The following is a 282,497-nucleotide window of genomic DNA, read 5'->3' as shown; positions in this document are numbered from 1 at the left end:
CCGGCCAAACTATGAAAAAAACTTTGACATATTTTGACGGAAAATACAGTAATTGTGTGACTGTTAAAATGGTTTTGAGACATGTTAATATTGTGACTATCACAATATCAGCTTTGTCAAGGCCAGGGATCAGGTTGTTGCAACTTCAGGTTGGAAGGAATTATCTCAGCAAGGTTCAATTTGTCTAAACCGGGGTGGGAGACATTTTATGCTCATAGGCCATATGTGATTCAAAAAATGGTTCAAGCCATTTCTGTACACTATAGTAGTCAAAACATGCATGTCATCTAGGGCAGGGTACACCCTGAACTGGTTGGCATCCAATTCCAGACCACATAGACAAACAAACCATTCAAATTCACATTAATTTAGAGACATGCATATTTTCTGAATGCAGGTGGAAGTACCCAGAGAAAATTAACAAAAGCGAGAGCCTGCATTCACACCCATAAATTCAAAACTGTGAGCCGATGTGCCAAGTAGTCCACCAGTGTGACAATATCTAAAACGTATGAACGAAATAATTCATTCCCATTTTGTAACTAACCATGATTTATATCATTTGAATCCATTTATTAATAAAATAAAGAAAATCCTAAAACGTTCTCTCCAATAATTTGTCCATCAATCCATCCATTTGTTGGACTGCTTTTCCTCATGAGGGTCGCGGGCATGCTGGATTCTATCCCAGCTGATTTTGAAAACAAAACAAATGAATAAATACTTTATAAACAACCAGTTTTAGGATATAATATGCCATCTTGATTTTAGTGTTTTAATGGGCCAGATTGAAGAACTGGTCAGGTGATATTTTGCTATGTAGTATCTTAACTATTTTACCCAAAGTTAAATGTCTCTTTTTTACATAATTTGAACTCTTCAGCTTTTAGTCAATTCCTTTTTGGCCAGTCTCTCAGCATCTCTCGCCCGCCAGGTGGTGTGTGGTCAGAACTGCACCTTTGTTATGCAGCCAAATGGGACTGTGTTGGCTTGTGGAGAGGGCAGCTATGGCCGTCTGGGTCAAGGCAACTCTGATGACCTGCATGTTCTCACCGTCATCTCAGCTCTTCAAGGTGGTGTTGAATTAGCCATTTTATACTGTATGTTCAAGTTTTCTGTTGGCCCTTTGAAGAAATTGTAAGATTATTGACAAATGACAAAGACTCAAATGTCCGCAGTTGGTTATGATTGTTTAAGAAGGGGCGTTAGTCAGGACTACTGAGAAGGTCTCTTTTCTTGTAATCATTAGTAATTTTTATCTTTGTGTCAATTTCTTGGTGTTCCATCAGGTTTTGTGGTGACTCAGTTGGTGACATCATGTGGTAGCGACGGCCACTCCATGGCGCTGACAGAGAGTGGTGAGGTGTTTAGCTGGGGTGATGGTGATTATGGAAAGCTGGGCCATGGAAACAGTGACCGCCAGCGCCGACCAAGACAGATTGAAGCTCTTCAAGGAGAAGAGGTGGTGCAGGTCAGTCATGTTCCTCAAATCCCATGGAGTGCATTGTATTCAGTCACCGCCAATCGCTCACACCTTGCGCTTATCCATGATTGGGTCGAAGGGGCAGCAACCTTAGCTGTAAAGTTCAGACTTCACATTACGCGTCCTGGGAGATCCCAAAACATTGCCAGCCAGGAGACATAAGCCACCTTTCTGTCAGAAAATCCAAAATGGTCTGGCTCCGCATTGCCACACTTGGCCTGGTCTGGCCTTTGTTGTTTTTCCATTTCAGCGGGTGCCAATCAATTGGGACGGGATCAACTGATTTGTGCCAGCATCGGCTGCACACTCAGTATGTGGGGCTCTGCCATATTTCACGATTGGCAAGTCTCAGCCACTCTTTTTTGCAGCGATTCAAAAATGTGAATTGCCAGTGAGAGCTGGCTGCCGCCAGGGCATAAAGACAACAGTATATGTAGTACACGTGTATTTAAAACACGTGTTGTATTTAAAACGATGCGTTTAACAATATTTACAAATTCATATGTCCCAACTGATGAAATAGTAAAGCTTGTGGTAAATCACAAGCCGACCGCACATCGCCAGGTCCATTCACTCCACACCGTCTCTCATTGGACCGCTGCTCAGAGTTACTGCCTCAGGCAGATTGTCGTGGTCACCCTCCCGGCATCCAAAGTCCTCTGGCGGCCGCCACAGGCCACGACCATCAGGTCAGTGGACCACTGAGACTGCGGAGTGCGGTTGCAAAGATGTCTTCATTATGGTCAAGACCACCTGAAGATTCCATGGGACACGCCTCACCCTCTTTTTGGGGACCTGCTGACCTCTCATTCATTTGAAAGGAGAGCTCGCTGTCATTCAAGTGAATGGATCTGGCAGGTGCTCGCAGCTCGCAATGGACCTGGCAGGTGCTCGCAGCTCGCAAAAGTTTTTACATGAAATTTGAAATTAGTCTGTTGTTGTAAAACACATATGTATGTGTTTACTGTATTACTGTATTACTGTATACTTTTGTCAAGGGAGCAGCTCTGTCTCACTAACTAGAATCATGTTGGAAAAGTTTTTGAGGAACAGTTCCCTTGGCTTTGAAACATTGTAATGGATAAGGGACCACACAGGGTGGAACCAGGCTGTTTGTGGGAGAACCCGTCTCAGTCTTGACCATGCTGATTCTCTTCCCAACGTCCTCACTTTGCTGTGAACCCCTCCAGCGAGAGTAGGATCATAGCCAATGGAATCATATCTTCTGTGGAAAGCAGAGATGTGACACTGAGACCACCAATTCGGACAACCACAGGCACAGCACCTTGGTTGAAACTACAAAGTCTTGATACGCTGATACAACTACTGTAATTTTGTCCTTTCACTCGTAAAAATGCTCCAATATTACTACCAGCCTGGCACGTACCATCCTGGTTGGGGCCATGTGAAGATATTGTTCTTTAAGGACATGGATGGCAACACATTTAGGTACTCCCTTAGTCTGCTGGGGGACCTCAGTGCTCATGTAGGAGCACCTATAATAGTATAACATAGACCTGGAATGGCATAAATGAATAGAACTTCCTCACCTTGACCTGAACCCAAGTGGTGATTTCTCTTTGGAATTGAGTGCTTCACTTCGACTCAGGACGTTGTGGGTTGGTGGGGACTCCTCGTCAATGCTACTGGCGCACATTCCAGTCAAATTTGTTTTTTTCCTGACTAGTGTTTTTCCAAATGTCATGCATCATTTCATTGAAAGACTTTATAAGTCTGACATAATCAAGTCATCCATATATGTCATTGATTACATGCTTTATTTCCCCCCTTCTCCGTAGATGTCCTGTGGGTTCAAACATTCAGCTGTGGTAACAGGTGATGGAAAGCTTTTCACTTTTGGAAATGGGGATTATGGTCGACTTGGTTTGGGAAACACTTCCAACAAGAAACTACCAGAGAAGGTCACGGCTCTGGAAGGATATCAAGTTGGGCAGGTCAGATTTACTTAAGGGAAATTTGATTTCGGTTGATCGCAGCCCATGTCAACGCTGCTTCTTACATTGTTCAGGTTGCATGTGGCTTGAACCACACGTTGGTGGTTTCTGCTGATGGAATGATGGTGTGGGCTTTTGGTGATGGGGACTATGGAAAACTAGGACTTGGGAATTCAACAGCCAAATCTTCACCTCAGGTTAGGCCTACTGAATAATCTGAGCAGCACATGTCAGTTAGTTTCCTGTTTACAGTACAGTTCCTGATGTACTTGGTAATCATTTGAATTTTCAATCCCTAGAAAGTGGAAATGCTGTGTGGAATTGGCATAAAAAAAGTGGCTTGTGGAACACAGTTCTCTGTGGCTTTATCAAAAGATGGAAAGGTTTTTACATTTGGTAAAGGTAGGTTCAAATAGAAATGTTCAATTTAGACTTATTTTTTAATAATTGCAGTGTAAAGTACAATTAACATTACGTATATGTATCCAAATACGTGTAAAGGGTGTCAATTTCTTCTTCCTAAACTGTTTTAATCATCTGCTCTAGACCGCCTAATTGGTTTGCCAGAAGCCCGGGCACGGAACCACAACCGTCCCCAACAGGTGCCGGCTCTGTCAGGGATCCACATCCAGGATATTGCTGCAGGGGCTGAGCACACTTTGGTTCTCTCCTCCACGGGTGACGTTTACACATGGGGCAGCAACTTAGAGGGCCAGGTAACCCACTGGAAGCCAAAGAAACACCCACAAGAACTTCCAAAAGCATTTTGAATTGCAGAAAATACATTGTTTGTATCTGCATTTAAGGTTTTATTCATGTATACAGTAATCTTGCATATCTCCTTTTTTTAATGGGTGTCTTTAACTTTTTCTAATGTTAGTTGGGTTTGGGCCACACCAACCACGTAAGAGAACCAACTCTGGTGACAGTGCTGCAGAGCAAAGGCATCAACCAGATCACTGCTGGACGCTGCCATAGTGCTGCATGGACCGCTCCATCTGTCCCACCCCGAGCCCCAGGTCAACATACACACACAATCTGACTCTCACACAACATAAGTTTGAAATACACTGACCAAAAGTCTACATGCAAGTCTTTTATTTTTGATCCCATTTTTCATGAGCTGATGAGATGTATACGGAAGAGGATTAGGGCCAGTGAAGAAAAAAAAAAACGAGGTGTGACAGGATTCTGACTTTTTTCTCAGAAGTCAGAATTAAAGTCGGAATTCTGACTTTATTCTCAGAATTCGAGAATAAAGTCAGAATTCTGAGAATAAAGTCAGAATTCCGACTTTAAAGTCAGAATTCTGAGAATAAAGTCGGAATTCTGACTTTATTCTCAGAATTCTGACTTTAAAGTCAAAATTCCGACTCTAAAGTCAGAATTCTGAGAATAAAGTCGGAATTCTGAGAAAAAAAGTCAGAATCCTGTCACCCCTCGTTCTTTTTTTTCTTCACTGGCCCTAATCCTCTTCCGTAGATGTAAGACGTGCACAAGAGGCACATTTTCTCAAATAGTTTACGAATCTACCAAAATACTGTGTTTCTGAGTACCGTATAGAAATTCTTGGTCATAAAAGACCACATTTATTTGCTTTTGGTGATAGTTTGTTTAAAAGGTATGAGAACCACTGGCCTAAAGAATGTAAGCACTGACCAACTTTTATAATTCAGTCAGTCCGACCTGTGTACAGTTTCTTTCGACTGACGCTTGCTCCGTCCTCAGGCTCTTCAGTCCCGCTCCAGCTCGGTTTGCCCGTGGCTGTACCTCCGCAGTACAGCGTGCTCAAGGAAGTCAGCATGGAGGCAGTGAGGGCTCGCCTACGCCTCCTTTATCACTTCTCCGACCTCATGTACTCATCTTGGAGACTTCTTAACCTTAGTCCCAACAACCAGGTATTCACCCCCACCCACACACACAAACAAACCTTCATGAAACCTTCATGCATATGCCAATTTTTAGTACGAGTCGAACACAATAATTTTTGATAATTATGATGTCTGCTTTGCAGAGCTGCACCTCCCGCTACAACGCAGGTACCTGGGGGATCGTTCAGGGCCAATTAAGACCCTTGCTAGCCCCCAGAGTATACACTCTACCCATGGTGCGCTCTATTGGTAAAACTATGGTGCAAGGCAAGAACTATGGTCCCCAGATCACTGTCAAACGAATCTCCACAAGGTTAGTACCTTTCACTTGGAGTAGAATAATCCAACTTCTTCCTTTTTGCTCACCATGTAATTTTGTTCCTCCATCTTTGTTTTTGTTAGGGGGCGGAAATGTAAACCCATCTTTGTGCAGATTGCCCGTCAGGTTGTGAAACTGAATGCTTCAGACCTCCGTCTTCCCTCAAGAGCCTGGAAGGTGAAGCTGGTGGGCGAAGGAGCTGATGACGCAGGAGGGGTCTTTGATGATACCATTACAGAAATGTGTCAGGTATGGAGCGATCATTAATCCCTTGTTGCTTGTGTGATTGGTGGCCCCGTTAATCTCGTGGTTCTGCAATTGTGTTAATAGGAATTGGAGACCGGTGTGGTAGACCTGCTCATCCCCTCCCCCAATGCCACCGCAGAGGTTGGCTATAACAGAGACCGGTGAGGCAAACAACAGAACCAGATTGATGTGGGATTTTTGGTGCCGATGCTTTATCAATATTGGAGGCCAAACCAAAACATGATATCCAATACATCGGCCAATAGATGTACAAGAACATTTATACGATACACAGTATTATGTGCTGTACATCAACGCAAATTCGTATAATAATATGAGTCATGCAAAGATGAGAATTTCCCGCTGACGGTGGATTTCCGATTTGACCAAAATGACCAATAAGGGTAAATTCGTTGAGAGCAATTTTTTGGGGAGAGGCTCTTCATGTTTTTTCATTGGGCGGGGTTGATATGGGTCTGATGCGTTGGCCCTTTAAATTGCAAGCACTTTTTCCATATGCCCATTCACTCCTCGTTAGTGAAATCTTTTTTTTTTTTAATTCAAGAGAGATGTTTTTTACTGGTGCACAAAATGAGCCGTGCATGAACATCACCTTGTTCAAAGAACAAAACCAACACAATGATTGAACTCTCAACAAATTACATACTGGCAAATCAGAATTTACACGATAAATCAGGTTTGTTCGGACCTCCTCAGTGGAGGCTCTGTGGAACCCCTGAAACCGACTCACCGAGCCCCTAGGGCGCAGGTGTTAAACTCAAAGGCCCGGCCGGGGGCCAGATACGGCCCGCCACATCATTTTATGTGACCCGCGAAGACAAATTGTGCATCAAATTCGTGTCATTACTAGAATTGCAAATTGTCTTCACTTTTAATAATATCTTTTATTTAATATATTTGACCAGTTTTTACTCGTCTGATTTGAAAACGAGTTATTTGTCAGTTTGTTTTGTAGCTTTTACTGTATATAATATGAGGTGCTCATACATTTATTTGGGTTGACAGTCATAATGGCCCTCCAAAAGAAGCTATGACGACAATGCGGCCCGCGAAAAAAACGAGTTTGACACCCCTGCCCTAGGGTTCGATCAAACCCAGGTTAAGAACCACTGCTCTAGGGTTATGATTAGTGCAAATGGATTTTACTGAATAAGGTTATGAGTTCAACATGTTTGTTTTTCCTAAGGTTTCTCCTCAATCCATCGTCCTGCTTGGATGAGCACATGATCCAATTTAAATTTCTTGGCATCCTGATGGGTGTAGCCATTCGTACTAAGAAGCCCCTGGACCTTCACCTGGCGCCTCTGGTGTGGAAACAGCTGTGTTGTATTCCACTGCTCCTTGAAGATCTGGAGGAAGTGGACCTCCTTTACGTGCAGACGCTGAAAAGCATTCTTCACATCGAAGACAGCGGCATCACCGAGGACAATTTCCACGAGGTAGTTTGATGTGGAGAAACTCGAATCTTACGATTTCTTAGCCAGTGCTGCTGTGTCTCTCCGTCTCTGTCTCACTGTCTCTCTACGTATGCATGTTATTTTGGTAACAGGGAAACAGATAAGCTTGTTTTCCATTTAGGTTTCCAACAGCTCCCTCTGGAAAGGTGATACACTTTTTGTGCACATCCTGTGGATGTGGATTTGCTTTTTAATTGCAAGTTCTCCCTCATGCCCTCAACCTCGCTCCCGTTCCATCCTTTAATCACTCTCTCAGACAGACAGACAGACAGACAGACAGACAGACAACACTTTATTGATCCCTGGGGGGGAATTCAGTTGCCAGGAGTTGAATACATAAATAAACAGATCGACAATATAAACATCGGACACGACAAAAACGATAACAAAAGAGAGGAAGAGAATACATTTCCTGAAGCTATATGCTGGTATACTAAATGAGCATGTCAGAATAGCCGTGTCGTTCTTTTTGTGCATTCTGGGAGCAGTTAGATGCATATTCTTAGCACATGCAATGTGATTGATCAAGCCTCCGATGATTTGCGGCGATTGATTTTGCATCTTTTCATGCCAAGTGTGAACAACAGGTGCAAAATGCACAACTGCGAAAATTCATGACTCCATTATTATGACAAGGAGGAGGTGCAGATAAAATGAGGGCCTCCAAGAATTGTGGAGCCTCTATCTGAATTGCGATACTGCGTACTGATGAGGTGGCTGCTAAAGTGCCCCTTTCCAAACAAATGGAGTCATAACAAGAACATGACATCAAAGATTGAAAACTCACGTTTGGCGAGATGTGAGGTCCATTCAAATACAAGGGGCCCTCGGTTTACGACGTTGATCCATTCCTACGTGGCAACGTTAACCGAATTTCTGTGTAGGTCGGAACAGTAATAAAATGAAACAATACAGTAATAAAAAAAGAGAAAACAATTCCTTACCTTTATTTCTGTTGTTGGCTTGCACACTGGAAGGGCTGTTGCAAGAGAGACGCAACAGTCCAAAATGGCATATACCGTGTGAGTGGGTCATGCCGTCCGTTCTCAGTCCACAGCCTCTCTCGTGGTGTATTCTTCCGCCGCGCGCACCAACTAGTTCCCACGCGCGTTACGAATCTTGCAATGCTTACGACGCAAAACCGCTTAAGGAAAAAAAAGGCTTTAAATATATGAGATGAAATATAAAAAAATAATATAGCATAAAAAATATGAGACGTGTGTCGCAAACACGAAACAATGTAACTCAAGGACGTCGTAAGTACAGTCAAACATTTCAAACTTAGAATAAAGTCCCTTCATGCAATGTTAATAGCTACAAATATCTAAATAATGTAGGCTCCCAAATGCACTTATGGCCACCCTCATCTTTAAGCATGGTGTTCCTTATGGACAATCCGTGATAAGCACAGAACACCACAATAAGTATTCCCACATTTGCTCTGCGATTCTCACCATGTGTCATGGTGACCTCGACTATATCTAATTGGAAATTCTCGACCTCTCACATCAGCTTGGACTTCTTCTTTGCCTGAGAGATGGCCTTCCACATTCATAGAGCTAGCTTCTGTCGCCGCCGGCCAGGGATGGGGCCCGGCAAGGTCCCTGCCTTTGCCTGCAGCCCAGCTCACGTTGCACCAGACCCCTATGCCCCCTCTCACAGGTGGTGAGCTAATGAGTACATTGTCCTTTCGGGCTGATCCCAGCCAGGCCCCATGGGTGCAGACCCGACCACGGTGGCCTGGGTCGGGGCAAGGGACGTATTCCATTTTTGTTATTCATGATAGGGATCTTTTCAGTCATGCTTTGTCTTGTCTGGTCCTTTAACTCGGACCGCTTTATAATGGGTGACCCTGCCAGGGGCATAAGGCCCCAGATAACTTAGCTTCTCGAATGATTGGGACACATAAACTCCTCTACTGCCATAAAGTATTGGCCCAGGGAGGGGAAGTATGAAGCCTGAATACATCATTTCCTTCTTTATATTATAGAATTGTTCTGGTCTCCCTCATAATTGCTTCATGACTGTCACTATAGAATATTTTTAGAATCGATTATTCTATTGATTATTCCATTGCTTAATTGGATACAATTTTATTTGCGTTAATATTTATTAAAATATTTTTCCTCATTTACTTTTTATTAACCAATTGTTTTTGTTTTTTGATATTGTTTAGTGATTTAAAAAAAAAAAAAAAAAGAGCTATATATGCTCATTGTTTCCCAAAGTATAAGCAGATGTTTGCAAATGTCTTATTTGGATTAAGCACAAAAGATGAAACAGTCTGCTTTCCTAAAGGACAAGAGGAATCTGAGAATCATTACATTAGAGAGCCTGAACTTAGCCAATTTGAACCATCTTTAGGTAAACACTGGCTCTAAACGATTACCGTATTTAAAAATCATGTATATACCGTATTTTCCGGACTATAATTCGCATCAGCCATAAAATGCATAATAAAGAAGAAAAAGACATATATAAGTCGCACCGGAGTATAAGTCACATTTTTGGGGAACATTTATTTGATAAAATTCAACACCAAGAACAGACATGTCATCTTGAAAGGCAATTTAAAATAAAAATAGAATAGGCAACAACAGGCTGAAGATCCGGTATGCTAACGTTACATAAACACAGAAACAAGGAACTTAGAACATGCCTGACGTAACATACGAGTTATTCAAATAACTATAGCATAAATAACATGCTAACAAGTTTAACGAACCATCCGTGTCACTCCAAATCATTAAATCCAACAAAATCTTCATCCTCTGTGCCACTTATAAACAACTCCGCTAGCTCCGGAAGTAGAGGATGTGACACTTCCTCTTCTACGTCGCTTACGTCAGACTCATCGTCAGTTGCTGTTCCAATTATTCCACAGGCCTAGAGCGCCCTCATGCTGTGTAGTGTGAAAATAACGTGTGAAATGATATGATGTGTTAATAATTTCACACATAAGTCGCTCCCCCGGCCAAACTATGAACAAACTGCGACCTATAGCCGGAAAATACGGTACTCAATTATTAAAATAGGCAATTAATTTGATAATCCTTTTGTTGTCAATTCATCGATTAATTTTGAAACCTCTAGTTTGCCTTGGATTCATGACAGGGTCAGGTTTGTTTCAACTATTATATGTCAGAATGGAAAATGCCATATTTTAATTCACATTTTGTTGTTGTTTTTAGTGAGAGTATTATTGTGTTTTGCCTGACTAACCGCAATAAATGGACCTTTGATTTATATTGACGTACTTCTGATTCAAGGTCTTAGGTGGAGCCAATAACAGGAAACAGTCATGCCATGTCATCTTACCTTCCAATATAATGCTATTTATCCTGAAACATAAAACAATTGGTGTTTTAATAACTGAATTATCCTTTCAATAGGGTGACGTTACAAGATCACACAAGAAATTAAATTGACAAGTCAAGGATTGCACCGCAGTATCCAGGAAAATTGGTTTTTGTTTACCTTTCAGATGATTCCTCTGGATTCCTTTGTCGGTCAGAGTGCAGATGGCAAGATGGTGCCCATCATCCCTGGAGGAAACAGCATCCCTCTCACATTCTCCAACAGAAAGGAATATGTGGAAAGAGCTATCGACTACCGGCTGCATGAAATTAATCGTCAGGTGCGGATGTTCATTTGGTGACTGAACGTCATGAACGATCATGCCTGAACGTTCAGAAACGAGTGTAAAAAGCGTGTCACCAAGCCCTAATGAGGTGCAACCACTGCTCCTGTCAGGTGGCGGCTGTGCGCGAAGGCATGTCCTGGATCGTGCCAGTGCCGCTGCTGTCCCTGCTGACAGCCAAACAGCTGGAGCAGATGGTGTGCGGGATGCCCGAGATCTGCTGCGACGTGCTGAAGAAGGTGGTGCGCTACCGAGAGGTGGATGAGCAGCACTCACTGGTGCAGTGGTTCTGGCAAACCCTGGAGGAGTTCTCCAACGAGGAGCGAGTCCTCTTCATGCGTTTCGTGTCGGGGCGCTCCAGGTTGCCCGCCAACACGGCCGACATCTCGCAGAGGTTTCAGATAATGAAAGTGGACAGGGTGAGTGCATCAATATTGTCAATTAGGACTGTAAAATATTTTACTATTTGCACCATAGCTTCAATATTTCAATTTAATATATGATTATTATTTTTTTATGTTCTTCCTCACAAGTATTTTCCAGTTTTTTTAAATGTTGCATCAATAATATTTTTGAAATCATCAATCAAATTGCTGACATTTTTAATCGTTTATTTTCGCAAAATGTACTGCGGCAACGTGGTCCCTCAATATATATAGAAATAGAAAATGGAAAATCTGACCAATTATTCTGGAAGTGAATTTCACTACATCTTTATAAATGTACCGCCTTCACAACAGCTTTCGCCTTAACAAAGCACTACACAAAAACATAAAAACCAATGCAACAATAGGTTGATGGTGTATAAAACATATGCCAGTAAGGCATGAGTCAGATTACAACAACAAAAACAACAACAAAATCAATAAATTAAATTTAATAATTGATTTTTTAAATTTCCCCAATTTTGCCTTTGCAATTTGACAATAGCATTCTACTACATTGCAACGTCAATTTAAATTTGATTAATTGTTCAGGCTCAGTGTGAATGTTAACGTTTGGTGTCAGTTGGATGATTGATGGCTGTCTTTTGTGTTGTCTGTACAGCCGTACGACAGCCTGCCCACCTCCCAGACTTGCTTCTTCCAGCTACGTCTGCCTCCGTACTCCAGCCAGGCCGTCATGGCCGAGCGGCTGCGTTACGCCATTAACAACTGCCGCTCCATCGACATGGACAACTACATGCTCTCTCGGAACGTGGACAACGCTGAGGGCTCTGATACGGACTACTGATGCTCATTTAAAACACATCTGAGCGCCACAAATGAGCTGGCATGCACAGATCTTACTGAATGCCTCACAAAGCCTGAGATCCATTATCATCATCATCATCATCATCATCACTGCACCAGTTTAGGAACTCCAGCGCAGATAGGCCACATGTTACATTCATTTATGTATTTTCAAACAGCACAAAGTTTATTTGGTCTTTGTGGCTTAGGAACTATTTTTTAATGACACAAAAATCTTCACAAGTGCATTTAGTGTGTGTGTGTTTTTTGTTTTTTTCCTTTACTCCGCATCCCGTTTTTGGGGCACTGCATTGAGTTGTTTATTTGTTTGAAAATGTGCAAAGGATATTGAAGAAGGAAGTTAGGACAAATATATTGTGTACATTGTGTATAATGCTTCATGACAAATTTCTTGCTGTAACATCCATATTTATTGTTTTATTGCCTATATCTTTTTTCAAAACATCCAAACCTACAATAAATGCTGCAGAATGGATTTTTGCAATCTTGAGCTTTTTTCCTGCCTTAGACATATGCAATATTTGTTAATGTCTCTTATTAGTCAATGCAATTTACAGTGATATATATATATATACTTTTAAATAATCAATCATATTGGCTTCTATCACAATGGTATCCAAAATATTAAGCACAACAGTTAAAACAAAGTAGGTTGTAAAATATCAATGTTGGAAAATAGCTTAAAAACTGTCCATCTTTTAAAACCTGTCATATCAGTCAACTTTTTTACGGCCCGGTGGTTGGGGACCTCTGCTGTAGATGACGACGCCCATTGTTCTGTGGGTACTCGGCTGCCTTGACCGGTCATTTAGTTGTAATTTTGCCTTTAGTGGAGCCTTTGTGTGTTTTTTTTTTTGTTCATAATCTTTGATTACATTTTTTGTAAATATATTGCCTTTTTTGTCAATCAACCTGGTCTCCACTCTTCTGCTCTGCCCACCTGGTAAATCGTTACTGTGCCTGCCATCACCACAGCATGTAGCATCCATGCTACTGTTTTCTGTACCACACACATTTATGAAAGATTTTTTTATTAACATGGTTAAAGTACAAAATATCCCAAAGGCCGCATTCTTGGGGAAGAATAATTTATTGGAAAATTAAATTATTATAAAAAAGACTAAAAGAGTTCCATTAATGTAAAGAAAAAGCTTATCTCAAACATTTGGCCTGTTTTGTTTTTTGTTAGAAAAAAATCCACTTCCACATCCACTTTTCAAAGCTAAAGGCACTTGGACTGATGAAAGACTTGAACGCTCCAGTTTGAACATTTGAAATAGTTGTCAAAGCATTCCAAAAGTGTTTCTAATCTTCTGTCATACCAGTTGGAAGTCCTTTAAATGTTAACTATCTAAAACTAAATGTTAAAAGTGGGGAGACAATATGAAAGCTAAAACATGCCCCTAAAAAAAAACTCGAGCTGAAAAAATAATCTTTAAGACCTGGCACTAAGCAGCGAACCAAATGTTTTAATCGGCCGAGAATGTGTTCATGTTAGAGTTTGTCAGGGTTCATTCAAGGTCCCAAATGTTCACAAAGGTTTGCCAGAATTTGGCCAAGAATTTACTGACTTTTGTTGTCGCAAGAAAATTATGAACATTTTCAAAATTCACTTGCAACAAGAAAAGTACAAACATTTGCTGAACGTTTGCGACATTGAATTAAATTACACTGAGCTACGCTCTAATTGCCACTGTCAATTTCTAAATATCACAGGCTCATTTTCTAAGCCTGTGGCCACATTGCTGATAACTCATGCAATATAGGTGCAGCTGCACCTTGACTTGAACAAAAGAAGAAAGTGGATGAAATGCAAACTTAAGCATTATGATTGCCAATTAGTGGAGCATCTTTTGGAGCTTTGTATTTAGTGTTGTACAGTATTTGAATACATTTGTGAATTTCTTTCCCAACTTTATGTTGCAGAGGTCATTCATTCTCTGGAAGCATTTGCAATGCATGCACATGTCAGCACTAGTGATGGGGAAAATGAAGCTTCAAATTTGCTTCATGAACCAGTTGTATTTTTTGACTCTTCCAGATGGCACTCTGTTCAACACTGGGCTGAAAGCAAATAGACTTGGCATCTTTTTTGTTTTGGATGTTCGAAATAAAGATATCAATCAATCAATCAATCAATTTATTAATCCCCTTTATTTAAACCAATAGTACCTTCTAGAGGAGTCAAAAAATATACATAACTGGTTCATGGAACTTGACAGAGGTTGCACAGTTAGTACTAAAGGAATGAGAAAAAGAAAATAAACTGAGGCATTTGATGTACATACTTTCAATTTGCAGACTGGTGACAGAACGGATCTCTGTTATGTGCCTTCTTAGTCCTGTATTTGTGAAGAGACTTACTAGATAACTAGGGAGAATCTGTTGATCTCCATAGCATTTTGTTCTTCAATATTTTGGATTCGATTCTGCCTTGTAGAATGCTGTGGGGTCAGCAGTGAGTAGAAGAGGACATAAGGTGACAGTCGTTGCACTCTGCTCAAAAAACTATCCAAGGACTTAGCAAAAGTAAATGTGCCTTTATTCCAATATAGACTCGTGAACCGAGCGTATGTTTTTGTTTTTTTATCATGGTGAGCATTCAACCTAGACTTCTCTAACAGGCAAATTAAAAGGGATACCATGTTGAACTTTGACCTTTGTAGCCCACTGACTCTTCCTGCAGCCAAGTTTTGTCCTCAAAAAAATGCTTTTATTGATGTTCAATTAAAAACATGCATTTTCCATTTTTTTCCTTTTTTCTTTTTCTTTTTTTACCTGAAACACCAAAAAAAAACATTTCATTGTTTTTCAGTTTAAAAGACATTGCTTTTGCATTGGACATTTATTTAAGGCTGATTGGCCAACATTTGGCTGCAGACGGAAATTGTAACGTATTCCCAAGCCACACAGAATTCAACCAAGGAAGCAACTAATCGTTTCATTGTGATATTTAAAGTATATTATTAGTGACTTTAGAATGGCTATTACAGCTCAATTAATAGATTTTTGTCCTCAACATTGGAAATACACGGTATGTTTTGACAATGACCACACAGAGGTAGAGATTAGGAAGGTTTGATAGCACTTTCTTTCACTACAAGTCTTCATTCTTTGATACTGTACCTGTAGTTCTTTTGATATATAAACTTTCATTTAACACAATACTAACAAAAGATGTGAAACTTTCTTCACGCATTATCTGATTTATCAAACAGTATAGCTTGAATTGCAGCTGAGCAGGCCTTAATGACGAATTTGTCTTGGTCTGTATCGACTGGCATCGGCATCCTCCTTGAGTACCCGATATTTTAAAATTACTATGCCTTCAATGGGGGGATTCTAGATGTTTTTTTTAACCTGCCCCTAAATCAGGGGTGGGCAAACTACGGCCCGCGGGCCACATCCGGCCCACGGGACCGTTTAATCCGGCCCGCCAACCCTGAATTAATTGTATTATTAAACTCTTTTTTTTGTCATTTTGTCTGCAATGACTGCGTTTCCCCAGTAGATGGGGAACCGCTCGCCTGCGCATTTACTACCGGAAGCCGTGTCAGAAAGCTCGGTGCACACTCACAAGTGCGTGTACGTACGTACTCAGTAGTACGGACATGGCGCACTCGCGCTCTATTTGTATCAGTCCCGAATTTAGAGCGTGGGCTGTGACGACAGCATTCTCGTAATTCGCTCGCTGAGCTTTCAGATACAGTTTTACGCTAAAGCCACCCACAAACCTTCCCCTGGAATCCTTCCATTAAAATGAGTGGCCCGAAGAAAAGAAGTGAGTGCCGAATGTTAAAAGAGTGGCCAATTTGGCTCGAGGTACGCGACGTGACGTTCAGCCACATCAACCCGTCACAGATCGAGGTAAACGGATCTCTCCTAAGAATTGCCACAACAAATTTTACTCCAGACTATGATGCACTAGCAAAAAAGGGAAACCAACAACACTGTTCCCACTGAAAATGAAGGGGAGGCTCTCAAGTTTGTTGTAAAAAAATACATTTTGAATATGATTTGTACACATAGCAGGGATTGAAACTAGCGACCATTCTCATTTTCAAACAATGCAGGATGCTCAAGGACATTGATGCACCACCTGTTTGCGACTAATCTTAACCTGTAAAGTTCTTAAGGCTTACTTTAAGGAAGTGTTTCCCGTTTCCTCACCTCTGTTACCAGGTGTTTGTGAGTTAAAACTCTGCTCTGATATTCAGATACCCCTCACCGTGTTGCCGTTTTGATTACTTTATTTGGATGTATGCTTTCACCGATTCTTCAAGATGATATATTTGGTCAGAATGTTTGCTGTTTGATGTGATCTCATAAGATAAACATTTTTCATTAATCTGACCTGCAGGCACTGAAGTGATGGAGACTGTTATTCATAATAATAGTGTCGTATTTTATGAGAATCACTGATAGCAGTTTTTTAGTGATTTTTGTTTTTTTTAATGCTGTTAATAAATGCATTTGTTTTCAAAAAACTTGTTTGGAATATCCATGCTTTACTACCTACTAAAGGCCAAAATCTTTTATGCAATGACCTTTACAGGTCGCTTATATTACTTCACACAAACACTACGTCCATCTGCTCCTGGTTCGGCCCTCCGGTCCAAATTTAGAACCCAGTTCGGCCCGCGAGTCAAAAGGTTTGCCCACCCCTGCCCTAAATGGTTGTGAAAATAATGCAGGTTTGAGGCACATAAAGCATTAGCTTCCGGTTACTGTGCTTTATGTTTCTTCCAACCTCATGATAGAATAAAGCAAAAGATTCTAAAATCAGATTGAATTAGTTGCTTCTAAAATTAAGTCCTCTAGCTCTTTTGGGATGTCAAACTGCGGCACCTCACGTGTCTTGAATCATGCCAGTATCCATGGCAATCAGCCTCTTTGCTGTCTCTTCTTGAAGTGAGGTTGCTCTTCTTGGCCTTTAGTAGTCTTTCCAGACAAGGAGAGCTCATATTTAAGGGCAGTGTCGCCTGACTGAGACAACACGGCGGACCTCTCAGGCGGTGTGGAGGCAACAGCCGACAGTCAGTACTGGAGGAGACGAAATTGTCCTGGGTGACGCCCTGACTCAGGCTTCGAGGGCCAACTGTTGACTCTAAGCGTTCTAGGGAGCAGATGGGTGAAATGTGCAGACGTCCAACCTGGTTGCACGAGTTGCAGGTGACCCACGACCCGTCTGAAGAGCAAACTGATGCCGGTGACGACGGAGCACTGCTGTGGACCTGCTGGACAATTAAGCAAAAAGATTGTCACACGTCGAGCGGTGTCCACCATCATCTTTTATATGAGACTGTTCATTGAAATGTTATTATGACCCCCATTCACAAGTAATTCAATGCAGACAGACTTACAACTCAGACAATAAATTACATCTATGTAACAAATATAACAAATACCTTTTGCTTCTTGGATGGTGGGCTGTAATGGACCTGATTTGGTTTTATGCGAGGGAACCAAATTTGGAGCATCTCTTCTATTTTCATAATGATGCTGAGAAAGTGTCCTCTAGAAAAGATCAAATACAATGAGTGACGATGACATATTTTAGTATTGGGTTTATTTATTTTTTTGCTAATGTTGTAGCCCATAGGCGTGTTTAGCCCAGTTTTAGGGGTACGTAAGCACTCCCAAAATAAATCCAAGCACCATCAAAATTTCAGATTTTATTTACGGTACATCTCTTTATAACATGTTAAAACCACACACTTTAAAAACAATGAACAATATTTTATCAACAAATGTTCAATGGAAATGAGGACATTTCATTTAAAACACCTGCGGCTCGTAGTCTGGTGGGGCTGATATATGAACAAAACAGGATTTTCCCCAAATTCTAGCTGGCGCGGCTTATAGTCTGGAAATTACGGTACTTTGAATGCCAAGGCGTGACTACTGACTCACTCAATGACTGGATGCCTATCATTCCTAAAGTGTGTGTGTGCGTGTGTGTGTGTGCGCGTGTGTGTGTTTTGAGTGGTAAATAGTGAAACCGCCAGCTTCTTCCCGCCAATCAAATGCGCCCCTATCAGAGGTGTCCTGGTGACAAAATCCCTACACCTCGTGGCAACAGCCGAGAGTGGGCGAGGATCGAGTGGCTCGGGATGTCTCGCCAATGGTGATTACATAAGCCTCCTAAAGCCTCTGACATAACATCAGGCTCTCTGGCTTTATCTGATTGGTGGATGAGAAGAAAACGCACAAAGACTGACTCAATAAAAATTAAAAAAAAAGGCTGCATGGGGGCGAATGGCATGTGTTCTCGACATCTGCATTCCTCAGCGTGTCTTTGATCACATGATTGTAGCAGATACAGCAAGAACAGCGCATGTTCTGTTCCACATAAGAAATGTGACTGTGGCTGCTGTTATCGCCATACACACATGCACACACACACAGACACACATTCCTGAAAGTAGTTGCCATTCATTTACAATGTGTTAGTTCTTGTCAACATCCAGAGCTCTATTGCTGCATGGAACGCACATCATCATTGGTTTGTAAAGCTTATATTAAATGCAGACATGCAATTTCCTGTGTCCTCATTACTATTCGTTCTACATAAAGATAATATACAATATAATACCCTGGAATGCTCTGTGTGTGTTTTTTAAGGTTAATAATTAGGGATGTTCTTTTTTTTCCAGGCCAATACCAGTATGAGTACTGAGTAGTCACTGATACCACTAGAATTGTGAAAGAATGGTAAAGTATTTGCTACTATTGATAACTAGTAACTGATTACAAGTTTTGCTGGTATGCCAAAATCAACCAATCCCAAAAAAAAGGAAACAGACAAAAAACACTTGAATCTGAATTTCCCCCATTTTACTATGGAAGGAGACTTTTTTTCGATTGAAGAATTGTAGCCCTCCTCCCATTTTCCTTCCTTAGTTAATGCACAATGTGTTTATATTTATATATCAGCCCTGATCAGGTTATAAAATGTCCAATAAGTACGTATTATTTGACTTAAGCAACAATGAATGAGACATTTTATTACCATTAACCATTGCAATTGACACATTCGTGTTTAAATGAAAATAACAAAATTACTCTTACTTGGCACTTGAACTCATCTAAATTCAGTTTGTGTTGACTGGAGTTTGAATTCCACAGGTTGCGATTACCGGTGATGTTTCTGTGGCTCAGACTAACTAAAATGTCATCGTCAATGGTCACAAAGCATAAAGAATACAATGTTTACCAGACTTAATAGTAAGAGTGTGAGATTCCAATATAGCTCCTGCAACTCTGCATGGAACCATACTAAATTTTCTCAACATTTGGCCAACCTAATATTACATGTGGTTGTTAATCTGTTGGATTTACCCCATGTTAGGATTTTGCAGGACCCCCATTATTCTCTGGATACGGTCCATTGCAACCCTCTCCTGGAAACTGCTAAAACCTGTGGAGAGAAGACAAGTGTGCCGTGAGCGTGGAGGATGAGTATCAACAGCTGTTTTTTTGTCTTCCAATTTCTCCTGTGTAATAGGGTGGATTTAAGAACAACTAATCCCTACGTTCACTTATTAGTGACGTTGAGAAGCAGAAGATTTTGCTATCAAATCAACAAAATGCTTCGGAGCCTCTGCAGCACTAACGTTTTTACGTCATTGTTGTCTTTACAGTTTTCAATTGGTCACGAATCTGCCATATTAAAAAAGAGACACTTACGTGTCGAGTATCTGCCAGATTTCAAACCTCGTAGGATGGATGACAGAGGCTGGATATAACACTGCAAGTCCATGCACTAGGTGGAGAAGATAACCCCGTTACCAACTTAGCACTTCTGGAGGGCACCATTTGAAGGGTTGTGTAATAGCTACTTGGAGAATATGGGCCCATTCCCAGCAGAGCCCAATTAATTGTTTCCCACACCTAACTATGGGATTAGTTAGTCATTTGCACCTAAATAGGGCTCAATCTGTGGCTTTATGTCAAAGGCGTATTGATTTCCAGCTCCATGTCATTGATTAGTCATTTACAACTGTTGCCATTAAAGTATTAACATGGCGTGAACAAATGCAAGTACTTCACTGAGGGGCCTCTATTAACAGCTGACAGGAGCCAATAATAGCAGTAGGCAATAATAGCAATCAATGACATCACGTGTCGCTTACCGGATTGGCACATGGCACATCCTTTTTCCACATCCTCTTTCACTCACTGATGAACTCACCAGTTACTGTTTTTATTCTCAGGCCAAAGCAATGGAAGCAATACTTTGGTGAGATCTTGTGTCAACTTGTTAGCAAAGGGACTCTTGAAGTGAGTTGAGGAGTTTGATTAGGACAAAAGTATTGCTTTGTCACCAGGCAATTAAAACCCTTTTTGGGGTGGCATGTCAATTATTTGGGTTTTTTCCCTATTTGGGCAAAGGTTTGGTGCCTGCACTGTATTTAAAGGGGTATGTTTGCAATAATGTGTTCAGTGTGTCCGCCTACTACTTTAAACACGGTGGCTTCGGGCTCACATTGCAAACAGCATGTGAGCAAACCCAGAAAATCTGTGAGTTGTGACGTTCTCAATGCGAATAATTTGGCATCAAATACAGTAATCAGCATGGGAAAGTGGAGCATCAAAATGGCAGCCTCTGGAATCATTCTCCTTTTATTCTTAATATTGTAAAAAAAAAAAAAGAAAACTCAAATTCCCCCTTAACTGTTTAGAAAATTATCGAGCATTTTGGCTCTAAATTATTTGTATTATGCAACATATGTTTTTCCATTAAATACATGCTATGGTCTCACCTTCAATGAGAAAAGTTCATTTAGAATGTACAGTTGAGGATGAGCACCATGTTCATCTAAAGTTCTCTTCCTGACTGAAAGGCTCTTTGGCACAACACAAGATGTCCCTTGTTTGCAAACTGGGGTATCTCGCTTAAATGGAAATACCATGGCTGTCACTTGGGGAGCTTCACAGTTTGCGGAGGACGCACAGTCGTGTTGATCATCACAGCTCCTATTCCTCCTCCAGAAGGCACCAGAGTCAAGTAGGATGTTGGGAGATTCCCTGAAAGTAGCAGTTGAGGATGATAAGGATGATGCTTTGGTCTGCACCACTAGGGCCTCTGCATTCTGAGGACTCAATCTCTTGATGCAGTCACTGCTGTTTTCATCACCAGAGTCTGAGGGTGATGACATGATGGAAGCAGACTCTCAGCCAGTAGAGAGCAGTACTGAACTGTCAATCAAAAACAACAAATATCATTACAAAAAAGATTTTTTGGTCCAAATCATTGTGCTGCTCCTTCTTGCCACAAGGAGGTAGTATAATACAGACAGACAAAAAAGAAAAATAGTACTTCTACTACTGACTCAGTAAGATGTAGTAGTCATTTTTTTGTAGATGATAAGGAATTTATGCCTGTGAGTATTATTATATTATCTTTCTCTATGTGTTGCTCCACCATTGGTGTTCAAGTATTCCCTTCTTCTAAAACCAAAGTACCAATGCTAACTGTTAGCAGGTTGTGTTTTGCATTGCCTGTTAGCATTATGCACAGCTATGTGGTTGTTTTAAATACACAATGTGTAATTCTCTGTTTTATTTAGTTGAAGAGTAAACCAACTATGAGTAGCACAAAAAGCCTCTTTTTTTGGTTAATTGTTCATTGAGGAAAATGCTGTTTATTGTGAAGTGAATAGTAATTGAATAATCTGCCACCATGTAGAGCTGGTATCTCAAGTCAAAGCAAAAATAATCGGCCAAATTTCCTCGAAAATATATAAATAGCAATTGCAGAAGATTTACACAGAGTTTTAACTACATCATACATTGCTCAAAATATATTAAAAAGCCAGATATTCCATAATTGTTTGCGTTGCTCCCAATTTAAGGTCAAGTTCCAGAATTAGCTCTATGCATTTATGTAACATTTTGATGAACTAACTTCTCTTTGAAAGTATATCACAGAAAACAAACAATAAATTGACTGTTTTATTTATTCACTAACAAGTGCCTAGTGAATTAATAACCTTGTGTCAAGGAAATGTTGACTCTTGAACTCAGTTAATTCAACATCCAACCAGTGCCCAATATGAGACTGAATGTGATATCAGTGGATTAAATAACCTTTCTCCAGCGTATTCGTCCTCTCCTCCAAATGGGCAGGTCGTCCAACATTATGTAAGTAAAAACGAGCAAACACTTGCGCTTGCTCCCTTTCACATGCCGAGTGCTGATGCAACGTTATGTGTGGACGATCATCCACTTACGCTGTGACAACTACTGTACCTTGCTGCAGTGGCAATGCCGAACTGCACCATCACTGTGTGACTGAATAATCACTGGCGCAGGCCTGTACTTAACGGTACCCCGTGAATCGATGGCAATGTTTTATTTATTTATTTGTTTGTTTGTTTATTTATTTATTTATTTATTTATTTTTCTCTTGTTTTATTTAGGGGGGGTATTACAATATTGCAAACAAACCCGCAACTCACGAGTAGAAGCAGGTGAGCAGGTGGAGGATGGAGGCAGAGCGTCGAAGCTTACCCGGAGTGAGGCGTGTGTTCCCTCCGCCTGGTACGCCGTGTTTCCGGACGGACAGTCGGGTGGAAAAAGCAGCCTGAGTGCAGCAGACTGATCTCAGTCAGGCCGGCGTCGCGCTGGCGGATAAGTAGGCAAGCAGGGCGGGTGACTCCCGTTCAGCCCGTGGAGCCTCTCCTCTGGCAACGTGTTCGAGAGGGGAGGGGCCAGCACGTTGCGAACCTGCTTCAAAAATAAAACAAAACACGGAGCTCGGCGGAAACAAAAATTGAAGTGAACACGTGACCAGTCTGAATGTTTTTTTTTTTTTAATCCAACTCTTCGACTGAGTCACAACCACCGAAAAACGTGACGAAGACTAAGCGTAATTATTGTTCACTGAATAAGCGGGACGGACAGCTAATTAATATTCATGACCACAGGGCTTCTATTGGTCAGTAGCAGCTCAGCGCAAGACAACTCAGAGCCGAGCCCCTGAGCAAAAATTGGTTTAGTAGCCCTCAACTTCTACATATTAGTTGCTGATTATTCGTAAAACTTCACATTAAATTGTTACATTGAATTATTATAATGTGTAAATTTAAATGACACAACAAGCGACTGGCAAAATTCCAAGTGGGAAAGCGATACTGAAAATCATCTCAGAAAAAAAACTCCAACAATGTACAGTGAAGGAATGGGGTCAAAATACAAAAAGTCCTGCCGAGCTACAAAAACAGATATGCTCAAACCTCATTGAATAAAGTACATAAGCAGAAAAGCATATTCACATATTAAATCAATAAAAGAAACATTTTAAGCATATAATTATACTGACACACCAAATCAATAAAGAAGACATAACTAGACATTTTTGATACGTGGTAATGACAAAGGTTTTTATAACTTTTTGATCTGATATATTTCTGAGCACTTTGAAATAACAAATGTTTTTTGATATATTGCCTGAATAGCTTAATGACCCTTAAGGAACTGTTTAATGCATGCCTGATGATTTTCTAAATCACGGACACTGCCAAAGTCGTCTAAAAATGTTCAGTACTTGATTGTATCTTATGTTTTGACTAATGCTAGACGCCAGTTTTCGATTACTACTGAACGTTCTGGACAGAGGGAAATATTTTGCCTAACAAAGAAAATATATGGTTGAAAGCATGATTAAACTAAGAATATGATGACGTAAGCAAGTACATGGAGTATCAAAAGAACAAACAAACAAAAACATGGTAAGTGGTGAGTACAAACTTTGCATAGTCAGGGAACATTACTAAATTGATGATGTCACAGCCAAAAGCTCACATAATTCCGTACAAAATGACAAAATTGAAAGAATGATGAATGGATGAGGTGCGACAGTGTATGTGCAAGAATGGAGGAGAATGTTTACAGGAAGGTCACTTGGAGATAAAACCAGCAGGTGCCAGAGGGAGACAGCCAAGAACCCGGCCAAAGATGATCGCCAAGGCCGAAAGACGGGATGGAAGACAACAGCCCCCACACACACCGAATCGCCCATAATCAGCACCCACCCCCACAGAACCAGCTCTCACTGAACCAGCACCCACTCCCATGGAATCAAAATCTCCTGCGAACTTGCCCCACCCCAAAGACTCATCACCCATCAAACTCGGCCCACACTGGCATGTGCAACTGAATATAAGCTGACCAAAGAACCTTGAACGTTGCCTTTTCTGAATGGAGACTTTCTGCTCTTGAAGGGCCCAGCGCTGTATTGTACTTTCCTGAAAACAGAGCTTTCTTAACAAGAATTGTGATTGAACTCAACCAACCTGTGTAAGTCTAATTTCTGCTTCAGTGTCTTAGCATTTTCCTAAATCTGAAGAAATCCAACGAGCATGCAGTGAGTAAATTGGATAACAGGTGATTGGCAATGGCTTTTGCCGTGAGGCGCAGATAGCGCGCTCCCTAAATTGTGGACAAAATCCAACAAAAGCAATACAATCACGCTGATATAAACAATCACTTAAAACGTAGTATTAAATGAAGTTAACAATAAAATGTAAAGTTCCCAAAAGTTGAATAATTAGGTCTCAAAACCATCTAAAAATGTGTAAACACTTAAAAACCAAAATAAAAATACCTGAACATTTTTGTTACTCAGTCCTTCCTCAATGTTATGTTCTGTTGATGCTCAATTAAACTGGTTCAACCAGGACGAGGCTAATTGAGATTAAGAAGCTCTTCAAATTGTTGTGGCCCCATTGGTAGCAACATTACAATAAAAATGACAAAAATTACAGAAGTCTCTGTTCGTCTAGGAAAGACTATAGCTAAAGGAGAAATATTATTATTTTGAGGTTCACCCATTCATCAATTTCAAAAAAGCGGTGTTGAAAATTAGTCATCTTTGCCTTCACCGGGATCCTATTGTGGTGGCATCACAAAACAGGAATGTCAAAAGAAAAAGAAAAACATAGAACTGAAGTCCAATTCAGATTTAATAAATCAAATTCCACGTTTTTCTGCTAAACTTGTTTCAATTACCCTATCCTGAGTGTCATGAGAATTTAGAATCTTCAGTATTTTGGACTAAATGCTGGACTAAATGGACTTAATTGCTGTGCTGTCTATTGCAACCAAGCGGATAAACAACAAAACCCTCAGAGTTGATATGAGTTTCCCCAACCTCTGAATTACACAACCAGACTAGTAAATGATGTCATATGTGGACATTTCCCATTAAACTGAGAGAGAGTGAGAGAGCGAGAGAGACAGAGAGGGGGGGGGGGGGGGCGAGAGAGAGTGAGAGAGCGAGAGAGAGAGAGAGAGAGAGAGAGAGAGAGAGAGAGAGAGAGAGAGAGAGAGCGAGAGAGAGAGAGAGAGAGAGAGAGATCACATAAGTGTTTTGAACCATATCAAAGTCATATGGTGAGAGAGAAGGCTTGCAGTCAAACACTCTGGGCGTTTTACAGACAGTCATTAAGTTCCTGAGGCTGTGAAACATGAAGCAAGTCTAGTCAAGTAATCCAAGGCTGGCCGGTCAGGAGACAAATCCGTCCCACTGCAAACGCCCTCGTTTTGCGAGAAAGTGCTCCTTCCAAACATGACATGTTCTGCACAGTTTACTTACTATTTCATTAAACCTGCATACACTGTTTTAAGACACCTTGTGCAGGATGTAGAAAACCAGCCGTGGAATATTGTAAGGAAATGAATATGCTGCACACGCTACTCTCCAATAAAACGTGTCATTGTAGCAACATCACAACTTTAAATAAACATTGTAAGATTATATTCAAAGTTAGTGTAAGGTGTACTTTGTTTACAAAATCATATTTGCATCGAGGGATTCAAATCTGGTATTTGCTAAAGAGGTCATGTGGGGAAAAGGCTAAATCCAATCATCAGAAAAATGTCAGTTATATATGAAATGAAGTCCATGACCAGACAAGTACAAACAAGGGTTGTTTTCTGTAAAAAGAGACCGACAAATATAAGTGAAACAGCTTTAACCACAAGAGGTTTGGATTTAAAAATGAGGACACATCATCCGACAGGCTAAAACCCTTCATTTGCAAATGTCACACAAGGACAGAGGCAGTGTGATTTCTTTTGAAATTTGCTGCAAAATTGCACCACCTACAACTCTATAGGGCCACTTATTTTTTGAAAGCAGCCATATCATGTTAAATAAACTTTTTAGAGCGTTTAGCTGTGTCAAAATGCTAACTGCTTACAAAAAACAACACCCCCAACGTTTCTAAAAATTCTTTTTTTACCTTGTTTTAAAAAAACTGTGAAATATGACTTGTGACTTAACATATGCAGCTGACGATGCATGCACGCACACACACAGACACACACACACACACACACACACACACACACACACACACACACACACACACATACACGCACACGGTGGAGCAAAAATCACGTTGTATCACATCAAAAAGATTAGTGCGATTGTATAATGAATGTATTTTTTTCTCTTTCCTTTTTCACTTTTTTTTGCCTTCTGTTTTGTCTCTACCGCTACTAGCGGCACTTGTCTTTGTCCTTGTTTGTCTGTTATTCATCCATTTTTACATTTAGCACTTGTTTCTTGTATTCTTGCACTCTTGTACGCTGCTGTGACAAGAAAATTTCCCCACTGTGGGGTAAATAAAGTTCTATCAATCAATCAATCAATGATGATTAAGGTGAACAGTATGTGAATTCTCTTTACTGCAACTACTTTTGCACCCATGGATGGATGCACAGATTTCCATTGACCTCCATAAACTTTTCACAGGGTGTCAGAAAGATACAACACTGGAAATCATTTTGTAATATTTATTTATTCATTTGTGCATTCATGCAGCTCTCTTGTTTGCGTACTAGATCAGCAACGCTCAACCAGTATCGTGTGGCACAATCTGGTGCCGTGAGAGAGTGAAAATAATCCAATATCAATTATGTTGACATAAAATAATTATTTTATCATTTATATATACAAACCAATTTTTGTCAATTTATCCCAACCAGGTACAGTAGCAGACAAAATATTGAAATGCTCTTCGATTGGATGACTGAAGGTACATAATTACCCTGGATATCCACTTTTTGTGAATTGTTTTCCTAACTGGTGTGCCATAGTTTTTTTTCCCAATGTGGAATATGTGCCTTGTTGGCTCAATAGAGATTGAGAGATACTGAACTAGTAGATGACAGCCAAACAAACGATGAGAAGAAGAATGAGGCTCCAGTTTGGACCTGAAATGAAATATGCACACTTAGTCTGAATGAAAGTAATATGCAGGATGAGCTTAGTTCTAAGATACAATTGTATTCCTTTATAAATGACGCATTCTAAAACAGGGGTGCCCAAACTATGGCCCGGGGTGCAGCTTGAGGCCCACAAGCAGTTTCTTTTTTTTTTTTTTTCACAAAAACTAACATTTGACACGGCTCATGTTATTTTGCCGCATAATATGTTTTACTTTTTACATTGGGCAGGTAGCAAGGCAATAGAAGACAAGAAGTTCATTCTCATCTCTCACTTCCTTGTTTTCTACCAATCACACATCATTTGGTAAGACGTGTCGGCATACTGACCCCTACTGGTACTAGTGCCAATACTTAAAGGTGAAGAATGTGAATGTGGTCTTTACATCCAATGATGTTTTGTATGCAGCCTTTGGAAGCAAAGGCAAAGGTTTGGTCACCCCTGGTCGAAATGAAGTCTTCGGATATCTGCTTACTTGAGCGGCTCAACCCTCTCTGAGGTGGAGAGGTGATGGGCTCTAATGAGAAACAGTGGTCCGTTAATCACAAATGTCACTCCTGCCTTGATGTAGAACACAATCCAGACAAACTCACTTGTCACCATGGCCAGCTCAATGATGTGGTCTGAGAACTCGTGAGGTTTACTGACAGAACACACGTGACTTCCAATATCCTTTGTTTTCACTCGCTGGATGGTGAGTACGATGCCACCGTCGGTGTCGGTGATGGAGTAGCCGACCATGCAGTTTTGAAAGGTCTTATGCTTGATGTAGTGACACAGCAGCTCATTGTGAGGACTCCTCCACTGTACAGACAGCTGAGAGGCGAGTGTGTTTTCATGGGAATGGCCACACAACAGTGTAATGGGCTGTCCTGGTTTACAAAACACTTTGGCAAAACTACCTGTAGACAGAAAATAACGTGGATGATGTTTCAAGTTGCAATATTTGGATGTAACTTATGGTGAGCTTTGTTGTTTTTATTAAATGGCAAGAAAATACAATTTGACCTTATCTCATAAGCCAAATCTCAATAAATTAATTATTCCAAGTGAAACTCACAATTATATCCCTGTTATCTATTTGCTGTGTGTGATGACTTTTTACAAATTCCATAGCCAATTGGAATCAGCTCAACGGCCAACAAAAGTATATTGAGAAAATATAAACACAAAACAAAGAGCAGTTAGTGCAGTTTGTGTCCCAGAACTTACCTTCACCCATCAAGAGTAAGCGTGTGAAAACATAGAAGAGTGCACCCTTCCAAGTCAGTTGAAAAGACGTTTTCCACATTTGGTAAAGGCTAATAGAATCAAACAACTAGAGCACAAAGTTAATGGGACTAGCTACTGTATATCCATCTATCACTTTTGTTTTTACTGTGTAGGATCAGTTTACAAGCTTCATGCAAGCAAATCAAGCTTGAAAAACACTCCCAGAAACATGACTGAAACTCAATGTGGCTGTTGAACTTCCAGTTTCCCTCATCACTGTGCAGGTATTTAAAACATTAAGTTGAATGGAGTCCATTTCGTGTTATAATTCCCCTTTGGACATGTAAGAAATGAACTAAAGAAACCGCTCTAACACATCACTTTAATGCTGCATTAATTTACAGTTTAAACCTGCATAGAAAATGGACAAATGTGATTAGAGCTCCTTGGAAAGTACAATACATAACTCAAGACACCCTGTAGAAAGATACACAGGCTTTACTGTACGTGCGCACACCAGCATCATCAGGATAATTAAAACTTTTATCAGAATTAAACCAAAAAACATTTAATACCTGAATGTCCTGACACAAACTCCAACTCATTTAACAAACCTCCATAAACAATTTATTTCTGTCCTATACCTGACCGGGATTCATCAAGTGAATTATTATCTTGTTATGAAATAAAATATATAATAATAAAAAATATAATAATAAAATAATACATAAAATCAAAATATATAATAAAAAATATGATGATAAAAGTAATAAAAAAATAATACAAATATTATTAAATTATTTCTCCATTGTTCGCAAAAACATGCTTTTGATCTGAGTCGGTGTGAAATATCAACAAAAATGAAAAGTTTAAATTAGACGCGGTTTCAATGTGCAGCAATAGAATGACAGAGACAGTGAACCACCTACATTGCCTGTCATCCCTCAAAAACGTTATGTTTATCACAGAACATTCTTGTAAGCCATATACTGTATAAGTGTTAAGTGCGTTGTGCTAAAAACACCACCAGTGGTAAACTGAGGTCCATGAGCCAGTCTGTGTGGGTTTGTATCCAGGCAAAACGTCCTCCTGGACCTTTGTCATTTCACTGATTTGAATCACATCTGCAATTCACATTACGTTCCAAAGTTGAGGCATAAAAGTTAAGCATTACTTTACAGTAAAATGTGCGGACAGTTACCTACTACTTCCTGTGCTCTAAGCCTCTACTTGTCAACTACAAAATGACGTCACAAAATCGCTGAGACACACGGAAAATCACTGGATAAACACATGTCAAATTTTACTGTATGTTGCTGAACACACGCCTGACTTGTGTGCAGGCAGCATGGGATCGATTCCCGTTCAGTGGCGGTGTGCATGTAGGTGTGAGTGTGTGGCCTCTGATTGGCTGGCGAACAGTTCGGGGTGTAGTCTGCCTTTCGCCCGATGTCAGCTAGCATAGGCTCCGGCACTCCCCATGACCCTGAACGGGGTACGCAGTTTTGAAAATGAATGAATGGATATTTTACAATTGTTTCTTCCTTCATCAGCCTGTGGCCTTGTCGTGTTTGCTGTGCACTTGGGTCTCTGTGCACTATCGGATGCCGCAATATAAACACAATGCAAACACCATGGCGAAGAGCTGTAGGGACAAGGAAAAAAACAGAGAGCTCAGTCTTGCGAAAAGGACTGACATTTTGCCACAAACACATGTAATCTCACTGAACCTGAATTTCCACAACTAGATGACGCTACTAAATGCATCAGACTTAGAATATGCTTTGTGGACTCACCTGTCATTGTCTGTGAACAACTGTACCTGTCTATTGTCTGTCTAAATTTTGAAAAGCGAGGAGTGACCCACCCCATATTGTCATGGAAAGAACACATACCTCGATCGTCAACACCACAATGGCGAATGCTCCTGCTGTGTAAAGGTATGTCTCAAAGGAATCCATCATTGCAGAGTAACAGCCCTGAAATAACAACAATAATAATAATGATGATGACAGTGAGTAAAAATGAAAAATGATACTAAACTATAACAATATGATACTTATTCATAAATTAAATTTATTTTTATATTACTAATCATTATAATATCAATAATTTTATTAATGATCTAAATGTATAATGCATAATTTACTTGCATCACTCCTTAAAGAATTATAGTGACACATTTGTGGCTCAGCATTTGCAAATTCGCATTTTTTTTTGGTGGTGGTGGTGCAACTTTTGTCACATTTCTAGTTATATACAGTGGCTAACTAACACTATCAATGAGACTCCTTTGGCTTGTTTGTGGTGAATAATTTAACAACTGAATATGGCCATGCTTGAGGCATGGTGTTGATTTTGCTCTTTATATCTGTGATATTTCACAAAGCATTAAATAATCCATTAATCCAAACAGAATATCTGTGTTCTATATCAGTCTGTGTTCTATAACCTGAAAGACTTTTCTGCCACCTGGTCGCATCTTTAGGCATTTGCAAAGTCCGTGTCAATTACTCGCGGTACAAAATCAAGCTACACTTTTAGTGATTTTGCAACTTTGCTGTAATTATATAGTACTGTATAATTAGGAAATAACTAAGTGCAGCAGAATGATACACCAAATAGTGGCTAAGCAAAGAAATTCATTTATCCAGTATTTTACTGTTTATTTCATTTTTACATACGCTGACCTTGTTGTTCTGAAAGGCAGGGCTTCCACTAACACACTGCAACATGCTGATATACTCCATGTGTCCTTGGTAGCTGCTCTCCTGGCAACAGGCATCAGGCGTCATCTTATTGGGGTTGACGAACCTGAATAGACTCACTTCAAAGTCCTCAGGGCCGCTTACTCCACAACAGTCAAACTATACGTACATCAAGACATACAGGGGGAAGGATGAGCGTCAGAGTACAATACAAAACAATACAATGCATCTTTATTTATATAGCGCTTTAATACGTAATTAAGAATACAAAAAGGAGAGAGGCGATTTCAAAAAATGCTTTACTGTGGTCATGATGGCATTCCATGTAGAGGTGAAGACATCAGTGGTGTTATAACCTTGATAATGGTGCTTTAGCTCCCGAGTGAAATACTCTCTGGTTAACTGGACAAACAGACAAAGTAACAGGTATGGATTGTCAACCACCAAAACCAAACAAAAGAAAATCATGTTGGCCTTTTAACCTCATTAATAAATACATTTCTAATATGTGCATTTAAACTGCGTATAATGTGTAGTTACAGTGTCTGCATAAAATTGAATAGAAGTTATCACTACTACTTACATGCTCCCTGAAGAAGAAGGCCAGTATGGCAGCTGCCAGCTCAGCCAGGAAGATGATAAGGATGAACATGAAGAACTAGTCAGGGGGGGAAATGTCACTGAGTGTTATGCTGGTTTTGTTTGCTTCATGAGCACATAAATTTCAACAAATATTTCATGCAGACAGAAAATGCTGATAGTTTCATTCCCGGGAGACTGAAAAAAAACCTTCAGAGGTCCTCGAGATGGCACTATTGTATCATCCCCAAATGGTCTTATGTAATTTTTCTTTTTGAGTGAGTGAGAGGAGGGATACTGTAACTACTACATTTTTGCTTTTGCAAATGGCCAACATTTTGGGACATTTTAAACTCGACTTTACATTGGTAGAATTAACTGGGAGAAATATCGAGACATGAAGGCATGAAGACGAGAAATAGACAGAAGAAACAGAAGTGCTTCAACAAGAGTTGCCATAAATAGCCGTGACAGTGACATAAGTGACGTCATAGGAGGCAACAATAAGGGGCAGGCTTTTGTGTTGAAGGAATGAGGAGAGAAGCAGTTTGTCAACCATTACTTTAAAATATCAGTCATGTTTAGGCAACAACCCCTTTTAAAATATCCCCAAATGAAGTCTCACTCATGATTGCAGCTAAAGTGCATAAAACAAAGTATGACTCACAAAAAGTAAGAGACATTTGTTCTCGCGTATGGCTCCACAGCAGCCCAGGAAGCCCAGCAGGAACAACATTGCGCCGATGGTCAAGATGACGTAGGCGCCCGTGAACAGATGGGGCTTGGCTGCCACAATTTCTCTGAAGCCCATCGGGTCCACCAGCACCCAAACACCAAGAGCCAGCATGAAGGAGCCTCCTAGCTGGGAGGGGCAGACAGTATTAAAATGTATATCGCCTTTCTTTTAATAATCTCGGCGGACTTACAAAGATGAGGAAGTTGAAGATGAACATCAGGTACTTCATGCAGCTGAGGCAGTCACCCTCCATTGCTGAGCAACTATGCACATACAGGCGCATTGATAGAAAATAGCCCAATTAGTTGAAAATGACATAATACCTGAAATTACTTAAGTCAAAGAGTTGCACACAACAAATACAAAACAGAAAAAATATCAACTTAGAGCTATTTCAAGGACTGCAAAATATTTTTGTTTCTGTTATAAATGTGTTGTGATGAAATTATAACTATTTCTGTCATGAAACTGAAAATGCAAGATTTACTGGTCTTCAGTCAATTTGAATGATTTTAATACACAATGTACATTGAGCTATTTTACAGTTTAACCTTGGATAATGAATTGAATTTATTCCGCGAACCGAAACCTTTGTGAACTGAGGTCATGGTTCCCATTAAAGTGATTGGAATCTGTTCCAGCCGCCGAATGACGTTTTATTTTATTTTTCAATTAATGTGTGGTTAAAAACAGATAATGTGCAATACACTAATAGGTGAAAACACAATTCATGATTTTCAAGTACAGTAATGTTTATGTTCACAGTGGTTATTGCTAGCCCTGAATGGCCACCACTTGCGACAATGCAGCGCTTTTGTGTTGCAAAAAAAAAAAAATACTCCGAAAGATGGCCGAAGCACAAAGACTGATATTTACGCCACCCATGAAATATCGTAGCTGATTTAATCCGAACCTCAGATCATCAGTAGCTCTCTTTTAACCTGGCTCGATCACAATGTTGTTGTTGTTGTTGTTTTTTTTAAACAGCAATGATCTAGCTAAGTTGAAAGAGAGCCACTGAAGGAATGGGGTTTGAGCAAATCTGTTTTTGTAGCTAGGCAGGACTTTTTGTATTTCAACCCCATTCCTTCACCACCTTCATAACACTGGAAATCCTGAGTTTAGACTCATCACGCTCACGACACCATTAATCTCGTTTCGTAGTCCACCTCTCCTGGCAATACAAGTGTGGCTGAAGGGAGCTGACTGAGTTAGAGGGCTGACAAGAACACGTGGAGATGAAAACCTAATGAGCAGACAAGACATGAAACAAAACTAAATATATTCAACACACTATTAATGCCCACAAAGACCATAACACGCTCATGCGATCTTCATTTCATGCATTTTATACTGCTAATCTCAGACAGAGCAAATGAAGAGCTCTGGGTCGAATGAATGGGTTGAAATTATTAATAGGTCTCACGTATTTCTCTTAGTGAATTTTAGGACATACACTTGAGAAACAAACAAGACAAAACAGAGATGCTGAGGTGAGATTCTCAAATGTGTCTTCTGAATCAGTAGAGCAAGCTCTGAGCAATAAAAATTTCCTCTGGGCTCCACTGTACAGTGTAGCACATAAACAAGTCCACCCAAGCAGACCTGTTAGAAATTTTCTTTCAGAATCAATATTTTTTATGGCATACATTTCCACAATTGGTCAAAAGAGTGCCCTCATATCTAGTTAAAGGACGACAAAGTCACTGAAGCTGTTCAGCCGCTTTCTTTCCCCAAGCAGTCAGACGATGCACATTCATTCAAGAGCTGCTATCGGGCAACAACTCCCGTCCAGCAACGCCACACACTTGATTGCTTTATTTGGATGTCCTTCTTGCCCTTTCTGATGTACCCGACATGTCCCATTATTTGTCATCAAATATTTACTAGGGTGCTGCAAAGCATGCTGGAAGTGCAACGCTACATTATTTTCTAAACATTCTGTCGACTATGTAAAATGGGTAAACATCAAAGAGCGAAATGCTTGACGAAAAATTGTAATTGCTTTTCATTAATAAATTGAGTGTTCTCATTTAATGAGCTCTGCATGTTTTTATGGTTTAAAATATGAAGCCTTAAGAAGCAATCTAACAGTATTCAATACAAAACTCTAAGGTGCAAGGTGATATTTTTCATTGTCATACATTTTGATAAACGAAACAAAGTCAAAAACATTTTTGCTTAAAGACGCTGAATTTGCTGATTTTAAAAAATCTAAAATGATTAAGTTTTTGAAGTTATGAGCGTGGTGCAGATGGTTTCTTTTAGAATTTTCTGCATGGATGACAGACGACTTCCACTGTTCACTTGATGGGACGAGACAGGCAAATGCACGATGACACAGTGGCAGCAACAGTTGTTGTCACTTGTGAAGATGGTAGTGTGGGATCATATCACACATGGAGCGACATTGGCTGCATGTTGATGTGAGTTGGGGCCCTCAGTGGGGGTGTGAAATGGACCAACTGTGCACGAAAGGTCCCTGATGGTGTTTACCAGTTGGAAATGACATAAAGCCAGCCACCTGGCTCATTGAAGTCAGTGACACAGTTTGGGTGGAATCAATTTATTTCTCGGGGCTCATGTGAGACGATGTGAGACTTCTTTTTAATGCTAAAGTCGACATTTCTTATCATAACAAACCGTGCAGTCAAAAGGTCTAAAAAAAAAAAAACGAAAAAAACAATAGAACTTCAAATTTTGACTCCATTGAGGGAATTGACATACAGGGAATAATAATATCAGGAACATTATTCTCAGGTGTTGATCATTTTTAGTGAATCTCACAGTTACTGGCTATATGTTGTGTCTACAAGCTTAACATGATTACCATCTGTCATTTTGTGTTGCCTTTTACAATCGGCAGCACAACGGTTTTTACTCCTCGGTTCTTTGTCTGACTGAAGCTTTTAGCTCTGTGTTTATCGAATTTGACCATTTTGTGTGCGGCTCTTATTTGAATGAAGTAAAATGTTAAATGCTCAGCGACCACGTGCTGGCTTTGTGGCTGCCATTGCACTTTGGGAAATTGCGTACTCTGGGTGAGGTCAGTCCAAACACAGGGTAGAACTGAGATTCATGAGCATGTGTTCATCTTTAACACAGATTGAGGCAAATTACATATGCATAGAACAAAGAAATGTAGTTCTCTTTCAAAATAAGAAATTAAAGGTGATAATTACGTTCAGATTTGTTCTCAAATTCCTACTTTTTTTTTAACCTTTAAACCTACACATGCACATGCAACCAACGACACTCTCTTCTTGATTGATTTCGCATTACAATTAAAGGCATTATTTAGTCCTCTAGGTCCCTTTGTTGTAGCAGGCACGACGTCTGGTATTCTGACTTTGTTACCTGTTAAAAAAGTAAAGTAGAAACTGCAGAATTTGGGTTATGTGCTCCCTCTCTTACGAGCTCCAGTTAGGTGGCGATCTGCAACATTTATCTGGAGATGCTATTAATCACTTACCTAAAATACCACACACCGTTTTCCACTTTCCCGGTTGCTTAGTGTTGAACTGTTAAGAATGTTCACATGAGGATGTTATAAGCCTCTTGCAAGAAAATACTGCCTGTTCGTCAAACATTATATTAACTAGGTCAGACATTGTATTTTACTTTAAAAATAAAATCATTCTCATGTCAAATTCACTCACTCACTCACTCACTCACTCACTCACTCACTCACTCACTCACTCACTCACTCACTCGATCGATCGATCGATCGATCAATCAATCAATCAATCAATCAAATTTGATTTACAAAGCACTTTCATACAACAAAGCCTCTTGAAGCGGTTTACATAAAAACAATACAATGTATAATAAGAAAATATTATACAACCAATCTCCCACACACATGCAAAGTTAAAAACACAGAGGAATTAAGAACTCTAGAGAAATTCTGCCAAAACGCCATCAAACACTCACCACTTCAAAGTGAGGAATCACTATAGAGAGATAACAAAGGTGAAAAAATTAAATAAAAATATATTAAGTAATTCAGTTTAAAACAAACATCCATTTGTCCATTTTCTGAACTGAGCTGACAAACAACTATTCACGCTCACAATCCCACCTACGGACAATTTGGAGTGGTCAATCAAGAAGGTAAAAATAATAATAAAGTAATAAAACCTGTAAACAAAATAATGAAATTCCTGTAAAAGACAAAACAGTAAAAATAACTATTAATAAAATAAACATGTAGGTGCTGCGTGACTCATGGGTCATGATTCATGTTTTTGTATTAGTTTTCTAAGCTGTGATTCAAATCTGTAGAGCAATTTGTCATCATGACAAAGAATCAAACAAACAGGCAAAGAGTGCAGTGGAAAAAAAGAGTAATGACAGCAAAAAAAAAAACAAAAAAAAAAGAGTAAGAACTTGACAACCACTCACAATACAATTATTCTGCTCAGAGGTCGTCAAACATAAGGGCAATGCTATGACAACAGCAACAATAGGAGCTGCTTTGCTAGAATGGTGAAAAAGAAAAACCTCCATGTAAGCTTACAAATGAAAAATGTAGACAGGATTAATTTGTAGACACTTTTGGCAAAATGTAAATAATTATCCTACTTTACATGCCATGTTTATCTCAGTTGTGCTTTTTTTCTCAGAAAAGAATTATATTGGATGTGTGCGTTGACAATGCAATGATGTTTTTTAAGGAATATGACAGTTATATTAATTTTAGATTAGCAAAGTAAATTTCCTTCCACAGCTATTGTTCAAATTCAAGCATTTTGCACGAGCACTCAGAGGATGGAAGTCTCCAACGAAGATCACACAAGCAGCAGTGTCCTCTTGTTGTGAAAAGCATGTCACCGTTATTACAGCTACTGACAACTACTGACAGCTACTGACAGATATCTATCTATCTATCTATCTATCTATCTATCTATCTATCTATCTATCTATCTATCTATCTATCTATCTATCTATCTATCTATCTATCTATCTATCTATCTATCTATCTATATTGTATATATTCATACAATCAATATATTAATGATGGAAAATTGTGGGGTGAATTTGTTTACAAATTGTGATCTCTTGAAATATTTTTTAACAACAAAAGCTTATTGAAAATAAGATGGCTATGGCTTGTAAAACAAATAGTCACATACTATAGTGACATACTACTTTAGAAAGATCTTCTGCAGATTTTATTTTAGTGGACTAGTAATACTACCAGTATTACATGAAACAGAAGCAACATATGGGAGCTTGAGCCTTGACTTCTCTCATTTGATCTTGTCATCTGCTTTTGCCACTCCCAGACACACTAACCAGTTAAACAGCACATTGTCTTTGATAATTTACAGTAACACAATCAAAACATTTGAAGGAAGACCACCCACACGAGGAAAGACCTACAGTGTTTGAGCATAGCTTGGTGAATGGGTCACAGGGGAGTGTGCAGGGCTGAACATCTGCCTTGTATTTCTTTTTACTGCGTCTTTCATGTTGTTAAATGTAGAAACTTGAAAGACTGCCTGGGCATTGACGTTTGATTCCCTCCATGTGTCAGTGAAGACTATACGTACACAAAATCATCATAATTGAAGAAGTTCTACCTTTTTGCCAAATTACATTTCAGAAACTATTGTGCATCCATTGTTTCACTTGACATGTAGAAAATAATGTGACATTGTGAGGACTAGATATCATACCTTCTACAATATTACTGGTGTATTTTTAAGTGGCTGATAAAAATGTGAAATGTCACGAAATTCACACTGCACATGACGTAAAGATGTATTCCGTAAAATCATGAGCTATTGTGTCGCTTCTGATGTACACAAGGTATGTTGCAAAATCATTTGCAAATGATACAACTTTTCGCTCAAGTTAAGAGAAAACCACCTGCAACGTAAACACACAGCTAAATGTCAACAGGCTAAACTAAACACGTGAGAAGGAGTTGAAAACAATTTTTGGTGTTCGGTGTAGTGAAAAAGGGTGGCTTAAAAAATAATGAATACCGTATTGGCACGAATATAAGACGGTGTTTTTTGCATTGAAATAAGACTGAAAAAGAGGGGGTCGTCTTACATTCGGGGTCTAGACATTATACCCATTCACGATGCTAGATCGCGCCAGATATCTTTAAAGCGAATGCTGAACGTAACTCCCCAGGCCAAACCAAACCCCTGTCACAAAGAAGGAAAATAAAAATAGATGGTTGTATAAAATATTTGATGGTTAATGTAGTTATTGCAATTTTGTTGTTTTATCACAGTAGATTGGCTTATTTACAGTTCAAAAACCAGAAGCCATTCATTTACAAATGTTATTGCACTTTAGTTTACATATTTAAATGTTCAGATCTTAAGATGTGATAGACAGTTTTTGCATGATTTGAATGAGGCAAAATAACGTGCTTTTTCTCTCGAATATATTGTTATAATCATTTGTTTCAGATGTACTGTAATTATTTTCTGTATAAAAATTAAATTTGGTGTTCAAAAAGTCTTTTTTCAAACTTGAGTCTTGAAAAAGTCTTATAATCAGGGTCGTCTTATATTCGGGCCAATACGGTACATAATAAATATATATCCATCGATCCATCCATTTCAATACCGCTTGTGCCCACGAGGGTCGCGGGCGTGCTGGAGCCTATCCCAGCAGTCATCGGGCAGTAGACGGAGGACACCCTGAATCGGTTGCCAGCCAATCGCAGAGCACACAGAGACAAACAACCATCCGCACTCGCACTCACACCTAGGGCAATTTGGAGTGCTCAATCGGCCTACCAAGCATGTTTTTGGGATGTGGGAGGAAATGGAAGTTCCCGGAGAAAACCCACACGGGCACGGTGAGAACATGCAAACTCCACACAGGGAGGGCCGGAGGGCTATAAGTGGGTGGTAACAATCCCAGTAATACTACCTTGCAGCAACACACTGAAAAAAAACCATGAACTGGTTCATTACTTAGTTCATGGCTTTAAATTGACAAACTGCTGTAGTTTATTGTAAAATTTGTGATGTGAATTGAACTTTCAGCTATGGTCCTTCAAGCAGAAAATTAACATTCCCAACAAGATTGACTGAAGATTGACATAGAGGTAGATGCAAATAGGAATCCAGGGTCACCAACCTTTTTGAAACTGAGAGATACCTCTTTAATTAATAATTAATGCTAAGGGCTACCAGCTTGGTCCACACTTCTGAAATAACAAATCTTATCAAATGACATTTAATTACTATGTTATTACTTTGATTATTAGTAATGGGTGAATAATGTGAACAAACTATTCATTAATTGATGTTTTTGTTTATTGAGTGGGAATTGATCCTGAATCAGCTGCATACAAGTCACACTTAAACATTAATGATCACCATAGGTTAATTAATGAACAAAATTACATTAAAATTAAGTCAATTTTATTTATATAGCCCTTAATTACAAACATGTCTCATGGGGCTTCACATCGCCACAGTTGATAATTATTCTGACAAAACACTAAGATCTGTGACGAAACACATTTACTGTACAGTATTTTGTATTCTTATCCAAACTGCTATTTTGTTCAATATACGACATTAATAAAACAATTTAATGTTGTTAATTGGTTTTTAACTATTATTAAGCACATTTCAGTCTTTCCTTCTGTACATGAGTTTTATTTGTTAGTGGCCAATGTTTGTCAATAAATGAAATTGAGTAATCCATATCCGTCAACAAAATGATCCACAATATAATCTAATTGGTAACATTTTTCATTTGACTGTATATTGTTTTGTGACGCGATCTTCAACCAATAGTATAACAAAGTGGATCCCAAGACAATGCCAGACTACAATAGTGGTGAAAAGTCATCTTGCCAATGTACATGTATACAGTATACATATATAATGTTTGTACAGTAGCAGTCTATAGAACAATGTGTTTGCGTCAAGTAAAATTAAAAATAAGTTGGAGAAAAAAATTATCAGACAATGAAAAGTTGAAATAAATAAAAAAATATATATTAAAAACATTTTCTAATTAACATTTCCGTGCTTCAGCAATATACTTGGACGTACTTAATTAACAACAATTAATTAAATTATGAATTGTACGTAGAAAAGCCCACCTGACACATTTGGTTATACTGAGTAGTTACGTTGATTGTTTTGTTGAAATGGACATCAATTAACAGTCGTTTATTAAAGAGAATTAATGATAAAATTAGAGTAAAACTTACCCCCAGTAAAGTCGCATATTAAAGCAGATTTAAGACGCTGTTACTTACCTAGTTTCTGTTATCCTTTCAGTCGACACCGGTACAGTAACCCTAAAGAACTCCGTTGTTGCTATCGTTGCAGAAGTTCGATCACTGCAGCTTCTCCTCGTTGTGGTCAGTTTTATTTTGAAGCAGTTTCCATCAAGCCGAAATGCCAAACTTCCGTCGATGCTTTTCAGAATAAAAGGAAAGGTGGCGCGTCTCACCCAAACACCAAAAAGTTAAACAATAAATAAATAAACTAACCTGTGCTGTTCAGGGGATCGGCCTTGGCTTACGTGGGAATTCTTTGCCGACGGCAGTGATGGACCTCGAATTTTAGTTAAGTATTTATAGTTAGGTTGGGTTCTTTTTATTTTTGTATCTCGAATAAGTGTATAATTTTCATATTCATCCTTGTGATATAACAATTTCCATTCTTTCTGATATTGCCACAAACTGTTCCTTTTGCAATTTTGAGCCTGAAATCACATTTTTTTTGTCACTGCTGTTTCATCTAATTTATAGATTGATGTGAAATATTTTATTAATAATAATAATAATAATAATAATAATTATGTGTAGTGAGTAAACCTAAGGATAACATATTTTGAATGGGAAAATGTACCACATAGAATAGTTCAATATTATGTTACTCTCAGGGAAATTGGGATTATTTTTTTAAATAGTTGACAATTTTGTTATGCCCATCAGGTATGCGCACAAGCAAGTGCTCAAGTGAAAAAAAAAACATCCCCAAAATTATTCATACAACGTAAAAAAAACGAACAATAATACACAGTCAACATAGTCAATCACACCACAATTAAGAAAATAAGTGAAGGGCAGTATAGTGTATATGTGCTGCACATATACACGACAATACCGTATTTTTCGGACTAAAAGTCGCTCCGGAATATAGGTCGCATTAGCCATAAAATGCACAATAACGTGAAAAAAAACATATATAAATTGCTCCGGAGTATAAGCCGCATTTTGGGGGAAATTTATTCGACAAAATCCAACACCAAGAACAGACATGAACGAGCAACAACAGGCTAAACCAGGGGTGGGCAAACTACGGGACCGTTTAATCCGGCCCGCCAACCCTGAACAAATTGTATTAAACATTTTTTTTGGTCATTTTGCCTGCAATGACTGCGTTTCCCCAGTAGATGGGGAACCGCTCACCTGCGCATTTACTACCGGAAGCCGTGTCAGAAAGCTCGGTGCACACTCACAAGTGCGTGTACGTACTCAGTAGTACGGACATGGCGCACTCGCGCTCTATTTGTATCAGTCCCGAATTTACAGCGTGGGCTGTGACGACAGCATTCTTGTAATTCGCGCGCTGAGCTTTCAGAGAAAGTTTTACGCTAAAGCCACCCACAAACCTTCCCCTGGAATCCTTCTATTAAAATGAGTCGTCCAAGGAAAAGCAAGGTGGACACAGTGCCGAGTGTTTAAAGCCAATTTGGCTCGACGTACGCGACGTGACGTGCAGCCACATCAACATCAACCCGTCACAGATCGAGGTAAACGGACCAACACCTCGGATCTCTCCTAAGAATTGCCACAACAAATTTTACTCCAGACTATGACGCACTAGCAAAAAAGGGAGACCAACAACACTGTTCCCACTGAAAATGAAGGGGAGGCTCTCAAGTTTGTTGAAAAAAAAAATGCATTTTGAATATGATTTGTACACATAGCAGGGATTGAAACTAGCGACCATTCTCATTTTCAAACAATGCAGGATGCTCAAGGACATTGATGCACCACCTGTTTGCGACTTAACCTGTAAAGTTCTTAAGGCTTACTTTAAGGAAGTGTTTCCCGTTTCCTCACCTCTGTTACCAGGTGTTTGTGAGTTAAAACTCTGCTCTGATTTTCAGATACCCCTCACCGTGTTGCCGTTTTGATTACTTTATTTGGATGTATGCTTTCACCGATTCTTCAAGATGATATATTTGGTCAGAATGTTTGCCGTTTGATGTGATCTCATAAGATAAACATCTTTCATTAATCTGACCTGCAGGCACTGAAGTGATGGAGACTGTTATTCATAATAACAGTGTCGTATTTTATGAGAATCACTGATAGCAGTTTTTTAGTGAATTTTTTTTTTTTTTTAATGCTGTTAATAAATGCATTTGTTTTCAAAAAACTTGTTTGGAATATCCATGCTTTACTACCTACTAAAGGCCAAAATCTTTTATGCAATGACCTTTACAGGTCGCTTATATTACTTCACACAAACACTACGTCCATCTGCTCCTGGTTCGGCCCTCCGGTCCAAATTTAGAACCCAGTTCGGCCCGCGAGTCAAAAAGTTTGCCCACCCCTGGGCTAAACGATAGGTATGCTAACGTGACGTAAACACAAACGAAGAGCTGAGAACAGGCCTGACGTCACATTCAGAGTTATTCAAATAACTATTACATGAATAACACGTTTATAAAACCATCTGTGTCACTCCAATTCATTAAATCCATCGATCGTCCTTTATATCAACAATGTTGACAATGTTGATGCTGACGGCGCTTGCACTTCAAAATATTCCGCAGGCCCGTATAACGATATATAAATTATATATCAAATAACTATTATATAAGCAATAATATTATCAAACCATCTGTATCACTCTAAATCATTAAATCCATCGATCAAATTCCTCGTCCTTTGTCAACAACACCGCGCGTGCGCCCTGATGTCAGCCTCGTCGTTATTCCACAGATCTAGTATATAACTATATTGTAGCGTTAACAAAGTACAAGGAAAGACTTGGGTTTGGTAAACGGCTCTTTATTTAACAAAACAAACTTCCAGGCGTGTGGCGGCGTGGACTTCCAGCCACGGAGGTGGAAGAGAGCTCCATAGCATAGGATCGGGCGTGCGTAAAAGCTATGTCCGAGCCCCATCCACCGTCCCCGGACAGCCACCCGGCCGAGCACCGGCCCCCGACTTCCATCCACGGAGGTGAAAGAGAGCTCCGTAGAGTAGGACCGGGCGTGCGTAAAAGCCATGTCCAAGCCCCATCCACCGTACATTCAGAAAAGAACGTATGCTTCAGGTTTCTCGTGAAAGATGACTGGAAAAACATCTTAAACGACACATTTTTGCATGGTCTTTAATTGTGGCCAGCCTAAAGCGCACTTGTGCAATAATCTTGCTGTTTAGTCAGCATCTTGCTATGCCATACCTGTGAGGTGGATGAATTATCTCGCCAAAAGAGAAATACTCACCAACACAACATGGGTTTGGGCGGGTTTATGAATAATATCTGAGATAAACTGACCTTTCCTGTACATAAAGAAAGTTGTACATTTTTTAATATTTTGCTCACTATATCTCACTCTCAGATAGATGGACAGACAGACGGACAGATGGATGGGAAGTTTTCCAAAAGGAGGGATTTATGGTAGGTACTGTATGTCCTTAAAGATGTCTACCAAAGATTTTGGAAAGTTATTTCTTAGTGACATTGTTTCATTTTATAATACACTTAATACATTTGCAATTTTAATATATTTGGAAAATCAGAAAAACATCCATACATCCATTATTCGACTTGTTTGTCCTCACAAGGGTCACGGGTGTGCTGGACCCTATCTCAGAAACCCTGCCAGCCCCGGGCACACATAGACAAAAATACACACTCACACACACCTAATGATAATTTAGAATCCTCAATTCACCTACCATGCATGTCTTTGGAATTTGGGAGGAAACTGAAGTACCTGGAGGAATCCAATGCAGGCACGGGGAGAACATGCAAACTCCACATAGGAAGGACGGAGCCGGAATCAAACCCCAGTGCATGACCAGTGCGTCACCGTATTGCCCGATGAGAAAAACAAATACCACAAACAAGAAAAGTGTTGGCTGATATCACCCGTCTGGATTGCTCTGTGAGCGTGTGAGAAGCCCTTTTTTTTATTGTACTGTGCTTACTACTTTGTGTGATCTTGGTTTGTTAGGCTGTGTGTTGGACATTTTGAGTGTTTACTCATGACCTTTCTTTTTCTGTTTTCTTAGACTTGGAGTCGGCCAACAAAGATATGAATTCAGTGGAGGAATTTGAGTTGACTCCACCCCAGAGAATGTTGAATTTGAAATGCAAGAGGTGGAATTTAATTCAATGCAGTCCAGAAAACCACATTTGCATCTCATTTCTTCACGAGTGTGCTCCAAACAAAATGTCCAAAATTTTTGGGCAACCATTTTAAAGACATACACTACCGTTCAAAAGTTTGGGGTCACAAAATTGTTTGGGTGACCCCAAACTTTTGAACGGTAGTGTATATATTTATTTAGATAATTATTTATAGATTATATATATAATCTTCTGTGTAAAAAATCTTATAATATATATGTATACTTATACTCATAGATTATATATAATCTTATACAAATATAAGATATAATTTATAATATTTAATTCATAATATTTTATTATAATAATATTTACACTACCGTTCAAAAGTTTGGGGTCACCCAAACAATTTTGTGACCCCAAACTTTTGAACGGTAGTGTAGATAAAGCAAAATATTCTGGGAAATTAAATGCTTTTCTCCCGTCATATAAAGATTATTTCAAAGTTTTCACAATTTTAGGGATCTATCTGTCTGGACTCATGTCGATTATAAAAAAAAAAAATTTGACTATTTACCAACTTATGCTTTCCTAGATTTAGTATTCTGTACATAAAGTCCTTTCAATATTTGTACAAAATTCTTGTTGAAAATAAGCTTATTGGGTGTAAAAGCTCATCGTTAAATAAATATACTGTAATTTTGCAACAGGAATTCCTTTGAAATTCAACATTTTTACCAACCGTTCTTAAAGCAAGAGCTACTTCTTGGGGACTGGTTAATGCAAAGGGCTACAAGTTTCATACACATTTCTGAAAGAACAAATTAGCCTTAAGTCATGTGAAACATTTACTACATCTATGTTAAAGAATTAATCATATTCATGACTTCTTACATTAAACGCATCCAAACATTATCAATGGGCATTCTTCCAAAACCATTGAAATTAATACAAAAAGAAAGGTTGAGCTTTGAGAAGAAAATTGACTTGATTCTAATCTTTCGTTAGTAATTTATGATGCCACTGTGAGGTTGAAGTTCATATTTCATGCCAAACTAAGTTGAAAGACCACTATTGGGGGGGAAATGGGAGTACATACAATTGTTTTTATCAGAGCTCCGCATACAGAAAAATGACAGCAGTTGAGATCAGGAGAATTCTTTATTCAAACACTCAATAAGCACAGAACAAAACAATAAACTTAGAAAACAATGCCCCAAGATGGCAGCATGTCAAGTCGCAGGAAAACTGTCTATGGGTTATGTTGGACATGTTACAGAGTATCGGGCTGTTCGGCTTCATCCAATTGTAATGACTTTATTGGCAAGGGAAACAGAATAGAATTAATGTTGTGAGTTCGAAAATTACTAAGCCATCTTCTTTCCCAGTCTGTCTACGATACATTGTTACAAAAAAGTCATACCTTTAAGAACACCATTAAAGGGTTAATGTAGGGTGTTTTTTATACTCACTGTACAGAATGGACAACAAATTTATACATAAGAAAAGTACCAAATTTTCTCAGGTAAAAGTTGAAATTGGATTACAAAAGAATTATAGAATAAAAAAACGTAAAATGTGTTTTAAAAAAACAAATCAATTTAGCCCACTTGGCACTTTGTTTCCCAACATTTTAAAGTAAACATGTCTGTGCATGACCTTTATGTTCCTGCTCACCCACATTGGAAATCGATTCCAAAAGTTTTTCTTTAACATTAAATTGCTTCTGTTATAGCCAATAAGTTATACAATAAGAGTAGGAAAACAGTTTTGAAAGTACAATGAGCAACCAGCTTGCATTGATAAACATGGAAGTACTTTAGGGTCAGGTTTGCAGAAATAATAAATGAAATTATATACAAAGTCATGAAATCATATATAATGCTAGAATAACTATCTTTTTAAAAAAAACTCACCAGAATTGGGGGATTTGACAGCTGTGTAAATTGTTCGCAGAATCTCAGGGAAAAACTAAAACCTTAAGAATGTAAAAACTAATACAGGACCACATATTTCTGAAATGTCACCCCTCCTTCTTCACCCCACACCCACCCTCCCCAACTCCTGCAGGTTCCTCTAAACCAGTCAAAACATTTGCAACATCACTTTTGGATCAAAAGTTTCAAAACCTTTTTAAAGTGCTTCGAGCAAGACTGGTCTGAGAAAAAAACTACCTCAAAAGAGGTTATCAACTAAATGTAAAGCTAACACATAGGTTTACATTTGGACAAAACATTTAACCGAAAATTAAGTGGAAAAATGCCTTATTAGCTTCAGTTCAAGCCAAACTCGGTGTGGTGAACTTAATACTTTGGCACTTTGGTGTAGTCCTCCCTGTGAATGTTCTTGCACAACCAGATGGCCAGAACCATCCCCAGCAGCTGTCAGAAACACAAAAAGCTATTATTTGAAGAAATTGCTTGGCAATGCATCTTGACCAGAACTTCACTTGAAACTCCCGCTGAGAACTTGAATTGAATTTATGAGAGTTGTGTGTACCTCAATCAAAGCGATTGCGATGCAGATTCCCAGAACAACCCCGATGTTGGTGAGGAGCCAGCTCTCCACGTTGAGAGCACAACCCTGAAGAGTACGCCAGAAGATGAAATTTCACTGCTCTCATTTCAGGTGAGAATTCCCAAAATCATGTTACCGTGTCGTATACGGGCCATTCTGGTGTCTGAGCCTCGCAGAAGCCGCTCTCTGAGACGTTTCCAGTTGCGAGGGAGATGTTGTAGCACGAGCAGGGAAACAGAAGTTGAGAACTGTTGATGATCACCATGTTTCCGTTCCAATCGCTTTGACCGGTCCAGCCGCAGCATTCCATCTGCGAGAGCGAGAATAAAATACAACTTCAAACGCATTTTCAAGATTCTCTTTGTGACGCTCACGGAGGCCCATTTCCCAAATCAGATATTTCACAACTATTGTCAAAACACCTTTTTTGATGAGTAGGTGTTTTTCACCTTGTGCCCGCCACGAGTCCAACCAAAGGAGAATCATTTGAAAAATTCATCTGTCAAATTTGAGTGAGATGTGACTTTTAAAGGCTTACATTTCTCTGAATGAAGTCCCACGCTTGTGCTGTGGTCGAGTAGTTGCCTGGATAGTTGTCCAAGACCTTGGATACAATCTTAGACATCTCTTCATTTAACTATGGGAAAACAGGTCACAGATGTCAGAGACAATTTGTTCTACATGACGCAACGTGTCAAAACAAAATTCCAAAATTCGTCACCCCCCTAAAATAATGTTTTATAATGTTTTTTTTTCTGTCCAGAAAACAGAACTAAACTCCAGTTCGACTACATTTAATAACTTGGATGCAAACAATACAAATATAAGAACAAAGTCATTAAATAAATGGCCAGCATTTCCCATTGTAGTAGTGTGAGAGCGACCCAAATGAGTCTGTAAAAATGTGTGTTGAATACACAACTGAAAGTTATATTATTGTGTTACAACAATTTGCAGGCGCATTTATGTAACTTTCAATTGGAACACTCCCTAGCGCTTTATTTGGAAATACTATGCACTAGGGGGCGCTGCAAACCAATTTCTTTCTATTTCAATTAGGGTGGGTTGACCACTGAGTTTGATGTCAGTAGAACCTCTGACTGCGACCATTATTCGTTCCAGAAAACTGGTCGGACCCCGATTTGGTTGGAGTCCAATTCAATTTTTCCCATAAGAAATAAGGGAAAACGGATTAATCCGTTCTGATGTAGCAACAATGGACACTTTTGCGTAATAATGAGTGACTTTTGTGATGTCTAATACACTTATACACTCGTTATTAAAAAGGTTGTGGACCGCTTTGCTGGGCAGAGGGATATGACGAGTGGTGTGTTGAGCGCATGTCCGTCCCCCAGGCAAATAGTGCCGCACAATTGACACGAACAAGAGACAGAACGAGATCACGACAGACATTACTAGAGAAAGGAAGCTTTTTTACACAAACCCTCATTATGGGGGATAAAAGAAATGCACGTGATGCCGCTTTTAAGTTAAAGGCAGTCGATTTGGCTTTTTACGAAGGACATAGAGCTGCTACATCTACTGTAGAGGTTTCTTCCGGTCACTAGAGAGCACTGAGCTATTGTTGGTGACATCTTGTTGCGTCACCCTTTTCAGTATTTTTGTTCCGACTCATGTCTTCTCCGAAGCTTTACGCTCTCGAGACGCAGCCAAACCGAACTGTTGCTTCGGAGACGTGGAGACGCTGTTGGCTAGCCTCGACTCGGAAAGCTGTTCGCAGTCCGGTGTTTCGTTTGGTTTTGAGGGTTCAAAAGCTTTGAATTTTTGGTTTGAAATCCGATTTGTTCTAACCTGGGGACGTTCGAAACGGGGGGTTCGTCTGTACTCCTTTGTGTCTAGGTTTTGCTTTCTATTCAGGACAATTGTTGTTTGTAGGGTGTGAAGACCACATAATAATATGCCGCTTACCACGTCCTTCTGGAAGTAGATGAGGGCGCCAGCTACAATCTCAGCAATGAGGATCAACAGGAGGCAGGTGAAGTACTGAATAGAAGGGAGGACAATCAATGGAAAATAACATCAAGCTTTTTACCATGAATGTCTTTTTTTTTGCAGACACATTTTATCATGAACGTTAAGAGCTTGAAAGGTGTAATATTTTGGGTGTATTTTCTGCTCTGACTTATCACAACACTATGGGATTGTTCTAATTTTTCAAATTCACTCACTAGACCAAGCAGACAGCGGATCTCATAAATAGCTCCCAAGCAGCCGAGGAAGCCCAAAAGCATGGCGAAAGTGCCAACTCCAATTAGGATGTAGCACGCGGCCTTGACAGCTATGGAGTCATCTGCAAGGAAAGAACAAGTGCAGAGGTCAGAAGTTACCAATACAAAAGGAAAGTGAATCAGAAATTTAAACTGTCCTCCAAATCGATGAAGTCCTTGTTGCTATCATTATCTGTGCAGGCTAATCACATCAAAATAATAAATGACGAACTGCATGTGCTCATACCTGAACATTTGCAGCTACTTAGAAGGTACAACGACTAACACAGGGCAGTCTAATTGATACAGTACCAAAACAGATGTTATTCCCTCTTGTTTTGAAGTTCTGAAAGTGCTACCTTGGTATAGTAATTGTTTCTTTAAAGGCAGATTTTGTATACACCATGCGATGCCTTTCTGCTCAGACATTTATTTGTACATCAAAATTATACCTGTATAATCTTAATTCCAATTTCTCTGCAAGGTGAAATAAATAAGTAAATAAATAAATCTTATTTATGATAAAAACATTAAGAAGATGATCACTTTGACAATATCATTAATTCATATTTAATACATTTAATATCACTTCATCCAGTATAAAAAAATACTCTTGTCTCACAACCTGTGCTGTGGAGCAATTTGACTTGAAGTCCCTTCCACGTAAAGTGTAATAATATGACTTTTTTTGTGCCCTATAAAGGATTAAATTAAAATGGTAATCCATGCTGCGTAAAACATCACAAACTGCAATTATAAAGTGTAATTTTAACAACAACTAAAAACTACATTAGGAAGTATTTAATGCTGACAAAAAACAAACAAATTATATGCCGATGCTTTTAACTGGACACAGATACACTGACGTTATTACCGCCATTCATCATGCACACTGCAATCATCTGTGATCATCTGACTCTCTCAAAGTGTGCCATTGAGCAGCTTCTCAATTACGTCCCCATACAAAGCGAATCAGTCTACCGTACTTAAACCCTTTGCTGGCTGCGCTTTTTTCCAAGATATGACTGCATTGATGACCGCCGCTGAGAAAAGGGCGGACGGACTCGCCCTCGCCAGACCGGTGACGAGTATGTGTGACTAAGGCAGTGAGCACACTAGGCTGATGTGATGCATGTTAATGCTGGACAGAGGAGAAAGGGCCCAGTGTCTGAGCGGAGGACACCTGCAGCGATGCCACTGACAAGAGACAAACGTCCTCATCTCCTCCAACACAACCACTCTCTCTCTCTCTCTCTCTTCCCCCCCCACTGCATAGTGACACGTTCTCAGTGTGTATGCATCATCATCTTCAGTTCCCCTGTTTTGTTGCAGCCATTCGGTTTTTCCCACTCTCAGTTTGCTCCATTAACACTTGAGGAATAAAAACTTATTTTACATCTTGTCTTTCTCCGCTTCTCCTTTCTGACTAACTCGGTGATGTGCATGCTGGACAGAGGCCTACCAAACGTTGTTATTTTTCTACTAGATATGTAATTTACAGAGGTCGGCATTCCGTCCCCGTGACGATTGTCGAACGGACAGAAGCGATGACAGATGCCCTTTTTAGGTATAACAAAAGGATATTTATGACACGAAGGTAACCAAGACAGCTATTAAACAAGTTTGGCTAACCTAGTTCTTGACGGGATTATAACGCATGAAGTATTATGAGAATAGCGGACAATATTTTGGTACAAGGGGAAAACACAGCAGTTATCACACGAGACATTGAACAGCTAGTAACTGCAAAATTGTGCTTTTGGAAAACAGTGAACTCCCAGAATTTGAGTTATTTGCACTCTATTTGCCATCTATGTGTTAGATTGTCGCATCATATGAACTCTGAAGAAAAAAAAGGTCACTTTTCTCCTGCCTCCTTTGTTGCTCTCCTATCATAGGATTACAAAACAGACACTATATCTTTGTAGACAGTTGAGGCAAACGGAAAAGATAACTGTCTTTTCATGTTGGTGTATATGTGTGAACTTAAAGAAAACGGGGAGGAACTTCTTTGCAGCCGCCAGATTGGTTGTATTTGGAACTTTTGAACTATTTGCATGCAAACCTTTTAAATGTTCATTCTCTTGTCCATCAATGGGTCACATTTCCCCCTGCTGTGGATTCTAAAAGGATTCTAATTATAATAATTTCATCCATGTCTGCCGTAAAATTGGCTTCCTTCTTCCAGACAGTCATTTAACAGAAAATATACCACTTTCAGCTCAACATCAAGTGAACCAACCTGTTTTCATACAGTATGTTTATTTTACACACTTCATTAAAAGGCACACTTCAGTAAGAATCTCTAACCAATGAAATGTAACCGATTTAGAATGAAGCATGTAGTAATACAATATTACCAAATTTCATTGTTCTTTTGTCATGAAGAGAATACAGGGACACATGCAATCTGGGTCTGATTCTGATCTGGTTGAAATACCGCCGCAAAAAGTCGCACACTGTAGCCAGATGGCGCACACAAGAGCAGTAATCTTAACATCAAATCACAACGGGTTCAGGAAAAATGGTTCATTGAAGCCAATTTGAAAATGGAGCGTTAAATAGAGGAGCACCGCTTATTTTTAAAGGGACAGCCCTCAAACAAGAATGGAAAGAGTCTTTGTGTTGGACAATGCATTTCTTGTTGAAAACAACTGACACAAAAATGAAAATCTGCTCCACACATGTGTTTAATAGTTATACAAGACGCTACAAGCCAAAACAAAATATTCACCGTCCTGTGAGAGGACTTCAGTGTTTTCATCAACCTTTTTCAAGGTTACTGTGTATGGAAAAAAAAGGTTTGTATACTCATGTACAAAAGCTGAGCTTTTTTTTTCATTTGTCTTACCGATATTCAATGATACTTAAACATTCCAAGAGCCTGCGGCCAGACCTTGGCCTGTTTTCATTCTGTTAATACTGGCTCCATTTGTAATGGCCTACATTCTTCTATTTCAAACAACTCACTGGATCAGTGAAAACTATACAACGGAAAAACATATCTTTTTGTACTCTGTTATTTGAGATATTTTAAACGTTGTGCCTTCTGAATCCTACATTGATTTTGTCTGGCATTTCCAGTAATGTTTCGCTGTTAAGTTCAATCATAAAAATGCTGACTTTGGAACCTAACCACGAACACAAAAGTCCATTTTTGCTCTAGATCACACCACATAATCTTATGTTGGGAGGGAGTGTAGTTTAGAAACAAACAGTCTAAGCAATGGGTAGGAATACAAACTTTAAATTACAGAAACTCATTTATAAACTTTTTTTGGCTTGCCACATGATATGTTTTTTATAGTTGGCATGATTTTTATTAAGTTTGAATTAGATTAATTTTACAGTTCATTTTGTTCAGAGAGGTAATTAGACCTTGGGCTGCGGGGTAAAGATAGTTTCCCTTTATAGGTTCCGTGACCACCATCAGGGGTGGGAATCAAACTTTGTTAAAATATTAGGAAAACATATGACTTTACTAACGTGGCTTTTCACATGCTGGTAATGTGTACGTCATTTTACTTGGGCAGTAGTCAACCGTTATCTCAAGATTAATTAAATCGGCTAAAGTGCATTGTGTGCTCTCTACCAGCACCTTCCACAACATTAATTATATTTATATATTTATAAATATTATATATATATTATATTTATTTTATATTTATTAATAAAAATACATCTGATTCATTAAATTATAATATTTCAATTTCTAATCAATTTTACAGCCTGTTTATATTCTTCTCGCAACCATAATAATGGTTTAACCCAAAGTCATTTTCTTTCCCTGGACTTGACATCAGCGATTGCTCTACCAATAAGAATTTGGTCGGACAGAAATTTATGGACCAACTCACCGACTCGCAGACGTCAGCCCTATATTTCACAATATCGTGTTTCGTTTTATAAAATAACTGTAAAGACTAGCCACTCAAAGATGCCGTTAAGAATATCTCTCTTGACCAATGAGAATTGCTGTACTATCTGCGAACGCATAGCAAGCACATACACACACAAAATAAAATAAAACTAAAAGACATGCAAGATAGGCCATGCAGTAAAGGTATAAAACAAAACACAGTATTGCAAAACAATGTGCATATTACCAGCATCTGTGAAGCGCCGATAGTTAGGTGACAGATTTTCCAATGTTCTAAAGGTTTAAAGGTTTGACTCAAACCCCTTTACTGGGTTATCAAATGATATGAGAAAGTGCACTAATATTACATATCACTTAACTTTTCAAATGAACTAAAGAGAATATGGTAAATAACTCACTTTAAATAAAGAAGCACTCGTTTATTTTCACTATGACTGAAGTGAAAATATTTATTTTGAATTTGGGACTTACTGAGCACAACTATGAAGCTCTGATTGTCCAGGAGGAGCCACAATCCAAAGCCCATGATGACGCCACCCAGAAGCTGAGAAGAAGAAAAAAACGTTAGTCAGACATAGTTACATGCTGTAACTGTGGACATTGTTTTAGTCATATGCAATAACAGCAAAATGTAGTTGCTATTGTAGATATTGTTCCATGGAAGGAAATGAGAAAGAATGACACCAAAATCTGAAAACACAATAAATCGGCTTCATGGTTATCAAATGTTTTGTTATCCTAGATAAATTCAGGTGACAGGCAGGACACACAAAACAAACAACATTTACACTTACATATACATCTTTAGACAATTTGGTCTTCAATTGAACCAACATGCATATTTTTGGAAATGTGAAGTGAAGCGTTTGCACAGAAACGAGATTCGAACCAAGCTTTTCTCAACCCTTTGTGGAAGATGTGCTCACCACTATACACCTATGCTGGAAAAGATTTTATCCGGTGCTAGGTCAAGCCTGGGTAATCAATGTTTTCCCCCAAGTTAGGTGCAACATTTTCGCAGAAAAATCACCATTGTTTACATTCTATTTTCCATGTATGATCTTGGCATGGATGAGCAGATGAATTTGTGTTTTAATTCTTGGGCTGCGTAGCATCTTAGCTACATACATAACACATTGCAGTGAAAACGAGTGATATCCCGCTGCGGCTTAAGGCCAAAGCCATTGCATATATAGGCAGAAGTTCCACCTTCCAGTTCATGATCATCCATTCACAAATCGCCATTGCATAATGTCTGAAAACCAAAGCATTTATTTCAAGTGAATGTTATTTAAATGTAGCAGCTCTTTGATTAAGAGAATAAACGGCTAATCTTTATGTATCACAATAGCTCCCGCTAAATGTTGTCACAAGGCAAAGTTCCACCTACGTACAATTCATTCAACCAATCACAGATGCCGCTGCGTTGAATGAATGTGGAAGCCAGTCTCGTGTTGACAGACACATTGAACTTTTGCCAAACACGTAAATAAAGCACTAAACAGTCAGAATGGCTCCTATACACGAGCAGAAAGACCTGTGCTGTTTCACTCGCGTTTTCTAACCAGGCTCGTTGTGCTATGTTGTTGCTGCTTTGATTTTTGACAGACAAATGTGAACGCACTCACTGGTGATAGCATAAGCGAGGTCGTCAAAAAAGATACAAAAACGATCAAATTAAAATGGTAGCAAAATAATCTTGTGACATCCCACTTGACTTTTTTTTTGAAAGTGCGGTTTCCTTAATTGGTATGCCAAAATCAATCTCTAAAAAAAAATAAACATGCATGATAGGAAACTATTGACTTTTCAGTGGAGTAGTCCTCTTCTCCTTTTCCCCACTCCACTGATAAAGTTAATAACTAAAAACACAACACTTTTATTACGTGTTTATAGTGTGTTTTGACTTATTTTGATATTGCAATATATTTTATCAAAACAATGGTAAAATAATGGGGAGGTATAACTTAATTTCTATCAGAGCTCAGATCGCCTTGTTAATATGAGGATTTAGACCAGTGGTTCTTAACCAGGGGTGCGAGAATGCTTCCTCGGGGGTGCGAGGATACCCTGGGGGAAATTTACAATTTTTCGGGGATAATGGTCAGGTAACCGAAAAAAGTTAAACATTCTGGAAATCAAGAAGTCATTGTGTTAATTGGCATTAGGGATAATGTCATTCAGCCTTATAGCTGTAAAGTAAACCAATTATTATTATTATAATCATTTAGGGTTAGGGTTAGGGGTGCGAGAACTGGTTGGTGAATTGAATGGGGTGCGAACAAGGAAAAAGGTTAAGAACCACTGATTTAGACACATCATTGTTGACATAATTTGGCAACTGTTCGACATCTAAATCAATACATATTGTTAAGTTTGAATAATGATACTGTACTCACAAAGAAGATGAGGTTAAAGATGAACAGGAAGTACTTGGTCGCCGTCACACATCCTTTCCCCATGATGTTTTATCTGTAAAGGTGAGAGGGCATGAATGTAATTCCACAGGAAATGTGGCCGACATTGTTCTAGTGATATAGAGGTGCAGAGCAGTAAAGCTCCTGCACTGATAAATACTGATAAATACACACATGCACAATCACGCACAACTTGTATCATGTTATCTGTACAAGTAGTGTGAGCATTCAAGGAGAGGAAAGCAATTTAGCATATAACACATGAATCAAAATGCTATTCATGTAAAATAGTTGCAAATTAATTAGGGGTGGACCTGCTTCACTTGGTTTAGACTTGCTTTGTGTTTCAACACGTCTGTACCAGTCTGCGAGATAGAAGTATGCAAACAACCAACACAGGCCACTAGATATAACATTGATTCTAATTTAAGTAACCTCAAATGGACAAATGCTCTAAGCGATCAAATGAACTCATCAGTCCATTTGATCGCTTAGAGCAGGGGTGTCAAACTCATTTTTTTGGCGGGCCGCATTGTAGTCATAGCTTCTTTCGGAGGGCCATTATGACTGTCAACCCAAATAAATGTACGAGTACCTCATATTAAGTACAGTAAAAGCTACAAAACAAACTGACAAATAACTTGTTTTCAAATCAGACGAGTCAAAACTGGTCAAATATTTAAAAAAAACAAATATGATTAAAAGTGAAGACAATTTGAAATTCTAGTAATGACACACGAATTTGATGCACAATTTGTCTTCGCGGGCCACATAAAATGATGTGGCGGGCCGTATCTGGCCCCCGGGCCTTGAGTTTGACACCTGTGGCTTAGAGTCAACTCAGAGTAGCTGGTAATCAAATATTTTTTGCAATACTGTGTAGGCATTTTAAAAGCAAGATACTGTGGTTGCTGCACTTGCAGTAGACTACTGCGAGTGCAGCAACCACCAAGGACATTGGTTTAGTCTTTGTTTTGAGAGCATTTCGAACGAGTTGTCTAATTGTAGCACATTTGCTTCTTCTTACTGCTACTGCGTTTACAGAATGTGAAAACATTTTGCAACAACAAGCTAAATTGCAGAGGAGGATAGCAAAAATGTAATTCCCGCCAACTGTCATTTTAATCCCATTCTAATGGGGCTCCAACAAGCCTGTCTGATCAGGACTGGGTGGCTCAAATCTATAGGATTAAATTTGCAAAACCAGTTTAAACTCAATCTGTGAGCACGGAAGGAGGCGTGTCCATATTGCTTACAACCAGTTTATTCTTCACTCATGGTGGTTGTGGATTAAAATGAGTATCCTTGTAAAAAGAATCAAATGTCACAGTGTAAATACATTTTTCAGTGCAAGAAAATCTGTAGCTTTAGATCTCAAACTTCATTTAATAAATAAATACACACACACACACACACACACACACACACACACACACACACACACACACACACACACACACACACACACACACACACACACACACACACACACACACACACACACACACACACACACACACACACACACACACACATTGCAATTTAGATTCAATTTGTGATTTTCTTGAAATGTTTCATGTTACAGTCCACTAGTCACAATGTGCAGTAACATTAATTAGAAACGTGGCAGAAAATGACATCATACAATTAAAAATGTTAAAATCTGAGACTGGACTTAACCGCTTCAAACAAAGCAGCTTAGTGATAGCTTGAAATTCATATCATGTTATTCATTGAGTCTTTTGGTAGTCCTGAGTGCAATTGTGAGTGTAAAAATCATAACGGAAGTATTGCTGATTGAGTTATTTAAATGTGGAAAGGTAAACAGAAATTGATCCTTAATGATATCTCCCAATAATTAGGTAATATATAACTATCAATGTGCAATACCTTTAAAAAAAAAAAAAAAAAGGTAAAGACCCAATGATTGTCACACACACAACTGGGTGTGGTGAAATTTGTCTCTGCATTTAACCCATGCCCGAAGGGAGCAGTGAGCAGCAGCGGTGCCGCACCTGGGAACCATTTGGTGATCTACACCCCAATTCCAACCCTTAATGCTGACTTTTCTTCTATACAGTAAATTTCTGCCAGTTTACATTTTCAAATGGCAACTATAAAATTAATGCCCCATCACTTGTGAGCTATTTTTGGAACAGGCTCGCAGGCTACTCATACAATATGAGGGCTACCTGTTGCCCACGAGCAGTCACCACATTGCTGATATAAAGCTTAAGATTTCCAACGGGAAAGTATTGATTTGTTCTCTGACAGCAAAACATCAACACCCACAGTCTGTTTTCCAAAACGTGTCACCACCACACCATCACCTCTTACACTCTCTGTATCGTAATGGCCACTCGTCAATAAATCTATGAAAATCTGGGTGAAATATGGAGCCTCATATTCAGTTATCCTCCAGCAGTCAATGTGAGGGTCACGTACATGACCCAAATTCTCATCAGTGGAAATGGGTTACTGTTACGCTGCACCACTGTGCTACTTTTATTTTGACTGATGGTTATTGAGAGTAAAATTCCATGGGATGTAAATACAATCAGGTCAGGTCCATTTTGAATAGGTGAGGCAGATTCCACCTATACTCAATGTGCTTGCCTGATCAACATAACTGAACACGTCTGATGACTAACGTGTGTTTGTGTGTGCGTGACAGTGCTGATTCACTCGCATGAAGGCACGCCTGTGGGATTTCAGTATTTATAGTGCTGCTCTCAATCTGCAATACACCCCCCCTATGTTAAATTCCTGGACTGTCCTTCCATTTGCACTCAAACTGTTCACAAGTGTTGGCCATAGGTGGGCATTGTCCTCCGTACCCGACTTTCCATCCCTGACCCACGCGGGCCCAGCCAGTCCCTCGTCGGCGAGAGGCAATCGACGTTGAGAACATACTCCACTAAGAAGGAATATACATAGATCAACTAACTGCATGACCAAGCAGGCAAACAAGACTCTCAAAAAAAACCTAACCCTAGTTTGAAACACTAGTTTCAAATCCTAACCATAGCTTTAAACCCATGTTTGAAACCCTAACCCTAGCTTTGAACCCTACTTTGAAACCCTAACTCTAGTATGAAACCCTACTTTGAAACCCTAACCCTAGATTTAAACCATTGGTGTCAAACTCTTTTTTTTTTCGCAGGCCGCATTGTAGTCATAGCTTCTTTCGGAGGGTCATTATGACTGTCAACCCAAATAAATGTATGAGCACCTCATATTATATAGGGTAAAAGCTTCAAGACAAATTGACAAATAACTCATTTTCAAATCAGGCGAGTAAAAACTGGTCAAAAAAAAAAAAAAGAAGAAATTATTAAAAGTGAAGACAATTTGCAATTCTAGTAATGACACGAATTTGATGCACAATTTGTCTTTGCGGGCCACATAAAATGATGTGGCGGGCCAAATCTGGCCCCGGGCCTTGAGTTTGACACCTGTGCCTTAGTGGGATACAACAAAAATATGTTGACAGATGGCTCACTAAAATTACTTAGCCTGAGATGGAGAATTCTTATCAGCCAACTGCAACTGATGAACTAACATCATTTGTGGGTCCTTTTGGGTCAAAATGTTCCTCCGATCAAGCAGAGTGTATAAATTATGAATTGAATCCATCTGGTTCCTAGCAGTTTTCCACTTACTTGCTACAGTGAATTTTTGGTGGCTTCTTTATACAGAAATCAAAAAAAATACTTTGCAACAGCATTGCAACGATATTCGTTGTCAGTTTATAAACAATAACAATGCTAAAATGTGTTGCTCATTTAACTGATGCCAAAGATTCACACACACCAATTGACTACAACATTAGTGAGAGCTAGTTTGGACGTCACCTTATTTAGCTTTATGAGCAGGTCAAAGGGGTCAAAAGATTTTTGCACCCCTTGTACAGGATCTTGGATTGTGTAAGCGAGTCAATGTAGGGGCCCCTGGATACTAGGGCTGCACGATATTACAAAAACATGCAATATGGGTTATGAATATTGCTATGCCTATTTTATTGCAATATTTAACCTAAAGCAGGCATGTCCAAAGTCAAGCCCGGCCCGTTCAAATTTCCACCAGCCTGCAGCCTCTGGCATTACATTAATGATGTGTGACCCTGGTAGAAAATACACATGTCCAAAAAACGATTTCATATTCCACCAGAAGATGACAAAAATCTAAATATGACTGGAGTACGTCAATAATGAGCTCACCAAATAAATAAATTAGTATTAAGAGAGTATTAGTTCACTACACTTATAAATATTAATACGTATTGAACTACATTTTTCAGCCATATAGCCCAGCCTTACAAAGCACATTATGCTCAAAAAGGCATTTATTTAATTTTTGTATTAACCAGTTTTTGACTTTTTCCATGGTTGTGTTGACCTCTAAAGTTACGTATTAAAATACAAGTATTAAGATTCCGCCCTTTATCTTCAGGTCTTTATTTTTCAATCGTTAGATATGGATGGAGGGGTAGGTCAAGAAGTTAAATTTCATACATTGCACATCATATCTATCTATTGTCTTGTTTCTTCAATCAGGATAATTGCAGTGACTGTATTTACACAACAAATGACATCCTATTAACTCTGAGCATTACTGTTTACATCCACTGCGTTATGACAGAACACTAACACACAAGCCAGTCATACGAGTTGAACTAACATTAGTTGGGATTTTGAATTGTTGATGTTTTGTTGTGTTTCGTGCACTAAGGAAACAGTGACTCACACACCATTACAAGGAGCGGCTAAATATGTAATATTAAAGTAACAATACTGGAAGACATCCGCCTTTCTAATACATACATTACCTCTAATGATGTAGAAGCTCCATTTATACAGATATAGGTAATTTTATACCCGGATAATAAATATTAGAATTTAGTATTTTTCCTAAAATTGTATGAAACTGATGGCAAGTTTCTCTCATTTTCCCCCCCATTCACAAAACGTTTTTTTTTTTTTTTTTTTTTTTAAATGGAAAACAATACAATGAATACCGTAATTTTCGGACTATAAGTCGCACCGGAGTATAAGTCGCACCAGCCATAAAATGCCCAAAAAAATGAAAAAAAACATATATAAGTCGCTCCGGAGTATAAGTCGCATTTTGGGGGGCAATTTATTTGACAAAATTCAACACCATGAACAGACATGAACGAGCAAAAACAGGCTAAACGATACGGTATGCTAACGTGACAAACACAAACGAGGAGCTGAGAACGGGCCTGACGTAACATTCAGTTATTTTAAAAAAACTATTACATAAATAACACGTTTATAAAACCATCTGTGTCACTCCAATTCATTAAATCCATCGATCGTCCTTTGTCAACAATGCCGTGTGCCGCGCCGCAGTTCAAATTATTCCACAGGCCCATACAACGATATATAAACTATATTTTAAATAACTATCACATAAACAACAATATTATCAAACCATTTGTGTCACTCCAAATCATTAAATCCATCGATCAAATTTCTCGTCCTTTGTCATCCTGGTGACAGAGGACATGTCCAGAGGATATGGCGCTTTAAAGTGTTAATTACTTTATTTGATTTTTTCTCTCTATTTTTCATGTTTTTAATATGTTCAAGATAAAGATATCAAAGCATGTGACGTGATCAACTATACTAAAAATAACATGTGAAGTGGTCAACTATACTTGTAAGTAAGTGATGTGTTAATGATCAAGTAAAAATTTGTGAAAAAAAACCCATATAAGTCGCTCCTGAGTATAAGTCGCCCCCCCACCCAAACTATGAAAAAAACCGCGACTTATAGTCCGAAAATTACGGTAAATAAAAGATTCTATATAGCCAGTGGAGCAATCTAGGGATGCACCGACATCACTTTTTTTGACTGAGTTTATGTACAAGCATTGACAATGAGTACTTGTTGATCCAGAGTACAAATATTTGATAATGGGATTATATTTTCCAAATGTGATGAAAATGTATTGTATTTTAATCAATTATTGTTTCAAAAACAAACCTTTCTACACTGTCAAAAGAAAAGAAATGCATGATGCACTGACAAAAAGAATCCGTAAAACAGCAAGGCCGCAAAAGGTGAACTGCTATATAGCAGGAGAACAGTCTACCGCATACCAACTAAAGCTTTGGTATCATTATAAATGATAATTCCCCAAGTAATTGGTTTTATAATAAAGTACAGAAATAAATAAACCCATTCACTTTATTTTACAAAGACTAGATTCACACGAGAGGCAAATACCACCCAGATTTTTTTTTATGTCACTCTGAAGTTCATACTATTGTATACAAATCAAGATATGAACATTCAAGATTTTAACACTGAAAAATCAGGATATCAGTCATGTAATATCACACCTTTGTTGCAAGTAAAGCTCAGCCCACCCTGTCACATTCTACCAGTCAGATTCGGGTAAGTATGTCGAATGCCAACATTGCGCCAGCAAGTTTAACTAACAGTGGATCGACATACAAACGCAAATGTCCAGCTAGTTTACAGCATACTACATACATACATACATACACATAATTCATTATGTAGACCGATTAGATACACATTTTCCTTGTGTGTAGCTTAGTTTTTTTCCTTTCTAAAGTTAAAGATAAATAACACTAGGTTAACCCAAACTGGGTGTACAGTCGCATGTACACATTGAATTACTGTTATTTTACAAAGCACAGCCACCTACTGTAATTAAACAATGACAAATATGCAGTGGGGTGATTATTGTGCATCTCAGGCAGGCGGCCCTCTTCATATTAACCTGTAATTTTTTTTTTCTCATAATGATGACTAATTTGCATGCTAATCCAACCAAATCTCACAATGCGTGTTGAAGTCCATTTCTGTCATCTGGTGTGACTTTACGCACAATGACGGTTTGAAAGCAAATTTGTTTTGCAACTTTCCGCCATAAAAAAATATAAAACTTGCATAACATTTGGCTTCATTGTATTTATAATGCGGACCATCACCAATTTCTGTTAGACAAAAAAGCTAAGCGATGACTTCGTTTAAAGATGAAGTTGCTGTTTAGTAAATCAGATCTTAAGTTCTTGAGCTAACTGGTACTCACAAATCAATTGAGCAAAACTATCATAGTAAGATCAATACATTTTAATATACATGCAGAATTTGCAACTCGTCCCAGACAAGAACAAGGGAGTATACGCAGTGTACAGAGACAACGCTAAACAACCAGTCATGTCTTTTCCCCACCTGATAGCACCCCCCCCCCCCCCCCCCCCCCCCACACACACACACACATTCAATAGTACAGTAAGTCTCCCTCCCTCCCACCCTGACTGGTCACCAGAACAAAGGCAGCTTTCACACACTTTTCTGTCTGTCAAGGAACAAAAGGGAGAATTTGAGACGCAGAGGCCTGCTTCATCATTTCATCTCCTCCTCTCGAGAAAACAACAGCAGATGGTTGAAAGACGCAACTTTCCACTGTGAGACCTGACACCGCCTGATGGTCCATTTAGTCTTTTGGAAATTAACAAAGTGATATGGCATATGTTCAAGATTTAACGCAAGCATTTGCAACCATTGAAATGGGTAGTCAACCCCCAAATTTTCTTTACAATAATATGTTATATGTGCCCCCACTAGTCTAAACATGGCATTGAGATTTATTGCATTTGTGGACTACGAGTTAAGCAGCTAAATCCACCCGTTTTTGTCAATCTCAGGGGGCAGTCATTTTCCTGCGTGCTGTTGATGGAAAATTACATCACAACTGCCATGTTTCAAGTCAAAACCAAGGCTCAGCTTCAGAAAACTGGCGAGCCGTGATTGGATGTGACCTGAGACCTAGCAACTGTGAGGTCATTTTCAGTCGACAGCAAGTAGCAAAATGGCCACCCCATGAGAAGGATGAAAATAGATTTTGCCTGTTTGATTCATATTCCACAAATGAAACATTAATCAGAACACCGTGTTTTGACTAGTTGGGCTGCACAGAACAAATTATAACAATGAAAATTTGGGGTTGACTTTCCCTTTTTAAAGCAACAGTGTGTACTATGTACAGTAATCCCTTGTTTATCACAGATAATTGGTTCCAAGACCACCCGCAATAAGTGAAAATCCGCAAAGTAGTGTCACCCTTTCATTTTTAACATACGTACATTTTTTGTGTATCAATAAGTGTATATGAAACCATATACGTAAGTGCATATGGTATCATTAGAACATTAAATAATAGTTTTAAACATGTAAATAAAATATCAATAGTATAAATACCCTACAGGAAATAATTTATAAATAACAAATATAAATATGCTACGCGTGTGTGTAACATATGTAGATGTAACTAAAGTGTACATACTGTAAATATGCTTTTAGAACTCTTATTATCATAACAACTTTTCTTTTATCACAAGGTACATACTGTAAATATGTTTTTAGAACTCTTATTATTATACCAACTTTTTTATAACAAGGTATAAGTGTACATACTGTAAATATGTAAATATATAAATATGAACTCTTATCACTTCTGCTGGCGTGCAACTTTCGTGCCATAATTCCTCAATTTAAAAAAATATATATATATTTGTTTTTTTTCAAATCCACGATTGCGTGAGCACTTCCTGCCTTCTGCTGGCGTGCAGGCAACTTTCGAGCCTAATTCCTCAATTTTGATTTTTTTGGTTTTGAGAAATCCACGATGTACTGAGGCCGCGATAAATGAACCACAAAGTAGCGACGGATGACTGTACTATCATTAAGATAGCAACTTGGCAATCACCGACCCCAAATCAGCAATTACATTTTGCTTACACATAATCTGATTTAAAACAGACATTCAAGATAAATGTTTTATTATTGACCAGTCTTCTCTTGCTGATGAATAATACTAATAAGCTATACTCTAATACGAATACTAATATCTATTGGGCTCATTGTTAGGCTTTATTTCCTTTTAAGCAAATACTTTTGATTCCCTTAATTTGTGTTGTAGTTGCATATTGTGTCACGATGGCAACGTGAAGGATGTTGAAATCCAGGAATAGGCAAAATGCTCAGAATGATTGTGCGCTTAGTGAACTTGACCTTTAAAGCCTGCAGTAAACCTCTTGGGGGCTACCATTAGTCAATTCGGTGACACCGTATGGAGAGCAGCTTAGGAAAACCATTTCACAGCGTGAAAATAAGACCTGAAATGTAACCAGGCAAAAGGAAAATGAAAATATGTTTGGAAAATAGTATATAGATAGTAGCTTGTCTTATAGGAACAGATTAAGTACAACAATCTTGATTAGGGTTCACCAACCTTTTCTAAAGTGAGAACTACTTCTTGGTGTCAGATGGTATATACAGAGGGTTACCCGTTTGAGACACACTTTTGAAAATGATTAGGAAATGATATATAATATTTAGAATATTATAAAATTATTATTTGACAAAATGTTTCTGTCGATGATTTTCATTGATGAGAAGACACGGATCATACTAATACCTTCTCACGATAATTAGGAAACAGACATATCAATAGGCAACCGCTTACTTTTGTAAAAAGGAATCCCCATTCAAATTGTTTGTAGGTATATTTAGATATTTCAATGAGTTTTGTGATGGAAAACACATTTGTATTTAATGTTTATGAGTAAACTTGGGGCGGCTCGGTGGCGCACTGGGTAGCACGTCCGCCTCACAGTTAGGAGGGTGCGGGTTCGATTCCACCTCCGGCCCTCCCTGTGTGGAGTTTGCATGTTCTCCCCGGGCCCGCGTGGGTTTTCTCCGGGCACTCCGGTTTCCTCCCACATCCCAAAAACATGCTTGGTAGGCCGATTGAAGACTCCAAATTGTCCCTAGGTGTGAGTGCGAGTGCAAATGGTTGTTTGTCTCTGTGTGCCCTGCGATTGGCTGGCAACCGGTTCAGGGTGTCCCCCGCCTACTGCCCGATGACGGCTGGGATAGGCTCCAGCACTCCCGCGACCCCCGTGGGGACTAAGCGGTTCAGAAAATGGATGGATGGATGGAGTAAACTTGGAAGAATTGCTAGGGCTTGTTTTTTCATTTTTTTTTTTTTTTTTACCTGATGTGTCACTACTAACGTCCATTCCCTAAGTATTCAAATAATGAGTTGTTGTACCATTCAAACTGTAATTATTTAACTTGATTTGTTGACAAAAGACCAATAGTTGATACTATTTGACTTCATAAAACCGTTCATTCTCTACTATATTATAAAAACAAATGACAGTTGACACCGACAACTGAAAAAAATTCTCCGCTTACGTTTGTCTTGTTTGTTGAGGAGAAAAACTGTGAGGAGCAGCTTGAGCTGCCTTAAAGTCACTAACAGCTTCAGGGTAATTCCACCGAACAGGGGAAACAGGTTATGGACTTGTGCAATGCCACAGTCAAGGCTCTTTTTCTTAGTGGCTAAGCAGAACAGTAGTTTGCAGACTATTGGGGTGAAATTTTACACTAGGAATCAGATTGAAGTTAAACTCATCGTTCTTGAGTGCAGCGGGTGCTTGGATACATCCAAAACCTAACTGGTAACAGCTGTGAACTCTTGCGAAGCATAATCCAAACAACATCTCTGTTTGCAGGATATGGGAAGGTAATTAAGGTCACATTGGGGGGAAGGAAACCCTGATTTATAGCCTCAGATTTTGTGGGAGAAAGTTGCTGTGGCTGAGAGGGTGCCATAGGAGGCCCAGGGGCTTGAAGGGGAAAATGTAGTCTTAATTGTGATGCCATCATTCCTGATGCTGACCCACATTTCCATCTGTAGCCAGCTGCTCCTTATAAGCACTCAGCTATTAAAGGGAGCAACAAATCAGTCAATAGGACAAAAGGTTCTGCTCGTGTGACCACAATATTATCGTTGTTTTAGCAAATGTGTTCACTCAGTCACGGTCAGCCACACACTATTTCTCTCGTCTGGATTTCTGTGGAGGAATTGGGTGTCTGAAATAAATAATGGTGAAAAATGTTACCGTTGTTAGTTTCAACTAACAGTTACGGAATGCAACCTCTTTGTTGTAAATATTTTGTTAAGATGGGCATTTGTTTTGCTTGTAAATGTCTCACTAAATTGTGGACAAGGTGTCAGGGACAGGGAAACAGGAGAGCAGAGTTTCTCGACTCAGTCGTTTGTACCTTAACTTAATTTCTGTTACCAATTCAAGTGTTTTGTTTCCTGTTTAACATTCATGATCAGATACACTTTATGCTTCTGTGGTCAATTATGTGTCAACAACTCCGGTTTTTGCCATTCAGTTAACAAAATTCAAGTTGAAATGGCGAAAGAGGTCTTCTCAAGACCGATGAGATGATGCGATAGACAGCGCTGAATACTGGTGTTATTATTAATTTAGTCTACACGCGCCACATCACCATTCGTAAAGAAGACGCCATTAAGCGAAACACAGATAGTTTGAAGAAACTTTCAGTTTTAGGCGCTGACTCGATCAAATAACCTGGATAAATTAAATCGCCGTGCTTGTGGTAATTATTCGTGCGTTTAAAAGAGGGAAAAAAGACACCTTTCAGTGTTCAAGACCCACACAAAGTCGGCGAAGAGGTTTGATTACTTACTGATTGGGAAGAAGTGCAGAGAAAAGTTGCAGTCGTTAAGTGCGTGTGTCGCTGAGCACAATGTTCGGCTGGCTCCTGCCTGTTCTGAGCGGGCTGCTGGCTGGACTGTTTGACCTCCTCCACCACTGCGACGGACGCTGACTACAATCTAACCGCAATCAGTCAGGGAGGCTCAAGATGGGTAGACAGCAGGGGAATCTCCTCCAGTGCCCCCCACACCCCCCATGTGGCAGATATGGGTATTAGCAAGTCGAACACCCTCCCTTAACCCCTAAATCCCCGCAACATCACCTCAAAGTACGAGGCGGATTAAAAACACGTCTGTTGGCACAAAAACGCACACAGTATCTCCACTTTGGGAGCATTTGTGCTACGCCTCCAAATGTACAATTCGCCGCACTAATTTTATCAAAAAAGCGAAAATGTAATTATTGATTTCGACGTGTGTGTGTTTGCGTGTGCGCGCGTACGCGTGCGTGTGTGTTTGTACATACTTTTCTGTCTGTCCCATTATATCAGGGGTGTCAAACTCATTTTTTTCGCGGGCCGCATTGTAGTCATTGCTTCTTTCGGAGGGCCATTATGACTGTCAACCCAAATAAATGTATAAGCACCTCATATTATATACAGTAAAAGCTACAAAACAAACTGACAAATAACTCGTTTTCAAATCAGACGACTAAAAACTGGTCAAATATTTAAAAATATATATTATTAAAAGTGAAGACAATTTGCAATTCTAGTAATGACACACGAATTTGATGCACAATTTTTCTTCGCGGGCCACGTAAAATGATATGGCCGGCCGTATCTGGCCCCCGGGCCTTGACTTTGACACCTGTGCATTATATTGTATGATCACTGTCCTACTTCAGCTCACACCATTCAATATTGACTGACCTGTCTGCATCTGCATAGAGGCGTGTGGTGGTAATTGTTGTGGTGAAGTCAGAGTCAGAACAGAACAATGGGCCCCCTCATGCCACATAAGTCAGTGACAGAAAAAAACATGAACCACAGTCACATTCTAAATGGTGTAATTCTGTAGCTTCCAATGTCACAAAGTTGAGATCACAGAGCTACAGTAAATCATTGTTTAGATTGTAACAGCACAAGTTAGACAACAAACAAAGCGAATAACAGTTTCTGCGCTGTGGTCCGGGCTTCATACAAGTTGTATAACAGATAAGGGATGCTCTAGATTAATGACTGAATGACTTGAGCTGGTAAGATGAGGGCTGAACTTAATGACCTCAGCTCCACTTTTTTACTCACACTGCTAGATTCAATGCTAGTGTCATGAATTCATAGTTCAGATCCACAGGATGAACTGAGCTGTCACCTATGAATCATCTTTCAGCACCGAGCGAGTTCCGGTAAACAATTGAAAAAATGAATTAAAAAAAAATGATCAATTGACAATAGCTCAGATGAAATTACGGAATTGGACACAATGAAAAGAAAGATGTGACACCAATTAGATTATGCGAAATCACACAATTATTAAGAAGAGCAAGTATGAGACGTTTCTCTGTCAACACCCACATCTCCCGTCTTTCTACATGCTCTCCAACCTGGAGGAAATTTTGGGAAAATCCACCTGGTAGACAAATAATTATTGGGAATAACTCAGAACCTACCTGTAAATTTCTGGATTACTCTCTCAAACGATTTGTTGAATATTTGCTGATCTACATTTGAGACACGACTCAGGTTGTACCAAAAATTGAGCAATTGCGCTCATGCCTAGGCTCCTGCATCATGGCCACAATGGACGTTTACTGGTTGCTCAATATTGGTAAGATCAATCCATTTGTTTTTTCCATTTTCCAAAAATAATCTTTGATGTCCCTTTGTTGGATAGATGAGTTTTTGCAAAAGAATTTGGTTTGCAAATTCCCATGATTAGATTTTTCTAGCTATTTCAGCTGGTCTTCAACACCTGGCTTGTATAACAGTGGAATTTGTCATTTATATTTGATATGTAAATAAGCTTTGTTCTGATTGGATTACTATTTGTCTCCTTCATTTGATATGCCAAGAAGTTTTCCTCTGACTGGTAGTTACTGATATGTGGATATCTTGCGGCCGCCATGTCTCTTCATTATGTTGGCTCCATTGAAAATCAGTGAGTGGGCACCACATTTGTGGCCGGCCATACAGAGCACTGAGTTGGCCACAGGAACTGGTTCTCCCTGGAAAGTTCTTCTGCTTTTTTCCCCCCTAAAGTCCACCTGGTTTGGTGATGCCTGGCAACATACAGCAAGCACTCTGAGGCCGACTAACATTTTCAAGAATTCAAGGAATTGTATGATAAAAGCACACACATATTGCATTAATCAAGATACCTGAGGTCCCAGATACACAAGTAAGCCAAAAGGCTTACAATACAATAAAATAATCAATATTTAAACAAAAAACAATGCTTGGAAAAGGGAAATGCTTATTCACTGTTTAAGGTACAAACATGCCATGAAAGATTTGAGTCGCGCATTATATTACCTGCTTGGTCTATGTACTTAGATAAAATGGTCAACATGCGTGAATGATGTGTATGTGGAGTGAGGGGGCTTGTTGTTGCAGGCCACTTGAGTTTAACAGTGTAACAACTTCCAGAAAGAAGCTCGTCATGTCTGGATGCCCCGTAGTTTGTCTGCCTGTGAGGAGAGGATGGAAAAGTATGTGTGTGTGTGTGTGTGTGTGTGTGTGTGTGTGTGTGTGTGTGTGTGTGTGTGTGTGTGTGTGTGTGTGTGTGTGTGTGTGTGTGTGTGTGTGTGTGTGTGTGTGTGTGTGTGTGTGTGTGTGTGTGTGTGTGTGTGTGTGTGTGTGTGTGTGTGTGTGTGGGGGTCCTTGATGATGCAGCTTCAGAAAACCGGTGAGCAGTGATTGATTGTGACCCAAGACCTGCCAACTGTGATGTCATTTTCAGTTGACAAGTGGGGGGAAAAAAAAAAAAAAAAACTAATGTTTTACTGCTGTCCATGACACACCAGTGTTAAGAGATATATATTGAACACCCAGTTTGAGTGGAGGAAGAGGCCCCATTTTCGTTTTAAAGCTGGAGAAAATGTTTGAACAGATTTCAATTGCACATCTGGCACAAATTCAAATGCCAAATCTGAAATGCAATTTTGTTTTATTTTTAAGTATGACTAAAAGGGACATTCGGGTAGATTGTGGAACACAAATGGAAGAGAACACAAAGTGCATAGAGAACAGGTCACTTTAATGTCAAAAGGACGGGGCAATGTTACATAACCATGCATCATCAAGACAACTCCCAAACAATGACTCAGTTATTTAAAAAAAATCTGAGATAAAAAGGATTTGGATTCTTAAAATTAAGATAAAGTGCATGGGAAAGTTAAAAAAAAATAGAAAAAGTTCAAGGGGCATTGAGAGCAGCTGCCATGTTGCTGATTAGTGACGACTTGAGCTGCGGAATGAGGCTGATCTTCATCAACTTGCTGCTTGAATACTTGTTCCTGACAGCCTGTAAAGAGAGAAGCACTGTAAACTGTGCTTCTTCTGTTGATGTCATTGCGCTCACCAGCCACTCACTCACCTGGAACTTGCTGCCATTTACCTTCACAACATTTTTGGCCATGTGCTGCATGATGGGCTTCAGGTGGGCCTCGTCATACGTCGAGTAGTGTTCTTGTGTGGGTGACTGACAAGAAGACATAAAATATTTTTGACAAACTATTCCATTCAAATCAAGTGAGCCTGTATACCTACACGACTCAGGCCCTCTACTCTTATGAGCAATATTGCAGAGTACCATGAGGCTCACCCAAGGCAGTCCATTCAGCAGCAGCTGAGAGAGGCACAGAGCCGCAGCAGCAATCTCAGATGGGCGATAATGCACCATTTCGTAATCAATGAGGGTCAGCTCCATCAGATATTTGGCCAGCATGTGCCTTTCCGTGTCACACTGGGTGGAAACGAATGTCCAAGGACAGATCAAAGCATGTGGACACTACTTAATTAGCTGTTCTTACTGCAGTTTGGACAAGATTATTAAGCAAAGCTGTAAATTCAAATCTCACATTCGCCACTTTTGAAGCTCTCCTGAGGAAGTGTAGCGGAAGAGGACGACCGAGCTGAAAGTTGAGGGTCTTCAGAACTAGCTGCTCCATCTCCAAAATCTGAGCATTGGTGAACGCGCTGTCCGTGACGTAGGCAAAGTCTCCCACGACCGGAGGATACGACTCCTCATACTTTGAGGCAACCAGCATTGCAGTCACACCGACAAGTTGCAGCTTTCGACGAGAAACTGGCTGGATCTGCAGGTAAACCATTTTTTTATTTTATAAAAATAAAACTAATAAATTGATGGTTCTTACCTGGAGAAACCGGTCGAGGATGGCAACAGAGAGATACAAGGTCTCCTGCAGCAACTGGAACCTGGAATGAACCTTGACCATCCAGTCGATGAGAAGTGCTCGCATGGAGTCAGTGATTTCGTAACCTAGCATGTAGTTAGAACGTATAGGCTGCTCTGCCTATGCAACAGAGAAACAAGAGAGTATATCATGCGTTTCATCTAGCAACAAGCTAGGTAGGCTGAGTGAGAATAAGAGTACCTCCAGGTGGTGCAGATATTTGTAGATGTCCTTCACGTATTCAGAGCACAGCTGGGGCATGTCAGCATCATTCTCGTCCACATCATCCACAGTGAGCAGCACGTTGGAGAAAGCCTGGCACAGTTGCACCTCCTCTTCATCTTTCATGGACACATCTTCTGATGCTTCTGAAAGCGGAAGAAGGGCATCTGTTGCTGTTGCTTTAACTTGAACCAACTCCACCGCTTTAGCTTGGTGAGCTCCACGTGCTTTGCGTTGTCCCCTTTTCTGTAGGCAAAGGTTTGAAATAAAGCAGTAGTGAGATGCAAGTTAATTACAAGAATAACTCAAATAGAAGGGAAAAAATACACTGCATCGGACAGTCAATTGACTCAATTTCATAAGGACATCTGTAGTACTACTATTACTGTATTAAATGCTGTTGATAAGTACGACCTATGGGCCATTTGTTGGGACAAATCAAGGCTATCCTATCTTTATATTTCTTCATGACACTGTACGTGGTACATTTGTGTTTCTAATCTAAATGTGCATTTTATCTTTGTCGGTTTTCAACTATAAAACTAGAGTCCAACTACCGTAGACAAATTAATCGTGTTTTACATCGTACTTGGATCAAATGAATGATCTGATTTCTTGCCCTCTAGTGGTCTGTGGCGGTATTGCAAATGGTCCACGAAATTGTAACGTGACGTTTATAAAAAAAAATAAAAAATAAAAAAAAAATCTTTTTTGCACTTGATTTCCCAGATAATTTCGTCAATCATTTAACCATCCAAATTCTGTCAAATGTAGTTAAGATTCCCAAAATAGACATACAGATGCAAATAAACAGCCTGTATAAATCTATCCTTGTTCGGTGCAAAATAAAATAATATTCTGCCAAAGCAGTGGTCCCCCACTAGCTTCTCGGTTATAATGGTGGTCCCTTGGACAAAACCAGTTGAAAGCCCCTCGACTAGACTTAAAAGTGCAGTGGCCATTTCTTTTCTTTTTTGATGCGCGACCTTACCTTTGTGTTGACTCCTGACGCGGACGCGTTGGTCACCTCGGTAAGAGCAACACGTCTCGTAACAACTGCTAATGGTTTACTCATCTTTAAGGGGTTATCAGTCTCTGGAAGCGGCTGAAATACATTTAAAGACCGTTCAATTTAAACTACGACTAAAGTGCTTGCACGACAATCAAAGCATTTGCTAATCTTTTAAATATTTTGTTTTTCTTACCAGACTTTGTGCTTCCATTGACGACATGGCTACAGACAACATTGCAACGCAAACCCCCCAATTTAACCCGGCAAGTTTAAAAGATAAAATAATATAAACCAAACAGGCGACTGTCGTTGAAAGCTAATGTTACCAGAGGTGCAGCAAGTTTTAAATGTAGCTCCATCACATTTGATTGGATAGACGACATGAGTGCAACTCTTCTTATTGGTCGATGATATGGAGTCAAAGGTTAACTGACTACGGAAAGAAATAAGGGACCTTTGACACGAAACGCGCTGTAGCAATAGTTGTAATTCCATTTTGTACCTGGTTCTAAAAACATTAAAGCTGAAAGTATGTTACCATTTCAATGTTTTCAACGTTTCTTAATTTTTATTTCGGATCCCTGGCAGTTTTTAAAAAATATTATTTATTATTATTCATTTATTTTATTCATTCATGTTTATCTTGTTTTTTTTCTTTTCCTTTTTGTCTCTTTTATTCGTTAAAGTTTTTTTTTTTTTAATAAAAAACCCGCTGTAAGAAAAAAGAACAAGTCTTGCGTTGACAAATATATTATTGGTAAAAGATCTGTTTACCTCAAATGGGCGAGAAGAAATTCTCTGGTAAAGCACAGGAATTTAATTTTGTTCGAGTAAACACTGTGGTAAAAGTTAAAATGTGTTTCTAAATACAGCTAAATATATTACATAACGTAACATCATTTTTTTCTAAGTCCACTGCATGTTTGAAACTCTTTTTGATTTGATATTGTTATATACTGTTATATATTTTTTACTTGGTCTGTCAGCAATATGTCTACACTATATTTACGTGAATGTTGTGTTAATTTGTATTTTTTTTGTTTATGATGCAATTAAACTGGAATGCATGATGTTTTGTTTAGATGATTTTGTTTTGATGGCCTGAAAATATAGGCCATCCATCCATATATCCATCTACCTACCTATCTAACTACCTGTCTCTATCTATCCATCCATCCATCCATCTATCTATCCATCCATCCATGTATCCATCATGTATCCATCCATGTATCCATCCATCCATGTATCCATCCATGTATCCATCCATGTATCCATCATGTATCCATCCATCCATCCATCCATCCATGTATCGTCCATGTATCCATCCATGTATCATCCATGTATCATCTATGCATCCATCCATGTATCATCTATGCATACATCCATGTATCATCCATGCGTCCATGTATCATCCATGCGTCCATGTATCATCCATGCGTCCATGCATCCGTCCGCCCGCCCGTCCGTCCGTCCGTCCATCCATCCATCCATCCATCCATCCATCCATCCATCCATCCATCCATCCATCCATCCATCCATCCAACAGAGTTAGTGCTTTTCGAAAAACAAACTGTGACTCTTGTTTTGCACTACTTATGCTCAAGCGAGGATCAAGAAATGAGTCACAAAGCAATTTTATATAGTTTTCAAGTATTCCAAACTGTTAAATAAGTACAAGGCGTGTTCACGTGATTTACATATTGGACAATAGATGCACTGCCCAGTTTTAATTCTCTTTACAGGTTTCCCACTAACCACGCAACACGCTAAATGTTCGCAAACTATTTACATTTTTTGTTTCCTCTTTGAATCAATAGGAAAGGTTGACAGCTGTCTATTGGACAAAGAGCACACAAACGGTACATCTGGAACAGTGTAGTAGGATGCAGACAATCTGACAAAGGGGACGGACAAAGCCCATTGGAAAACGATGATTAGCTGCTGGTGATATGAACAGTACATAACACAAAAAGTAGGTAAACATTTTTTTTTTTTATAGTTGATCCCTTGAGCTATTGGGCTATTTAACTTCCAGTGAGGAGAAAAATAATAGACAGAAAGACTGACTAGTAAATGCAACAATTTCAAGAGGGAAGCTGAGCATTTTGAATTATTTCATCTTTAAATTTGGTCAAATTGCTTAAGGCACCTGTTGATACTGGACTGAATATACTTTCAGAAATTGTGAGAATGACACAAATATTTGGAGTGAGTTGAAGTCTGACCTTATGCTGCCATGTGCAACACTATGAGACAGGCAAGAAATCAAAAGCAAGGAAAGCATAGGACTACAGGTAAAATGACAAGTTTGTTTGAGATAATTTGCTTTCTCAAACTGTGCTGATGAACAGCATTTCAAAATGACTCCAAAAAAAATAAAATTAAGGGTCTGCTCTTAAAAATATTAACTGTGATTATCCAACATAAGCCAGTCTTTCTGTAAATTACTTTTTTTTTAATGAGAGGTTTTAAAGTCAAGGTCACCTTTATGCATATCCAAACCAACTTCCTTTGATTTGCCATGTTTTTATTACAGAGTGGCTCTAAAACAAAAGAAACATTGGCTCATTTAAATAGTCATGAACAACAAAACCATGTGCTTAGATTTGTTTTGATGAACTCGTTTACATTTTACAAAAAAAATGCTGATAGTAATGAAAGAAAAGTCCCAGGTTTAGAGACTGCAGTAATTAAAACATGGCACATTAATCGAAATGAAGTGACTTAGCAATAATGCTTCTGGACCAACAGCACCACACTGAACAGTCAGCATGGTTTCTTACATACAAAAAAAAATACAAACTATGACGGGGGAAAAAAAAAAAAAAAGCTTAATAAAAACCTGCCTATAAGACAGAGTGGATAGTCACTGTACACTTTCTACAATATCGATGTCCATTATGAATATAACAAGTGCACTCACTGAAAGGAATAGTTGAACATAAAACAATTCTCTCAAATTTCAATTCTGCAACTAAGACTATTCAAGAACAAGATGATCTTTCTGCATTTTAAATTGCACAGGGCGAGTGCAACTTTTGCCATGAAAGTAACCAAGTCCAACATTTGCTGCCGGTAAATTAACTACTACTAAATACAGAAATAATTTGAGGGGGAGCGTAGGGAGATTTTTTTTCCCCCTGTCATGTGGGGTGCCTTCCAAACAAAAGACATAAGGAATGAGGAATTTCTAAGATAATCATCCCACTGCGCAAAAGAAATGTACGTAACAAACATTGATCTCAACCTTTCGCATGAGTAGCCGGCAGCCTTGTTCTAAGAATAGCTAACCAGTGACGGGGCATTGTGATTTCCTTGGAATGTTGTCAGTTATTTGAAAATAGGAATAAAATGTTGCATAGTTTCCTACATTACTAAAGTGTAGTTTGTAATTGTGAAAAATCATGAACATGTCTTCACACACATGAATACCATCCATCCATTTTCTGTATCGCGCTAAGGTTGCAACCAAAAAGGCCTTTTAGCAAGTTTGTCATTTCAGAAGTTTGTTATTTGTTGCTGACGACCCGTGATCTAAACAAAAATATGTATGGATGTAGCTTCCAATCAAAAGGGTAGGATGTAAGTAGGACAGAAAGCCATCTGATATAAAATGATAACAGTTAAAGTAGCTAGTGTCTTGAGAAAGCATTAACACCCCCCCCCCCTTGAACTTCTGCAACATTTAAGGCTTAATAATAATAAACGTAGGATGTGCAAAATTATTCACCCCCTATTTCTTTTGCAGCCCAGTGGCTGATTTCTGACAGATCCAATGTTGACCAAATTGACTGATGATTAGATTAGATGTGTTATCTGGTTTTAATATAAATGTGTATCACAAGTAGCTACAAGGCCTTGGCCTTCCCTGGCAAACAATACAAAGCAGCTGTCCCGCATCGGGGATGCTGGAACGTTAAAAGATTTGGAGTCATGGTCTAAGGCTGCTTTTCTTCAGTAGGGACTGGAAGATGGATGAAGCAAAATATAGGGCCATTTAAGAAGAAAATCTGTTGGGGTCTGCAAAAAAACTTAAGATGCAGGGTTTATCTTCTGACAAAGCAAAATCGTCAATGGAATGGTTCAAAACGAAACATATCCAGATGTTTAAATGACCAAGTCAAAGTCCAGACCTGAATCCAATTGTAAACAACTTTTTACAAATGCTATCCAGCTACTCGACTTGACCTGGAGATGTTTAGCACGTTAGAATGGGCAGAAATTTCCATCTCTCAATGTGCAAAAGTGACACACATACTTGTGTATGGGTTGTGGGGGAGATAATTTCAAATCCTTTTCACACATAAAAACACAAAAAAATCAAATTTTATGTTTTGAGACCTGAAATGTTGCAAAAGGTCAAATAAATCATAGGGGGCTAATACTATCGCAGGGCACCATACCTGGTGTTTTATGTGGTTTGGCTGACTTGACTTTGATGCAGTTTTAATTGTCCAGTTGATAGGATGTGGTTTGGAAGGCTCAACCAACACGGCCATTTCATTACAACAGGCAATCAACAAAATGCAACACATAAATGATGTTCCAGTTGGCCTCATTCTCAAAATCCCAAGTGAGAACCATGACGATTGATTATAAAATTGTCTGTGAATGGTAAAACGGATACGTGTTGATGTAAACCAGTGGTGGAAGGAAGGGGGGGGGGAAAAAAAAAAAAAAAATCACATTAGGTACTGAATGCAATTGAAATTGAGTAGAGATTTGTTTTACGTTACCAGCCCCTTCTAGTAATGTTCTAGGCCAGTATTCATAATGTATCCTGTCCTCAGAGTAGGTGAAATTTGTTCAGTCTTCTAAATGGACGCAACAGGTCCAAATGACTGCATCTTCACAAGCTCATTGATATTGAACAAGTCTGCTTTAAAGCATGCCATGATATTGGATAGTGTCTTATTTGATTGTAATAAGTGGCCTAAGAAATTTGTTAAGCACTGTGAGGGATTTTATCGAAACATTCAAAGATGATTTTGGGGCGAGAGGGTGTATTTTGAGGAGCATACCCAATTTTAGATGTCAAAATAAAATCAGGTTGCATCTCAACTTAGTTTTTATTATAAATTGGGGGTTCTCTGGTGACACTTCAGAATCTTCATGAATACTGGCCCAGATGTAAATTTTTGGGAGATTTTTATTTTTAAATTACTGTACTTATTTTACATCAACACAAGAGTTGATTAGCTTGTTTTCTTTATTTACAAGGAGAGGAGTGATGAGCTCCACAAGCTATGCATTGAGTCTCAGAGACTGATCCTCTCTCCTCCTGGAGGAGATATCAATGTCGATGGAGTCTTTACCCACAATGAGTCGCAGACGTTTTGCGGGGGGAAGTGGAATGAAATCGTCTTCAAAATCATTGTCAAAGTAGTCATCATCGTCATCATCAGCATCTGCATCATTGTCATCAGACGACGGCTCTGCCAGAATCTTTTGGGTCCGATGTCCAGCACTTCTAGCCTCAAAACCCGGACACACGTCACCGTGAAATGACACCTGATCCGCCTTCATCGGGGTGATTCTCCGTGCGTCGTCCTCTCTCTTCAGCTGTATCTTTAGCTTTGTCGAGTTAGTGTGGACTGGAGCAAAGCCGTTATTAAGTTTGGCTATGTAAGAACTGCCTTTGTCGTTGTCGTGGTCCTTGCTGAACTTGATGCTAATCTTGCTGGAAGAAGCAGAGTTCACCGATGAGGCAGAAAGACTGGAAGAACCAATGAGATCGTTGGGATCGCTGGTCTTGCTGCTACTACTGTCCCTTCGTCGACGGAGCGTCAGTTTGGGGAGACCCGTTGTGTTCTCCAGGATCAACTGGGCATCGTAACGCGTGATCCTGCGCTTCTTCTTGCCCTTGTCCTGTGAGCGACAGCTACTCTTACCTTTGTCCCTGCGGAGGGATTTTCGGCCATTGGCAACCCCGTTGTAGTCCCTGTGCCGGTCAGAGAAGCTCAAGAGAACCTTCCCACAGTCAGAGTAGTTGGCGGGATGGCCAGATGCCATTGGCATGAACGGCTCACCGTACGAGTCCTCACATTTAATTGTTCGCTCTGTCCCGAGCCGCGTCGGCCGTTTCAGTCTTGCACATGAGCCCCTTTGGGCATAGCTGGGATCTAATTGTGGCTGCTCCAAACCGATCCCGTGGTGGAGATACTCCTCCATGTCCGATGGCTCTGATTTAATGACCACGGCACCAGGGGCTGGGCTCAAGTTGTGCATAGCACCGGGATTCAGCTGGACACCACCTGCTGTTTCTTGGGCTTTGACTAGTGTCCTGGTGGACCTGCGAGTTCTGTATGTTGAAGAGAGGCAACCCTTACCGTGCTGCACAACCGTTAAATTCACGTTTTCCTTTGCGGCGTGACGTGTCAAGCAGCCCCGCTGGGTAAGCGCCTGCTGGACCAGCTCCTGTCCATCCTTCTCCTTCTTTACGGAGACACCTTGACATAGTGACACCTTTGAGTCCCTGAGACCCAGCTGGCAAGTCTCACCTTTGGCCAATGCCTTGGGCTCTGCACCCCTTCTGCGACTCCGCAACTGGACTTTACTTAGTGAAGGCTTTGATTGGGATTTTAGTCTCTTTGGTACCCTATTATTGTTTACACGTCCTTGTTTTGAACATGAGGTAGTGAGGGCTCTTGACAAAGTCTGTCTTGTTTGAGTCCTGTTTCTATACTTGAGGCCAGAAGATCTTTTTCTGGCAGCTACACAAAGACAAAAGGACACATATAAGCAGATTGTCAAAAAAATTAAAAGGACTATTCTCCACCTTGTATACATAGATTACCCCATTCCAGTTGGAATGCATACTATGTATTCCACACATTACATTTCATTCATAACATTGCTTTGCAGTCTCAGTGGGGCAAATAAACGGCACAAACGCTTACATTGATGTGTTTTTGGCGATTCCTGAGAGTCTAGATCGGTGTGGGAGCCTACGGAGTGAGAGTCCAAACTTGGGTTTCCTTCTCCTAACTTCTTCAGACGGTTCAGACGTTTGTCGGTCTCCCGCAACCCGTATTTGCTGTTGATCACTGGAACTTCAACAGGCAGTCCGGCTTTGGATTTGAAAGCTCCCATGCCGCGTCTGCACGACAACAAATGAAGAAATTTGAATTTAAAACAATAGGACTAACTTCAAGTAACAATTCAAAAGTTCATCAAGTGTTTTAATTCTATTTCTGTGATATAAATTGAATTTATGAACACAATCATAATGCTTTATATCTAAATGTATTGTTTGCTGTATTATTCAAAAGGTGTGATGTTTCTGTTAAATATTACATGACACTAAATTATTGACACCAACAATAGATAAACCAAGTTCAGACGTACTGTGTGATGATACTGTGTATGAAAAGACATTTTTCAATTTACCGTTCACAGGTGTAGCATTCACAAAATTCATTATTTTCCCCAAAGAATCCATCTCCATAATAACAAGAGATTTCCTCGCCTGGTTCAATATCCCTCAGCACCTTTACACAGGCAGTGTCCCGCCCTGTCGATACAAACTTTAAAAAAAAATAAAAAGATATGAATGGAGAGCGTTCTAACCTTATTCACAAATGATCCAAAAGTACTATTAAACCCTACAAGTAACGATTGGAGATTTACTCACCTTGCAGTTTGGACGACAATCTGAAAAAGCAGGAAAAATACAAAAATTAATCCTCTGAATAGACTTAAACAAATGGGAATAACATTCACCAGATAACTTCACAATTGCCTCACATAGCAAAAAAGGCAGCAGACAGTGGCAGGCATCTAGTAAGTGAAAGAGGTTTTTTGTGGCATTTATTTACTTAAAAAATATATTGATAAAATCAAATTAGAACATTCAATGATTTTGACTGTTCTCAATTCTCATATTTGATTTTTCGTTTAATAGTACAGTATTTATTACTTGCTTTGTTATTGAACGTGAACTTTTAATGCAAAATATAATTGCACAGGAAGGTCATGGCAGACTAGTGACCGCCAGAAAACCTGTCATTGTCAACCATGTCAATCTGTGAATAATATCGACTATCAAGCCAATACTGGGGGAAAAAAGAAGCTGCTTAGTCGTCAAATAAAATTAAATGGCAGCCTTTAGACAAACGACAGCAATGTTGCTAGACTACTCATAAAACTCAATAGGCAGTGATCAAGACTAATACCATGATTAATAAAAGCAGCTGGCCCCAGCCAGAGCTGTGCACAGTTCTTGCGTGTTGAATACATGACACTGAAGTCATTCTCTCCATGCCGCAGCAGCATGTTTTCTTCACTCTCTGACAGCTCAGCAATACATCCCACCAAGTACTCGATCTTATCGTTCCTCTTCCTGCAACCCATCAGGTGCAAAGTTGTGTTATGAACATCACAATGAAAGTTTAAATGTGCACTGAGGGAATTTATTACCAAAGTGGCATGAACTTACCATTCTTTAGTTGCCACAATTTTGGCTCCATTTTGCTCTGAAGAATAGCGATTACATGGAAGAATCTCAAACCCGCTGTCAGTAGCAAACACCCGCAAATAGACAAATACCTGTGGGGAAAGCTTACAGTTAATCATCTAGTGACAGGAGCAATTGAGAAAGAAAAAGTGGACTGTGATCACAAAGAAACACTACATGTTGTTTAAAGAGCTTTTCTTGAGATTTTGTCTTGTGAAGAAAAAGGTTTCGGGACCAGTCTCCTGATATCAACGCTCGGAAAGCTTTCTCCAAGTTATCATGTTTTTTGAAGCGTTCAATGATTTCCTTCAGCTCCTCCTGCCTTCCCTTTACTGGTCGAAATCTGTAGAGCCAAATGAACAACAAATACAAATCGTGTGGATAAGTGGTTCGGGAGATGAATCGATGAATGAATGAATCAATGGAGGAATCAATGACTGACTGACTAAATTAAGAACACAGACAGATGCATATTGTATTCCTACGGCAAAAACTAAATAATATTCAACCTTCAGTTCCACCTTAGTAAATAGCTGACCTGGTGTTCATTTTGTGCGTCTGAAAGCCCAGGTAAGGATCTAATATGAGACTTGTGGTCAAGTCATCATTTTCACAGAGCTCCTTAGCAGTCATTCCTGAGGAGGGCACATATCGCCTCTCAGCCTCCAGACTGGTTGCATGAAACCCTGCAAAAACAAACAAGAATCAGAATGTGGCGCTGCTGCTACTAAAAGCGCATTCAACTCACTACGGCTACATCTTCGGTTTCTGGGGTGGGTTTTGTTGTGTCGCAGGGAGACTCGCTGTGAATGCTGAGACCGAGACTGGCTCTGGCTCACGGGCTGCTCGCTGGTCAACTTGTTTCCATGTCGTCTGCCATTTAATACCATGTTCTTGGATTCGCCCAGCCACTTCATGCCCACAAGCCCCCTGATCCAGTTGCATTTAGTCTCTGAGATGAAGAAACACTCACAAGTAGGGAAGACTGGGGTCTTGAATAAAAATTCTGGAAACACAGCAGAAAATAATACAACTACAAATAAAGAAAGTGTGACAGAGGTTTTTGACAAAAATTAACCGGAGACCTTTTAAAATGATGACATATTCATCTTATTATATCCTAATATGTTGAGAGCATTTCGCAGTTCACAAGAAATTCTCAGGAAAACTGTGATCGTCAATGAGCATACAGGTTCATACGTTTAGAACTCATTCATGTATGTAGATTGTGCTGCAAAGAAATAACAATTGGTGAAATGTTAATGATGTTAATAATGACATCCGAGTCAAAAAGGAATTCTGGACCCTCTAAACTTAACGGGCGTTTGCAGCATGAATTGAGTGCATATAACTAAGATAAGCTTTTGCCGGTTTCCGTATTAAGCCAGGCTTGACCGAACAGACCGGTAGAAAAGCATTTCAAAACGGAACTGTAGCGCTGTTTAGTGGTAACCTAAAATAATGCACGGCTTTGCTGTCAGTGCAACAGTAACGTACTTGATCATATCAATGTTGAACAGCAACGCATGGACAATATAATCGCAACAGAATGGAATTCATAACGACAGTGGCATGAGAAGCAGTTTCCAAATCATGGCTCCAAACTGAACACCGTTGGACACATTACGCTCGATATTCGTGATGACGAGTAAACGTTCATTTGCAATGCAACACAACGGGCGCGTGCACGCAAACACAAAGTTGACCGAGGTGAAAACCCGGAAGGCCACCACGACATTTGGAGGCTAAAGATTGTCTGTCGGCTATTAGCTTGCATTGTTTGCTAACAGGTGCCGCTCCACACATTGCCTTGGTTAGCATGGAGCTAGCCACCAAGACGACGCCTGATAGGCTCGGCCGAGGTGCTTAGCTTTGTAGCAACGGCAGACGCCGGCAGATTGTCATGACAAAACGAAATAAACAAGGCTGACTTGATGCCTCACAATTATTGGATGTTTGCCGGTAACGCGAACGTTACACCTTAACAAACCAAGAGACTCTGACACTGCGACGCTTGATTAGGGTTGAATTTTGACGGTGATTTGACAGAAATCTAGTGCAGCATCGCAAAATAAGTCCACATTTGCATGAAAATCAGTAAACACAAGAAACGACACGTACATTTCAGAGAACAATTGTCCTTTGGTGACTCAACTTACACATTCCTATCGTTTTAGGCCAGCTATTTGTTAGCGAACACTTGAGACAGCTAGCATTAAACTTCATCAGGGTGCGCACATAGCATGGTAAGCTAACATAGGCAATAGCGATCAGTCGGTAAAACACACTCCCTTTACCATTATCGTATGACAGCGATGAAAGTGAATTGAATCCACGGAGGGACCCGACGACACTTAGCGACATACATCACAAGAAACGAGAAAAATACCCACTTACAAGCCCCACTAATCAGCAATAGCAGAGTGAACGGACGCTAATCCACTACCATTAGCCTTGCTTGTTTGATTTGGGAGCAAACAATCAGCTCGTTTTCGGTTTTACATCATGCAACATATAATCTAAGGCAGAGACGTAATCGGTTAATTATTAGTTATTTTTTATGTTAACGACCACTTTATATTACACTAAGAAAAATATTTTTCACGCGATAGTATCGTTAAATGCCCCGAGTGAAGAAATCGGAAACAGAATAAATTACGTTTTACTCACCGGGTGGCGCCCTCGAATACGCGTGCAATAAAACAACCCTTCATAAAAGTCTTCGATATCTAAAACAGCACCGTAAATTTTACAGGAAACACAGTTTTAAAAAAAGAAAAATTAACATTAAAATTCAAGATGGCGGACTAGCACAGGCGAGTGTGAGAGAAAGGCGCAGCACGGCTAACCGACACAAAGTAGTTCCCAAGGTATACTCAGTCCTCATCTGTCCGGACCCAAAACGATCAACGGGGCAAGAACGGACTGCAAAGACCTATCGAACTATTCGTTACGATAGGCATTCCTTCGATCCTTATCACGTATGGGCGACCATATTTATCTCGTCTTTGAGGCCGCGATGGTCGGATGCACACACAAGTGCTGCTGCATAAACAAACCTATTTACGCGTCCCAAAGACTCACACGGCAGTGGGTTCTGTTATACCTGCTTTCGGCGTAGACAGAACCACGCCACGATGGGCAAACTTGCCAGTTTGTAGCTGTCAACTGTTAACTACACTTTACTCGTCTACTATCCAACGTCCCCCGAATGACGAGTTGTACCAAAATAGTTTGTAGGATGTCTGTCATTTGTTTGTTTGTGCTTGCAAATTAACTTTTAATTAAAACACATTAAGATTGCTTGGAATAGAGCAAACACAAAATTAAATGTTTTCAAAGGTAGACCAAATTGATTTGAGGGCGAAACGTCTATGAAATGTATTTTACAGATTACAATCTAAAGGGAGAATTTATTTTGTCTGCTACTATGCACGACTCAAAAAGTTAGGTAAAGTAGAATTTCCAGACACCTAATAAGATGCACTGTAACCATAACAGGTGAACTTTATTTCACCTTCTCTAAACTTTATAATGCAAATGTCACAATGTTTCAGTACATTTTACGCTTGTTTTCTAACATGAAACTGAACAGAAAAATTACATGATGGATGACAATCTAGTGGCATGGTCTTTGAGTGGTTAGCATATTCACAGGTCATGGTTTCAAATCTGCCATGGCTTGACATTATTGGTGGTCCGTGGCCAGTGTGCCAGTGTCAGACCACATACCGACACTATGGCCCGAATGAACACCTTTGGGTGTTGAAAATGTCCAAAAAGTACGTTTTCAGATTTGGACCAAAATACTCACAGAACTCACAGCTGCGGTAGGATGATGCATGAAATAAATACGACTGGTACATGCTTGACTGGGTTAATAGGCATTAATTACGAGCTTTGGCTAGTCCAATCTCAAGCAACCTGCCAATGACAGTACTTGACAACCTAAGATCAGTGGCTATTTATCTTTGAAGGTTTGCAATAATGAAAATCACATCACAGTGCCTAAGGTCACAAGTGGCGACCAATCATGGCGCACAAGTAGCGACCAATCATGGCTCACCTGTCTATTTGGGTTTGGTCATGTGACATTTGTACTCGAGGAAGGTTGGAAATCAGAATGATCTCACTTGGATTTTCCAAGTTCCGAGACTTCCGACCTCAATGCATTGGAGCCAAATGTCAACAACAAAGATGGCTGATTCCAATAGTTTATCGTTTATCACGAAACATTTTGACCCCCAGCAAACCGTCTTCATAATTTCCTTAATTTATATAAATATTGTATCTATCGCATTTGATTCACGTCACCAAATAACTTCATGCAGGCACGTCTTCAGTCAATACAAATCACGCTCTTTTATGTGAAGTTATAACTAAATTAATGTAATAATAGATAACGCTTAATATGTTTATAATCTTGTAAATTACGTTTTGCCATTCACTGACTGCGGCTCCACGCGGTCGCCGTGGTTGACTGACGTCACATTGTAGTCAGTCGGTGAATTCGGGGTCCTTTTTTTCCTTCCAACTTCACAACTCGGACTTCCCAGTTCAAAGGGGTGTTCTCGTGCACATTTTTCTGTTTCCCACTTGCCCCGAATGCAGCATAAGACTTTAGGCACAGTGATGTAATTTTCAGTCAACAGCAAGTGGCAAAATGGCCACCGCCTGAGATGGATATAAGGAGGTGGATTTTTCTGCTTAATTAATATTCCACAAACATATTATTAATCAGAATACTGTGTTTGGACTAGTGGAGGCACATAGAACTGATTATTGTCAAAAAACATTTTGACTTGCTGCCCGTTTAAGATTACCACTGATATCTTCTGGTGTCAAAGTTAAACTTATAACACTGTTGACTTCTTTATAATAGAAGTGCTGAAATGTTATAGTTTACTACAAGCATATTGGCAGAGCAAGTGTTTTAGAAGTCTAAAATTACTGTTCTATCATACACCTTTCTTTTGCTATCAGTCCTTAGGGTAACATGTATACATCGTTTTATTATTTATGAATAACAGGAGCCATACCATAGTAACCACAATGATTTGGACAAACAAATACACTACAATGGCATCATGCATTATGAAACTCTAATGTGTGATTTGCAGTTCCATTTAAGAGTTTCATTAAACTATATTTTTGAGATGAAGACAAGAGTCCCCTCACAGTGAAAAATAACTGTATTTTAAATTTAACATCAAACCATGTGGCTTAGATGTGTACACTATTCGTTGGTATGAGTATTTAAACATTGAAATGCTAAAATTGGACCAGCTCTTATGTTTGTATTATATGTTCTTGTATTCTATCGATTGTTTCCTGATTCTGTAAATAAAAACAGTACAAGCAATGGCACTGTACAAAGGTGGCCTGACAGTTGTGAAGCTGGTCATATTTTAAACCTTCTATGTATAAAGTTATTTCATTGAGTTCTAAATCAGTAAATCCATGATAATTCTAAGAAATTGGGACTAGTTGGTGGAGGGATGCCAATCTCAAATATGTCCACTATGCCCTTCAAGGAGTTTATACTTCTTACTATGTACTATGTCTAAAATACTAGCAATGACTGGGCTCACTACTGTCTTACTTATTTCTCTTGCTACTCTCATGTAATGATTGGTTTTGTATATTTGTTTTCTTGTACTTTCAAAAACCCTATTCCCATTATTTTATACGTTTGAAATAAAAACGATAGTGTGCATCCCATAACTCTTACAGCCATATTTATTGTACTATGTATGTATGTATGTATGTATGTATGTACGTACGTACGTACGTACGTATGTATCTAGTGCTTACAATAAAAGTGACATCTTAAAAATACATTTAGTATATACCCTGTGATTGACAGAACATAATTTAATAAAATGTATCCTGTTCATATCCAACTACAGAGATTACAGAGATTATTTGTGATTCAAGTCAGCATTAGTGTCCTGGAGCACAGCCCAGAAAAAAAGATACAGCACCTTAAAACAAGTGGGTGTAGATACTCGTCCGATGGTCTCCAAAACCGAGTGGTTTACACTGTGTGGGCTGCATCATGCTGCTCCATTAATAATGAAGCCAGCTGCCATGGAAACTAATGTTTTGAAGGCCGATAGATCTCTGTGAGAGAAAGGTGTAAACTGAACTGAAAGTCTACCATCACTAATACGCGTAGGGAAATATTACTTCACAGCTCACATACTTGTTATTCAACAAATTGACAGAAACACACCAGAACAATTTGAAAACACTGAGTGAACTTTCTCACAGTACAATCAGCATCTACTAGTGTGTCCAATTCAATTCCAGTATTTAGTTTGATTTCACATTAAAATGGAAATGAACTTTTGTTTGTATTAATTGCAAGGAATATAATTTTTACGTTACCCTGTACTTCAGTAATTACGTTACCCTGTACTTCAGTAATTACGACTTTCTTTGGCTCTATAATAAACATTCATTTCGTCCACCTTCCCCAACTGCAGTTGGTATTGTATTCATGAATACATAAAGTTTCATATTATAGTAATGACGACTGTGACTCAGCAGATCGACGCTATTTGTACTACAAGACAAAAGAGGGAGTAGCAGCCATTGTGGTATTGCGTACGTAATGTAACGCATTGGACGTCACGCATGCGCCAGAGGTCAAAGTTGAAATGCACGGGGCGGTTCGCGGGAAACGTCTCAAAACAAATCGGTTCGGAAGACCACAAAGTTTTTCATCGTGACTGTCTGAACGAACAGAATTTCAACACTCTGTCGTCTGTAAGTGTTAAAAAATATCGCGTTAAATGTATTCGTGCTAATAGCTTTTAAGCTAGTTGAGCAGTTTCTGATCGCGCGTTAGCGAAGCTCACAACGGAGTTTTTGGGACGGTTGTGAATACTGTCCTGGAGTGAGCGAAATGGCAGAAAGGCCAGAAGATCTCAACCTTCCCAACGCGGTCATCACCCGAATCATCAAAGAGGCGGTGAGTGCCAAAGTAGTTCAGTTGTCCACTTACATTTCAAGCAAATTCATCACTGTCTGTCATGAGTGGGTCCACTGCTTTTGAAATGGATTATTTTTCTTTTAGTAAAAGTACTTCCTTTCATGTTTCATTCAATGCGTTCAGTACGTCAATGCATTCTCTAGTGATGAAACAAACAATTCACAAAATATCGTTTAAATGAATTCCAAACATACTACACAGAATAAAAAAAAAAAATTGTCATTTATATATTAATATACTAGTAATATACGGATTAGGGAAGCAGTATAACGTTAAAATAATAGTTGTTGAGCGCGTAAGCATGCGTCAACATAAACTCGGAAGTCCTGCTCCAAACATGATCTGCTGCTCTGGACATTAAGTGTTTTCCGAGAACCGCATAGGAAAAAATATCGTTTTTAACTAGCAAATTTAATGTTGAAATTATAATAACACCGTAGTGTTATTATAATTTAAATAATTCTTTAACTATAAAAAAAAGTTCTGTTTTAGGCTTCATGTATTTTACAAAAATTAATACTCAGCATAAAATGTCCATCAAGGTTTTAATTTACCTAGAAATTGGATTGATTTGTTGCTCACTGCATTTTAAAATGCATATGGGCTGCCTTTAAAGCACTGTGTGGCGGACTGAGAGTGATTCCAAGCACATACAATTTAAGAATGTGAGGTACATAAATTACAAAGTTGAAGAATTCTATCCTCTTTTGGGTTTAACTCAAGAACACAAATGAACATTCTGACAAGTATCACTGTTCATTTTGCAGGAATATGTTGTGGTCCTTGTGTAAATAAATATTAAGTGTCAGCTTGTGTAGTTCTGAACATGTTCGTAGCTTTGAGATAACTCCCCCGCACCGTTTGTTTTCAACAGCTCCCAGATGGGGTAAATGTGTCAAAAGAAGCACGGAGAGCAATATCCCAAGCTGCCAGTGTGTTTGTGTTGTATGCAACATCTTGGTAAGAAGAGAGACAACTCTTTCACAAAGTTCTGTTAGATTCCAGTTAATGTCAAGTGTGCAAACAGCAACTTCCCCTTTTGCTTGAATGCATATTTGAAAGTATTTCCAATTCATTATGCAGTAATTTGACATTGTAAACAGCAGCTTCAAATCCATTTTGCTGCTTTATGAAAAGGAGAATAGCATTTCTGTCATTGCCATAACAACCCTGGATCAAATCCATTGTCTTCAACATGACAGCTAATTTAAAACATGCTGTTAGATCAGGCTTGTTTGAGTAACACATTACAATTTCATGTTCATCACCAAAAGGGGCCTACGACCCCAATTTTCCCACAGCCACCTAATGAAAATAAAGAACATTTTTGTTTGCAAAAATTTATCTTACAGTGCAAACAACTTTGCCATGAAAGCCAAGCGAAAAACTCTGAATGCAGGCGACGTCTTAGCTGCGATGGAGGAAATGGAGTTTGAACGGTTTATGGAGCCTCTTCGAGAAGCTTTGGAAGGTTTGCCTCAATCAACTAATATAGAACATAACGAAACCATGTCTGAAAGATTGCATCTTATGTCACAGCAGACTTTGACATGTTGCACTTAACCATGAATATTCTTTTCCCCATTTGGTGCTGTTTGTTTTTCTTTAACAGTTTATAAGAAGGGCCAAAAGGGAAAGAAGGAGGTGTCAGAGCAGAAGCGCAAAGATAAAGAAAAGAAGACAGACTCTGAAAATGATAAGAGTCGGGAGGAGGAAGAGGAGGAGGAACACATGGATGAAGAGCCTGAAGCAGAGAATGAGGTGGAAGAAGAGGAGGTGGAAAACTGAGAACGATTCCCATTGTCTGGAGCGCTGTTAAGCGGATGAAATGCACTCAAGTCAGCTGCTGTGAGGTCATCACAGATCCCAGTCGTAGGGGTTGTTACTTTTTGTCTCCGTAATTCCTAAAATCCAAAATTGAAAACAAAGCACAGCATATTTTCAAGTGTCTGGCCTTCTGCCATGACAAATTGGAACACACCCTGACTAACTGGTGTTGACCTGGTTCCTTGCTCAAGTCCATCTTGGATCAACTGTCTCAGAGTAACAAGCGGTTTAGGTTTGAAAAATAGCCAAAGTAAAATCGTTCTTTCCCAGCATAGTGATGTGCTATTACTTTTTAATGCTATGATTGCTTCTAAACTCGAGTCACAAATTATTCTTGTGGGATTGATAAAATTGACTATATGGGTCCAATATTCTCCATCCTCCAGATGAATTTTAAAAGCACATGGTTGTATAGTTTTATACATCTACTGCACGATTGATGTGAGCTGCACAGGAACAGTAAGGAAAAAAAGATTAAATTGAGACTGATAATCATGAATGGGCAAACAGTGTTGTGCGTATATTGCCACGTTGGGTGAAGATGACACTTCAGAGATTGATCGCAAGGTGTTGAATTTTCTGCTGAACCTTTAACATGTCAATGTCAGATACTGTGCACCATGGGGTGTATTAGTAAATGAAAAAAAAAAAATCATACACTTGTTTACAAATGGAGATGTTTTGACTGCATTTTGCTGCACTACTGGTCTATTCCTTTAATAGTAAAATCAATTTATACTTTTGTATGATTTTCATGAGTCGAATTTTTCAATGTTTTTACTGAATTCTAAATAAAAACGCTCCAAATATGTAGTTGTATACAACAGTTTTCTGCTTCGACCCAAGCAAGCCCTGTTCAGGGTTTTTAATTTTTTATTAGGCAAAGCGAGAATGTCATGGTGTGCGGAAATAGGTCAAAGACTGTGTCACCAATAGGTGGCAGTAGTGTATGCAGTCATCAAAATGTAATCTCTCGTTTCATGGCCCTCTTTTGTGGAAGCCAGTAAACATTAGGTCAGTGGTAAATAATGAAAAAATAACATCGCCAGAAGGCCTTTTGCAATTTTTAAAGGCCACACTATTTTATTCACCTTAGAAAACGTAAAAGCAAAAGCGGGGTAGCTAACAGCCACTACTGCTTTAGATTTAAGCCTATTACAGTACGAGCTAGCAAAGTTTACATCTCCTGCCACAAGTTATTTGAGCAACAACCCTACTGGGGGAGCTTTATTCTAATTTGATTAAATGACATCACAGATCTCACTGTGTGGAGTTTGCATGTTCTCCCCGTGCCTGCGTGGGTTTTCTCCGGGTACTCCGGTTTCCTCCGCATCCCAAAACACATGCGTGGTAGGCCGATTGAGCAGTCCAAATTGCACGGAGGTGTAGGTGAGTGCGGATGGTTGTTCGTCTCTGTGTGCACTGCGATTGGCTGCCCGATGACGACTGGGATAGGCTCCAGCATGCCCACGACCCCCGTGGGTGCAAGCGGTACAGAAAATGGATGGATGTCACAGATTGGCAGAAGTGATCAGAAAGTCACTTCTGTTGCAGACTCAAAAGCAAATTGCTGTCTGTTATACAATTTCTCCCCACTAAAATTAGAATTGTAATCTTTTTTTACTGAGCTTCTCATACCAGGCTATTTTATGATTTGTGTGGCAAATAAGTTAAACAAATATTCACCTTTGTGAATGTGTGACAAAGAAAAAGGAGGCAAAGTTTAGTTTAGTTTAGTTTATTGTTTAGCACATATTATTATAACAAATAACAGTGCAGGGAGGGAGACGAAGCCTAGGGCTTGTAAGGAGCTCCACTCCTGTATAATCAAAGTGCACAACAAACAAAGTGCTGTGACATCAAATATTATTCAAGTGTTTAAGAAAGAAAAAAAATATATATAATAATAATAATATATATATATATATATATAAATGAATAAACATCAATGAATAAACACAAGCATAACTAGCTAAATATTAAATCGTCATATTTATATATGCATATATACGAAAGTGAACGTATACATACATAAACAAATACACTATACAAAATGAGAAACAAGAGAAACAAAATTTGACACTTTAGTGATGTTGAAACAATCAAAAAACACCAGGTAAGAAAATAGCTGAGCGGAAGCAGAAGAACTGCAAACAGAAAATAACAAAACAAGGAAGAATCAGGGTATAAATAGTGGTTTAAGTTGATGTTCTTAGTATGGATCAGCTGAGTGCGGTGGAGTGATTTTGGACTGGTAGGATCATGAGTGGAGAAGGTGGTGTTTCAGGTGCTTTCTAAAAGCAACCTGTGAAGATATGGATCGAATATGGATTGGTAGCTCATTCCAGAGTGAGGGCCCTCTAAAATGGATATTGTATTGATGGCGTGATGTTCGACAGGACGGTGGGTGGAGATTGTCCCCCTGTCTTGTAGGATAAGAATGTAAATCCGATATAAATGCGAAGAAATTATGAAAAGTGGCTGGAAGACAGTGTTTCCTGTATATATATTTATGGGTGAGTAGACAGGTTTGATGAATATTTACTTTATCAATTGGCAGTAATGAATAGTTTCTAAACAATGGTGCCGATGGTTCATATCTATTTGAAAAAGAGATCATTTTTAGGAACTTCTTTTGTATGATGAGTAATTTGCTGAGGTATGTTGGATATGTAGCTGCCCAGACTATGTTGCAGTAATTGAGTAAAGGAAAGAGGAAACTATAATACAGAGTGAGATGAGCAGACGGATGGACCAAGGGACAAACTTTTCGTAAGATACCTAGCGTTTTCATGGATCTTTTGCAAACCAAATCAATGTGTTCAGACCAGTTTAAGTGTTTATCTACTATAACTCCTAGGAATTTAGTGCTAGTAACTTGATGGATTTCGTTATTATTTATGTAAATTTTGGCCTGTTCTTTGGGGTAAGATTTATTTATATTGCAGAAGATCATGAAGTTACATTTGTTTATATTGAGTGACAACTTATTTATTTTGAACCATTTTGTAACAGCGTGCAACTCAGTATTCACACGTGCAATGAGGAAATTAAAATCCTCGTGGGTGGCAATGAGATTGGTATCATCCGCAAATAACAAAGGAAGAAAATTTGAACAAGACATGGAAAAATCATTTATGTACACCAAAAATAATAGAGGACCCAATATTGAGCCCTGCGGGACCCCAAATAGTATTTTAGATCTGTTGGAAGAACAACCATTTATATATACATATTGTTCTCTGTTGGCGAGATAGTTTGTGAACCATTTCAGGGCAGAATCGTTCACTCCATATCTCTCTAGCTTAGCGATGAGGATCTTATGGTCGACAGTATCAAATGCTTTGCTTAAATCTAGAAAGACACCAAGAGCGAATTTCTTATTGTCAAGAGCCGTTGAGATGTGGTTGGCAAGCTGAAGCAGTGCATGCTCAGTAGAAAACTTTTTGCGGAAACCGTATTGATGTTTATAGAGAATATTGTTTGTTTCTAGGTGCTTTGCCAATCTTGAGTAAACCAGTTTTTCTAGAATCTTGGAGAAGCAAGGAAGTACGGATATAGGTCGATAATTACCATATTCATTAGTCTCACCAGCTTTGAAGATAGGAATGACTTTAGCAATTTTTAATTCTTGGGGTACAATGCCAAATTTTAAAGATAAGGAGAAAATGTGTGTTAGTGGAATTATTATTGAATGAATGATTTTCTTAATAAGTATGCTTCTGATCTCATCATGGCCAGGGGCCGAGTTTTTCAAGCTCATGACGATGTTGTAAACTTCCTCAACACTAGGAGGGTCAAGAATGGAGAGTGGAGGAAACTGCCCTTTAATAAGGCAACAGGGGCTTGTATCAGAGGTTGAGAAGCTAGATGCCAAGGTAGCGCCAACATTTACAAAGAAATCATTGAAACCATTAGAAATATCTATTGGGTTTGAATGAGCTCTATTCTTCCCCAGCATCTCACTTGGGGTAGATGTTTTTGATTTCTTGCGATGTAATAAATGGTTGATAAGATTCCACGTTGTTTTGATGTCACCGGAGGCTTGTGTAAATTTATCAGCATAGTAAGTTTGTTTGGTTTTCCTTAGTAAAGCTGTAAATCTGTTTTTATATTTCTTGTATGTTTCTATATTTATAGGGATGGGATTTGCAATAGATTTTCTATATAGTTTATTTTTTTTACGTGAAGATTTTTTTAGTTCATCCGTTATCCATGGTTTCCCCTTAGAGTTATTTTTACGACTAGAAGTTAAAGGAAAGGAGAACTCTAATGCATTTGTGAGTATTGTTAGAAGGGAGTGATAGGCTTTGGTGACATCTTGCAACAGGATAACCTCATCCCATGACACAGAGCTGATGATAGATATAAAAGATACCATGTTTTTCTCAGTAAATTTGCGGAATTTCATTTGATCTCCAATATGATCTTTGATTTCAGGACTACTATCATTGTGGATGAGATGGAAGACAGGTAGATGGTCGGATACATCACAGATCAAAAGGCCAGATGTTATCTTGTAGTCTAGAGAATTAAATAGGATATTGTCTATGAGAGTGGCCGTTGAGCTTGTGATCCTGGAGGGTTTGTTGATAAGAGGGAAAAAGTTTCTGGAATATAATGTATTAAGGAAGTCTGCTGTATGTGACTGCTTAGATTCAAGCAAATTAATATTATAGTCACCAAGTAAGACACATAATTTGTTTTCTTTGTTTATAATTTCTAGAGTAGAGTCGAGGGCTTCATTGAAGGTGATTTTATCAGAGTCTGGTGGTCTATATATACATCCAATTATCACATTTTTGTTGTTTATAAGTGAGCAAGAGGAGAGTTCTATAAACACAGATTCTACTACAGTCATGTCAAAATTGACACTTAAATCCTTTCTGGGAGAGAAATTTAAGTTATCAATCACATACAGTGAGACTCCTCCACCTTGCTTGTTTGGTCTACAGGAATGTATAGGAGTGTAGTGAGAGAGAGGATAGCTAGATGTATTATCAACCATCCAAGTTTCAGTAAGAGCTATTACTGAAAAAGAATGTGTTAAGGTTGATAAATAGGTTTTTAGACCATCATAATTTTTAGAGATACTCCGTACATTGAAGTGGACAGTGGAGAATACATTTGTTTGGCAGTGGCCAGGAGGAGTATTGCACAGTTTGTTAAACATATCTTCAGAAAAATATTCACATGACATTTCAACAGATTTTAAGGGAGTGTAATTTGTATCTGGGTTAAGGAAGGACTCATAGATACCAGCATTAGCATTCTCTAGGTCAAATGAATTAAATAGTAAAGAGTCAAGATTCGGTGGGACAGAAATTCCTGCATTTGTGAGAATGTCACTGGATGGCATGAAAAGTGTAGGGGAACTGTCTACCTGAGATGGATGTCCTCCCTGCCAGTCTCTGTTTGCCTTGTTGTACTTCGCTGTAATCCATTATTTTCGTCCGGAGGGTCCATAGGTACCAGTTAATGGTCATTAGTTCAGCCATTGTAAATGTTTGGTTCCCCCACCACCAGGCCACATTTCTTCAGTTCCTCCAGTTCACTCACAACGAGAGTTTTGACATCTTCTGGTGTTGCTCCGTTTGTTTTAATCCATATTTGACAGTTCCTGACCCACGTTGCCAGAATCTTGTTTTCCTTCTTCAGTTTGCGTGCGTTCCAGGCTATCTCAGCATTCTTCTTAGTGAGGTGCTCATTTAGGTAAACACCCGTTCCTTGTAGCTTCCTCCCTTGCTTCAAAAGATCCACTTTATGTTTCCTATTTGCGAACCGAATGATAATTTTCGGAGGATCCAGTGGTCGTTTTCGGTTTCTTGGGAGTGTGTGACAAGCGGCAATGTTTCCTTTCTGGAGTTCCATGTGCTTACTCTCGAAAAACTGTACTACCTGATTTTCGAGCGTTGACAGCTCGTCCGATGGAGAGTCATCTGTCGAGGGATCCGAAGGACCCGCCGCCCTGGCGTAGGAGCGGTGAGATGTTTTTAGACCCGTGATTATGAGGTCTTCTTGTCGGGAGTACTGCTCCAGTGCATCTACTCTCCGTTCAAGCGACAGGATTTTCTCGTCTTTCTCCTTCGATAAGTTCTTAAGCTCCGTTAGCTCAGACGTTAGCTGGAGCAGGGTGGCTTGCTGCTCTAAAAGTGTGGTAATGTCTTGCCGTATCAGGTCAATGGATGATTTAAGTTCATCGTAACCCTCATTTTTTTTGGAGGGCGGCATAGCGTAAAGTTCGAAAAAGTTAGGCTCTATAAAGTTCAGTTATCAAAACAATTCGGTCAACGTAGCTGTGTCACGTTCAAGGCACCGACCTTGAAAGTGATTCAATTTCCAAAATTTTTTTATTCAGATGGGCACTCGATTTTGCCACTGTTGACGTCATCAATGACATCGTGAGGAGGACGACCATCGATGGTGCAGCCAACAGACTGAACTGTACCCAAAATCTCCTTGATGGTTCCTGGCAAAACAAAACAGCCATTTCAATCAAACAAATCAAATTTCTTTCAACCTTAGATATTTGGACACCGATGGGGGCATTTATTTGTACGAACCCTATAATAGTGTTCCAAACTTTACGGCACAGAGTCGTCATTACATTGGGCAAATCTGTTTCCTAAAAGCTGAGTCAATCTGAGCTGAGATCCCACTGGATCATACTCAGTCACTGTTACAGACAGGCATAGTGGCGGGAGGCTAAGTCACACAATAACCAATTGCAGTAATACAGGGCGGCCTTGGATACACAAGTCCAGTCCTGCAAAATTCAACTTACCCGACTGACAGCTCCCTTGCAATGGAACGAGGCCGCATGATATGAGCAACACCCAAAATGTCATCAAAGGTCACACTTCCACTGTGCTTGACTGGGGGAAAACAATCAAGATTAAGAGGACATGTTGAGGGGGATGGAAATTGCATACAAGTTCATGAATTCTGACACTTCACAACCAAGTACAGCTCTAGTGTGCGACTTATTTCCAAATGTTGCCATTCCCGTGCCCCCCTCCAACAAATTTAGACAGAGTTTAGTACACATCAAGTGTGCTGTAGGTCATTAACCTGTGAATTTTACCAAGTGCAAGAGCTCTGCAAGATGTGAAGTTGAATAACGACAATAACGACAACTGTGCATCTCACTAGACTTTACTTGTACCACAGGATCTGCTGCTGAATAGTCCCAGAGCTGAGGAGTTCATTCATACTGCTGATCTTGAGTCTGAGTCTTTTCTCTGTTACAGATTTGGTGGATTTGATGGCGTCAAAAAGAGAGTGGTTGTCGGTTACACAAACAATAGGCAAATTGTTTCGTTTACAGTGAGCTCTGAATACAGTGTGGCTAAGAAGACTGCACTGTCAATACTGTTAGGGTTTACAGATTATCTTGATCGTATGATTATGTTGGAATGTAACCTGTAATAATTAACCTAGCTTGTCCTGTCTTAACAAAAGTAGTAGAACAAAGTGCTAAGATCTTTTGAACTGATTGACTAGCTGCAGAGGAAGCAATCAAAGTTGCTTTGTTTACACAACTTCGTAAAAGACCCCCTGCCATGCTTTGATCAGCAGGCCAGGGGCTTCAACCCCATCCTGTCCACTCTCACCCCCACTCTCACCCCCACTCTGTTTCTCTCAATAAAAATGCTCCTGCATGAGGCCAGAGTCAGACCTCATTCGATCATCGCTGAACGCACAGCGACGAATGGACTCTCCACCTGCAGGTGTCTAAAAGGACTTCCTTGTCTCCCGTGTGGTTCTTGCAAAATAAGTTAGAGTGAGCGCCACCCTAACAAATACCATCTATGAATACGAGGCATATACGGAGTTCGACCGGATAATGAAAGACATGGGCATTTTAACGGCGGACTACATTGTCGAGTTTGAACGGAGATACAACAGAATTAGAGGCCAGTTCAAAATAGAGTTACCAGATGCGGTGTTAGCTTTCAAGCTGCTAGACACTGCGGACTTGAAGAGGAAGGATATTTAGCGACAATACGCCACAAGGTTTGCCGGCAGGAGAGAAAGTAGGTCAAATCCGCGACAACAAGCAGCTGTTCAAGGTACCAATCCATTTGACAGATATGGTAGAAGAACGAGATGTGCAGTCTGCCAGTCAGTTTATATCACTGGGCAAAAGACTGCCCCCAAAAAAAGGAACATGCGAAACTAACAGAAGAAGAAAGACAAACGGAGGTTGATGAATGCAACATTACCTTATTGTCTAAAGATGCATTGACTAACACAGAGATTTTCATGGTGGAGTCTCTAGGATCTGCTGTAATTGATACAGCTTGCACCAGAAGAGTGTGTGGTGAAAAATGGCTTGATCATTATGTTAGTCAACTAACAACACAGGATGAGTTATTGAAAATGAAAGATGTGAAAAGTGCAAGACCATTCAAGTTTGGTGATGGGAAAATTGTCCATTCTACAAAGAAAGTGAAGATCCCAGCTGTGATAGCACAAACTAAATGCCAAATTGAGACAGAAGTTGTCCCAGCCTATCGATAGCTATGCCTTTGCTTTTAAGCAAGACTTCACTGAAAAGAGCTGGTGCTGTTTTGGACATTGAGAATGACAAGGCCATATAATGTTCAAGCAACCAGTGAAACTTGAATTAACATCATCAGGACATTATCGTGTGAACTTGAGGGACAAAAATACCCCCGATGGAAGTAACATCCTAAATGAAAACGACTTATCCTTATTGTGACAGAACATATGACAAAACGAGCGAAACAAAAGATGCTATTGAAATTGCACAAACAGTTTGGACATGCCTCAGTTGACAGACTGAAAAAACTACTGACCTGCTCAGGTAATACTGACGAGGAGTGCATCACAATCCTGCATGAAATTGTAAACAACTGTGAGACATGCATCAGGTATAGTAAACCAAAGCAAAAGCCAGCAGTAGGTCTACCCATGGCCTCAAGTCAAGTCAAGTCAAGTTTATTTGTATAGCCCTAAATCACAAGCAGTCTCAAAGGGCTTCACATAGACAAAAATTGACAATTATTCTCAAAGCATCCCCTGATCTTAAGCTCCCAGCCTACAATGAAACTGTAGCTATGGACTTAAATGAGCTAGAGCCAGGGGTGTAGTATTTGCATGCCATTGACCACTTCACAAGATTCAGTGCAGGGAGCGTTATTACCACAAAGAAAGAAACCCAAAGAAATTGTGAAGCACTTAATTCACTGCTGGATAAGTACCGTTTTTTCCCATGTATAATGCGCAAAATTTAACTAATTTATTGTCCTAAAATCTGGGGTGCGCATTATACATGGGTACAATTTTTCTTTCTTTTTTTTTTTTTTTTTCTTTTCTTTTTTTTTTGTGAAGAAAATCATGGTACAACAATTTTTGAAGAAAATCTTGTCACGGATGGTTCTTTACAACGTCACTTTCCTCTCTTTTAATTTTAACCTAACTGATCGCGGTGGTGCCTTTCTGGGCAGTCGGAGAAATCAACGCCAACAAAAAAAATACATCCAGCCTAGTTAAGAAATCACCAGAAAGATCACCATGACAATTGTGAATAATAAATAAATAATTATTATATATATTATATATATTATTATTATAATAATAAATAATTGTGATAAATAACTGGAACATCACTCAAATATTGGTGATCCCGTTGAGAGTCTCACATATTTCTTCGCTATCGAGTTTGCTACTGCATGCGCAGTGATACTGACCGGCAGAATAACATCCGGTTGTTCCCAAAGATGATCTTTTTTCTGAAATAATTTTATGTTTACGGACTTAAGTAACCCGGCCGGGTCATACCAAAGACTATAAAAATGGGACCCATTGCCTCCCTGCTTGGCACTCAGCATTAACGGTTGGAATTGGGGGGTTAGATCACCAAATGATTCCCGAGCGCGGCGCCGCTGCTGCTCACTGCTCCCCTCTCCCCCAGGGGATGGATCGAAATCACACGGGGATGGGTCAAATGCAGAGGACAAATTTCACCACACCCAGACGCGTGTGTGACGATCATTGGGACTTTAAAAAAAAAAAAAAAATAATTTTTTTTAAAAAAGTCAAAATTTGGGTGCGTATTATACATGGGTACAGGCTTTTTTCCAGCATCGACATGCCATTTTTAGGGTGCGTATTATACATGGGGGCGCATTATACATGGAAAAAAACGGTAAGTCTTCATGGCCCTCCACGCAGACTGTTCACCGACAATGGGGGTGAATTTAATCATGAAGAAATGAGGGACTTGGCTGAAAACGTTAACATGGAAGTGAAAACAACTGCAGCGTATAGCCCCATGGATCAATGGACTCTTAGAAAGGCATAATCAAACCCTCACTGAAATCCTGTTGAAAGTCAAGAGAGACAACGGATGTAATTGGAAGACAGCCCTTGACTGGGCCCTGATGGCAAAAAACTCTATGCATAATGTGCATGGCTACAGTCCTTGCCAACTTGTGTTCGGGCAGAACCCAAATCTGCCGTCAGTTCTCACTGATAAGCCGCCAGCTCTGAAAGGGACGAGCATTTCTACATGGATAGCTCAGCATTGCATGCCACAAGGAAAGCGTTCACAGAAGCAGAATGCTCTGAGCGGATCCGAAGAGCCCTTCGTAAACAACAGCGACCCACTGATGACCTATATGAAATGAGGGATAAAGTTGACTATAAACAGGTGGATTTGACAGAGTGGAAAGGTCCAGGTGTGGTCATCGGCCAAGATGATGTTGGTGATATTTGTTCGCCACGGGGGCATTTATGTCCGTGTGCATCAATCCAGACTTCGAAGGGTTGATGGGAAAGAGATGAGCCGTTAATGAGAACTGAAAATGCCCCCTTACCAGAAACAGGACTTTTTGAAAATGACATTGTAGATGAAAGTGAAAAAGAGGCACCCTCAAACGATGAAGATGCTGAGGATAACATTGAGCCCCCTCTCACATCAGCACGTTCAAATACTATTATTAAAGGACTAAAGCTGAAAACTGGACAGGTGGTCACATATACAGACAGTGTAAGTGGCCAAGCACCAACCGGAAAAATCCTCAGCCGGGCAAGAAAGTCTACTGGAACATACAAAAACTGGTACAACTTACAGTATACAGAACCTGAGGAAATTGCTGGCACAACTGGATCAGTGGACTTAGGACAAGTGGACAATCTTCAGCTGGGTCCAACTGAGCATGCTGACTTATGTACAGACTGCCATGTAGAGGACATACTGATAGTGAATGATGCCTTCATTTCTGCCAAACACGCTGAATTCAGCAACTGGAAACAGAACAATGTGTTTGAAGAGGTCAAAGATGAAGGTCAGAAATGCATCTCCACAAGGTGGGTGGGTGTGCACACTCAAGGAAACATCACAGGGGGTCGTACCTAAAGCCAGATTAGTTGCAAGAGGCTTTGAGGAAATGAACACAGACGAGCTCCCAAAAGACTCACCCACACGTGCCTCAGAGTCTTTAGAAATGATTATGGCTGTTATATCTCCAAAGAAATGGCAGCTGAACTCTATGGACATTAAAGCAGCCTTTTTGCAAGGTAAAGAGTTAACCAATAATTGAATAATGACAATAACGACAACTGTGCGTCTCACTAGAGCAGGGGTCGGCAACCTGCGGCTCCGGGGCTGCATGCGGCTCTTCAGCCTCCTTATAGCGGCTCCCTTTGGCCTTGACAAAAATAAATAAAAAAATAAACGAACATAAATAAAGAGTATTTCTTAATTCATTTGTATTCACATATTATTAGTTTATTTTGTTGCGCAGTGATCTTGGAATTTGAGTTGATACGATCCAATCTTTAAAGAGCTAGACCTATTTCTAATTCATAATTTGTCAACAAAATATAGGCTACGTCACATCAACGTCAACATCCCGCGCCTTTACCTGCTGGCAGCTTTTAGATTGTGTGAACCCGTGCGAACCTGTGTGCGAAGTTGTGAACCCTGAATAGCCATGAAAAAAAACCAAAAAAGGAAAGTTTTGGAAGAAAATAGAGAGTTTAATTCAGCGTGGACTTATTCATTTGCATTCACCGCCAACGACGCTGGCTTACCTGTATGCTCTTTCCCTGTCACACCGCTGGACATCGACCCATCCCTGCTGAACACAGTTGCATTCACCGGAGTAAGTAAGCCTGATCTAGAAATTGAACTGGCCGACATAGCGGATAAAGATTTATGGGTAAATAAGTTCAAATCACTGACGGCGGATATCGAAGAAGTCGCCCGTCAGAAGGCTACACTCGTTAAAGAGCACAAATGGCGTGATATGGAGAAACTCCCCCACCCCGCCAAACTTGTTTTTGAAACATGGAGTGCCATTCCTGACACGTATATTAACATGAAAAAGCATGCATGTGGAGTCTTGTCCATCTTTGGCTCAACATACTTATGCGAGCAATTGTTCTCAAGCATGAACTTCATAAAGAACAAACGCCGTTCCCGCCTCGTAGATGAGAGCCTACAGGCCTGTATGAAGATAAAAGTCACATCCTACAGCCCTGACATAGGGATGATCTGCAGCGAAGTTCAGACACAGAAGTCACATTAAACAGGTAAGAATTAAATATAATTTAATAAGCTATTACTTTTCCTGGAAAAGAAAAATCAGACTCCGAGCTGATGTAGATTTTTTTTGTATGTTCAGGTGCTTCAGTTTATTGCTGGCTGAGCAGAAAACCCGAAGAGGACGAGAGAGCACTGACATGGACTTGTCAAGGACGGTCCTAATTTTGTTTATTTTTAAAGCTCAGCTTAATGTTTTATTTTAAAGTGGGCTACTTTTTGTTGTATTCAGTGGTTATAACAGCTAAAATAAAAAAAAAAGACGAGAACTTTTAAAGTTAAAGTTCTGTTATTTTGTGCGGCTCCCTACAATATTTTTTTGGCAGACAAGGGGTCAAAATGGCACTTTTGATAATAAAGGTTGCAGACCCCTGTACTAGGGTAACCGACAACCTGCTAATAAGCCTCTCTGTCAGGTCTAAATACCATCAGACATTAAACCACACGCTGGAAGGAAGAGGAGAAAACAACCAGAATAGGTTTACTCGCGAGGAGAATGATAGTGAAAGCAAGCTCAGTTACAATCTCCATCAATTCTGAATTTCTGAGTCCTTACTTCACGTGCTCCTCTATTTAATGTTTTGGTTGCCCTGGTTACAGAGGCGTTGCTACACTAAAGGGAGGGGAGATTGTGTCTGTAGCAACGCTGATTAGCTAAGGAATGTAGTGTGGTGTGAATTAGCACTTCATTGTCGGCCCGTGACCCCTGCAGAACTTGTCCTCTTTCCTCAACCAGCTGTTCTTCTCCCATGGTTGGCTGACTCGTCTTCGAGTGTGATCAGATAACTTGAATTGCCGCTTTCCTGTGGAACAATGCAACTAAACCTTGGCTAACTTTATCTACTTGGTAAATTAACACACAATAATAATGAGTAACTTGTCCTGTCCTAAACACTTAAACAAACATTGAGTAAATATGGGATAACTTGTATGCAACTACTTCAAACTGTATATAACACTTAACAAGGAAAAACAGTTCTGACCAACAACAATCTATGAACCAAACCTACAGTAAGATAAAAGGAATGAAGTTTCTTTGAACCAAATAAGAACATTTCGCCTATGCAAATAAGCTCTGCTCATTGTTAGTGAAGGCCTCTTACAGGAACAAAAACAGACAGTTAACAAAAGGACAGGAAGGATACATATGGCTGACAGGGATCAAAAGACATCCCTGTCACTAAAGAGGAAGAACCTAGATAAAAGGAAAGTCATAAAATGTAAAGACAAGGCCTCCAGGTCTGGCCGGCCAAGGCTTCACTTAAATTATTCCAACACTCTCTCTCTCTCTCTCTTTTTTTTAACTTGACACAAACTGAATCAAATCACACTTTATTTTAAATTTGTCACAAATGAATGATTGTACAAATAAATTGGTAAACAATAGGAACAAGTCACCTTCCCTAATGGACTTAGATTAATAGTGAAACTATTGAAAAATCAACTTATTTTACTTTTTTAGCTTCAAGTCACAACAGAGTTCAATAAACTTGTACTTTTTGTTATTTAGCAAATATATTTTACTCAATGTTATGATATAGTAGAGTGTATGATATGATCCGTGTTAATTATGTATATTATAATAATAAATGAGAACAATAAATGATAGTTGAGGGTATCGCTGGGGATGTGGGACCGCTTTTCCTGAATCTCCCTACACATTAACTGAGGTGATGCTGATGTCACCGTCGATCTCCAACTCTGAAATGTGCTGCAGGTGAGTGAAACGATGCCTGTAGGTGTGAGCTTGCATTCCGTTCGCCATGATCCTGAAGGAATGGTTCTCACAACAGATGGTTAGCTAAACAAACAAAAAAAACACACTTTTGTTGTTACATACACAGTCAAATTTCTATTTTCAAGATAAGAACAAAATAACTTGGAGTGGTTTGCAAATCACCACTGAGATGGCAAATGTAAATAAGGAGCATGAATAATAGTGAGAGTATTCTATACATTTTTACAAATTCAACTGAAAGGTAATGATAATAATAATTCATGCAAGACAGTCCAATTTAGCATATTTTAATGCTAGAAGTGACTGTGCTATCATGTGACTTTACATGACACATGACCTACAGTATAATAGAGATGATGGAATAGCTATGGGCAGATAACAATGGAGTAACATACCGTGAAAGGCTGTCCCTTGTGAAAGGGCATTGGACCATCACGTTCCTCTGAGTCCCACTTTCCCCCGTATTTGGTGTTTCGAACCACAACGTTCTCATTGAAACGTGGATTATAATGTAGAGCAATGCCATAGGGATGGTTCAGGTTAACATTGAATCTGAGATGAAAAATGGAAAAGATTTGATGGACATCATAGGTTATCATATATCTTGGCATATATCATAGCTGCTTGGCACTCAGCATTAAGGGTTGGAATTGGGGGGTTAGATCACCAACTGATTCCCGAGCGCGGCACCGCTGCTGCTCACTGCTCCCCTCTCCCCCAGGGGATGGATTAAAATCACACGGGGATGGGTTAAATGCAGAGGACAAATTTCACCACACCCAGGTGTGTGTGTGACGATCATTGGGACTTTAATCTTTAATCTTTAATATCTCTAAATCTGATTTTCAGGCACCTTGCTGAGTGGTCACTTTGAGTTGTCATGGTCCAAAAGTCATACAAGATACATCTTACTGGATTTTTTCTCCACTTACATAGCAAATAATTGTTCTATTGAAATGCTATGACATTTACTAAAACATGACATGTTCTTTAGCAAAAGCGTTATTGTCACGCGCCTGCTCTCCGAGCACCCAGGTCAGCGCCCTGCTTCTGTTTACATGGGACACAGGCACACCCTGTTGGCCTTCTTGGTTGTTTTCAGTTGCCAACCTTGTTGCCCGTTCCAACTGATTGACTACGCCCGAACACCGCCTGCCCCAACCAATTGCTCGTCTCAGACCACAAATTCGCCTCACGTCCTGCTCGCTTTTTGGTGCGACCTACTGCCCGTTCTCGACTACGTCAACGCCTCGCCCTTCTGCCACGCTGCGCTGCAACGCACCCGCTTTCCACTTCCGCTCTCCCTCATTTCAATAAACAAAGCGTGACACTCTTGGTCGTTCTGCCTGATTTGTTACAGTTATGTTAAGTTTGTTCCCCCTTTTAAATATCCAAACAAATTGAAAGCCAAACATTCTCCAGAGTGAGTTTAGTGCAGATTCAAAATTTCTGCGTAATTCTATACTGTATTAAACATATAGTCATAGTATGCACTCATTTTGGGGCCAATGAACAGTTTTGAACCGCAGTTCACTTTTGTTCAAGGATGCCAGGTTTTCTTTTTTGTTTGGGGAAACAAAAGAACTAGTATGAACTTTTCATTTATTTAACAATGAACTTAGTTCATAAAATTCCAATTATGAACTATGAACTGATCAAATTCATTTTAAAATTCGTGAACTCAACTTTGAACTAGTTCATGTAGATAAAGAACTTTCGCAACACTGATAGATAGGCACAACAATTAATCTAAACCGCTAATCCTTATCAGCCTGTCGCAGCTGTCTTTGGGCTTTTAACATGTTAAAAAAATGAAGCTTTTTAACTGATAATGGCTAACCTTGTGGCGTTAGGGTGAACAGTTCCTTGGATAGTAATGACTCGTCCCATCTTAAATCCTCCACTGATGATGGCCTTGTATGGAACGCTCTATAAACATATAACAGTAGTCAGCAAAACAGAATAACAAGCTAAGTGAATTTTTGTTTCATTGTCATTATTTAACGGTAAAACTTTCTACAGTACACAAGCCTTGGATGTCCCGCTGTCTCAAAAAATACTATTACAAATGTACTTTAATATTGTGAGTGCAACTCTGCTGTACATGACTGTAAAATAGTTTTAACAGACTCACAAAGAATGCGGGAACAAATCCTGGTTGTGATGGAAATCCAGGTTGCGGGAGTCCAGCGAACTAAAAGCAATACATAAGTGGTTCGACTCAAAATTGCTTGAGTAAATTTATGAGTTTTTAATCATGTTGTTACCATTGGGTTACTGAAGGTTATGGAGGAAATGTCCACTTTTCCATCAATTGCGATGGTATTCACTTGGAAAAATGAAATACGATGTTTATACTCCATGAAGTGAGTGCCATTGATGTTCATCTAGAGGCGAAAAATATGAAATTATAAACTACTTTGTACTGCAGGGACAAATTTGCCGAAATTATGACGAAAAGGTTTTAACCTGGTAGGAATCGCTGGTGACTGTGATGAGCAGGTTGAAGGCAGAGCCAGTGGGTAAAGGAAAGTTTTGCTTTCTTTCTTCTGTACCCCAACGACCATGCTGGAAGGTATTGGCAACAACATAGCCAGGAAGACTGTCATACCGTGGGTTGAAATGGAGCGCAATGTCCGCATTTGTGTTAGAGCCGCACTGTAAATTCACATGAAACCTAAAAAGCAACAACAACATAGCAGTTGACAAAGCTTTTACGTAGCTGGTTGTACAACTGTGTTTTTATCGCTGAAAATGCAGATACTGAAATAAGGAGAGGGTTTAACCTGTCAGCTCCAGGTTGGACCCATCCACTGATGGTGATGGATTTGCCCACCTGGAGACCACCATTAATGGTACCAGTGAAGGGAGTTCCCTATAGAGGCTTTGCAGCTGACGTCATCAAGCTACCCACATTAGCTTGGCGGCCATCTTGGCGGTCAACTTTTCAGTGCCTGTCAACGACTCACACACGCTTTCTTGTTATATCTGCTGCTATTTGAGCTTAAAAATGCCGGATACCTGCTGTGCTGTTGGATTTAGCAATAGACGAGGCGATAAACCAAATCTTAGCTTCTATAGATTTCCGGCGAACATGAAAAAACGTGATAAATGGATCGCGGATATTCGTCGTGAACGATGGAAACCTACGAGTTACACAAGGATATGCAATGAGGACTTCATATCAGGTATGTAAACAAACCATTCACCCCTGATTTGTTTCACAAAATGTGAAATAATACAATATGGGATGATACAAATATGATTGTTGAAAATGCTGGGTGCATTTTTAGAAAGGCAGCAAGAGCAGCAAGGCAGGGAATGGGATGATTTCTTCAGTTCACCCCCCCCCGTTTTTATTTTGTGTTTATTTTTTCATGATGCTTCATCTGATTGGCTTGAAAACGTTATCAATGTAAATATTGAATTATATTTATTGGTTAAGTTTTCAAGCCAATCAGATGTGGCATCATGCAAAAATAAACAAATAATAAAAATGGTAGCAACTTGAACAGACAGGTACAGTATCTGAATGATTTCACTCTATTCAGTTTTTTAATATGTCAAGTTATGAAATGCCATTACAAAACAAATCGACGAGGTAATTATAAATATCTGGATATGAGAGTTCAGGCAGGTCGGCTGTTGCAAAATGCTCGGGCGATTTTAGCATGCTTCTCGGTAAAAGGTACGGATCCGTTGTGCCAACAAGGTTCAACTTATCTCTGTAACGTTTCTTGGATTCTTCATCCAAATGCCCAACTTCGTTGGATAGCAAATCAGCCATAATTCGGATGAAATCGGTGAAAATGTAGCGCAGAAATCAAACAATCTATACAAACACGTAGGAACGAGCTGACGAGATGACCGCCAAGATGGCGGCATAACACAAAATCACGTGATAAAACCACGTGACTGCAAAGCCTCTATAAGGAGAACGGTTTCTGGATTAAATCAATCAAAATGCAAAACAAATAAATGATGCACAAGGCTGCGCATTAACATTTGCACTGGTAGTGAACAAACAAAAGTGGGCGTCAGTATGTGTACCTGTATTCTAAAATACCGTTAAATCGCTTTTTTTCAGCGGGAAATTGTAGCACTGAGATACTTTTTCTCATAAGTGCCAATGTTGGTTCATTTTACCCTCCCTTTAGGTATTACGGTAAACTGCAACCTACCAAACTGCAACCGTACGTCCAGTGGGTAGATTCTGTTCTGTTCTATATAATTAGGTAGATTGAGAGGTATAATAAATGTCATGTATGAAATGCGGAACAAAACATGACTTTTTTTCTCCCAACCTTTGTAACTTCGAAAACTCCGTAATTGTATGCGTGCTGTCTGTTTCTGCCGCAACCCGACACTTACTTCGTAAGCACTGTAGTCAGTCACGAACTGTTAAACTGCTGAAGGCGCGCAAAGACAACCGAGTGAGTACGTAACTGAATGTTAAAATACTCAAACACACTGCCCATAGATATCAGGGAGGCCAGCTCGCTAGATATTTTCAAAACATAACTTAAAACTAATTTCTTTACCCTAATTTAACTAATTACGTTTTGTAAATTTCATTTTAAGCCTAATTTTATCTTTATCTTTATTTTTTACCTTTTCTTAAAGCTTTATTCTTTATTTTATTAAAGCTTGCTCCTATTTTAAACTCACTTTATTAATTGTGTATGCATACATTAATGTTTTGTTTTTATGTATTCATGTTTTTCTTTCATTGTTGTAAAGCGGCTTTGAGCTGCATTTCTAAGGTGCTATACAAATAAAGTTTATTATTATTATTATTATTATTAAACGAGGAGAAGCGACTGCTGACACAGCCTTGAGTAACGGGACAAATTCCAACCCCCTCCCTTTCCTCTCAAATGCTTCACAAGAAGAGACTGGTGTCAGAGCAAAATAAATTCAACAAACAAAAGCCTATTACTCTTACCGGATTATAAAATTGCTGAGGGAAAGCCATCATCCAAGGCGGTGTACAGTCGAGTTCGCTTTTTGTGTCGCTGTGAGGATTGTTGTTCAAGTATCAATTTCGCTTAAAAGTTTCGATTTTGTGTAAATGGGCGGTACTCAACATGCTGGCGTTTTAAGCGATTCTTTATTCAGGAAGGATGTGACACGACATAACTCCTTTTCTGGATAAAAAAAAGTATATAAAAAAAACTATGTGTATGTAACTGATCTGATTAAATTGTAAGATATGTTCCGTCTGATATGTGCCGTTGGCCGTAAAATGTGTGCCCCCCTTCTGTGAGAAATCGGACACTACAGCAAAATGCAAGGTGAAGCAGACTTTAATGCTGAGAGTAAGGGGAATGGTGGAGAGCTGGAGCGGGGAACGAGCGAGGCTGCGCTCGTCGGGTGTGGGTAGTCTGATGGTAAGCCAGGCGTGGACTGGATGCGGACGGGTGGTCTCCAAGGAGAGCAACTGTGGACTGACAAGGTAGAACTAGACCAGGGGTCACCAACACGTTGTCCGCGGGCACCAGGTCGCCCGTGAGGAGCGCTTGAGTCGCCCGCAGGACTGTTCTAAAATTAGCTCAAACAGCGGCACTTGTCAGTGAGCTGCATCTATTTATTTTACAGTCAAACCTCGGTTTTCGAACGTCCTGGTTCTCGAACAAATCGGAATTCTAACAAGAAATTCGAGATTTCTTTGCTTCGGTTGTCGAGCAAAATTCGGAGGTCGAACCTCGCGAGATGAGCCGGGAGGACCCGAGAAAACCCGACCGCGTGGCCCGGATGCCGACTGACTCCGTTGTTATTGTATTTTCGTTACTTTGAGGATTGTATTAACCCCTAATCATGCCTCCAAAGAAAGCAAGTGGGAGCAGTAAAGCCATCCTAAAACACAGACGCTCTGAAAGCAATGCGACAGTGAGCGTCCGGCGCCCTGCGGTTGCGCGATTGGACCAAATTAAGCTCCCTGCGCACTGAGGTCCACTTAAATTTTGGAAAGTACATCAGGACTTTAAAAATATTTTCTAAATTTTAGCGACGGCTCTGTCACAATAATGCGACCAGCGCGGTGCAGTTGCGCGGTCGGCGACGCGCTACGGTTGCGCGTTCGGCGGTGCGCTATAGTTGCGCTGCAGTTGCGCGATCGGACTAATATGCGCAAATGAAATGCTTAAAAAATTAGAAAAAGATTTTTAAAAATTCCATTATTTGTAATGGGAAAATAGATTCGGAATCCGCCCGATTCGCTTCTCGAACCGCCTTCTGGAACGGATTGTGGTCTAAAACCAATGTTTGACTGTATTTTTGCTATTCTTGTTAAAATCACACTTACATGTGAACTTGAAATGACGATAATAACACATAGTGAAAGCCAAATTGAGCAAATTGGCTATTTCAGAAGTGTGTGTCAAACTGGTAGCCCTTTGCCTTAATCAGTACCCAGGAAGTAGCTCTCGGTTTAAGAAAGGTTGGCGACCCCTGAACTAGACAGACAGGACAAGGACCGAATTGTAATGAAACGGGGAGTCAAGTTTACGAGGACCGGTGTGCAAAAGGACATCACGAGACAAGCTGACAAGGGTTGTAGCGCTGGCCGAGCCAGAGGCGTAGCCAGGAATTTTTCCAGTAGGGGCGCACGCCCACAGGAAAAAAAATCGAACATCACCCACGCCGGTCGCTGATCGCTAAAACAACATCCGGGTCCGGGAGGCAAACAGTGAATGGATAACATCGCGCACATAGAATAGCGCAAGCACATTCGCGCAAGACCGAAAGAAAAAAACGGCATGAAAATGAAGAATCGAAAAAGCTCGATTTTTTTCAACCGGGGCGCAGGGAGTCCTAACCGGGGCGCCGCCCCGGCTCGCCCCGGCTTGGCTACGCCTCTGGGCCGAGCTAATATAGCGTTCCCAATGAGCCCGCAACAGGTGATAGTGATCCTGGTGATTGGGGGGCGTGGCACCGGCGCGTGACTCCTTCCGGTTAAAGATCAACTGAAAGTTTATTGACATTTTTGATAACAACAAGAGCATTGCGACCAATATCTCGTGTGACTGGATTCCCCACCCCTCTTGTTTGGTGTTTTTTTCAAATTCTTTTTTTTTTTAACCTTTGTAAATATTATCCATCCATCCATTTTCTGTACCGTTCTGTCCCCACGGGGGTCACGGGCGTGCTGGAGCCTATCCCAGCCGTCACTGGGCAGTAGGCAGGGGACACCCTGAACTGGTTGCCAGCCAATCGCAGCTTTGTAAATATTACCGTATTGGCCCGAATATAAGACGACCCTGATTATAAGACAACCCCCTCTTTTTCAAGACTCAAGTTTGAAAAAATACTTTTTGAACACCAAATTTAATTTTTATACAGAAAATAATTACAGTACACCTGAAACAAATGATTATGACAATATATTTGAGAGAAAAAGCATGTTATTTTGCCTCAATCAAATCATGCAAAAACTGTCTATCACAGGGGTGGCCAACCAGTCAGAGACTAAGAGCCACATTTTTTTACTGTGTACCGCAAAGAGCCACATCCCCCCCCCCCCCGAAGCGAAGCGAACACGCAGCGTTTGACGTCCCATTACCACCCCCCCCCCCCCCCCGAAGCGAAGCGAACACGCAGCGTTTGACGTCCCATTACCACTCCCCCGAAGCGAACGTAAAGGAGCCGCATGAAACCCGGCAAAGAGCCGCATGCGGCTCGTGAGCCGAACGTAAAGGAGCCGCATGAAACCCGGCAAAGAGCCGCATGCGGCTCGCGAGCCGCGGGTTGGCCACCCCTGGTCTATCACATCTTAATATCTGAACATGTCAATGTGTAAACTAAAGTGCAATCATATTTGTAAATGAATGGCTTCTGGTTTCTGAAATGTAAATAAGAAAACACTCAATAAAGCACATGGAATCAAAAACTTGTTTCCGATCGTGCGTACCGCTCCATTCCGAAGTCCCGTTGTCCGAATCAAACCTTTAACTCCGGAGTTGCTCTTCCTTTACTGATGACCTCCTGCTTCGACCAAAAATCCATAGTTGAAAATCGTGTGGATATGTAATCCTCCATTGTAAAACGAAATGTGAAAACGGGGGGGGAAAAAACCCGAATGTAAAACGAAATCAATGGACGACTGCTCCTCAGTTGCTCGCTGTAAATTTGAACTGGAGCTCTCTTATTCTACAGGTAGGCGCATGAAGCATCCCGGGATCACTAGCACCCCCTGCCATAAGGCTGGAGAACCTTTTTTCGTAGCCTTCGTAAGGTCTCTTTTCAAAGCCGTTTTGTTCATCTTAAGAAACACGACGTTACAGACAGATGACAAAAAACACAAGATATTCAATACATCAGCTTAACTACAGAAATTAGTAACTACAGAGGCTCTTCAGCCTCCTTATAGCGGCTCCCTTTGGCCTTGACAAAAACAAAAAAAACGAACATAAATAAAGAGTATTTCTTAATTCATTTGTATTCACATATTAGTTTATTTTGTTGCGCAGTTATCTTGGAGTTTGAGTTGATACGATCCAATTTTTAAAAAGCTAGACCTATTTCTATATTCATAATTTGTCAACAAAATATAGGCTACGTCACATCAACGTCAACATCCTGCGCCTTTACCTGCTGGCAGCTTTTAGATTGTGTGAACCCGTGCGAACCTGTGTGCGAAGTTGTGAACCCTGAATAGCCATGAAAAAAACCCAAAAAAGGAAAGTTTCGGAAGAAAATAGAGAGTTTAATTCAGCGTGGACTTATTTATTTGCATTCACCGCCAACGACGCTGGCTTACCTGTATGCGCTTTCCCTGTCACACCGCTGGACATCGACCCATCCCTGCTGAACACAGTTGCATTCACCGGAGTAAGTAAGCCTGATCTAGAAATTGAACTGTCCGACATAGCGGATAAAGATTTATGGGTAAATAAGTTCAAATCACTGACGGCGGATATCGAAGAAGTCGCTCGTCAGAAGGCTACACTCGTTAAAGAGCACAAATGGCGTGATATGGAGAAACTCCCCCACCCCGCCAAACTTGTTTTTGAAACATGGAGTGCCATTCCTGACACGTATATTCACATGAAAAAGCATGCATTTGGAGTCTTGTCCATCTTTGGCTCAACATACTTATGCGAGCAATTGTTCTCAAGCATGAACTTCATAAAGAACAAACGCCGTTCCCGCCTCGTAGATGAGAGCCTACAGGCCTGTATGAAGATAAAAGTCACATCCTACAGCCCTGACATAGGGATGATCTGCAGCGAAGTTCAGACACAGAAGTCACATTAAACAGGTAAGAATTAAATATAATTTAATAAGCTATTACTTTTCCTGGAAAAAAAAAAATCTGACTCCGAGCTGATGTAGATTTTTTTTGTATGTTCAGGTGCTTCAGTTTATTGCTGGCTGAGCAGAAAACCCGAAGAGGACGAGAGAGCACTGACATGGACTTGTCAAGGACGGTCCTAATTTTGTTTATTTTTAAAGCTCAGCTAAATCTTTTATTTTAAAGTGGGCTACTTTTTGTTGTATTCAGTGGTTATAACAGCTAAAATAAAATAAAAAGACGAGAACTTTTAAAAGTTTACAAGTTCTGTTATTTTGTGCGGCTCCCTACAATATTTTTTTGGCAGACAAGGGGTCAAAATGGCACTTTTGATAATAAAGGTTGCAGACCCCTGTACTAAGGTAACCGACAACCTGCTAATAAGCCTCTCTCTCTCTCTCTCTCTCTCTCTCTCGCTCTCTCTCTCTCTCTCTCTCTCTCTCGCTCTCTCTCTCTCTCTCTTTTTAACTTGACACAAACTGAATCAAATCACACTTTATTTTAAATTTGTCACAAATGAATGATTGTACAAATAAATTGGTAAACAATAGGAACAAGTCACCTTCCCTAATGGACTTAGATTAATAGTGAAACTATTGAAAAATCAACTTATTTTACTTTTTTAGCTTCAAGTCACAACATCATCATCGGTTTAAAGTCCGCTTTCCAGGCGCCGCTGGGTTGGACTGGACTCTCAATATGGCTTTCTTCCACCGAGGACGGTCCATGGCCATCTCGTGGTTGAGAGTCCTATACTGAGAACATTTTTGGAGCAAAACTTTTTACAGCCGGATGCCCTTCCTGACACCAACCCAAGGGGAAATTGATTTTCTGTAGGGGTTGACTCCCTTAGCCCATTCCTCTCCCGAGGAGGAGCCCACTGGACAGTGGTACTATTTAACCCATAGTTGGGGGCTGGTTCGTGGGCACCAGGGCGTGTCCACACACCGGTGGGCCTGCGTGCCGCACGTCTAGGGGCCAAACCTCCTCCGAATCCCTTGTAGTTTAGCCTGGGTCCGTGTTGTACCCAGTTACCATGTGTCGTCGCGTGGAGACACTACATAGGGCTTGCTGTTAGAGAGGCTATGTACTGGCAGGGAGAGACTTACGCACTCGGCTCTCCCGTTCGCATACTGCTAGCCAGCGGTGAGGGTTGACAGTGAGAAGTGACATGCACTGGGCACTCCACCAACACACTAGATGCATCATAACAACCCGACTTGGTCTTATGAAGTCAGACACTTCAAGTCACAACAGAGTTCAATAAACTTGTACTTTTTGTTATTTAGCAAACATATTTTACTCAATGTTATGATATAGTACAGATATATGATCCGTGTTAATTGTGTATATTATAATAATAAATGAGAACAATAAATGATAGTTGAGGGTATCGCTGGGGATGTGGGACCGCTTTTCCTGAATCTCCCTACACATTAACTGAGGTGATGCTGATGTCACCGTCGATCTCCAACTCTGAAATGTGCTGCAGCTGAGTGAAACGATGCCTGTAGGTGTGAGCTTGCATTCCGTTCACCATGATCCTGAAGGAATGCTTCTCACAACAGATGGTTAGCTAAACAAAAAAAAAACCACACAATTTTGTTGTTACACAGTCAAATTTCTATTTTCAAGACAAGAACAAAATAACTTGGAGTGGATTGCAAATCACCACTGAGATGGCAAATGTAAATAAGGAGCATGAATAATAGTGATAGTATTCTATACATTTTTACAAATTCAACTTAAAGGTAATGATAATAATAATTCATGCAAGACAGTCCAATTTAGCATATTTTAATGCTAGAAGTGACTGTGCTATCATGTGACTTTACATGACACATGACATACAGTATAATAGAGATGATGGAATAGCTATGGGCAGATAACAATGGAGTAACATACCGTGAAAGGCTGTCCCTTGTGAAAGGGCATTGGACCATCACGTTCCTCTGAGTCCCACTTTTCCCCGTATTTGGTGTTTCGAATCACAACGTTCTCATTGAAACGTGGATTATAATGTAGAGCAATGCCAATGGGATGGTTCAGGTTAACATTGAATCTGAGATGAAAAATGGAAAAGATTTGATGGACATCATAGGTTATCATATATCTCTAAATCTGATTTTCAGGCACCTTGCTGAGTGGTCACTTTGAGTTGTCATGGTCCAAAGGTCATACAAGATACATCTTACTGGATTTTTTCTCCACTTACAAAGCAAATAATTGTTCTTTTGAAATGCTATGACATTTACTAAAACATGACATGTTCTTTAGCAAAAGCGTTATTGTCACGCGCCTGCTCTCCGAGCACCCAGGTCAGCGCCCTGCTTCTGTTTACATGGGACACAGGCACACCCTGTTGGCCTTCTTGGTTGTTTTCAGTTGCCAACCTTGTTGCCCGTTCAAATTGATTGACTACGCCCGAACACCGCCTGCCCCAACCAATTGCTCGTCTCAGACCACAAATTCGCCTCACGTCCTGCTCGCTTTTTGGTGCGACCTACTGCCCGTTCTCGACTACGTCAACGCCTCGCCCTTCTGCCACGCTGCGCTGCAACGCACCCGCTTTCCACTTCCGCTCTCCCTCATTTCAATAAACAAAGCGTGACACTCTTGGTCGTTCTGCCTGATTTGTTACAGTTATGTTAAGTTTGTTCCCCCTTTTAAATATCCAAACAAATTGAAAGCCAAACATTCTCCAGAGTGAGTTTAGTGCAGATTCAAAATTTCTGCGTAATTCTATACTGTATAGTCATAGTATACACTCATTTTGGGGCCAATGAACAGTTTTGAACCGCAGTTCACTTTTGTTCAAGGATGCCAGGTTTTTCTTTTTTGTTTGGGGAAACAAAAGAACTAGTATGAACTTTTCATTTATTTAACAATGAACTTAGTTCATAAAATTCCAATTATGAACTATGAACTGATCAAATTCATTTTAAAATTTGTGAACTGAACTTTGAACTAGTTCATGTAGAAAAAGAACTTTCGCAACACTGATAGATAGGCACAACAATTAATCTAAACCGCTAATCCTCATCAGCCTATCGCAGCTGTCTTTGGGCTTTTAACATGTTAAAAAAATGAAGCTTTTTAACTGATAATAGCTAACCTTGTGGCGTTAGGGTGAACAGTTCCTTGGATAGTAATGAGTCGTCCCGTCTTAAATCCTCCACTGATGATGGCCTTGTATGGAACACTCTATAAACATATAACAGTAGTCAGCAAAACAGAATAACAAGCTAAGTGAATTTTTGTTTCATTGTCATTATTTAACGGTAACACTTTCTACAGTACACAAGCCTTGGATGTCCCGCTGTCTCAAAAAATACTATTACAAATGTACTTTAATATTGTGTGTGCAACTCTGCTGTACATGACTGTAAAATAGTTTTAACAGACTCACAAAAGATGCGGGAACAAATCCTGGTTGTGATGGAAATCCAGGTTGCGGGGGAAAACCTGGAAAAGGTGGAAATCCTGCCTGGTTTGGATATGTTACATGTGAAGGAAAGGTGGGCTGAGGAGGAAATCTGGGCTGGGCAGGGAATGCTGGCTGTCCAGCGAATTAAAAGCAATACATAAGTGGTTAGACTCAAAATTGCTTTAGTAAATTTATGAGTTTTTAATCATGTTGTTACCATTGGGTTACTGATGGTTATGGAGGAAATGTCCACTTTTCCATCAATTGCGATGGTATTCACTTGGAAAAATGAAATACGATGTTTATACTCCATGAAGTGAGTGCCATTGATGTTCATCTAGAGGCGAAAAATATGAAATTATAAACTACTTTGTACTGCAGGGACAAATTTGCCGAAATTATGCCGAAAAGGTTTTAACCTGGTAGGAATCGCTGGTGACTGTGATGAGCAGGTTGAAGCCAGAGCCAGTGGGTAAAGAAAAGTTTTGCTTTCTTTCTTCTGTACCCCAACGACCATGCTGGAAGGTATTGGCAACAACATAGCCAGGAAGACTGTCATACCGTGGGTTGAAATGGAGCGCAATGTCCGCATTTGTGTTAGAGCCGCACTGTAAATTCACATGGAACCTAAAAAGCAACAACAACATAGCAGTTGACAAAGCTTTCACGTAGCTGGTTGTACAACTGTGTTTTTATCGCTGAAAATGCAGATACTGAAATAAGGAGAGGGTTTAACCTGTCAGCTCCAGGTTGGACCCATCCACTGATGGTGATGGATTTGCCCACCTGGAGACCACCATGAATGGAACCAGTGAAGGGAATTCTCTATAAGGAGAACGGTTTCTGGATTAAATCAATCAAAATGCAAAACAAAAAAATGATGCACAAGGCTGCGCATTAACATTTGCACTGGTAGTGAACAAACAAAAGTGGGCGTCAGTATGTGTACCTGTGTTCTAAAATACCGTTAAATCGCTTTTTTTCAGCGGGGAAATTGTAGCACTGAGATACTTTTTTAATACAGTTCTATCACATAAGTGCCAATGTTGGTTCATTTTACCCTTCCTTTAGGTATTACCCAGGGACGTGCGGTAAGAGGCGGTGCCTCCCCTGCCATCATGAAAAGGGGAAAAAACAAATTCAATTGTTTTTATTATAAAGTCATGTCCCTTTTAATTTCAGTAGTTTTGTATCATTTTGAACCAAAATCGCAGAATTTTCATAGTCATGTTAAAACCGAAGACGAGTCACTCGGAGGAGGCAACTTCCTGCCTTGCCTCCTCTGAGGATTGCGTAATCACACAGCTGCCTATGCTGACAGGCTATGCAGTTAGACTGAACTGCTGTCTGTCTATGTCGCTGTTTTTGTTTTTATTCTAAAGTCATTTTCCTTTTAATTTCAATAATTTTGTATCATTTTGAACCAAAATCGCTGAATTTTTATAGTTATTTTAAAACCGAAGACGATTCGCTCGGAGGAGCCAACGTCCTGTCGAGCCTCCTCTGAGGATTGCGTAATTACACGGCTGCCTTTGTTGACAGGCTATGCAATTAGACTGAACTGCTCTCTGTCTTTATGTCGCTGTTTAAGAGTTCAAACACTGTGGCTGTATTCATTAATTTCCGTAGTTAAGATGGTGTATATAATATCTTGTGTTTTTTGTCATCTGTCTGTAACGTCGTGTTTCTTCAGATGAACAAAACGGCTTTGAAAAGAGACCCAACGGAGGCAACGGAAAAAGGTTATCCAGCCTTATGGCAGGGGGCGCCAGTGATCCCGGGATGCTTCATGCGCCCACCTGTAGAATAAGTGATCTCCAGTTCAAATTTACAGTTAACAGCGGAGGAGCGGTCGTCCATTTATTTTGTTTTCCATTCGTTTTTTTTTTATTTATTTTTTTTCGTTTTTACATTTCGTTTTACAATGGAGGATTACATATCCAAACTCAAACAATTTTCAACTATGGATTTTCGGTCGAAGCAGGAGGTCATCAGTAAAGGAAGACCAACTCCGGAGTTAAAAGGTTTGATTCGTACATGTCTTTTCAAACGGAGTGGTACGCACGATCGAAAACAAGTTTTTGATTCCATGTGCTTTATTGAATGTTTTTATGTGTGAAGACTGCTGATATGGGAAATTCAATTATAACAGTCCAAATTAAATAATGAAAAAGCTACTCTAGTGGAGCGTTCCCCAACCTTTTTTGTGACACGGTTAGGGGCGAGGGATGACGTCAGTGCCTCCCCAGTCATTAACCTCACCGCACGTCACTGGTATTACCTACCAAACTGCAACCGTACGTCCAGTGGGTAGATTCTGTTCTGTTCTATATAATTAGGTAGATTGAGCGGTACAATAAATGTCATGTATGAAATGCGGAACAAAACATGTCTTTTTTTCTCCCAACCTTTGTAACTTCGAAAACTCCGTAATTGTATGCTTGCTGTCTGTTTCTGCCGCAACCCGACACTTACTTCGTAAGCACTGTAGTCAGTCACGAACTGTTAAACAGCTGAAGGCGCGCAAAGACAACCGAGTGAGTACGTAACTGAATGTTAAAATACTCAAACGAGGAGAAGCGACTGCTGACACAGCCAGGCCCTTGAGTAACGGGACAAATTCCGACCCCCTCCCTCTCCTCTCAAATGCTTCACAAGAAAAGACTGGTGTCAGAGCAAAATAAATTCAACAAACAAACATCTTACCGGATTATAAAACTTCTGAGGGAAAGCCATCATACAAGGCGGTGTACAGTCGAGTTCGCTTTTTGTGTCGCTGTGAGGATTGTTGTTCAAGTATCAATTCCGCTTAAAAGTTTCGATTTTGTGTAAGTGGGCGGTACTCAACATGCTGGCGTTTTAAGCGATTGTTTATTCAGGAAGGATGTGATGTGAGTGAGACGGCACAACATAACTCCTTTTCTGGAAAAATAAATAAATATAAAAACCTATGTGTGTGTAACTGATCTGATTAAATTGGAAGATAGGTTCCGTCTGATATGTGCCGTTGGCCGTAAAATGTGTGGCCCCCTTCTGTGAGAAATCGGACAGTACAGCAAAATGCAAGGTGAAGCAGACTTTAATGCTGAGGGTAAGGGGAATGGTGGAGAGCTGGAGCGGGGAACGAGCGAGGCTGCGCTCGTCGGGTGTGGGTAGTCTGATGGTAAGCCAGGCGTGGACTGGATGCGGACGGGTGGTCTCCAAGGAGAGCAACTGTGCACTGACAAGGTAGAACTAGACCAGGGGTCACCAACACGTTGTCCGCGGGCACCAGGTCGCCCGTGAGGACCGCATGAGTCGCCCGCAGGACTGTTCTAAAATTAGCTCAAATACTTGTCAGTGAGCTGCATCTATTTATTTTACAGTCAAACCTCGGTTTTCGAACGTCCTGGTTCTCGAACAAATCGGAATTCTAACAAAAAATTCGAGATTTTTATTTGCTTCGGTTGTCGAACAGAATTCTGAGGTCGAACCTCGCGAGATGAGCCGGGAGGACCCGAGAAAACCCGACCGCGTGGCCCGGATGCCGACTGACTCCATTGTTATTGTATTTTCGTTACTTTGAGGATTGTATTAACCCCTAATCATTCCTCCAAAGAAAGCAAGTGGGAGCAGTAAAGCCATCCTAAAACACAAAGACGCTCCATAAGCAATGCGACAGTGAGCGTCCGGCGCCCTGCGGTTGCGCGATTGGACCAAATTAAGCTCCCTGCGCACTGAGGTCCACTTAAATTTTGGAAAGTACATCAGGACTTTAAAAATATTTTCTAAATTTCAGCGACGGCTCTGTTACAATAATGCGACCAGCGCGGTGCAGTTGAGCGGTGGGCGACACGCTACGGTTGCGCGTTCGGCGGTGCGCTGCAGTTGCGCGATCGGACTAATATGCGCAAATGAAAAAATGCTTAAGTCTAAGAAGTCTGTGTCAAACTGGTTGTAAATGATGCAAGTTTGTGCATGAAGCGTTCGCTGATTCCAGTGGATGGCGCTCTTGCTATCGATGTACTAATGATTTTGATTTATTTTGTTTGTACATTGTTTAAGTTGTGTACATTGTTTATGGCACTATTATCTCCATATTAGTAAATATATTCTATTTTTTGTAGCGAATTAGTCTAAAATGTGGGGTTTTACGTCACGTGAGTTTTGGCTCGAACTTCCGGTTCCCGTCCTGTAGCGATCAGTACGAGTGTATGGCGGACTCCGACGCTGGTGTTTAAATCCATATAAAGACTCATCTTGCAAGAAGATCAACCCCAGCCCTAGCCACAAGCAGGCAAAGTGGTGTGTTCGTTACTCTTTATTCGTGTGTAATGTGTTTACTTGTGTAATATGTATGTATGTACGAATTAACAGTTTTGTTGTTTCTATTTCTGTTAGTTCTACGGTGATATTTTGGCGAAGATCATTAAAATCATCTGTAAAAAGAACTCGAGTCTTCCCTTTGTGACTGAGGCTGGCATAGTAGAACACTTCACTGCTCCCGGTGAAGACCAACCTGAAGAGATCGACGCCAGTTGACGGAGCTGCTAGCAAGAAACGGGACTGCAACACGCGGCTGGACATAACGCATTGAGCAAGTAAAGCAGCAAGTGGACGAGCGACAAGGCTAAAGAAGCAAGCACTCAAGTTCGTGTCTTGAAAGAAGCAAAAGCACTCGTGAACGGTCTGTAAAGCCTCAAGTGTTATTAATAGAGCACGCAAGTAAGCAGTAAAGGATAAATTACACAATAATTATTTAAGAGTCAAAGAAAGTAATGACTACATTAAGTAATTAAGATAATAAGAAATCCAAGTCAAGTGGTATTTCATTTATTTAATTTGATACAGAGCATTGTGAGGTATTTTCAGTTTGTAAAAGTGCTAGTATTGAAGTTTAAACTTTGTTAATTGTAAATGAAACACCTTTTTGGGCATTTTAGTTCATTTTGCTGACTGCGACATCTTATGTTAATTGCATACAAGCATATCCTCACAGAGCATTAAGGCATTTACACATTTCACACCATTATAAGCCAAATACAAGTTAATGTTAATATACATCAGGTATTAACATGGCAGACAAAAATCAGATTACAACACACTCCACACAGAAAGACAGTTGTGTAGAGTCTGCTGTCCAAGAAGACCGTGATGACCAAATCACACAAGAGCAGGACACCAGAGAGGATGTTCAACAACCCCATGGATCCAAAGACGATAATGCTCCACAGGACATTCGCAGAAGTCAGCGTAGACGTACCCTCACTGAAAAGGGAAAAGCACTGCAAGATGCAAAAGTAAAAGACTGCAAAAGAGATTTAGAGCGAACATACAAAAAATGGAAGTACCATATAAATTGTTATAAGAATTTCCTGAAGAGAAAAGACACTGATATGATACTTGAAGCTCTAAATGTCATAGAAAGCCACCAATCAGACATAAGTTATCTGTATGAAGAAGTAAGAGACATTGAAGTTCCAGATGCTGAGCTAAGAAGGAAATGTGATGTATGCTGTGCTATTACTAAGGCAGCCAAAGAAAAGGCACAATGTCTTATTGAAGGAAATGGTGATCCAAGCGACATTCCTTGGCCTGACTCAGAATCAGTATTTCAAGACACACTGTCCAATGCTTCATCTGAACTCACATTCATGTCAAAACCCAAGTCCAGACTGTCCAATTGTTCCTGTCCTGATTCACTGCAACAAAGACATCAAGCAGCAGCGGAAGTTGCGGCTACAGAAGAGGTAATAAAATCAATGAGAACACAATATCAATATGAGGTGGAGATAAGAGAACTTGAAATAGAGGATGCAAAGAAAAGGGCACAGTTTTTAACGGAAAGTACCAACATAAAGACAAGGTTAGAAGAAAGGAGAAAGGAAGTTGAGCTATTGAAAGAGTTACAAAAGCATAACGCAGCACAAGCAAGGCTAAAGGTTTATGCTGAAAGTATTGCCAGTGAGAATGAAGACAAACCTGTCATTGAAACTCCAGTAAAGCAAGAGGGCTTAACCAAACCAAGTTTTCCCAATATAGATGCACAACCATTTTCTCCTTTTCAAGCACCAAATCCTACCAGCCCGTCCTTGTATTCCTTTCCAACTCTAAGAACTCAAGCTCCTGTGTCTCAGCCAACCGTTATGGTGAGCCAAATACCTCCTGTTACATCTTCAGTAGCATCTATTGATCTTGTACAAACACTCACAGAAGCTATTACAGCCAATAGAATTCCAATACCAGAACCAGCAGTATTTCTGGGAGATCCTTTGCAGTATAATGATTGGAAGTTATCATTTCAAACATTAGTTGATCGTAAGAACCTGCCAACACAAGAAAAGCTCTTCTTCTTGAGAAAGTATGTTGGAGGTGCAGAAAAAAAAGCGATAGAAGGTCACTTTCTAGTTGGGACAGATACAGCCTATAGTAGTGCTTGGAAAACACTCAAGGACAGATTTGAAGACCCATTTGTCATAGGCAAGGCATATCGTGACAAGATTCAGTCCTGGCCTAAAATCACTAAGGACAGTAAAGATCTACGTGAATTTGCAGATTTCCTGAGCAGTGTAGAATCAGCCATTCCTTATGTACAAGGACTACAAATTTTGAATGACTGTGTTGAAAATCAAAGAGTAGCAGCTAAGCTACCCGATTGGCTAAGTTCACGCTGGAATAGGAAAGCGACTGAATACCTGGATGAACATAAAACATTCCCCAGTTTCAGCCATTTTGTCAATTTCCTCAATAAGGAGGCAAGAATTGCCTGTAATCCTATCACATCACTGCAAGCAATAAAGCCAACTGAATCAGACTACAAGCAAGCCGTTAAACCCAAGCCAAAGGGAAACACTTTACATGCTAAAGCTCTTAGTACAAGTTCCAGTGAGAGGACAAACTTGACCTGTACTTTCTGCAAGAAATCTGGCCACACACTCCACAAGTGTCGAAAGATAATGGAAAAGCCAGTAGGAGAAAGAGTAAAGTTTGTGCAATCTGAGAAGTTGTGTTTTGGTTGCCTCAAGACCGGACATCACTCTAGAAATTGTACTTCCAGAAGTGTATGTGAAAAGTGTCAAAATTCTCACCCAACATGCTTACATCAAGATAGAGAGAAAAAAGACAAAGAACAAAGATCACAAGCAAACCAAGAAGGGATCAAAGAGAATCAAGAACCAGAAAGAAAGTCAGATCTACAAGAGATGAAGTCAAGGCAAGTGACAGCCAATAGAGTCGTGCAACAAAGATCAAAAGGTTGTACCTCGTCAGTCATTCCAGTTTATGTTTCAACTGTGGATGAACCAGACCAAGAGAAACTAGTCTATGCCTTGCTTGATACACAAAGTGACACTACTTTCATTCTGAAGGACACAGCTGAGATGTTAAATGCAAAGATTGAGCCTGTCAAACTCAAGATTTCCACAATAACATCCCAAAGTAAGACTGTACACAGTACTAAGCTAAGTAATTTACAAGTCAGAGGCATTAATTCTGAAGCAAGAATCAAATTGCCCCCAACCTATACTAGAGACTACATACCTGCCAATAGATCTCATATTCCCACAAGCAAAACAGCAGAAAACTGGTCTCACCTCAGACATCTAGCAAATGAGATGCCTCCAGAACTCGATTGTGAAGTCGGCTTACTAATTGGCTATAACTGCCCACAGGCTTTATTGCCCATTGAAGTTGTGACCGGAGAAAGAAATCAGCCATTTGGACAGAAATCTATACTAGGATGGAGCATCATTGGCTACAGTAATTCTGAGTGTGAATTTGAAGACGAGATTGGTGTTAGTCATCACATTACTGTAAAACAAGTCCTGCCAGCTGTTGAGTTTCACAACCTTAAAGATGAAGTACATTTTGTAAGCAGGAACAAAGTTAAGGAAGTAATCTCTCCAGCCGATATAATCAAAGTACTTGAAAGGGACTTTGTTGAAAAGACCACTGAAGAAGATCCCATGTCACAAGAAGACATGCTGTTTCTGACCAAGGAACTCAAAGAATCAAATTGGTTCACTGGGCCGAATTTTCTATGGAAAAAGGAACTTCCAAAAGACGAGGACAAAGTCAAAGATATTGACAGTAAAGACCCAGAACTAAAAATGTCACACGTTTTCAAAGTAGAAGCAAAAGAAGAGAATTCATTTATCAAAAGAATGCAAAACTTTTCAGATTGGAAAAGATTGGTAAGGGCCATAGCAAGACTCAAACGCTTGGCAAGGTGTGTAAAGAGCAAGACAAAAATGTCACATGAAACGAGTACTTTGGAAGAGAGAAAGGATGCAGAAGAATTTATAATTCGAACTGTACAAAATGAAGCATTCAGCAAAGAAATCAAGTCACTGAAACGGAAGGGTGAACTTCAGACAGCACAAACTAACCTTCACAAGTTAAGTCCCTTCATTGACAAGAAAGATGTCATGAGAGTAGGAGGACGACTAACTGATGCATCACTACATCCAAATGTCAAACATCCTGCTATCCTTCCAAAAGAACACCATGTGTCAAACTTACTCATTAAGCATTTCCATGAAAAGATCCATCATCAAGGCCGTGGAATGACTCTTAATGAAATACGGGCCAATGGAATCTGGATTATTGGCTGCAGTAGTAGTGTGTCATCATTCATTCACAAATGTGTGAAATGCAGAAAATTCCGAAGATGTAATCAAGAACAAAGTATGGCAAACCTACCTCCAGAAAGGTTGGAAGCTACACCTCCATTTGTGTACACTGGTATGGATTGTTTCGGACCATTTTACATAAAGGAAGGAAGGAAAGAAATGAAAAGATATGGACTGTTACTCACCTGCATGTGTTCACGAGCTGTTCACATTGAAGTCTTAGATGATCTCAGTACAGATTGTTTCATCAATTCTCTACGTTGCTTCATAGCAATACGTGGCAATGTAAGTCAATTGCACTGTGATCGAGGCACTAATTTTGTGGGTGCGAAAAATGAGTTTCAGAACCTCATGGAAACAAGTAAACAAAAGCTCAAAGACTTAGGTTGCAAATTTGTTCTCAACCCACCTGCTTCAAGTCACATGGGAGGAGTCTGGGAGAGACAAATAAGGACAATAAGAAATGTTTTGAAGTCCATTTTGGATCAAGCTGCTCAAAGGCTTGACACCTCATCCTTGAGAACCTTTATGTATGAAGCCATGGCAATTGTTAATAGCAGACCACTGAGTGCAGAATGCATCAACGACCCTGTGGGACCTGAACCACTGACACCTAACCACATATTGACAATGAAATCTACAATCATTTCACCCCCTCCTGGAGAATTTGTCAAAGAAGATCTCTATCTGCAGAAAAGATGGAAAAGAGTTCAATATTTGGCCAACATTTTCTGGACCAGGTGGAGGAAGGAATACCTGTTGAACCTACAACAGAGAAGAAAGTGGAACAAGACTCGAAGAGACATGAAAATAAATGACATTGTATTACTACAAGATGATTGTCTACCAAGAAACCAATGGAAACTAGCCAAAGTGGTAGAAGTGTTTCCAGGAGCTGACAACAAAGTTAGGAAGGTCAAACTTCTTGTTAGTGACACCACACACGATAATAACAAAACACATACAACTAAATCATTTTTGGAAAGACCAATACACAAGACTATACTTTTACTTGAAGCTAAGGACTGATAAGACACAGCACCTATTTGACATTTCCACATGGTTTAATCAGTTTATTTTGTGTTAATTGTTAAAGAATCACACAGAGTGTGATGGTGGGAGTGTAAATGATGCAAGTTTGTGCATGAAGCGTTCGCTGATTCCAGTGGATGGCGCTCTTGCTATCGATGTACTAATGATTTTGATTTATTTTGTTTGTACATTGTTTAAGTTGTGTACATTGTTTATGGCACTATTATCTCCATATTAGTAAATATATTCTATTTTTTGTAGCGAATTAGTCTAAAATGTGGGGTTTTACGTCACGTGAGTTTTGGCTCGAACTTCCGGTTCCCGTCCTGTAGCGATCAGTACGAGTGTATGGCGGACTCCGACGCTGGTGTTTAAATCCATATAAAGACTCATCTTGCAAGAAGATCAACCCCAGCCCTAGCCACAAGCAGGCAAAGTGGTGTGTTCGTTACTCTTTATTCGTGTGTAATGTGTTTACTTGTGTAATATGTATGTATGTACGAATTAACAGTTTTGTTGTTTCTATTTCTGTTAGTTCTACGGTGATATTTTGGCGAAGATCATTAAAATCATCTGTAAAAAGAACTCGAGTCTTCCCTTTGTGACTGAGGCTGGCATACTGGTAGCCCTTTGCCTTAATCAGTACCCAGGAAGTAGCTCTCGGTTTAAGAAAGGTTGGCGACCCCTGAACTAGACAGGCAGGACAAGGACCGAATTGTAATGAAACGGTGAGTCAAGTTTACGAGGACCGGTGTGCAAAAGGACATCACGAGACAAGCTGACAAGGGTTGTAGCGCTGGCCGAGCTAATATAGCGTTCCCAATGAGCCCGCAACAGGTGATAGTGATCCTGGTGATTGGGGGGCGTGGCACCGGCGCGTGACTCCTTCCGGTTAAAGATCAACTGAAAGTTTATTGACATTTGTGATAACAACAGGAGCATTGCGACCAATATCTCGTCATTTGAGTGTGACTGGATTCCCCACCCCTCTTGTTTGGTGTTTTTTTCAAATTCTTTTTTTTTTAACCTTTGTAAATATTATCCATCCATCCATTTTCTGTACCGTTCTGTCCCCACGGGGGTCACGGGCGTGCTGGAGCCTATCCCAGCCGTCACTGGGCAGTAGGCAGGGGACAACCTGAACTGGTTGCCAGCCAATCGCAGTTTTGTAAATATTACCGTATTGGCCCGAATATAAGACGACCCTGATTATAAGACAACCCCCTCTTTTTCAAGACTCAAGTTTGAAAAAATACTTTTTGAACACCAAATTAAATTTTTATACAGAAAATAATTACAGTACACCTGAAACAAATGATTATGACAATATATTTGAGAGAAAAAGCATGTTATTTTGCCTCATTCAAATCATGCAAAAACTGTCTATCACATCTTAATATCTGAACATGTCAATATGTAAACTAAAGTGCAATCATATTTGTAAATGAATGGCTTCTGGTTTTTGAAATGTAAATAAGAAAACACTCAATAAAGCACATGGAATCAAAAACTTGTTTTCGATCGTGCGTCCCGCTCCGTTCCGAAGTCCCGTTGTCCGAATCAAACCTTTTAACTCCGGAATTGCTCTTCCTTTACTGATGACCTCCTGCTTCGACCGAAAATCCATAGTTGAAAATCGTGTGGATATGTAATCCTCCATTGTAAAACGAAATGTAAAAACGGGGGGGGGGGAAAAACCCGAATGTAAAACGAAATCAATGGACGACTGCTCCTCAGTTGCTCGCTGTATATTTGAACTGGAGATCTCTTATTCTACAGGTAGGCGCATGAAGCATCCCGGGATCACTAGCACCCCCTGCCATAAGGCTGGAGAACCTTTTTTCGTAGCCTCCGTAAGGTCTCTTTTCAAAGCCGTTTTGTTCATCTTAAGAAACACGACGTTACAGACAGATGACAAAAAACACAAGATATTCAATACATCAGCTTAACTACAGAAATTAGTTAATATAGCCACAGTGTTTTAACACTTAAACAGAGACATAAAGACAGAGAGCAGTTCTGTCTAACTGCATAGGCCAGGGGTTGGCAACCTGCGGCTCCGGAGCCGCATGCGGCTCTTCAGTCTCCTTATAGCGGCTCCCTTTGGCCTTGACAAAAACAAAAAAAACGAACATAAATAAAGAGTATTTCTTAATTCATTTGTATTCACATATTATTAGTTTATTTTGTTGCGCAGTTATCTTGGAGTTTGAGTTGATACGATCCAATTTTTAAAAAGCTAGACCTATTTCTAATTCATAATTTGTCAACAAAATATAGGCTACGTCACATCAACGTCAACATCCCGCGCCTTTACCTGCTGGCATAAGCGTGGACTTATTTATTTGCATTCACCGCCAACGACGCTGGCTTACCTGTATGCTCTTTCCCTGTCACACCGCTGGACATCGACCCATCCCTGCTGAACACAGTTGCATTCACCGGAGTAAGTAAGCCTGTTCTAGAAATTGAACTGGCCAACATAGTGGATAAAGATTTATGGGTAAATAAGTTCAAATCACTGACGGCGGATATTGAAGAAGTCGCCCGTTAAAGAGCACAAATGGAGTGATATGGAGAAACTCCCCCACCCTGCCAAACTTGTTTTTGAAACACGGAGTGCCATTCCTGACACGTATATTAACATGAAAAAGCATGCATTTGGAGTCTTGTCCATCTTTGGCTCAACATACTTATGCGAGCAATTGTGTGATGAAATGAACTTCATAAAGAACAAACACCTTTCCCGCCTCGTAGATGAGAGCCTACAGGCCTGTATGAAGATCAAAGTCACATCCTACAGTCCTGACATAGGGAAGATCTGCAGCGAAGTTCAGACACAGAAGTCACATTAAACAGGCAAGAATTAAACATAATTTAATAATTGTACTAAGTTCATTTTGTTTTTACTTGTTAATCACTTAGGTCGAAATAACCGACTGGTTAGTGACACGGGCTCTCACTCGGTGAGATCATGGTTCGATCCCAGGTGTGAGCATATACCTCAATGTGCTATTCAGTGGCCTAGTGGTAGAGTGTCCGCCCTGAGACTGGAAGGTTGTGGGTTCAAACCCTGGCCTGGTCATACCAAAGACTATAAAAATGGGACCCATTGCCTCCCTGCTTGGCACTCAGCATTAAGGGTTGGAATTGGGGGGTTAAATCACCAAATGATTCCCGAGCGCGGGACCGCTACTGCTCCCCTCTCCCCCAGGGGATGGATCAAAATCACACGGGGATGGGTTAAATGCAGAGGACAAATTTCACCACACCCAGATGTGTGTGTGATGAAGATTGGGACTTTAATCACTTCACTGGTTCTTTTATCTCAAACACACACACCGACCAATAGAGGCTTTGCAGCTGACGTCATCAAGCTACCCACATTAGCTTGGCGGCCATCATGGCGGTCAACTTTTCAGTGCCGGTCAACGACTCACACACGCTTTCTTGTTATATCTGCTGCTATTTGAGCTTAAAAATGCCGGATACCTGCTGTGCTGTTGGATGTAGCAATAGACGAGGCGATAAACCAAATCTTAGCTTCTATAGATTTCCGGCGAACATGAAAAAACGTGATAAATGGATCGCGGATATTCGTCGTGAACGATGGAAACCTACGATTTACACAAGGATATGCAATGAGGACTTCATATCAGGTATGTAAACAAACTATTCACCCCTGATTTGTTTCACAAAATGTGAAATAATACAATATGGGATGATACAAATATGATTGTTGAAAATGCTGGGTGCATTTTTAGAAAGGCAGCAAGAGCAGCAAGGCAGGGAATGGGATGATTTCTTCAGTTCACCCCCCCCGTTTTTATTTTGTGTTTATTTTTTCATGATGCTTGAAAACGTTATCAATGTAAATATTGAATTATATTTATTGGTTAAGTTTTCAAGCCAATCAGATGTGGCATCATGCAAAAATAAACAAATAATAAAAATGGTAGCAACTTGAACAGACAGGTACAGTATCTGAATGATTTCACTCTATTCAGTTTTTTAATATGTCAAGTTATGAAATGCCATTACAAAACAAATCGACGAGGTAATTATAAATATCTGGATATGAGCGTTCAGGCAGGTCGGCTGTTGCAAAACGCTCGGGCGATTTTAGCATGCTTCTCGGTAAAAGGTACGGATCCGTTGTGCCAACAAGGTTCAACTTCTCTCTGTGACGATTCTTGGAGTCTTCATCCAAATGCCTAACTTCGTTGGATAGCAAATCAGCCATAATTCGGAAGAAATCGGTGAAAACGTAGCGCAGAAATCAGACAATCCATACAAACACGTAGGAACGAGCTGACTAGTTGACCGCCAAGATGGCGGCATAACACAAAATCACGTGATAAAACCACGTGACTGCAAAGCCTCTATACCTCCTCTGGACATCAGAACATCCCACTATACATAAACTGTCAGTAGTCAGAACACTATACGAACGCACAACAATAATCATGGACCCGGAGGACATAACGCAGGAAGAAAAACACATACAACACACACTCAAAAAATGTCAGTATCCACAATGGGCAATAACCAAAGGTGCAGAACAGGTAAAAAACAAAAGATACAAAACACAGGGGGAAAGAAAAAAACAAACACGGAAACAAGAACCCAGCGGAATGATGACGTTGCCGTATGTGAGAGGAATTACGGAACGCATCAAAAGAGCCATAAAAAAATACAACATAAACACACCTATCAAACCACACACAACACTCCGTCAGATACTGGTTCACCCAAAAGACGGAGTCAACCCGGAAAATAAATGCAACTCTATATACGAGATCCCATGCAAATCATGCAATAAATCATACATCGGGGAGATAGGGAGGAACTTCATCACAAGAAAAACAGAACACAAGAAGGAGTGTGAGAAGGAGACAGCAACAAGACAAACAAGAGCAATAAAACAACAAGCAGAACAGGAACACGACAAGTCAGCCATTACCGACCACTGCAAAAGAGAAAATCACATCATGGACTGGGAAAAGGCCAGAGTCATCCGCACCGAAGAAAACAAACATCAGCGTTGGATCAGGGAGGCCATTGAGATCCGCAAGCTGGGCCCGAGGACCATCAACAGGGACGAGGGAGCCTACATGCTCTCTACCACCTGGAACAGCATTCTGAAGAGGTGAACGGACAGCAGAGGGCGTGACTCACCTGTCAAATCTGACAGGTGAGCCATGCCTTCATCCATCAGCTGATAAAGACGCGTCACAACCACACCAGTGACACGGCGGAAGTACAAGCCGAAACATGTCAGGTAATGCAACCTAAAATATTTTGTTTGAGATAAAAGAACCAGTGAAGTGATCATAATTTAATAAGCTATTACTTTTCCTGGAAAAAAAAATCTGACTCCGAGCTAATGTAGATTTATTTTTATATGTTCAGGTGCTTCAGTTTATTGCTGGCTGAGCAAAAAACCCGAAGAGGACTAGAGAGCACTGACATGGACTAATCAAGGACGGTCCTAATTTATAGTTTAATTCTAGTTTATTTTTAAAGCTCAGCTAAATGTTTCATTTTAAAGTGGGCTACTTTTTGTTTTATTCAGTGGTTATAACAGCTAAAATTAAAAAAAAAAGATGAGAACTTTTAAAAGTTTACAAGTTAGTGGCGCACTGGGTAGCACGTCCGCCTCACAGTTAGGAGGGTGCGGGTTCGATTCCACCTCCGGCCCTCCCTGTGTGGAGTTTGCATGTTCTCCCCGGGCCCGCGTGGGTTTTCTCCGGGCACTCCGGTTTCCTCCCACATCCCAAAAACATGCTTGGTAGGCCGATTGAAGACTCCAAATTGTCCCTAGGTGTGAGTGCGAGTGCAAATGGTTGTTTGTCTCTGTGTGCCCTGCGATCGGCTGGCAACCGGTTCAGGGTGTCCCCCGCCTACTGCCCGTTGACGGCTGGGATAGGCTCCAGCACTCCCGCGACCCCCGTGGGGACTAAGCGGTTCAGAAAATGGATGGATGGACAAGTTCTGTTATTTTGTGCGGCTCCCTACAATATTTTTTGGCAGACAAGGGGTCAAAATGGCTCTTTTAATAAAGGTTGCAGACCCCTCCACTCGACTTTACTTGTACACCTCAACGTGACCCCATTACAACAACTGAATCATTTCGACTCCAGACATACACGTGTGCACATGCGCAGTAGGAAGAGCATACAACAAATGCATATAGACAACGCGTAGTAGGAAAAGCATAACACAAGACACCATGGCGGTTATAGATATTTCATTTTATATGCAACGATAATTGTTTCAATAGCAGTAACTTACTGTTCTTGACCTACCGGTCACGAGGGGTCTCCTTCAGCGCTTTGATAAGAGCAGCAAGTTATGGACTGCTTTAAATGTGTTGAGGACTTTGTAGACTATACGGTATTTGATGGGAAGCCAGTGCAGTTGGTGAAGAACAGGGGTGATGTGACAGGTGGACTCAAAAGCAAATTGCTGTCCGTTATACAATTTCTCCCCCCAATAAAATGAACATTTTCTAATCATTTTTTACTGAGCTTCTCACACCAGGCTATTTCATGATTTATTTGTGAATGTGTGAAAGAAAAAGGAGACAAAATTATTCAATTTCCAACATTTTATTACTCAGATGGGCACTCGATTTTGCCACTGTTGATGTCATCAATGACATCGTGAGGAGGACGACCATCTATGGTGCAGCCAACAGACTGAGCTGTACCCAAAATTTCCTTGATGGTTCCTGGCAAAACAAACAGCCATTTCAAATCAAACAAATCAAATTTCTTTCAACCTGAGATATTTGGACAGCGATTGGGGCATTTATTTGTTCAAATCCTATAATAGTGTTCCAAACTTTACGGCACAGAGTTGTCCATTACATTGGGCATATCTGTTTCCTAAAAGCTGAGTCAATCTGAGCCTCCACTGGATCATACTCAGTCACGGTTACAGACTGGCATAGTGGCGGGAGGCTATGTCGCACTATAACCAATTGCAGTAATACAGGGCCTTGGATACACGAGTCCAGTCCAGCAAAATTCAACTTACCCGACATCTCCCTAGCAATGGAACGAGCCCGCATGACACGAGCAACACCCAAAATGTCATCGAAAGTCACACTTCCACTGTGCTTGACTGGGGGAAAACAAAGATTAAGAAGACATGTTGAGGGGGGTGGAAATTGCATACAAGTTCATGAATTCTGACACTTCACAACCAAGTACAGCTCTAGTGTGCAACTTATTTCCAAATGTTGCCATTCCCGTGCCCCCCCCAACAAATTTAGACAGAGTTTAGTACACGTCAAGTGGTGTAGGTCATTAACCTGTGAATTTTGCCAAGTGCTAGAGCTCTGCAAGACACCATGGAGGTTATAGATATTTCATTATATATTAGCAACGATAATTGTTTCAATAGCAGTAACTTACTGTTCTTGACCTTTTTCCGGTCACGAGGGGGCTCCTTCAGCGCTTTGATGATAAGCGCAGAGGCAGACGGAACCACCTCAATCTAAAGACAAGCGCAAGACTTAGTCATCAATTATGCTTGAATCCTCAAGTCAAAAAAAGGAATGGGAGTGAAGCATGTACTCAATTCAATGAAACCAAAAGCGTCAATACCGTTGCCTGTCTGTTCTGGATAGTCAGCTTCACGGTGATCCTCAGGCCTTTCCAGTCACTGGTGGCCTTGGCAATGTCATCACCAACTTTCTTGGGAGACTGCAAGAGAACAAAAGGCAAATTCACACAAACTATCTAGTGTCTTTGAGATATTTCTGACAACTGGCCTCTTTTAAACAGGGTGGAAAATGAAAATGTCAACTCGTTCCTCTTTGATAAATGTTACAAAGGCACAGAAATATTTGACAGTACAAGGAGTGTTCCAGACTTTTGGCACAGGGTTGACCACTTGTTTGGGGCAGCACTGTTTCCTAAAAGCTGGGTCACTCTAAGCCTCCACTGGATTACACCGAGAGTCACTGACAGACAGGCATAGTGGCGGGAGGCTGTTTGGCTTGTGTAAAGCACTAGCAAAATACTTACCAGACCCAGGGGTCCAATTTTGGGGGCCAAGGCTGATGTGGCACCAACCTCTCCTCCTGTGCATCTCATGTACACTGCAAGACACATCAGTTTCCAAAATGTGATTTAGAAAATTCATGTAGAATCAAGCTGATTAGTGCAAACAACCTGCACAGGGCAACGTGTTGAGTGACTTGTCTATTAATATTTAGTACAACAGAATATCTTTCAGTTTGCATTTACATATTAATATATCTATTTACATTAAGAAAAAGAATTGCATGGCTCAACTGCCTTTGCGCATGGCATCCATTTAAACAAAAATGTGGGCACTGTTGAACTGCATAAAAGCTTGCATATGCATTGCTGCTGCGACAATAACATGTCAATCAAGGAACACCATGCGGGGATAATCTTACCTTAAACCAATGGCTCAACCTTTGTCACCCACATTGATGTACCCACTATAATATTTGATCCAGTACCATCAGTGCCAGATTTGTTAAATGTTGGAACATGCTTAGATATCTTTTCTATAGCTATTTGTAAATAAAATGATACTGATAAGTAGCAAATTATTGTTTTGACGATACACTTTGTTTTGAGCTATACTGATTATTTTAGGTGTCTGCTAGGACCAAGCCCTTTTTTAACATCAATACTTTGTGAAGTGCCTTCGGATTCCACCGGCTAAATGTTTAGAAACCATGCCAACAGTTGGACAATAGTTGGCGACCGAAATTTATTCCGAGCAAACGTTTGACGTGCCTCGCAAACAGACTAACGATTGGGGGTGTCTTTAGACTAAAAGTGGCTTCACCATCGCGCCGCCATTATCGAAAGCAGCTAGCAGTTAGCCGCTAGCAGTTAGCCCACGTGCAGCGCACGAATGGGTCGGTAGTGTAGTACGTCGCTCACGTTGCTAAATTTAACACATCAACGGGATTAAGTTACAAAACAAGTTGCGATCAATCACATGGACGTCAGTCACAGGTCGAATCCAAATATTACCATGGTGAATGTGCAGCGGTGAGGTCGACAGAGCGCGAGTCCATCTTGATTGTCAAACAAGCGTCTGCTTTAAATACCATTTGACCGGATAAACGTACCAACTTTTATCTCGCCGGGGTCGAATTTAGGAGGCATATTGGTATCGAGGTTGAGCTCAGTTCAGCTTGATTGGTGAGGGTGTCGGATGAACCCGATTCGGGACGACCGATTACTGTTGCACCTTCACAGCTAAGGGAAGAAAGAAAGGAAGTTAAGAGAGGCGATCGCACTATTTAAGTGCACCAAATATCGCGAGATGTACGTCAGTAGCGTGTGGGTGGAGCCATAATACTACTGGAATCGTTTCCTCATTTCGTTTTTTGTTATTATTAGTGTGAAGGTGAAGACCTTCACACTATTGTTATTCTACAGCATTTTGCGCTAGCTTTCCGCTAACTTTCTTTGCCGCTTAACTAGTTCCACATACTTCAACCGATTCACTCCGTTCCACTTTTCACTTATTCCAAATATTCATGGCATGGGTGCTTACATTTTTTTCGTTCGAAAAATTTTCCGTTTTCGCAAAATTCACAAATTTACGGCGAATTTTGCCCCATTCATTCTTAATGGCAGATTCAACATTTCACATTTACGTTGTTCCAGTTTGAAATTCACATAATTCAACACATTCAAATCACATTGGGGACATTCCCAAACTTGCCAAATTCAAAATTTTCACGTTTTCATCTTTTATTTTGAAATTCACACCTAATTCACCAATATTTCCTTTTTCCCTTCTCATTTCTACATTTTTCAACCGATTCAACCCATTCCAACTTTCAACTGTTCATCATTTTTCTACCTATTCCACAACTTCCCAAAAACTTCACATCTTTTATTTTGAAATTCACACCCAATTCCTTTTTCCCTTCTCATTTCTACATTTTTCAACCGATTCAACCCATTCCAACTTTCAACTGTTCATCATTTTTCTACCTATTCCACAACTTACCAAAAACTTCACATATTTTATTTTGAAATCCACACCCAATTCTCCAATATTTCCTTTTTCCTTTCTCATTTCTACATTTTTCAACCGATTCAACCCATTCCAACTTTCAACTCATCATTTTTCTACCTATTCCACAACTTCCCAAAAACTTCACATCTTTTATTTTGAAATTCACACCCAATTCCTTTTTCCCTTCTCATTTCTACATTTTTCAACCGATTCAACCCATTCCAACTTTCAACTGTTCATCATTTTTCTACCTATTCCACAACTTACCAAAAACTTCACATCTTTTATTTTGAAATTCACACCCAATTCTCCAATATTTCCTTTTTCCCTTCTCATTTCTACATTTTTCAACCGATTCAACCCATTCCAACTTTCAACTGTTCATCATTTTTCTACCTATTCCACAACTTCCCAAAAACTTCACATCTTTTATTTTGAAATTCACACCCAATTCCTTTTTCCCTTCTCATTTCTACATTTTTCAACCGATTCAACCCATTCCAACTTTCAACTGTTGATCACGTTTCTACCTATTCCACAACTTCCCACTTACCAAAAACTTCACATCTTTTATTTTGAAATTCACACCCAATTCCTTTTCCCCATCTCATTTCTACATTTTTCAACCGATTCAACCCATTCCAACTTTCAACTGTTCATCATTTTTCTACCTATTCCACAACTTCCCACTTACCAAAAACTTCACATCTTTTATTTTGAAATTCACACCCAATTCCTTTTTCCCTTCTCATTTCTACATTTTTCAACCGATTCAACCCATTCCAACTTTCAACTGTTCATCATTTTTCTACCTATTCCACAACTTCCCACTTACCAAAAACTTCACCTTTTATTTTGAAATTCACACCCAATTCCTTTTCCCCATCTCATTTCTACATTTTTCAACCGATTCAACCCATTCCAACTTTCAACTGTTCATCATTTTCTACCTATTCCACAACTTACCAAAAACTTCACATCTTTTATTTTGAAATTCACACCCAATTCCTTTTTCCCTTCTCATTTCTACATTTTTCAACCGATTCAACTCGTTTCAACATCATTCTGCAACATTCCTTAAATATTTATTCAACTTCTTCACCTTCACACGCAATTTCTTCAGGAATTGCAAATTCTAGTTAATTATTATATTATTCTTCATTTATTATAAATTCTTTCAAAATTACATTCTTGCTTTCCATGAAGTGGATGGAGAAGTACGATTGGAGTTTTTTCCACAGTAAAAAAGGACCTTACATTTCATATACGTACTTACTGTACATTTGTGGATAAATAATTGACCAAGAATAATAATGACATATGATAATAAATCATTTTTGTTGTTCCAGGAATTTAAGTAATCTAATTCTTGATTGTTCTTTGTTGTAGACACATGTAGGTATTTCACAGTATTTTCAATAGGAATATTAAATGTAGATGTTATGGAGCATTGTTTTCAAAATTAGAAAACAAAAAAATGTTTTAATGTTAAGAAACTAGATGCTTTCAACAATGCCAAGAATTTGAGGGATTTTGTTGACAGTGTTAAAGCATAAAATGGTAGTGTCATTGCGAGTTGGCAGATTGATAGCTGCAGACCCACTACACATAGCTTACCAAACTCACTGTTTTGATTTTGAAATAGAAAGAATTGCCATTATGAACAAGAGAGTGCTTGTGGGACATCCTTCTATAATACCCTTATTTCTATTAAATCTTTGGGACGTACAATAAGGCAGTGACATCGAGCTGTTAGTGTGTTTTAAACTTACATCCAAAATTTTCCAAGATTAGAAATACTAAAACCATGCTTGATCATATCAATTGCCTTGTAAAAATCAAGGAACAGAAGGAATGCTTCACCTTCAATTAGAATAGAATAGAATGCCCTTTATTGTCATTTTACAATTTAGTTGTACAACGAAATTCGGATAGCTGCTCCCTTCCTAGTGCAAACATTACAAAATTTAAAAAGTATAAAAGGAAATCTGAGAATAAAAGTGAAAGATCTTATTTACAGTATAGCTATTAGTCTAAGAATGAAGGTTAAAAAAATCTTATTTACAGTATGTTCAATATGGGTATATGTATTAACATGAATGAAGTTTGTACAGAAAGTTGATAATAAATACCGTATTTTTCGGACTAAAAGTCGCTCGGAATATAGGTCGCATTAGCCATAAAATGCACAATAACGTGAAAAAAAACATATATAAGTCGCTCCGGAGTATAAGTCGCATTTTGGGGGAAATTTATTCGACAAAATCCAACACCAAGAACAGACATGAGCGAGCAACAACAGGCTAAACCAGACATGGGCAAACTACGGCCGACGGGCCACATCCGGCCCATGGGGCCGTTTAATCCGGCCCGCCAAACCTGAATAAATTGTATTATTAATTTTTTTTGGGGTCATTTTCCCTGCAATTACTATGTTTCCCCAGTAGATGGGGAAGCGCCCGCCGGCGCATTTACTCCCGGGAGCCGTGTCAGAAAGCTCAGTGCACACTCACAAGTGCGTGTGCGTACTCAGTAGTACGTAGTAATTTCATCTATCAGTGCCGAATTTCGAGTCTAGGCTGTGACGTCAATATTCTCGTAATTCATGCGCTGAGTTTTCAGATACAGTTTTACGCTAATGCCACCCACAAACCTTCCCCTGGAATCCATCCATCCCATCCATCCATTTTCCGAACCGCTTAGTCCCCACGGGGGTCGCGGGCGTGCTGGAGCCTATCCCAGCCGTCATCGGGCAGTAGGCGGGGGACACCCTGAACCGGTAGCCAGCCAATCGCAGGGCACACAGAGACAAACAACCATTTGCACTCGCACCCACACCTAGGGACAATTTGGAGTCTTCAATCGGCCTACCAAGCATGTTTTTGGGATGTGGGAGGACACCGGAGTGCCCGGAGAAAACCCACGCGGGCCCGGGGAGAACATGCAAACTCCGCACAGGGAGGGCCGGAGGTGGAATTGAACCCGCACCCACCTAACTGTGAGGCGGACGTGCTACCCAGTGCGCCACCGAGCCGCCTTCCCCTGGAATCCTTCCATTAAAATGAGTGGCCCGAAGAAAAGAAAGGTGGACACTGAGTGCCGAATGTTAAAAAAGAGTGGACAATTTGGCTCGACCTACGTGTGTGAGAAGACGTTCAGCCACATGAAGGTCAACAAAGCCCGTCACAGATCTAGGTTAACGGACCGACACCTCGGCTCTATCCTAAGAATTACCACAACAAATTTTACTCCAGACTATGATGCACTAGCAAAAAAGGGAAACCAACAATACTATTGATTTCTTCATTACTTTATTTAGATGTATTCTTTCACTGATTCTTCAAGATGATGTATTTGGTCAGAATGTTTGCCGTTGGATGTGATTTCGCCTCATTAGATAAACATATTTCATAAATCTGACCTGCAGGCGCTGAAGTGATGGAAAATGTTATTCATCATAACAGTGTCGTATTTAATAAGAATCACTGATAGTAGTTTTTTGGTGAAATATTTTTTTAATGCTGTTAAATTTGTTTTCAAAAAGCTTTTTTTTATATCCATGCTTTAGTATCTACTAAAAGTAAAAACCTTTTATGCAATGACCTTTACATGTCATTTATATTACTTCACACAAACACTACATCCATCTGCTCCTGGTTCGGCCCCCCGGTCAAAATTTAGAACCCAATTCTGCCCGCAAGTCAAAAAGTTTGCCCACCCCTGGGCTAAACGATAGGTATGCTAACGTGACATAAACACAAAGGAAGAGCTGAGAACGGGCCTGACGTAACATTCAGAGTTATTCAAAAAACTATTACACAAATAACACGTTTATAAAACCATCTGTGTCACTCCAATTCATTAAATCCATCGATCGTCCTTTATGTCAACAATGGGTGCGCGCCGCTGACGCACTTCAAAATATTCCACAGGCCCATATAACGATATATAAATTATATATCAAATAACTATTATATAAGCAATTGTCAGGATTGAGTTGAGCCAGGGCGACCAAATGCAGCTTGAACCAGGATTTATTGGAGGGAAGGGGGAAGGTGAACAAAGGAACCGGCGGAAAGAGGCTCACGGACAGCGAGCGGGAAACGGGATTCCCCTCGTACCAAGCGCAGACCAGGAAGAGGTTCTGACCGTGAGCCTACACACAAGACCCGGCGAAGACACAAAAGGCGCGGACACAAACGGGAAGAAACAGGAGACACCGACGGAGAGGAAACACGCGGACAGGGTTTAACCTTCGTCTTTTGTTAGCTTTCTGCTGCCATCTGTGGTGTTAGCGGGTCATTTTGGACCCGTGTATTAAATTAGCCATAAAATACCCTAAAAACAATCTTTTATCATCCAATGTTTTTCTTAACTCTTGTTTAGCTGGTTGGGCTCCCTTATCCATGAAAAGATTGGTTTTAATATTTTTTGTGGCCCCCTGGGCCTTTGTTTTAACAGCATACCCCTCATTTTCAATGTCTAAAAAGTGGTCAAATGAACCTCAAATACATGAGGGAGCAGGTGACAGTCATTGCGGTAATGAAGGGGTGTGGCTGAGGGAAGTTGCCGGCTGAGCGTCCTCTGGCACGGGCGTGACAGCAATAATATTATCAAACCATCTGTGTCACTCCAAATCATTAAATCCATCAATCAAATTCCTCGTCCTTTGTCAACAACGCCGTGCGTGCGCCCTGACGTCAGCCTCGTCGTTATTCCACAGATCTAGTATATAACTATATTGTAGCGTTAACAAAGTACAAGGAAAGACGTGGGTTTGGTAAACGGCTCTTTAGTTAACAAAACAAGAGTTGAACGAGCCAACAACTACTGAACTGTAACGATAAAAACATAGACAAGTTGCTACACGAAATAAAATATATCAAATAACTATAACAAATAGTTCGCCGTCACACAGCCCCAAGCACCGGCGTGGACTTCCAGACGTGTGGCGGCGTGGACTTCCATCCCCGGAGGTGGCACTTCCAGCCACGGAGGTGGAAGAGAGCTCCATAGAATAGCACCGGGCGTGCGTAAAAGCCATGTCCGAGCCCCATCCACTGTCCCCGGACAGCCACCCGGCCGAGCACCGGCCCCCGACTTCCATCCACGGAGGTGAAAGAGAGCTCCGTAGAGTAGGACCGGGTGTGCGTAAAAGCCATGTCCGACCCCCATTTACCGTCCCCGGACAGCCACCCGGCCGAGCGCCGGCCCCCGACTTCCATCCACGGAGGTGAAAGAGAGCTCCGTAGAGTAGGACCGGGCGTGCGTAAAAGCCATAATAGTTTTTCAAACCTTCTGTGTCACTCCAAATCATTAAATCCTTCAAACTCTTCGTCCTCCGTGTCACTTACAAACAAAGCCGCTAATGATGCCGGTAGTGCGTGGGGCCCTTCGTCATCTTCGTCATTTCGTGATCGAATCTTTGTCCTTTATGTAAACAACTGCCGCGCCGCACTGCTGACGTCACTTAAAATTCAAATTACAGTAATCCCTTGCTACATTGCGGTTCGTTTCTCGCGGTTTCACTTTTTTTTTTAATTTTGAAAATTTATGAAAAAATTCACATATAAGTTGCTCCTCAGTATAAGTCGCCTCCCCACCCAAACTATGAAAAAAAACGTGACTTATAGTCCGAAAAACACGGTAGTTATTATTTATGAAACGGTTCTAATCAATAAGATCTCAAATAATCTTGTTCTGTAAGGATCGGCCTTTTATGAATCCAGACTGTGTGTAAAACAGTCACACCTTGGGGCTTTATCAAGAGATTCTTCTAAAGTGATTTTTGCTTCAGAAATATCACTAAAATACCAAAATATCGACTGGGTGCCCAGGACTCTGCTCACACGTTTGCCTATTTTGTGATGTTTTCACCGATTCACGACCACGGTCCATTGGGCGCCGTTGAACTTGACTGCCCTTACACCTGTTTATGGACCCCATGGAGGCTATTTTGCGTGTTTTGGGGTGTTCTTTGGTATTGAGGGGGGCTGGTTCTAGCCTTTTTTTTTTCCTTTTTTTTCCTTTGTCTTGTTGCTTTGCTTTGATGGCTTATAACTTTCGCACTTACTGGCTTTCTTTGTGGCGCCGTTGTGTGGCAGCCTTATAAGAGCCTATTGAGTTGCGCTCATGCCATCTGTGTATCTTTCATACACCCGCTCTGTGGTATGAATACTGCTGGGGCCTGAATTTCCCCACCCCCGGGGATCAATAAATGTTCAATCAATTCAATCAATAATTTTTTTTTATTTGAGGAATCATGAAGGGAAGCACGGTGGGGCACTGGTTAGCACGTCGGCTTCACAGTGCAGAGGTTATGCGTTCGATTCCAGCTCCGGTCTTGCTTTGCCTCCGTAGGTTTCCTCCAGGTTCTCCGGTTTCCTCCCACATACCCAAAACATGCATGGTAGGCCGATTGACCGCTCCAAATTGCCCGTAGGTGTAAGTGTGAGTGAGAATGGTTGTTCGTCTATGTGTGCCCCGTGGTTGGCTGGCAACCAGTTCAGGATGTCCCCCGCCTACTGCGTGAAGTCAGCTGGGATAAGCTCCAGCATGCCCGTGACCCTCGTGAGAGTAAGTGGTTCAGAAAATGGATGGATGAGAGATGCATCAATTTTAGAGGCATAGCAGAAATACTAGTATCCCCATTCCACTGAGCAGAAGCATTTGAAATTAACCAAAAATCAAGTCGTGATTTGTAGGAACCATTTGGTTTATTCCAAGAGAATATCTGCTTGTCTGGGTTTGCTTGCCTACAAGGATATAAAATGTTGAATTCCTGGCAGAAAAGATTCAAGATAGGCTTTGGAAGATGAGTATTAAATTTGGACAGGTGCTTACAGTATTAAGCCATTCATCTGAAACCATGTCAAAGTCACCTCCTAACCCTAAGATTATATTTTAGCTGCAGTATAGTTTGCTTAATATTTTTATATTGTGTTATATTTCAAGTAAGACATTTCTGTTTTGAGTTGATAGAATATAAATACCAATTATAAATATAAACATTCCCTATTATTAAGAAGCAGCTACAAATTTCTAAAACACATGACATCCAGCGTCCATTCCTATCCTTATATAAATTATTTACTTTTTCATCAAAAGTGTGAAATAAAATGGCTACCCCAACAGACTTGTTAGAGCCGTGAGATAAAAGAACTTTATCTCCCCACCAATTGGAGCAGAATTTTTCATCTTCATCAATAGTAGAGTATGTTTCTTGGAGAAGAATACAGTTTGCTTGAGTGCTTTCATGAAATAAAAAACAAATTTCTTTTAACATCGTTCCTGAGACCACCAGCATTAACTGAGATAAGAGAATGATTATTAAGAAACAATAAAAGATAATGAGTAATATGTGCTTAAAATAAATTGTCTCCATTATGAAGACCCGTTTCTTATTTTTTCTTAATAACTTGATTATGATACATACTCAACCACACGAATGAAGTCAAATGTTTGTGATCGCAAAACCTTTCCCTCGCTGACAGTTGTTTAGATGTTTTACTGCTGTATCAGCCCAACCTACATAGTATATAATAAACATTTGTTTTGCAATAACAACAACCAGATAAGACTAATAATTAATTGTTTGGAGTCTAATTTCATCACTGGAATTTACTATATCATGCACATTTGCGTGTGTGTGTGTGGTGGCCTGAGTGGTGCACGTGGGGGTGCTGTGTGGGTGAACATCTTCTGTAGCAGGATAATGGGCCGCTTGCTGGTCAAGTATCCCTGTAGCAGCGTAACATGGCATCGGATTACAGTGCTCAAAACTGCATGGAACTGCTTTTGGTTGACATACTTTTGTAGAATGACAAAGATGTTAACATGTTTTCATTCTTTGACTCAGTGCCGCGCCACAGGAATAGCAACAGAGCACAAGAGGAAGTAAGTGGGTGAGAAGCAGAGATCATCACTGTGGAGCTGTTTAATATGCATCATGAAAATCAGTGATGGTCAGAAATTCACATCCAATATTATGAAACAACATTATATGTCTATTTATAAAGACAATGATTGAAAACGTCCAATTTGCATAAGCCTGGTGTCGCATTATTCTATGCTCTGCTTAATAATAGCGCTCTCTTTTCAAATCAGAACTGAATAGGAGACACGCGCACACACACACACACACACACGCTCACACACAAATCAGGACTGATTGTTGTTTTTCAGGACAACCTTAAATGGATGTCCTTGAATGTGAACATTTTAACCAGATGTTACTCAGTTGTGTACCATCTTACACAGATTATACTGTACCTCTCTCCCACTTTAGTCTGGGATGTTTGTAGGCTTCATGCTCCTGCACGTCTGTTATATAACTTTGATTTACTAATGCTACTATGGCGAAGTAGTAGTCGTTGTCTATGGTACATTGTAATCAGCAAATGAGACATCATGCATACATACTGTACATCATATCCAATATTTCAGTCTTGCAGAGGAAAAGACAGCATGTGATGCAATTATATTTGCATTCCCTGCTTTTAATGTGTGCTCAGGCGGAAAACAACATGGATGGGAGGTGTGAGCCGCTCTCTTTGCATAAATTGGAAGTGTGAAGCAGAGTCAGTGAGTCAATGTTGATATTGCGCAGTTTGGTGGCTTAGCTATCTTCTTTCCCTTTGCAAGCATGGATGGTATATGCTTGGGAACCTTACATTTAAAAGAATGGGAAAAATGGTCTATAGTGGTGAAAATAAAACCCTAGCAATCAATTCTTACAAATTGATCAAGTACGTCTGACTCGTTTGGCTGTGATTGAGCTCACAGGACATAAATCAATGTTCCAAACTTGATCTTCTCCTCATTTAGTTCAATCCATCTCTGACCAGGAAATGTCAAAGGATTTCATGCACCATTTCCTTGGATATTTAATGTAATGCCAGTGAATTTAAATGTTTATTGATGTCAGTGACGGTCAGGACAGTCAGAATAGTTCTCATTTTCCCATGTGTTACAATCGCCACAAACGCCACAAAGTGTTGTTAGACTAGTTTTCATATATGTAATGCACAGTATTATTATGTTGCATGATATCACAAATATTATTAGTATACATTATTATTATCATCACCTGTATATAGACTTTTAATAATCCACGGCTGTCAAATTAAGAAGTGTTGCTGTTAACTGTAGCAGAAAGGATGGAGTGTTGATGGACTAATTTTTGTAAAAAAAAAAATCACACACTGCTGAGATAAACAAAGATGACATGTCCCTTCACAACGTAATTTTTTTTTTCATAGCAACATGGGCCTTCAGGGTCGGAAAGGAAAATATCCTCTTTCAATTCCAAATATTTGACAAACAAATAGAACTCCTTTCAGCCTTCCGTTACACCCCAAGCAAACATGCACCACCGATGCTATGTGGTATTTTTAGCCGCCTGTTGGTTTGCCATGCTGAGGGATGTTGACATTCGCTGTTGACTTGTTCTCGCTGTCGCTGCCAAATAGCCAGAAAGGCAATCTGTTTTGAATCAGACAAAAATTGCTTCAATGATTTTCATTTGCTGCAAAACCCTTCTATGTATTTTTGTCCTTTATTGCTGATGCTTGAGATGTTTTAATGTCCCTTCTGTCATGTCCTCAAAATGTAATTCTGGTAATTTCACTTTATTATTGCTTGATATGAATATGAAGACCACCCAGGGACTGAAATCTTTTTGCAGTAAAATTGTCTCATAGTCTTGGTGACAAGACTGCCTAATTTTGTTCAGCACTTGAAGAGTTTGTAAGATGAGTCGGTGGTTCCAAGAGCATCTTGTCAATAATTGTAATATGACCTCTGGCCTAAATAATCTGATTCTTTCTGAGGGTTTCTTCCTCCTGCAACCAGCATCTCCTAATTACATTATGAGAAAGACGAGACAGAAAAACAACACAAAGCCTGAATGCTTAAGTAAAGCTCTGCTACATATTAATGAAGTGTACTGTAGTTGCACAACATGTTAAAGTGTGGAACTGGACTTTCAGCCGCTTTGATGCGGCTGGGATGTGAAGCATGCAGTAGTTAATTAACCAACGTTTGAGAAGACTGATTGTGCTGAATCAAGGGTGAATTATCAGTTGCCTCGCTGCACAGCTCCCAGGTGATTCGGCACAAATTGAGAGACTGAAGCAATTCCCCAGGAGTTTAGTTTAATTTCTTCTGACAGACTGATTCCACTGAACCATGTTAACCTCCAGCTCCATCAGGAAATTAAGTTGCAAAAGAGGCTTAAGGTTTCCAAACAGAATCAAATGAAACAAGCTACACTGGGAGTAGTCGTCATCAGACTGCTTCACAGAGCAAATAAATTGCTCCACTTTTAAAGGGCAAAACAAAAATAAGGAAGTGAAAAGTAAAAAAACATAAATAAATAAATAAATAAATAAATAAATACTATATAACACTCCAAATTATCCATAGGTGTGAGTGTGAATGGTTGTTTGTCTATGTGTGCGATGCAACCTTTGTGAGAATAAGCGGTTCAGGATGGATGGATGGATGAGTACTACTTGTATCATGTGCCGCTTCAATGTTATATTGGTGATTGAGCTCACAAAGTGTTCCAAATTCATTGATTGAATGTTTCCTTCAAGACCTGATTTTAGAGTTTCCAGGTTTTTGTGCTTTGCATTGTCCACAGATTGGTTTGCATATTTTCTTTCGCATTTATACCTTGTCTTTACCTTCAGCCAGAAGTTGATTTGACACCGGATATTGATGACTGGAAGTGTGAATTATTGATGAATGTAATCGCTGAGTGAGGAGTGTCTTTATACTAATAGGGCTCTCTTTTTGTGGACAGCGCTCGTGCGCTCAGCCCAAAAACTAAATTCAAATTCCAGCACTGAAAGTAAACTAGACTATAGGCTAGCTCGGAGCAAGACTTAGCTTTATGTCTTAAAAATCAATACTATCAAACACACAAGTGTGCTCTGGAGGATACATTGCAGCACAAACGAGGAAAATATGTAAAGTAACGTAAACATCTAAAGTAGAAATGGATGGAGCGATGTTCTGTGTACATGGAAGTCACCACGGCTTCTTCTTCGTCTACTATTTCTGTTATGTTTGGTCTGCGCATGTCAAAGTATTTGTTCCATTAACACACCAGTCCTAATTGGATCAATATTTTTAGTGTTCATGAAAACAGTGCAAACAATCATCTTAAAAGTCTTGTTGTTGGGCAGCTTCTTAGAAAAGTTCACATAATAACTGTCATTGGGTTTCCTCTGAAAGCAACGCCTTTTAATAGATCTCACTTAGCTCCTACAAAGTTCACTAGTGTGCTCGAAATGGACTGCTGAATGGATTAAGCACAAAAACTATTTTTGGTTTTCTTTGCGCTCAACTATGCAATCCCTGATGTATCTATCCACTTCCTCTGTGTGTCAGTGCCAAGTGTGATTATCTCTTTTCTAGCCACATTTAATGTATCTCCTTCACCTACACACCTTCCTATCTGCAATTACTAGCTGTTTGATAAACAGGTTTTACTCATCTTAGTGGAATGGTTGGTTGATAAACACGTTTTAGTGGTAAAATTGTCACCTAAAATAATTGCCTGTCATTTTTTTCACTGATTGGAGTATTAATAATTTCCTTTCAAGAGTAGAAATGAATGATCTGTTTAAATAAAGATGCAACAAATTCAAGAAGAGGTGGCCAGCATCCTGAGGAGATGTTTTAGGCAAAAAAGAACATTTTCTTGGTCAAAATTAGAGCTGTGCCATACCTCAGATAACTTCAAGATATTCTCACTCAGACAGTATATTTTATGCTGTACCACAATAATAAACAGTTCGCTGGTAGATCAGGAGTGTCAAACTCATTTTTGTCGCGAGCCGCATCGCAGTCATAGTTTCCTTCGGAGGGCCATTATGACTGTCAACCCAAATACTAAATGTAGGAACCTCTCATATTATATGGAATATACGCTACACAACAAACTGATAACTAGTTTTGAAATCAGAGACGAGTAAGAACTGTTCAAATTATTAAAAAGATGAATGATAATAAAAATTGCTAGAAACATCTCTATTTTTTAAAAGTGAAGACAATTTGCAATTTTAGGATTGACATAAAGTCGATTCACAATTTGTCTTTGTGGGCGAAAGGTAATTACACTGCGGGCCAAATTTGACACACGGGCCAGAGCTTGACACCCCATTGGTAGATAGAAAAGCTCAAACAAAGCATAATATGATTCTTGACATAAAATGTCTGTCGCTGCATGCAATAATTCTTTGAAAATAACTGAAATCCTACAAATAAACATAAATGATCGATACTAGCCTGTTGGTATCGATGTAAAACCGATACCCACATTAGCATCGATTTTATCAATACTTGGATCGATCTGCACAACCCCAGTCGAGAAATGAGTTGGACTATTATTTTAAGACAAATGTGCATGTTCATGTTGCAATTTACAATACATTAACATTTCACAGTGGTTGCAGACACGTTTAGACAAGAAAATCACATAACCAAGCCCAATACATTGGAAAAAAAAAGAAAAACATACAATGAACTTGACTACAAAAATAATTTCATAAAAATCTCCATATTCCTTGTAGCTTTCACGATAATACAAATACGACAATAATTACGAACTTTGTACACGTTTCATGCTACTGATGCCTTGGCTGTGTGCCAGCATGATCTAATTTGCCTCCCCTTTACGTCCCTACTCCGAGTGGATTATCATGTAATCCCCACTATTCATCAACCAAAAGCTCAGAGGTTGTTTTATTACAATGTAACTCTTCTTCGGTGCGGATAATAATCTGTACTTGATTGTGGGGCAAAAGGGTAGCATCGGGATAATCACATTTGTTCCAACTAAACCTGGATGTTACATTTTGATATCAACATTCTGAGCACTACCACTAAAATTATAAAAGTGTACGGTGTAAAAAAATGGCACACTTATCTCGATAGTGTTTGTGCCCAACGCTTCCTCGGTTTGTCTTTTTAATTTAATATGGAACACCAACACGGCAAGTTTTATTCTTATTTTATTTTCTTTCTGTAAATGTTGTTCTATTTAAACTCACAAAAAATACATGAACCTGCAAATGTAGTAAAGTCATTGCTGTTTGCTATATTACGTAATCCAAACTATTCTGTAATTCGAATCTCTCTGGTCAAATATATACTGTAATTTGAATCTTCCTGGTCAAATAAAACATGCCACCAAATTGAGTGTAATAAGCATGTATTTTACGTACTAATGTAATGGACAGGGTTATGGAGGAATGTCATCTTCACAGAGGCTGATGGCCTGATTAGATATGGACCAAAACAACCTATGTTTTGTAATTCGGGTATGCAAATCATGCCTGTGTGTGTGCGTGTGTATGTGCGTGCGTGTGAGTGAGAGCGAGAGACAGAGAGAGAGAGAGACAGAGAGAGAGAGAGAGAGAGAGAGACATACAGGAAGACCGGCTCTGCTTTATCTTCTTGATTAATCCTGTCGGTTTGGACATTCACTGCACAAACTTTGTCAGTCTGGCTTTGGCTACATCAAAACAAAACACAGTTGATACCTAAAGTATATAGGGCAGTGATGAGTATGTATATTGTGCCTACTTGTAGATTAATAGAAAGAAAGTCAAGTGCTTAAATTGACAATTTTACAGGGTTGAAAATGGTTCCACTTGGATAGCACTTTTCTACTTTCAAGGTACTGAAGGAATAGGGGCAAAAGACACAAAACCCGCCTAGCCACAATACCAGATACGCTCACATCTCTTTGGATAAAGTATACAAGCAGACAAGTATATTCATGGAATCAACCAATAAAGCAGACATAACTAGACATTCTTTGATGCAAGATAATAACAGAGGTTGCTACAACTTTATGATTCAATATGTATTTCTGTGCACTGCAAAATAAATGTATTTTGATATGTTGCTTACATAGCTTAATGACCCTTAAGGAACTGTGTAATGCATGCCTGATGTTTGTTCTCTAAATCATGGACACGGCCAGAGTCGTCTTGACCGTACAGTACTTGATTATATCTTGTGTTTTGATTAAACGTCATATGTCGCCTAATGCGAGACGCCAGCTTTTAGATTACTACTGAACGCTCTGCACAGAGGGAAATGTTTTGCCTAACAGAAAAGATATGGTGGAAAGCATGATTAAACTAAGAATATAATGATGTGAGCAAAGACATGAACTAACTTTGCATAGTCAGGGAACAGTAATAGATTAATGATGTTACAGCCAAAAAGCTCACATTAATTCGTACAAAATGACAAAAGTGAAAGAATGAGGTACGACAGCATATGTGCAAGAATGGAGGAGAATGTTTACAGGAAGGTCACTCGGAGATAAAAAAACAGCTGGTGCCAGAAGGAGACAGCCAAGGACTCGGCCAAAGATGATCACCAAGGCCGAAAGACGGGATGGAAGACCACAGCCCCCACACACACACCGAATCTTCCATAACCAGCACCCACTCCCATGGAATCAAACTCTACTGCGAACTCGCCCCACCCCAACTACTCATCACCCATCAAACGCGCCCCACACCAACTGAATATAAGCTGACCAAAGAACCTTGAACGTTGCCTTTTCTGAATGGAGACTTTCTGCTCTTGAAAGGCCCAGCGCTGTATTGTACTTTCCTGAAAACAGAGCTTTCTTAACAAGAATTATGATTGAACTCAACCAACCTGTGTAAGTCTAATTTCTGCTTCAGTGTCTTTGCATTTTCCTAAATCTGAAGAAATTAAACGAGCACGCAGTGAGTGAATTGGATAACAGGTGATTGGCAATGGCTTTTGCCGTGAGGCGCAGATAGCGCTCCCTAAATTGTGGACCAAATCCAACAGTACTTTGAGCGCTTTCACAATATTTCTCTTGCCCCCACTGATAAACAGCAGCTGCTCAAGGACACTCGGATGTGCTTGCATAGGACTCAGGATCTTTCTCTTCCTTTAGACCACAGGTGTCAAACTCAAGGCCCGGGGGCCAGATACGGCCCGCCACATCATTTTATGTGGTCCGCGAAGACAAATTGTGCATCAAATTCGTGTGTCATTACTAGAATTGCAAATCGTCTTCACTTTTAATAATATCTTTTTTTTTTAAATATTTGACCAGTTTTTACTCGTCCGATTTGAAAACGAGTTATTTGTCCGTTTGTTTTGTAGCTTTTACTGTATGTAATATGAGGTGCTCATACATTTATTTGGGTTGACAGTCATAATGGCCCTCCAAAAGAAGCTATGACTACAATGCGGCCCGTGAAAAAAACAAGTTTGACAACCCTGCTTTAGACAGTTTGAGTGAGTATGATGAGACTGAAACATAACTTCAGCCTAATTTCTATTTCAAGTATCTCTATGACAAAACCAAAAGTATAAAACAATTTCAACGAAGACATATCAACATATATGTTTAAAAGTATTTAATTTGTGACTCATTGGTCCTCAAAAGGGAGGACAAGAGAGAAAAGCTACTTTAGGGGTGCTCTATTTGATCAAGAATCAATGAAACTAATGTCTCAAGACAACTTAATTTACATATCAAGTGACTGCATTTTGTTATATTTTGAATAATTTAATTTGTTGGGGAAGCGGGGGGTGGGGCAAAAACTGTCCTCCAATGATGCAACATGTACGTACCATAGCAACATCTGCAATAAAACAAAGGAGTAATTTTCGAGAAACAAACTTCCATCTCCAGTCTTTTTTTCCCCTTGTACTCACTGTGCATGAAAAGTGAGCTGGTGCTGGCGGAGGTTGAGATAGAGGAGGGAGGAGGAAAAAAGGAGGGAGGATGGTCCTGCTGTCAAGCACAGATGAAAATACAGCAGCAGGTTTGAGGAGGGCACATAATCGTATTTCGTCCCTCCTTGGAAGCACAGACGAACAGTGGATACGCGAGCACGAGCCGGGCAAAACAGCTTGATGTTGGCTTTCCACCTAAGCTGGCGTAGTGCAGTTTTTGTAGCGTCTACCATGGAAACTTCAGAGACCATTTAGAAACATTCGGGGATTATCAATATAGCGGTAGGATTTCTAACAAACTGTAAGCTAAATGGACACAAATACGCCCCCCAAAAAATCGGTCTTCGTGGGCGAGATGCGTGTTTGTTTGCGCAACAGCTTGGGAAATGTGCTGGACACTAAACAGAAATGTAACTGAGCTCCAACAGACCACATACGGTGAGTAAATATAATTTACTCCTTTATCTACCGACACACACAACATCATTTTTATTTTGTATTTGTATAACATGAATGTGTTTTCTCCTCGTATGGCAATGAAAATTTGCATTTCAGTGTACATTTACTGTGACTAGTGGAGACACATTGCTCCCATAGCTCAAATTATGAGCAGCAAGTATTGAAAAAATAACAATGGTCATGAGCAGTAGGTGTGCATGGGTATGGTATTGTGTCACCATGCATGTTTCAGTATTAGTTTTTGCAGGCCAGAGTGTGTTTGTTAAACTCGAAATATGTACATTAAAAAAAAAAAAAAGTTTTGAAATGTGCCTAGACTAATCACAAGTCAATAAAAGGCACAAAGGTAAAAACGACCAAGAACTTGCACTATAAATTGTGTGTTTTTTTATTTTATCATTTCAGCTTTTGGTTTCTTTGTGGTTGTTCACCAAAGTATCCACTCAGCCACTCCTACAGTCCTTCCTCATACAGTGAAGACAGAATGCCTATTATCAGCAATGCCAACCACGACTTTAGCACCTACTCAATTAGCAGTGACGACAGTAGCCTTGACCGATTCTTCACAGAGATCCCTGAAACAGAGACGATCAAGGGGGTGTACTTCCAGCGGGCCCAGCTTCTACGTGAGCCAAAGGCCTCGCATGTGGTCGATCACACCCTTCAAGTCCTTGTCAATGTTGGAGGCAATCGCTATACCTTCCCCTGGAGCACACTGGAGCAATTCCCCCAGAGTCGCCTGGGACGCCTGCGCTTCTGCACCACCCCTGAGGAGATTGCGCACCTCTGCGATGATTATGATGAGACATGCAAGGAATACTTCTTTGACCGCAACCCCACAGCTTTCAGGGTCATCCTAAACTTCCTCGCAGCAGGCAAATTGCGTCTACTCAGGGAATTGTGTGCCGTATCGCTGCATGATGAGCTCGACTACTGGGGCGTTGACCCAGGTCACATGGAGCGGTGCTGCCGTCGTCGCATGATCACCCGTGTGGAGGAGGTGGCCGAGCGAGAGCGCAAAGAAGAGGAATGGAGACAGAAGAGGATGATGCTGAAGAAAAACATAGCAGAGGTGGAGAGAGGCCACTGCAAGCTGATCTGGATGCTGCGGGAAGTGGTGGAAAACCCTCACTCAGGATTGGCAGGAAAGATTTTTGCTTGCCTCTCTGTCATGATGGTGCTGGTCACCGTGGTCAGCCTGTGTATCAGCACCATGCCAGACCTCAGAGATGAAGAGACCAGGGTGCGTATGTAACGTCGCAACTGCAGTGACATTTTTACACTTTTATCTTCATGCATTTGGTGGAACCCCGTTTTGAGTGTGATTTCAAAACGGTGTTTTGAGTGTGATTTCAAAACTGTGTCTTGCAGGGCGAGTGTTCCCAGAAGTGTCACAGCATGTTTGTGGTGGAGTCCATCTGTGTAGCCTGGTTCACGTTTGAATTTGTGCTGCGATTTATCAACGCCCAGAGCAAGCTGGCCTTTGCTCGTGGGCCCCTCAACATCATCGACGCCATCGCCATCCTGCCGTACTACGTGTCGCTGGTGGTGGATGTCAGAGACGGGTCCGAGGAGGAAGTGGTCATGGGTGCTGGCAGGGGCTACCTGGACAAACTGAGTCTCATTCTGCGCTTGCTGCGCGCACTGCGCATCCTGTACGTTATGCGGCTAGCTCGTCATTCCCTGGGCTTGCAAACGCTGGGGCTGACCATGCAGCGCAGCATGAGGGAGTTTGGCCTACTGCTGCTATTTGTCTGCGTGGCCGTTACTCTCTTCTCACCTTTGGTTCACCTCGCAGAGAGCGAACTGGCGCCGTACGCCGCCACCCACCCGCAGCACAGCTTCAGCAGCATCCCGGCCACTTACTGGTGGGCAATCATCTCTATGACAACTGTTGGTTATGGAGACATGGTCCCCCGCAGCATCCCTGGTCAGATGGTGGCATTGACTAGTATCCTGAGTGGAATCCTCATCATGGCCTTCCCTGCCACTTCCATCTTCCACACCTTCTCCCGCTCCTATCAGGAGCTAAAGCAGGAGTACGAGAGGCTCTGGAAGGAGGAGAGAGGCGAGGAAATAGCAGCAGAGTCAGAGGAGAGATGCACCAAGGTCGACTTGACGTTAGTTCACAATTTGGAGCTGACAACAGACAGAGATGATCATTCGACTCTTCCAAGTACAGCTTTCTAACGAAACAGTAATCTCGGAAATGCATCGAGAAAAAAACATTCTCTTAGCAAGACAGATGTTTGGACAATTGTTTCTTCTTTCTGCCACATTTTGAACCAATCAGAACAAGTACAACTGGAGAACATCACAGTTACAGATCAGCAAGTAACCAGTGTCACTTGTCAAGAGAATAAACTCTACGCCTTTTTCTGTTCAGTTCTGTAATAACTGATTCTTTTGTCAACTTACCGTGTGTCTCTTGTGACAGCTTGTAACTGCCTATTGCTTTCGGGAACATTTATTATGTGCATATCCGGATCTCGTCATGTCGCTTTGATATTTGGCACTACGTATTTGCAAGGTTATAGACACTAACCAAAGTTTGGACATCATACATCTCTTTTTCTATTAGTCACCCATTTAGGACTGAATTGAACCCGTTTGTAAAATATGGAACCATTCAGTAGACATTTTAATCCAATGTATGTGGATGTGTTTTGATGTGGAAGAACCTGAGAGTCACAAACACAATTGTGGTTATCTAAAGCAGAAAAATGACAATCAATAAATAAATAAATAAGACTATTATTTTATATTGCCCCATACCTGGATAAAGTTAAATGCAGCCAATGACTGTATTAAGTCTAGAGCACAAAGAAAACAACAATTCTGAGTGTCACCCCTTGAGCCGCTTTGCCAGACCTTCACTGCATCCGTCTTTACTTGTAAATTTTCTGTGTGGGTCGTTAAAGCTTTTTTGGGAAACTTGCATCTAAATATATATATATATATATATATATATATATAAATATTTTAAAATGCTCAAATTGGTGCCCATTACCTTCCAGACATGTATGTGTACAGCAAACTACTGCTTTGTAACATTGGCCTAAGTGTGTAATGGGATTGCTCCACATACATTTTCATGTGTTCAACTCCCCTAAGGTACCCTTAAGGATCGACGCTGTGTATCACAGGAAACCCACTACATTGGTGGCACTTGGATAAGAAATAGAAAATGTGTAGGAATCCCATCCATCCATCCATCCATCCATCCATCCATCCATCCATCCATCCATCCATCCATCCATCCATCCATCCATCCATCCATCCATCCATCCATCCATCCATCCATTTTCTGTACCGCTTGTCCCCACATGGGTCGCGGGCGTGCTGGAGCCTATCCCAGCAGTCATCGGGCAGTAGGCGGGGGACACCCTGAACCGGTTGCCAGCCAATCGCAGGGCACACACAGACAAACAACTATCCGCACTCGCACTCACACCTACAGGCAACTTGGAGTGCCCTATCAGCCTACCATGTATGTTTTTGAGATGTGGGAGAAAACCCATGCAGGCAAGGGGAGAACATGCAAAATCCAAACAGGGAGGGCCGGAGGTGGAATCAAACCCGCACCCTCCGAACTGTGAGTCAGACGGGCTAACCAGTACGCCACCGCGTCGCCCTGTGTAGGAATCCCAATTGGTAAATTGCAAAAGTGCAGTAAAACAAAAACAAAAAATCCATCCAGCAAGAGTGCAAGTGAATTTTGAGGACTTGACTGGAGGTCACCATGTCAACATGCATGTGACTTCACCCAGCCTGGGGTTCTGGATTTTAATGCCCTGCCTTGCTCGGCATTTTACTTTGTCATGTGTGATCATGGTGAATTGACTGTATATTTGTCAACCTTGAGTTAATGATTCCCCCCTATTCAAAAACATTTGCATGTATTGCATTTGCACCTGATGACCTGAAGAAAAACATTATAATGTTTTTTCTCATGAACATTAAAAAAGACTTTCACCCTTTATGTCTTTATCTTCCCTCAGTAATTGTCATCAAAACATTTGTTGAGTGTTTCGAGGCAGATGGACTGTTTCAAAGATTTCATTCAAAGTCTGCCAGCCTTTCTTACTTAAACAACAATGAAAAAAACTCATTTTGTTCCTTTTCTCTCCCACTTCTTTGGCACCAACCTGCTGCTCTGTTAAAAACAAGTATTATTATTAATACCCTACGAACAGACAGGTCCTTATTTTGTTCCAGATATTTTTCAATGTACAGTAATCCCTCGTTTATCGCAGATAATTGGTTCCAAAAACCACCCGTGAAATCTGCGAAGTACGGTCACCAACAAGAAGTACTGGACAGGCTAACGAGTTAGCGGAAATATGCTAATTCGCGATCATGCTAACACGCGAAAACGGACTTCTAAAGCAGGGGTCTCAAACTCCAGTCCTCGGGGGCCGCATTCCTACGTGTTTTCCAAGTTTCCCTCGTTAAACACACCTGATTCAATTATCAGGCTCCTGCAGAACGTGAGGATGAACTGATCATTTGAATCAGGTGTGTTTAACGAGGGAAACTTGGAAAACATGTCGGAATGTGGCCCCCGAGTTTGAGACCCCTGTTCTAAAGGAATGTAAACGTCCATTTGGAGCAATACTACATTGTCCTAAAGGTTAGACACGTGTTTCCTCAATTTAGAAGTTTTATTTAGACTTTTAAATTGTTTTTTCATTTGGAAAAAAAATCCGCGATGTAGTGAAGCCGCGATAAACGAAACGCGAAGTAGCTAGGGATCACTGTACTCCATTCGCGCAGCACTGTCGCTCCCAGCCTTGAATGGCGTACTTTGTCACAACCATTGATAAGTATTACTATACTATTACTGTAACTGAGCCAGGTCCCATCTTAACGTGTAATGTATGAAAACTATACCTAATATCCAAAAACTGCAATCAATCAATCAATCAATCCATCCATCCATCCATCCATCCATCCATCCATCCATCCATCCATCCATCCATCCATCCATCCATCCATCCATCCATCCATCAATCCATCAATCCATCAATCAACTCCGTTTTTTTTAACAGTGTTAAACACTGTTAAACACAAGTACTAAGTGCAATTTCCCCGACAAGTTGACCTGCATGCGAGACAGTTCAAGAGATTGCGGGCATTCGCGCCACCTTGTGGCTACTTGCACAGTCGTGTGAGCTAATGTTTAAAAAACGACTTCCTGGAGATTTGAATAATGCCCAAGATTTTAAAATACAACTCCAGCTGCAGCCTCAGCGAGCACTTAAACGAGACGGGTGCAAGCACAAAAAACTGGAATAATAAGGATCTAGAACAGGGGTGGGCAAACTTTTTGACTCGCGGGCCGAACTGGGTTCTAAATTTGGACCGGAGGGCCGAACCAGGAGCAGATGGACGTAGTGTTTGTGTGAAGTAATATAAGCGACCTGTAAAGGTCATTGCATAAAAGATTTTGGCCTTTAGTAGGTAGTAAAGCATGGATATTCCAAACAAGTTTTTTGAAAACAAATGCATTTATTAACAGCATTAAAAAAAAAAAAAAAATTCACTAAAAAACTGCTATCAGTGATTCTCATAAAATACGACACTGTTATTATGAATAACAGTCTCCATCACTTCAGTGCCTGCAGGTCAGATTAATGAAAGATGTTTATCTTATGAGATCACATCAAACGGCAAACATTCTGACCAAATATATCATCTTGAAGAATCGGTGAAAGCATACATCCAAATAAAGTAATCAAAACGGCAACACGGTGAGGGGTATCTGAACATCAGAGCAGAGTTTTAACTCACAAACACCTGGTAACAGAGGTGAGGAAACGGGAAACACTTCCTTAAAGTAAGCCTTAAGAACTTTACAGGTTAAGATTAGTCGCAAACAGATGGTGCATCAATGTCCTTGAGCATCCTGCATTGTTTGAAAATGAGAATGGTCGCTAGTTTCAATCCCTGCTATGTGTACAAATCATATTCAAAATGCATTTTTTTACAACAAACTTGAGAGCCTCCCCTTCATTTTCAGTGGGAACAGTGTTGTTGGTCTCCCTTTTTTGCTAGTGCGTCATAGTCTGCAGTCAAATTTGTTGTGGCAATTCTTAGGAGAGATCCGAGGTGTTGGTCCGTTTACCTCGATCTGTGACGGGTTGATGTTGATGCTCATGTGGCTGAACGTCACGTCGCGTACGTCGAGCCAAATTGGCCACTCTTTTTTAAACACTCGGCACTGTGTCCACCTTGCTTTTCCTTGGGCGACTCATTTTAATAGAAGGATTCCAGGGGAAGGTTTGTGGGTGGCTTTAGCGTAAAACTGTATCTGAAAGCTCAGCGCGCGAATGACAAGAATGCTGTCGTCACAGCCCACGCTCTAAATTTGGGACTGATACAAATAGAGGGCGATTGCGCCATGTCCGTACTACTGAGTACGTACACGCACTTGTGAGTGTGCACCGAGCTTTCTGACACGGCTTCCGGTAGTAAATGCGCAGGCGAGCGGTTCCCCATCTACTGGGGAAACGCAGTCATTGCATGCAAGATGACCCAAAAAAATGTTTAATAATACAATTTATTCAGGGTTGGCGGGCCGGATTAAACGGTCCCGTGGGCCGGATGTGGCCCGCGGGCCGTAGTTTGCCCACCCTTGATCTAGAAGGATTGCCCCATTATTTGCGATTTTATGGATTTGGCGTTTTCCTCTCCAATCTCCAGACAGGCATTCACTACTACAGTAGCTTATGTCGTTTAGTGAGGAAAACGCTTTACCAATAAAATAATAATATTTGTATAGGTAGATGTGAAGCTTTTCCTACACTTTATTGAGTTTTACTGTAGTCTGTCTCATGTGTCAATCTACCGCGAGTGTCATCGATTTTCGTTATAGTTTCACATTTTACAGACGTGTCATGCCAAAATCTACAATGCCACACGTAAAAACTTGCAGGTTCACTTTGAAAAATGTGCGGCACTCCTGCACATCAACACGTATTGCTGAACAATATTTTCACTAAGGCTGTGCATTGTGTGTTGTACGGAGGATAAGACAATATTAACCATTAACCAGACAATATTACACGATTTTGGAATGTGGAAGTTAAGCGGATTTATTGTCATGTCAAACATGTCATTTGCAACATAGGGACTTTCAAATTGAAATGAATAAAAATACATTCAAGAAGCGAGCGGTTCAGAAAATGGATGGATGGATGGATGGATGGATGGATGGATGGATGGATCTTTTTTCAATATCACTTACATTTGTGGTATCACTGTCAAACAAAAAAGCTATCTCGAAAAAAAGAAGACAAATGTAAAAGGTACAAATCTATAGTAAAATAGATAAAGGAACTTTCTCCTCATGTCAGTTGAATATACTTTTCACAGCTGGTCTGATTGAAAGGGGCAGGTACAGATGTCTTGTTAGCAGAAACCATCTCAAAGTCTCTCAGCAGTTCTTCTGCCCAATCCCAACTGCCTTTGAGGCAAATTCTTTTGTCACACACCGTTGTGACTCTGAAATACCAAATAGGCTCATTATTTCATGCAAGCATCCTCATATACTCCACATGCAATTGTGAAATCTAATCTTGTAATCTTGCTAGTTATGTATATCATCAAACACAATGTTTTGAATAGTTTGCCAATCGTGAATCATGAATTATTGTACTTGTACAAGATTTTTCGTTTATGCTCTCGATACCAACAATTTTTAGGATCCATTCCTAGAACACACATTGAAATTTGAATTTATCGAAAAATTCAGTCAGGTGGTTGAACAAGTAAGCAAAATGACCCAATAAAATTGCCCAATGTGTGATCTAAAAATTGTATTTTTTCTTCTTTTCTCAAAATATCAAAATGAGGCCAATATGCTACGTGGCTGTCGATATGGTGTAACTATACTTTCAATTTTGTCAATATGTTCATATAGACAACGTGGAATTGAACAACCCACTTTCCAAAAATGTCTGATACTTACACAATCTCTTTGCGGTGGCAACCATCTGGCGTCGTCGCCACGTGTTTCACTCTGTCTTTAGGGATTAGCACGCGTAACCTCTTTGAACAACACCTATCCTTCAACATCATTGACTGGCTGACCATGCCTGCAACCAAATGCACACTTGAAATAATTTCACTCACAGCTAAATTAGTTTTGTTGAGAACAGAAGTGCAACTAACCTGTGGCCATACAGAACAGCGTGAGGAGTACGAAAGGGCCAAGTGTCTTCATAGTGACAGCTGTGCCTCTGATCTTCAGGATGTTCTGGTGTGGGTGACCTGTGCTGGCTTTTCTTTTTATGCAGCTGGTATTGCTGCTGATTTTTACAGTGTCATTTTAAGAAAGCAGCTGCGGTTTCTATCGCCCCACACTACCCTTTTCCTTCTGCTTTGAGCTACTGAGAAAATAACACAATTCTACTCAGAGCATTTCAGAGAATAAAAAAAAAGTCCGTATTTGACAAACAAATACATAACCAGAATTATTGTCAGTTGTGAGAAGTATGGCCAATGACCATTGTGTGTGATCTAACACCCTTTTTCTCCATGTTTTGTATTTTACAATGTTCTTAACTATCTTCCACTTTAATGCTTAAACAAGACAGTGTGTAAAAAAGTTTGATTTTTCAATATTCAATCGTTTTAAAAATCCATTTCAAATCAATTTCAATTTATTTGCAAAAAATAAATGTTCTACCACATCAACGTACTTTTTTATATATAATCATAGGTTTAGTAATCACTACTTATATAATATGGATCGCATAAGTTGCAAGTCATAAAATCAGGAGGAATTTCAAATAATTTTGACAAAAATGTCTCACAATTAAGGGAATCTCATTCATTAGGAAGAAGTCTCTTCAAAAACCAGCATTATAAAACTGTTTGCCATCAACCTTGTGTTTGAAGTTTTTATTCAAATCATAAAAACTTATTTTGCTACCATGTTCCTCTTTTGTATCCAATCAGGTTATCAGCTCCTCTGAATAGTGCATAACAGTAAATACTATAATTACAGATTTATGAGAGGCATTTCCTTACATTTCCTTAATGAACTCATTCTGGGGTATGAGAAACCCTTTATTATGATGATGATTATCATTCATTCATTCATTCATTCATTCATTCAGAGGTTTTCTGAATTAACACATTCTGGGGTATGAGAAACCCTCTATTATGATGATGACGACGAGCATTCATTCATTCATTCAGAGGTTGCGGTGTTACATTTTTCATAATGAACACATTCTTAATGAACACATTCTGGGGTATAAGTAAAAATTATGATGATGATCATTCATTGCTTAATTAATTAATTAATTCATCCATCCATCCATCCATCCACCCATCCATTCATTCATTCATTCATTCATTCATTCATTCAGGGGTGTTCTGAATGAACACATTCTGGGGTATGAAAAACCCTCTATTCATTGCTTCATTCATTCATTGCTTCATCCCTCCATTCATTCATTCATTCAGAGGTTTTCTGAATGAACACATTCTGGGGTATGAAAAACCCTCTATTCATTGCTTCATTCATTGCTTCATCCATCCATTCATTCATTCATTCATTCAGAGGTTTTCTGAATGAACACATTCAGGGGTATGAAAAACCCTCTATTCATTGCTTCATTCATTCATTGCTTCATTGGGTCATTCATTCAGTCATTCAGTCATCCACTCATTCATTCATTCATTCATTCAGAGGTTACGGTGTTACATTTTCTTAATGAACAAATTTTGGGGTATGAGAAACCCTCTATTATGATGATGATGATAATCATTGCTTCATTCATTGTTTCATTCATTGCTTCATTCATTGCTTCATTCATTGCTTCATTCATTCATTCATTCATTCAGAGGTTGCGGTGTTACATTTTCTTAATGAACAAATTTTGGGGTATGAGAAACGTTGTTGAATGTCCCTCAGCTCTTTCTCAGAATTTGAAATTCAAGAAGTTGTATCAATTACCAAGTAGAGAATGTTTATGAGAAGTCTGCAGAGAAGGGAAATGAAATGGGGAAGAGAAAACGACTGTGACAGATTCCCAAGTCGATTCTATTCAATTAGTCTAGTCATTCCTTTTGGCCTGCCGTTTGTCCTCATAAAGGTTTTTCATGAAAACGGCATTCCCCCCCACCCCTTAATAATTGCACTTTCATATCCGTCATGCTGCGATGATGCAATTTGAAAGATTGCTTTCATGACAGAATGAAACACAAACAAATGATCTTTCGGACCTTGCATTTAGACATTTTCTCCCTGTCAACCGTCTTCACAGAATGTGGTCAACCGTCTTTACAGAATGTGGAAGTTGGGTCGTGGGGGGGGGGGGGGGTCATCGGCCGTGCACAGCACCGCAGCCTAAATTGTACACTTCCTCCTCATTGAAAATGCAATGTGAAAGCCCATTCATTTACAACGGCGCGTCCGCCAGAGGACGACATTTCCCGGCGGCAGTTGACAGCAAGTGGCAAAATGGCTGTCCCACCCCGAGATGGATGAAAATGGGTGCATTTTGCTGCTTAATTCATATCCTACAAGCACAATATTTAGTGAGCTACCATAGGACATAAAGATAACTTTTGAGTTGATTTCCCTTTTGACAAATATTTGTACCACAGTGCTTTAAATGAACGAGCCATCGATTGCAGTATGCAAAATGGTGTCAGCTGTCTGTGACAATTGATCTCTCTGAATGAATGTTAGCTAGCAAATCAGTGCACGGTAGAAGCAAATTACCGTTTTTTCCATGTATAATGCGCCCCCATGTATAATACGCACCCTAAAAATGGCATGTCAATGCTGGAAAAAAGCCTGTATAATACGCACCCAAATTTTTTATTTTTTTATTTTATTTTTTTTAAGTCCCAATGATCGTCACACACGCATCTGGGTGTGGTGAAATTTGTCCTCTGCATTTGACCCATCCCCGTGTGATTTTGATCCATCCCCTGGGGGAGAGGGGAGCAGTGAGCAGCAGCAGCGCCGCGCTCGGGAATCATTTGGTGATCTAACCCCCCAATTCCAACCCTTAATGCTGAGTGCCAAGCAGGGAGGCAATGGGTCCCATTTTTATAGTCTTTGGTATGGTCTTAACTAGGCTGGATGTATTTTTTTTGTTGGCGATGATTTCTCCGACTGCCCAGAAAGGCACCACCGCGATCAGTTAGGTTAAAATGAAAAGAGAGGAAAGTGACGTGCGGACATGTGAAAAAGGCGGCTCTGTATGGGAGAGACGTTGAAGAGGAATAAAAACACCCTTGGAAACCAAAACTTGCCCCTCGTCGTGACTCGGAGCCGCAACAAATGTTTCGGATTTGTGTAGGGTACATTGTGACAGCAAACGAGCAGGTGATCGAGCAAGCGTCTGATACGAGAGCATTGCGTTCGTATGGAGTGTGTTTGAAGTGAACAGCAGCGACGAAAGGAACAAGGCAAAGTGTTGTGAAATAAAATATTACCTGTAATACGTATTTTGTTATTTGCTGATTGTATGTATTAAACTATCACATTCATTGTCAGTCAAGAAGAGAAGAGGACTATTCGCATCGGATCCATAGTGCGCATGCGCAGTGATACTGCCTCCGTATGACGTCCAGTCCGCGATGGAGATTAATAAACAAACAATATTTGACAATAACACAGGTTTCTGTTCCTGTCTTTGGCAATGTCACCCTGTCTTTTTGTTCCACGTCTTTGTCGGTCAGTCCTGTTGTTGGTTTTGTTAGAGAGTTATGTTAGTTTACCAAGTCTGTGTTTTGAGTTCCTTCAATGAACCCTGGTACAAGCTGCACTTGGTCGCCCTCTTCCTTTCCACACTCCATCCGTGACAAGATTTTCTTCAAAAATTGTTGTACCATGATTTTCTTAAAAAAAAAAAAAAAAAAATTTAAAAAAAAAGAAATTTAAAAAAAATTGTACCCATGTATAATGCGCACCCCGGATTTTAGGACAATAAATTAGTTAAATTTTGCGCATTTTACATGGAAAAAAACGGTATGAGATAATCCACAAAATGGCAAAGCAATGGCAAATAAAATGCCATGATCTAAAACAGGGGTCACCAACACGGTGCCCGCAGGCACCAGGTAGCCCGTGAGAACCGCATGAGTCGCCCGCAGGACTGTTCTAAAATTAGCTCAAATAGGGCACTTGTCAGTGAGCTGCATCTATTTATTTTACAGTCAAACCTCGGTTTCCGAACGTTCCGGTTCTCGAACAAATCGGAATTTGAACAAAAATTTCGAGATTTTTTTGCTTCAGTTGTTGAACAAAATTCGGAGGTCGAACCTCGCGAGATGAGCTGGGAGGACCCGAGAAAACCCGACCGCGCGGCCCGGATGCCGACTGACTCCGTGGTTTATTGTATTTTCGTTACTTTGAGGATTGTATTAACCCCTAATCATGACTCCAAAGAAAGCAAGTGGGAGCAGTAAAGCCAACCTAAAACACAAAGACGCTCTTAAAGCAATGCGACAGTGAGCGCCCGGCGCGCTGCAGTTGCGCGATCGGACCAAATTAAGCTCCCTGCGCACTAAGATCCACTTAAATTTTGGAAAGTACATCAGGACTTCAATTTTTGTCCGATCGCGCAACTGTAGCGCACCGCCGAACGCACAACCGTAGCGCGTCGCCGACCGCGCAACTGCACCGCGCTGGTCGCATTATTGTGACAGAGCCGTCGCTGAAATTTAGAAAATATTTTTTAAGTCCTGATGTACTTTCCAAAATTTAAGTGGAGATCAGTGCGCAGGGAGCTTAATTTTGTCCGATCGCGCAACCGTAGCGCGCCGGGCGCTCAGTGTCGCATTGCTTATGGAGCGTCTTTGTGTTTTAGGATGGCTTTACTGCTCCCACTTGCTTCCTTTGGAGGCATGATTAGAGTTGATGCAATCCTCAGAGTAACAAGAACGTAATAACGAACGGAGTCAATTGGCATGCGGGTCCTCTCGGCTCATCTCGCGAGGTTCGACAACCGAATTTCGTCCGACATCCGAAGCAAAGAAATCTCGAATTTTTTGTTCGAATACCGATTTGTTCGAGAACCGGGATGTTCGAAAACCGAGGCTCCACTGTATTTGTAATGAGAAAAATAGATTCGGAATTCCACCGATTCGCTTCTTGAACAGCCTTCTGGAACGGATTGTGGTCGAAAACCGAGGTTTGACTGTATGTTTGCTATTATTGTTAAAATCACACTTACATGTGAACTGGAAATGACAATAACAACACATAGTGAAAGCTAAATTGAGCAAATTGGCTATTTCAGAAGTGTGTGTCAACTGGTAGCCCTTTGCCTTAATCAGTACCCAGGAAGTAGCTCTCGGTTTAAGAAAGGTTGGTGACCCCTGATCTAAAAAGTAAAACCCATTAAAATGATACTCCCACATATTACTCATTTGTTATTTAAAGACTTTAAACTTCTTTTGTGCTGCCGAGTCATGCATTTGGTTTCAAAATGATGACGTGACAGTGTTTATTGAGCATTTTTATTGGTTAGGTCATCCAGCTACCTTACCTCCACATAATTAAATTAAAATATTCCAATTTCATAAATATTGTCTTCAAAGACAAAAGCAAAACTAAAGTCATTCACACACAAGGAGTTTGGAAAAACTTCAAATCTCAAGAGATAAGAAAACAAACAGACAAACGCTACCACACAATAGACAACTAAATATTTGAATCATTATGGACAGGTGCAACATGGGCCCAAAAAAATAAAATAAAAAGACACTGGCACACTTGTTTTGTCATCCAAGCTGGTGAGCAGGTAGTCCATCTTTCTGTGGTGTTTTCAAAGGGTTTTCCCGAGGCTTTCTCCAGGGGCCAAATGAGGGCTATGATTAGATGTCAGCAGGTAAGGTCAGCTTACTATCATGGCTTCTTCTTTTACAAGCCAAATGTGTTTTCGCCGCTGTAAGCCACGTATAAAAAGCCATCTTCGTCTTTCTCCTTTTCATACAGCTGTCCCATTGTGATGCTGAAACATGAAATAAGACACCCATTCAATACTGTCAGCTCCTCTACAACGCACGATGCCTATTTGTAAGGTTTAGCAATAGCAACTAAATGTCAGGGTTAGTGGATTTAACCAAAAAGAACGAAATATCTCAAACTAACAGAATGATACATATTGATGATTTGAATGATATCTAAAGGACATGAACCAGCGAGTATTAACGTCAATGCCCTAACAGATTCCAAGAGCAAATGTAATTTTGTCTGTTATCATTACCTAGTTTAGCATTTTATTTAATGTTAGTTCACATTCATAACATTAGAAAAGCTGTGGCATTCTTTTGATGGCGAGCTAAATGATAATACTAAAATAGACCTTCCTGAAACAGTGTGAAGTTAGCGACATCTAACGGTAAGCAAGGACATTGCAACAGCTCGAATTGGATAGCATTCAGTGATCTCTATACCAAGGATGGACTCTATGGCACATGATAACAAGGTGATGTCCATTTTAAAAATCTACACAAAAAGGCTAATTTGCGTTTTTTTTTTCTTTTTTTTCAATTATAAACCATTAGCTTTGGGGATACAATAGGCCTTAACAGGTGACTTTTTTTGTTTTCAAACCAGATCTATTTAGCATATCAAGCCCAGTTATATTTTGCTATCTGGGTAGCAGTAAATCCCATTCACATAACAATTTATATCTCGATAAGTGATCAGTTTTGGTCAAATATCATGTACTATTTGTTGAGGACCAGCTAGTCAAATATTGTCACTCTGACCTGGACTGGGGGACTGTCTTGTCCACAAACAGGAAGATGGCCTTCTCTGAGGGCAGCTGGATGCGTTTCCTGATGATCCACATGAACTGAGCCACTGTGATGTCAGAAGGGACCAGGTACTTCCTCTTGTCAATGTCCACTATCTGGGACCCAGACACTTTCTCCACAATTACCTACCACACAGTGTACAGTTGGCCAACAGTCAGGGTGACATAAAAAGGCTCATTGAGAAAACTAATTGAGAAAATTTTTCACTTACTGGGACCCTGTCAGGGTACTTGTTGCGGATTTTGGCAGATTCTATGCACCGATGTTCTGCAGGATATCAAGTAAAATATGTGTTATTCATTTGTAGAATTAAAGCTGACTCACAAAGTACTTATTTTTGTGTGTAGAGTAGTTGGGGAGATGCACTGATTCAACAAACTTGTAGATTTATTAACACATCTTGCTTTGTATTGCAATATTTGTAATAAAATGGGGGAAAACTCATAATTAAATATCTTTTGGAAACTTACAGCAGCAGATGTATACAAAAAAGTAGTATACTTAAATGTACTGTTTTTACGACAGCATTTTATCACGCAAGATGAGGGGAGGCTTCTGGGTAATGTAGTCTTCTTACGGCATACTTTAAAATAGCAACTTTTTCTTTTATGAATTATTAACAACCAGACTATGCTCTGAATAAATCATTCTTGTTATGATCGACGTAATGCTGTAAATGGAAGTCTCCCCTTATTATACAGTTGAGCTTCCTGATAAAATAATCGAGTGTCTTCCCCATTTTTGGTCCGCGATTAGAGGCAATAATCATTTCCTTTAACGGTGTCAGCGAAACTATTAACAACATTTTCATCAGAGAGTTGTTATGCAAATTTCTAACCCCCCGTCCCCACCCCACCCCCCTAGGCCTCTTGAAGATCTGCCAAAACAACGGTCTCCTCCCTGCTAACAATGCTGCGCTTCAATTTCTTGCGGATGGACAAGGCTGTTTTAACGAACCCAAAGGCAAATCAAGCATTTGTTAATCGTGCAAAATCGAAGACTTGACAGTCTCGTGTCTCTTCGTTTCACCACCATTTTGCCAACAAGTCCAGTTGACTAAAATCGTCGTTTGCGTATTAACAAAGGCACGACGCTTTCCTCGCAAATACTAGATCACAACATTATTATCCATTGGAGAAATGTATACACATATATTTTTGTGACAGCAGTATTTAGAGTATGTCCTGTTGAAGGGGTTAGCTTAAGCCTCCCAAGATTGTCGAGCCATTTCAGGGCAGGCCAAGCTCCCCGTCCTTTATAAAACAAGGTTATGAAATAAGTGATCGGAAATAACATTGACTTGAACACATCATGGAATTTCTTTTTCAATGGTTCAGCTGAATCGACATTATAAAACATTTCCCGTGCGTTTGTCATATTAACGACACCTCCCTCCTCCCTTACCCAGAGAATGATCCTCTTTGAACATCCATTTCATGGTTGTCGTTTTCGGGCGCTCTCTGTTCTTTAGAGATGATTGTAAGAGTAACTCGAGGTTAGATGTGGGAGGAAAGTGTCGTTCCTGGTTAGTATTGTTTAAAATGGAAATAGAGGTAAAGCAGGTCCTCGGCCGTCTATTTAAAGTCAACACTTCAGCAAAACAACAAACAAGCACCACCCCCTCACTGTCAGCCAACCGGGAGCCACCTTTACGATGACGTAATTGCTGATGGTTGTCATTCGGCTGTACTTTTTGGAGGAGGGTTGGGAATGGGCGACTATACTTTAAATGCACTTTTTTTTTCAGTTGTAGTCAAATTTTATATTTATCTTCATATTTGTCGTAAAAATAAAGTTACGTTTGACATGAAATACATCGTAAATCCCTACTGCTTTGTCCCAAGCAAACCTCTTACGTCATCATTCTGTCATCGTCATATGCCCGTTTGAAGAGGGGTGAAAAAATGAACCATTATCATCGCCACGCTTACGTATAATGTATTTTCACTGTCTGAGTATATATTTAACCTCAAATAAACTGCCAAAAGGCCCCTACAGTGCCAAATTCTCAAAATAAGTTCAACTTATCTTTTACTTCTAATTACAAAAAAACACGACAAATTTTATCGGTGAAACCAGTGGAAGAAAGCAGAACAATGTTAGGAGAAGGAGAGGTACATGTGTTTGGAAGTTTTATTAGGTGGAAGACGTGTTTAAAGGACATCTCAAAATATGGTGCTACAAAAATGTTTAAATAAGGTAATATGAATATGCATGTTTATGAGAATCTGCTATATAAGTGATGCAATTATAAGTACTTGCAATATTGCAATATACTGTGCAATATTTTTTATTTCCTGTGCAATAATCATGTTTCCCATATCACTACATGTACATATATGCATATACTACTGCCTGTACATACTACTGCCTTTTCTACATATTTTATATTTTATATGCTTTTTACATTTTATCTTGTGTGCTCTAATGCTCTTTTATTTTAATTTGCTTTTTGCACCAAAGGGAGCAGCGCTCAAATTTCCATGTACTGTGTACAGTGAAAATAAATGCGATTCTGGTTCTGATCATCTCTATCTATTCACTTCGCGCCTCGTGGCACTTAAGGCCTTCACAGAGCGCTTCCACCTGTCACGGTCAGCTGCTGCAGTCATGCTTCTTTCCTTTCTTTCTCGACAGTACGCCTCCAGGTGATCTTCAGTCTTCCTTTCCTTCTTTTTCCTTCTGCTGCCCAGGTCATGGCTGTGTTGCAGTCGTTGTTGTGGTCCTGCCGTAGTATGTGTCCAATCATTTTCCATCTACGCCAGGGACGTGCGGTGAGGGTTGGGGTTGGTGAGGCACTGACTCAGAGTCAGATTTACAAACGTACTGTATGACGCTAAGGCACTGACTCACAAGTCAGATTTACAAGCATACATGGTTGTTATCCCATTCTTGATTAAATTTAATAACATTTTAAACACACCACTGTACATTTAAACACACCACTGCAGTATTCTTACCTTTACTTGTAAATGAAGTCCATTCTCCTGTCCTTCTGGACGAAGATCTCGATGACTTTGTTGTAGAAGTCCTCCTTTTTGTCCTTTTCTTTGAGTTTTACAAGTCTCTCTTGTAAAAGGCCCGTAGTTTGAATTAATCCTCGCAAATCTGGCGTTGGTCTTCCCTTACTTATGATTTCTTGCTTTGACTGAAAGTCAAGTTTTGAAAAATTTCTTATCTTCGAGATTATATCCTCCATTTTCAGGGAAAATAAAGCCAAATAGCAACGCGTTAGCACCGAATGTTGTTGGTTGTTTTTCTTTTCTTTTTTTTCTTCTTAATTTACTCTCGCATTCACTCGTGTCGTGAACTATTAGCCGCAGGCTCACTATCGCCCCATCTTTGAGGCAAAGGTACTGGCTGCCTCAAGGCCCGTATTTTCCCGCTGACTGCAACCACGCGCCGTTTGCACGCGCTCAGTACAGTGTGTGAGTGGTGCACACTCTCACACGCACGCCCTGAGAGGCACTACCTGTCACTGCCTCAGCCTCCATGATTCTCGTCTCCCGTTGTTATTTGAACAAGAAATACAGCTATTTTGACTATAAAAATGATCCAAATGTATAGGAAACACACCAAAATTGCATTAAAAGCATAGACCACAGGACAGATATTATATTATGTTTTATTATATTATTCATTTTTTAACAACTTATGGTGACAGCTGAGGAAACCATGTTGAGCCCTTTACCGCCCCTGGTGGCAAGGTGAGGCACTGCCTCACCTGCCTCCTATGAGTGCACGTGCCTGATCTACGCATCCTAACTTCTTCACTCAATGGCTCCATTTCAGCTCTCTCTAGTAGGTCTTTAGTGCTGATGTGGTCTTGCCCATGTATGCGGAGTATTCTTCGTAGGCATCGGTTGTGGAACACATCAATTGCCTTGCTGTCCCCTTTATTCATTTTCCACGTTTCACATCCATACAGCAGTACTGGCACTACTAGCGTCTTATAAAGCTTTAGCTTGATTCTTCTTGAGATGTCATTGGAGCTCCAGGTCTTTTTAAGTTTGATGAATGCTCCTCTTGCTTTTGACAGCCTATTCTTCAGATCTTTCATACCGCCTCCCTCTTTACATACTATTGCTCCTAAGTAAGTGCACTGGTCTACATCTTCAATATCTTGCTCATTGAACTTGATTCGTTCCTGTTTTTTTGCATTTATCCTCATTGTTTTTGTCTTTTGTGTATTGCTCTTGAGTCCTACTCGCTTGGCTTCTGCATCCATTCGGGTTGTTTTAATCTGCATATGATGTTTTATAGAGGAGAGTAACACTATATCATCTGCAAAGTCCAAATATCAAGTTTTGATGTCAGCTTCCATCTAATTCCATTATCTCCCTCTTGTACTGTTCTTCTCATAATCCAGTCTATCACAATTAAATTCTGATCATGCTTTAGTTTTTTGCTTTCTTTTATGTAGCATGTATAATTGAAATAATTTCCAAGTTATGCTTATACCTATGATTAAGAGTGTGTTTTGTGACGCTTGTTATTTGTTTCTGTTTGTTTTTATTTTTGGATAATTTTTTTCCATAAATAACTAATAGCGTAACAACTGACAGTAATATATAGAAAACAAGGGGTAGGACTAGATAAGTTCCTGTACTTGTTCCTACTCTCATTGAGCATGTAAACTGTTGAACTGAAACATTTACTGATAATGTTTATTTTCTTGCAAATATCTTTATTTTGTAATGTTTATATGGTCAATCAAAATATATCAATCAATCAATCAATCAATCAATCAATCAATCAATCAATCAATCACTCAATCAATCAATTCTCTCTGATGCCTTAAATTTATTTGATATTTTGTACCACAGGATCGCTCACGTCCGCTTCACCAATATATAAATAAAGCATAACTTTCAATAACGTTACAACACAGTTCTCAACTCGCTGTGATCATCACCTTGCAAGACTCATTCTTGACCACAAATGAGGGCGTTACATAATTATGGGGTAACTATGAGGTAAATGTTAATTGCTCCGCTCTGTAGCCACACGCCCAATTTGTAAACAAACACAGTGTAGCTCAGCTTCTGGCAAGCGGATGTCAAGCTTAAATAGTTTAGTACAAGCGATTCCACCTCCGGCCCTTCCTGTGTAGAGTTTGCATGTTCTCCCTGAGCACACATGGGTTTTTTCCGGGCACTCCGGTTTCCTCCCACATCCCAAAAACATGCTTGGTAGGCCGATTGAGCACTCCAAATTGCACCAAGGTGTGAGTGCGAGTGCGGATGGTTGTTCGTCTCTGCGTGCCCTGCGATCGGCTGACAACTGGTTCAGGGTATCCCTCGCCTACTGCCCGATGACTGCTGAGATAGGCTCCAGTACACCCGCGATCCCCGTGGGGACAAGCGGTATAGAAAATGGATGGATGGATGGATGCTAAGTTAGTATTTAAAAACAAGTTGTATTTGCATTTTATTTCTTTACCATACCAAATACAAATCATTGTGAAATTGACGCAAGATATGAATTGACGGATTTTTAGCGTACTGTTACTCCGCTCATAACTAAACATAATTAATTGTACCTTTACATTTATGTTTGTGGTTTCATTCTTGAATGGCCTACCAAGTGCGCCATAGTTACCATGTGGCCAGTGATTAATAAAAAAGTAAAATATGCAATTTAAAAAAAACATGAAACAACAACATTTTACATGAAACATTTCACAGACATACAAAATGTTCATAGAGCTGAGAAAAAAAAAGTGAAACCTGGTGATAACTGTTATGTTTATTCAAATGAAATATATTAAAAAGAAGTAAGTAGTTTCACTACAGTGATGGTTCCGCAAGTTGATTAGGGTGATTCTGTTTCTCTCTTGCACATTCACATTTTGTTAGAAGTTACAGCCATTCGTGTGCGAAGGCAGGTACTGACAAGCTCTTCATCTGTGAGCTGTGCTTTGGTTTGGTTGTCAGGCGGGAGTAATTTGCCAAGATGGTGTCCTGTGGTGATTCCATAGGCATTGGACTTTTGCTCCTCCTTCACCTTTGACTGAAGTAAGAACCCCTTTTCAAAGCTGAGATCAAACCATTCACATGGGGCAAAAGTCAGACACTTTTCAGCCAGCAGTCCTTTGAGACGCATACGCCACTCTTTTAGCATCGCCGTTCGATGCACAGCAAGGCAGTGAGCTGGACCCCAGAAAATCTGAGGAGCAAGGACCTGAAATCCACAAAAGTGCAGCGTGCCATTCTGGGGGGGAAATAAAACAAAAAGAGGTGAAGCAGAAACAGTAATCCCAGGGTGAGTGCATAGTTATGATTCCCCTAAAAAAACAAAAAAATATACGATTACTGTATTCTGTTTGACATGCTGTGTGAGTAGCGCTAACTGCAATTCATCCTCACCTGTAGAGGCCACAGTGTGACGTTAATGTCTCCATTTATGCCATCGGGGCGAAACATTGATTCTGTAGCTCCAGTTGTAAAAGATAACATTGCTTTCTTGTTCTTGGGGGAAACATCAAATCATGTTTATTGGCAGACAGTTGTGCTGATAGCAAGGACCGGATGTCTAAAAAACTCACTTAAATCATAGGACTAAAAATGTATCTTCATCTTAATTTATTGAGTTTATCACAATAGGCTACGAAATGTGATTGTCGTAACGGATTTAAAGTTGATCACAGATGCTGTTATGTAATTACATTAAAAAAGACATTTGAAAAATCTCTATGTATTTCCACATACACACATGCATGTACACACACACACGATTCTAAATTCACAATTCTAAGTACAGTACTCTAGTAGCTCCTCTGAGACACACCTTGAAAATACCATTGTTATACAGCTTTTCCAGGGAGAAAGCAAAGCCCTGAGTTAGCACTCGGTCCATCCATCCCTTCATGATGGCAGGTACACTGAACCAGTATAAAGGGAACTGAAGAAAGACATTACAATATCACTTTTAGTTGCATTGCTTTTCTTACCTTTTGCAAAATACTCAAAGAAAAGTTTTTTTAAAACACTTCGCAGGTGGTTTTGTCAAAATATTACAAGATCAGTAGAATATTGCACTCATATACTATATAACAAAACCAAATTTTTTAAATCTCGCCTGCATTAGCCTATTTAGGGGTTGGTCCTGTCTCTTGCCATTAAGAATGAAACAACCACAGATCCTCCGTGATAATAGTTGATCTAGTTGGTTAGAGTCATTTCAAGTGACCCCTGACCTGGAAGATGATGAGCTCAGCCGCTTCTACTTTGCGTTGTTCGGCCACGATGTCGTCACTTAGGCAACCTGCCCTGAAGGCGTGCATTGTCTCCTCTCCATATTGGAAAAGCTCTGAGTTCTTTAAATCACCTGCACAATAACATCATTGTCAATATGGAATTAAAGTGATAGGTTTTATTTGTTCTAGCTGCAATTACTTTGAATGTGTCGATAGTGTCAAGCAGCATTCATACCCCTTGAACTTGTTCCCAATTTTGATCTTACTATCAAAAACGTGAATACTTTACATGTGATATTCCAAAACAAAATAGTCAAGCTCAACAAAAATGATTTACAGTTTTCAAAGTTCAAAGGAATATAAATTCGAAACGTGTGGTGTGCATTTGTACTCTGAAACCCCTAATTACAATTCACTGCAATCAATTGCCTTCCAAAGTCATATTAAAAGTAAATAGAGTCCACTTGTGTGCAATTTACTCTCTCTGTGAATACACTTGTTCTTTAAAGGCATCACCAGTTTCTTAGATGACACTGGTGAACAGCATCACGACGACCAAGGGACTCATAGCACAGGTCAGCGATAAGTTTAAAGCATGGTTTGATTCCCCAAAAATATCTCGAGCTTTTAACATCTCAAGGAGAATCTCCAAAACATAAAGTATAAAGCCAGAACTACAATGGAATGGTTTAGAATCAAAGAATATGCACGTTAGAATGGTCCAGTCAAACTCCAGGCCTAAATCCCATTGAACTCATTGAACTTTAAACTTTCTTTTTTTGCAAATAACTGGCAAAAAATTCCCAGTATCAAGATGTACAAAGCTGGGAGAGACATCACCCCAAAAAATTGCAGCTGTAATGACAGCAAACGATGACCTTGCAAAGTATAAACAAATGCACGCCACATTTTTAAAATTTTGATATCCGTTCCACTAAACAATTACAGTGTGTATGCTAGCTTTGTGTTGGTTGATCACATAAAATTACAATAAGACGTTAAAAATTGTTGTTGTAAGGTGGCAAGATGTGGAAAGGGGTATGGCAAAGATTATCAAGCCACTCCTTGTGCCATCTTTCGGGTGGAAATGAAACAGGGCAGAGGCAGTAGGCTATCTCAACCTGTAAGAAGAACTCTGACTTTGAGGGTCATAATATACATCTTGCTGCAGACTAAAATATCCTTATTTCTGCTCACTGGCAGTTGTCAGTCTGACATTCCATTGAAGAGAGCTCACCAATTATATCGCTCCTTGTGGCGGCAGCTTTAAAGTTCATAGCATAAAGGTCTGATACGATGACCCGGTAGCCTTGCTTTGATAGCTCCTTAGTAGTCTCATCCCGGACTGCTTCGTTGAATGAGCCCAAGCTCTGGTGGGCGTACACGATCAGGACCGTTTTCTGAGCTGTGACACACACACAAACACACAAGCATCCATCTTGGGTAGCGCTTTTCCTTTTCAGGTTACGGTAAACTGGACTTCACCCTGGATGTGGGCTGAACAATTAATGGAATTCAAATTGACACTGAAATGTAGTGGAATGCACCCCCCCCCCCTCCAAAAAACAACAATAACCTTTCCATCATGTCTGTTGGTCCTTCGGTTTATATTTGATCTCTTTAAATTGTGTGTATACAGATCAGGGGTCAACAACCTTTTTGAGACTGAGACTTGGGTACTGATTATTGCAAAATTTTATTCACACTTCTGAGATAATATATTTGCTCAAGTTACCCTTTATTCTTGTTAGGCTTATTAATGATTAATGATTTCAATTCATATGACATTTTGTTTTAGAGATTTTTTTTGCAGCTCTTTGGAGTCATCCAAACTGCACACCTTTTCTTCACATGCAAATTTGATTGAAAAATTTGACACTGATGGCAAGTTACAATATAAATGGAATAAGTTCATCGAGGTTATCATTTGCATAACTGCACCATACTGAGGAGTTGTTAATCAATATTTTGGCTAAAATACATGAAATGGTGAGTTTTTATGAACAAGTGCCAGTATCATATGCTGCCTTTCTTGGCTACTGAAAACTACAACAACAAAAATAAACTCTCTCTCAACTTGCAGGGCTTACTTGTGCAGTAAGTTTACAAAAGCAAAACCCCACAGATGCCCCACTTCCAAAGGATTCATTTGAGTTTGTTTTTTAGTTTGTTTTATCTCACAGGCGTCAGAATGAAGAAACAAGAACATTCCTTTGTGGGCACAGCACATGATCTGCATCTGAATATCATGCTGGACACCAAAGCTACATTTTTCTAACATGTTTTATTTACTAATTAAGACAAGCACATTGACTTGGGTTTTTGTATTTAAAAAGTATATGTTGTTAAAACATGGAAGCAAAATGTGTTCACCAGACATAATATAACAATAAAACTGCACAATGAAGAGTATTTTAATTGATAAAGCTTCTGCAGATGCTCTACATTATTGCACAGTATCACCAGCCCAAACAAACATGCCCAGTAATTCTGTTGAAACCATAACATGTGTAAGCCAAAATTTATGTTGTGTCATATCAGTTTCATACTTTTAAAATGATCAGTTTCACTTATTTTCAACTTCAGTGTTTGGAAGAATGATATTGACGATTGCTCCAACAACAGTAATAATGACTTACGCCCAAGCGCTTCTGCTTCAAAGACGTGACAGTCTTCTGCTGCTTGCTTCTGTTCATCCACCAAATTCTTTTCCTCAGGGGCAACGTCCATGTTGTGTTTGCTGGATCAGTTTGTCCTGTGGGTCAGCTTCTTGTGCCTTTTATATACCCTCAAGCCCTCTTTGCGTGACAAACATGGTCAGATTGGAGATGAGGTGGAGCAAACGTACCCCAGACTTGGAGCTATGCACAACCGCAAAGTACAACACTGCAAGACCGGTTTAGTTTTTTTTTCTTATTCTTAAGGGAGGAGGAAGCGAAAGTGTGCGTGCGTGCGTGTGTGTGCGCAATTTAGTCTAGCTGTGGAGTCACTGGTGCAGGTAAATAAGATTGGTTTCAGTTGGCCCGGAAAAGAATGTATGGGACACTTTCAAGGGATTATCCGACAGGCATCATGTGGGCTGAAAGACTTTAATCCGACTTAATTTTACTTTGTGTGAAGTAAAATTGAAGAAGGGTGTCCGTTTGCTAAAGCTGAAGTAATTCTGACGAGTCGCTTTCTATAATGTCACCGGTCTGCAGAAACTGGCAGACTACTTTGAGTTTGGCCATACTGCAGTTGTCACTGAAATGATCAATATTTTAAATTTCTGAGGATTTCACGTTACAAACAAACGAAATCGATTCATGAAAATAGTATAGTTACTCTGTAGAACATTAAGCAAATAAAGCATATGACCAACTAAAACAATAAAGATAATACAAAAATACATACACATTAATATTTGAAAGCCTTTTTCGATGTTAACACATCACGCTTTGGTAAAATTCAAGTAAATTACAGTTGTAATGGAATACAAACATTGAAATAATCTAAAAGTTATGATTCTGATTTGTAAATTCCGTTTCAAGTAATGTGTGAACCTATGCCAATCATAGTGCAACAAACATTATTTTCTTATCATGTGGCTTTCTTAGCTTGTTTATGAAATATCAAGAACAATGACAATAACCAAGTGGCATAAATGCTACTAATCATTTTTTAACATGATGTATTTTCCGTTTCTTCCGAAAACTGCTGTATTGCTGCCACTCATACAACGTTCCTGGGTGTCAAGGTTCCGTCCTGCCTGTCAGACATTTGCCTTTAGCCTGGCAGCCTGGAATGTGGCAGGAATGTTACTTGGTCACAACTGCCATCTACTGATCAAGCCTTGCTCACACTTCCCCCTCAGAAAGAAATGTATGGAATCCTACAGAGGATAATGGCATGATTGTAATTGATTATACATAATAAAAGACCGTACAGCTTGATAAAATACCAAGCTACTCTAAAAGAGCACAGATTTTACGCATTGAATTGGAAGAAAACACTTGTGTAATTAATCTGAAAAAGAAACCGTCACAGCGAAAAACAGACAGAGATGATGCCAAAACTGTACAACCCCAAAATTACTACTTGTTACAACTGTTTTTGTGTTTTCTGGTATTGGCGTACACGTTCCAAAACTGAGGTTGCGAGGGGACATCTTGTGCACATTCTTCTGTGACTAAACAGACCAACTACCACATACATATGGCCTTTTCATGATGGCCACTATCCAAACCTCCAATCCAGAAAACAACAACAGAGGCCTTCATTCACACGATAAGTAGAAAATATCGGGGCATTTCAATTCTTCTTGTCGGCAAAACAGTGATGCACTTTGGCGTCAGGATTTATTTTCGAACTCCCAGAAACGAAACGTTTCAAGACACTTGCACAATATCAAAATACGGCATTTGTAATTTCCCACTGTTACATATGCCACTATGCAATGAGTCGGGAGTCGCTGATGGTGTAGGGCAGGGGTGTCAAACTCTTTTTTTTCGCGGGCCGCATTGTAGTCATAGCTTCTTTCGGAGGGCCATTATGACTGCAAACCCAAATAAATGTATGAGCACCTCATATTATACACAGTAAAAGCTACAAAACAAACTGACAAATAACTCATTTTCAAATCAGACGAGTAAAAACTGGTCAAATATTTAAAAAAAAGATATTAATTTGCAATTCTAGTAATGACACGAATTTGATACGCCAGTCTTCGTGGGCCACATAAAATGATGTGGCGGGCCGTATCTGGCCCCCGGGCTTTGAGTTTGATACCAGAGGTACACTTGCTTGTCTTGTGTGCCGACACCGTGAGTTCGATTCCCACGTATGACGGTGCGAATATTAGTGTGACGGTGTGAATGTGTGTGTCAATGACAAAAGAAAAAATGTAATGAGTGTTTTGCAGCAGTGTCATTGACGTCAGTATGGCGCTTTTTTGAGCTTTTAACCACGTTAAAATGCTTACTCCTCACCTAAACCAGGGATTGTCAACCGGTAGTCTGCGGCCATCTAGTGGTCCATGACTGTATTGCAGGTCGTCCGCGAAATTGGAAATGGAAAATAATTGTAACTTTTTAAAAATAAAATTGATTTATTGTTTGGACTTGATTCATTTTCCAGCTATATTTGTGAATCATTTACCCATCCAATTTATGTCAAATGTAGCTGGGATACTCAAAATAGACATACAGATTGTAAATAAATGGCCTGAAAAGGTCTATCCTTCTTCTGTGCAGAATAAAATAGTATTCCGCCAAAGCAGTTGTCCCCGAGTTGCTTCTTGATTATAATGGTGGTCCCTTGATCAAAACCAGTTGAAAACCCCTGCGTCAGGCCAAAAATTACCGATGTTGTCCACACGGCGCCGCTATAATCAACGACAATGCACGTCCAAGTTTTCCATTGCAAGTCCAACTGAATACTATTACAACAATTTGCATTGAAATAGAATCAAATTGGATAATTATACTGTATATTGTTCTGATAGAGCATAAACGTATATATTAAAGTGATATTCGCCCAAAGTCAGCTGGGATAAGCTCCAGACTGTGTCACTGATGACCACTGCAGACTTGAAATGGAAAGACGAGTAGACTGAGTTGTGTTTATTTTCATATTTGTTTTTACAATACAGCCCTAACGATTATAATATCAGCTATGTTGTAAATTTTCCTATCTCCTTGGATGTGCTAAACTTAAACTGAAAGCTGTCATAGTATGAAGTAACTTTAGATACAGTGGAAAAGACACAACACTGTCAATGCCGCGGTCGTAAACAACTAGGAGCCCTACACAATTCAAACAAGTGTATGCAAAGACAAGCTGAAACTAAACCGATACTGTGTTGCTTCATTGGTAGCTTGACTTAAACAAAACTGCAGTGAATTTGGCTAACATTTGCATCAAGGCTCGATAGCGGTTAGCATGGTGTGAGTCAGTAAGCAAAGAATCTTATATTTCTAACATGTTTAATGTAATACCATGGTAACAATCGACCAATATCTAATATAAGGTATGTATTTTATAAATCTGTGTGGCTTAAGACTACTAAAGTATTACAGCATATAAACATTGAAAATTAAGATATGTACCTTGTGTTTTCTTACATTGCTCAGCATTAAAGAGTACCTTCGACAAAGTGTTCAAAACAAACATTCTCCGCGGGACTGAGGTTCTCCGACAGGCTATTCCACAAACGGGGGCCGTACAACTGGAACGATGCTTTGCCATGTGTGTGTGAGTGTGTGTCCTGACCTTTGGGACAAAGTCAAAGTCAAAGTCAGCTTTATTGTCAATCCCTTCATATGTCGAGACACACAAAGAAACCGAAATTCCGTTTCCTCTATCCCACGGTGACGAGACATACAAGTAGACGACACAAAATAAAAAGAAGAAGGCACAAACAATAAATAATACACAAAAAATAACAATATAAATAAAACGAGCGATGAATAAATAATAAACCAATAACCCAACAAATAAGAGGAGCAAAACTGAGCCAGCATGCATACAGCAGACAGTAAGCACAGTGCAAAGAACAGGACGCTACGCTGAAAGGGGGAGCGAGTTCAGGATCCTAACAGCCTGGAGTATGAAGCTGTTGGAGAGTCTGGAGGTGCGGGAGCGCAGGCTCCTGTACCGCCTCCCAGAGGGCAGAAGAGCAAACAAAGAGTGAGCGGGGTGACTCACATCACTCACAATCTTGGTCGCCTTGCGGGTGAGATTTGCCACAGACACCTAAGTGCCTGCCTTAGTTAGTTTGCCGGTTCTCTTGATCTTGTTCCCCTCATCCTTCCGTCCAACTACCTTTTCCCTCAATAAACCCTGGTCCAAGCTGCATTTGGTCACCCTGCTCCATTCTGATCCATGACACTAAATCATTTAAATTTATGTTCTCTTTTATTCTAATTCAGCAAAGTAATATAGATGATGTTCCCATTTTGTGCCAAATGATAAATAGCTTTTCTTCATTGCTGCACTCCTCCCTCATAGCTGTTCATGGGATGCAAACAAACATGTCGAGTCTTGTACGTGCAAGAGGTTCCAACAGATAACAGAACTGCTTGTCTGCTGAAAAACAGAAAGATAAAAAAACAAAAACTATTCCTGACCAATATACGTATTTATTTGTGATTTTGTTTCCCCCATCTTGGCGATGATGATCATGTTCAGCATGTAAACAGTCAACATAGTTACTTGCCTGCTACTCAGTGATTGTTTGCAAAGCAATGGCAGTTATGAGGTGTGTTGCTTGATTTACAGACATGCAGGTTCATCAAGTTAAAGACGAGTTGAAGCACATTTTTAAAATTCACAAAAGGAAACTGCTTTGTTTGGTGTCATGAGGACTGTGGTTGTCCTAGTGAAAATCAGAGGTGTTTAATAAAACGTCCTCTATTCTTTGCTGCACTTACATGTAGTCACAATACAGGAATGTATTTTCATTGTCCACATTGGAGTAACTTTTGTACATTTCCACGAAGCTAAGAGTACATTTTTGTTATAAAAAGTGCATATTTTGAAAATGTCTTCACAAAATGTTGTGATGAACAGTTTTAGACTGTCAACAACACATAAAGTAGTCAGGACATTATTTTCTAGGATAAATTTATCACTAACTCAGTAGATGAGGACACACATGCCAATAACTATTTGCTACACTACACGAGGGACCAGACTCATCCCAAAAAATGAGATATTAATAGGACCAGCAAAGCCAAGGCCATTCCATTATCTGACCAGCAAATACAGCATGTTCATGACAGAATTATCAAATGTTAGTGAATTGGCGAGTGTGAAGAGAGGGAAGGTGGATGCAATGTAAAAGGTTAATTAGTTTGCCTTATTTTGAGTGACAGCAATGAAATTTAAACGGCAAAAGTACAATACAATTAGTGCAGTGTGGTAAAAACTGAAATGTTAACAAAGTAAACCTAATATGCACAGTACCGTATTTTTTGGACTAAAAGTCACTCCGGAATATAGTAGGTCGCATTAGCCATAAAATGCACAATAACGTGAAAAAAAACAAATAAGTCGCTCCGGAATATAAGTCGCATTTTGGGGGAAATTTATTCGACAAAATCCAACACCAAGAACAGACATGAACGAGCAACAACAGGCTAAACGATAGGTATGCTAATGTGACATAAACAGAAACGAAGAGCTGAGAACGGGCCTGACGTAACATTCAGAGTTATTCAAATAACTATTACATAAATAACACGTTTATAAAACCATCTGTGTCACTCCAATTCATTAAATCCATCGATCGTCCTTTATGTCAACAATGGGTGCGCGCCCCTGACGGCGCTTGCACTTCAAAATATTCCACAGGCCCAAAAACATACACAAGTTGCTACACGAAATAAAATATATCAAATAACTATAATATAAATAGTTCACCGCCACACGGCCCCAAGCACCGGCGTGGACTTCCAGTCGTGTGGCGGCGTGGACTTCCATCCCCGGAGGTGGCACTTTCAGCCACGGAGGTGGAAGAGAGCTCCATAGAATAGGACCGGGCGTGCGTAAAAGCCATGTCTGAGCCCCATCCACCGTCCCCGGACAGCCACCCGGCCGAGCACCGGCCCCTGACTTCCATCCACGGAGGTGAAAGAGAGCTCCGTAGAGTAGGACCGGGCGTGCGTAAAAGCCATGTCCGAGCCCCATCCACCGTCCCCGGACAGCCACCCGGCCGAGCGCCGGCCCCCGACTTCCATCCACGGAGGTGAAAGAGAGCTCCGTCGAGTAGGACCGGGCGTGCGTAAAAGCCATAATAGTTTTTCAAACCTTCTGTGTCACTCCAAATCATTAAATCGTTCAAACTCTTTGTCCTTGGTGTCACTTACAAACAAAGCCGCTAATGATGCCGGTAGTACGTGGGGCCCTTCGTCATCTTCGTCATCCCGTGATCGAATCTTTGTCCTTTATCTAAACAACCGCCGCGCCGCTGACGTCACTTGAAATTCAAATTACAGTAATCCCTTGCTACATCGCGGTTCATTTATCGCTGTTTCACCTTTTTTTTTAATCTTGAAAATTTGTGAAAAAAAATCACATATAAGCCGCTCCTCGGTATAAGTCGCCCCCCCACCCAAACGATGAAAAAAAACGCGACTTGTAGTCCAAAAAATTACGGTATATGAAAGTGGTATGAAACATTAAAAATAAACAATTTTACTTATTTTTTTAACTTATCCATGTGATGTAAGCTAAAATAGATTTTTTACTGGCAAATGCACAAGTCAATACCACATGGCATTATGGGGGAAATGCAATGTTTGTAGCATTTAGCTCTAAGCAAATTATTACGTATTTGCAAATGTGTTCGAAAGTATTCGCGAGTACGTTTGAACGTATTTGCCAGTCAGAAGGTTTTCAATCGGCAGCTCCACGCCTCCATACATAATAGCTTTATTGCACATCAAGAAATCTCTCGGAAAGATAATTGAGGTGATACAGATAATAAATACTGATTCTTCTTTAACGTGTGCAATGTAACACATGTTGAGAAAACAGGCGTAAAAACAAAAAACAGTTCCCACTCTGGACTATAATAGTTTGAGTCATACTTCATCATATCAGCAGGCCTTCCCTGCCTGTTGTAAATCTTTCCAAATCCACTTGAGATCAATATGTTCATCTAAGGTGATGGCGATAAGTCTGGAATAAACACAAGGATCGTATGGCACAGGAGAGAACTGGAAGTATTGCCAATCTGGAGGGTCTGTGGGAGAAATGCCGAGGTATTCCATGCACAACCCTAAGTGCACGTCTTCAAGGTAAATGGATTTGACATATCTGGAAGCTTCCACAAGCTTTTTAGGCAAGTCCATAGAAAGAACATAACCTAGGCCCAGAACATAAAGTGGGTACGTTGCTTTTGGGTAAAGATCCACTGGGACATACCACTTGGAAGTGGGATTTCTCAGAACCTCTGCTTCTTTGGCTACATGTCCAGTCATGTAGTTTGTTTTTGGTGCATTTAACAACATGGAAATGAGATTTGGCACATTGAGGTATACGTCAGAATCAATCTTCATGGCGTAAGGGGCACCGGCGCAGTAGGAGTTAAGCCACTCGAGCATCACCATGGTTTTGATGGTCAGGTTATTGTAGGAGTCGAGAAAATCGCTCTGGATCAGGTCTCCATGTTCCTTGCTCTCTTGCTGCAACTCTTCTTCCAGCTGTTTGACAGGCTCCTCGGTATGCAGTCCCAGCAGAAAGAAAACATTGACCACCTTCCCCAACACCACACTTTCCCCTCCCCAGGTGCTGCGGATAACGTCTCGATGACCTCTGTTGTGGGGCGCCACGGGAACCATCAGTGTCACAAATGGTTTCTGCTCTGCACATTTGTTTGGCTCGTTTATAATAAAGTGATACTCAGAAGGGTAAGCTACGACGTATTGGATTTGGCCTTCAGCCAGCGGTTGGTTTTCTGCAACCTGCTGAATTGCAAAGTGACTTCCTTCACTTGATAGTCCAGTTTTGACGCCTTCTCTCTGAGTTGCCCAAACTGCGGCAAATGGAGAAACTTTCCAATCAACTCTTATGACAGAAATGTTGCCACTGCGTAGACCTTCCAGCCCAGTCCACCATTTTCCTGCATTATATTGCATCCACCAATGAGGTCCCCAGTCACTTGCACTGTCCTTTATGTTTACACTGTAATAAAACAAAACTACTGCCAGTGCCAATATGAAGAGAAGGCAGTGAGGTCGTGCAGTACAGCAACATCGCCTGTGTTGCCTGCCATCCAGCATTCCCTGCCTGATGGATGAGAGAGACAAATATTAAAAAAACCAAGTATTTTACACTCTCTATTGTAGTGCCATTGTGAATTGACAGCAACTTCTAATGGCCAGCGTGAACAGATCAGAATCTGTCGTTTTTGTAGCATTTACTTGACCCCATCAGAGATTCTTGCGCTTCGCCAATAATAGACCCTGTACAGTAATTGCTTCACTCCATGACGTTGCCGTGTACAGTATCTTATCGTCTGCATAAACATTAACTCTGGTTTATAATAATGAGCAGGGAGAGCAAAAGTGACACATTACCATTAGGTCACACATTTGGATAATTTCCAGCAATGATGAGGTACTGTCCAAGTGTCCAAAGCCACATACGACCACTCAGGTAATAATCAAACCATCTTAGCACAGTGCTACTTTAGCCCCCATGTGAAGCAGAACAAAACATCTTGTAATACAAAACTTGTAATACGTCATTTTTAACTGTCATGTTCTTGTCAGAAGCCAGATTGATGGGATTTAAAATTGTTTACACATTTCGAAATGTTTTCATTGCTCATTTATGAAAGAATTTAGCTAAGACAGATTGTCTGGGTAACTTATTAGTTTGAGAGCACTTAAAAATGGGAGGGCAAATGTGTAGATCGAGATAACAGATGGAGGAGAGAGGGCCACAGACTTTAACAATGTGAGAACACCAATTCTTGCATCTTATAATAGAATACATTTCAATCCCGCTTCCTGCTAATGTAGCACTATTAAAATGTAGGGGGATGACAAAAAAGTGGTCAGCAGCAAGGTTCAGTTCAGTCACATGTTGAACTGAACTTTGTTGCTTCAGCTGTGAGTCAATGATCAATCTAAAAAGGTCTGAGGCATATCAGTATCTTCACACTAATAAAGATGCTCACATTGATCATGTTTTACTAAAAGAGGTTGGACACAGTCTTATTTAGCTTAAAAGCTTCGTAGAAGCCAGCCAAATCTACCTATCTTCCTACTGTACTGTACGCATAATGTAAATAAGTTTTATGTCACAATAAAATTGCAATTCTGAAATTGCAGTAACTATCCACCTATTTATACTACAGCGATGGGAAAAGCCAAAAGGCCAGGAAGAACAGAGAAATAACATTAATCGTTGAGGAGTGTTGTAATGACGGCCGTGGGAGTTTTTGTGCTGGCAGCTCTTGCACTTTATTGAAAATATCATATGTTGTTATATATTCTTTTTCACTTGGCCGGTGGAACTATCTGTGGCACACAATTTCATTTGATGATCAATAAATACTGCATAGTAAATGTATTACAGTGTAACCTTGTTATTTAGCCTTATCTACTTGTAGTAATCATTTCATAAAATTGCTCATTGTCCTCAACGGTAAACAGTAATTTATGCTCTGTACGCATAATTTTCCTTGCTGTGGTAAATATGAGGTAAAAAATCTTTAAAACATAGCAAAGGAACTTTGGGCCGAATTTGGATTTGCTACTGGTAAGCTTTAAGAGACAATTGTGATATGTTACGTCTGATGCAACCACCTACACGCACCAATCAAAAATGAATGAAAACAAAAAAATCGACATTCTGGTCATTCGGACTGACTAGCCTGTCTTTTTTTTTTTGCTATATAATCAGTGATCACTGATATGACTGAACATATGTGTCATTTAGATTACAACATCATTATTTTTGTCTTTATTTTCTAACATTACACCAAACTTGTACTCTTCTACATCCTGACTTTTTTTTAAAAATATACTGTCTATATTTTTCCGTGTTCATAATTCCACAAAAGAACAACGGACAACATTTCACTAATAATGTGTATACACACCTTTTTCCACAAGTGGTCCAGTCAATCTCTATCATTTTTATCCTCTTCTCACAATGAAGGTGTGTCTATATCCATTCCAAAAGGCGAGCTAAACAAATCTCCGCTGAAAGATAAAAATGAAAAATGGAAAGGTGTCAAACACGTGGACAGGTCTTTCAGCAAGGCTGCTGAAAGTGAACAATGCAGGGTGTAATCACCAAGCATTGTAACATGAAAGCATTCCTTCTGTCTGCGTGTCTCACTAACAGAGGAAACTTCCACAGGTTTTTGTTAACCTGGTGAAGCCACACCTTTCTTTGCTCCACCTTTTCTTGCTGCATTGCCATCTCTTCTCGGGGGGAAAAAAAGTCCACTCCGTGGTTAAACTGTTACTTTGTTAGAGCATGAACAACACCCGAAAACCACGGATTGTTGGCTCATTACAAACTATTAATCGAATTGGGCTCTTTTGGACTATGATTTCTTATTTTTAGTTTGAAGGAGGCGGGGACGGATGTGATGATCATATTATAATTATGGACGGACTGACGATGACGCAAGGGTGCCCAGGTGACTGTTAGTCAGTATTCTCACGCAGGAACAATGTGGACTAACTAGACAGTATTTAGAGACTTGTTCATGTTAGAAAAAGACAACAATTCAGCCCAGAAGTCACAAAAACACAAATACATTTTGCTGTATCATCTATTGTTTTCAAAAATAAAACAAATAGAAGGGCAAAACACTTTCTGTGACCTTTGTAGGATGCTCAAGTTAAAGTACTAAATGTGCTGCTGAAGACAGGTGGAAAGACGTCTTCTTAACTTCTTAATTTCTCTTATGATTTAAATCCTTATTTTTAAGGGTAGAATCAAATTTTGTTAATGCACTCAAATCAGGAAACGGTTTAAACTATATGTAGCTTTTCCCCTTGTGCTGCTCTGATACTCCTCCATACTTTGTATATGAGATAAGCTGAATAAATGTACTTTAAACCCAAAAAGGGTTACGTGTACTAAAATGACACACCTGCGGCGTGCGTCTATTTACTTTCAGGAGTGGAGCTCTTTTTATCACCATATCTGCAACACACTGACTCAATTCTATTTGCACAATGTGTTACTGATGCTAGTCTTTCTTTTTTATTGGGGTGTTTCCATTTGCAAAGTACTAAAATCAGTATTCCTCTGCCTGACTTCTACGTCATTCATCTGCTCTCTCATGCTCAGCCAGCTCCTACAGTAAATATTAGTTATCCCTCTGGTTCTGGTTCCTCATCTAGCACACCAAGGAACATTAAGACATTGCTTCAACTGGCCATTCACATTTCATTTTTCACTCTGTTAAACAGAATGAATCTTTTGTCATTTGTTTTGATGAGTGTTTGCTAGTTATGTGTCAGGGCGGCACGGTGGAACACTGGTTAGCACATCCGTCTCACAGTTTAGGGTGCAGGGGTTCGATTCTGGCCTTCCTGTGTGGGATTTGTATGCTCTTCCGATGTCTGCGTGGGTTTCCTCGGGATACTCTGGTTTCCTCCCACATTCCAAAAACATGCAAGGTAGATCGATTGACCGCTCCAAATTGTCTGTAGGTGTGATTGTGAGTATGGATGGTTGTTTGTCTATACATATGTGCTCTGTGATTGGCTGGCAACCAGTTCAGGGTGTACCCCGCCTAACGTCCTGAGACAGCAAGGGGAGGCTATAGCACATCGGCAAACCTCATGAGGATGAGCGGTTCATAAAATGGAGGGATGGTGTCAAGACGGGGTGGAGGAATGGAGCGAGGACGACCAAGTGCAGCTTGGACCAGGGTTTATTGTAGCAAACCAAAAGGACAGACTCGGCAAACTGACGTGACTAAACAACGAAACCAATAGGACTGATCGCCAAAACGTGAAACAAAAGACAGGAACTAAACAAACCGCGTGACAGTGAGACATGCATTGTCCACATCTCATGCAATGCTCCGACATAGAGTGACACGCAAACAGAACTTAAATACAACACAGGTAATGAGGCAAGTGCGTGTGATCACACAAATCAAGGGCACACAGGAAGGGAGGGGCGAGCACACAGACACAGAACTGATGACACATCACAAAACTGTGGACGAGGCATGACAGATGGATGGATGGTTTTACTGAACACCTTATCTGTTTATGGCAGCAATTTTGGTAAAAAAATATTTTGGTATATGATATGCTTAGTAACTTATCTTGGGCCCTGACTTTGTATATTAAAATAAAATAAAAAGCAATAATAAAATGTAATAAAATAAAGAACAAAAAATCTTCCAAAGGGGAAGTGCATCATGACTCATGGTGGGATGGTACGTTTGCCTGACTTGTGTTTCCGCAGTGTGGGTTCAGTTCCTCCTCCATGAAGCTTTGAATGAGAGTGAATGATTGATGTTGCAATATGTGCCTTGTGGCACCAGTCCAACCTGTCCAGGGTATAGCCAGGAGAGGCTTGAAGCTCACCCATAACCCTGAAGTGGTCAAAAAATGGATGGAAATACTTTACATGTTCAAAAGGAGTAAACAAATAATAAAAAGGTATTGCCTGCTTATTGGTCATGATGGCAAACGGGAACAGAAAGTCGTTCAACTCAGGAGTGGGGAACCTACTATCATGAGCTGTATTTTGATTAGTTTTAGATTTGTTTCATGTTTTGACAGGTTTATCCCGTGTCCCATAATTATGCCTTATCCTGCTTGTTAGGTTATCATTTCTACCTGTTCTCATCCGCCCCGTTTCTTGTTTCAATTAATCAGCTACTCCCAGCCACTCGTGTCGCGCCTCGATATGCTGTGGTTGTTTCAGTCGTCGTTGTTGTGTTCCCATGTCATGACAAGTTTTCCCTGTACTTTGTAGTATTGTTTTGTTTCCACGAGATTCTTCGTTGGTTTGTAATAATTTTGTTACTTCACTGGTCCTATTCTTCCAAGTACATTGCCTTCTTTGTTTTCCCCAAAAATTATTTTGAGACCTGTCTTGCTTTCCCTCCCAGCTTTACTTCATTTGGGTTCACCACATTGTGCAACAACTATGCAAACTCATCTACCTATTTTCGTGACACAATTAACCTTGGGATTTATTTGGACAGCAAATGCAGCATGTGAGAGTGACATTACCTGTCTTTAAAAGATTATTAGGTGTCAAGAGGGTGGAGGTTGATGCAAAACAATTAGCTAGCAATGCAAAAGGCAAACATGTTTCTTTAAATAATAAACTATGTTATAACTATAACTCTAAACTATAGTCGTGATACAGTAATCAGTACAATTAGTGCAAAGTGGGATGTACAGTATTATTGACAGTGCTACTGTTAACGTTTCTGCTCTTCCCAATCTCTTGTTCAATTATAATAAAGTTCAATTATAATAAAGCAACAATGTATGAGTTTGGGTGCACAGGAACTGCCTGCCTTTTTGCTTCCCTGCTGAGTTTAAATGTGACTTATTTCTTATGTGATTTATTTATGTTCATTTGCCCCCACCCCACCCAACAACCACCACCACCACCAGATTTAATGGCCTTTATCTTAGTTTCCAAAAATGCAACTCCTTAGTTAATGCGTCTATTTACACAGCAAAAAAATAAATGTCCAACTTTCTAAAACATTTTATTGCAAAGCGGGTTGAATAGTTTTGAACGAAACACGTAACATTACTTAGACACTATGTACTCGGTTCATGGATTTTTAAAAAAGGCAAATCCCCGTTATACAATGTAAATCTCAAATGTATAAATATATAACAAATAGTACATGATTTAATGAAACACATTTAGTTTTTTGTTTTTATTTCATTTCATGGTCAAAATGCGGCATTCACCCTATCTATGTCTGTTCCCTTTAAGAGGGGCGCATATGTGATGAAATACAAGTTGACGCCCCTTTCTGGTGTTACGCCTCTTTGGAATAGTTCGCTCCTTTCCAACACCACGCCCCGTCTTGCGGTCTGCAGACAGATGCTGTTGCCTCCAAACGCGAATGGTACAGTCCATTATTAGTCATCGTCACATGACAAAGCGGTAGTGTTCAACTGGACAGACGCACGAAATCTTGCACTTTTAATCCACAGTCCAAGACTCAAAATGTTGTGCGGAGGGCTTGCTGAAGCAGTTAATGCCGACGAAGAGATTCAAAAAATATGCGACAAAGTGAGTAAGGAATTTGACACGATTGATTGATTGGTTTGAAAGTACAACAAAAAAAATATACCAAAAACCAATGCCTTTCAGGTAAAGTCTGATGCTGAGGAAAAAACTGGGAAGACTTTCGACGTCTTCATCGCCAAGAGTTACAAATCACAGGTTGTGGCTGGGACCAACTACTTCATCAAGGTAAGCTCGAAGCAAGCGGGAAAAAGTTGGTCGGCCTGACGTTTGATATTTGATATTCCGTTTGTTTTAGGCATCGTCTATTCATTACATGTCCTCAGGTGACATATCAGACAAGTCATCATAAATCAAAAATATTTATTATGTTTATTATTCTGAAAGCAGTAATTGATATAAATTGTATACTACAGCTTACTAACACTGAAAATGTGATGGTAACGATCATTATAGAGAAATAAGAGGCTTTGACGTCACAAAATTACACATAAATTGAACAAATGTTCATCAAAATCATGCCTCTATTACGATGTCACAAGCCCCCACCGGCTAACGCAGGGGTGTCAAACTAATTTTTTCGCGGGCCGCATTGTAGTCATAGCTTCTTTTGGAAGGCCATTACGACTGTCAACCCAAATAAATGTATGAGCACCTCATATTATATACAGTAAAAGCTACAAAACAAACGGACAAATAACTCGTTTTCAAATCAGACGAGTAAAAACTGGTCAAATATTAAAAAAAAAAAAGATATTAAAAGTGAAGACAATTTGCAATTCTCGTAATGACACTAATTTGATGCACAATTTGTCTTCGCGGGCCACATAAAATGATGTGGCGGGCCGTATCTGGCCCCCGGGCCTTGAGTTTGACACATGTGGGCTAATGTATAGTTCACTTCCTTCTTTTTGTTACCCTTAATGAGTATAACATTTAAAATGTAAAATGTTGGAGCAGTTGAGTGGCTCTTCTAAACATTTGTGTTCTCATACTGTTGTAGGTGCACGTGGGAGGAGACGACCATGTCCACATGCGTGTTTTCAAAAGTCTGCCATACGCTGGTTCAACGATCGAGCTGGCTAATATCCAAGCGTCCAAGACAGACGCAGATACCATTGAGTACTTCTGAATAACAAACAGAAAGTCTCTCCGATTTTCCATTGAGGGCCACTTTGGGGTACTTGCATATTGGGGTACTGGCACATTGGAATTGGTATATTTTGCAAATGGCTGAATAAACCTCAAATGTGATTATTATTTTTTTTTTTGCCAGGCCTGATGTGAGTTTTTGTGCATTTTTAGACATTCAAAAACGGGGGTGTCAAACTCACTTTTGTCGCGGGCCACATCGTAATCATAGTTTCCTTTGGAGGGCCATTATGACCGTCAACGCCATATATGATACATAATAGGCTACACAACAAACTGATGAATAAGTTTTGAAGCAAGAGATGTTCAAATATTTAAAAATGATGTGGTAATAACAATTTCTAGCAATACCTCTATTTTGTGAAATGAAGACAATTTGTAATTTTAATATTGACGCGTGACTTTGTACCGTCAATTTGTCCTCACTGGCCATATAAAACGATGTGGCTGGCCGCTTCTGGCCCTGGGCCTTGGGTTTGACACCTATGTTCAAAAACAACTTTATTTTCTTGCCAAACAAAATTTGTTTGATCTGATCAGAGTTTGGATTAAAATTATGATTAATGCACTGTTTTCATGGACACTAAAATTATTGATCCAATTAGGAGTCACACTTTCGATCGGAACAAATCACTTTGACATGCGCAGATTGACCAAACGCTATACGGAAATAGTAGTAGAAGAAACCGTAGCGACTTCCGTGTCAACAAAACATTGTTACGTCAAGTTAACACTTCCTAATGGAGCTGCAATACTAGTTTTGATTTTGTGAATTATTGTAACGTTGAAATTTGTTCCCAGGGTGATTTGATTGATTGAGATATTCTTTGTGTAAAGGCCTCGCCCTTCATACAATAATGGACACGGAGATGTGGTCACAACAACTCAATCAGCATTTTGCAAAAAATAATGGGAACCGTAATTGCTATGTCAGCACTTTTGAAAATGGCAGGAACAGGAAGTGCCGTATCAGCGTTTTGGATTCATGCCGAAAGGCGGGCCTGAATCCAAAACAAAGCAAAAACTTGTTGCTAATAATCTGTGAACGAAAAATAATTTGTCACAATTGTTATGTTGATGTAATGCGTGACATTTTATCGTCACTTGAACCGGAATAGAGTGGAATTGCATTTCCGGTGTCGTGCGTCATCACGCAGCGTCGCGTGACGTCATATGTTCCAACGCCATCGCCGCTTCCTGGCCGGTCCAGGCAGGCGTCTCAGGCCCGCTCCACACCGGACCGTTAGTCGCCTTGTTTCTGTCCTCTCCTGCTCCAGAAGCACTCGGCTGCCTGCTGCTGAGGACCTCCGGCTGGCTGTCATGTGCGACTGAACGGTGGGGAAGAATGAAAACATCTTCCCAGCGCTGATTGGCTCTTTGGTTGGGAGTAGTTTGTGGAGGAAATGTTGATGGTAAGAACATTTGTTTGTATTATCTTGAGAGGCAATATGAACTGTTTCCCCATGTGTTTCAATTGCAAATTTAGTGCAAGATCTAGTTTTCTTCCAATTACTTAAATGTATTATATTATTGGGAGCAATTTCTGAGAAGATTTAATCTGCAGCAGTGGTGGAAAGTAACGAAATACAAGTACTTAGGTACTGTACCTAAGTAATTTTGTACCTAGATTTTTTGTATCTACACTACTGTTGAAAAGTTTGGGAGCACCCAGACAATTCAGTGTTTTTCATTGAAAACCAACATAATTGCACAAGGGTTTTGAATGGTTTTCTAATCATCCATTAGCAATTAGCAAACACAATGGACCATTAGAACACTGGAGGAATGGTTGCTGAAAATGGGCCTCTATGTAGATATTGCATTAAAAAACAGACATTTGCAGCTAGAATTTACCACATTAACAAAGTATGGAGTGTATTCTTGATTAGTTTAATGTTATGCTCATTGAAAAAAATAGCCATTTAATTTTAAAAATTAGGACATTTCTAAGTGACAGTGTACAGTGGTGGTGGAATACTTTATTCGAGTATTTGTTCATCAGATGACTTTTTTAATTTTCCTTCCAATGTTTGAAAATATATCTGTTCTATTTATTATTTTGTCAAAATGTGAACACAATTTTTTCCAAACCCCACGGATTACAACGCTTTGTCAAAAGAAGTTCCTAGAGAGAGGTCAAGGCAACCTGGAGTTGAGATGATTGATTGATTGCTTGCTTGATTGATTGGTTGATTGATTGATTGATTGATTGATTGATTGATTGATTGATTGATTGATTGATTGATGTTGGTTGTGGAAAACATAGGGATAGCATCAGGAGTAATGTCAAGGGAGTATCAATGACAGCAGATTCTGAGAAGCAAGATATTCCGTATCTGGCTGAGAATGATTCATGGAGAATTTGTTGTCTTGTGGCAGCCTAAAAATAATCTTCTGGTGTCTGTCTTAACTGAGGAAGTACACAAATGTACCATTAAGTCGTTGCAAAAAACAAATTACATTAAAACTACACGTTTTCGAGTAGGGCTGCTCGATAATGGTGGAAAAATATTAATTATGATTAATTTGTAATATTTGTAATCACAATTACATGATTTTTGTACCAAACATATACAAAAGAATATCTTTATAAAAAACTATTAAGACGAATACATTTCTTTGAAACACTAAGTTCCTTTATACACTATAAAATTTGTTTAAAAAAAAAAAAAGTTTCTAATGTATAAATGAGGTTTCCTTGTGTAAACATTGCATTGGATATTAATGCAGATTATTTGTTTTAGTTCTGCCAATTTTGTAATCATGAGTATAATAATTGTAATTGAGTTTTAATTAATTACACAGCCTTATTTTTGACTGACCTTTTATTGTGACCAAGGCACACCTGTGCAATAATCATGCTCTCTCATCATTTTATATTGGTTACATTTCAGAGGAATATGCATTTGTTGCATTTGTGTTTTAGTTCAGTACGTATAGCTCTGTAGTGTAGTCGGAGGATTTGGGGGAGAAAAAAATATGTGCAAAGCAGTGACTTGAACGTTAGAGCAGAAGCTAAGAATCGGGTTTCTTTCTAGCGTTTTTTAGCCAAGAAGCTAACATCTGTAGTTTAGGTAATCATACTTTATGAGCGTTCTGATTTGCACTGTTGTGCAGCCTCACAGATTATTATTTTTAATTTATGACACTTATTGTCTTAAAACGCTCATAACTTTTAATCTGAAAGAAAATGATATTAATCAATTAATGTTGTGTAAATTAGCAATTGTTATCAACTCGCTCCACAATTGCCCTTAACGGTTAAATGACCTTTTAGTTTTATATTACATCAGCAACGTGTTACAGTTTTACTCTATTTGAATTGCTTGTTTGAAAAAAAAAATTTGCAACTTATCCGCTGGCTGTGTCCTGATCTCTGTTCTGTCTGCTCCAGCCCGAGTGAGGCAGAGCTGGTGGCTGAGGTGATGGTGTTGGACTCGGGTGAAGTCCTCATGGATCATGTCGAGGGTGAGTATCCCGAAGGCGGCGGGCTCCAGTCGGACCAGTCCAAAGCCGTCAAAGCTAGCAGTAGCAATACAACGACGCTGAGACCTCGGGCCGGAAGGCGCCGTATTTCCAAGCAGGCCAAGGCACCCCCAAATGGGTTCTTGGCTCAGAATGACACTGACCAGGTGGAAGACAGCAAGTTAGTGTCAAACGCGGGCGATATGCCTAGGCCAGCTCTCCGTCGCCCCCTCAGCCTAGACATGACACCACAGCGCCTGCAAAGGTCTCAGGAGCAGATGGCAGAAAGGCAGCTCACGCAACCACCTTGGCGCAGCGGGTCGGCCGCCCCGTCACCCCCTGCTCGCAGCCGGACTAGCCTCAGCCTAGGTGCCGGTGGTTGGATGCGCCGCAGTGAGAGCACGTGCTCAGTCAACCAATCCCTGGGGCTGCGTGCTAAAAAGGGGAAAATGCGACCCGCCACCTCCCTACCACACATCGCTAAAGGTGTGGGAAGCATCCCACCGTCCACCTCCCCCAGGCCGTGTCTGCTTGTTGCTCTCAGGCCTCTAAACCTTGAGCAAGAGAAGAAAAGGTTTTTCCAGTCTGACTACAAGTATGAGCCCCAATTCAAATATGCCCAGCCGGAGCAGAACTCCGTGCTAGACAAGTACAGCGAGGGCTCTGGCCTCTTTCTCGAGCAGGTATGTCACAATCGCAGAAACCAAATATTTTTATCAATCAAGTGTGAGTTCACATTGGGCGGTTTGTGTGTGACTGCAGGCTGTTGGAATCATGGAGTGTGTCCTGAACAAGTTTGGCTCCTATGAGACTTTTGAGGAGGTCACAGGTGGGACTGTGCTTCCTAAGAGTCAGGTGTGGGCCACCGTGCGGAAATATTTGCAAAAGGAAGGCTGTGTGGGTGAGGTAAGTGCAACCCCAAACTTTTTTCAAGCACCTTGAAACCTCAGTCATTAAACATGCATGAAAAAACATAACCACTTTTGTGGCATCTAGGATTCCATAAAACCAAACACATTATTTTATATTTTTAAATTTTATTTATTATTTGCATCTGAGAATGGCTCAGTGGCACGTTCCTGTGTCGTGGCAGCACACACAATGAATGAACTCGGGGCTCTAGATTAACTTTCCTTTTTTTTTTTTCTTTTTTTTTTTTTTTTTTTTTAGAAGTAGTGACCCTCAAAATAATATTTGAGCATCACAAGCAGAACACTAATGTTGTCATAATACCAACATTTTGACTTTGATACTATACCTGCACAAAATACCTCAATACCAAATAAAATCCCAGAACCCCTCAAATTTAGTTTCTGATTTTTGAGCATTTTTTTCCCCCCTTCAATAGAAAGAAAAAATAAATGATAATGACAATATTGAAAACTTTGACGTGGCCCTTTAAAGACCACCCGTAATACTTTGTGTCTGTGTGTTTGTGTGTGTGCATTTTTAGGTTGTGGTACGTCTCTCTGATGAGCTGCTTTCTCAGGCCGTCATGATGGTGGAGAGCTGTCGTCCAACTCTGACCATCAACCTGGCCGGAGCACGTCAGCACTGGCTAGAGGGGATGCTGAGACACGAAATAGGTGAGCTTACACAAGAGCCCTCTCAATTGGATGTCAAGTTTTCATCAGTTCCATTTTTTCCCTCCTTCTATCTGTGGTCGGAGAGCACGTGTGTCTTGGTGTGTCTTATCACCTTCAGCAGCACTGCCAATTTAAGTCCCTCTTTAGCAGGGGTGTCAAACTCATTTTTTTCGTGGGCCGCATTGTAGTCATAGCTTCTTTCGGAGGGCCATTATGACTGTCAACCCAACTAAATGTATGAGTACCTCATATACAGTAAAAGCTACAAAACAAACCGACAAATAACTCGTTTTCCAATCAGATGTGTAAAAACTGGTCAAATATAAAAAAAAAAGATATTATTAAAAGTGAAGACAATTTGCAATTCTAGTCATGACACGAATTTGATGCACAATTTGTCATCGCGGGCCACATAAAATGATGTGGCGGGCCGTACCTGGCCCCCGGGCCTTGAGTTTGACACATGTGCTCTATAGTAATGATAAATGTCATATGTGGCGGCACGGTGTCGCACGTCCGTCTCACAGTGCAGAGGTTGCGGGTTCGATGTGTGTTCTGGTGCGTCTTCTCCCTGTGCCTGCGTGACTTTCCTCCGATTTCCTCCCACATCCCAAAAACATGCTAGGTAGGCCAATTGAGCACTCCAAATTGCCCCTAGGTGTGAGTGCGAGTGCGAATGGTTGTTCGTCTCTGTGTGCCCTGTGATTGGCTGACAACCGGTTCAGAGTGTCCCCCGCCTACTGCCTCCAAGTTTTTCTCTTGTGTGTGCTATTGTAATTATTATTTGTACTGCAGACCAACCCATTGGGGTTAAACTTGAACTTCTGAGTTATCAATGTTTGTTCCCGGTCAGGCACACATTATCTGAGAGGCGTCAACAACAGTCTTCAGCCATGGGCCACGGCGGAGGGCAGAAAGACGTTTGGCCTCAAGCCAGCCAACCCCACTGAGGAGGGGCTGGCCAGCCTGCACAGTGTGTTGCTAAGGAAGCAGCCATACTTGTGGCGGGCGGCTCTTCTTTACTATACAGTTTTCCATGCCAGCAGCATGAGCTTCAGCCAGCTCTTCAGTCATGTGGCACGCTTTGTTCAGCATCCAGACGTCCGCTGGGAATACTGCCTGCGTGCCAAGAGAGGACAGACGGACACTTCACAACCGGGTGAATGCACGCACGCTTTGGCCATCACGTTCTCATCCACAACATTCTCTTGAACTACTTTAGAAAAGTACTCGCTCATTGTTTGATCTAATGCTTCACAAGACATTTTTTGACAACTTGCGTGTAAAGACTTAGTATATATTATGAACTCATGCCAAAATGTTGTGGGGTGTGAGACAATTCAACAGACGTCTATCATCATGAATTTTAATCATCATGACATAAGCACTTAATAATAATGGAAAGTATTGTACACAATGGATGTGCCAAAGCATCCACAACTTGTTCGAAGAAATGAAAAACCAGATTTTTCTGGGGGTCTGCACAAGTAGGGCTTTTTGAGAAATTAAATTCTGATCTGAGAAATGTACCAAACCAACTGAGGAAAAACTGAAAGACACTTTGACTATACTTCAATTCAAGTTGTTGACTTGCCTGCAGTATTTTAAGCATTCAGCATGACAACTTCGCAAAATCCTACCAAACAAGTGTGGCGTAGACTTGCATCCCAAAGTCACAAGTCGGATTACAAAAATACTGCAAACAATTGTATCCCTTCAAACAAAAAGATGGAAAGATGTGGACTGCACTTAAGCACTGAAATCTCAACACCATATAAATAAATACATTCTGATTTGAATTATATCAATTATTTAGCTGGAGTGACCACAGTTCACACATAAGAAAAAAAACCAATGCAACTACATTCCCATAGCTTTGGTAATGTTGTGAAATGACGTACAAAGTAATGCTAAATTTGCTCATGTGAATGAAATGCGGTAGATATAGAACTTTTTTATTTGGCACAATTCATGTTCAAGCATCATTAATTTGTATCTATTTTAATCTGCTCTGATGCCGTGTGGTTCTTTCGCAGGCTGCTTCAGTAAAGACCAAGTTTATTTAGACGGGATCCTGCGGATACTTCGGCATCGGAGGAACATCGACTTCAAGATGTTGACTTCCTTAGGAAAGGTCTGTCAGTGCCTTTATGCATCAACGCAATCATTTTATTTGACATTTCTATTAAAAGGGTGATCACAGCTCATTACAAATGCAAACCAACATACACATTCACATAGTTGATTATTTGTGGTGATTTTTGTTGCTTTTAGGTGTCCTATGAGGATGTGGAGAAGCTACGGCACATAGCAGTGATCAACGACGCCAGAATCCCACATTTCATGCAAGACCAGGAGCGCTACCTCCAACATCTGGATCACATAGTCGCAGTGAACAAAGTTGACGATTCAACATTGGAGCAACTGCTTCCATGACCCCCTTGCACCACCTGAAGCCACTCGGTGAGCTGAATGGCACCAAAAATGATTCAGTGTTAGCGATTCTCTGAGCATTTTTTATTAAACTTGAATGTTACAAATAAAAAGGGACGTACGCACAAGCACCTCTCGCTCCATTCACTTTTGTCCATCGCATGTATGTAAAGGCTTTTAGGCACAGCAAAGCTCCCTCACTCACCTTCACTTCTCTCACTATGATTTCACGTCACGCCATGTCATATGCACTATAACTATCAGATTAATGTCAAATTATCATCGAAACCAACAAGACACTGCTGCAAATTAATTTCAACAATCACATGTATTTATGCAATTTTTTTGAGGGTTCAAACTGAATGTTACCAACATTAGCTTTAAACATATTTGTATGTTGTTGTGGTGGGGTTTTTTTGTCTTTTTTTGCCTTAGAACATTTGTATCATGTCAATTAAAATGACACTAATATATAATCATGGGAGGCCATGAATCTTTGAAATCAAGTGCCAGTGGCCTCAGGGAGGATTTACATTTCAGTGTTCCTGAGTATGATTTGTCTTAACATTGTTTTGGGTCTTTCTATCAATCGGATACTGTGATGTGATCCAGCGATAAAATACTTGAGGAAAATTGTTGAGAGGGTTGATGTCATTTTTGCGTAGCAAGATTAACAGCAACTCCCTATTAACATACACCTATGGCTTCAAAACAGAACTTTCATGTTTCAAATTATTTTATTTTTTTAATCAGCAGCCGTTGGTCCATCATGAGTGAACGTGCCACGGGACTATCATTTGACTTACCTCGATGGCTTTCTCCTCTTGTGTTTTCTTGCTACTTTCTACTGTTAATGACACTTTGAATTGCATGTATCTCAGGTTAACTAATTTTGGTTCAAACATTCCTCGGACACATTCTGGCAGGTAAACCAGGACCAGGTTGGGGTGGTATCGCAGCCAGACCTGATGAATTTTGATCGGTTTCATGTTTGCGCTGAGGGTTTTTTCTAGACTCAAATTACCTTCAATCAAGGAGTGTGTAAATTGAGCCCCAACTTTCTTTCTCCCCCTCCTCCCTTGTGTTCTCTCTCCATCTAAGATCTTGGAGCGCCGTAATGTCTAATGCCGACAAGCCTGTACGCACTGTTAGTCATTGTTTTTTATGTTTCTTGGGCAAATTTAGCCTGTTAATTACATCTCGTTGCCTAGTATTGGGTAACGACAAAGGTGATTGATTGATTTCCATGAACTTGAATGTACTGTGTATTTAATAAATATCTGCTACATAATTTTTTTTTTTTTTTTCTTTCATCTCCTGCTGTAAATAAGCTAACACTGTTATGTAGCGTGTGTTTTTTACAACATATTTAACATAGATTTTTCAAAAATCTAAGGAAAGCCTGGTGTTTATCTGTAACAGTTATTCTGCATAAGTGAAGTGTTTTGTTTGTTTTCAGGGCACTTTCTGAGGTATGGTTATTTAAAGGTCGATTTTTGAGTGATTAAAAAAAAAGTTTTTGGGTCACTTTATAACCCAAGAGTTGGCTTATGTTTTAACTGATTGTACATTCCAAATATAGAACATAAATTGAACTGGTAACTTGTCATGTTTAGGCCAACATTAAATAGGAATAATAGCAATGTAGCAACCTTTGCAAGCCACCATGGACGTGTGTAAATGAATTTGGGGCATTTCTTAGGGTTAGACCAGGGAGTGGCTCTTGGGAGAAGTTTCAAGACTGCACATGATGTCTTTAAAGATTTGCAAAAAAAAAACTTTTTTTCTTTGTTTTTAAATAGAATACTTCCCAAATAGTCTTATTTCCTCACTATCAAGATGAAGTGACTATCCCAACACAAATGTTTAAATAAAAATGGTTTATTCTCTTTCAATATACTGTTCACTTTATAGTAGAAAATATCTTACAAACCACTCAGTGCTAATATCAGAACTAGATCTCTGGTCACAACAGATGACAGGCACAGGCTTGCAGCACAATACCTGATGTAATCTTAGAAAACAGTCATTTGCTCAAAGAACAGTTTCATCAGTAGGGATAGACTGGGGAAATTAAAGATTAAGTGTGAAGTGAACTTGGCCAACATTTGTTTGAGTAATACTGTACTAACGGCTCAAACTATTTTAAGCATTCTTTCGTTAGTTTTTTGTTTTTTTTTAACGCAAACCACACAGGTTCTTAATTAGACCCAAAGCAACGCGCTTATCAACGAAAATGCATATGCTTGGTAATCTTCGATGAGTGACCCCTTAAGAAAATACTTACTATACGCAAACAGGTGGGTCATCCTGACAACTGAAAAAAAAAAGTCCAAAAATATAAGCAGGCTGGATGTCCTGCGCAAGAATAAACACAATGTTTAAAAAGTATGATGAGAACACACACCAAAAGTATTTTGAGGCAATGAAAAAGTTTAAAATATGGCTTTCTGACTCGATTTTTGACTGGCTTTTTACATTTTCCAAGTTGACTTCTGCCAAATTGTTCTTCAAATGACATCACACTTCAGCGTTTGTCCCTCGCCAGGACCTCACTTCAGGAAAACAATTACTTTGTCAAATATATGAAATTATTTTTTCAGATATTATTATTTGAATGATTACTTTGTGCTGTAAAGAGATTTCATTTGGCATTTTCTGAAATTACTTCACACTTGATCTTTAAGGTTTGGTCTTCAACTCCAAGCAGTAAATATAGATCGGTGAGTGCTGCAAAAGTGACATCCGTACGGCTGCTGGTGTGGAGACAGAGATCGCTGCGATTTGAGATCTTCCTGGAGAGAGAGAGAACAAATATACTCGTTAAATGAGTCATAATCAGTCATACAATTCTATCACTATCAGTTCTGCTAGGACAGAGCTAGGGCAAGATGAGTAGTTAAAGCAGAAAGTGAAAGCAATGCTCTGGCTCCATGAGGACCAGATCATTAAGTCATCTACATTTTTTTTTCTTTTTTTGCTATTAATTGCAATTGCTGCAATTGGGAAACCACTGAGCTGTGCCACTCTCTGAGACTGGGTGGAGACAGCGCTATTAACCTCTAGTCTCTGATGAAATGTGCAAGAAGACCGGCACATTTAATCCAGTACTATGTTGTCATGGCCAAAAACATTTGCATCTCTGTGCTTCTGTCAGACAATGCACCACTTCTCCCAGAAAACTGTTGCAATTTCAAATGCATCGGGATTCAAATTGATTTCCTTTGTTTGGGTGTGAGAAAAGATTCATCAGGAATTCATCCATCCATTATCCAAACAACTTTAATCTCACAAGGATCGCGCGTGTGCTGGATCCCATCCCTGTGATCTTCAGGCAGTACAGCCTGAACTGGTCCCCAATTCCATTCACAGTCATAGTCACAATCACACCTAAGGACAATTTAGAATGCTCAAATCACTAGATAGCGTCGGCTTTAGCCTCTCTCCCACCCATCTCTCCCTCTATACCCACCCTGCCCATCTCTCTCCCTCCCTCTTTCTTTTTCCCTCCCTCTCTCCCACCATAGCAATGGTACAACCACAAAGACAGTAAAAACAGTAAATCAAAACACAATCACTGTGTTTGTGCTTGTACCATTATGTTCTATGTAAATGCTTTGTTACAGCTGCAGCTGGTTTAAAATGCGCTCTATAAATAAATAAATTAATTAATTAATTTGTTTCATAAAAGTCTTTTATGGATATTGTAACAATATATTTTTCTCTACTTCACGGATTTCGCCCATCACGGGTTCTTTTTGGAACGTAACCCCCGTGAAAAATGAGGGTTCACTGTATTGAATGATGGTGCTTTTGGCCGGAACTGTATTAGTAGTGATGCTGTGTACTTACCTGCCTGCTGTTTATCATAACACAATGGAGGTGCTTAATTCCTTTGTGCTGACTGTATTGGCATTAGTATTGGATTGTTTTGCCACAGGGTCTAGAAACAAAAGACACAGTAACTTCAGCTTTGTTATGTTGGGAATTAACACGCAATGAAACTGATTTGAACGTGTTACTATAACTGAACAGTCTATTGAGATATTTCTAATAAATTCAGATCACATTTTTTTTCCTGATACCCCATTGGCCTGATTGACCTCTACAAGTTACTACTAACAGAAATATGGGTGCTTCATGGCCTCCAAGGCTGTTGGTCTTTGCTGGTGGTCATAACGCAGGAGCTTGTCCAGCAGGTCCAGAGCCTCAGGGCTCACCAGGTGTTGATTCTCTGACTGGATGAACTGTTCCCACCGCTTCCGCGTTTGCCTGAACACACAAAGCAGGGTGTGTGCTTAACATTATGGTGGGAATATGACTTTTGAAGCTGGGGGACAATTGCAGAACAAACAAGTAGGCCATTAGTGATGAGTTGACTTTGAAGGAGCGAGCAAATAAATAAATAAATAAATAAATAAATAAATAAATGCCTCAAAAGAGCTTGTAGAAAACTGAAGAACTCTCCTCAGTCCAAGGCTGCGTGCTCAGTCCGCTGCTCTTCACCCTCCTGACGCATGACTGCGCTGCCACCTGCAGCGGCAACCGCATAGTGAAGTTTGCTGACGACACGACTCTGGTGGGTCTCATCACCAAGGGAGACGAGACTCAATACAGGCTGGAGGTTGACCTTCTGACCGCGTGGTGCAGGGACAACAACCTCCTGCTGAACGTCGACAAGACCAAGGAGATTGTCGTTGACTTCCGGAAGGGTCACGCCCAACACCTGCCGCTGACCATCGACGGTGCTGTGGTGGAGAGAGTGAGCAGCGCCAGGTTCCTGGGGGTGCACATCAGTGAGGATCTCTCCTGGTCCACCAACACCGCGTCGCTGGCGAAGAAGGCCCAGCGCCGCCTGTACTTCCTTCGGAAACTCAGGCGAGCGGGGACTCCTCCGGCCGTCATGACTACTTTTTACCGCGGCACCATTGAGAGCGTCCTCTCCAGCTGTATTGCTGTCTGGGGTGGCAGCTGCACTGACCAAGACTTGAAGGCCCTGCAGCGCATTGTGAAAACGGCTAGTAAGACTATTGGTGCTTCTCTCCCCTCCTTGAAGGACATTTACACCTCCCATCTCACTCGCAAGGCGACCAAGATTGTGAGTGATGTGAGTCACCCCGCTCACTCTTTGTTTGAACTTCTGCCCTCTGGGAGGCGGTACAGGAGCCTGCGCTCCCGCACCACCAGACTTTCCAACAGCTTCGTACTCCAGGCTGTTAGGATCCTGAACTCGCTCCCCCTTTCAGCGTAGCGTCCTGTTCTTGCTGTATGCTCACTGGCTCGGTTTTGCCCCTCATATTCAATGGGTTATTGGTCTGTTTTTATTCATCGCTCATTTTATTTTATTTATTATTTATTATTTATGGTTTGTGCCTTCTTGTTTTTGTTTTGTGTCGCCTACTTGTATGTCTCGTCACCGTGGGATGGAGGAAACGGAATTTCGGTTTCTTTGTGTGTCTTGACATATGAAGGGATTGACAATAAAGCTGACTTTGACTTTTGACTTTGACTCATTCTAAGTATCATCTGTTCAATGTAGTGTCAAGAAAGCGAATGGCTAATGTGTGAAAGTGAACTATATAATAATTGATACAAAGGCAATAAATGGAGCTAAAAAACAATGAAAACCATGCCAACACTTACTGTCCCAGTAGGTCTTGGAAGCGACTGTCCAGTTCTATTCGATACTTGTTTAGGTAGCCAAAAAGTTCATCAGTGCCAAGAACTTTAGCAATGCGAACCAACTGAAAAAACAGGATTCAAGTGTCAGATTTTTTTTGCCCCCACATACGGCATGACATCTCAATTCAGTAGCAAGATATAAGTTTATCTTCCTCTACATTTCCAGGCCAATTATAATCACAGTTACAAGAAAAAGTCCTACAAGTGATTTGTTGACCCAGAGAGCAGGTGGAACTGTCGCTGTGGTAAAAGGCAAACAGTCATGCCTATTAATTTAATTCTGCTGTTACCTGATCATAATTGTCCTGGCCATGAAAAAAAGGCTCCTTCAAAAAGATCATGCTTGCCAACATACACCCGAGACTCCACATGTCCAAACTATAGTCATACATCTGCGAAATGGGAACAAATATCAGTTGGGAGAACATATCAAACATCACCACCTCATTCAGCATTTAAAAAAAAATAATAATAATCAGACGTTGTGCAGTGTGAAATCCTAAAAAAAAAAAAAAAAGGGGGACTCTACCTTGTAATCCACAAGCAACTCCGGGCCTTTGAAATAGCGAGAGGCCACCCTGACGTTGTATTCCTGAGCAGGATGGTAAAATTCTGCCAAACCCCAATCTATAAGACGCAGCTGTAACATAAACAGAAAAACAAATGTTCACTTCATCAATTCACACGCCTTTTATTTCTTCAATGGTCTGCATCTTTAAGAAGCATACAAATTCCAATGGCAACTGGAGTGGTGGCATAATTAAGAACTATAAACGCTTTTATGGTATGCGCAAAGGAGACTGAGATGAATGGTGAATTGAGCATGGCATAGGAGTTGAACCAACACACTATCATAAATCAGGGACGTAATGATAATCGATTTAAAATTGATTCAAACAATGTATCGATGTAAAAAAATAAAATAATAAAAGAATCGATTCACGACTTCATGTTAACCATAGCCACTCTCGCATATCTTTGCTGTAAAGAAACTGCACATGAATTACTGATAAGTGAAAAATGTAGTCAAAATTATTAGTTCAATAGTTCTTTTTTTTTTTACGTTACTGAGAAGAACAAAATGGGAATGTTAGAACAACAACTTTCGGTTGTAAAATGAGTCTTTCATTTAAAAAAAGAAAAAGAAAAAATCGAATTGAAATCGAGAACGGAAAATCGAAAACCGATATGAATCTGGGCTTGAGTGAATCATTACATTTCTAGTGAAAAGTGGGAAAACGGGAATTTTTTACGTTATGGGAAAGACTGTCTGGGCTACTTAGTACAATAGGGCAACAACAAGTTAACCATCATTACAAAACAAAAGAAGGGCTTATTAAAATAAATGATATTAGAAATCTGTTGCATTTAGGTGAAGACACTCAGCTTTGCAACACAAGCTATTTGTCACACATTAAAGGTAAGTACCCAAGAAATTGTCATCTTATTTTTCCCCAAAAAAATCAATTTCCCTCGTTTTCCCTTGTTGCGAGACTGATTCTCCATCCAAACAAATCAGAGTTTAACCAACATGCTTGTGTTGAAAGGTTACACTCCAAGTACTGAACTATCAATGTTTCTCATTACAAAAGCAAGAAGAGGAACCGGTCTTGAATATTTTGTTGGCGTGTGATAGGTTAAGGCTGCATGCCACATCAAGCTGGGGCCTGCACATACTCTTAAACTCCTCCAATAGATACCAACAATACTGTAGACAGCAAGGTGAAAAAACACATTCCACAAGACTTACCAATGCAAATAGCTTTAATTCAACTCTTCAAGCAGAGGTGTCAATTCTTTGATTTATAAACAAGTACCGTAATTCTCTATAAGTCGCACTATAAGTCGCGGGTTTTTTCATAGTTTGGGTGGGGGGGGCGACTTATAATAAGGAGCGACTTGTGTTTTTTTTCAAACATTTTCCCCCCCCAAAAAAAGTGAAACCGCGATAAACGAACCGCGATGTAGTAAGGGATTACTGTAATTTGAATTTCAAGTGATGTCAGCAGCGCGGGATGACGAAGATGACGAAGGACCCCACGTACTACCGGCATCATTAGCGGCTTTGTTTCTAAGTGACACGGCGGACGAAGAGTTTGAAGGATTTAAGGATTTGGAGTGACACAGAAGGTTTGAAAAACTATTATGGCTTTTACGCCCGGTCCTATTCTATGGAGCTCTCTTTCACCTCCGTGGATGGAAGTCTGGGGCCGGCGCTCGGCCGGGTGGCTGTCCGGGGACGGTGGATGGGGCTCGGTCATGGCTTTTACACACGCCCGGTCCTATTCTATGGAGCTCTCTTCCACTTCCGTGGCTGGAAGTCAACGCCGCCACACGCCTGGCAGTTTGTTTGGTTAGATAAAGAGCCGTCTTTCCTTGTACTTTGTTAACGCTACAATATAGTAGTTATATACTAGATCTGTGGAATAACGACGAGGCTGACGTCAGGGCGCACGCGCGGCGTTGTTGACAAAGGACGAGGAATTTGATCGATGGATTTAATGCTTTAGAGTGCACAGATGGTTTGATAATACTATTGCTTGTATAATAGTTATTTGATATCTAATTTATATATCGTTATATGGGCCTGTGGAATATTTTGAAGTGCAAGCGCCGTCAGCGGCGCGCACCCATTGTTGACAAAGGACGATCGATGGATTTAATGATTTGGAGTGACACAGATGGTTCTATTAACGTGTTATTTATGTAATAGTTTTTGAATAACTCTGAATTTTACGCCAGGGCCGTTCCCAGCTCTTCGTTTGTGTTTATGTCACGTTAGCATACCTATTGTTTAGCCTGTTGTTGCTCGTTCATGACTGTTCTTGGTGTTGGATTTTGTCGAATAAATTGCCCCCCAAAATGCGACTTATACTCCGGAGCGACTTATATATGTTTTTTTCCCTTTTTTGGGCATTTTATGGCTGATGCGACTTGTACTCCGGAGCGACTTATAGTCCGAAAATTACGGTAATTATAATATTAATTGACAATTATTTAAATAATCATGTAACCGTTTAGATGGTAAATGAGCTTTCAATTGAATAGCGCTTTTCTACCTGAGCTACTCATAGCATTTTATACTGTTAGCACATTTACCGACTGATGACGCAGTATCAGGAGCACCTCCCCCCTCACTGCTCCTCAGTATCTTGCTCAAGGACACTTCAACATGGTCAAAACGACCGAGGATCAAGCACTGTGTAGTAAAATGACCACTCTACCACAAATTGTCCAAAAGTTCTCTAATTTCTGGAGTCTTTCATGAAAGCAGACTGATTGTCTGAAGATGTAGAGGATGTTTACATCTTCTCGGTTGGCTCTCTCTGACCCTCACAGTGCTGCGAGTGTACTGAAAGCTGATGAAAATAGGGATTGGTTCCCTTGGCAACTAGGAACTACTGGCTTTTAAGTAAAACGTTAAAGGCCAACAATAGAGAGACCAGAGAAATGATGTCCACGCTTCGTCAGGAGATGTCTGAATTGAAAAAGTAAATTGACAAGTAACGTGAGGCCAGTATGGCGAATGATGAGTTATCAACTGGCTCGTGACCAGGGTTCTCGTAGGCCATGTCTTTCTCGTGAAATCTCAAGAATCTGTCTTGTTGTCTTAGTATACGATTTAGAGAGTCACTCTGGTGTTTTCTCTCTTTGTTTCTTTTTTTGTTTCTGTGGCATCATAAGCAACATAATAGAAGTGTAATTATTGAGTTAGGCAATGTAAATACTTGGTTAAAATTGGGGTGGGACAAGATAAGCAGAATTGCTTCAACCCGTATCCCATTTCGGCAAGTCGGGCGAAAACAGTACATTAAATCAAAGTTATCTGATCCTGATCAACATGCAACTAAAACACTTATGTTGATGGGTAATTGAGGTGGGTGGGGGATGGTTGGGCACAATAAAAGTGTAATTGACTATAATTATAATAAGCAGTAAACTAATACACACCTTTCTCAGCTGGTGGTCGATCATGACATTGTGAGGCTTGACATCTCTGTGCATGATTCCCATACTGTGACAGTAGTCCAGGGCCTTGGAGACACAGGATACAAATATATGTTGCATATTTACTGGTATTTCTTTAAAAAGTAAATCAATAAAGACACCACACAATTACACAATCACGACACTATTGGCAGCGCGTCGAGGCCAGATGGATGGAAGCCAGTGTGCATATTGTTTGCTTTTTTTTTTATTTTAACTAGGCTACAAAATCGAGAAGAATCCTCTTCGCAACCGAGAAGTTATTGTCAGACACAAAACATGTACTAAGTTATTGTATTGGTTGTTCCACATTATTAAGCATTTCCGTTTTTATGCAGAATGGGGGAAAAAAAAGAAACACCTTTCTGCTGAATGCAAAAAATAGATCAACAAGATAAAACAAAATAGCTATTGGACATTTCAAGACAATTATCATACCATTTAATTATTTGCAAACAGTTAGGTTCAGTTTAGGGCGTATTAAGAAAAGTCGTGGACAGGCAAAGAGCAGCAGTTAAAAAAAACACATGAACAAGAAGCAGCAATTTCAAGGTGCTGTTGTTTCTTTGGAGTCCCAAGAACAACTACCGTATTTTTCGGACTATAAATCGCGTTTTTTTTCCATAGTTTGGGTGGGGGGTCGACTTATACTGAGGAGCGACTTATATGTGAATTTTTTCATAAATTTTCAAAAATAAAAAAAAAAGTGAAACCGCGATAAACGAACCGCTATGTAGCAAGGGATTACTGTAATTTGAATTTCAAGTGATGTCAGCAGCGCGGCGCGGCGGTTGTTTCCATAAAGGACAAAGATTCGATCACGGGATGACGAAGATGACGAAGGGCCCCACGTACTACCGGCATCATTAGTGGCTTTGGTTGTAAGTGACACGGACGACGAAGAGTTTGAAGGATTTAAGGATTTGGAGTGACACAGAAGGTTTGAAAAACTATTATGGCTTTTACGCACGCCCGGTCCTACTCCACGGAGCTCTCTTTCACCTCCGTGGATGGAAGTCGGGGGCCGGCGCTCGGCCGGGTGGCTGCCCGGGGACGGGGCTCGGACATAGCTTTTACGCACGCCCGGTCCTACTCGACGGAGCTCTCTTCCACCTCTGTGGCTGGAAGTGCCACCTTCGGGGATGGAAGTCCACGCCGCCACACGCCTGGAAGTCGACGCCGGTGCTTGGGTCCTTGTACTTTGTTAACGCTACAATATAGTTATACCGTTTTTTTCCATGTATAATGCGCAAAATTTAACTAATTTATTGTCCTAAAATTTGGGGTGCGCATTATACATGGGTACAATTGTTTTTAATTTTTTTTTTTTTTTTGTGAAGAAAATCATGGTACAACAATTTTTGAAGAAAATCTTGTCACGGATGGTTCTTTACAACGTCACTTTCCTCTCTTTTCATTTTAACCTAACTGATCGCGGTGGTGCCTTTCTGGGCAGTCGGAGAAATCAACGGCAACAAAAAAAATACATCCAGCCTAGTTAAGAAATCACCAGAAAGATCACCATGACAATTGTGAACACAGAAAGATAATAAATAACTGGAACATCACTCAAATATTGGTGATCCCGTTGAGAGTCTCACATATTTCTTCGCTATCGAGTTTGCTACTGCATGCGCAGTGATACTGACCGGCAGAATAACATCCGGTTGTTCCCAAAAATGATCTTTTTTATGAAATAATTTTACGTTTACGGACTTAAGTAACCCGGCCGGGTCATACCAAAGACTATAAAAATGGGACCCATTGCCTCCCTGCTTGGCACTCAGCATTAAGGGTTGGAATTGGGGGGTTAGATCACCAAATGATTCCCGAGCGCGGCGCCGCTGCTGCTCACTGCTCCCCTCTCCCCCAGGGGATGGATCAAAATCACACGGGGATGGGTCAAATGCAGAGGACAAATTTCACCACACCCAGACGCGTGTGTGACGATCATTGGGACTTTAAAAAAAAATAAATAAATAAAATAAATAAAAGTCAAAATTTGGGTGCGTATTATACATGGGTACAGGCTTTTTTCCAGCATCGACATGCCATTTTTAGGGTGCGTATTATACATGGGGGCGCATTATACATGGAAAAAAACGGTATACTAGATCTGTGGAATAACGACGAGGCTGACGTCAGGGCGCACGCGCGGCGTTGTTGACAAAGGACGAAGAATTTGATCGATGGATTTAATGATTTGGAGTGACACAGATGGTTTGATAAAATTATTGCTTATATAATAGTTATTTGATATATAATTTATATATCGTTATATGGGCCTGTGGAATATTTTGATGTGCAAGCGCCGTAAGCGGTGCGCACCCATTGTTGACAGGACGATCGATGGATTTAATGAATTGGAGTGACACAGATGGTTTTATAAACGTGTTATTTAGTATGTAATAGTAATTTGAATAACTCTGAATGTTACTTCAGGCCCATTCTCAGCTCTTCGTTTCTGTTTATGTCACGTTAGCATACCTATCGTTTAGCCTGTTGTTGCTCGTTCATGTCTGTTCTTGGTGTCGGATTTTGTCAAATAAATTTCCCCCAAAATGCGACTTATACTCCGGAGTGACTTATATGTTTTTTTTCACGTTATTGTGCATTTTATGGCTAATGCGACCTATATTCCGGAGCGACTTTTAGTCCGAAAAATACGGTAGATGCAAACTAATAATAAATATTTGACGATAATGAATCAGAATTTCCTGCCATGGGGTAAAACGAACTTCAACTTCCGCAGTAAAATAACTGTCATGCAAAACAACGCACCAACGATCAAACACATGATTTAGGCTGCACAATGTGGTGTTGAGACAAGAAGATGATGTCACCTTGAGAAGCTCATACATGTAGTAACGAATATCATGGTCTGTCAGCCTCTGGTAAAGCTCCTGTGGAAAATGAACAACGTCAGCAATTTAAACAGCAACCTAAGCGTATGCTTCATGAAGGTTATCATAGAAAGTATTGTGATTTTGTACAAGAGTACGTACCTTAAAATTTGTATTATTAATGCACTCAAAGACAAGTGCTGGTGTTCTGGACTGCAAAGAGAACAATTCTAAAAATGATATATATAATAATATAACACAAACGCACACACACACTTTTCAATTGAGTTGTGACATTGAATGGTGGAAATGTGAAATTATTTAAGTCTTATTAAGTCTATTTTTTTCCAATATTTGCATAGGGGTATGTAGTTGATTTTCTAATGACATAGTAACTCACCACAGGGTCTTTCACTGTGTCAATCAGGCGGATGATGTTTGTCCCCCCACGTAGATTTTCAAGAATCTTTATTTCCCGTTTAATCTTCTTCCACTTGACAGGCTGTGTTCAAAACAAGCATTTTTTGAAGTGATTGATTGATCATTGAGATCTGTACCAAGAAGATATTTTGCCAGAAGTGATTTTCAGTTGTGTTGCAATTAATGTTGGCTGAGGTCGTCGTTAATAATGATATATGAAAATTGTAAATATAAAAAATATATAATTTGGACGCATACATTGCTTTATATGTTTTATGTTGTTTAAAATAAAAGAAAAATATGACAGTGTTACACTTTAAGATCCTTAAGTGCTGTTACAAGTCCACCAAATATTTGTGTTACAAATAAAAGCTTAGGAGTTTGTTGTTGAATTAATTAGAACAAAACCTTTTTATTTGTGTTCTGTCTTAAGATCACATGAATTGAAGTATACATTAGCAGTTGTAGGCTTATGGGCTAAAATGCTATTGAACAAAGATGCAAACTAAAATGCTCACAATGTTAAAGGTTGACATTGCATCATATCTTGAAATTGCATTTTCAGCGACCGCATAGGTTTTGCAGTCAATACTGCAAACAAATCATCCCTCACTTTAAACACCAAATGAGTCCAACAGTAAACATTGACTCGTTAGTAAACACAGGACAAAGATAATTTTGTAGAATTTGACCCCCTTCTCACTTCAAAACTGAACATTGAAGCAACTTAACTGTACAAACACAAATACTGGTACTCAATCATGAGCAGGATCCAGCTGAAATCTTACATCCTGTCCTGTGAGAGAAATTATAATTCCCAACTATTAATGGAAGAAAAGAAAATATGTAGTCTCAACCATATACTTTGAGCGTGAATATTGTCAAAATCCTACACCCTTCAAGCTCAATTTAGAGAAAGCACTGGATGGATGAAAAACGTGTTGCACTAGTCAGGCACAGTCAAGGAAATAAGAAACATGGTTAAGACTCACCTTGAGGATTTTCACCACTACTTTTTCACTGCTGCTCACGTTAATGGCCTCAAAAACTTCACTGTACTTCCCTCGACCCAATTTGCGCACCAACTGGTAGTTGTCTTGATTGCTGAGGGAAAAGACAGAGAAGATCACGTTTAATATAATGCCACCAGCTGCTTTATAGTTAGAGTGAGAAGTGTTAAGGTCAAACAGATTCCTTTTGGTTGATCTCTGATCATTTCGAATATTAAAACATTTTTCCATTGAAAATAATCGTGAAAACAAATCTGAGTCGAATCATATAACCATTATAAACTGGACAGTCCAGGCAATGGTTTAACATTATGTAACAACTTTGATGATTAACTGTCAGGCCAGTGTAAAAAGGAGACAACGTTATACTGTGTCAACTAATAGAAAGTAAATTGTGTCCTCACTAATCACTCTGATGGTGTCCAAGAGAGCTTGCCCCTGATAAAGGGTTCAATCAAGTCTGTGAGAATTCGAAAATAGAATAAATACTGCATTAACGTTTGGTTAAAGGTTGTACAATTTCCAAATGCCTGTGAGGCCGTGAATGTGTATGGGCTAAGTCCTGACATTTTTCAAGTTCCATTGTCCATAGGTCCACTTGCTATTTATCAGAGTATTTGGTAAAAAAAAGGTACCTCCACTTTGACACATGCGTGTCATAATCCCAGTACTCTCTGTTCTTCCCCGTGTTAACATCGGTGTACACCCGGGCCTTGCTGCTGGCTGGTGATGCTGATCCGGGCATGGCACACCTTGAGGCTCGGTGGTGAAGACTTTCCACTGAATTTTGGTTGACCCAGTACTGGAAGGCAGCACACTGATTCTCCAGACCCAGTGGCTTTAAGACCTCTTTGTTGGCTATACCATTGGGTTTGGCTGGTTGTGAAGAGCCGGGATGACCTACCACCACTGATGAACAGAAGGAGAGCGCTACGATGATGGAATGTGTGGTGGCCCTTAGGATGCTGGGCAGGATGGAATGAAGAGGCGCCAGCTACAAAGGCACAAGAGAGAAAATGGACTCTATAATGGCAGACACAAAAGACAGAAATTCAGCAAATGTAAGTTTCAGTTTAAAGTCGAAAAAGTAAAATAATAAATAAACTTGGCACTGTCAATGCAACGAAATTATCACGTTTTTCATTTTATGTGATAAACACTATATTAACTCCTGAAAAAATGACATGAGGTTGAAAAAAATCCAGATGTAGTGCACCATCAGAATTGATCAAGTTAAATGAAAACAAAACGTAATTTGAATTATTTAGCTAAAAGGCGACTTTCTAATAGTATTGGGTGGTTTCATTTTTTAACAATCAGCAGACATGCTTTATTTATTTATCTTAGCATTCGAGACACTAGTAGGTCATTCACACCTTCGGGATATTGAGACGTCAAAGACCTTGGTGACTATTTGACCTAAATTAAATCAGCAGCAGAGCTAACGTGAGCAGGCTAACCTCGTCGAGGAAGTGTCGAATCCGGTCGACATCTACGTGTGAACAACAGAACCTTTCCCTCCACCGGGCGATGTTTTACCACCAATGTGGTTACGACTAAAACTATGTGTAACGTTCATCGGTATTGGCTTAATGAATTCAACTGGCTACAAAACACTTTGCGGGAGTATAAACTTCCTTCTTCTCTTAACCGGAAGCAAACCTATGACCTTTTATCGCGTCTTATTTTGTTGAATAACAAATAAGACCCACATTGTAAATGAACACCTTTTAATTTTATTTATAAATATTAAGCATGTAAGGGGTTGACGGGTGAGAGATAAACAATTGTTGACTACATTATTTAACGTTAAATAATGTAGTCAACAATTGTCCCGTCAACCCCTTACATGCTTAATATTTATAAATAAAATTAAAAGGCGTTCATTTACAATGTGGGTCTTATTTGTTATTCAACAAAATAAGATTTAACATTTGAATGTTAAATAATGTAGTCAACTTTTTTGTACACAATACTAAATTTACTTCTAATTGTCAAATTGTAAATCTTTGCACTCCTGTGTATGCGATTTAATCTATAATAGTCTCAAAATGCGTTTACAAATCCAAGAGTTTTAATAATTAACAACATTTTATGTCGGGGAAAATCACAAAGAATGCTCATGACTGCAAGAACTCTGTCGCCCTCTACAGCCAGGTATTTGTAACAGTCTTAACTACAACCCACATCCCTGGGCAGCATAGTGTAAGTCCTTGTGGTTAAAAAGTGTGCCTCACATTTCTTGTCTCCAAATTTTGTGGTTGATAGGCAACAGTCAGCACCCCAATGATTGCTCACAATGGCGTCCGAGTAACCCTAAGCAATTCATGATGTGTATTTTTTAAGCAATTTTGCTAGACCACCCCCACAACTCCAAAGCCACCAAACAGTAAGTTGGGCCTTTGGGCACTTCTACAGGCTCAATACATTTTACGGTGTAGGTCACCATTGAGCCATACTTTAGTATTAAAATGAAATGTTTTGCCTTCAACCTGTCTGACTTACATGATGCAATACAAAATATACAGCAGTGAAATCAATTTATGCGCCAAAGCTGAGTGGTCAATTTTATCTATAGCAAGGATCTGCCTCAGCATTTCAAAACCACTCATTGTAAACTAAATGCCACAACAGTATACACAATTTGTAAGGATTAAAGAAATGACTATATCAGTTCATGAAATCTGTATACACTTTGATATTCCACAATGTGGTTTATTTTTTTTTTGTCTGTGTACACTATGAACAGGAGTCTAAATGATACCTTTTTAAAATTCTTTACCAAATTATGACATGATCACCCTCTGCCAGTCCCTTTGTCCATGTCAGCTCAATTTCTCAAATGCTTCTTCAAATATACTGCAAAAAATGACTTTATAGAAATATCAAATTGTGAACTTTCATACATTTTTCCCACTTTATCCTCAGAACAAAACACATGTTGCAGCTTGAGGCTGTGTGGAGTCAAGTATACTCAAGTATAGCTGAGGAATCCTGGGAGGATTATTTTCATCTACCACAGAGTAATTTGCGAATTACTTACACGTGAACAATATAATGATAGTTCATCAGAATAAACATAATAATTCAAATGGAAACTTCAGTCCTTGCAAAATATCAGCAAGCTTATCAATAGTAAAAATAAAACGTAACAGAAGCACTACACATTTTTTTCAATGTTTACATGAGCGCATACACACAATCTATAATAATAGGGTAGACTATGCGATGAATCAGTAGTTATAAATATTACATTGTGCATTTCTATTGCACATGTCAAGTGTTCTCATGACATAATAGGTATTTATTAGTTACCAAATGTCATTTGTTTGAATACATTGATGCAACATCACGTTTAATAGGACTTGGGCTATACACTTCACAAATTCACCTTTTTTCTTGTTGTTTTTTTTATCTAAATAAAAAAACCTATAATACAATAGTGAGATTAAGAGTGATAAATATTCATGCACAGAAGATACTATCTAAGGTCGAGTATGTGAACAGACTGCTGCACAGGGCGGACACTGTGCGTGGATGGGAGGGAGTCGCTCGGCTATTACTCAATAAAACGAGATCTGTTAAAAAAAGGCACACGGACATGGGGCGTAAAATACATGAGGGCGCATTTGACAGCTGTCTTGCTGTCCAGCTTGCAAGAGTAAACAGTAAAAAAAACAAAAAAACAAATGCAATCACATCACATGCAACATTAGGGCTGATCAGCACGATCTCTCCACCTTTTACTTTTTGCTTTGTTTTTGCTCTTTACAACAACAGTTACTGAAGAATCATTCTCTGGCCCAGAGTTTCACCTTTTAGTCACGGAAGGATAATGGAGTCTTCACACGATGGACGCTGTACAAGACATGAGGAATCTTCGTTTACGGGCGCGTGTTTGAAGCAACCAAGTTTGAACGTGGAGGCGGCGATGACATGTTGCTCTATTTACTGTCCGGGGTTGCTGAATCACGGCGGTCACGGTATACAGGGCGCTTCGGGGAAGCTCTCCCCTTCGGCGGTGTGTTGGACCGTGTGTTCCTGCAGAGCGGCGAGGTCGACAAAGCGCTCGCCGCACCACACGCATTTAAACTGTGTCTCCCGCGAGTGCACGCTCTGATGCTTGGCCAAGTGCTCGCGTTGCTTGAAGCTCTTGTCACAGCTGGCGCACTTGAAAGGTTTCTCCCCTGTGTGGACGCGACGGTGGCGCTGCAACTCGGACGAGTACCTGAAGCGTTTCTCACAGTCGGGACATTTCAGCGGTTTCTCGCGGGTCGGGTCGCAGCGGTGCTGGACAAACTCTGAGGATGACACAAAGCGCTTGTCACACAGAGAGCATTTCAGCGGCTTCTCTGCGCAGTGAGTGTTTTGGTGGCGTTGCAGCGTGGAGTTCTTTTTGTAACCTTTGCCGCACACGTCACACTTGTAGGGCTTCTCAACTTCCCCTCCACATTTGTGCCTCAACAGCTCTCCGGATTGGCTAAAGGACTTCTGGCAAGATGCGCACTTAAACAAGCTTTCCATGCCATGCACCTGCTGATGGTAAAGCAGGTGGGAGGGCTGCAGGAAGCCTTTATCACAAAGATTACACTTGAAAGGGCGGTCGGCCGGATTCTTATGGGTGCGCCGGTGGCGTACGAGAGCGTACTGCTGCTTGAAGCTCATCTGGCATTCCTCGCACTGAAAGGGTCGCTCCTCGGAATGAGTGCGCTCGTGCTGCCGCAGGTCCGACGGCCGCTTGAAGCTCTTTCCACACGAGCCGCATCGGAAAGGCCTTTCTCCTTCCGGCTGGCATTGATGGTGCAGGAGCTCCGACGACTCCTTAAAGTGCATCTCGCACAGGTTGCACTTGAATAGGTGCTCGCCCGAATGGGCGTACATGTGGCGCACGAGGTGAGAGCGGTGCTTAAAGCTCTTCTCGCACACAGCGCACTTGTATGGCCGCTCGGAGCTGTGTGTGCGCTGGTGGTGAGCCAAATGCGAAGACTGGCTGAAGCTTTTATCGCATGTATCGCATTTGTACGGCTTCTCACCTGTGTGGACCCTCTCGTGGCGGGTCAGCTCGGACAAATGCCGGAAGGACTTATGGCACACTGAGCACTTGTACGGCCTATCGGGGGCAGAGGCCTCAAAAGCTGGTGGGGATGAGGCACTGATTGCCGCACCGCCACCAGATGTCTCTCCGGTGGAGGGCTGCTGCGGATTGGCCGCCGACGAGGTGGGAGTGACGTTTCCGGATCCGGGACGGTACGTTTTCTCGCAAATGGAGCACTTCATTGGGTTGTTTCCATTGCCGTGGGAGTTGTGATGCTGGGCCAAAGAAGTGAGCAAGGAAAAGCCCATCTTACACACGCCGCAAACAAAAGGCTTCTGTTCCACCTGCACGCACTGATGCTCCAGCAGGTCCGTGGCTTGGCTGAAGATCTTCATGCACTGTGTGCACTGGAAAGACCTGTCCTGGGTCACCATGCATTGATGCTCGTGGGGGTTGGCCAAGTGAGAGATGTCGTGTCCGCAGGCGCCACACTTATGCACTCTTTCGCCACCTAGCTGCATGGAGGGCTGCTGTGCTTGCACAACATGCTGCTGCTGGCCCAGCTGTTGCTGCTGTTGCAGAGAAGAATCCGGTTGCAGGACAACGCCGTACACGGTGCAGGCCAGCGCGTCCGTTGTCTGGGGAAGTGTGTGCACTACAGAAGGTGGAGCCACTGTGTGCTGCTGCTGCTGTTGCCACGCCTCCGTCATTCTTGCACTTGAATATTCAGAGTTTAGGAGGTGAGTTTTGAAATGACACACAGAGCAGACTGGTGTTTATGACACAGTATCAGGAAGGTGGGCTCTCTGTTGGTTACACACGTTCTTAGAAATAAACATGAAGACCTGGAGGCAGACAAAACAATCACAGAATTAGGATGTGTGATGCAGATTGATTAACTGACCATTATGTTGCATAGAAGTAGGCTAATAGACTATGCATGCATGAATAAGTAGACAATTCTAGTCTACAAAAAGTAAAGCACCTAAATAAGAAAGTCGAAGGCTCCAAGCCCTTTCAGTCAGATTTTCTAAACACATGTTACAAATTAACGTTAACAAAATAGACTTTTGGGAACCACAACACAGCGATATTAGATTATAATCAATGGTATGAAAGGACACCGAATTATAAATATATGCATTGCAGGAATGTCGCTAAAATGCGGCTATCAAATAATAGCGTTTTGTGACCAAGCCGGGCTTAGTCTATTTCCTGAATGAAATCATGCACCACAATATACGGGCGAGTTCGCCGAACGTGTAACTTACGTGCACTTGGTACTCCACAGCTACATGTACTAGCAAACCTTCCATGCAAACCTGGTCACGATTTGGAATGGAAATCTGCACCATTTTGAAGCCGTAGCCGTAGCTCGTAGCTGCGGCAGCTAACAGCTAGCCGCTGGTCTGCAGCCTTTACGTTACTAAACAAGTGGACCTCCTTTGCAATTATTTGGCTATTGCTATTTTCAAATAACTACCGCTTTCTGTTTTGTAACAAATTATTCAACAATGACAAAAGTGCAACAGAAGACGCTGAAATACAATCGCCGCTTTGCACGAGCATTTTATGAAAGGCCACTAGATTGCCTGGTCCAACGATAGATGAAAGCCTCCATGGAGAGCTGACCCCGAATCTAAAGTAGGCCTCCGCCAAACCGCGGGTAAAACTCCCCTCTCGCAGCCTTAGCCTCTCACATCTGCAAAGGTCACACTCTGCAAACACGCATTCGTCAAAACGTACCCGGGTCGCTTATTGAGGTTTCTCACTGCTGTCTTTGGACCGGAGCCGGCAAGGTTCGGTGTAAGTAGGTGTCGGAGGACCGGCGGTAGAAGGGATGCGGTAGGAACTCGACGCCATCCTTCTGCAGACAAACGAACACCGGAAACCACGCAGTGAGCTCAGCTACAACCGTGGCTGCCCCATCAAGCAGCTCCACTAAGGAGGACGAAAACAATCACGGGGGAGATAACGGGGAGTGAACGACTCAGGGTTACTCACAAAAACGAGCACAAAGACGACGAGGAAGTGGAAAGAAATCACAAATGTCGCTTTTACAGCAGCACAACGCTAGGGGGCAGTGTTGTAAGTAATCAACTGAGCCGTCACTGGCGAGGGGACAGCACACGGCCACAAGCTGTCACGAACCACCTCTGTAGGTTTGCATAACACACGCACATATTTACTGTGCGTGTATGTGGGGGGTCACTTGTTTTTTTTACACCAAGAACAAATACCATTTTCTTTTACATATCAGCACACATAGGGATCTTATATTTACCTGGTTAATGTGATGTGATGTTAAGAATAGTTCATGAAGCATGCAGTATTAAGCTTCTATTTTCTTCAGAAACCTCTCTTGGATTTATCCATGATTTGCGCACCATGGGTTATAAATCGCACATTAGTGCTTGTGATGCAATTTTTGAGCCGCAAAATGCATGTGATTTGGTTCTCTGAGTAGTGTGCAACACAAAACATACAGCGGAGTTCAACATGACCTTCTCATGAGGAATTTCAGTTAGTAAAAGTGAAAGAAAGAAAGTACGTATTGTAATAGTATAATAGCTGTGATTTATTTTTCCAAAAATTACAATTTTTAAAATTTGCCTCCAAACGAACAATATATGCATTCTGACAGGTGTTAAGGGTTGATATTAGGCTTTGATAGGCTTTATATTGATTTGTTTCTCATGAAATAACCTGTGACAAAGTAGAAACCATCTCAATGATGGCATTCAATAACCACGAGTCACTATTTCATATTTCAAACATTTTATTATTTTTTCCCACATTAACAACCTCATAAACCAAAGCGTAAGAAAGAGCATGCTCGGGCATGCAATGTCACAATATGATGATGCCACTGGGTGCCAAGTATAAAACATATATAATAGTAGAGAATTTATTTTATATCATTCATAAACTCATGACATTTCGAGAGTTAAAAGCTAGCGTTTATTTTACACTGCTCTCCATGTCTCACGTAGCCTTGTGTTACTAAATAAAAGAGACGAGGAGGAGAGACCTTACAAAGTGACACCAGATTGAGCAGGCTGAACAAACATGCGGAAAAATCTCATCCGGCCCAAAAAGTGTCAGCAAATGACACCGTAGAAACCCCACCTTCCCATTTTGAGTGGTTCAAAGGGTGACTAAGAGACGGAGTCAAAACAGTGCATGCCATTCCTGGTTAGGTGGGGGGGAGTGTGTGAGTTGTGTTGAAGGTTATTTGTTTCCTCGTAGCCTGGCATCATTGTGGATTTTATCGCAATTTACATTAAAATTCATTGGAGACGGAAACTGAATTAACATGAGGCACTCTGCATTCTCGCTGGCTCTCAAAATGTGTCAAATAGGAATAATAATGACACATACACATACCATAGTATATAATTAGCGGTCCTAACATAACAGTCTGGAGGCTGTACAAAGGGACAAGGTTGAATTCTCGTATTGTCAGCAGTTAAATGTCACATGTTGGGTTGCCGCGTGCGAATGTGTGTCGATGTACAAGGAGTGCTGACAGAAAAAAAAAAAGATCTCTTTGCCAACAAAGTTCCTTGAGTATAAATTTGGTGTTGGTGATATACAAAAGTTCACAAATCACACATGAGCCTTAATTTTCCCTCCCCAGATCCAAAGATTTGGTTGTGTGGCGACCTCAAACAAATGCAACAACTAGTGATCACTAAGATGGAATCTAAACAAATGAAAACAGAATAGTGATGTTAAAGGGATTGATAATGCATTTTAACACCCCCACACAGCCTCATGCAAAAGTTTCAATTGGATTTGGAACAAATTGAATAAATAAATAAATAAATAAAGAAAGAAAGAAAGAAAGAAAGAAAGAAAGAAAGAAAGAAAGAAAGAAAGAAAGAAAGAAAGAAAGGAAGAAAGAAATACATTCATACATACATACATACATACATACATACATACATACATACATACATACATACATACATACTTATACATAAATAAATAAATAATGGCTGAGCCCTTTAAATGGATCTACTCTTGCAGCATAGTTCTTCTGTATGTTGCGCATAGTGCGAAGAGGGGAATGAGATTGATACATGGGACTGAGAATGACAAAAAGTTGAAGGACGACGTCTGTTTTGATGTGCAGTGCAAAATGTAGTTTGAGTTTCATGTGTTTGCGAAATGATAACCAGTTTCTTTGTTTTTTTTTCTCAAGGGATGGAAAATGGACCTAATCTGCCGGTGAGAGTCCATTTAAAAGTATGCAATGGACACCCATGCATATGTGTCCATAAATGCCACAATTGTGTAAAGCTGCAATCTTCACTTGATTATGAAACTTATTCAATCATCTTTTAATGGTTGCAAGCTCAAAATAAGAGTAAAAGGAATGGCGTTCATGCAGAAACTGAGGCTCTGTGACCGTCATTCAGGCTGTGGGCTACAGTGGACTAAGCACAATGTCCATCTCAATAATATAATATACTGCAGTAATCAATAAGTCTTAGTAGATCATACCTGTTTTAGCTTAAATAAAGAAATGAATGAAAAGAATGGCTACTCCAATATTGAGTAAGATGACCATAATCACCAGAATGGAGCTGGAGCCCTAGGGGAGGAAGAAAAGACAAAATTGGTCATGTCATTTGCTTCTTTAGATGTTCACATTCTCGTCAGTAATTGGAAATGTGTAGTTTTGCCTCTCCTGTGCTGTGGAAAAAACAAAACATGAACTGGACTTACTGAGTTTGATTTGAGGGTGAGAATCTCTCCTTCCTGCTCCAGAGTGATGGGCTGAGACTGAAGCGGTGGGGAGAGGGTGAGGTCCCTATGCAGCGGCCAGTCCTCTAGCTCCGCCCCCGCATTCAAATTGTCCAGCATCTGGACAGAGTCCACGGATCCCTCTCTGACCGGTCTCAGGCCTCGGGATCTCAGCCGGTTGTTTTTGGGGGCCGGTGATTCCTGAGCCAAGCCTCGAGGTATCTGCGATTGCGGACACTGCAGCCTCATGTCTACCGTGTAGTCATTCATCCTTTCCTCATCCTGCTCTGTGAGGCGTGAATGGGCGGGGCTCCACCTAAGGCTGCTTTCTGCAGTCCAACCCTGGGTGAGGCCATCTTGCCTTTGGTCAATTACAGCATGCTCATTAAGTTTGTGGTTGGAGGGATTGTGCTGCTTCAGGTGGTGGTTGGAGAAGACATGCTCTCGAAAGTTGTAACTGGAGGCAACGTGGTCTTTGGGGTTGTGATTGGAGGAGATATAATCTTGGGAGTTGTGATTGGAGGAAGCATGCTCAGAAGTCTTGTGATTGGACACGTTATGTTCCAAAGCCTTGTGATTGGACAAAATGTGTACCTGCCTATAGTTGGAAGAGGCATGCTCATAAGCCTTGTGATTGGTCGACGAGTGATCCCATGTTTTATGATTGGATGACGTGTACTCCCTTGACTTGTGAGAAGAGGTGGCAAGCTTGGAGGACTTTGGGTTGGACGCAGAATGCTCCCATGCTCTGTGGGAAGAAGTGTGCTCCCGGACTTTGAAATTAGAGATTGATTTCTCACGAAGCTTGTGGTTGGTTACAGGGACTGGATCGTGGCCATTAACCTGTCCCTCCTGTTCTTCAAGTAAAGAGGGCGTTGTTGAGCGGCTGCTACATCCTCGATCTGGGTACACGTCATCCGCCCAGTTGTTAGCACCCCCCTTCAGCATGTCCGTGGCCCGTGACTCCACCAGAACTTGGATCTCTGACCCACCCTGATCATCCACGGCGCTCTGTCTCATGAAGCAAGCATTTCTGGAACGATGTACATGATTGGGTGGGCTGCGGGTCGGACAGATGGGGACACTCAGCGCAGGGCTGAGATCGGGCGTTATAACAGGCGGTGTCATGTCCGGAGTACACAGCTCTGGACTGTCTGTTCCGGTGGAGATGACCTCATGGTCTTTGTCCTTGACGTTCTGGTGCTGGGGCATTTGACATTCGAGCCCTAAGAAAACAGTTGGATATTAACGCCAATGAGGTGATCTGGCAAATCCCCACAGTGCGTGTGTGCCAGAATACGGGACAGTGTTAATAACATGCTGTGTAACGAAAGCAAAATGGCAACACTGTAAAGCTTTTACTTACCATATCATTAGGGAAACCTGCGTAATCTTAACACATCTAATGCGAGAGCTGTATCAAAAACGGCCTTTGCAATGATCATTTGTATCATTGACACCGTGGAGTTGTAACTTACAGTGATATACTAGAACTATACTCTATAATACTGAGAGTTGTTTCTAATATTTGGATTACTTTAAAATAAAAGTTCAAATTTAGAAAACAGTATGACTGAGTTCAGGCCTATCAGCTACCCTTTCAAACTAAAACTACAAGAATAAATTATTCATACAACATATGAAAGTTTATGTGCAAGTATTTACACCACAGGTGTCAAAGTCAAGGCCCGGGGGCCAGATTTGGCCCACAGGGGCAAATCATGTGTTTCGACTTTATGTTTGCAAATTGTCTTCTCAGGGTTTATTGCAAGTTTTTTTGTTACCAACGTGTTAAAAAATAGTTGAATAGAAAAAACAAAAGTAGTTATCCATCAATTTGTTGTGTATATTATAAGGTGATCATGCATATCATATAGTGTATGGGTTCACAGGCAGAATGGCCCTCCGAGGGAAAACATAAGGTGTCCCATGACAAAAATTAGTTGGATACCTGTGGTTAACGCAATTTTCTGAAAGCAGAATTTTACACCACCCGTTATGCTAATTCTTCTTTTTTTTTTTTAATGATAGCATGAAAAATACAGTAAACGAATTGTACTGTAATTTTCGGACTATAAGTCGCGTTTTTTTTCATAGTTTGGGTGGGGGGGCGACTTATACTCAGGAGCGACTTGTATATGTTTTTTTCACAAATTTTTACTTGATCATGAACACATCACTTACTTACAAGTATAGTTGACCACTTCACATGTTATTTTTAGTATAGTTGATCACTTCACATGCTTTGATATCTTTATCTTGAACATATTCAAAACATGAAAAATAGAGAGAAAAAATCAAATAAAGTAATTAACACTTTAAAGCGCCATATCCTCTGGACATGCCCTCTGTCACCAGGATGACATAAAGGACAAGAAATTTGATCGATGGATTTAATGATTTGGAGTGACACAAATGGTTTGATAATATTGTTGTTAATGTGATAGTTATTTAAAATATAGTTTATATATCGTTGTATGAGCCTGTGGAATAATTTGAACTGCGGCGCGGCACACGGCATTGTTGACAAAGGACGATCGATGGATTTAATGAATTGGAGTGACACAGATGGTTTTATAAACGTGTTATTTATGTAATAGTTTTTTTTAAATAACTGAATGTTACGTCAGGCCCGTTCTCAGCTCCTCGTTTGTGTTTGTCACGTTAGCATACAGTATCGTTTAGCCTGTTGTTGCTCGTTCATGTCTGTTCTTGGTGTTGGATTTTGTCGAATAAATTGCCCCCCAAAATGCGACTTATACTCCGGAGCGACTTATATATGTTTTTTTTCACATTTTTGGGCATTTTATGGCTGGTGCGACTTATACTCCGGAGCGACTTATAGTCCGAAAATTACGGTAACTTGATTTGAATTAGTGGCCCAGTGCTTCTTATTATGCAGCTGCTGAGCACAGAATCTATCAATGAGACAGCTAGCAAGAGATGAAAGAGATGAATTAATTGTTTTTGTTGTGTTGTAGACTGGAAGTGGTTGTTGATGAAGTGAGCCTTGAAACTGGTGTAAAATGGAGTAGATGACTTTGTTGCAGTCAGCAGGGGTGCTGTTGATTCAGTCTTGGCTGTTTCCATGGTTTACAGCAGAAGAGCAGCTACAGTGAGATCAGTGATATTTTGATGCAGTTTTAATGATTAGCATTCCTGATTTCCTTGGTATCTTAAGTAGTGGTAGTGTTAACATCTGAAGCGCCATCTGTCATGTACAATGAACAATTTTGCTTTTCACATAGCTCTTTTGTTTGTTCCACTCATTTTCATCTTATTCCATTTCCACCTTAATGATTTGTATTTAGGCCAAATAATTTGGCATCATAAATACAATAGTTGATAAATAACTATGCAAACTTAAAATGTAAATATCATGTGTGAGGCAACCAGAGTACACACTGGACTACTGTGAATTATGAAAATGGTTCTGTGGACCACTCCTTTCTTATGTAGATGTGACATTGATGAAAGATTTCATGGATAGAAAACATTATTTCTGTTCATTCCATACTGTTTTTTAATGATGGGTAAATGAAGCTTCAAGATGATTCATGAACCCGTTGTTGTGTTTACTTAGACCTCGAGATGGCACTCTCTGTTCACCGAAGAGCTGAAAGCCCACCGACTTGCCATTTCTTAAAACCCTCACTTTAAACCAACATTGCCGTCTAGAGGAGCCAAAGAATACAACAACTGGTTCATGAAGCTTCATTTTCCCATCACTATTGTGCACGGACAACTCACCATTGCCGTAGATGTGAAAGGAGGGTGAGAGCTCTTTGGCAGCTATCCGTGACAGTCGACATTCTTCCATGGCCTTCCGTGCAACTCCCTCCGCCGCCTCTGCCTTTCCACGAGCGTGGCTCATTCTGGTCACAACAATTGGAAACAATTCACTTTCGAATTCTGAGAGAAAATGGAAAGGTGTTCTGTCTACCTTTTATAAACTGACGATGGACCAACATGCAGTATTTCATACCGGTCGGCGGGGGACACCCTGAACTGGTTGCCAGCTAATCGCAGGGCACGCATAGACAATCAACCAATCACTCTCACAATCACACCGACGGGCAATTTGGAATCGGCAATTCATACATATTTTTGGAATAAGGTAGGAAACCGGAGTACTCAAAGTTAACCCACGCAAGCAGGGGAGAACACTAACAATACTTCTGATAGAATACATCCAAATGCATTTATAGAATAAATTTTGAGCTCCTTCACTATTTTTGGCAGGACAATAACACCATGTAGTTACTTTATGGAAGGATCGGACATGTACTACATTACAGTACATGTTCAACCCTTCATTTGTGCATAAGCAAAAAATTACCTTGACATGGCAATCTCAGCTTTCTGCTTGGCAATTTCCGCAGCCTTTTCTGCAGCTTCAACAGCACGATCCACCTTCTCCCTGATTTTACTGGCCCTCAGCGGAATCAGGTTCTTGCGCTTGCCGCTCACCAACACATTCTGCTTGTACTTTCCCTCTTCCTTGGTGCCATCAGGAAAGGTGGTGCATCCATACCCATGTCTTTTGTTCCCTGCCCATTCACCTGCGTAGTGAAGGCCATCCGAGCGTCGACCCACGCCCCAGCCAGCCCTGTGGTCGCTTTGCCACTCACCTGCATACATTTCTGTCACAGTTGCATCCACAGGAGCGCCCTGTTCATTTTCACTCGCATTGGAGTGGATGTCGGACGCAGCCGAGCTGACTGTACTCATGCCAGCCTCGCTGCAGAAAGAACTTTGTTTGCTCAGCTGACTGGCAAGGGAGCTTTTAGATTCCGAGCGTCGTAGTTTCAGGCCGCTGAGGATAGACTGCCGGAAGCGACCTTTCCTCTTTCTCTGGCGCTCGGCTTCACTTGGAGCAATGAGAGCAAAGCCTCCTCGGCCGATGGGGCTGCCGGCCAGCCCAGCCACCACCCCGTCCGTGGGCGTGTTGGCCACGCTGTCCTCAAGCACAGCCGGGGGGCCGTGACTGTGCTCAGAACGGAGGGAGTTTATGGACGTTCGCAGAGGGAAGAGGATGACGGCCGCCATGCCGTATGGCACGCTCTGCCGCACGCCGTAGCCATGACGCATCCCACCCAGCCACTGGCCCTGGTAGGTTCCTGGCCCAGACAGAAACATGAGTCAGAAGTCAAACAACTATGGCTTACTTTTATTACTCCTTGTGAAATATTCTTTGACCGATTGGTCAACCCCATTTCAACAATTTCATAGACATTTCATTTAAAACAGCACCATGCGTTTCAGTGATAGTGCACAGTTTCTAGGCCCATATTTGGGTGCAGCCTTATCAGACAATAACACTTACAATTTGGCCAAATGAAACATTTACTACATTTCAGGAATATAGAGAGACACTGGACTTGCCTCCTCAGCAGCGCCATGATGCAAGTGAGCAAGGCATCAGGCAGCCTCAAGGGTGCAATACATTTATCACTTCAATTCCCTTCCATGCAGCAACCAGTCTGTTAATCAGATGATTCCGTTCTCCTTCTGCAGCTATACTCCAAAATGCATCTTGTAGACATGGTTTATACATCCCTTAGAGAATTTTTATTTGAAAATACTTTTATCGTAATGCAGTGTGCGAGCTAATGTAATGTCAGCACTTGTCAATATAGCCTCAAGTTGGTCAAACTTGTAGGTAAAACTGGCAAAAATAGAATGAAAAGTTGCGTTTGTGGTTAATGCAGTACATAAACAAGGCTTCCTTCACAAAGTCCCTCTCTCATATACCTGCTGACTATATTTTTATAAGTCGTTGAATCTCTACCCGTTTCTTGCTTGCCTCTATAGCATAGGTGTCAAACCCAAAGCCCAGGGCCAGGTACGGCCCGCCACATCATTTTATGTGGCCCGCGAAGACAAATTGTGCATTGAGTTCATGTGTCAATATTGAAATTACAAATTATCTTTACTTTAAAAAAAAATAGAGGTATTGCAATTTTTATTGCCATTCATCTTTTTAAAATATTGGAACAGTTTTTATTCATCTCTTATTTCAAAACTTGTTATTTGGCAGTTTGTTGTGTAGCCTATACTATATACCACAGGTGTCAAAGTCAAGGCCCGGGGGCCAGATATGGCCCGCCACATCATTTTATGTGGCCCGCAAAGACAAATTGTGCATCAAATTCGTGTGTCATTACTAGAATTGCAAATTGTCTTCACTTTTAATAACATCTTTTTTTTTTAAATATTTGACCAATTTTTACTCGTCTGATTTGAAAACAAGTTATTTGTCAGTTTGTTTTGTAGCTTTTACTGAATATAATATGAGGTGCTTATACATTTATTTGGGTTGACAGTCATAATGGCCCTCCGAACGAAGCTATGACTACAATGCGGCCTGTGAAAAAAAACGAGTTTGGCACCCTTGCTATACAGCATATCATAAGGGAGTCATAATGGCCCTCGAAGGAAACTATGATGACGATGCGACCCGCGACAAAAATGAGTTTGACACCCCTGCTCTATAGAGTAGCCGCAACTGCCTTAAAGACGGAAAACAAAAATACCGATACCAACATTAATATTAATACCGATATTAATACCAATACCAAGCTAAAACTAACACTCAATCATACTCATATTAATACGTAGTATATTATCATGCGTGAAAGCAGTATATTAGTGAAAATAAGAGCAGTCGTGTTGATATTAATAACATTTCTACTGTATATTATGATGCTATTTCTGCTGTTGGTATCACTATTTAGGCTCCCCCTTTCTCTATCTTTTTAGGATTTTGCTATTTTTTTAGTCCAACCTGTTCAGGTAGATCACAGGTGTCAAACTCAAGGCCCGGGGGCCAGATACGGCCCGCCACATCATTTTATGTGGCCCGCGATGACAAAATTGTGAATCAAATTCGTGTGTCATTACTAGAATTGCAAATTGTCTTCACTTTTAATAATACCTTTTTTTTTTTAAATATTTGACCAGTTTCTACTCGTCTGATTTGAAAACGAGTTATTTGTCAGTTTGTTTTGTAGCTTTTACTGTATATAATATGAGGTGCTCATACATTGATTTGGGTTGACAGTCAGAATGGCCCTCCGAAAGAAGCTACGACTACAATGCGGCCCGCCAAAAAAATGAGTTTGACACCCCTGAGGTAGATGGTCACCCCATACTTTAAATCACAAAAAGTCACAACCTGTTCAATGTGGACCTTCAGTGTGGAGAAGTAAACTTTTTACAGGGGCTCATCTAATGACAAGTGAAACAGATCCAGTTTCAGGCCAAAAAACAAAATTTTCGCCTTTGCATCCAATTAAATTCATTTACTGGACATCATAGCTGGTTTCTTGCCCTAAGAAGAGTAAGCGGTGACCTGTGAATCCAGATTATGCACTATGTCTATGAGTCAAGAGAGTAAAAAATTAAATTTGGCCCAAAATGAAATCCTGTGATTTGCCGAGCACAACCGCACCTACTGAAGATAAATCAACTTTATCAAATCCACTTTAAACCAAAATGTTTATGCATTATTAGCTCTCAAAGTTGGCTGGTGTGTTTTTTGTTACTTATCAAATTTTATGACCCTTTTACAGATTTGTTTCTTAGGTTTATTCAAGTTCACGTTGCTGCATAGAACAGTCAAATAATTCTCACAGGGTAATAATATCAAGACTCGGCTCATAATGAAGCTTCTGTGTCTGTTAAGTCGACTGTGCACTGCCATAAATGGCCGCTGAAAGGGAACATGTTGCATTGATTGCGTAGCAAGAGATAGAAGAACAAAGATGGTCTTGTTTTCTCAGAGGACCACTCTTCAGTTAGATCTGTGTATAATTAGTATGTAGTATGTAATTGGGACACGGAACGTGTCCCAAATATACAGTATAGCTGATATTAATTCCCAATTAGGCCACACAAACAGGAAATAATGCAGAAAATATATCCCTTAACAAATGCAAACATTATTAGCGGACATACAGAAATTTGAAATTTGCACTTGAATAATGGCTACTGTACTTTAATGGTTTCCTCAGAATAATTATTTTTGTCATATCACGTCAAACATGAAATCCAAAGACAAATGAGAAACATAATGATTGAAATCCATCAATTTATGAGAGGTTTCCAAGCCATAGTCACAGCAATTATTAGGTACTCTTAATAAATGTGGTACTCGAATTTAATTGATGATAATGATGATGAAAACAAATCAAAAACAAAAAAACTAAACACAAATCTCATTTTGCCCAAAAACATATTTGTTAAGTCTTTCGGTTAAATTTTATACTCTTCTGTAAACTAATGAGAAAGAAGTTTTCTTTAGGTGCGCATATTATTACATCCCAGCATTTGATTAATTATTTAAAAAAAAAAAAAAAAAAGAGAACATGAATGTAATAGTCAAAGGTGGTGTGATGGAATGGGTCTGACTTGCTCAGTCAAGACCTGGATGATTTGCTGTGATTAATGGAACAATGTATCCCAATTAAAAAAAATAAAAAAGGTTTACTTGGGTGTGATGTCAAAATTGCTGTGATAATCTGAAATATTTCATGTGAGTAATACGTAAATACTGTATACTAAATATGGAGGGGGAATTACCTTTTCATGGCAGTCCACATACAATCCAGTTATTGATTGCTAGTATAGCAATATTTGCTCCATAATTCTCCAAGGTGCATGAAGTGGTGCTGCAAATTTTAAATTTATTGCTATTAATCATGGGAAAGTAACTTACGGTCACTTATTGTTGCTGTTGTTATTTTCCCCAGATAGGAAAAAAGAGGTGTCTTTTTGAGGGTACAACACATATTTGTCCCATCACAGGTGAGTTATTTTTAGAACACTCATGTCATTCGTGTCATTCATGGGGTTCTTGGGGGATACCTGGTGCCAGCAAGCACAATATTTGTGACCCCTCACGTAGCTATACATTTTTTGAGAACCACTCCAAGTAAAGTGCAAGTTCCATACCACTAGTTGGATAGACAGCCAGCTATTCTTGACAAAGTCTGTTGTAAAGACTGAAAAAAAAGTTCTACCTGTTACTTGTGTGAATGGCAGCAGCCATGCATTAGTGTAAAAGTTTCCAGTACAGGTTTTTATCTTACTTTATTCAGCCACACGAGAAGGGCAAAACTAGAATTAGCTCCCAGTGAGAAGCAGGGGCATTGCAGTCCATTGCAAGCATACAACGAGAACACAATTTGATGAATAAAGTACGGTGTGCACACACACACACACACAAAAATATATATCCAATAGTGTGTAAATATGCTGCAAAGGTGTACACATAAATATAAGTCAATAAAACGCCTCCCCACTGTATTTGTTAGCATGGTCGACGCCACAGTCTGGCGTTATTGCCTAATTGCCCGCAACCTGACCAGGAGCTGTCTGTGGTGCTGAAAACAAGCAAGCTCGTGCTGTGCAGGCTTGTGGACGGATTCATGCCCGTTTCGTCTCTCCTCTGTGTTGTGTGCCTAGATTTACTGGCTTGGAGAAAATGTGTCAGCTCGTGCATGCTGAATTCCTCTGTCGGCGGTCCTCCACGTGAGCGGAAGACCAGGCGAGGCGTGTTATGTGACGCAGTGTCCCCCCCCCCCCCACACCCTTTGCATTCAGTGACTAGTTTATATTTCCTGTGTAAGAGCATTTTGTAACAATAACTTCACAGCAAACACCCAAGATCGTGTTCCCTAATCCAGCACTGAACTCCGACATTCTCCTTTGCTCGGCTTGGGCTGCATCACACATTAAAGGGGCCTAAATTATAAGATTAAGATTAAAAGATTAAAGTCCCAATGATCGTCACACACACACCTGGGTGTGGTGAAATTTGTCCTCTGCATTTAACCCATCCCCGTGTGATTTTAATCCATCCCCTGGGGGAGAGGGGAGCAGTGAGCAGCAGCGGTGCCGCGCTCGGGGATCAGTTGGTGATCTAACCCCCCAATTCCAACCCTTAATGCTGAGTGCCAAGCAGGGAGGCAATGGGTCCCATTTTTATAGTCTTTGGTATGACCCGGCCGGGGTTTGAACCCACAACCTTCCAGTCTCAGGGCGGACACTCTACCACTAGGCCACTGAGCTGGTAAGCAGGGAAAAGCCTGATGACGGGGTGAGGGGAAAACAGCCAATCAGACTGCATGAGTGTCAAGCTGTGGTCTCTAGTGGCTGGCTGACCTGATGTCTTTGCGTTACCATGGTGACTTTACAGCACCGAGGGTGTGATGCTGAGCTAATACGAGGTGTGTTGACTGTGTTCCTCCGCCCCTATATTAGCTCTTTTATATTTAATGATACAGACCTAAACGCTCTTGGTGTGTGTTGTGGACGTGACCCATATTATATCTATGTCACTACACTGGAGAAGCCATGTATTCGACACCAGGCTCAGCAAGTGGTTCAATTTCCATCCATCTTCTCTATATTGCACATGGGAGAGCTCATGCCAGTTAACTTGGGCGAGAGTCAACAGTTACTCGTGGGGCACATATACGTAGATAAACAAAAGCTTGCATTCAGACAATTTATCATCTTCAATTGTCTAACATGCATGCTCTTGTAATTGTAATTTGGGAAGACCCAGGCACACATGGAGAGAACACACAAATCTGCATGGGGAGTTCTGGAGGGAAGATTTAGAAAGGCGGATGTGCTAAGCACTCCACCAGTTTTTGTTTTAAACATGAGTTTAATCGCAGTTGCAGAGGAGACTCAATCAGAATGATGACGAAGACTCTAAATCAGCGTTACCTCCATCAGAATAGGTTTCAGTTCCGTATCCATCCTGGAGGCCGTTGCTCCACGTTCCCTCATAGCGGGCGCCACTGGCTGTGCTTTCCAGCTGTCCGTAGCGACCTTTGAACCCTTGCGTCCATTCCCCTCTATAATCCCAGCGGCCCTTGCTCTCCACTCCAATGCCATGCCGCTTGCCTTGCGCCCAGGTGCCTTGATAGCTGTTCCCACTGGGCCACGTGTACACACCCAGGACCTCAAAGCCGTGACTCCATGCCCCAGCGTACTCGCCCTGACCCTGTGGCCCCGTGCAGACCCCTCTGCCGTGGGCTTTTCCCTGCTCCCACCCTCCACAGTACGACCCCCCATCATCAAAGTCAAACCTGCCTCCAGTGGACATGCATGAAACAGGTTTAGGCAAATCCTTAGAATGTCAAGAAAAAGAAATACAAAGGCCAAGTTAACTCAGAAGTAGCAAGTGGGGAGGAGGCCTCGTCCGGAACAAGTAGCAGCGAGGCACGGGCCCCTGGCTTCCTTGCCTTCAAATATTAAATCCACTTTCCTGTTAGGAATGACAGGAAGGCCTAAAACGCATCATGTGGGATGGAGAAGAAATCTATGCCTCAGTGGTGGAGCGGGAGCGATGAAGACAGTCGCTATACACGGGCGAGCTGGCTAACGGTGCTCCTCCTCATCCTCGTCCAGTGCCTCCTCCACCCTCGGCGCTGTCGGAGAGCTCTCCGGCCCGTCGTCTGGGGCGCTCCAGACAAGCGAGGGCTAGGCTTTTCCAACAGTCCCGCAGGCCTACGAAGCAGCAATCGAGCTCGGCTCAATTAGCCATCAGAGCACATCCCTCCTGCACCGGCAGACATGAAGCTGAAATCCAACCGCACTGGTACGACATTCAGACAAAATGTAGAAGAGCAGAAAGTTGCAGCAATTTCTCTACAGCAAAGCCTGGAAAACAAACATTTGGGCTACAATCCGAGTCATTGAGTCATTACAGCACAGACTGCCACAGAGGCCGTAGCAAAGTGGAGTGTGGTTATCTCCTGTTTCCTGCCCCTCTCCACTCTGCACAGGAGGCTCTCTCCTTAGGGTGTTAAGAGATGCCGAAAAAAAACATTCCGCTCCATTGTCCTCTCCATCCCAGCGTCCTAAACCAAAATTGTTGTCTCCCTCAATTCCACCAGGTCATCTGCCCTCCTCTTCATTTTTGGCCTGTCGCTATTTTTCTCCATCTATCTCTCGCCTCTCTTGTATCTACTCATTACACGACTGTTCCACCCCAGTCGATACCCCTCCCCCACACGCACACGCACACATACACGCTCCGTCTCTCAGCTCTTAAAGAGATACAGACAGAAGGATGGTGCCAGTAGCAGCATGTATGGAGGGAGCTCGATGCGCTCTCCCTTTGGGGATCCAGCCTGCTTTTCCTCATTATCCAACCTCATTTCACTCTCTCGCTCTGCTCTGCTCCCCTCAGACTCAAATCTGGTTGGTCAGCAAACCGATTCCCTGATAACCGGCGGTTGGTAAGGTCATTGATCTCCTCAGCTAAATATGGCCAGCCTTGTCTGAGCCAGTGGATCACTTCAGTGGGTTTTAATGAGTGTCAAATAGACCCAGACTGACCTTTAACAAATAATCTTCAAAACTGACAATACTTGACAGCACTGCCATGGCTTTACTTTCAAATGCAACAAGGTCATCAAGTGTTTGCCAAAACCTCAAACTGACTGATGAGATGGTTAAGTAACATCAATAAAATGCCTTTATGGGGGTGTGGTGTGAAACAAATTGATAACTAATGGCTGTGGGTTGCTTTGTGACTGCTATGTTCAAACCAAAAGATCAGGGGGCTCCTCTATGGGGCCTGTGGTCACCAAGTAGCCCCCAAGGATCACATGTGTAGCCCACAGGCCTGTCCCATAAATACACAAATGGACAAAATTGTTGGAACCCCTCCGCAAATAAAATAAAGTCCCACAGTGGTCAGTGAAATGACTTGAATCTGACTAAAGTAGTGAGAAATAAAAATAAAAATTAACCATTGACAATCAGGCTGTCCACAGATGTTCAATAGGATTCAGATCAGTGCTCATAGAAGGATGATTCTGGATAGTCCGATGTTTAGTTTTTAGCTGTGTGTTTTGGGTTAGTTGCTGTCCGGGACAAGATCTGAGGTGGACCAGCTCCTCGCTGGCGCTGCCATGATGACTGATGGCGTCTTCCTGCAGCGCTTCATCTGATTAAATAGACTTCTACACTTCTTTATTCCATATCGTTTCGCATTACATTGTGAGCTAAATGTTGCCCACTCGCTACCCACTGTTGCAGCCTGGTCGTCCTGGAAGTTTTCTCATCAGTTGGAGTTTTTCCTTGCCCTTCTGGAGGTCAAAATAGGGATGTCATTAATAATTGTCAACTGTGGGCCCTTTGAGACCTTTTTGCCATTAAGGGCGAGATCAATAAATGTGACTTGACTCAGAGCAAGCTTTCTGACACAGACAGTATTTTTCTCTCCTCAATACCTTGATAGTCATGAGTTTTTATTGCACCCTGCACAAATTCAAGACAGCCAGTGACAGATGTAGCAAAGCAACCCGAGAACATAACAGAGCCTCCTTCATGTTTCGCAGTTGAAACAGTGTTGTATTCTTGGTATGCTTCATTTTTGCGTTGTGAACGTACAGCTGATGTGCAGGTACATAAAACATGCTAATGATGGGGTAACCTTGAGTTGTTTTGCTATAGAAAGAAATAGGAACATGACTTACAAGCAACCCAGAAAGGTTGCCTTTTGTAAATTAAGTTAAAATGTGCTCAAGTGAATTCAGCTTACTTGTTTTTTTCATGCCCTTCAAAATTTTCAAAAATGTTGAGATTTCTTTTAGAATGGTTTAAATGGAAAAAAAACATAGAACAAAAAAAAACCTTGGAAGGTTTGTCGATTTGTCTTTGGTTAAATTCTGAAACGTATGACCAGAGGGGAATTTGAGTTATTTGCAAAGAAAAGACACTTAAATTTTGCTTTGGAACCAAGAGTTGCATATTCAAGACTTGCTGTAGATGGAAACTGAAACAGTGCAAAGGAGATCCTGACAAAGAATTGTAATTTCCTAGTCTAATATTCTGAGTTCCTATTGTAATTTAAGCAAACCTTTGATGAAATACCAGAGTTTAATTACCATCAACAGGGAGGTCAAGTTTATTTGGTAGTTACTTACCAATGACTACATGCATTCACGCTTACGATGCCATGCAGTAAGCAGATGCCCATCTTTTTTCTTGCCACTTTGAATGTGATCCAGGCGTTCATTGAAGCTTGATAATGAATAAATCACGCAAACATAATTGGCTTCTCTATCCACCAACAATTAAAACATGACTTGATGCCCTAAAAGACTCAAATGAAGCAAAAAAAATACCCCTTCAACGTCATAATTCCATAACAGAAGCCAGTTATGTAAAAATCCATGACCGCAGGGGCAAGTGTAGAGCCACTGTGACATTCAAACAACACTACACTATAATAGAAGCAATATAGTTATTCTTTGATAGAACAAACTTTATTTACAAACATTTACATAAACAAAATATAAGGGTGAATCGTCTCCCTACATGTAATGAAATGAATGGACCAGGGTTCCCCACCCCACCCAATTTATGAGCTCATCTGTTGATCATACCCAACTGTATTTCATCATCTACAGTCTATAATATCAAGCTCAAAAAGTAACATTGAATGTCCAAGACCTTTGAGCCCACAGGACACACTGCATTAAAAACTGGCATTTTTATGTAAAAGACATTGCCACGTCGGCTCAGGAGCACCTCAGGAAACCATCATCACTTAAGAATGTACAAATGCAAGTTAAAACTCTGCCATGCAAAGCGAGAGCAATATATTAAACGCTGCTGGCTTCTCGGGGCCCAAGTTCATCTGAAATGGACTGACAAAGCGAAAAAGTGTGGTGTGGTCTAAAGAGTATCTATTTCAATTAGTTTTTTAGATTATTATTTGCGCTAAGTTCAAATGCCAAAATCTGTGATGGTATTGACATCTGCATAGGCCCAATTAATGCATATAAGATTGGTATATACAGGTTTTGGAGCAACATTAGCTTCTATCCGTACATCAAAAAAGAATACCACCTACAAAAATCGACAATTAGTGTCCTCAGTTCCCAAAAGCTTATCGAGTGTTGGTGAAAGGAAAGTTGATATAAACATGCGCACGTGCCAGCAATTTTAGTCTGTTGCAGTCATCAAATTCATAGAGTGAATATTGCCCCTCAAAAAGGTTTATCAGTTTGAACATCAAAAATATTGTCTTTGTAGTGTAGAACTGTAAATTTTCAAATCACTGTATTCTGTTATTGTTCATGTTTATTTTAAAGAGCATTCCAACTTGATTGGAATTGAGGTTTGTAATGTCATGTGTAGAGGGTGAATACACCTGAGTCAGTAAGTGATAGAGATGAAGTTGACTTTTGTCAACATTTTATTCAGGTTATGGACAGTTTGTCCATATTGTGATAATACTACAAGCAAGTTTCTTTTGTAAAACAACAATTGGATATGAAAAGTGCCAGTAACCGAAATGATGCAGTCCAATAGAAAAACAAACAAACAAACGGAACAGAATAGGCTTTACTGGTCATAGAGGGATGTTGACAATAATTCAGGAGGTCTTAGGTGAGGATGTCATGGGCTTGTTGTTCCACTAGCATGGCCATGTTCTTAACATCTCCGCACCAGAAGTCCAAACGTTCTTTCATACCTTTGATCTGAATTGGGGAGTAACATGCGAGTGTGAGGGAAGGAAAATACACCATGGGGCAATGAGCATCTCACCTGCTGCAAGTCCAACACTCTCGGCTGCACCCAGGTCATCTGAACCTTCTTGTCCACCTCATCAATGTTGCCTTTAATGAGGCCAACAGACAGAGCCTTCATCACCAGAAGTTCCACCTGCACAGAAAACAGATTTTTTTAAAAATATTTTTTCCAACCAGAAACATTGTCACATTGACAGAATAAATCCTTTAAAATGGGAAATATGATTTTTTTTTTTTTTATAAATGTGAGAAATGTCATGAAGAAATACTTTTCAATTCTTTGCACACATTCATTTCCTATGAAGTGCTCCACCCATCAAGTGTGAAATTACTCAACCAAGTGTGCTGTAATTCATGATATTTTTGGGGAAAATATAAGCCATCTCATGAAAAAAAAACCATATACATGAAGATATCTAGAATATGATGATTATCCTACAAACCTCATTAACAGGGATTTTGGCACTCTGACCAATTTCTGTGAATGTCAGCTGCCGGTTGTTTGCTGGACGTGTGAAAGTCATCTGCAAATATAAACGAGAAAGGATTAAAGTATAAAGAATTTTCTTGTCAAAATTCGAAGGGTTTTAAAAGTTGAACTGATTTTGTTTGAAGAAAAAAAATATCAAGGGATTTCAGTGCCATTGTCTGCAGGTTTCATTTATCCTCTAGATTTCATAAATTAGAGCTTTTCTTTGGACAGCATTTGAGTGTCTGTGCGCTGTGGCTGAACCAGGTTCTCGCGTGAGTGTGGTCTTTCTGTTTATTTATGTAACTGTTCTCTTGGTGTTCAGGAATTGGCTTCAAAGCACATCAGTGACTAGGTCTCTTTTCTGCAGGTTTCCGTTAGATACAGCGGACTAAATCTGTGATACAGCAAGGTTGTGAATGTAAATAACAGTGGAACCTTTCAGTTCAAGAACTTCATTTGTTCTCTGGCTGTCTGTGAACCGAAGCAAAATTTCCCACCAAAACGAATGAACTCAAACTGGTGTTTATTCTGATGCACTTTCCCACCTATCCAATTGTGCACTTTCACCAGAAGGTACATGCATCTCACCTCCATCACACAGAGCAGCTGGATCTTCTGCATCAGTTTGGCTTCGTGTGCTGCAAGGTCAGGCTAAAATTCAAGACAGATGGGAGAGAAATATTCAGATTGATAATCAGATCGATACCGAAAATTGGGGAACATGAAAGATTTTGACTATATAAAGGTGGGCCGAACAATTTTGAAAACTAATCGAACTGGCTGTTAACATCCGATGCAATGCATTGGGGGGAGGGCGGGGCGGCTCACGGAAGTGTTACTGTCATAATGTCTCTGTCATAACATCGTCGTATATTGGAATTTACACTGCCATCCCCACTTAATCTTTTATACAATATGCAATTCTTTTTTTTTTCCAAGCTCTTTCCAAACAGTTTGAAAATTGCATTCTACTAAATACATTTTAATGTCGATTTGAAGTTGAATATTTCTTCATACCTAATACATAGTATGACAACACATTATGGACAATGATACTACAACATAATTATACATTTAGGAAATTTGATCATTCTGGAAAGAACCAAGGTAGGTTCTTATAGTTATGGGCTCTCTCATGTCTTTGAACAGGTGGATGAATAACAAATGAAACAAACCTGCTGGCCCCATGCAGACTTGAAGCCTTGGAATTTTTCTACATTGCCTCCATTGAATGCATACAGTGTGTCAATGAGCCACTGCTTGTCTGTGTTTCTTAAGGACTCCAGTACAGGGTGCATCAACTGCAAAAACAAGCAGCATACAGTCATTAAGTCTCTGCCCTGATATCGTTAAAGCGACATGTAGTACAGATTTAGAGTGCAACCGACCAGTTCGCCAAAGTTGTACACGCCCTCTCCCAACAGACCAGCAAGTCCCAATGTGAAGGCTCTTTCCTGCTTCTCGGTCTCTGTGAAATCAATACCAATTGTTATTTTGTTATCCACCTTCCAATTTGTATTCCCTTCATGCATTAGCTTACCTGGAAGGTCTTTAATGTCCACGCAACCGAGGTATCTGAGAGCATCCTTGTAATAGGAGGCGTGGTTCCCAATGATGCGATAATATTTGCTCGAGAGGTCATAAAATCTGCCGTGCACCGATGTAACACCTGGCAAATTATTCAACATTTCTTCAACCTCCTCAATTAGTTTCTATAAGAGATAAAAATAACAGACAATAAGATGCAGGCATTTGCAACAGATTAGAGCAGAGGTGTCCAAGCTGTCCTCAAGCGCTGGTGTCCTGCCCATTTTTCATGTCTCCCTGCTGCAACACACCGGATTGACATGATCATGACCAGTATCAACCCTCTTCAAAGCTTGCTGATGGGCTGATCTTTTGAATCCAGTGTCTTGCAGGAGGGGGTGAGGCATGGACGACAGGCAAGGACAGCAGCCCTTGAGGACCGGAACTGAATATACCTGGGTTAGAAGGATATGTAGTGCTTGCAGAATTGAATGTCTACCTCAAACTCATGGCAAGTCATACTGTCAGACTTGAAGATTTGAAATTTTGAAGAAAGGAAGGGGGTGTAAAAAAAAGTGTTTGGCTCTCCCCCACCTTTGTTGCCGGAAGATCATTGATTTCAAGTTTGAGACTGCCAATGGACGTCTTGCAGAGAATGACAGCTTCTTCACTGCTTTTCACCTGGACCAAATGAAATATAACCAGTTTTTACAAATTGTGGTGTTATTCATTTGCAATTGGATCAGCGAACCCACTTTTTCTTTGGTCTTCTCAAGAAAAGTGATGGCAACTTTGGGATCTGGAAACAACTATTTTATTAATCCTTCTTGAAATACAATACGCATCAAATCATTTTGCAGAAAATACTGATTTCTACATCACGCTGGTCTTACCTGTCATCTGTCTGGCAACATATAGAATGATCTCCACGAGTGACAAAGGATTGATTCTGTAAAAGAATAAGATCTATTAACTGGAGATCGAGAGAAATAGACATTTATACACTAACAGTTAAGTGTTATTTTTTGGTAGCCTTTTAGTTGTTTTTCTTGATTCACCTGTGTTCAAAATCACTGATGAAGTTTTCATAGAGCTGCAAAGAAAAAAAAAAAAAAACATGACCATGTAAATGTTAAGTATTATCGTGTGTATAGATAGATAGATAGATAGATAGATAGATAGATGTAGAAATGTTATACAAGTATACAAAACATTTCTCTTGGGATGTGGTAAGATTCCTGTTTCTTAATTTTCCCCAGTTTCATACAAACAGCCATTCATCGCTGTCGCATACTTATTATTATTATTATTTTTTTAACTTATGAAGGAATAACACACACTAATGCATTTAAATGTATATCTACCCAGATGTTATACATCATCATAGCCTTAGTCTTTACATAATGCATAAGATTGTGCAATAAGTCATTGAGTAATACATATATACTAAAAATACAGCATTCTAAGTGAAACACATATATTGGTCAAATGAAATAATTGTAATAAAAATGTGAAGCGCTACGTGTATCACAATGACGGATTTACCTGTATAAGGCCATCTCCGTTTTTGAAACAAGGATCTTTAACGAAGTCTGTCACTCTCAGTGTCAGCTGATGCCACAACCTATCAAATGAACCAACACTAACATTTAGTACACACTCTCAAACACAATGGAAATGAAAGAATGTGAATGTGGTCATGCTGTAATATATTATGAGAATAGCTTGACTTTAGTTAGTTTTCTAATTTGAAACTTCCCTCCAAGAGTAACTACTATATTGTGCAATTCACTATAAGAGACGTCACTGTTAATGGTTTGTATGTACAATGACTATTAGAGACATTTTATTGAGTTGTTCTTTTCGGAGGTGAAGTCGCTGACTATAATGTGATCGTAAATGACTACAGAATTGTGCTAATGCTAGTTCGGCGCATGACTCAGCTAGCAATTCAATCGAATGAGTTTGCTAACGTCTAGCGAGAGCTAACGTTAGTTAGCAGTATTTTATTTTACCTTTTGTTGTGCAAATCTTCCAGTGTGTGCCACTCAGTCGCCAACTCTGGCGTTGAGCTGTTGCTCTGCTGTTGTTTGAGGTACCCGGTAACATCTCTCATGGCGGCAACACAGTGATATTAAACTCAACTCGTTCTGAATGATTTCGGGCTAGCGTCAAATAGCTTGTAGTGTAGTTGGTCTGCTGGACTTGACGCAATGAATTATGGGAAGGAATTCTGCCGTCAGGTCGACCTCAGTTTGTCGCTACTGTATTTAAAAAAATATCTACATAAGGGAAGTAAAGCGATTTTTACAAGATTATTGGAGTTACTGTAATACTATATATTTATGACGGTATTTATTCTGCGTCACGCAATAACAGTACGGACCTTCACCGACAGGTTTAGGAATTTCATGTCGCTCGACGAGTTGACATGTATTGGACCTAATCCTCTTCCGTAGCCATATACCATGGAGGTTTAGTGCTGTTTTTCTTGTTGTTTATTATATCGTATATGAGTGTGATGGCTTATATGAGCTCTAAATGTTTCTTGTATCGACGTTGGTTGTCAAGATTAAGCGGAACTGTCCCTGCTAGCGGTCAGTGAACAAACAGCTGCAATGGAGAATTCCTACAGTGTAAACTTTACGGTGCAGTGTACTGAAGAGCAAATGTCATGTTTTATAGACCGTGGTCAAAGAAGTTTGTGTCCGTGTCAAGATGAAAGACGTTTTTCCAAGTGGGTCAGGTATCACAACATACTGACAGACTCAAACATGGAATGCCGACTTGTTTTCCTATAACCTAACATTCTTAAAGTAGAATTCCCAATTTCACTCAAAGACCACCAGGGATGGGACATTGTGATTTTCTAGGAATGTTGTAGTGATTATTTTAACATGTAAACACTTGTCGATATTTATAGGGATAAAGTGTTGTACATGTATAATCTAGCTCTTGTTAGATTATTTTTGATAATTATTGAGAAAAATCACAAACATGGTGTCTTCCCATAGATGACTATAATTATTGCTAATAATCAAAAGCAATTGAGTAAGTTAGTTATTTCAAATGTGTGTATCAAACTAGTAGACTAGCAACCCTTTGCGTTAATCAGTTCGCAAGCAGAAGCTCTCTTTTTCAAAAAGGTTGGTGACCCCATATGCTACGACAGTAGCTGCCATATTGTTATTGGAGAGAACATTAGAATTTATGCCGTGAATGTTCCTATTGTTTCAGAGTAAATTTGTAGTCGTGTAAATTACATGTCATGCAGTCTTCAGAAGTTGATTTGTAATAAGTGCACATTTTTTTGCATTTTTTTCTCAAATCAAGTGACCACTTGGGCTTGGATGATTCAGTTGTTTTGAGGTATAATTATTACACAGTAACTTTTGACATCTGGCCTTTTCAGAGAATTTTGTTCGAAAGTAGAGATAGATTTGTACATTCCAGTTTCGGATCTTCAAGGTGCTTTTCGGGTGCAGCGGCGGCCTATTCAGCCCAAGGACGTACCGTCGGCTAGAGCTACACTAGTGAACTGGCAAACTCTTGATTTTGATCTTCCCGTTACCAATATGGCAGCCCACACGCCTTTTATGAAGAGGTTCAATTAACCTCTACATTTCCCCAGACAAACAAACTCTCCTTGGTGGAATGCAACTAAGGGACTTTTCTCCCGGGGTGGTGGAGCATCTGCAGAGCAGCAGACCTTGAAAGACATCACTAAGAACATGCTGGAGCAGAAGTACAAGAGAGTGGTGGTGATGGCAGGGGCAGGGATTAGCACTCCTAGTGGCATCCCTGATTTCAGGTCAAATTGTTCTCCATGGTGTCTTATCCCCATGTTTTTTTTTTTACGCATCCCTGATTTCAGGTCAAATTGTTCTCCATGGTGTCTTATCCCCATGTTTGTTTGTTTTTACACATTAAAACATTTATTCCGGGATCTTTAATGAGTTGTCATTTCCTCTGCAGGTCCCCCGGAAGCGGTCTCTATGACAACCTGCAGCAGTATAACCTGCCTTATGCTGAAGCTATTTTTGAATTGGCCTTTTTTCATCACAATCCTGAACCATTTTTTGCCCTAGCCAAAGAGTTGTATCCAGGAAATTACCAGCCTAATCTTACACACTATTTTGTGCGTCTGCTTCACGAGAAGAGTCTACTTCTCAGAATGTACACACAGAATATTGATGGCCTGGAAAGATGTACGTATGTATTCATTTTTCTACATAATTTGTTGTATTTGACATATTTCTTTTGTAAAGAAGTGATTATTTTACATTTAGCTGCATTCCCCTACAGTAGCCGGGATCCCCTCTGAGATGCTCGTTGAGGCCCACGGTACGTTTGCCACAGCCACATGTACTGTTTGCCGAAGAAAATATGAGGGAGAGGACCTACGCGTGAGTTATAAATCAGAATATTTTTATTTCAGTCAATTTCTTAAATTACTCTACAAAAAAAAATGTTAATGGAGTTCCTTGTCACTAGCCAGACTTGATGAGTGGAGTGATTCCTAAATGCCCGACCTGTAAGGGTGTTGTAAAGCCGGACATAATATTCTTTGGAGAGGAGCTGCCACATCATTTCTTCAAGTACCTGACAGACTTTCCCCTCACAGATCTCCTGATCATCATGGGCACCTCACTGGAGGTGAGCTCCATTTTCCAACTGATTTAACAAACAGTCCTGTGAAAGTGAATGGTTTGTTTTTCGCCTGATTGTGATTCAGGACTAAAAAAAAACCAAACAAATCTTGTACTTTTCCGGGTCTTAAATTTTGGTCAGTTAAGTCCATCCATATAAAATGAATAAATGATATAAAACAGTGTCTGAAAAAAAGGAGATGCATCTTTAGCTGGAATAACTTTATGTAATGTAAAACTCGGGACTGGGGTGATATATTGTTATCGTATCGAAATCAAGATCTGAACATTCACAATATTATATTAGGTTGATATAAGTCACATGACCATGCCATGCTTGTGTTGCATGTGATGCTCAGTTCACTCAACCACTTTCCTCCTTTTAAGTTTGGCATTGATTGGTAGTTAAAGTCAGCCATTGACAATTTTTTTGTGGAGGAATGCTGCGAGTGACGCGCAGCCACAGCCAGACAGCACACACACGAGAAATCCATTTCCATGGTAATGAGACTTGCGCGCATGGTTTCGAGAGACAGGCCATATGCTGTCAAGTACCCGTATTGGCCCGAATATAAGACGGTGTTTTTTGCATTGAAATAAGACTGAAAAAGTAGGTGTCGTCTTACATTCGGGGTCTAGACATTATGCCCATTCACAACGCTAGATGGTGCCAGATATCTTTAAAGCGAATGCTGAACTTAACTCCCCAGGCCAAAGCAAACCCCTGTCACGAAGAATAAAAATAGCAGTAGCAGTTTGCATTATTTTATTGCAATATTTTTCCTTATTCAGATTTGTTTCAAGACTACGGTTACAGTTAGACTTCACTTTGATGGTTAATGCAGTTATTGCAATTAAGTTGTTTTATCACAGTAGATTGGTTTATTTACATTTCAAAAACCAGAAGCCATTCATTTACAAATGTGATTGCACTTTAGTTTACATATTTAAAGGTTCAGATATTAAGATATGATTGACAGTTTTTGCATGATTTGAATGAGGCAAAATAACATGCTTTTTCTCTCGAATATATTGTTATAATCATCTGTTTCAGATGTACTGTAATTATTTTCTGTGTAAAAATTAAATGTTGTGTTCAAAAAGTATTTTTCAAACGTGAGTCTTGAAAAAGAGGGAGTCGTCTTATAATCAGGGTCGTCTTATAGTCGGGCCAATACGGTATATACTATGTTCCACATTATTGTGTTTTAGTATATTATGTGACCGTATTTTTAATTTACCAGTGGATAATAAAGCAGATCTTTTTCTACAAATGTACGAGCAGACTACGCCTCGCCGTTCAATTAAATTAAATGAGTGATCCTCGACTTTCAGTGTATCCACCACTCCGTCATTATTAACACCCACGTTCTATTTCTGTCGCAATGCGTGTCTTCCTTGGCTGCCACTATCTTTTAGTTGATTTAAAAAATAAAGTCATACAGTGCAACATATTGTATGGGGAGCTTCAAAACGCAATCCAGACTGCCATAGTTGAGAGTCTACATAACATCACAATGTAAGCATACACATCTTCTTGTGCAGTGTGAGTGGTTAACTTTTTTTTTTTTTCCCCAACACATCTATCCATGTTCTGGACTGCTCATCCTTGCATTAAATTGCATAGATAAATTGGTACAGACCAACATAGTGGTGCAGTTAACACAAGCATGCACTGTTGTATTGCTTAGGATGCAATACTGCCTTTTTTTTTTATAATCGGAAAAAAGAGGCCCTTTCTGGTCAACGTTTCTAAAAAATACCTAGGTGTCTTTTTATTCAACCGATTGACGCCTCACCAGAAACAGCTCCCAGATTGATCCTTTATTTAATTACAGCACTACCTTTCATAGATTAGTAATGAAAACTGAGCAATATTAAGTTTGGGTGAAGTCTTAATGCCTCATACTGTTGTTCATTTTCCTCCCTAAAGGTGGAGCCCTTTGCCAGTCTAGCTGGAGCTGTTCGAGGCTCTGTTCCTCGGCTGCTCATCAACAGGGACTTAGTGGGTCCATTTGCAATGAGGAACACTCGACCCTGTGATGTTGTACTGCTGGGCGATGTAGTGAACGGTGTCCAAACATTTGTCCATGCCCTCGGTTGGACTCGGGAGCTGGATGCTCTGATGGCAGCGGCTGCTAAGAAAGTGAGTTCCCATTCGGCTGGCAACTGAAAATAATCTCCACAAGGGACAAAAGATTGGTCGTGTCAGAAAATAAGATTAATGGATTGGAAGCCCGACTAACTGGCTAATGCACTCATGTTATATATTGTTTTTATCTACAGAATGCAACAATGACAAATGAAGAATAATGAGAAATAGAACATTCAGAGGATGAACATTTCTCCAGAAGATCACATGGACCAATTAAAACTGATTTCATGTAAATGTAGGCACCAATAATAATGGCCTCTTTTTTTTCTGTTTATTAAAATAGGATTGCTCTGCTACGAATTAATTGCACCTCAGAGCTACTCACAGCACTGGATCTGTTTAGTGAACAGCTGGAATTGACTTTTGATAAACTACCCATTGTTACTGACTGTCAAACATCATTACATATAATAAAAATCAAATCAGTAGGGACTTTTAACCTGTAAAGAATATTTTTAACTTCGGCACATGGTTGTGGTTAGAAGTACAAACAGTACACTCATGATAACACAGACTTTATTGTAACTCAAAGGAATAATATAATTAAGTGTCATAGCATCCAGATTTGAGACCAAGATAATGTGTTTCTTTATTTGGAAAAACTGTAGGTATATATAAAGTAGATTACCACTTCTGGATCTAAAATTATACACATTATAGTTTGGGATATCAAAGAAAGATGTTAACCTATCAGTAACTTTTGGAAAATGGTAAATCTGAGAATTCATGAATGATCAGAGACAATCATTTACAAAATGAATGAATCATGATGAATCATAATTTTTGGACAGTGTAAATGTTAAAAGCAAGACCTGAAAAATTATCATTCAATTGCGCAGTGTGTATAAACCATCCATCCATCCATTTTCTATCCCGCTTGTTCCCACGGGGGTCGCGGGCGTGCTGGAGCCTATCCCAGCAGTCATCGGGCAGTAGGCGGGGGACACCCTGAACCGGTTGCCAGCCGATCGCAGGGCACACAGAGATGAACAACCATCCGCACTCTCACTCACACCTAGGACAATTTGGAGTGCTCAATTGGCCTACCAAGCATGTTTTTGGGATGTGGGAGGAAACCGGAGTGCTCGGAGAAAACCCACGCAGGTACGGGGAGAACATGCTAACTCTGGCTGGAGGTGGAATCGAACCGGCACCCTCCTAACTGTGAGGCGGATGTGCTAACCAGTGTTCCACCGAGCCGCCTGTGTATAAACCATAAAAGTGCAAATATCAATGTCATCTGATTTTCTGAAAACAAATTTAAAGCTGATTTGGTGTCAAAATACCCTGTGTAACGCCATCTTGCCCATTTTAAACATTTAACAGTCAAACATAGTACCCACTCTGCAGTATGAATGCTGCTGGAAAACTGAATTTCCTCCCTGGGATCAGTAAAATATCTATCTAATCTATCTATCTATCTTTTTTTTTTATCAGTTTCCTGGTCTCTTTTGCTATAAAAATCTTGTATGACGTTGCCGAGTATTGCCATTATTTAGATAAGGGGCGCTCCTAACTCTGCCTGGTTCACATGCATTCAATAACCCCTTGAAAAGTGTAATTCTGACAATATTCCGTTCATGCAAGGCCATTTAAACAACCGCAAAAACCTGAATAAGCTCATATTTGGGTTTTTAAAAGTCTGAATATGACCTCTGGGTTATTCCTTTTACGAGTAAAATATTTTGTCACATAAATATGCATCAGAATATCTCCAGTGAAATGAAAATGTTTTGTGGTCTATTAGCAAGGAATTTGGATCTTTTGACTCGACAAGCAACTTGTCTGCGCGCAATCCACCATGAATACACAAGCAGAAATAAACAAACATTGCAAAACTCACTTGCAGCACAGTACCACACTTCTGCAGCAAGGAGGAAACCGACTACAGTACTTTATTACTGTGGTGAAAGATGTGGCTATAATTGACAATAATAAGTAAGAAGCAAAAGTGACATCTATTTGGATAAAAAAGTTTCAGATATTGGAATTTTGACCTTAACTCGAATATTAACGGAATACAGATGTGGATTTTTTTTTTTTAAGTGCACGCCTACAAGCTAATTATTTTGATATAGGTTCTGCAACCAGAAACTACTACATAAAATTGTCCGTTCGTTGCTCTTTTCTGGCCTTTTTTGTTTTTTTACTTAAAATCATCATTGTTGCGGATTATCAATCCACAGCAAATATTTTAAAACATTTAAGAAACCAATTAAGTATTTTGTGTCAGGGGATCCAATAGAAAAACAAAGGCAAGGTAAGTCAGTCAGTCTCTCTATATTGTGCATTTACACAAGAGTAATGTGCTTCATATAATTAACATGTAAAAACATTTATAAACAAAAGAGTCAAAAACTTTTAAAGCAAAGTAAACAAATACAAATGTACATTACCGAAATTACTAAAAGAATATACAGTGCAAGAACAAGATTTTAAACAAAAATATTTAAAAAATGCTTTAAGACCTTAATCATAAGTATGCAGGGGTGAGGGCAGTTTTTGACCTGGATTTTCCCTTAATCAAGCATGTTTCCTTTTTCAAAAACTTGATCCTAATATCCAAAGCATTTCTGTATACTGACAGCAATGTCCCTACGTCAAGTTGCAATCAACAACAATCTTGAGAGGAAAAACATGTCTTGAGAAGACACATTTGAGCATTTGAGGACATTTTAGGCTTGAATCCATCTTTCCTGGCAGATGTCGTTTTTCGTAGTTGATCCTCAGAAGATAACAAGCTCGGTAAAACAAGCTACCAAACGGTATGCCTGTGATTTGTGACTTTCTAAAACTGATTGTGCTCAAAGGAAAAACATTTTTACCAACTGACAGTCGAGGTACAACAAATTGATGTAGCTAGTTTATGACCACTGCACTAATGCATCTAAACCAGTGGTCCCCAACCTTTTTTGCACCACGGACCGGTTACGTGTCAGAAATATTTTCGCGGACCGGCCTTTATATAAATAAATATATTTATATATTTATTATTTAAATATTTATATATATAAATAGGATGAAATAAAATGATACGACTGGCATAAAAACAAATATAAACCACATAAAAATAAAACGTTGAATTAGTGGGAGCACCGAGCTCTTTTCTCAGAAATGAGCCGTTCCCATCTAGGCGTAATCGGAGACAATGACACCCGAAGTGGTTAAGGTCTGTCTTTAAATGCAGGATGCTTGGTCTCCATGTGCCGAAGCAGGTTTGAAGGCTTCATTGCCTCGTTAGCTAGCCTTTCGCCACATATAAATTGGCGCGTCAGAGTCACCTGTGGCGATAAATCCATATTTTAAGTAGGACTCCAGAAATGTTCTTTTAAATGCAGCTCTCCTTTTCTTAGAAGTCGTAGCCTCTTCTTCTTCAGTGTCCTCATTGGACGTTTTTCCCTTTCCGAAGAAGCTTTCCAAACTTCTCTGTTTCTTGCTCATTTTTGCTTGCCTCGCGGGCTTGACTGTGGTGACATGTCACGTGACCGAGACGAGCGCCCTGTGTCAAGAGTCCTTATTTTTCAGATGCACCGACAGATGTAATTGGGAGAGATTCACCAAATTTTTTATATTTTTCAAAATAAATTCTTACTCATTTTTGCTAGCTTTGCGGGCTCGACTGGGGAAACATGTCACGTGACCGGGACGAGCGTCTTAACCTGAATGAATTGCTCGTCAATGAAAAAAATAAATAAATAAATATATATATTTATTTATTTATTTTTTTCTGTGCGGCTTGGCGGCCCGGTACCAAGTGACCCACGGACCGGTACCGGTCCGCGGCCCGGTGGTTGGGGACCACTGATCTAAACCATCCACACCTTGACTTGACCTGTTGCCGGACTATTACAGTGCAAACAATCATAGTGTTAATCAGACCGATCATGTGTAGCAGCACTTTCTGAAGCATTTCTTAAAATAATTCTTGAACTCCGTATTAAAGATGGTATAGATTATAGGATTGAGGGCACTGTTGACATAACCCAGCCAGGTCACCGTGCTTGTTAGTCCAGGAGAGATCTCACACCACACGCACACAGCTCGAGTGATATGGACCACAAAGAATGGAGTCCAGCAGAAGAGGAAGCAGCCTGCATGAATGTATGAAAGCAGTATTATTAAAACTCATTTATCATGGACTTGACAAATGATCAACTGTTTCTCACAGAAATGCATGAATGGTAGATATCTCATTCACCCTGGAGAAGTACTACGTCATAGAAAAAATATATAATTGCATATATAACATCTTGCCAAGCTATACTGACCAATATCAGTGCAATTCCATCTACAGTAATCCCTCTTTTATCGCGGATAATTGGTTCCAAATACCACCCGCGATAAGTGAAATCCGCAAAGTACGGTCACCAACAAGAAGTACTGGGCAGGCTAACGAGTTCGCGGAAAGATGCTCATTCGCGATCATGCTAACACGCGAAAACGGACTTCTAAAGGAATGTAAACGAACATTTGGAGCAATACTACTTTGTCCTAAAGGTTAGACACGTTTCCTCAATATAGAAGTTTTATTTTGACTTTTAAATGTTTTTTTAATTTGGAAAAAAAATCCGCGATGTAGTGAAGCCGCGATAAAAGAAAAGCGAAGTAGCGAGGGATCACTGTATTTGGTCCTGTTAGGACATAAATGACTGCAAACAGATGAAAAAAAAATAGTATACCGATGCAGGTGACTTAAAATGGAAAATTACTTTTTATTTTACAGAAAGGGTTGGATTTTACACACATTTGCAAACATCTATTCAAAGGCATTTAACAGCACAGTAAAGAAATGAGTAGCTTTGTAAAATTACCAACAATGAAAATTGATTTTAAATGAATAAAAGACCTTGATCAAAAGTATTTGGGAAAAGTGTAAATGACACTCGGGGCTGACTTTGCTTTTGTTGGCATCTTATTCCACTTGTGTGCAGTATAACAGGTAAATGCCACTCCACCATGTTTGCTTGGAAACCTCGATAAGAGCTGGTTTCCTGCCTTAGACAGATCCAACCCTTAAATGAGTTGACTTTACCATGGCAAGGAACATGCTGCTAAAAATATCTAGAATTCTTCATTGTTGGGGTATTCTGGCATGCCCTCAACGTGTTAAGACATACAGCAACATGTGGATATTAAATGAGTCATTATTTGTTTTCCTTTTTTGGGTGAATGTAGTCCTCTTTGTTCACAATCCCAGAAACAATATTTTGGTATAATTTCAAAATGGTTAGGCCTGAGGCATCAATGTTCAAGACTCTTGATGAAGGTGTTTGTTTCGTGCTGGGGAATATAATTAATTCGATACAAGCTGTTAGTTGTGCTCCTCAATGGATTAGCTCACTGAAGTAATCAATTACTCCGTTATCTTCTTTGAAACTTTGGTTCACTTATGATGGAGTTGCAGATTTTGGCCTTTTGTGAGTATGATCTTATCATTGAGTATGGTTTCAGTGCCTTGAAAAAGTTCTTCACCTTTTGTCATCTTACCACCACAAACTTATTTTTTACAACCACCTTTTTGTATTAAGATTTTGCGAACACAACTTTGAAGTTGTAACGATAACCGCCAGCACGAGCGCCATAGTATTTCTCAAAGATGTCAAAAACAGGCTTTCTTTTGCAAGAAATTGCGATTTGATTTAAAAAATAAGCCCATTTCTAAGTGACCCCAAACTTTTGAACGGTAGCGTATGCTATATCAAAAAAATGGAGAAAAAAAAGTGGAAATAAAGAAACTCACCGACAACAACAGGCAACACCCTCATGGCTTTCCTCTCCCTGCTGTTGATCTTGGCTCCTTTCTGTCTGTGCTGTTCTTGGCTGTAGGTCACTGTGGCTATGGAGTTTGCTTCATACTGACGGGGATAAGGAATCTCTTGCTTGAAGTAGTCATCCATATAGTCAAGCCTCGACGGATCAGCTTGGCCTCTTTCAATCATCTTAGGTAGAGGAGTCAACAAAGGTCCGGTGATGGCGCTCGCCAGCGGGGGGAGGGCGGTGGCGATGACCGCATGCTGCAGCTTCCTACACGCGTCAATGCTGCTGCGCAGTTTGGCCTTACGAGCCACTTCCCAGTGGCGTAGGCTGCGAAAGACACCAAAGTATAGCAGGACCATGATGGGGCATGGAATAAAGAAGGAGCAGATGGAGGAATAAACAACATAGTTATTGTCCTCCAGTTTACATGTGCTGGGGTCACGGTTTGGTACATTGTTGATTCCAAAGATAACAGGTGAGGCCACAGCTAGGGCGAGCAGCCAGGTGCCTGACAGCAGGATGAGTTGACGATGGTCCACGTGCTTGCGGTTATAATTTAGAGGAATGGCAACAGCAATGAACCTGGAAAACAAAAGAACACATTGCAACTGATAATATTATGCAGTCCAGGGTGTAAAGTTAGGGAGAGAAAGACTCCAGGTCACCTGTGACTCACTGGATGGGTTGGGTGGATGGATGGGTTGGATGGATGGATGGATGGATGGATGGATGGATGGATGGATGGATGGATGGATGGATGGATGGATGGATGGATGGATGGATGGATGGATGGATGGATGGATGGATGGATGGATAAATGGATGATGGGTGGATGGATGGATGGATTAGATTAGATTAGAACAGCGGTATGGATGAGCATGGTGTTTTCTTCTCCATGAACCATTCCAGAATTAATCAAGGAAATAACAGATGTGAAGGAAAGCCCCAATAAAAAAGAAAACTCCACCGATGGGTGACTTTGCATGACCTAATGGGACTAAAATTAGTCACCATCATACAACTTGCTGTAAAATATCTGTATTGCTATCTTACTGTTGCTTAAGATACGTTGTACAGCCAGGAAAGACAAATGTGACTTTTCTCTGCCATTGGACCTCCATCATACAATTTTTTCATGTAGCTCTTGTATCGGATCTCATCAGACACTGTAAATGTATCGATTGAAGTGGTTGGTGAATGTATTTCAGTGTGACTCTAGAGAGGAGGGAGAGTATTACCTGTCCACACTGATGGCACAGAGGTTGAAGATGGATGCAGTGCACAGCATCACATCCATGGTCATCAGGCCATCACATACAAACATATTCAAAGACCAGACTCCACCCTGGAACTACACACACACACACACACACACACACGCACACATAGCTGCTCAAAATCTGAATCTGAACAGCCGCACAAACAAAATCTATAATCCTCTTTGCTCTTGCATCACTACCACCCTCCTTAAGGAAACATTGTTCCTGTAAAACACACCTTTCTGCATACCTTCTTCTGCCATTGCTGGACATTATAATAATACTTTATTGTTTAAGATGGTAGATGAATGCTGACAGCCCACAAGATTTGAACTCACTACACCTTTTTTGTTTGTTTGTTTGTTTGTCTGATTCAAATTATTTTGCCCAGTGCTGGTGAAGTGCACAACAAGAACACAGTGGCAGCCAATTAAAGAAGGTCTCACTTGTCGTCTCTGAGTCATATTCATACTTTTGCACAAAGGTTAGTTTTAACACTTAATGAGAGCTGTGATCGCATAGCCTTTAAACTTCTGATTAAGTATGAGTCATACTTGTAGTGTTGTGAATTCAAATAAGACCATCACTAATTGTGGTTTCATTAACTGTCAATAAATTAACGTCATATAAATGCTAATAATTGTCAGGTAAATGTAGCTTGCATGAAAGCTTTGGAGTGTGGTGCCAAATTGAGTTTTACCTCTGCGTAAACGAAGAGTGGCAGAACCAGAACCGCCAACAGCAGGTCTGCAAACGCCAAACTGACGATGAAATAGTTGGTTGTCGTTTTTAAAGCTTTCTCCGAGTAAACACTCAGGCACACGAGCACGTTGCCGAAGATGACGACCACGATCAATAAGATCCCGAAAACTAGAGCCGGAAAGCTGTGGACCACCGGAACCACCAGCTGCGTAAGGTTACCAAAATCCGAGCAGTTGTCCAACATGGTGTTGACCGCATATGAAGAACGAGCTTCTCAGATGTAGTTTTCATTTAGAAGTCGGATCCAGTTGCCATATATAAGGGAAATTCTACTGCGCTAATGAAGCGATCCGGACTGAGTCGGAGAGCTCTGCGCGTAGAAGATGCAAACTCACGTCTGAACAGAACCAGAACGCTGCTTAGGCATCGGTTTGATCAAGACTCTGAGAAAAGTGACGTCACGGTTTGGGTTCCCCCACAGTGTCTTGTGACTTTTGGGAGTATTTTTAGGAATAAATAATCTCATTTGCTGTTAGTCCAGTCATCGTGTTGGTCTTCACGTGGTTCCTGGAGGGGGAAACACATTTAAAATTGGCAGCAGACAGTATTTATGAAAATAAAGAGGATATCCAGGATAACGAATATGGATCAAAATCATGAAAATGAAATATAATGAAAGGAAAATTGCTCAAGGCGCACAGTGTGACCCTGAACATGATAGTATAGAATAATACAAAACGGATGCAAAGTATTACGACCAATAGTTCCGTATTTGTTAAGCATGAATTCTACCTCTAATGTTGGTGGATCTTTCGGCTCACTGCACATGATGCAGGTGTAAATGAAAGTGTCAGTAATTTCTTCCTAACTAAATTGCCATGTGGGAGAATAATAAATCCTTCATATCCGAGCACCATCTGTTGGAGCAGATAAAAGTCTTTCACACGACGCATATAAAAATGATATTTCATTTTGATTAAGGTTCACATTCGCAAAACACTCCTTTCCTACAACTTTTCATCAAAGTCAGCATATTAGAAGCTCCAGCTCCTCAAAGGAAAATAGGTGAAAACAAAATAGCATTTCACTTCACCTGCAGTTCTGAGGTCGTGGTTGGAATCTGGACTGGGTTCCCTTCTGAGTGGAGTTTGCATGTTCTCGCCATGCAAATGTGCATATTTGGTTTATTGGTTTCTCTGTGTTGATGTGAGCGTGTTTAGTTTGTCTACACGTCCCTTGGAATGGAATTGACTGGTGACCAGCTCAGGGTTGAGCCTGCTTCTGACCCAAAGTGGGGATGTATCTAACAGCTGCTATTTTGTACTGTTAAAATTTGTTTTTAAAGTATTCTATAATGTAATTACTATCCATCTAGTATTATGCTGTGTGTTGTACATACGTATTTTTATGTGCACTCTGTTTCATTTCAGCCTGATAGACTCGAGGAACCTCCTCCTCTTAAACCTGCTTAATCTGCTATCAGTTCAGCCATAACTCAGTACGACCCACCTGACAACATACAGTCCAACTTGTTGCTTACACTGTATATCGTTATGCATGCTGAGGCAGGGCTTCGGACTAACATTTTTTTACTAGGAGCACAGTAGCCCCTAATTTAAAATTTTAGAAAAATTTAGGCGTGCACACAGTCCATGCAAAGTAAATATTCACATTCTGCCGCATTCTCAGAAACGACGGTGTTGTCAGTTCACATTTTTGTGCAAGTTGCAATTCAACATAAACCACAAGAAGTATAAGTTACAGCTTAAACACTAAAGAGGGTTAATGGATGTCTGGCTATCTGTACGTATGCGCTCTGCGACTACCTAGGTCTCTCTGGTTTACTTGGGAGAAAGAAGGCATTGATCATCCATCCATCCATCCATTTTGTATACCGCTTTGTCCCCTCGGCGGTAGCGGCCATGCTGGACCCTATCCCAGCTGTCGTCGGGCAGTAGGCGGGGGACACCCTGACACTCGCACTCACACTCACACCTAGAGGCAATTTGGAGTGCTCAATCGGCCTATCAAGCATTTTTGGGATGTGGGAGGAAACCCACGCAGGCACGGGGAGAACATGCAAACTACTTACAGCGAGGGCCGGAGGTGAAATCGAACCAGCACCCTCTGAACTGTGAGGCAGATGTGCTAACCAGTGCCCCACCGTGCCGCCTGCATTGATCACCTCTTGGCTAAACGTTGTCTGTAAGACTTACGATATTTAAGCACGTTTTGGGTGGCGGCCCTGTCACAGGCGATCTTTTCCCCATATATTGTTTTAAGAGGTGGTTCACTGGGCTGAACATTGGCACCTATATGATAAGTCTATATGTAAAAATTATGTCAGCACTAAAATTGAAGCCACTATAATCTGTTGTTATTTAAGGGCTTTTTTGGGATGAGATTTACGCCGAACTGTCATAACCACTTCTGGAGCACGATTCCTTTTTTTTTTTTTTTTTTTCCCATCTCAGCCTGTTTACATCACCAGAGGCAAGCAGACAAGCATTGTTATTGCGTTTTGTTTCCTGTCTTGGTTTGTCACCTTGTGTTGTCACCTAGTGTTTGAAATGGTGATTAATTGCCTCCAAAATTCATATGCAGATTCCTACCCTTGTTCACTTCAATCTTTGAAAATATGAAAGACGGCTTCTTACTAGCCAGACATGGAACTGTGTCACAGATGTTTTTTTGTTTTTTTTAATACAATGCATGTTTATTGTGGTTAATATTTTTTTTTTTGTTAATATATGTTTTCGTTACAATATAATTTTGGTTACTATAAATGCTCATTCATTTATGTGTTTTTTTTCATTATTATACTGCATGTTTTTCCATTTACAGTTCAGTATTTTACTGCATAAAATCAAGATACACTGACAAAAAAAAGAAAGGCTGTGAAAGGTGAACCGGGTAATAGCAAGGGAACACCGTACAGCCTTTTTTGTCTTGTAAATACGACTTGTGATCCAGTCCAAATTCACTTTCTTTACCATCTAAACTGTTCATGTTTCTTAGAGACTCCAGGTGTAAGACAAACTCACCCGGATTGGTTGGCGGTTAATTACTGGTAATATAAATAAAGACAACTAACAGTTGACCCTCACATTGTAGACGGAACCTTGCCTGGGTCAAGTCATTTGGATAAACCACGACATTGTCGGTGATGGCAATCCAAAGTAATTTGACATTTCTTTAAGGTTTTATTGTTAATTATAATTCCAGTAAAAGTTAAATCAATTCAAACTCAGAATCATCTTACAGAGAATGGAACAAAAGCCTCTCTATTAGAATTCCTGCAACTTGACCACAATTTTTAGAAGTCAGTTTGTCCCATTGACAGCAGTGGATTAGATGCCCTGCAGGAAGTCATACTGACACAAAAAGCCATTTGTAGAGCACCCAACTGCCACATATCCTGGAGTTTATTGTAATGCTTCATTCTACTGGAAAATATGACTTTTATGACTTCTTTTGAAAAATTAATATGATGGGAGTGTGGTTGATTAATAACTGGGAGATGCAGCATATGCCTAATTACCGAGGGAGGACATCGAGGATAGGATTGGAGATATTGTGTAATTTAATAAATCCAACAAATACCTCTGACCGGCGTAAACAAAGATTCAATTCATTTACACAATCTTCACAGGAAAAGGTCATCTTTATGGTCAAATTGAGGAACAAAAACCTTTTGCAAATGAGGACTTGCTGATGATTTTGGGAAATTAGTGCTTTTGTCACTCCCATTTTTTTCTTGCTGCTTTTTTGTTTTTCTTTTTTACCCAGATTCCCCAGAGGGGAATTGTTGTCACTTTGTTTTTTCCTGTTGTTCATGCCATCTGATAAATTCAGATTAGGGTGTACTATCTTCCAAAAACACGCTCGTGACCCTCATGAGGATAACATTTCCACAGTTATCTTACCCCACTGATTCTGGACCTTCAATTCCTGTGTAATAGATGGACATTTAAGAAATGAACACAGTCATCATTCAAACATGAATTTGTGAAAAATATTATCAAATGATACTAGACATTGAAAGATGTGGCAATTTTCAGCTTGTTCCCTCACGGGTTGCCAGCACGAGACATTTGAGATTTGTTTGGCACCATTTTTATGTATCCCTTCATGACATAACCCAAAAGTTTTTTTTAATTTTGGTTTGGGACGGGCTGTGGCCAGGCATACTCTACTTCGAGGTGTTAAAACTAAGATGGCCGCCTCCTGTCAATGGAATTAGTGGAATTAATAGAGTGTATGGAAGCAGGGCAAGACTACATTTCCCACTGCATTATTTTGAAGTTTGTCAAACTCATTTTTTTCGCGGGCCGCATTGTAGTCATAGCTTCTTTCGGAGGGCCATTATGACTGTCAACCCAAATAAATGTATGAGCACCTCATATTATATACAGTAAAAGCTACAAAACAAACCGACAAATAACTCGTTTTCAAATCAGACGAGTAAAAACTGGTCAAATATTTAAAAAAATATATATATATTAAAAGTGAAGACAATTTGCAATTCTAGTAATGACACACGAATTTGATGCGCAATTTGTCTTCGCGGGCCACATAAAATGATGTGGCAGGCCGTATCTGGCCCCCGGGCCTTGACTTTGACACCTGTGGGTTAATAAATGCAGTGAAGCCCTGCTGAGACCTGTACCTGCCTTCAAATTGCACCTTGAGGAAGCAAGAAGAAATGTTCCCCACTGTTAACATTCCTCTTGTTGATTTCCCTGAATGCATCGGGACTGCCATTGCAAACAGAGCAGTTAAAACAGATGCAAGTATTTCTGTGGGAGGCTGTCAGGCCTCTGCTGGTATCCGCTTAATGCGATATGCGCCCGTAAGATGAAGTCACAAATGTCGCAACTGTAGTTGACTCCCACTCGCAAGGCAGCACAGACAGAGCATTATGTGGAGTACCAGCTGGTACCACGGGCTCCTCATCCTCCCTGTGTCTTCATTCTGTTAGTCCCCCACAAATCAGGACATGGATCAAAAATGGAAACGCCAACCTGTGACCGTCATCATCATCATCACCCTTTGTTTTTGTACGTTTGGTTCCACTCAAAGACGTAAGTAGTGCTCTTATCTCTACTGAGGACTTCATCTGTTGCTGCTGACTGCAGGAGGATGTTGATCAGGCTGCTGAGACAGAGAGTCAGTGTTTGTAGTTTTTGCAGTGCTGCCAATCCTATTTGCCTTACAGGCATCTGAAAAGTCATTAACCAAGCACAAAAATGGGAAAACCCATTTTTTTTCTCAAACAGTTTCATTGTAGAAATGTATATGACCTGCATTTTACTAAATTCGGTCAAAAGTCCAAGTTTGACTGTTCAAAACTAGCAAGAAGAAACACATCGTTTGAGTGTCCAAGTCATAACTTTTGGTCTTGTTCTGTAAGTTGGAAAACAGTAGATATGGAAGTTTACAAAGACATATTTTTGCTTTATGGTAAAAGTTGTAAGTTCATATTTACAACTTTCTTGTATCACTGTAAAATCTAACAAAGAATGCAACCCTCTTTGTTTTGGGAACTACAGTATGTTTAGGCCACAATGTTTTTAGTTAAGTTTTAGAACCTTCAGCATGCAGTGGAGTGGTATTATTACTTTATCTTAAATGTAATATTACATAATAGTATTGGTTAATAGGATATTTCAGTTATATCGAGAACTATTTGGACAATAGATATTTTTATTATTTTGTCTTATATACGTACATATTACACTGTAGAAGTATCTGTATTTATCTTAAATGTAATATTACATTATAGTATTGGTTTATAGGATATTTCAGTTCTATCGAGAACTATTTGGACAATAGATATTTTTATTATTTTGTCTTATATACGTACATATTACACTGTAGAAGTATCTGTATTTATCTTAAATGTAATATTACATTATAGTATTGGTTTATAGGATATTTCAGTTCTATCGAGAACTATTTGGACAATAGATATTTTTATTATTTTGTCTTATATACGTACATATTATACTGTAGAAGTATCTGTATTTATCTTAAATGTAATATTACATTATAGTATTGGTTTATAGGATATTTCAGTTATATCGAGAACTATTTGGACAATAGATATTTTTATTATTTTGTCTCATATACGTACATATTATACTGTAGAAGTAGCATTAGCAACAATATTAACTAACCTAATTAATATAACTCCAAATTAATAATGGCGTCACAAGGCCTTGATTGATTTTTCACACTTCTCTCAGTTTGTACAGTGCCCGCTGGTCCTGTGTCTGTCCCGGAGAACAGCACCGCTGACCTCCAAGTTGTAAAAATAAGCTCTGGTAGTGACGTAACACTGAATGTTGTGGTGAACCCTGAAGAAAAGTTTTACCTGAAAGGCAAAGCCCTGATGGTGAAAAAAGAACTGGATTATGAGGTAATCGATTGAGGGTTGCAGTTTGCATTTTTCAAACTTACATCATATTACAATGGATGAATGTTTGCTAGGCTTTGCCCAGCAGAGCAGCTCTGGTGGTGTGGGTACAATGCAGCAGACCAGGCTCCAAATCTGTGAGTACAATATCATGTAATAAACTGACACACTTCATAAATGAATCATCATTTTGTACTATTAAAGGTCAATGAGTCTGTGGAAGTACTGGTGGAAAATATAAACGATAACCCCCCAAACTTTGCTCAGAATAACTACGTACTGGAAGTAAATGAGGTGAGCCGTTGGACTTTCTTAACTTATCATTCATTCATCTCCCGTTGGATATGACTGTGAATTTTGGACTTTTTGACTTCCCCAGCTAACACCTGTCAATTCCAGTGTTGGACTGATAGAAGCCACTGATGCTGATTCTGAACCACTATTTTATCGCTTAGAATCTACCATGGTAAGACTATTTAGAAACTGAAGTAGAATTTTCATGATCATGACAAGCAGTGACAGTAATGTTGTACAGTAATCCCTCGTTTATCGCGGATAATTGGTTCCAAAAACCACCTGCGATAAGTGAAATCCGCGAAGTACGGTCACCAACAAGAAGTACTGGGCAGGCTAACGAGTTAGCAGAAAGATGCTAATTCGCGATCGTGCTAACACGCGAAAACTGACTTTTAAAGGAAAGTAAACGAACATTTGGAGCAATACTACATTGTCCTAAAGGTTAGACACATTTTTCCTCAATTTAGAAATTTTATTTTGACTTTTAAATGTTTTTTTAATTTGGAAAAAAAAATCCGCGATGTAGTGAAGCCGCGATAAACGAAACGCGAAGTAGCGAGGGATCACTGTATATGGTCATGTCGTGACCACTTCTCTATGCCCCTTTGGTCTTAACCCAATGTTCATTACTCTGTCTGTTACATTAGGACAAATACTTTCGGCTGGAGAACATCAACACTCCAAAATTACTTGTGAAAAGTGTTATAGACTACGATGTTGTTCAGAAAATCTCATTGATTTTACACGTACAGGTAGGCTACAGTGAAGTCTCCCAGCACAACTTCCGAGACTTGTAGCTCAAGTAATCTTTGTTGTCAAAAAAACTTACAGGACACATTTAATGGGTCAGCCTCCAATGAGCCCTTCTTCACATCCGTGGCCACCATCACAGTGCATATAAAGGATGTAGACAACCGTCCGCCCTGGTTTCAGCCTTGCTTAAGGACTAATTTAGGGCTTGCCAAATTGTGTGTGAGCACTGGTTATAGAGGCAAAGTCAATCTGACTGAGAAGGAGGTGAGTCCACACCATGATGATATAGTACTTTCAAAGCCTCCAAATATAAAAGGTGCAAAGGTACTTTCACACATGCATCTATCACCTTGTTTTCACAGTCTGTTGGGAATGATGTTGTACTTTGATTAATTTGATGCAGACACACGGAGGGCAATTAAAACAAAGACTCGCTATAGAATGAGAGCATGATTTGAATCCACAGGAAGGCCCGCTGACGCTGGAACCAGGCCCAGTTTTTGCAAAAGATGGAGACAAGAACAGGAGTGAACAGATCAGCTACCGGATTTTAAGAGGTACTCATTTGATTGATTTATTGATGTTTTCTGATATAGGGCCACCACCTCTTACGCTTTAGACATAAATTCTTGATAGAGTACCATTGATCGAATAAATCTTACTAATATACTAGAAATTGAAGTCACTCAAAATTGCAATTCTTTTTGAGACGGAGAATCAGGGGAAATGCTTTTATGGATCTATTATGTTATAATGTTCACACAGTTGATCTGTATTTTTGATCTCACTATTTTGTACTAGTTCCAGGCAGGTCAGTCATAAGTGTGGTACAAAACAACACTTTATGTGTTTGTTTGGATTTTGAACTTTCCAAAACAAAATACCTTTGACTGAAATGAAGATGTGCTTATTTTATATCTATAAAAAATTGCAGAGTGCATAGAGATGAAGACCATGGTGCACGTTAGGCCACGACTGCCTCCTCCTTCCTCATTATTGCAAATATCCCAAAAGACAGTTCGTCATGAAGTCATACCGACACAACGTTTTTTGTTTATAAAGGCTTTAGTTGATACTCAAGGTGGATTAAACCTTTATAAATTATTTACATTTTCTCGCCAATGCAGGGAATGATGGAAATCTATTCCAGATAGATGAAGATACAGGAAATATCAGCATGACGAAAGCTGCCGATATTGTGGGCCCGATAACACTCACAGTTATGGTAACACAACATCACACTGGACTGTTGTTTTCCATTTTGTTATTCACATTTTTTTTATTTGTTTCCAATTCCAATGCACTCAGGCATCACAAGTGACCAACAGGGATCAGTTTGCTGTGACACAGGTGACCTTTGATGTAACCAAGAAGAGCAGAAACCCTCCACAGTTTGAAAAGGAGCGTTACGAGGGCTTTATTTACAGCAATTCTATACCTGAGAGCATGATCCTCAGAGACCGCAGTAGCAACAGACCCTTTAGGGTCCGAGCGCGAGATGAAGACTTTGCCGGTGTAAGTTCTTCACTTTTGATGGAGGGCAGGCCATTAGGTGGCAAGTTTTGGTTTTAATTGACTATTATTTTCAATACTTTTAGCGAATTAGCCCAAGACTATTTAGAAACACTTGATAAAATACAAAACAATGACTTGATGTTGAATATTTCTGCTGTTACCATAACATCGACACCAGCCTGCCCTGAGGCTCCTCAACCGACCAAATCCGTTTGATACTATCTGAAATGACCCTGCTCTTAACTGTATTGAAATACAGTAACATTTGACTTGTGAAATGGTTTCTTGTATTTCAGGGTGTGAATCCAGATGTAAAATATGAGGTGCAGTACAGCAGTTACGTCAATGTGACCTCAGATGGTTTTGTGGTTCTGAAGAGAGTTGTCAAAACGGAGTCGTTTGTTTTACAGGTGAGCATCAAGGTAACAAGCACAGCAACAATAAATGCCAACATATTTTGACTTCTAAATTGTTGGTGGTTTATCCCCTCTCTCCCCACCCCTCCCCTAAAATCAGCTTAGAGCAGTGGACACAACAACAGGAGAATTTGGTACAGCCGCCCTCTCTGTTCAGGTTATACCTGGTAGGAGAATCACTTTACAGTCTACCGCCTCTAATTCACAGTCACGAGAAATCTGACAAGGACTTGAATATGTAGGCAATAGAGGGGAATAAAATACAATTAGAAAGTATCCAGACAGCCTCTGCTAACATGTAAAATACAGTACTACAATTGCTTACGTAAATTGCCTTAGCACCTGCGGACTTGAAGGCAAACATTTTATGATTTGAGCATTTTAAAAAATGGTGAATAAAATGGATGTACATGCAGACTTGATTTTTACATATACTTGTCATAATCTCTGCAGCTGATGCCATGCCGTCCCCTTCAAATGTTGGCTATCGTGCGGGTGACATGGCACTCCTCGGGCTGGTTATGGCGGCTTTGCTGGTCCTCTGCCTTATTGTGATTGGCTTCTTGATTTCCCGTCTATGGAAGGGGCACTCCAGCGGTGATAAAATATGTGAGGTCAGTGTTTCTAGCTGTAAACGCTCATATAGTAAAGAAATACATACATTAATGACAGAACACACATGCATATTATATATATTCACCGTATTGGCCCGAATATAAGACGACCCTGATTATAAGACGACCCCCTCTTTTTCAAGACTCAAGTTTGAAAAAATACTTTTTGAACACCAAATTTAATTTTTATACAGAAAATAATTACAGTACACTCTCTGATGAAGGCGGAAGTTACTGCCGAAACTGTCAGAAAAAGCTACTAAGGTAGGACCTTGCAACTTGTCTGAAGAATGTCTGAATGGCAATTACATCTGAAACAAATGATTATAACAATATATTCAAGAGAAAAAGCATGTTATTTTGCCTCATTCAAATCATACAAAAACTGTCTATCACATCTTAATATCTGAACATTTAAATATGTAAACTAAAGTGCAATCATATTTGTAAATGAATGGCTTCTGGTTTTTGAAATGTAAATAAACCTACTGTTTCTGTTGGGGAGCCTAAGGACTGTAGGGGGTTGGCTCGGATGGTTATGCTCTTTTCGCCCCCGGGGGTCGGTTAGAACACAGGAGGGAAGACATGGTTCAATTTTGATTGCTTGACTGAACTTTGGCAAAAAAGTAACAGGCACTGTGGCTCATAGGGGCATAGAGGCAAACTGGCAAAAGGGTATAGGCACATCTTTGGTCGTAAGGATGTGAGAGCAGGTGTGTGTAGTGTACATGGGTGAGTCTTTGGGTGTGTGAATGTGATTCTTGTATGTGTGATTCTTGTGTGAAGTGTGTGAAGGGTGTGTGTGGTTTGTGGTGCGTGTGTGTGTGTGTGTGTGTGTGTGTGTGTGTGTGTGTGTGTGTGTGTGTGTGTGTGGTTCTGCAAAAGACAGAAATACAGCACGTAAGTCAATGCTCAACTTCTGACGTCACACAACACGAGTAGACGGCACACATTACATAACTAACTGCGTGTAACGGTTCCGCTATACTAAATAACCATAAATGAAATACTCTCAGCAACACACCAAAAATAAGTCATTGAAACAACAAAATATATTTGCTGGCAACGTTCAGACAAACAGCACAACAGTTGACAGTAGTGACAATGAAATGTATATACCGTATTTTCCGCCCTAAAAGGCGCACCGGGTTATAAGGCGCACCTTCAATGAACGGCCCATTTTAAAACTTTGTCCATATATAAGGCGCACCGGATTATAAGGCGCATAAAATAGAAGCTATACTGCATCAAACTGAGGTTGACTAGGGTTGCGGTATGCATCCACTAGCCAATAACCAACGAGCCCTCTGTAAACAATCGCGTTTCTCAAACGATCTCCTATAAAATGATCAGAACTGACTAAAGTTCGATCTAACGCATTGGTACTACTTACCTATGTTTCCCTTCCATATCGATCCGTAGATTTACTCGAAACATTAACAGAGCAGCCTATTTTGACATGAAATAGCCTGGTACGTATAGCAGCTATCGCAATAGCATTAGCCATCCGCAAAGTCTCACGAGCCTCAGCTCGCAATCTCCCATGAGCCTCAGCAAAGTGTAAACAATCGCGTTTCTCAAACGATCTCCTATAAAATGTTCGGAACTGACTAAAGTTCGATCTAACGCATTGGTACTACTTACCTATGTTTCCCTTCCATATCGATCCGTAGATTTACTCGAAACATTAACAGAGCAGCCTATTTTGACATGAAATAGCCTGGTACGTATAGCAGCTATCGCAATAGCATTAGCCATCCGCAAAGTCTCACGAGCCTCAGTTCGCAATCTCCCATGAGCCTCAGCAAAGTGTAAACAATCGCGTTTCTCAAACGATCTCCTATAAAATGATCGGAACTGACTAAAGTTCGATCTAACGCATTGGTACTACTTACCTATGTTTCCCTTCCATATCGATCCGTAGATTTACTCGAAACATTAACAGAGCAGCCTATTTTGACATGAAATAGCCTGGTACGTATAGCAGCTATCGCAATAGCATTAGCCATCCGCAAAGTCTCACGAGCCTCAGCTCGCAATCTCCCATGAGCCTCAGCAAAGTGTAAACAATCGCGTTTCTCAAACGATCTCCTATAAAATGATCGGAACTGACTAAAGTTCGATCTAACGCATTGGTACTACTTACCTATGTTTCCCTTCCATATCGATCCGTAGATTTACTCGAAACATTAACAGAGCAGCCTATTTTGACATGAAATAGCCTGGTACGTATAGCAGCTATCGCAATAGCATTAGCCATCCGCAAAGTCTCACGAGCCTCAGCTCGCAATCTCCCATGAGCCTCAGCAAAGTGTAAACAATCGCGTTTCTCAAACGATCTCCTATAAAATGATCGGAACTGACTAAAGTTCGATCTAACGCATTGGTACTACTTACCTATGTTTCCCTTCCATATCGATCAGTAGATTTACTCGAAACATTAACAGAGCAGCCTATTTTGACATGAAATAGCCTCGCGGGTACAACAGCTATTCGGTGACGCCCCCTGACTACAGTTGCCGTAATGCTGGGAAGCGATGCGACCTTGTAATTTACTAGTCGTACTAAAACGTACTGAAACATTTTGGCAGAGCACTGTGTACAACCAGTATGGATCAACAAATTCATCAGTTGATCCATATATAAGGCGCACTGGCCTATAAGGCGCACTGTCGGCTTTTGAGAAAATTTTAGGTTTTTAGGAGCGCCTTTTAGGGCGGAAAATACGGTACTCACTTTGTGTCAAAGACGCACACAATCACAGCAACACACTCAGTTGATACCAGCAACTTTTAACTTACCTCTGCGCACAAGCTCCAGCGATACGCTGATGTAACTCACGCGAGACTTAAGGCGCGGTGACATAACTGTCCAACATTTTAACTTCAACATATGAACCTTTCTAACAGTTTCTCCATTTTCTGTTATCTCTTCTCTTATTTTCTTCTCTTTTCTTTCTTACCGCTATTTTTTATTTTTCTTCTTCGTGCTACCGCTATTTTTATTTTTATTCTTCGTGACAGGGGTTCGCTTTGAGTTAAGTTCAGCATTCGCTTTAAAGATATCTGGCGCCATCTAGCGTTGTGAATGGGTATAATGTCTAGACCTCGAACGTAAGACGACCTCCACTTTTTCAGTCTTATTTCAATGCAAAAAACACCATCTTATATCCGGGCCAATACGGTAGTTCATGTTTCCGTTTGTTCAAGCAAATTCTTTGGATTTCTTGTTGACAGTGAAATACACAAACAGCAAACGTCTCTTCAAAACAGAAAATTTGGAACATTATTTATATATACATTATATATGCCCCCTCCCCCCATAATTGTTAAAACCTTTTTTACAGCCATTAGTTATTCATATTAGAAGGTAGACCACAATTTTAATTTTTATAAGGATGTTATTTACTTTAAAATGTAAAGAGGCTTTTCATGGAAACAGAAAAGGCACGCACCGATAGCAACTGATTGTATGATTATTGCTACTACAGTTATTAATTCTGTCATTATTGGCCAGATGTATTTCATTATATTCCTAAGCCAGATATTGAAGAAGTGCTTTTATGTAGTTATTAAAGAAAAATCACATTCCCTATAAAATTTCATCAAGAAGCACACACCACGAATTTGTTGAAATATGCTAACATGATGACACCATCTTTATACAGTGAATGAACAGAAAGTTTCTGAAGCCATAATTACATTACTTTCTAATCTCTGCACTGGTTCTAGTGCTTGGACTGTCTGAAGTCTGAGCAGCCAAACAGGGGCCGCAGAGACTCCCTGCAGTACACCAATGATGGCTTCCAGAATGAGGCTGACGGAAGCCGTGGCCGCTGGAGGAAGGCCCTTCCCAGGCGGAGCACCTTCCCCGGGGGCCAAGTCATGCCATTGGGGAGACGCAACCGCCACTGTTCCTCCTGCGGTGTCTTTACTAACCATGCCCCCAAAGGGAGTCCCTCAGTAAGACCCTCCAGGAGAGGGAGAGGAGATGGAGATGATTACAGCTCAAGGGCCATGCTGGCCAAGCAGAGGAGGAAGGAGGGGCAGAAAACTGTATGGTTCAAGGAGATCGAGGACTCCTCAGACATTGAGGTGGAGATTATCCCGGACACGGTGGGCCGGGTGGAGGAGGAGACGCAGGAGGAGCTGGAAGGGGAGTTGGTGATGGAGGGAGTAGTCAAAGACAAAAAATCTAATGATGGGCAGGAAAACCACAGCACGGAGCCTAGAGCAGAACAGGACAATGGTAGCGCCGCATCGGATCAGGAGAAGGAAACAAACAAGCGGGATGGCTGACAGGACGTCCGGCTCAAGTCAGTATTACTTTTGGATACTGTCTGCAGCCAAGGTCTGAACAGTCCAGTCCATGAAGACTCAACATGTGGATATAAAATATTGGTTTGATTAGCACAAGCTGCTCAAATATCGTTCTTTCTTATGATGATGACTCAAGATTATACTTTAAAGCTCAAATGTCAGTCTTGTGACGAGTTGGATAGGTTTTAACATTTGCCAAGTAAACTAAACTGCAACATCAGTCAATATGATGGAGCAAAATGAAAAAGACAATCAGGAAAAAAAAAGTCTTTCCTATAATACATGCAGTTTTAGAGAGTAGTTACTGCTGCATTACAAATATTGAAAATGTGCACAATTGCAGTGTTTTTTTTTTTTTATCTTAACAAATATGACAGCTTTTATGACTGAAATTCACAAATGTATTCAAGTGTGTCAGTGAACACACCCCAGAGAACATACTGTTGCTACATTGTGTGTTTGTTTTATTATTAATTCACTATGTAGCTTTGAGGTAATGGAAATGGAACCAGACTTCTAAATATCTGTAGGATTTTAATAAATAAAAAAATCAAGAAACCTTAAAAATAGCTTTTCTACTAATGCTCGTCAACTAATTCTCTGGAGTACATGTTTGTTTCTGCGCATTTGAACATTGCTGTGAACACATTAGGAATAAAATATAATGGCGTTTTTTTAGACAAAATATCACCTTGGTCCAAATTGTTTTGCATCATGCAATGCAGTCGAATCTAATAACATTCTGAATTAATCAAGAAGCTTGAAACACTCCTGGTGTTCACATTTGGTATTAAACCATTCAATTGAATGTTTTTTTTTGTTTTTAGATCTTCAACAATCCCCTGCAGGGCGGAATTGTAGCCCAACAAGACACGGAACGGACTACATACAAAAATTCTGAAATAACTTTCACAAGAGAACTGTCCTCTTGTAGGCCAACAAGACACTGACTATATGAAAAACCTCTGAAATGACTTTAACAGAAAGAACTGTACCCTCATGACAATTTTAATTGTGTTTATTGAGGCATTAAGGCCAATTGCAAAATAGGTACATCAGTCAGTAGTCAAAGCTCACCTTATATTAAAATTTGTTTAAAACAAGTCCCTGATGAAAATGGAAAACCAGCTCAAACACGTCCACCTCCTTTAGCTGCATGCAGTACCTCTAAAACCAGTCTGAAATCTTCTTCCGTGGAGTGCATGTCAGCTCTACACAAAATCTATTGCTAATTAGTTTGATTGCGAAGCAGCAAAAGTTGTGTAGCCCAGAAAAATGCCGTTGTGTGATTTATTTTTTTAACACTGTACTGCTCTGCATATATTTGATTCTTATTTGGATTTAGCAAAGCCAACCCTGTTGTTCTCTCGATCAAACACGGTGTAGTACTGGCCGATGAAGACGTCTCCCAGAATCCACAGGGGACCTGCTGGGGGAGGGATGTCCAGACCCATGAAGCCACTCAGACAAATGGTCTTTCCACCTTGGCTCTCCTGCAATTTAGAAAGTGGCACAGTCAGGGTGTGCTTATGTTTTGGTATTTTAAAATGAATACGCCAGAATCTAAAAGTTGGCAGAGAGCTTGTAACAGGAACGAGAAAAACAAAACAAGTGTAATCTCTCTGAATAACAAAGCTGCCCCCTCATGACTTGGTCAAATGAAACAAAGGCTATAACTGTTGGTTTTTTGGTGATGTAACCCTTATTCAGTGTTTTATTGTTGTTGCTCAGTAGAGCATATCTCTGTTGCCCCCTGCTGGACAACAAAGGCACATGCACAGGTTCTCACCTTGAGGACATATTGGTCTCCAGTCAGCTTGTAAGACTGGCCACCCACATTGAAAGTGATGACAGGCAGTGAAGGGATCTTATCACAGTTGATCATGTACTGAAACAGAAATAGAGAAGCTTTACACTTTTCAAGCACAAACCAGCTCATCTGTGTTAAAATATAGACTGACATTTGTACATCACGATTTCATAATCATACTTGGAAATTAAATTTCACAAAATGACTGGAATTTATCACTCAGAATATGAATTGGATGGATTTAAAATTCAAAGGACGAGTGAGGCCTGAGCTTCAATCTCACCTCTCCCTGGATGAGCGGAGTGGCTCCGATGGCTTTCTGCAGTGCTCTGACCTCCGCAGCGGGGCCAGTGATCAGAGACGTGCCGGTGTCCACGATAGCTTCACAGCCACTTTTGCATAAACTCAGCTGGCTGCCCACTTGCAAGCTGAAATGCACACATTAGTAAGTAACATCCAACAAAGTCTACAATGAAGCAAACTGACATAGGGGATGAAGCCCATGCAAGCACGGGGAGAACTTGCCACAGTGCCACCCAATAAATAACCCGAGTAATTAAATTATTTACTCTGCTTCGTGAGATCACAGCAGTGATTAGACTTTACAGTTATTGACCATTACACTACCTTCCAATAAGTCACATTAATCTGCTGAAAGCAAAACAACTTTCCCCATAAGAGAACTCACGAGTCCATGTGGATCTGCCAGTACGCTTGGCGGGTGACGTTGACATAGTTGAATTCACCAGTGTAGTATTTAGGGTCTGTCCCTCCCAGCAGCAGCTCACCACCGGGCTGAGTGTCAGGGTTCCTAAAGCAGAGAAAGATGTAAATAAACAAACACCTTCTTGTAGGCCTCGCAGTCATTATTAGTACTATTTAGGTCAACGATTACAACGAGGATTATGTCACACATAATAAACAAGTTAACTCTACAGACTTGATGGCCATGTGGCTTCAAGACAAGACTTGAGCCGGGTGCAAGAAAATTTACAACCATTTAGCCCAAGTCATAAATAAAACATATTTTTAAAAATACTTGTTTTGTATGTGTTTTTGTTCACCACACATTCCTTAAGAAAAAGGCTTTCATTTGGATTCTTCATGACACACAAAAGATTAATAATTATAATCACACTATACTATTTTTTAGCCCTTGTTGAAATTAGCCTGTTTGGGAGTAGTCCTGTCAAGAGAAAGGACATCACGAAATGTAGTAGACAATTGTCAGAAATGTTCATCATAAATCCCCAGTATTAGTGCAGCTCAAAATGTGATGATATCTGTCATTGTGGACAAATAGGTGACTTAAATCTTATCTCCGGTAATTTTTTAGGCTACTTTATGTCTGTACGGCGACCTTGAGTGCCTTGAAAGGCGCCTTATAAATAAAATGTATTATTATTATTTTTAAAAAAACAAAAAAAACAATAAAGACTGTCGAGTTACATGGTGGATAGGATGGTAAAAGATGGTGCATGAGTGTGTATTGGATTTGGCTAAGGTGAAATTCCAAATTTCAAAGCTTGACATGGAAGACCTGAAGAAGGGGGCCTGAGTAGGGGTTACTTAAAAGTTAGTTCTTCAAAATTAACTATTGTTAAATAGGTAAAGGGGAATTTGTTGGTTGAACCAGTAAACCTCCATTCCTGTTCCAAATTTCACCAGAAGATGGTGCCAAAGTCAGATTGACCTAACATAGTAAATTAATAGTTTAAAAAGTCATCGATTAGATGAAAACTTGTTCTGAGGCACAGCAACACACAATTTTGGAGTATGTTATATTATTTTGTTTTGCTATAATATACTTTGAAACTGCTTGAATATTTTAATTTGCTAACTCGGGAAGCCCATGCTCATCGTTAGCTAATGAGAATGAGACATGTTAATCACAGTTAGAGTCAACTGCAATATACTTTATTTCATTCTGCTTTGCAAGTGATACCGTGGGTGGAAGACTGCAATCCCACGCTTGAGCTTGACCTAGAGGTCACCAGCTTGTTAAAATACGTTTTGAAGATGCTTGAGTGTTTTAACCTGCTAACTAAGAGAATCCACGATCATAGTTATGATTATGTGTTAAATTGACTATTGTGAAAGTATGTGTTATTATTGTCACGATGTTTGATCAGTATCAAACATGTATGTAATATTGATGTTCCATTTACACATGAATGTTTAAATGTGAGCGAAGACAAGGAGGCGGAAAGGGTTAATGGTGATACCAAGTGGTGGAAGACTGAGATCCCACATATGAGCGTGACCTCGGTCACGTTCATCCAGTTGAAGCCTAAACAAAATGCTGTTTGATGGAACACAAGTCAGAGAAAAAACATTTGCAAATGTAACGTTGACGGACAGTTGACAAGATTAGGAAGTGGGAAACAGGATGAAGCATCCCTGAGAAAATTGTTACTTCCGTGAGAACATGGTCACCTCATCTGGTTGAATCCGGTTGAGACCGGCCGAGATGCAGGTGCAGTCTATTCTGGAAGCATTTGGGTCATCTGAGGCCAATGTATGACGTCATGGAAAAAAACTGGTACGTGACCAAGCAGGCATAGTACCCACGAACTGGACTGGTATAAAAGGTTCGTTCGGACAAAGAGCATCGCTCTCTCTCGCCCTGTGGGCTCTCCCCGTCAGGGGTATGCCCCTGCGGCTACTGCCGTGGGTCGAGAACGCTGATTAGACAAAGATAGATTTCATTCTTTCTGAGATTAACCCAAGGTCCGTTAAGATGAATTTATACTATCTTCAAAATGGACTTAGTAAAATTTTAAGCTCAAAGACAGGCTAGGAGATGCAGACTTCGGTGCAGGAGAGAGGAGCCATTTTTAGGGCGGCGTCATCTCCATTCTTTAGGCCAGCCTGTTCTTTTAAACAGAATTCGGATTTTGGAACAAGGAGAACTGATCACTCGACTTTTCCACCAAACAGCATTTTAGACCTCTAGCCTCTTACCCTTTTTTACTATATTTTTGAGTTTTCAATCGAGAGAACTTCGAGACTGAATAATTTTTGCTCTATTGAGAATGGTGAGTGGAAATTATTGTTAGTTGTTCGAACAATTGAAACTTGTAATTCTCTTTCTTGCTTATTCATTAAATTTCTACTTTATAATCATTTAATTTTGATTAATGATTATTTTGATCTTTTATGCTTTAAATCTCTTTTGTTTCTCTATCATAGTGATACTTTAAACCGTCCAGTTCTTTTTTAAATGAAGACAGCTTTCATCCTCGACATCAGGGAGTGTCAGAATCTGGTTCGAAACTGTTAACTTAAGCTCAGCTAGTGTGAGTGTACGTTAGTGAAAATAAACGAGTTCCCGCGGTCTTAACAAAGACAGCTAAACTATTCCGAGCGGATAACAAAAGCAACAATCTTAATAGGAAAGGAGAGCCGCTGAAACGGCCGCGATCGAGGAGATCCTGGGTCTCGACAAAGTAGTTACTCAACCCTCGGTTTCTTTGATTTCAGCGGGACTGGCGTACGGAATTGACGGAATTAATCTAACAATAGATTAGGAATTGACGGAATTAATCTAACAATAGATTAGTTATCTGAACAGCGGTTAGACTCGGAACGAATCTTCTTTCCGTACCGGCTTAAATCAATTCTCGTCTCCCCTACAGACTGCGTTACCGCAGAGGGGCTAAAGTACAGAATTTTACCCTTTAAACGGAGAGCCGGTCACTTACATCAGATAAATGCACGATTGACAAGACACAGCCTGGACATAATTTGAATTTCTTAATTGTTGAATATGATTGTCATTGTATAATGTTTTGCAACAAATATTATGAAGCAATTTAAAAAATAAACAAGCGCTTGTTCAGAAATGCTGTCTATCCATAACTTATAACTTAACTTATTTAATACTTTAAAATTATACATGCTTGCGAATAAAAAAAAAAAAAAATTACAAATGGGAGCACAGATCGTCACAAGCGTGGATGTGTATACTTCACTTGCAAAATTTACAGTCTGAATAGGAACCGCACCAAACGAAAAAAATGAAGTCCTCTTTTGGTCCGGACAAAACAAGCGGACGAAAGGACTTTTCTGGTCTGAATACACCCTTAGAAATAATTGGCTGCATCTTGCTGGCTTCCTACCCGGTAACGTACTTTTCGTAAGTCTATGTGAGTGGAAGACACCATCACGCTGGTGTGCGTGGCCAACTCTTCCACTCCCACTCGAGTCACAAGTTAAAAAGACGCACTTTAGAACTGAAACTTGGTAGCGTTTGATTTCACATGAATCTGCAACATTTTTTCCCTTATTTGATTATAATTTCTTGCACGAGAGAAAACAGTCATTTTAACAGGGTTATGTTCCCTATGTCTTGAGTAAAATACCACCACTATGTTTCTCACCTGTTAAGGTAGAAGGAGAACACATTCTTCTCAACCTTTTTCTGGCTCATGATGTTATCAAAGACTGGCGCCACAGCATCCACAGAGATGCGTGGATAGGCCATGCCAAGGATCCCATCAAATTTGGCAGCAATAAAAGCCACGCCGGGCTGCTTTATGGCTTCCCCAAAGAGCTGATTCTCCACAGATAGGTCTCCGATCTAGAAAATGGAATCACCATACAAACGCAATGATTCAGTTTTTTCTTTTTTAAGGATCATTTACTGTTAATCTTACAATGCACGTGTCCTGACTGAGGTAGCCCGACAAACTGCCGCTTCCGTACTGGATTGCAAAGGAGGTGCCATTCTTCACATACGTGCTGGACTTGGCAGAGTTATATTTGTGGTGAAGCACTACAAAACATAACAAAAAAAAAAGTCAATGAATGTGACTTTATAGCCTGACTCTAAGAGCTGCTATTTTATAATATCGAAAATGACTTACAGCAAGCGATGTCAAGAAGGGAGCAGTGGATGGACGGAACCCACAAATTGGATGAACCAGTGTCAAAGACGACGGTGAAGGGCTGAGGTGGGGTGCCCAGGCCAATATCACCGTAATACTGGGCCTGATGACAACATACGCTTGAGTATAAAACCACAGAAAAATCTCGGGTGCTTGTATGATGAAATGGTCTAAATAGAAATCATTGTCGGGCTAATTGGCTAGAAATGTACTTTGAAAGATTACCAACAAATCCAACACTAAATGTAGGTCAGTCTGTTCTATTCTCTTCAGTAGTATGAGATGCTGACAGGCTTAGCAACTATGACTGTTAAGAGTTCAAAAAGTCCAAGTCATGTTCTCCTAGAAACGCCTTAATTGACACAAATGCCTGTTTCATGTGACAGACAGACTGTTATTTCAAAATGCCATTGCGAAATAGTGATTTTTATGTCAACTAAGTGAGAAATCCTAACTTCCACTTCCTATATTGGTTAGTTCATAGGTTCTCAAATAATAAAAGAGCCCTACTGTGATGTCTTTGACAAGAATATCACCATGGGGCTTAAATCTTTGATCCAAAAGGTCATCGCTAAAAGGTTTAGGCAATTCATTCAATCAGTTGAGACTGTTCTCAACCATTCTTTTGTTAAATAACAATGCTGAGTGTAACATGTATTAGGATTAAGGTGATGGAGAATGTGGACAGTTAAGAGACAGTAGTGTGAAGAAATCAGAACAAACTACTCAGAGTCGACAGATCATGTGCAAAAACTTCCCCTTTCTGTGACCAACACCTTTACCCATTTTAGCTTTTACTGTTGGGACCAAAAAGGCAGGACAATAATTATTATATATAGCTTAGATTTTTTTCACACAAGGAACACCTTTCCTTGTGATGCTTCCACAGCTTCAGTTTTAGCAAACATTGCATGAAGGAAAAGTGTTTATGAGAGGAATGCCTACATCAAGGTAGTTCTTTAGGGTCTCGGGAGTGGGTCCACTACTTGAGGGAAAGCCAAAGTTGTACTTGAGGGAGTGCTTGCCGGCCGCCACCAGGTCCTCTACATTTTTCCCGGAGTCGGTCAACTCTCGCCTGATGGAGCGGAATTTCTTCAAGGGAATTCTGCATCATAGGACAAAAAAAAACTGTCTGGCACCAAAACAGCTGGAAACTAAAATGTGAATAAAAATAAACCCATCTGTGAAAGCAGGCGCCGCAGTAAATACTTTTAAAGGCTTTCAAGTAACATTATGACCTACTGACCCACAACACTTATCTTTACATAGTTTACTACACGACAATGCAATGACATTTCGAGGTTATAAATTGTTGAGAATAAGCCGTCAAAAAAGCCTGTACTTATTATTTCGCATTTGGCTATTTTATATTAACAGTTTAAAAGTGATTTATATGCAATAATTTACTGTTAATGTGACGTTACCATTGACGTGCAAGAATAGGTTAGTGATAGATTACGACTTGCTTACAAATTCCCATCCGGATCTGAGTGGCAAAGCACGGTTAGTTACTCATGTATTGCGTATTATGCTAAGGAACTGTACTGTAATAGAATATTTTATTATCATTTATTTATCATGGATTTTGTGTTGTTTTTTGTGATATTGTTAAGTGCATTTATTTATAGCGATCGATATGCGCACAGAGCAGACCCTTCTGAATCATAACAGCCTGCCCTGCACATAAGTCAACAAGAGCTCTTTGACTGCAAGAACACGGGCTCTTTAATCTATACTTCTTTTTCATGCATCGCAACTCACAGAGTTTTTATAGCCCCCTCCCACATCTAAATGAATAAATAAATCACGGAGTACATGCCCATTTGCCCCCTGTGCGTTTCGAAGAACCATAGCTAACCACAAGGCTAATCTGAACGAGTGACTTTTTTTTTTACTCTACTTCGAATGTCGATGTCAACAAACTTGATTTTCTTACCTAACAATCGCGTCGCTCGTCAGAGCTAACGTCGACAATAGAAGCAGATAAAAACTCTTCATCGTAGCGGTTTGAAAGTCGCAAAATCAGAAATACAATGACTGAGCGTTTTGACGCTTTAGTAAGCAATAAGCGATCAGACGAACGAGTCATGTGACGCGGGTGCAACGTTTAAGGTCCACATGACAATGGGAACATCCACAACTCAATAAAAACGTGAACGTCGCCTTATTAGGCAACATTGATACAGAGGAAATTGTACAGTTGTGAAAAATCGTTGATGCAGTCAACAATGTGAAATGATGCCGCAAACCTCCTTAATCCAACAATCGCTAACCTGGTTTGCGCAAACTCTGTCTCTCTGTTGGGTTTACGCTGTCAATAAAAATAGGGAAATTAGATTCTATTTTTTTATAGGGCGCAAAGAAAAAAAGTTGTCTTAAGAGGGTTTTGTGGACTATACGGAATGTAAATAGAACATGAACAATTTTCATCTTAAACATTTAACATTCTCTTCATATTTTATTAGTAATTTTCATTACGTCGGGTTAACTTGAGGAAGGACTATTTGCGTATGTTTTTAAAAGAAACTATACTCACAATTTAAGATACATATGTATTTTTTTCTGTAAGTATAAATAAAAAAATTTTTTGCTAAAATAAATGTTAATAGTAAGCGCTGTATGAACGTTTTGAATGACTTGATGTCGTCAGTTCCGCTGTCGGCCACCGTTTGTCGGCCATTGTTACCAACCGAATCGCCGTACCGTCCGGATCTGCAACCATTTGTGGAGCAGACTGTCACACACGCATACCTGGGATCAAACGAATACAAGGACGCTTACGTTCAACATGAAAGATTTTGAGTATTACAAAAACCTACAGCAATACATGGCTACCGGTGAAGTTCATGCAGATGTATCCAAAAGGGATCGCGCTGAAATGCGCCGTGCCATGTCTAAATTTACAATTAAAGGTACCAATCGCAATCATGTATTTTGGTGAAGTAGTCTAGCAAGGTTATTTGTCGTTCACTAGTTTTGTACTTTCTAGATGGCAGGTTATTCTACACGGGACCAAATAAAAGATACGTGCGGCTTGTGGTGTTAAATGAGGAGGAAAAACAACGTGTCCTCGCAGAGTGCCACGATAACCCGGGGACGGGCAATCACTGTGGGATGAGAGCAACTCGAAACCGAGTCATTGCTGGTTACTACTGGGGAACTTTGAATGATGATGTCATTCATTGGGTAAGCGAGTGGTGGTTGGGACCATGGGACGATGTCAGTTTGGTTGGTACCTGTTATTGGGATGATGCACACGCATGCCTGCTGCTAAAAGTGGCGCCTTGAGTTAGTTTATATGTTTAATTCCTTCCTTGACCACGCTAGTAACTCAAAACATCTCAAATCCTCTTTCCCACATGAAATGAATGATTTTTAATGCCATGAATCTGTCTCAGCCTTCCTAAAACAAAAACGTTTTGTTTTAATTCACTAAACTGTTCTCTATAGCAGTGGTCCCCAACCACCGGGCCGCGGACCGGTACCGGTCCGTGGGTCACTTGGTACCGGGCCGCGGAGCCGCACAGGAAAAAAAAATAATAATAATAATAATTTTTTTTTCCTTTTTCATTGACGATCAATTCATTCAGGTTAAGACGCTCGTCCCGGTCACGTGACATGTTTCCCCAGTCGAGCCCGCAAAGCTAGCAAAAGTGAGTAAGAATTTATTTTGAAAAATATAAAAAATTTGGCGAATCTCTCCCAATTACATCTGTCGGTGCATCTGAAAAATAAGGACTCTTGACACAGGGCGCTCGTCTCGGTCACGTGACATGTCACCACAGTCAAGCCCGCGAGGCAAGCAAAAATGAGCAAGAAACAGAGAAGTTTGGAAAGCTTCTTCGGAAAGGGAAAAACATCCAATGAGGACACTGAAGAAGAAGAGGCTACGACTTCTAAGAAAAGGAAAGCTGCATTTAAAAGAACATTTCTGGAGTCCTACTTAAAATATGGATTTATCGCCACAGGTGACTCTGACGCGCCAAGTGCACTCCGCATATGTGGCAAAAGGCTAGCTAACGAGGCAATGAAGCCTTCAAACCTACTTCGGCACATAAAGACCAAGCATCCTGCATTTAAAGACAAACCTTAACCACTTCGGGTGTCATTGTCTCCGATTACGCCTAGATGGGAATGGCTCATTTCTGAGAAAAGAGCTCGGTGCTCCCACTAATTCAACGTTTTATTTTTATGTGGTTTATATTTGTTTTTATGCCAGTCGTATCATTTTATTTCATCCTATTTATATATCCATCCATCCATTTTCCGAACCGCTTAGTCCCCACGGGGGTCGCGGGCGTGCTGGAGCCTATCCCAGCTGTCATCGGGCAGTAGGCGGGGGACACCCTGAACCGGTTGCCAGCCAATCGCAGGGCACACAGAGACAAACAACCATTTGCACTCGCACTCACACCTAGGGACAATCTGGAGTCTTCAATCGGCCTACCAAGCATGTTTTTGGGATGTGGGAGGAAACCGGAGTGCCCGGAGAAAACCCACGCGGGCCCGGGGAGAACATGCAAACTCCGCACAGGGAGGGCCGGAGGTGGAATTGAACCCGCACCCTCCTACCTGTGAGGCGGACGTGCTACCCAGTGCCCCACCGAGCCGCGCCCTATTTATATATATAAATATTTAAATAATAAATATATAAATATATTTATTTATATAAAGGCCGGTCCGCGAAAATATTTCTGACACGTAACCGGTCCGTGGTGCAAAAAAGGTTGGGGACCACTGCTCTATAGTATACTTTATGAAAACATATTGTAATTTTATAACTAATTAAACCCCCCAAATTAAACAGTTTAGGTCCCTTGTGCACGTTTGCTGTTCATTTTGTTGTGCGCGGCTTGGCCACCTGAGGGC

The 282,497-nt window shown here is 40.2% G+C and overlaps 24 protein-coding genes, 2 long non-coding RNA genes and 2 other non-coding genes across 59 annotated transcripts in view; 8 read left to right on the top strand and 20 right to left on the bottom strand.

Annotated features, from left to right (window-relative positions):
* herc1 (HECT and RLD domain containing E3 ubiquitin protein ligase family member 1) overlaps positions 1-12,720 on the top strand; it is an 81,197-nt gene extending 68,477 nt beyond the window's left edge. For all 7 annotated transcript variants that reach the window (XM_037248284.1, XM_037248286.1, XM_037248287.1 and 4 more), the window contains 15 exons: positions 935-1,073; positions 1,290-1,471; positions 3,283-3,438; positions 3,513-3,635; positions 3,738-3,840; positions 3,985-4,154; positions 4,319-4,457; positions 5,167-5,336; positions 5,453-5,622; positions 5,712-5,877; positions 5,959-6,035; positions 7,082-7,334; positions 10,837-10,989; positions 11,106-11,411; positions 12,040-12,720. In XM_037248284.1, coding sequence (XP_037104179.1) covers positions 935-1,073; positions 1,290-1,471; positions 3,283-3,438; positions 3,513-3,635; positions 3,738-3,840; positions 3,985-4,154; positions 4,319-4,457; positions 5,167-5,336; positions 5,453-5,622; positions 5,712-5,877; positions 5,959-6,035; positions 7,082-7,334; positions 10,837-10,989; positions 11,106-11,411; positions 12,040-12,225 — 2,493 coding nt within the window. In that variant the 3' untranslated portion in view covers positions 12,226-12,720. The remainder of the gene's footprint in view (positions 1-934; positions 1,074-1,289; positions 1,472-3,282; positions 3,439-3,512; positions 3,636-3,737; positions 3,841-3,984; positions 4,155-4,318; positions 4,458-5,166; positions 5,337-5,452; positions 5,623-5,711; positions 5,878-5,958; positions 6,036-7,081; positions 7,335-10,836; positions 10,990-11,105; positions 11,412-12,039) is intronic.
* Positions 12,721-16,908: 4,188 nt separating this feature from the next.
* Positions 16,909-23,055, bottom strand: LOC119120987. Of its 3 annotated transcripts, none has more exons than XM_037248290.1 (6): positions 22,761-23,055; positions 21,011-21,446; positions 19,935-20,010; positions 19,587-19,665; positions 17,654-17,762; positions 16,909-17,482 (listed from the first exon to the last, which is right to left on the bottom strand). In XM_037248290.1, the coding sequence occupies exons 2-6, from the start codon at positions 21,404-21,406 to the stop codon at positions 17,063-17,065; spliced, it is 1,080 nt and encodes a 359-aa protein (XP_037104185.1). In that variant the 5' UTR covers positions 21,407-21,446; positions 22,761-23,055; the 3' UTR covers positions 16,909-17,062. The 3 variants fall into 3 exon arrangements, with proteins under 3 accessions (XP_037104185.1, XP_037104186.1, XP_037104187.1); XM_037248291.1 differs by having other exon boundaries at positions 16,909-17,479; XM_037248292.1 differs by having other exon boundaries at positions 21,158-21,446.
* Positions 21,761-23,385, top strand: LOC119120988. The gene is made up of 2 exons (XR_005097604.1): positions 21,761-22,391; positions 22,510-23,385. It is a non-coding gene; the product is annotated as an uncharacterized LOC119120988 (long non-coding RNA).
* Positions 23,386-29,513: 6,128 nt separating this feature from the next.
* Positions 29,514-32,971, bottom strand: LOC119120855 (tetraspanin-18-like). The gene is made up of 7 exons (XM_037248078.1): positions 32,909-32,971; positions 32,650-32,844; positions 31,987-32,061; positions 31,707-31,805; positions 31,386-31,562; positions 30,591-30,674; positions 29,514-30,340 (listed from the first exon to the last, which is right to left on the bottom strand). The coding sequence occupies exons 1-7, from the start codon at positions 32,969-32,971 to the stop codon at positions 30,293-30,295; spliced, it is 741 nt and encodes a 246-aa protein (XP_037103973.1). The 3' UTR covers positions 29,514-30,292.
* Positions 32,972-46,174: 13,203 nt separating this feature from the next.
* LOC119120563 (CD82 antigen-like) lies at positions 46,175-68,058 on the bottom strand. 2 transcript variants are annotated; one of them, XM_037247560.1, is made up of 9 exons: positions 67,649-68,058; positions 56,057-56,129; positions 54,129-54,201; positions 49,697-49,860; positions 49,479-49,553; positions 48,088-48,186; positions 47,686-47,859; positions 47,532-47,615; positions 46,175-47,413 (listed from the first exon to the last, which is right to left on the bottom strand). In XM_037247560.1, the coding sequence occupies exons 2-9, from the start codon at positions 56,117-56,119 to the stop codon at positions 47,336-47,338; spliced, it is 810 nt and encodes a 269-aa protein (XP_037103455.1). In that variant the 5' UTR covers positions 56,120-56,129; positions 67,649-68,058; the 3' UTR covers positions 46,175-47,335. The 2 variants fall into 2 exon arrangements, with proteins under 2 accessions (XP_037103455.1, XP_037103456.1); XM_037247561.1 differs by having other exon boundaries at positions 49,739-49,860; positions 67,649-68,057.
* Positions 68,059-70,853: 2,795 nt separating this feature from the next.
* Positions 70,854-73,618, bottom strand: LOC119120194 (G2/mitotic-specific cyclin-B2-like). Its single transcript, XM_037246852.1, has 8 exons — positions 73,461-73,618; positions 73,247-73,360; positions 72,235-72,501; positions 71,995-72,153; positions 71,698-71,934; positions 71,442-71,582; positions 71,214-71,318; positions 70,854-71,141 (listed from the first exon to the last, which is right to left on the bottom strand). Exons 1-8 carry the CDS (start codon positions 73,500-73,502, stop codon positions 71,034-71,036), a joined length of 1,173 nt encoding a protein of 390 aa, XP_037102747.1. The 5' UTR covers positions 73,503-73,618; the 3' UTR covers positions 70,854-71,033.
* A 1,267-nt stretch (positions 73,619-74,885) lies between these two features.
* kmt5b (lysine methyltransferase 5B) lies at positions 74,886-85,041 on the bottom strand. 8 transcript variants are annotated; one of them, XM_037246848.1, is made up of 10 exons: positions 84,829-85,041; positions 82,471-82,728; positions 82,261-82,408; positions 81,900-82,065; positions 81,705-81,814; positions 81,442-81,608; positions 80,901-80,920; positions 80,657-80,793; positions 80,167-80,366; positions 74,886-79,980 (listed from the first exon to the last, which is right to left on the bottom strand). In XM_037246848.1, exons 2-10 carry the CDS (start codon positions 82,637-82,639, stop codon positions 78,512-78,514), a joined length of 2,586 nt encoding a protein of 861 aa, XP_037102743.1. In that variant the 5' UTR covers positions 82,640-82,728; positions 84,829-85,041; the 3' UTR covers positions 74,886-78,511. The 8 variants fall into 8 exon arrangements, with proteins under 8 accessions (XP_037102743.1, XP_037102741.1, XP_037102745.1 ...); XM_037246846.1 differs by lacking the exon at positions 84,829-85,041 and adding an exon at positions 84,382-84,806; XM_037246850.1 differs by lacking the exon at positions 84,829-85,041 and adding an exon at positions 84,393-84,806 and having other exon boundaries at positions 82,471-82,674.
* Positions 85,042-88,356: 3,315 nt separating this feature from the next.
* On the top strand, positions 88,357-91,355 carry pole3 (polymerase (DNA directed), epsilon 3 (p17 subunit)). Its single transcript, XM_037246853.1, has 4 exons — positions 88,357-88,698; positions 89,594-89,679; positions 90,072-90,190; positions 90,332-91,355. The coding sequence occupies exons 1-4, from the start codon at positions 88,633-88,635 to the stop codon at positions 90,505-90,507; spliced, it is 447 nt and encodes a 148-aa protein (XP_037102748.1). The 5' UTR covers positions 88,357-88,632; the 3' UTR covers positions 90,508-91,355.
* A 5,522-nt stretch (positions 91,356-96,877) lies between these two features.
* rpl12 (ribosomal protein L12) lies at positions 96,878-136,512 on the bottom strand. 4 transcript variants are annotated; one of them, XM_037247591.1, is made up of 6 exons: positions 136,343-136,512; positions 135,255-135,328; positions 134,832-134,930; positions 134,640-134,721; positions 134,260-134,346; positions 96,878-97,015 (listed from the first exon to the last, which is right to left on the bottom strand). In XM_037247591.1, exons 1-6 carry the CDS (start codon positions 136,377-136,379, stop codon positions 96,897-96,899), a joined length of 498 nt encoding a protein of 165 aa, XP_037103486.1. In that variant the 5' UTR covers positions 136,380-136,512; the 3' UTR covers positions 96,878-96,896. The 4 variants fall into 4 exon arrangements, with proteins under 4 accessions (XP_037103486.1, XP_037103487.1, XP_037103485.1 ...); XM_037247592.1 differs by lacking the exon at positions 134,260-134,346 and adding an exon at positions 97,338-97,421 and having other exon boundaries at positions 96,878-97,018; XM_037247590.1 differs by lacking the exon at positions 96,878-97,015 and adding an exon at positions 133,814-133,951.
* Positions 104,467-109,903, bottom strand: LOC119120588 (galectin-9-like). The gene is made up of 8 exons (XM_037247595.1): positions 109,804-109,903; positions 107,645-107,733; positions 107,328-107,535; positions 107,126-107,245; positions 106,993-107,052; positions 106,699-106,787; positions 105,254-105,410; positions 104,467-104,921 (listed from the first exon to the last, which is right to left on the bottom strand). Exons 1-8 carry the CDS (start codon positions 109,834-109,836, stop codon positions 104,775-104,777), a joined length of 903 nt encoding a protein of 300 aa, XP_037103490.1. The 5' UTR covers positions 109,837-109,903; the 3' UTR covers positions 104,467-104,774.
* On the bottom strand, positions 115,483-120,406 carry LOC119120587 (galectin-9-like). Its single transcript, XM_037247594.1, has 8 exons — positions 120,284-120,406; positions 118,314-118,402; positions 117,997-118,204; positions 117,795-117,914; positions 117,575-117,691; positions 117,266-117,354; positions 116,056-116,212; positions 115,483-115,726 (listed from the first exon to the last, which is right to left on the bottom strand). Exons 1-8 carry the CDS (start codon positions 120,314-120,316, stop codon positions 115,580-115,582), a joined length of 960 nt encoding a protein of 319 aa, XP_037103489.1. The 5' UTR covers positions 120,317-120,406; the 3' UTR covers positions 115,483-115,579.
* On the bottom strand, positions 134,053-134,180 carry LOC119121142. The gene has a single exon (XR_005097629.1). It is a non-coding gene; the product is annotated as a small nucleolar RNA SNORA65 (small nucleolar RNA).
* Positions 135,087-135,214, bottom strand: LOC119121141. The gene has a single exon (XR_005097628.1). It is a non-coding gene; the product is annotated as a small nucleolar RNA SNORA65 (small nucleolar RNA).
* Positions 136,513-152,897: 16,385 nt separating the features above from the next.
* On the top strand, positions 152,898-155,804 carry LOC119120344 (potassium voltage-gated channel subfamily G member 4-like). The gene is made up of 3 exons (XM_037247150.1): positions 152,898-153,432; positions 153,850-154,696; positions 154,825-155,804. The coding sequence occupies exons 2-3, from the start codon at positions 153,938-153,940 to the stop codon at positions 155,641-155,643; spliced, it is 1,578 nt and encodes a 525-aa protein (XP_037103045.1). The 5' UTR covers positions 152,898-153,432; positions 153,850-153,937; the 3' UTR covers positions 155,644-155,804.
* Positions 155,805-166,928: 11,124 nt separating this feature from the next.
* On the bottom strand, positions 166,929-169,886 carry gabarapl2 (GABA(A) receptor-associated protein like 2). The gene is made up of 4 exons (XM_037247153.1): positions 169,654-169,886; positions 168,461-168,516; positions 168,202-168,374; positions 166,929-167,438 (listed from the first exon to the last, which is right to left on the bottom strand). The coding sequence occupies exons 1-4, from the start codon at positions 169,685-169,687 to the stop codon at positions 167,348-167,350; spliced, it is 354 nt and encodes a 117-aa protein (XP_037103048.1). The 5' UTR covers positions 169,688-169,886; the 3' UTR covers positions 166,929-167,347.
* Positions 169,887-173,974: 4,088 nt separating this feature from the next.
* Positions 173,975-178,354, bottom strand: nqo1 (NAD(P)H dehydrogenase, quinone 1). Its single transcript, XM_037247152.1, has 6 exons — positions 178,087-178,354; positions 176,685-176,852; positions 175,448-175,578; positions 175,039-175,152; positions 174,618-174,719; positions 173,975-174,462 (listed from the first exon to the last, which is right to left on the bottom strand). The coding sequence occupies exons 1-6, from the start codon at positions 178,175-178,177 to the stop codon at positions 174,094-174,096; spliced, it is 975 nt and encodes a 324-aa protein (XP_037103047.1). The 5' UTR covers positions 178,178-178,354; the 3' UTR covers positions 173,975-174,093.
* Positions 178,355-184,876: 6,522 nt separating this feature from the next.
* On the bottom strand, positions 184,877-188,269 carry LOC119120345 (beta-1,3-galactosyltransferase 1). Its single transcript, XM_037247151.1, has 2 exons — positions 188,040-188,269; positions 184,877-186,217 (listed from the first exon to the last, which is right to left on the bottom strand). The coding sequence occupies exons 1-2, from the start codon at positions 188,072-188,074 to the stop codon at positions 185,026-185,028; spliced, it is 1,227 nt and encodes a 408-aa protein (XP_037103046.1). The 5' UTR covers positions 188,075-188,269; the 3' UTR covers positions 184,877-185,025.
* Positions 188,270-191,977: 3,708 nt separating this feature from the next.
* Positions 191,978-193,417, top strand: LOC119121036 (cystatin-B-like). The gene is made up of 3 exons (XM_037248388.1): positions 191,978-192,187; positions 192,269-192,370; positions 193,146-193,417. The coding sequence occupies exons 1-3, from the start codon at positions 192,122-192,124 to the stop codon at positions 193,272-193,274; spliced, it is 297 nt and encodes a 98-aa protein (XP_037104283.1). The 5' UTR covers positions 191,978-192,121; the 3' UTR covers positions 193,275-193,417.
* Positions 193,418-194,319: 902 nt separating this feature from the next.
* LOC119121034 (uncharacterized protein KIAA0895-like) lies at positions 194,320-202,064 on the top strand. Its single transcript, XM_037248382.1, has 7 exons — positions 194,320-194,706; positions 196,689-197,442; positions 197,522-197,665; positions 198,213-198,345; positions 199,199-199,504; positions 200,382-200,479; positions 200,620-202,064. The coding sequence occupies exons 2-7, from the start codon at positions 196,720-196,722 to the stop codon at positions 200,779-200,781; spliced, it is 1,566 nt and encodes a 521-aa protein (XP_037104277.1). The 5' UTR covers positions 194,320-194,706; positions 196,689-196,719; the 3' UTR covers positions 200,782-202,064.
* Positions 201,533-216,395, bottom strand: csnk2a2a (casein kinase 2, alpha prime polypeptide a). Of its 5 annotated transcripts, XM_037248384.1 has the most exons (14): positions 216,181-216,395; positions 215,625-215,714; positions 215,356-215,522; positions 214,703-214,814; positions 213,691-213,792; positions 213,453-213,503; positions 213,291-213,350; positions 210,412-210,495; positions 206,991-207,100; positions 206,751-206,856; positions 206,422-206,522; positions 204,902-205,050; positions 204,631-204,721; positions 201,533-203,573 (listed from the first exon to the last, which is right to left on the bottom strand). In XM_037248384.1, the coding sequence occupies exons 3-13, from the start codon at positions 215,463-215,465 to the stop codon at positions 204,645-204,647; spliced, it is 1,062 nt and encodes a 353-aa protein (XP_037104279.1). In that variant the 5' UTR covers positions 215,466-215,522; positions 215,625-215,714; positions 216,181-216,395; the 3' UTR covers positions 201,533-203,573; positions 204,631-204,644. The 5 variants fall into 5 exon arrangements, with proteins under 5 accessions (XP_037104279.1, XP_037104278.1, XP_037104280.1 ...); XM_037248383.1 differs by having other exon boundaries at positions 215,356-215,743; XM_037248385.1 differs by having other exon boundaries at positions 206,751-206,852; positions 206,990-207,100; positions 215,356-215,743; positions 216,181-216,394.
* A 1,008-nt stretch (positions 216,396-217,403) lies between these two features.
* On the bottom strand, positions 217,404-221,884 carry LOC119121033 (zinc finger protein 319). 3 transcript variants are annotated; one of them, XM_037248380.1, is made up of 4 exons: positions 221,760-221,884; positions 221,502-221,622; positions 220,434-220,600; positions 217,404-220,334 (listed from the first exon to the last, which is right to left on the bottom strand). In XM_037248380.1, the coding sequence occupies exons 3-4, from the start codon at positions 220,463-220,465 to the stop codon at positions 218,699-218,701; spliced, it is 1,668 nt and encodes a 555-aa protein (XP_037104275.1). In that variant the 5' UTR covers positions 220,466-220,600; positions 221,502-221,622; positions 221,760-221,884; the 3' UTR covers positions 217,404-218,698. The 3 variants fall into 3 exon arrangements, with proteins under 3 accessions (XP_037104275.1, XP_037104273.1, XP_037104274.1); XM_037248378.1 differs by having other exon boundaries at positions 217,404-220,600; XM_037248379.1 differs by having other exon boundaries at positions 217,404-221,622.
* A 2,066-nt stretch (positions 221,885-223,950) lies between these two features.
* On the bottom strand, positions 223,951-236,589 carry si:ch211-146m13.3 (junctophilin-3). Its single transcript, XM_037248377.1, has 5 exons — positions 235,248-236,589; positions 228,847-229,627; positions 228,258-228,382; positions 224,490-225,733; positions 223,951-224,355 (listed from the first exon to the last, which is right to left on the bottom strand). The coding sequence occupies exons 1-5, from the start codon at positions 235,627-235,629 to the stop codon at positions 224,275-224,277; spliced, it is 2,613 nt and encodes an 870-aa protein (XP_037104272.1). The 5' UTR covers positions 235,630-236,589; the 3' UTR covers positions 223,951-224,274.
* A 3,118-nt stretch (positions 236,590-239,707) lies between these two features.
* On the bottom strand, positions 239,708-244,275 carry psmd13 (proteasome 26S subunit, non-ATPase 13). Its single transcript, XM_037247420.1, has 13 exons — positions 244,091-244,275; positions 243,621-243,699; positions 243,134-243,168; positions 242,969-243,024; positions 242,831-242,874; positions 242,670-242,756; positions 242,089-242,260; positions 241,937-242,016; positions 241,724-241,849; positions 241,137-241,199; positions 240,520-240,600; positions 240,093-240,209; positions 239,708-240,025 (listed from the first exon to the last, which is right to left on the bottom strand). Exons 1-13 carry the CDS (start codon positions 244,189-244,191, stop codon positions 239,930-239,932), a joined length of 1,137 nt encoding a protein of 378 aa, XP_037103315.1. The 5' UTR covers positions 244,192-244,275; the 3' UTR covers positions 239,708-239,929.
* Position 244,276: 1 nt separating this feature from the next.
* sirt3 (sirtuin 3) lies at positions 244,277-249,448 on the top strand. Of its 6 annotated transcripts, none has more exons than XM_037247422.1 (8): positions 244,277-244,370; positions 244,761-244,821; positions 245,707-245,886; positions 246,051-246,283; positions 246,381-246,481; positions 246,570-246,731; positions 248,658-248,870; positions 249,011-249,318. In XM_037247422.1, the coding sequence occupies exons 1-8, from the start codon at positions 244,289-244,291 to the stop codon at positions 249,035-249,037; spliced, it is 1,059 nt and encodes a 352-aa protein (XP_037103317.1). In that variant the 5' UTR covers positions 244,277-244,288; the 3' UTR covers positions 249,038-249,318. The 6 variants fall into 6 exon arrangements, with proteins under 6 accessions (XP_037103317.1, XP_037103319.1, XP_037103318.1 ...); XM_037247423.1 differs by having other exon boundaries at positions 244,307-244,672; positions 244,761-244,812; XM_037247421.1 differs by having other exon boundaries at positions 244,307-244,672.
* A 1,564-nt stretch (positions 249,449-251,012) lies between these two features.
* drd4b (dopamine receptor D4b) lies at positions 251,013-257,028 on the bottom strand. Its single transcript, XM_037247419.1, has 5 exons — positions 256,596-257,028; positions 255,875-255,987; positions 254,620-255,218; positions 252,679-252,970; positions 251,013-251,752 (listed from the first exon to the last, which is right to left on the bottom strand). Exons 1-4 carry the CDS (start codon positions 256,839-256,841, stop codon positions 252,762-252,764), a joined length of 1,167 nt encoding a protein of 388 aa, XP_037103314.1. The 5' UTR covers positions 256,842-257,028; the 3' UTR covers positions 251,013-251,752; positions 252,679-252,761.
* Positions 257,029-261,501: 4,473 nt separating this feature from the next.
* Positions 261,502-271,498, top strand: cdhr5a (cadherin-related family member 5a). 2 transcript variants are annotated; one of them, XM_037247563.1, is made up of 15 exons: positions 261,502-261,681; positions 262,846-263,018; positions 263,090-263,152; positions 263,220-263,309; positions 263,395-263,481; positions 263,960-264,064; positions 264,144-264,329; positions 264,532-264,622; positions 265,193-265,290; positions 265,374-265,580; positions 265,877-265,990; positions 266,097-266,163; positions 266,450-266,610; positions 266,805-266,874; positions 270,342-270,464. In XM_037247563.1, exons 1-14 carry the CDS (start codon positions 261,597-261,599, stop codon positions 266,871-266,873), a joined length of 1,596 nt encoding a protein of 531 aa, XP_037103458.1. In that variant the 5' UTR covers positions 261,502-261,596; the 3' UTR covers position 266,874; positions 270,342-270,464. The 2 variants fall into 2 exon arrangements, with proteins under 2 accessions (XP_037103458.1, XP_037103457.1); XM_037247562.1 differs by lacking the exon at positions 266,805-266,874 and having other exon boundaries at positions 261,503-261,681; positions 270,342-271,498.
* Positions 267,082-269,587, bottom strand: LOC119120566. The gene is made up of 2 exons (XR_005097542.1): positions 269,347-269,587; positions 267,082-267,123 (listed from the first exon to the last, which is right to left on the bottom strand). It is a non-coding gene; the product is annotated as an uncharacterized LOC119120566 (long non-coding RNA).
* A 431-nt stretch (positions 271,499-271,929) lies between the features above and the next one.
* Positions 271,930-279,737, bottom strand: ctsd (cathepsin D). Its single transcript, XM_037247564.1, has 9 exons — positions 279,565-279,737; positions 278,574-278,733; positions 277,608-277,731; positions 277,398-277,516; positions 277,122-277,321; positions 273,428-273,550; positions 273,023-273,167; positions 272,719-272,817; positions 271,930-272,422 (listed from the first exon to the last, which is right to left on the bottom strand). Exons 1-9 carry the CDS (start codon positions 279,624-279,626, stop codon positions 272,261-272,263), a joined length of 1,194 nt encoding a protein of 397 aa, XP_037103459.1. The 5' UTR covers positions 279,627-279,737; the 3' UTR covers positions 271,930-272,260.
* Positions 279,738-282,497: the final 2,760 nt, after the last annotated feature.

Source organism: Syngnathus acus, chromosome 3 (genome assembly GCF_901709675.1).
Source record: "Syngnathus acus chromosome 3, fSynAcu1.2, whole genome shotgun sequence".
Taxonomy (NCBI): domain Eukaryota; kingdom Metazoa; phylum Chordata; class Actinopteri; order Syngnathiformes; family Syngnathidae; genus Syngnathus; species Syngnathus acus.
This window is presented reverse-complemented; position numbering and strand designations above follow the sequence as displayed.

What these genes read in the sequence shown, in the direction of transcription:
- pole3 (XM_037246853.1), top strand. Translation starts at nt 88,633, where the DNA reads ATGGCAGAAAGGCCAGAAGATCTCAACCTTCCCAACGCGGTCATCACC. An exon ending in CCCGAATCATCAAAGAGGCG is followed by an intron (nt 88,699 to 89,593) that starts GTGAGTGCCAAA and finishes TGTTTTCAACAG; the next exon opens with CTCCCAGATGGGGTAAATGT. An exon ending in TCTTCGAGAAGCTTTGGAAG is followed by an intron (nt 90,191 to 90,331) that starts GTTTGCCTCAAT and finishes TTTCTTTAACAG; the next exon opens with TTTATAAGAAGGGCCAAAAG.
- LOC119121033 (XM_037248379.1), bottom strand. Translation starts at nt 220,465, where the DNA reads ATGACGGAGGCGTGGCAACAGCAGCAGCAGCACACAGTGGCTCCACCT.
- LOC119120588 (XM_037247595.1), bottom strand. Translation starts at nt 109,836, where the DNA reads ATGATGGCTTTCCCTCAGCAATTTTATAATCCG. An exon ending in CTCAGCAATTTTATAATCCG is followed by an intron (nt 107,734 to 109,803) that starts GTAAGAGTAATA and finishes AAGCCTCTATAG; the next exon opens with GGAACTCCCTTCACTGGTAC. An exon ending in GTTCACCCTAACGCCACAAG is followed by an intron (nt 105,411 to 106,698) that starts GTTAGCCATTAT and finishes TTTTCATCTCAG; the next exon opens with ATTCAATGTTAACCTGAACC.
- LOC119121034 (XM_037248382.1), top strand. Translation starts at nt 196,720, where the DNA reads ATGGTGTTGGACTCGGGTGAAGTCCTCATGGATCATGTCGAGGGTGAG. An exon ending in AGGAAGGCTGTGTGGGTGAG is followed by an intron (nt 197,666 to 198,212) that starts GTAAGTGCAACC and finishes GTGCATTTTTAG; the next exon opens with GTTGTGGTACGTCTCTCTGA. An exon ending in TGTTGACTTCCTTAGGAAAG is followed by an intron (nt 200,480 to 200,619) that starts GTCTGTCAGTGC and finishes TGTTGCTTTTAG; the next exon opens with GTGTCCTATGAGGATGTGGA.
- kmt5b (XM_037246844.1), bottom strand. Translation starts at nt 84,086, where the DNA reads ATGTCGCTAAGTGTCGTCGGGTCCCTCCGTGGATTCAATTCACTTTCA. An exon ending in ATTGTGGCAACTAAAGAATG is followed by an intron (nt 81,609 to 81,704) that starts GTAAGTTCATGC and finishes GATGGGTTGCAG; the next exon opens with GAAGAGGAACGATAAGATCG. An exon ending in ATTGTCGTCCAAACTGCAAG is followed by an intron (nt 80,794 to 80,900) that starts GTGAGTAAATCT and finishes TTTTTTTTAAAG; the next exon opens with TTTGTATCGACAGGGCGGGA.
- sirt3 (XM_037247421.1), top strand. Translation starts at nt 244,588, where the DNA reads ATGAGTGTGATGGCTTATATGAGCTCTAAATGTTTCTTGTATCGACGT. An exon ending in CGTTTTTCCAAGTGGGTCAG is followed by an intron (nt 244,822 to 245,706) that starts GTATCACAACAT and finishes ACATTTCCCCAG; the next exon opens with ACAAACAAACTCTCCTTGGT. An exon ending in ATGAGGGAGAGGACCTACGC is followed by an intron (nt 246,482 to 246,569) that starts GTGAGTTATAAA and finishes CCTTGTCACTAG; the next exon opens with CCAGACTTGATGAGTGGAGT.
- csnk2a2a (XM_037248383.1), bottom strand. Translation starts at nt 215,465, where the DNA reads ATGCCCGGATCAGCATCACCAGCCAGCAGCAAGGCCCGGGTGTACACC. An exon ending in TTAATAATACAAATTTTAAG is followed by an intron (nt 213,351 to 213,452) that starts GTACGTACTCTT and finishes CATTTTCCACAG; the next exon opens with GAGCTTTACCAGAGGCTGAC. An exon ending in TCGACCACCAGCTGAGAAAG is followed by an intron (nt 207,101 to 210,411) that starts GTGTGTATTAGT and finishes TTTATGTTACAG; the next exon opens with CTGCGTCTTATAGATTGGGG.
- LOC119120194 (XM_037246852.1), bottom strand. Translation starts at nt 73,502, where the DNA reads ATGTTGTCTGTAGCCATGTCGTCAATGGAAGCACAAAGTCTG. An exon ending in TCCTCGACCGGTTTCTCCAG is followed by an intron (nt 71,935 to 71,994) that starts GTAAGAACCATC and finishes GTTTACCTGCAG; the next exon opens with ATCCAGCCAGTTTCTCGTCG. An exon ending in TAAATGGCAGCAAGTTCCAG is followed by an intron (nt 71,142 to 71,213) that starts GTGAGTGAGTGG and finishes CTCTCTTTACAG; the next exon opens with GCTGTCAGGAACAAGTATTC.
- si:ch211-146m13.3 (XM_037248377.1), bottom strand. Translation starts at nt 235,629, where the DNA reads ATGTCCACTGGAGGCAGGTTTGACTTTGATGATGGGGGGTCGTACTGT. An exon ending in GCTGAGATTGCCATGTCAAG is followed by an intron (nt 228,383 to 228,846) that starts GTAATTTTTTGC and finishes TGTTGTGACCAG; the next exon opens with AATGAGCCACGCTCGTGGAA. An exon ending in TCACCCTCAAATCAAACTCA is followed by an intron (nt 224,356 to 224,489) that starts GTAAGTCCAGTT and finishes TTCCTCCCCTAG; the next exon opens with GGCTCCAGCTCCATTCTGGT.
- LOC119120345 (XM_037247151.1), bottom strand. Translation starts at nt 188,074, where the DNA reads ATGATAGAGATTGACTGGACCACTTGTGGAAAAAG. An exon ending in TGGACCACTTGTGGAAAAAG is followed by an intron (nt 186,218 to 188,039) that starts GTGTGTATACAC and finishes CTCATCCATCAG; the next exon opens with GCAGGGAATGCTGGATGGCA.
- LOC119120563 (XM_037247560.1), bottom strand. Translation starts at nt 56,119, where the DNA reads ATGGGGAAAGGATGTGTGACGGCGACCAAGTACTTCCTGTTCATCTTT. An exon ending in GGGACTTCATTCAGAGAAAT is followed by an intron (nt 47,860 to 48,087) that starts GTAAGCCTTTAA and finishes TCGCTCTCGCAG; the next exon opens with ATGGAATGCTGCGGCTGGAC. An exon ending in AATGGCCCGTATACGACACG is followed by an intron (nt 47,616 to 47,685) that starts GTAACATGATTT and finishes CGTACTCTTCAG; the next exon opens with GGTTGTGCTCTCAACGTGGA.
- psmd13 (XM_037247420.1), bottom strand. Translation starts at nt 244,191, where the DNA reads ATGAGAGATGTTACCGGGTACCTCAAACAACAGCAGAGCAACAGCTCA. An exon ending in AGTCTGCATGGGGCCAGCAG is followed by an intron (nt 241,200 to 241,723) that starts GTTTGTTTCATT and finishes CTTGAATTTTAG; the next exon opens with CCTGACCTTGCAGCACACGA. An exon ending in GAGTGTTGGACTTGCAGCAG is followed by an intron (nt 240,026 to 240,092) that starts GTGAGATGCTCA and finishes TCCCCAATTCAG; the next exon opens with ATCAAAGGTATGAAAGAACG.
- LOC119120587 (XM_037247594.1), bottom strand. Translation starts at nt 120,316, where the DNA reads ATGATGGCTTTCCCTCAGAAGTTTTATAATCCG. An exon ending in TAACCATCAGTAACCCAATG is followed by an intron (nt 117,692 to 117,794) that starts GTAACAACATGA and finishes TTCCCTGCCCAG; the next exon opens with CCCAGATTTCCTCCTCAGCC. An exon ending in ACAAGGGACAGCCTTTCACG is followed by an intron (nt 115,727 to 116,055) that starts GTATGTTACTCC and finishes TTTTTTGTTTAG; the next exon opens with CTAACCATCTGTTGTGAGAA.
- rpl12 (XM_037247591.1), bottom strand. Translation starts at nt 136,379, where the DNA reads ATGCCTCCTAAATTCGACCCCGGCGAGATAAAAGTTG. An exon ending in AAATTGGACCCCTGGGTCTG is followed by an intron (nt 134,931 to 135,254) that starts GTAAGTATTTTG and finishes GTTCTCTTGCAG; the next exon opens with TCTCCCAAGAAAGTTGGTGA. An exon ending in CATTGCTAGGGAGATGTCGG is followed by an intron (nt 97,016 to 134,259) that starts GTAAGTTGAATT and finishes TTGTTTTGCCAG; the next exon opens with GAACCATCAAGGAGATTTTG.
- LOC119120987 (XM_037248290.1), bottom strand. Translation starts at nt 21,406, where the DNA reads ATGTCATCACCCTCAGACTCTGGTGATGAAAACAGCAGTGACTGCATC. An exon ending in ATCTGGCAGATACTCGACAC is followed by an intron (nt 19,666 to 19,934) that starts GTAAGTGTCTCT and finishes TTCTCTCCACAG; the next exon opens with GTTTTAGCAGTTTCCAGGAG. An exon ending in CACCATCCAAGAAGCAAAAG is followed by an intron (nt 17,483 to 17,653) that starts GTATTTGTTATA and finishes TTAATTGTCCAG; the next exon opens with CAGGTCCACAGCAGTGCTCC.
- ctsd (XM_037247564.1), bottom strand. Translation starts at nt 279,626, where the DNA reads ATGAAGAGTTTTTATCTGCTTCTATTGTCGACGTTAGCTCTGACGAGC. An exon ending in TCAGTCAGGACACGTGCATT is followed by an intron (nt 277,322 to 277,397) that starts GTAAGATTAACA and finishes TCCATTTTCTAG; the next exon opens with ATCGGAGACCTATCTGTGGA. An exon ending in GAGACCAATATGTCCTCAAG is followed by an intron (nt 272,423 to 272,718) that starts GTGAGAACCTGT and finishes TCTAAATTGCAG; the next exon opens with GAGAGCCAAGGTGGAAAGAC.
- drd4b (XM_037247419.1), bottom strand. Translation starts at nt 256,841, where the DNA reads ATGTTGGACAACTGCTCGGATTTTGGTAACCTTACGCAGCTGGTGGTT. An exon ending in TGTGCCATCAGTGTGGACAG is followed by an intron (nt 255,219 to 255,874) that starts GTAATACTCTCC and finishes TTTGTTTTCCAG; the next exon opens with GTTCATTGCTGTTGCCATTC. An exon ending in GGTGTTGCCTGTTGTTGTCG is followed by an intron (nt 252,971 to 254,619) that starts GTGAGTTTCTTT and finishes ACATTCATGCAG; the next exon opens with GCTGCTTCCTCTTCTGCTGG.
- LOC119120855 (XM_037248078.1), bottom strand. Translation starts at nt 32,971, where the DNA reads ATGGAGGGTGACTGCCTCAGCTGCATGAAGTACCTGATGTTCATCTTC. An exon ending in TCTTCAACTTCCTCATCTTT is followed by an intron (nt 32,845 to 32,908) that starts GTAAGTCCGCCG and finishes TGCCCCTCCCAG; the next exon opens with CTAGGAGGCTCCTTCATGCT. An exon ending in GGAATGCCATCATGACCACA is followed by an intron (nt 31,563 to 31,706) that starts GTAAAGCATTTT and finishes ATGTACGTATAG; the next exon opens with TTTGACTGTTGTGGAGTAAG.
- nqo1 (XM_037247152.1), bottom strand. Translation starts at nt 178,177, where the DNA reads ATGGACGTTGCCCCTGAGGAAAAGAATTTGGTGGATGAACAGAAGCAA. An exon ending in CACAAGGAGCGATATAATTG is followed by an intron (nt 175,579 to 176,684) that starts GTGAGCTCTCTT and finishes GTTATTGTGCAG; the next exon opens with GTGATTTAAAGAACTCAGAG. An exon ending in ATAACAATGGTATTTTCAAG is followed by an intron (nt 174,720 to 175,038) that starts GTGTGTCTCAGA and finishes GTTTCCCCCAAG; the next exon opens with AACAAGAAAGCAATGTTATC.
- LOC119121036 (XM_037248388.1), top strand. Translation starts at nt 192,122, where the DNA reads ATGTTGTGCGGAGGGCTTGCTGAAGCAGTTAATGCCGACGAAGAGATT. An exon ending in TTCAAAAAATATGCGACAAA is followed by an intron (nt 192,188 to 192,268) that starts GTGAGTAAGGAA and finishes AATGCCTTTCAG; the next exon opens with GTAAAGTCTGATGCTGAGGA. An exon ending in GGACCAACTACTTCATCAAG is followed by an intron (nt 192,371 to 193,145) that starts GTAAGCTCGAAG and finishes ATACTGTTGTAG; the next exon opens with GTGCACGTGGGAGGAGACGA.
- cdhr5a (XM_037247562.1), top strand. Translation starts at nt 261,597, where the DNA reads ATGGATCAAAAATGGAAACGCCAACCTGTGACCGTCATCATCATCATC. An exon ending in GAGATGAAGACTTTGCCGGT is followed by an intron (nt 265,581 to 265,876) that starts GTAAGTTCTTCA and finishes CTTGTATTTCAG; the next exon opens with GGTGTGAATCCAGATGTAAA. An exon ending in CGGAGTCGTTTGTTTTACAG is followed by an intron (nt 265,991 to 266,096) that starts GTGAGCATCAAG and finishes CCCTAAAATCAG; the next exon opens with CTTAGAGCAGTGGACACAAC.
- LOC119120344 (XM_037247150.1), top strand. Translation starts at nt 153,938, where the DNA reads ATGCCTATTATCAGCAATGCCAACCACGACTTTAGCACCTACTCAATT. An exon ending in TCAGAGATGAAGAGACCAGG is followed by an intron (nt 154,697 to 154,824) that starts GTGCGTATGTAA and finishes TGTGTCTTGCAG; the next exon opens with GGCGAGTGTTCCCAGAAGTG.
- gabarapl2 (XM_037247153.1), bottom strand. Translation starts at nt 169,687, where the DNA reads ATGAAATGGATGTTCAAAGAGGATCATTCTCTGG. An exon ending in AGTACCCTGACAGGGTCCCA is followed by an intron (nt 168,375 to 168,460) that starts GTAAGTGAAAAA and finishes ACTGTGTGGTAG; the next exon opens with GTAATTGTGGAGAAAGTGTC. An exon ending in AAGACAGTCCCCCAGTCCAG is followed by an intron (nt 167,439 to 168,201) that starts GTCAGAGTGACA and finishes TTCATGTTTCAG; the next exon opens with CATCACAATGGGACAGCTGT.